General features: G+C 41.1%; 5 protein-coding genes, 1 long non-coding RNA gene and 1 other non-coding gene across 16 annotated transcripts; 4 read left to right on the forward strand and 3 right to left on the reverse strand.

Moving 5' to 3' along the window:
- Window positions 1-2,948: 2,948 nt before the first annotated feature.
- Window positions 2,949-41,221, reverse strand: ZNF143 (zinc finger protein 143). 3 transcript variants are annotated; one of them, XM_053979276.1, is made up of 17 exons: window positions 41,130-41,221; window positions 33,055-33,198; window positions 28,977-29,107; window positions 28,092-28,184; window positions 27,555-27,638; window positions 27,245-27,325; window positions 26,118-26,314; window positions 22,214-22,288; window positions 18,007-18,126; window positions 16,965-17,040; window positions 15,074-15,199; window positions 11,983-12,162; window positions 10,659-10,886; window positions 9,257-9,405; window positions 7,772-7,933; window positions 6,837-6,983; window positions 2,949-4,907 (listed from the first exon to the last, which is right to left on the reverse strand). In XM_053979276.1, exons 3-17 carry the CDS (start codon window positions 29,098-29,100, stop codon window positions 4,824-4,826), a joined length of 1,926 nt encoding a protein of 641 aa, XP_053835251.1. In that variant the 5' UTR covers window positions 29,101-29,107; window positions 33,055-33,198; window positions 41,130-41,221; the 3' UTR covers window positions 2,949-4,823. The 3 variants fall into 3 exon arrangements, with proteins under 3 accessions (XP_053835251.1, XP_053835250.1, XP_053835252.1); XM_053979275.1 differs by lacking the exon at window positions 33,055-33,198; XM_053979277.1 differs by lacking the exons at window positions 9,257-9,405; window positions 33,055-33,198.
- A 303-nt stretch (window positions 41,222-41,524) lies between these two features.
- On the forward strand, window positions 41,525-58,582 carry LOC128808543 (uncharacterized). 2 transcript variants are annotated; one of them, XR_008437488.1, is made up of 5 exons: window positions 41,525-41,791; window positions 47,432-47,571; window positions 57,228-57,354; window positions 58,059-58,158; window positions 58,284-58,582. It is a non-coding gene; the product is annotated as an uncharacterized LOC128808543 (long non-coding RNA). The 2 variants fall into 2 exon arrangements; XR_008437487.1 differs by having other exon boundaries at window positions 58,059-58,582.
- On the reverse strand, window positions 42,864-77,429 carry IPO7 (importin 7). The gene is made up of 25 exons (XM_053979747.1): window positions 77,295-77,429; window positions 68,634-68,715; window positions 66,888-67,041; window positions 66,379-66,537; window positions 63,943-64,099; window positions 63,237-63,326; window positions 62,740-62,834; window positions 62,550-62,634; window positions 59,434-59,568; window positions 58,799-58,898; window positions 57,681-57,757; window positions 57,222-57,338; window positions 56,349-56,438; window positions 55,666-55,831; window positions 54,756-54,916; window positions 53,801-53,929; window positions 52,176-52,242; window positions 51,972-52,097; window positions 51,580-51,677; window positions 50,092-50,187; window positions 49,184-49,404; window positions 48,875-49,080; window positions 48,333-48,539; window positions 47,863-47,979; window positions 42,864-45,745 (listed from the first exon to the last, which is right to left on the reverse strand). The coding sequence occupies exons 1-25, from the start codon at window positions 77,376-77,378 to the stop codon at window positions 45,648-45,650; spliced, it is 3,117 nt and encodes a 1,038-aa protein (XP_053835722.1). The 5' UTR covers window positions 77,379-77,429; the 3' UTR covers window positions 42,864-45,647.
- On the reverse strand, window positions 55,987-56,156 carry LOC128809619 (small nucleolar RNA SNORA23). Its single transcript, XR_008437798.1, has one exon. It is a non-coding gene; the product is annotated as a small nucleolar RNA SNORA23 (small nucleolar RNA).
- Window positions 77,430-94,322: 16,893 nt separating the features above from the next.
- Window positions 94,323-104,358, forward strand: TMEM41B (transmembrane protein 41B). Its single transcript, XM_053980469.1, has 7 exons — window positions 94,323-94,600; window positions 96,389-96,506; window positions 97,514-97,642; window positions 99,226-99,319; window positions 100,157-100,261; window positions 102,043-102,181; window positions 102,636-104,358. Exons 1-7 carry the CDS (start codon window positions 94,513-94,515, stop codon window positions 102,803-102,805), a joined length of 843 nt encoding a protein of 280 aa, XP_053836444.1. The 5' UTR covers window positions 94,323-94,512; the 3' UTR covers window positions 102,806-104,358.
- A 6,949-nt stretch (window positions 104,359-111,307) lies between these two features.
- On the forward strand, window positions 111,308-175,505 carry DENND5A (DENN domain containing 5A). Of its 6 annotated transcripts, XM_053980004.1 has the most exons (25): window positions 111,308-111,470; window positions 129,939-130,010; window positions 130,617-130,726; window positions 131,230-131,890; window positions 138,483-138,670; window positions 146,812-147,129; window positions 148,469-148,684; window positions 149,562-149,796; window positions 150,241-150,391; window positions 151,023-151,116; window positions 153,048-153,155; window positions 154,056-154,187; window positions 155,728-155,880; window positions 156,711-156,815; window positions 159,007-159,091; window positions 160,456-160,540; window positions 161,523-161,651; window positions 163,901-164,022; window positions 165,847-165,992; window positions 166,551-166,669; window positions 167,836-168,017; window positions 168,828-168,910; window positions 170,108-170,231; window positions 171,052-171,220; window positions 171,431-175,505. In XM_053980004.1, exons 1-25 carry the CDS (start codon window positions 111,365-111,367, stop codon window positions 171,612-171,614), a joined length of 4,077 nt encoding a protein of 1,358 aa, XP_053835979.1. In that variant the 5' UTR covers window positions 111,308-111,364; the 3' UTR covers window positions 171,615-175,505. The 6 variants fall into 6 exon arrangements, with proteins under 6 accessions (XP_053835979.1, XP_053835982.1, XP_053835983.1 ...); XM_053980007.1 differs by lacking the exon at window positions 156,711-156,815; XM_053980008.1 differs by lacking the exon at window positions 153,048-153,155.
- Window positions 175,506-179,565: 4,060 nt separating this feature from the next.
- SCUBE2 (signal peptide, CUB domain and EGF like domain containing 2) lies at window positions 179,566-219,069 on the forward strand. 2 transcript variants are annotated; one of them, XM_053981065.1, is made up of 22 exons: window positions 179,566-179,674; window positions 181,981-182,103; window positions 182,528-182,653; window positions 185,534-185,668; window positions 191,034-191,159; window positions 191,557-191,673; window positions 192,499-192,588; window positions 193,696-193,812; window positions 194,853-194,975; window positions 196,536-196,652; window positions 198,971-199,093; window positions 199,574-199,690; window positions 200,271-200,357; window positions 201,043-201,147; window positions 202,059-202,214; window positions 202,535-202,738; window positions 210,714-210,881; window positions 212,076-212,237; window positions 212,960-213,157; window positions 213,745-213,897; window positions 214,901-214,980; window positions 215,617-219,069. In XM_053981065.1, exons 1-22 carry the CDS (start codon window positions 179,572-179,574, stop codon window positions 215,767-215,769), a joined length of 2,883 nt encoding a protein of 960 aa, XP_053837040.1. In that variant the 5' UTR covers window positions 179,566-179,571; the 3' UTR covers window positions 215,770-219,069. The 2 variants fall into 2 exon arrangements, with proteins under 2 accessions (XP_053837040.1, XP_053837039.1); XM_053981064.1 differs by lacking the exons at window positions 199,574-199,690; window positions 200,271-200,357; window positions 201,043-201,147; window positions 202,059-202,214 and having other exon boundaries at window positions 179,572-179,674.
- The last annotated feature ends 2,744 nt before the right edge of the window (window positions 219,070-221,813 follow it).

Genomic DNA, 221,813 nt, shown 5'->3' on the forward strand with positions numbered 1-221,813 from the left:
AAGCAGCTGATCTCCTATGTCCCACAAACCATTCTTGCACTTTCTGATTTTTCAGTCATTACAACCTATATTCAAATCTGAATTAGCCCTACACCAGGGAATAAACCCCACTGGAGATGTAGCTTTGGACCATTGTTGTACCTCCAGGAGCTTTTTACATCCATGTGGGTAGTTTCTGTTATGCCAGCAGGCCTACCAGGTGTTGGAAAGTCAGTCTCTTTCCATTGTCTTGCCTCACTAAGATGCCTGTTCAGGAACTTCTCAGCAAATCCTACACAACCAAGCAGTAACACGAGGGAGAGCCTAAAAGTCTCTTTAAAAATAAGTAAAAAGCAGCAGCCAGTCAACCTAAAGGCTGATGATGGATTTAAACAAAAGGGTAAAACACAACCACATAAGATACTTTTTACTTAAAAGTTCCACACAGTTACTTTTGCCCTGAAAGTGTAAATGGTTTGTCATTCCTTTGAGCAAAATGCTGCAAATAATTAAACAGAACAGTAATACCCTATGGAAAGTCTCTTATTGTTTCAGAATTTGAGATGGATTGGATTTAAGGGGGTCACATTTCCAGCAGAGATAAATACACAGACTGTGTAGGACCAAGTGCTCACTTGTTGATATAGGCTTCTATGTTTATTGGGATAATTCATAGAAGCTTGTATGTTTATTGGGATATTTAAAGTCTGCTTTGAATATAACGAACCCTCAGTTAGAAAGTCTGGTATCACCCTGTTCCTGATAGGGTGAGGTGTCAACAACGTAGTGCTAATGGTGATGGCCTAATGAGATTGTTAGATTTTCCTCTGGCCTAGTGAACTCCACCAGCAGAATAGAATAGAAAGAATAGAATAGAATCAAAGGAATGCCAAACTGATGGGACATTTTACAATACACATAACACAACAAGGAAAAATGCTTGCTTCTCTGCCGCAGTCTCAGTGCAGTTTACTACCGCCAACAAAAGAACTGAAAATGGCTCTTGATTTTTGTTGTCATAGGTGTCTATGCTTTAGAAGGTTTTTATCCATAGAGCACAGGATACTTTTGGGAAAACGGTGTTCAAATATATACCTTGCAAATGAAAAAGTTGGAGTACCTTATTATAAACAAGGGGCTGGAGTTTGATTGTATGCATCTGCCAAGACAAGGCAATTTCCATTTTTTTCAAGACAAAAATGATGCATGCTGAATAAATACATTTTTAAAGCTTTGAACAACTCTAAGTTAATAGCTGAACAGGACACAAGTTACCTGTCATTTCCAGTCTCTCAAACCTTACTGCTTAAGAAAATCAGTTTGCATGCCACCCAGATATTAATGACATTTCACCTGTGCTGTTTGAAAATTACACAGAATTTTTTTTTAATTCAATGACAAACTCAGAGTGAACAGAACAGATTTGTTATGGGGCACTTCTGCATCTTGGCCAGCTTAAGGTGTAGAGTCTGACAAATCTCAACAGCTGTAGAGCTGGAGTTGCCAGATTCAGCAGAACATTTTTGATCAGATCCTTACTCCACACCATCCCTCCCTGGCTCCCTGAGTGCACTGGGAAGAGCACAGCAAGGCACAGGGATTTCCCTGCTACAGCACAATCCCCGCAGAACCCCGAGCAGGCAGTGGGGCAAACGCGGGCAGTATTTGAGGGGTGAGGAGGGTCAGGAAGCAGAGCAAAGCTCAGGAGGAGCGGCCTGCCCAGCTCAGCCGTTGTTTATCAGCTCCCTGAGCCCGTCCTGCCCTTGTGCTGAGCAGACACCACGTGCCTGTCTCACACCCCGGTCTGCGGTGTCGGTCAGCTGAGCTGGGCTTAATCACACCGGCAGGGAAGAAGGCTGTTTACAGCAGGATTTACTCTTATGAAAACCATTAGCCTTTTAGGGCAAAAGCCGTCCTGTTGTTATGCAGAGTGTGTCTGGCACAATAGGTCACCAGCCTGGAGCTCCGAAAATAATCACCTCCTTTACTATCAGAAGAGGCACTAAACCACAGTAAAGCAAAGGCCACCATTGGGAAAAACTGGAGACATACTTAAAAGGGAAGAGTTGACTGCGAAGTCTGGAAAGACTTTGGGCTTATTCCTTCATGGGGGGAATTGGTACAGACCCGGAATTGAAATACAAGAGAAAAACCGTGACTGGAAACGTGGGAGTCAGTCTGTAAGAGGCAGTGATACACTGAGCTGATTTACTTTACAGGGCTCATCTTTTACAAGCTACTTGTTTCTAGTGTGCCAAAGCATTCCCTTTGAGACAATTTTCGAAAGAGGGCTAGAATCTGTGGGTAAAGTATAGAGATTTCCACTGCCAAACACCCAGTCCTGTCATATTGTTTGCTTCCTCCTCCTGAAATCCTTTTTGCCAATTTTCCTATCTATCTAACCCGATCCTGTCCTGTCTAAACTCTACTACAGGACCTTCCAATGCTAACATGCAGCATCAGCTACCAAAACAGCTCCTTCCACTGCTGGCTGAATAGAAGCAGGAGGGAAAAATCACCAAAGTCTGTTATGAAGGCAGGCCCTGCAGCTAAGGCACACAATTACCTCAGCTTTTCTTTAAACACTAACCAGTCTAAGTCATCTACCTTATTTATGTCGAGTTTATCACAGAGGTCACAGTTTATCACAGCAAAACATGGAAGCACCACCTTTGACTTGGGAGTTTTGCAGGAATAACTGGTAAGGTAACAGTCACAGAAATAATTTTAAAAATACTACAGTTTTCCTGTCTGAGCTGGTTGTGAATGAACACCTTGCAGCAAACCAACCTATACGAAAGAGAAAGAATACTCACATCTGTACAGTGGTCAGGAAATGTCCTGGGACATGAGAAGAAGTAAGAACTGAAGTTATTTCTTTGCTAAGTCAAAGCCACCATTCCAGCCACCATTTCCAGAAACTACTGGCAATGAAATTTAAGAAAAATAAAATACCTTGAACATTCACATCAAATGATACAACTTTAATTTCTAAAAGGTGATAAGTACTAAGAAACTGATCTAGTTGACAGGCAATTAATCCTCCTTGCATAGTACATTTATCTCCATGGGATATCAAGATTTACAACATTTCAGGAAAACTGGCACCTAAGTGAGCAAGCAACCTCAATCCTATACAAAAGTTACAGACAACCTAAATGTTTCCAAGTTTTACTTTGTAATTTATGCAGAGAACAGCCTTTGCTTTGTCCCCATCTATCCCACAGTACTGTATTCTCTCACTGCACTTTACAGCTGGTTTCAGTGTAGAAAACATAAAAGGCTGCAACCCACACTGATATAGTAATTCACAATAAATCAGCTCATTCTATTCAAACGTGGCCTTTCTGAGGTCAAATATACTTAGTTATGGACTTCATTTTTTCATATAGCATGTGCACCTCACACTACTTGGGATTCCTTAATAAAGATTTTGTCCAGAGGATGTTCAGTCCTTCCCTTGAGAAAGCAAAAGGTGAGGCTTCAGTTTCAGAAGTGCTCTTGACACTAATCTAAAATAAGCACTGAATCGTACAGGAAGCCAAAAATTTTTAACTTGCTTAACCAGCTTGCTAACAAGACAAGAGTAAAAACACTTCTTCATGTAAAAAAATTGAAAGTTACATTTTGCTGTATATGTTAGACATATCTACAATGGATTTTTTCCTTTACAGAATGATAGTTGGAGAGGAGCATTGTACTTACATCATCATCAATCCCTTTTTTCTAGTAACTTGTGTCCTGATTTTCAAAAGCACTGATTATCAAGCACATCCTAGGTACTGAATGGTAGCAGCAGGCACTCAGAACTGTTGAAAACAACTATTAGTACTTGTACTTTTGCTGCAAATGCACCATTTGAAAATAGTTCACTTGAAAATGGGTAACTTCACCTTTTAGTGAGAATCACTCTTGTAGTGTTTTAGAACGTCTGAAATAACTATTAACAGTATTTGCTTAATACACTATAGTGAATTACGATCAAAATTAATGCCAAAAAATTAAGTTTATGATAAATAAACTTTGGAAAAATTTATACAAGGCCGTAAATAAATAATTTGAACTTCAGTCTCAGTAAGAAGTAAAACAGTATGTCACATGACAATATCATCCTATCTAGACAATACAATCTTGCTATATTTTATTGCATAATAATTTGAGAGTAACATCTTAAGTAAAATATGTAAAGAAACAAAATCATTAGATTTACTTTCTTTAATATTGAACAACCAGTTCTTTGTACATAATCCAATTTAAAGATAATATAATTAGCACTTCCAGCATTAACAGTCTGTATTTACAATTAATGAGGTGGGGTAGATCATCTAAAGAGTATTCAAATCTGTATGAAACAAATCAAAATACGAAGATTTACAGTAGTAGGCTCAAAATCCAAGACTTTTCCATTAATGGAATGCAATTTAAAAAGGCTTTGTTGTTGCCTTTATTACTTGTAAGGGTTCCTGAAATGGTTTTTTAAACAGCTGAAATCTTCAGTAATGCCTTCATTATTTGTACATGACATTAAAAATTAATTCCGATGCTGCTGTTTTTTACTTGCTTGTAGACCAGTCTGAAATCTGATGAAAGGATAACAAGGAAGTTTACTATATAATCCTAATTCCATATTCCTGAATGCAACGGTTGGAAGTAGATGATGTCAGTCCATTCCAAGGGTTATGTACACAAAACTTAGAAAATGTTCTTCACTCTTGCATAAAATGTGTACACAGTATCTGTGAGTGGGGGACTTCAAAGTTTTTATGGGCTGTTGCTGGCATGGACCTTTGTTGGTTGAAAATAAAATACCTTTCACTCTATTGTTCTGGTAGCAGTTTTACAAGTTAATCATCAATCCCTGGTGTTTCCCCCTGTTGTATTCTGGAGGCTATTCTAATGGCTTCTTCCAGAGACTGTTGTTCTCCAAGCTGAAACAAATGCGTTTAAACAGAAAGAAATCCAAAATGTTACACTTAGATAATAAATGCATACAAAAAAGATCTCAAAACAAAGATCTAGATACCAAACAATACTTCAACCCAAATAAGTGTGATCGGTATTGTCACACCTCTCCTGGATGATATATATATATATCTCATACCAGCAGTTATCTAATCAGCATGACAATTAAGATAGCTGCTGATAGAAGATTACACTGAGTTTCTATGTAACCACCAAATACACGTGCTTCAAAGAACTGCTGCATGATAAACACACTGCAAGACCCACAAAGTAGGTGATATTTCACTTGGCAGATATTACAAAACTCAGACAAGGCACAGAAGTCACAGTGGCTGTTGCATTTCATTTTATCACTAGTAAAGCAAACAAATATCTTCATTTTTCTTAATTCTCTTAACAGAAAGTCAGCTCTTTGGAACACCACATGATGTTAATTTATAGAAGTCTACATTTATTGCAGAATCCCACCTGCATGAAAAAGCTGTTGTGATGACACTGTTTGATTCTACAGCTAGTTTAGAGAGGAAATTTTCTGGTACTACCAGAAGCAAGATAATCAACCCTGAATAAAGACAACTTGACACAATTTTGGGAAGGAACCCATGGAGTTTTATAATATGTTCATGGGAACACTGAAGACAACCTCAACCTCACAAAAAAAATGTAAAGCTGGCCATTACCTGTTGGCTCAGAAGAAACACATAGGAGTGTGTGAAAGGTAAAACCAAATTGTTTGACCTAATGGGACAATTCTAAGTATCACTTGTTATTTTTACAGTCACTGCGTATCACATTCTGGATCCACTCAAATCAAGACCTCTGTTTTCACCTCGTTAGGATTTCAATAGGGCTATCAGGCTACTCGCTTAGATACCAAATGGATTAATTTGTTAGTATTGAAGCACAAAGGAAAAACCAAGCAAACCCTCAGGAATAATCAACAGCATTTTAATTTTGAATTATCTCTCTTCTCTTCGTGTATTTGAAGTTTAATTAATGTAAAGAGACTTAAGTTAATGCTCCATTGCTGGTAACAGAAGAAGGGCTTGTGCAGAGAGTGCCTGTTTTCCTTTCATTCACAGGACCCACTGCTGAGGGTGCAAGTTACTTCCCTCTTGCTTTCATGCAAAAAAATTGCCTTCTGACATGGTTTCTCTTACAGGCAGTTTTGGTTAGTGTCAACTTAGCTCAAAAGAGAGGAGTTCAGAATTCAGAGCTTCTCAACTTTCAACAGCATCTGACTTGCTACTTTCCACTTAACAAAGGGTAAAATAACAATCTCTTGTTTCTGCTTTAGGATATTAATACTATTCCTTTCAATCTGAGCTCTTAAGAGCTCTTTCATGCCTAGAAATTACATTTTCCTGACAGTGTTTGAACAATGTGAGGAACTATTTACAGAGACTGTTTGTACTGTGCTGGATTGGCACATAACAGAAGGTCACTATTTCCAGGGATTTCTGATTATTAATCTATATAACTGTTTGCACTATTTTGCTACTAGCAATTCAAGGTTCAAATAACAAATTTGCTAATTTTATAAGTTCATAGCAATTTATTCGTGAGAGTTTGGCTTTATATGTGTCAATCCTGTATGTAAAGCTGAAGGATGAACTGAAAACCTGTGAGTCCATGAAATATTTGGTTCGCCTGAAGTTTGGACCTCCCCCAGCCTTCCCCTTTTTTCGAAGTTCTACAAGCAGATTTGGAAAATCAGATGCTGCTTATTCCTCTTCCTAACCCTATATATTATTTTAAATATGAGATAATTCAGTTGTGGGCTATTTTTTTTCAGGGAAACCAAGCTTATTAAAATCAGTTTGTTATCTGACTATGTAGCTTCTAGCTCTAGAAGTAAGAAACACTCCAAAAAAAACCATATATCCCCATCTTACCTGTACTGCAATTTGTGTCCCATTGGATGTAGCCAACAATGTGACAGGTCTCGTTTCTGTAGTCACTAGATGGTGTCCGTGCTGCTGGTGTCCCATTTCTGAGGAGGCACTGTGAAACGCTGCTAAGTCTTGGGCCACAATTGCAACCTTCAGGACAAAGGGACACAATCACCTGCCTGGCAGAGCTGTTCCTGCTCCTCACCTCGTACCACCACTGCCTTCACAGTTACAGACAAAGCTGGGAACTCAGCAGCATAATTGTGTTGTGCAAAAGAAAAGTTGCCATAATTGTGTACTCCAAGTTATCTACTAGCTCTTAAAACATAAATATCCTCAGGACTGCAGCAATTCAATAAATGCACCTACAGACCTGTGACTATCTACACAGAGATTAATAACTATCTTCATTTTTATGTGGTGCAATTTTAGAACAGTAGAACACATTTTAACTTAAAGATAACATCACATTTGTACTAAAATGTTAGCTGTTTTATCTGTACATTGAAAACCAACCCACAGATATAGACTTACACAAATGTTTCCCATCTGCCAAATAAATTACAGTCCCATAATATTGACCAAAGAAATTATAGTTTATACTGGATTCTATACTTAGTTCTGTCACACATTTACTGTGCGACTTTGGGGAAAAAGCTTGGCATTTCTAGGTGTTATTTTACAGACACCTAAAAGAATCATTGGACTGGTACCTCAGATTTTTTTCTTGGTGCACAGTTATTTTTAAAACATTCCACCACTTGCTGATGTGCAGCACTGGGTAGAACACATCGGGCACTTAGGAGGGGAACGTGTTGGCCAGGTGCTGGAAAGTGCTGAGGTAAATTACATCAGTGACAGCAGTGTGATGGCTCAGGGGCCCATCTGACAGCAGCTCCTGAAGGGACACGACCCAGGTGTGCAGGACAGTGTCTCACCTGCTGTCCCTCGGTGCCCTCTGCAGTGACCATGGCCACCGAGTGCGTGCCGGCCGAGGAGATGACGGCGTCGTGGGCAGGGACTGTGATGGTGGTGCCATCTTGTGTCACCATGGTGATGGTGTTGCCGATGGCCTGCATGTCTGCCTGGGATATGTTCACCTGCAACACACAGCAGCTCCTGAGGCAAGGAAGGGGCTCACTGCTGCTCAAGCCACAGCCCTCACTCCATCTGCCTCACTGGCTGGCATCTAACAGCTCCTGACCCTTCAGATAACTTACCTGTTTACAGAAAGGAATATGGCTCTCAGTAGGAGGAGGGGTTGCAAACCTAATCCCAGAGCCTACAACTCCATGTTAATCACGGTGTATCCCAAATAATAGATTATCTATGCATGTGTCTTCCACAGAGGTCAATGGGATTTAAGGTTGTACCACCTGACATACTTTGATCTTGATGGAAATACTAACGAGCCCTATGAGGGCTTAGAATTTAAGCCACAAACAAACAATCCATAACAAATTAATGATATAAATTACTGATGTCTCCAGTATAAATGCATTAGGGCATCAGATACATAATTTGATGTCTGATTTACAAGGTAATAAATCCCAGAACTGAAGTCAAGCTGAAAGATAATTTAAACGTAAGAATTCTATGTCAAGGCTTCTGCAGGCCTTCATTTTAGAGGGTAAAAATGCCAGTTAGTTAGTATTGCTGCAATGTCCAATGTCATGGCAATATAACAGGCCCCTTGGATATTTTATTTCAGTCTGAATTCAGAACTTGTATTTCATATGTTACTGGTGTTTCAGCTGCCCTGCCACCTGATACAGATTTTTTCCCCACAGCCTTCAATATACTGCTGCAGTGAATCAAAAGAGTTGTGTTGAAATCCCTTTCCAAAGAAATTTCATATGAATTCTTTAAAAATATGCATCCATGTAACCTTTAAAAAAAGACAGCCATAGGAATGTTCAAGTGGAAAACAGTATCAAAGGATTCCTTATCCTTTAATTTATGTTAAGAAACTGCACACGACCAACCAAACTGCTTGTGAAGGAAGCATCTGGACTGAAAAGACTTCCCACCCCTCAACCCCCCAAAGTTTGCACAGACAAGACAGTGAAGATGCCCATCAGATATTAACAGCATAATCTGGGAATTGTGAGAAACCTCAGAAACAGGCTGTATGTATAACAGTTGTTTAAACAGCCCTTTTCAGAGTGACAAAGATAACAAGGAGAGACCAATCCCCTAACTTTGGAAAACTACAGTTTCATGTGACAGAACAAGTGGTTTCATTTAGGTATTCCAAAGGAGGCACAGCCCTAAAGATATCCTGACACAGCTCCAAAGAAGCTTCTTTCCACCAACATTTATCAAGAATCCTATGTGATTTCAGAGAGCCCATGGAGAAGCTACAAACCTGTGCCCCAAATCTCAGCATGGTTTTGTCAGCACCTGACACTGCAGTTACTTACATGCTGGGTTCCATCCTGGGATATTAGTGCCACTTGTTGGCCTAATCCTGACTGAGTAACTGTAGCAACCTGTGCAGAAATGACATCTTCTCCCTCTACACCTGTCACGTAGGTGATCTGGGAGCCTTTGAGCACATCTTCACCTTGACCTATTGGACACAAAGAAGGCAAGAGGATACTTTTCATACTCTAAATGCTCCCAGGAGAACAAACGACAAGGATTAAGTCCCAGTCTTGCCTAAAGGTTTTAAACACTCCAACAGAAAAATTTAGTGGAAAGATATTTAGGAGAAAAATAAAATAAGGAAAGATACCAGAAGCAAGTCAGAAAGTCTTATTTTGGGAACATGGGGTATAATCTTCTAGCAATGAGTTTAAAGACACATAAATACTACAGATACATTTAGTTTGTAAGCAAATATTAAAATGTGGTAAACAGTCTAATTTATTCATTAAATGTTAACCTCTCCATGCAAGGGACTCCATGCAAACACAACAGGATTTTTTAAAAGTTATTAATTAACAAACATATAGAAGGACATAGCGACATGCCTTTGTGTGAAGATTTAAGTAAATTCATTATCTTGATAAATGTTTAACCTCAGCAAATGAATGTTATCATTCCTTTAAAAGAAGGAATTAAGCTATAGTAAGTCTGCTTGAGGCACTGAGTGCAGTTTCCCACGAACATGTAGCAAAACAACTTTTCTAACCAAAACAGTTTGTGCGGATATTTCCCATCTTCAGGCACATCCAAAAATCACAATTTGACAAGTGGTGTTTGTCCTTCCACATTATTTCCTTCAGTCTGATCCTTTATACTCATAGGATTCAATACTCATGATACCATGAACAGCAAACTCTGAGGAGTACTGCAGCACAGCAGCTCCTTTTCATTCTCTGCCTCTAGGACAGTTTACAGAAACTGCTTTAAACCACAGCAAAACCAGCCCATATCACTGTACTGCAAAAACAGATTTTTGTTTTCCTCAAGGCAGAGCCTCTATTCCCACACAAAAGATTGTCACGAGCCATGGTGTTATATATATATACACACTCTTTGAAAAATCCCTAACAAAAGTACAGTAAGTTGTAATCAGCTGAGATTCTGGTCCCTTGCCCACATTCATATTTTTAGCAGGTTTGCTAAGACTGCAACTCAAATTTTTCTCCTAACCCCGTGACTGCTATAAATGAGTTTATCTGGCCAATTACTGTGCAATTTCTGTTTACAAATTGCCTACTACCCTAAAAAGTCTTACAGAGAAATTAAGACATCTTTATTAAGTACTTTAACTTTTTATCTATGTTTTCATTTCCTTGGCTATCAAAATCCCCCGGCAAAATACCATCTAGCTCTTTTTTTTTTTACAACTGGAGATTCAAAGGCTGCAATTCTAACCTGGAGGTGGCTCAAAGAAAGCCTCTTGTTCTTCCTCAATGGGCTCTGTGTCGTTGTGTGCTGTCCGTTTGTGCATAGCAAGGGTAGAGATCTGCTTGTAGGTCTTCCCGCAGTGATTGCAGTTGTATGGTTTGGAATGAGTATGTACAACATGATGTTTGTATAAACTGGAATACTCTGTGAAACGTTTGTCACAGCCAGGAACTGTACACACATAGGGCTTCTCCCCTGCACGGGAAAACAAAAGGAATAAAGAGAACTTTATTCAGGATGCACAGGAAAAATTGCCGGCAAATGATATTTAGGGACAAACCTTCATTGCCAACCATACTTTAATTTCAAAGGCAACAGAGAAGCTCAACCTCACAAAGTTCATCAGTGCAACATCTTATTGTCTTTAAGAATTACTGTCAGTAAATTTGGCCCATTTTTCTCCCTATCATTCCATCCAAAACGTCCTTCTGATGAAAGCAGAATGATACAGGCTGAAAGCTGCAATTTCAGTTTGTCATTGTACTGAGAATTTTGTTATTTTATTACTGAAAGCCCCATAGTTTTCCTCGATGATCTGATGTATTGATTGACTAGTATAAATTCTGAGTATTGAAAGCTCTGAAGAGATCCATAGGAAGCATGTGTATAAACAATTATGGTTTCATATAAAAAACCCTTCCATTTAAAAATCAATGGAACAAGTGTCCAAATTACATTGTAAACTAAAAATATAAACTAAGATACAAAACGTTACTCTATGAAGCTTGTCTGTGTTTCTATAAAATACATAATGCTACCAAGCGGATATGGCTATCACTGGCTTTTACATTTTAGAATCTTCAAATTTGGGCTTATTATTTCTGCTCACTAAATAAGTATTCTGCTCACTAGATAAGTATTTTCACATCTAGTCTACAAAAAAGGAAGTTTTGACCACAGTTCCAGCAGCAAGGAAAATACAGCTGGGATGAAAGGGTGACTCATAATGGTGAGCCAAAGTTAAGCTCAGACTTGTCCTTTACTGGTATTTATTTAAGAAACAGCTCACAAGGGAGGCAAGCCCCAGAATAATATTGAGGATTCAGCCCAATGTCCAGTTTAAAACACTTTGTATCCAAACCAAAATTATTGTGCCTTGAGCAAGGTGGGAAATCTAACAACTTAAATATCCTCAGCTGAGGGGAGAGGAGGCCCAAACAGAATTACCAAGCCAAGTCATATAAACATGACTATAGCCAATTACAACACACCAAAACATTGTTCACAAGGAGAATGACACAGCCTCTCCCAAGCAGACTCCACTCCAAAATACAATAAATCACTCATATACCTGTGTGTATTCTCACATGATTCTTATAATTAGTTGCACTGGCAAAAGCTCTCCCACATCCTGGCTCTGTACAGTAATAAGGCCTTTCTCCTGTGTGTGTCCTGATGTGAACCTTTCTAATATTAGATGTTGTGAATGACCTGCCACATCCTTCAAAGGGACACTTAAAAGGCCTTTCACCTGAAAAAGAAGACAAGAAAAGGTTCACGAACAAAGGTTACAAAAGAATGAAAATCCTAAGTTGCACTTAGAATGGAGGAACCTAAAGCTATCTAATTTTATCTTTGAGATCCTCAGTCAGAAATACCATGAACACGCCACTGTGGAATGTTCTAGTTTAGCCAAAATGAACAAAATTCAGGAAAATAATGGTCTGTAAGCTGAATTATGAAGCATTTATATTAATACTTTAACATGTATAGAACAGACTCTGTTGCTTGGATTAGCTTGCACACTGCTCATAATCTAGCAACTATTTAACAACCTCCCCAATTCATACATATATTACCCAAACCAAGTGTATCATACCATTGACATTTGATAATTGTTAATTCTTCAAATAAAAAAAATCCTTCATGATTTAACATATAACCAGGATAAACATGGATTAGTAAAGCTTGTTATAGAAAGCACTTAACCTTAAAAAAGAACAAACTTTCTGAAGAGAAGCAGCCATGAAACTCGAGTTTCAAACCTCCAGACCAAAGCAAATCACAAATCCAGGTTCTTTTAGAGTAAGTCTTTTTGTGTAATATAAGTTTAAGCACAACAATTTACATCACTGCACCAAAGCATTTCACTGTGAATAGCAGATAAGGCCAAGCAATAATACTCAAATAACCCTGACCTTTCAGATCTATCAAAGCACACAGAGGAGAGCAAGGGGGGGTTAAATTTGGAGACGTTCGAGCCACTGACAGGCAGTCCTGGGCTAATTTCCCACTTCTAGAGCCAAGTACATTCCACACACTGTGCTGCTTACCAAAGAGCAGAATCTGAGAGCGAGAGCAGACCCCCACTACAGATACAACAATAGGTACTTAAAAATAAAAGAACAAGTCCTGATAGACAGTAATACCACGAAACTCCAAAGCAGTTCGCTCCTTGGCAGAGGAAACTACTATTCACTCCTTCGGGCAGCTGTTTTGGGAAGGTTTTCCAGCTTCCTGCCAAGGCAGTGTGTATTCCCCGAACACCTCAGTGTTGTGTTACCATGGCTCCCCTAATCCTTGCTTCAGCCAGGACCCCAAACACGTCCGAAAGCAGCAGGGCTGCAGAGCCAACCCCACCCAGCAACAGAGCCTGCACTAGAAACCAGGACACATCGCTCCGAAACAATGCCCTCAGGAATGTCACCAGACCGGTCCCCGAGGGGGCCTTTTCAAATGCTAATTGACTTCCTAGCAAAGCGACCTGTTTCCAGGTGACAGCGAATTCCAACTCCAAAATGCAAAGCCTTGAGGCTCCACCCCACGGCAGCACCAGGCGCCGTCCCCAGCAGCTCTCCCGATCCCAGAGCTGTGTCTGCGGAGCTCATGGAGAAAGCCAATGCAAGCATTTGATGGCACTGAAAGCAAGACCTGACTCTACTCAAAGAGGAGAAGTCACTTCTGGTTACAACAGGCAGAAAGTGAAGAAGGTGCTGACGCTGATGTACTTTCTAAAGAAAAGAAAGGTTTCTGAGCCGTGTCAGGGAGGGGAGAGCCCAGACCTGCCTCCTGCCCTGCTGCAGCTTGCCCAAGGCATGAGCTGCTCCATCCACCTGCACAAAGCGGGTGCTGCACTCTTCTTCTCATTCTTTAGCTTCCTGGAAACACTCATAAATCTAAAATGAGACACCTCTGGCTCCTGGTCTGCTGGGAGATTATGATTCTATTACTCATATTGTTCAGGTGGGTAGGTTACATAGGGCTGGCTCAAATATTTTGTCTCAACTGCTAAACAGAGATTAAATTACCACACACCTTCTGTGGCCATAACAAAGGAAAGAAAACAGTCCACAGATAAGAAACCTTTCAGTTCATAATCTGTACTTGATGCAGTGCATATCAACAGTCCTCTTCTAGAGCTATTGTAGAGCTATATGTGTTCACACTGATGTTTAAAAATCAAGACAGCACTAATCCCAACAGAATCTTATTGTGTATGGAAGTCCAAAAAAGCAGAAATATCTTATGGTAATCCTGAGATTTTACAATTTTTATTGCCTATATTTACACACCACCCCCCATATTATAAGTATTTTTAATTTGAAAAAAATCCAAACCCCTACTTCTTGTATTTTTTCTTCTTGACTCACAAAGATTCAGACAGTACAAGCTCACAAAGACTCAGACAGTTCAAGCAAAAGCTTGTCAGTGTTCTAGCAGAGACATAAATATATTTAATGGAATAGGTTAGTAAGTGATAGATTGTTCTTCCTACATTTAGGGGTTGTTTTTCTTGAAGACCACAAGCACAAAGGAGACATTGTGCAATCCTGTTTACACGTGTGTGCATCCACAGAGTTTTGCAGAGTGTAGCATGTGCTGTCTAGAATCTGTGGTTTGGCTTTCAATTTAATGTTTTTAGACAAAATGTAAGATTTTATTTTTTATGCCTTTGCAAGTTTTAGTAGCTCTTGGTTTTCTATGACACTTTTGTTTTCCTGCTGGAAGAAGAAATGGGAAATGAGGATAACAAGCTCAGAATATCAACATCATGAAGCTGGCATGCAAGTTATATTAAAGCACCAAAACTGAGGAACACTGAAGCCATTTCTAAAAGACAAGACAGATTATTGAGGAAAAGTTCCTTGTTCTGTTACAGCTGCAGATGAAACTGTAAAGGCAACAAGTGACTCAGTGACAATGTAAGTGAGGCACTGCTAAAGGTTAGTGCATTTGCAATAGCAGTGTGAATGCTTTAGCACTTTTTCCAAGAAAAGCATGCTGGATTTAATGCTTACCATGCTGAAATGCTGCTGAGCTCACTGGGCTTCAGAAAGAGAATATACACAGGCTGATTTTGTCAGTATAAAGTCACAGAATGAGGAAAGAGAAAAAACTAAAAATCCACCTAGGGAATTAACAAAAATGTGTGCTGCTGGTACCTGTGTGGGTCCGAATGTGCTTCTGCAGGTCTCCAGAAGTCTTGAAGGATTTGGTGCAGTTCTCCTCTGTGCACCGATAGGGCTTCTCCCCGGTGTGTGTGCGCACGTGGCTTTTTAACCCGTACCCTGGGAGCAGAGAGGATGTTAGCATGGCACCAGCACTAAATCAGGGTACTCATCAACCATCACCAGCAACAGCTGGGCTTGCTATCCCAGCCAGGAATGTTGAGGAGTAAAATTTACTCTTTCATTCTTTTAAAATTATTTTATTTATTTCCATAATTCTTCTCCTTCCCTTCAGAAGGATAAACTGCAATTATGTGGACAAATATTTTTTCTGCCTTCTGAAGAAGCCATATGCTGTGCATTCCATCTAGTTTTTACCTCTTGCCACTACTGTCATCAAATGGCATTTAATTATTTCTCATAGGAAAAGCAATAATGACAAACAAAGTCAGCAGTTAAATCACATATACAGGTGCTAACCAAGAGCAGTCCTAGACACTCATTCTCTTTAAGATTACTTTTAGGAACTCGTCATCATCAAAAACTCTACCAGTCTAAAGTGAACTTTGGATCAGGCCCTCTATAAATTATTTTGCAATGAGCATTTACCCAAGATTTTCCTTTCATCACTTCCATGAAAAGATAATGACTAAAGAAGCCTGAAACAGCCACTGTAGCAAATGAACCTGAATTTCACTTGTATCCACAAGTGATGTATAAATGTGTACAAAATAAAGTCTGTAAGAAAATGACATCTGCTTCAATTTCAGTGAGTTCTCCCCAAAACAGCTGAAATTCCTGTTCTTGATGTTTTCAAAGCATGAAGCATGTTAACCAAGCTGAGCATTAATCCATGTTTAGATCTAAAATAAACTCAATTTCATGACCCCACCCAGGACAGTTCTTAACATTTAAGCCAAAGAGTACTCAGTACTTAAAGTGAACCTTGTCCAAGGCAAGGACTGTTGAACCACAATAGTAAAATGGCTCTGATCAAAAAAACAGCATTTATAAACAAACAGCTGTTTATAGCCATACATCAGTGTGTTGCAAAGGAAGAGAGTAATTACACAGTTTTGAAATCCCTTTACAAACACTATGCAATTAAACTTAGGTGCAGTCCTTTAAAAGTGTGGTTGTTTCCCTTTTGACTTTTTGCAACACTATTTATTTTGCTTGTTTCTATTCAAAGCAATTGTAGCAAATGTATTAGATCAGATGAAGTTATTTCAAAAATACCTTATTTAAAGAAAGCAGAGCCTAACTTCTCTAAGCATGATACTAATTTACATTTCAAGTAAAAGAATAAAATTTGAAACAAGTTTTGCTCTTCCACTTTCTTCCATGTTTCATTCCCCATAATTGTATTTTGCACAATCAAATTCAATCTCAGGGAGAACATAATTTATGAGCACAGTAATCTGAACAAATGGAGAGTTCACTTCATGACAGATGTCACTCTGATACAAATTCAATAAAGAACACTTAAACCAGCATCTTCTATCAAAGTTCCTTTCAAATTTAGACCTGAAGATCAGGAATCTGCCCCTAGCCTACAGTTCAGCTTTCTATTATCACATCATTTAACTTTTGCTATTAGTTTAATGGTAAGAAAGGCCTATTTTTTAATAGAAAGGATAAAAGAAATGCCTATTTAGTTTGACTGTAGATGACAGATGAAGAGAGAAGTGGTGAGTGCTTCACCTCCTTCCCCCTTCAGTAAGAGTTAAATCCTCTGTCCTTTCTATTGCTACACTAGCTGAAAAGGAGACTTTTTGCCCCACTCATCCCAACCAACTTAGCAGTTAAAAAAGGCAATATTAAAACTTACTTTATTCACAGACAAACACTAACAAGCAGGAGGAGCTAGTCTGCACAAGAGTACCTGTTGCAAAGGCTTTGCCACATCCAGGATGTTCACACTGGTATGGTCTGTCTCCTGTGTGAGACCTTTCATGCACCTGTTGACATCCAAACATTGACTTAATGAAATGCTGTATCTGGTTACTTCAGCACAGAAACAGTTCATTCTCAAAGCCAACATATTTTATTTATCTTACTAAGATTCACAGTGAAGTGTCTGTTTATATCAGTGATGAAAAAATAATGAAATACGGTAACAGCATTTTCCCTAAAACTGAAGATGTCTCTTTCCAAGAGTCTAACCTGATTCTGCCAGTCTGGCTCAAAACACTTCTGTAGTAAATACATGCAGAGTTGCCATCATGCACTACATTAAAGACAGGAGGTAAATATGCCTCAGAGCCCACTCTCTATCTGATTTTTGACTCCACTGAATGTTTCCAATGATGCTCTTATATTGCATAAAACCTCTACAGCAAGGACATCATTTTAGCAAGTAACTCAAAGCCAGCCACTCACTGACTCCTGTGGTCAGAGACAAAGCAGCACTGTATCAGCAAGGGATTGTTCCAGCCTCAGCTGGAATGTGAGCAGCCCTATACCATTTACCATTTCAGTAATTCCTTTACTTAATTTACAAAAAGGAAGAGAATTAATTAGTTGCCATCTGTGAAGAAAAGATGTGCCCAATTTTCACTTTGAATATTAGTTTTGAAGAGTCTTGCTTTGTACTATGATGGTGAAATAGTTCAAAATCTGGAATTTTTGCATGATCATGCATACATGTAAAATTGATAAAGCAAATGCAGGATTCCAGAATTTCTGTGACACTGCTGGTGGGAACAACCTCACCCTGCTGAAAATATAGCAGCTGAACATGATCCCAGAACACTAAGTAAACTCAGCTGAGCACCACCAATTACTGTAAAATCAATCCAATAAACATCTGACAAAACAGCCCCATTGCAACTGGCTCCCTCTCAATTTCTATTACTTTTAACCACATAATCTTTCCAAAGAGATCATATCTACAAAATAGCAATGCACATTTTACATCTCATCACCTTAAGATGATGAGCTGTTGTGTACAGTTTTCCACAGCCATCGTAATCACAGCGAAAGGCTTTCTCTCCAGTCTGTTGAGATTTTGCAGTCACTCTTGTTCCATGTCCTTGCAAGACAATCTTAAGTGAAAGAGAAAAAGAATTTTAAAAACCCCAACCACATACTAAAAAAACCAAAATGGATCAGAGAAGTTACACACTTTATTTTCCTATCAAGCCAGAGCTGATTCTGACAGGTTTATTTTGTTTCTCTTTGCTTTGCTATGCAATGTATTTCTGAGTCCTCAATAAATAAACTAAAAATAAATAACTGAAAATCATGATGGAAACTGTAAAATATATTTACTTGTACCTAGCAAATTTAAAAACTTGTAGTAATTAGTCAAATAACAAAGACAAATGTTTTATAATCACAGTGGTAAAATGACCAAATTAGTAGACAGACAAGTCTCAGATTATATCTGAGGTGCTAGATCTGTTCCTAAGGGAAATTAGTTATAAATCAGACCACCTTCAAATATAAGTTCATGGAAAGGCCAAACATTAATTAAATATCCTGAGAATGAGCATTTTTTTTAATTGAGGAAAGCATTTTGTACTTTGTCTGCCATGCAGGTATTTTGATCAAGCTAATTGGAGCATTGTGAGTTAGGTTCTATTCTCCCTTGTGGCGTGACAACAGGAAAATAAACAGCACAGCTTGAGGAGGCACCTGAAACCCCTTGTACAGGCTCCTTCATACACTGACATGCAAGAAACATTCATACAGACAGAACACAGAGGCAGCAGCCCAAACATCAGCACTTCCATACAATTCTGTGCAAAGCAATTGAGACTGTTTTATACCATGTGTCCTTTCAAATCACCTCCCTTTTGTTACAGATCCCATTCTATTCCAAACTGTCAAAAGAACATTTCACAGGATGGATGAGGGGACAATACTCTCAGCATAAAATAGTGTCAGCTGCAGCAGGTTGCTCACAGCCATATCTAAATGGGTTCTGAATATCTCTAAGGATGGAGACTCCTGAAGTCTGCTCCCAATGTTCACATTCCCAACTAATTCTTTTGGCAACTGAGGCTCTGCAAAGTGGCTCACTTTGCTCAGTAACCTGCTCAGATTGCCTGTTGCCATCCCTGAACTCCAGAATGTTCCTCATGTGCCCTGTTGTGATGCCCTTCTGCAGATACCAAGGATGTTAAAATTCCCCATGAGGATGTGGGCCTGTGAGCACAAGGCTTGCTCCTGTTGTCTGAAGAAGGCTTCATCTTCTTCCTCATCATGACCTGGTGGCACAGTCACCACCTCAGCACCCACACTGGTCTGAGCCATCTCCCATCCCAAAGCCCTGTGCAGTCCTGCTGTTCCCACTGGGAGGGCAGCTCCCACTGCCCTCCTTCCCCACCTGGCCCTTTTGAAGAGCCTGGATCCATCAGCACAGCACTTCCCTCCCACCACAGCTCCCTACACCAGGGAGACTGCAGCCCTGCAACAGCAGAACTTTGTTTCTTCTTCAGGAGAAATCACAAATTTGACTGCTAACACCTTTCCTACAGATTCTTTGAGAGGATGGAATAACCCATTACCTTCAGAATACTTGTAAGACTAAAGAAACAAAGTTCAATACAAATTTTTTAATTGGCTGAAATGTTCAACTCCATTACTTCAGAAAATCTTCTCTGGAACCACAGAGAAAAACGACCTCCTGGATCAAGAAACTGTTACTGATACTGTTGTTTAACCTATGACATTATGAATCACAGAAATCACTTCAGTACATTAAGGATCATGAAGAATACACTTGGTTGAGTACCTGCACTGAAGCACTAATTATTTTTTTTTCTATCTATTTCTATCAGTAACCTACTACTATTTCTTTGTTGTTCCAGCATATAAAAATATTAATATAAAAATATTTATATAAAAATATGTGTATACTTGCTAAGTTCTGCCATAAAGCTCAAGTATGCCAAAGCTGAAAAGCAAATGAAAACAATTCTGTAATGTGCTGATATCTGCAAGGAAATAACCAGCCATAATCCTACCAATATTAAGATGGATACAAAAACTGGGGAGGAAGCACCTTTCTAACAATGTGGAACTTACTGAGAGGAACTGTGTACTTCAAATACTTTTAAGCAGAATGAATAAATAAATAGAATTTAAACCTCCCTATTTTTTTAAGAGATTACAAATGCATCCTGATCTCAGAGAGGTAACACAGGAGAAAAACAAAGATCTTGGATCAGATTTTTCTACTGCACACATAAAAGCAGAATCATATAACCAGTGTGTATTATGAACAGATGGGTAGACAGGTTTGAAAGGAAATAGTGAGATATCCATTTGGGCACACAGAGTCTTTTGTTTTCCCATGTAGAAATCACAAAGAGGTTTTATGCTTTTTTTCTTTACTGAAACACCTAACTAACCACATGCAAGTCTGAGTGACTGCTTAGCAGTGTGACATCTGTTCTGTTCTATTCCCTGTGGACTTAAAAAGTTTATAAATATACACCTATTTAATTCTACATCTAAATATAAGACTATATTATATATTAATACATATGAATACAGAATGAGTTACAAGTAGATATCTGCTTAAATCAAGATATAAGAATGATTTCTGTTTTCATACAAACTGATAGCTGTTGGCCCCTTCAACTGAAGGCCAACTGTAGTCACCTTATAAGGGTCAGAATTTGAGACTAAGCCTCACAACCTTTTTGAAATATCAGATTTTGTTTTGTTTGGAACATGCAGTGCTCTACAAGATTGGCACATTTCCATACTGCACATATGTTACCATATATGTATAAGATAAAACCATGTCCACATTCAGTTTGCTTTGGGCCTGAGGCCAAAATCAATATTTAGGTGGATACTGATTACAGGTAATTTTGCTTAATAGGTTCTTACTTCAGGTAAAACCAACAAAGATTTTATCTTACTCTTCCTTGAATTTTGCCTTTCATTGGAGTTGTATCCTTATTCCAACCTACAAGTGCAAACCCTCTGAATTTCTTAATTTCATTTTCTGGAACATGGTCCAATACAGTAAATAATGCAAGTATTAGTTAATTCTCTCCTTCCACAGTCATGCCACACAGGCAAAAGTAAAGTGTCTGCAGCTTTAAACATTGTGGGATCTAAAAAAGATTAAAAATAGAAAATTTGAGCTAACTATGAGAGGTGAGTCTATAATTTTCCTTTCACAGATGATGTATTTTGATCTTGGAAGAAGACATTTTTCCTCCTAGTCTACTTCATTATTTCTTAAATTAAGCAAAAAGGAGAAAAGGTTTGCCCAGAGAAGCCCCATTCTCAATGCAATGACTTCCATTTTTGATTTTGTCACCTGAACATGTGAGCATATAGAGGTTTTAGTATTATCTTAGGGTTAAGCCCAGAATACATTTTTCTTTGTCTTTTCCTTTAATAAAATACATTATAATGCCAAATACCATTCTCCTTACATAATTTTATGGATCCTAGGGAAAAAAAGCTTGAGGCTTAGTAAGTTGCACCTGTATTTTCCATTACCCTTTGAACTTTTACATTAATCTTTTAACATTTAAAGGTTTTACATTTCTGTGTACTAACAATATGGATCCAGAAGAAGAAATTGAAGTATTTTTCTGTTCTTTAAGAATTCTATAGGAACAACACCCTTAACTACTAATTCCTTATAAAACCTGCTGTAAAGGTCAGCGACCCTAACAGGGCAAGTGGAATCAAAATAAATCATTAAAGAGAGAACAGTTCCACCCCTGTGGCTGGAATGGTCTCTCCTAAAAGAAATTTAGTAACTTAGACAGCATTTTTCTGCTTTAAATACTGTCAAAAGTCAGCTCCTTCTCTGTAAAGAACTTCTGAAATACACTATTATTGAATAAATACACTCTTATTGAAGAAATACTCAGGTGAGCTTGAAAAATCTTCGAAAGCCAACATAATTTTTAATTACCCTGTAACAGAAAAACCCCCTAGACAATAGTAAGTATTAGAAGATCTTTTACAACTCTTGTGACATGATCTTGTGCAGAGTGAGATAGTATAATCTATCTGTATAGTTTGAAATCTACAGTTTCTGAAGGGTAGAAGCAAACCACAGTTCATGGCTACAGAACTCCCTATCATGCACTTTGCTGGGCAGAAAAGACAAAATAAATAAATATATTTAATTATTTTGTATTAAGCACATACCTGCATTTTTTTATCTTGTTCATTTTCACCTATAATTCCTGTGCTACTAACACCGTCATTTCCATCAATAGATACCTGAAAAACAAAGTTGAAATGGGAAAAACATTTACATCAGTTACTTTTATTCATCTGAGAAACAGAGGGTTACAGACAGCTCCTGGGGTTTATTATTTCATAGCTCTCTAGCTCCCTCTTGGAACATGATTATCCCATAGTACATGAACTTACATAAAAATCAACACTTGCAACACCTGCATTACAGAACAGGCCAAGTGAACATAGCAAAGTTGTTTTATAACAAGCTAGGGAAGACTGCAAGAACTAAGGATGTTAAATTGATAGACTGAAATAAGCATTACAATAAATCAATACATTTAAAAATACTGAGTTCGGAAAAAAAACCCCAAACATTTACTTATTTTATAATAAAGATACCTCTCTCACTCCTTGTTAAGCAGAATGTACTTGTTTCAAACAGCACAACTGCTTTTTGAATCAAAATACCTAAGACAATGTGTTACATCTCAATTTGAACACATCAAATTACAACTAACAAGGACTTGGGTATTGCTACATACGTTTGTTTCTAAAGACAGTCTCCAGGAGGAGAAAGGTATTGCTGTTTCCAAGGAGCTCATAAAAATATTTGAAAGACTGGTAGATGCTAATGTGAAATTTTTATTTAAATAAAAATGTAATTACCCAGTTTAAAAATCCACCCCAAACTCTCTCATAAGCAGCAGCTCAAAGAACAGCATGTTACTGGTCACTACATAAAAAATTAAATGTACTTTGCATAGTTTCCCATTCCTAAATTGTCTCTGTATTAACCACAGGCATTCACAATACTCTCTGCATCCATTATATTCAAGGCTGAGCCTGATGCACCTAAGCCTAGTCTAAGTGATTTTATTGTTCTCTAAAACAGTTTGGCAGGAACCCTCCCTCCCAAGAGCCACAGCAGACTCCTGGGATCACTGGTGGTTGTGTGAAGCACCTTGCCCAAAGCACCAGCCCCCAGCAGTTTGCTTGGAGACTGGCATGAACTCATCCCACAAAACGTTTTCACACTCTCTCTCTAAATTAGACAATTTACTTTTGGGAACTTTGAGCTAAAACAGTAATAAGGAAAGTGCCCAAGCAGAGGCAAATTTACATTACAAAAAGATTGAAAAGAGTGTCAGAAAGCAGGTCATTTTGGGGTATTTTTTTCAAAGGGAAACAATAGCTATTTTGGGACCTTCTCCCTCAGAATTTTTAAAGGAAAGTGGCAGAACCTGCACAGAAAGGAGACTTGAATTACTTCATCCTGAACATCTTGTTGTTGCTAGAGAGAAGAACTGCTGACATGAAATTAGAACTTGATCACCTATTGGAAACAAACGATCCCAACAGAAGGTGTGTGCATGTGTTGAGGCATGCACAAATCCCAGTCACTGTGCTTTGCCAGCAGCTGTGATGGCACAGGAAAGCAGCTTATGGAAGGAAAGTATGTGGTGTAACCTCTTCACCATTTCATCCCCTATGCTCACTTCACTGAGAGCAATGACCTTTTCTCCTTGCCTGCTTTGGGAGGATGGTAGCATTGACTCAGCCCAAAATTAGAGGACTCAAGTTAAGTCTGCATGTGCTTTGCATGTTGTGGAAAGTGGTACTTTCCTGCCTCAAGGAGAAGTGAGGGATAATGAAAAATGTACATGTTTCACCACTTCCAGTGAGCTTCTGGGTAGTCTGCTTGGACCTCTTTGTATGAACTCTCTTATATTCTACCCTGATCTTGGGCACACCACTGATCTTTCTGTTTCTGCCTGTTGCATAGGACGGGGAAACAAAGAAGAACCACCACTCTCCAAACTCACCTTTTTTTTTTTTTGCCCTTTAAGTTTTGCAAAGAAAGCCTTAAAAGAACCAAACAAAAAAAGATACCCAACTTTAAACTTCTCTTTTGCAGTATTGTAAGAATTCTGGAAGGATTTCAGGGCAGATCTTTGAGCTTCTCCTAAAATACTCTCCTTTATGCTAGAGAAAGATTTAGTCTGCCTTCAAATAAAAACGCAAGAACACCTACTTTGAGTCAAATTAAAGGCCATACAACTGCACCATTTCATTTCCAACAGCAGCCAGTAGCAGATGCTGGAGAGCAGCAAACAAACAGGCCAAGCATGTAGTGATGATGCATTCCCCATAATATTCTGCCAACCTCCAAGCAATTTGTGGTTTATGAACTTCCTGAACCAGAAGTCACGTGTTTCTACCTAATAGCCATGGACACATTTTTCTTCTATGAATTGATCTAATTACTCCTTGAATCCAAGGACACATTAGTGTCCACAATATCCTACAAGCAGTGCTTAACTTTGAGCTGTTTGAAAAAGCATCTTCATTCTTCTTGAACTCATCACATGTGAGTTTCACCTGATGTTTCCCAGTTCTGAAACTGGTGCAGCCAATGACAAGGCACTACTCTTATTTGGGCTACTTAAAATTTTATAAAATCCTTTAATATACTTACCATGTGTATTTAATTTCTTCCTGTACCTTTCTCAGGGTGTCTGAAACCTCAGCTATGAAAAGGGTACCTTGCCTCACTATGAAGCGTGCATGGACATGGAGAAGAATCACAAAGGCACATTCCTTCTTTTAAGAGAGATCCAGGGTTCTGACCATTGAGCTGATATTTGGTTTTGTACATAAACTAGGTGTAGTGCTTGGAAACACACTTCTACTGACTGTCCCCTAAAGGTTCCAGCAGTACCATTCAGAATAAGGTTCTGAGATGAAAGCTTAAAGAAAACAATTTTAGCTAAACAAACACACAAATGCACTACAGAAAACAAATTCACATTACAGAATTAAAAAACTGAGTTAAATACGATGAAAATGTAAACTTATTTACATTTCTTCTGTTTCTTCTTCACCTTCTCAAAACTGGAACTTATCAGAAATTATGATTAATATAGCTGCTGGTTAAGAAGGGCAAAGTTGTGATTGATTTAATCTAAATGAAATAGTACCTGTGGAATGTATAAAAGTGTGTGATTACAGCTCAACTAACACTGAACTACCTTTTATTTAATGTAATGTTAAAACACAGCATCACAACACAATCTGCCTGCCTGCCTTAGGATCTCTCAATTCTAACAGACAGAAGCATAATGGAAAGAATAGTGAATAAGCTATTTAATTATCCTGACTCGCCTCCCAAATTTTGACAACTCTTGGTGACATTAAGAGGACAGACTTTAAAATATATTCTGCTCTTTTTCCAGAGCAATACAAGCACTGATGGCAATTATCCAACAACTGGAACACTGCTTAACTACAGAGTCATGGAAATTGCATCACCCATTACCATACTTACATCATGCTTGCAGAAGTCCAGTAAAGTGAACAATATGAATTTTGTACATCCTACTGCATTTTTACTATTGAAAATATGGATCAAAGAAGTTTTTTTCTGAACTGTCTGATTGTCTTTTCTACACTTCATACCATGCCCTTGCTCAGTACACCAGGCCATACTCTTCCCATTCAGGAAAAAAAAAATCCAGCAATAGTGCCTGAACAAGAATAATTCAACTTTGTCCTTCTTTCCAAACAGTGTCCTTTCAAGAGATTCCTTTGCAATGCTATAGGATAGAGAAGATTATCATTTGGCTGTCTAATTGGCTTTCTAAATCCTACTCCAGTTCAGTTTCAATCTTTTCTCCTTTTTATGCAACATTATGCACCAGAGCTGCTCATGACAGTGAAGCACTGTCACGACAATTTGGTGTTCTCTCTTCTAGGAGTCTGAGACTCTCCCAGTTACAATTTCATTTCTTAAACAACAATTGGCTTGTTGTTTAATATGTTGTGCTGCACATTAAAACGTGATGGATAGAGAAAATGCCTTGCAGAGTACCTTGGCTGCATATTGCTCCAAAGCACTGATGGTGATAGGGTCGATGGCAGCATCTCCTGTGTGCAGTCCTGCCACTGTGCCATCAGCCTGGATGGCCAAAATGGTGTCTGACTGTGGCATCTGCACCGTGTGGTGGATGTAGGCAGTAGTTCCATCCTCCAGCTGCACAGCTTGCAGTGCACTCTGGTCATAACTGTCTGAGGAATGATATTGCAGAGTGTTAGGGTTCTGAAAGGAGCAGCAGTGTGTCACATGAGATACTACGGCTTCCAGGACGTGTCTCCTGAAGTCATAGACACATATGAAATACATGGGAAATATACCACTAGTACACAAGAAATATAAACACTTAAAATAATACTATGAATAACACAGGAATTTGTTTTCAAGACAACACTTCCTATAGTTTTATTTCTACACTTTCGAAAGTACAAAAAAATTTATATTGATCTAGCTTTATTTACAAAGGAAATCAGGAACACAAATATGCTTTCCATTTCAAATCAATTTATAATAAAATGAAAATAATATAGGAGATCTACTGACATCATTAGTTCAGATTTTAGAATTCCTAGATCTCAGATTTTAAGAAGAAAATCATGCAAATATGCAAAAGAAACACAAAATATAAAACTAATTTTAACAAAAAAATTACATTCTTTCCTCTTACTATTGCTGGTGGTAAAATGTAATTGTCACACTGGTTTAAACAGACTTAAAATATATACTTGATCATCTTTTCTAGAGAAGTGGTACTGTTTCCAAGACTAGGGTAATCATCTGCAGAAACAGAAGTTATCTGGAATAACTACATTTGCATTCTTGACTCTCAGCTGTCACATTTTCTGCCCTACCACCTAAAGGTATAAACTCACTTTAATGTGATCCTGGGCTAAATAAACAGTGAAATACATGGGGTTTGATTACATTTATAACTCTTATATGAGGCCCAAGTCAAGAACTGAAACAGTCTCATTTCAACAATTTTCAGATGTCAAAATTAAAGGCACAAGTAATTAACACTGGGAATCCCATTAAGATGATAGTTTTTAGACAGTATCCTATTAAATACTGCTGAAGTTCTGTTGGACACTGAGGTAACAAATCCCACTTGCCAGCAGAGTTACCTTTTGAGGTGTGATGAATAAATGCTGTGGTTCCATCTTCCAGCTGAACCGCCTGTCCATCTTCCAGACGCAGGCTCTCCCCTGCTCAGGAGGAACAATTACAGCACTTCAGCAAGAGTTCAAAGAATCCTTAGATGGAAAGATTAAACACCCACTAAATACCCAGGATTACAAAATACCCAAGATCTCTTCATGATTATTTCCATTAAAATAAGAAATCAAGCTATTATCATGACTGTTAATTACTTAATAACAATATTTATCAGTAATACATTATTTTATAACATGTCTCTTGTATTATTGCACTCACTGTTTTTAGGCATAGGTACATGTTGAACATAAGCAGCAGAACCATCTTCTAACTGAATCACTTGGCCATCCATTAATTTACCATCTGAAATATAGAGAATATTTTTAAGAATTCTAATTGTGTAACACATCACAGTTTTAATACACAGTTGACACTTTCTAGATTAACATATAAATAAAATAACAAGAAGTAGTGTTTGGTAAATAGAAGGCACAGTGTGACTGTACAGAGCTTTTAGAATTCTGGGATTAAAAACCCAGAAAAGGTCTGATGTCTTATCTGTTAGGCAGAATGTTGATATCTGGGTTTGAACCATAAAGATCTCTTCACTTTTGTTTGACTTATGTTCTGAATTTCATTTTTGCATCTTATTAGTAGCAAAACCAAAACATTTATTTTATAGTATTACCATAATTTCCCACTGGAATTGGAACTTCAGAAACATTGTACAGATTTTGCCTGACTTTACAATGCAAAGAGAGGGTTAGAAAGGGGAACACCACTTCAGCAGGCACCAGTTTGCAGTCGTCTGCGTACCTTTAGAATTGTGCTGTATGTAAGCAGTGGAGCCATCAGCCAGGGTAACTGCTTGCAAACTTACACCTTCCATGTTTTCCAAGTTGTCACCATCTAGCAGGGAAAAAAGTTCACCTTCACTATAACCAGCATGGAACCCTAGCAATCTCAGCTGAAAGACCTCCATAAATTATTCCATCCCCTCAAAGCACATGGCTTTGACAAGAGCAAGTAGTTCTTACTTGCTTTCTAGGCCTGGGACATGTACTAGAGTCATATATTCTAGATTTTGCTCTGTAAACATGACAGCTAAATGTTATTTTCCTTAAAGAAAAAAACAATACAGTGTCACTGAATAAATAACTACAAAGCTGAGGTTTTAGGAGAACTGTGAATTAAATCATCAGAGCCAACAGTGAAATAACAACACATACTTGTACTGAAAATTTTGTTTTGTACAAACTACTTGTCATTAATACACACAAAACTATTTAGATTAAAATGCAGATTTAGGAGAGAGTTTGTAACCATGTAAAATCATAACAAAGCTGTCAGGAAACACCAGCTTTAAGCCAATTTCAAGTCATTAATCTATTTTAAAACTCAACTTGCTTAATACATACTTAGATATCAACTGAATTTACTACTTTGTAAATTTTACTTTGTAAAACAATAAGACTATACAGAGAATAAAGTCTAATTTTATATTTCATATATTTTTGGCACATTTACACTTCTATTATCTTAATGAAAAAATAATTTTCATCCAGAATTAAATTAGTGAATTTAATCAGTCTCAGTTAACTGTTTTCTGTTGCACTTTTAATTCAGAATACACTACATGAATTTTAGCGTTTTATCTGAGTTTCAAAGAGAAAAGACATAATAATGTAAAGTTATTTTAACCTGAAGGGTCTCCTTGCACAGCTACAGCTTCTGTTAGACACAGAGTCACGTGCTGGGCCTCCATTCCTCCTCCAGAAAATTCCGTCATTCCCTGAGAGTCTCGATTTATCTGAGCTAATAACATTGTCTACCTAGAAAGAAAGTATTCAAAAACCAGAACATTGAAATACAGAACCAGTACTACATAACACCAGTTTAATGTGAGTTTTATACAGCTGCTACAAATATTTTATGTTATGTTTTATATAAAATAGATTGATTTATAAAATGATTGATTTATCAAGAAATATATTTTATATAAAAATATATATAAGAAATATATTTTATATAAAATGATTGATTTATCTAGAAAATACTTTGAAGGAATAAGAGTTATCTGAAATAGATAAGTATTTAACTTTATTTAACAATTAACTTAGATGTTAAGGATTTCAGGTAGCAGTTATTTATATAAAGTGCATCAACCACATTTAAATTTCAGTTAAATATAAGTGATTTAACCAATGTACAAAGACTAGTGGTGGTAATGACAGTACAGGTAATGAAACCTATTTGGCCCCAGAATTGAAATAAAGCTGACAATTCATCCATAGTCACCCAGGACAACAGCAGAGCTTTATCTGTATAACTCAAAGATCTCTCCAGTGGCAGTAAGAGGTTTAAAAACAATGACACACTGCAAAAGTCTAACTGAACAATTCAACTATTTCCCTAGATTTTCCAGAAAGGTTTCTGTTTAAACAAAAAAAAAACAACCAACCAAAACAAAACAATCTGTTCTTTAAAATAATGAAGTATCCCATGATAAAATTTGTTAATTAGACAAAAGGCCAGTGATCAGGGAGTGACTGCTGTGTCTCACAGAACCAGACAGAGCCTTCCCTTTGCATACTCACATTTTTACCCAGGCATGTTTTAATATGGGAGATCACATCACAGCTTTTAATCCTAGTGTGGTTCTATGACCTGCTGGTTTATAATTCAAGGCTGAGAAGAATAATCTAGTGGGTTTAATTTATTAATGAGTACCTTTAGAAATATGTTTAACTATTTTTGCCTCTACAGTCCAGAAATCTGTTCCTGAATAAGCAATTCATCAACAGTCTCAAAGACCATTGAGAAAACTGTACTTTACTCAAAACTAAGGAGAAGAAAATTAGACCATGCAGGTACTCCAGTGTGCCTACAGTATTTAGGGAAGTTTTAAGCCCTCCTGCCTTTTTCATATGTTACACTGAAAATCATACAAAACCCCTAAAATATTACTGATGATCAATGCATAATTCTGTAAGAAATATGCCTTCCAAGATTAATGTCCTTGTAATTTCTCTCTGGAACATTAAGGAAATTAAAAAATTGGCTTGCAATAAGGAATTTGAACCTTGAACAACTGGCATCAAAAAGATCTAATTAAGAGAGAAACCAAAATAAAATTTAAAATGGGTGTGGGGGGATTTTTTTGGGATCCAAGAGAAGATGGGTAATTCTTCCCAACACCCTTTTCAGGAAAAGAAGCTTTTACAGAAAATGAGGCCTCTAAAAGAGATGTAATACACATGAAAAGGAGAAGCCATCCAGACTAAATTGCATTTATATGGATGTCTCTGAAGAAAATGAAATAGGAAGATTTGTTTGGATACTATAATCTAAGAGACAAGGAATTGTATGAGGATATAGGAGATCCTGAGTTCAACCTCTTTCTCTGCCATGTCCATGACTGTGAGTTTGGAAAAGTAACTTCTTTTCCTACCACTCATTTATCATCCCCCATCTCAAAATAGGCAGAAAAATTTACTTAGGAAGCAGTTTGCTCACAAACCAAAAATCAGTCCTGATGTAGCCACAGAGTCAGCCTAAGCAGGCACAGAAGCAAAGAAGCCCAGCATTCATGTACTATGCAGCAAATAAGATTAGAAAACTGTTGCAGTTTTAAAAAACCCAATGAAACAAAATAAAACAAAACAAACCAAACCACCACCAACAAATCTAGCAACAAAAGGAGTTTTATCCAGCCCAGTTTGCAAAGGCTGCTTTTCTGGAGGTACTACCAGGTTGTAGCAAGTTAAATTAACTATTTCTGGTACTATATGCTAGTGGTACCCAGAGGCTGGCTGTTCTCTGACTGCTAACAGAGGTCTGTATTGGCAGCATTTTCCATGCACTCAGTTTTCAGGACATCTCATAGAAGCAGGCTGCAAAGCAGCTACACCAGTGCACACAGCAGAGAAGAAAGGCTTCACAACCACAGGTGTTCACTGGAACTAGAGAGTGAAACAATTCCAGCAGAGTCTACCTCAAAGGCCTTTCAGCTCGGGTCTACTCGAGCAGTATTCCCTTTCTTAGACAAAGAGTCTTTTGAGATCCCCAGCACCTTTAATACCATCTCCCTTCCTGCAGAACTCAAGGCTCTGCTCCCACCTTTGCGCAGCGGTGAGCGAGCCAGTCCGTGCAGACAGCTGCAGAGTTCTGAGAGTCTGAGCAGAACTAATGGCTTAAAGGGCGAGTAGCTACTTTGGAAGGCAAAGAAATCGAATGCCAGATACATTCAAGGGCTGCAGGAGCAATAGTATTTGTTTAAATTGTTTCACAGTGTTTGTTACTGTAGCATGGCTGTCAACTCACACACGGAAAACAGCTGAAGGGAACTGCTGCACACAGAACAATGGCTACAACTTTCCTCTGTTCAGAGGATCTGGACAACCATACAGCCTCACATAAGAACTCAGCAGCAATGCAGCCTGTTTCTCCCAATTCCAGCTCCCTTCAATGGTCACTTGAAACACATCCTTTTCTCAATCCTCAGCCCTTCCACTAAGTTCCTTATCCCCAGCTCCATCCCTTCTCCTTGTACAAATTTTCTTCCTCAGTCTTATTTATACCAGATTTTCAGGACATGCCTCTTCCCAGCTATAATCCCATCCTTCTTGTCAGAATAATATAAAATACTTCCATGCCCACACCAACTCCTTCTGCAACCAGTCTCCACGTCTTCTCTTGCTGCTGCTCTGTTTATGACCCCCTCACATCACTGTTTATCCCCTTCCTTCCTCTCTGTGTCACCAGTTCATGTTCAGACCCACCTTGGAACTACATGCCCCACGAGAGGCTGAGCACTGGGGTCCTCCCAAACACCAGCCCCCAGCTTTCACTCCCTCTGCAGGGACACAGCAGCTTTGCTCTGCCACTCTGTTGTGCAGGGAAGAGAGCCCTCAGCCAAAAGGGGACGTGCTGCTCCCTTCCAGGCTCTCCTCTTTCTCCCCACTGGAGAACACTGACTAGCCAGACAGGGCTGGAAGATGCAGGAAGGAAAAGATACAGAGCTGGCCTGTGCTGCAGAGAAAAGGGTCAATCTATCAGAGGTAATAATGCCAAAGCGTCACTTGGTAAGAGTGATCAAATACAGAACAAATTGCCAAGACAGGTATGGACTCTTCATCCTTGTAGAGGTTCAAAGCAACTTCACACAGCCCTGGTTAAATGAGACTTGCTTTCATCAAGCCTGAACCAGATAAATTTCTGAAAGGCCTTCCAACTTCACCTGCTCTCTGATAATCATTTCAATAATGCATACATCTACAACAGCATCACCTTGCTGTTCATGTATCATCCACCCTGCAAATCTACTATCCTAATGTTTTTTAATTTGCTTTGCTTTTTCAAGACCAGTTGGTTTTCACCAAACTCAAATCTCTTCCTTGCCTCCACTTCAGTCACTCTCTTCAGTTTCCATCAAATTTGTCTCCATCATTTTTTCAATCTGAATCTCACCAGCTTCTTTCCCTAATCCATATAATTGCTTTTATTCCTCTGCATTTGCATCAGTAAGCTTTTTTCTTTTAATCTCCTGTCTGCCAGGAGTTCTGTCAATAAAAATCTAGGAGAGATTTCCTTTACCCACTTCAAATATTGCAGCTCATTAGTTAAAAGCAGCTGAAAGTAACTATTTTTAGGAAAAGCCAGGAACCCTGGGGTGGAGCCTACATAGCAGCTTGGCAAGATTGACACATGCGGATTCTGCTTCCTCTCAAGAGCTGTCTCACAGAAAAGACAAGTCCAGGATCAGTCACGAAGTACTCACTGAAGTGAAAACTTGAGAGTTGACTTTGTGAACTCTTGCAAATCTTCACAGATCATAGGCAAGTTACAACTGTCAATTTCCAAAGGCACGTCAATGACGATATCTGGGCAGACTTTCACAAGGACAGTAACGGATCTTGCATTCCTGAAATTATTAGTCACCAAAACATGTCTATGGTATCCATGCAGAGAAAATCTTACCATTCTTTTAGATGGTTCAAACACTTCTCACAAAAAAATCAGCCTGAGGTAAAAAAAAAATGGACAGAAAATCTCTGAACTGGAAAGAGTGTGTGACCACAGGCAGCCACCCCCCCCTCTAGCACTGATCCTTTAAACAGCCATCCAGCAGGACACAGAGGTGCAAGCTCTTATTAAAAAAAAAAAAAAAACAAAAAACCAAAACCAAACCAACCACCACCCCCTGCAAATTACATGAACAGAAAAAAATACTCCCAGACACACATTAAATTCTCAACACTTGGAAACCAAAGGCATGTGAGGGGGAAAGGATGGTTAAAAACAAAAGATTTTTCAGGAAGAGTTCATCAAGTTGCCTATCTAGAGAGCACCTCCTGTAATTTTTCCTCCAGCACTCAAACAAATAGAATTTTCTGGGTGCTATCACTTGTTTTGGAGAAAAGATGCAATGTTAGAAGAAAGGTTTTTATGTAAACTCAATCTAGCAACTGGAAACAGGAATTTCCACTAAAAACTAGGAATCAAGGAACTAGAAAATAGCAGGTGGTATTCAGGCAACTGAAAAGCAAGGGAAGAGCTGGCAGAGGGCATGGCTGCTCTGGAGCAGAAAGGGGGTTTGGGGCACTTGGGAACTCCAGCAGCTGACAGGACAGCACGATGAAAGCCCAGTGTGGCTGGAAAATAGCAGGAATTCCTCATTTAAAGAATAACTGTACCACTGTACTGCTGGACAAAGGAAAAATCCTGCAGTGACAGTAGCAGAAACGCCTCAGAGAGACAGAGATGATGCTTTGAGGATGATTAATGGGAAATGGAATAAAGTTTGTAATAGCAGGCATGGAAGAAAATTTACTGTTACAAAATACAAACTTAGACTGTGCAAACAAACTGGGGAAGAATGACAGGAAAAAAGCTACTCTAGACATTCAGCAGCCTTGTGATTGTTCACTCCCCTCATGCAGACAGCACTGAGAAGTTTGAAATAATATGCATTTATTTCATTTGAAAAGAAACATCACTTTTATTTTTAATACACTTCTAAATAATGTACAAAACCACTGTAATTTTATAAAACTTATAAAAACAGCAAATAAAAACCAATCAAGAAGGGCAATATGGCAAATAATACATAGCCTCACAATAGTGAAACTTTTATTAAGGAATTTTAGAAAACTGTATTCCCATGTTTGGCAAAGCTGTATCCCAAAATCAGTTCAAGTAAGTCCACAGTGTAACATAATTAAGTTTTTCCTGAATTAAATACTGCCTACCTTAGGGTCCTTAACAACTGATAGGATTGCAAATATCAGTAATTTCACAAAACTAGTCTGAGCAACAAATGTGTGAAAATTCAAAAACAGTACCTACAATTAACAAACTGGTTAAATGCACTTCAATTGATAATTCATATGTGTTATAGCCTTCTGAGTCTCAGTGCAAAAAAAAAAAAAAAAAAAAAAAAAAGTCTGACAGACTGGAAAGCTGACTATTTATTCCACACAAAGTTTTTTCAGACAACCCAAGAAGACTTTTAGCATTTCTTCCCCCACTAATTACATAAAGGCATTTGTCATCTTTAAGCTCAGAAATAGACACAGGAGAACTAGGACTCTTTTTACAATTTTACTTCTGCTCCCCTACGTAGCTACATGATAATCTTTTCCAGTATTAAGCAGAAATCTGTAACAGGGTCAGGAATTAAATCTAGATCCTGTGGGTGCTTTGATCAAACACTTCAGGAGATGTGAATTTCCTTCTTCATCAACAGCCCTTACCTTTTCCAGGACTTTACTGCACTGAAAAATTGGGGTTTGTGCTGTTGTCAGTCTGACTTTCAGTAAATAAGTGTAACAACTACTTGATGTTGGGCACTTCTTAATTGCTATGTGCTTTCTCACATAATCTCTATTTCTTTTACTGTATTTTCTCCAGTTTCTTGTAAAGGCAAAACATAATTAAACAGCAATTTCCACCACATTAATCATCCACAGTCTAAAATGGAAACAAGGCTGAAATACAGAATGAAAACATCTCCTACAGAATCTGGTAACATCAGTTGGATTCAGATAATTTAATAGCAAATCACACAATCACCTTCTAATTTCCTACATGGTAAAGAAGTGTTGTGAATGATAAACCACAGGCCCTAAGTCTTGTCCTGCAGAAAAACCCGACCAAGAGTGAGAGCACTGTCAACTGCACAAGCACAGCATACACACTCTGAAGCAGCCAAACTCAAGGCTCCTTTTTATTCTTTTTACAGTATTTCAACCTTTCTGTTCCACAAGAGATACATCCTAATAATAATGCAGTTCAAGAGCAATTCACTGCCACAGTATTTGGTATTTCTTCAGAAATGAAAAACAAATGCAAGACCAAATTTATCATTGCCTTAACCACACATCAGTCTGACTTAAGTGTGAGCAGTGAGCAGCCTGACAAAATTACTTCATGTTCCAGCAGTCTTTTTCCCCCAAAAGTCATTTCCATACATTTATAGAGCAAATGCTATCAACAAATTGTGACTGTTAAAAAGTATTGACTGATATCAATGCTTGCATTTTTTAGATTAAAAAATTGGATTAACCAGTGCAAATAAAGAATATTTACAAATCCTTACTCTAACTAATGAGATTATGTGTATGTGTGTATTTTCACTCTGTCAGAATGTGAAGGTTGCTATTATTTTCGAAGGTATGGCATTTAAACACAGGAAGATTCAGAAAGTCACCCACCAGGAAGTCCTACACATGTGAGAACACTCAGGCTGATCCCAAATGTGACTTCTAACTTGACACATTTCTTGAATATATTAGAGAAGAAATTACTGGTTAATGAAAGGAGACCAGAGGAGTTCCATCAGCACGTGAGCTGTCAGCAGTGCTGACAGAAGCTGAACTCCTTCTGCAGCTCTGGGACAATCATCTCACAGCAAACACCCAGTTCCATGACCACATTTGCCCTGGGTGCACTATTCCAGCAGCATGGCTTCCTGAGCCAGAGGTTTGAAACAGATTTGGGAGTCTTCCACAGAGCCAATTCCAAAATCCTCCATGGAAGCTGACAAGCAATTGAGACCCATGCAGCACTGTTTGCAGAGGTACAGACACCAGGATTCCAAAATTTTTATATTAAGTACAAAAGAACATATGAATGCAGCTGGTCAATGAGCAACATGCTAATGACTCAGTGATTATTATTATTATCCGTAGTAGTACCCAGCAGCAGCAGTCTGGCTTGAGGAAGAGCCACCCCTATAATCTGTCCCAAACACCAAATTCAAGCATGCCTGAAACACCCCTGTATCATTAGGAATGCTGGGCTGTGTGCATGGAATGCCTTGCAGACCTACTGTAAATGCAACTGCAGAACTAGCCTACCCAAACAGCCCAAGTTTCTCTCAACACAGGTGGTATTTCTTGTTCATTTCTTCTCTCCTGGCCAAACTTGTATTATCAGTGCTCAGGCATACCTTCCTTTCTAAAGAATCTCAAACCCGTTTCTTTATTGCAGCCTGACTTGTAATAGATTACTTGTGTTTTAATAGTTAAAAAAGGTTTGGGTAAGTAATCATAATGTGCACACTCGGAAAAAGCTGAATGGCAGGTGAGCTGATTTTCTGAGAAAACTTAGAATATCATTAACAAAGATGATAAAACCCCAAACCTAAAGTAATTTTATAGGACATTTAGTGAGATAAAGTGTTTAATTCCAAATTGATTTTCACCCTGGAAGTATAAAAGGAAACAGATTTAATGCACCTAGTAGATGAATCAGTGTGTGTTTAAAACTACAGGCTTTTGTTTGGTTTGTTTTTACCATCAAGTGTATATACAGCTAAAATATGTATGCAGAAGGCAACCAGCCAATGCATGTCACAACTGTATCTAAGTCACTCCTAGAAATGAGCAGCGATGCCTATTTACACTAAAAAATATATACAGTTAATTTCTGAAACACTTCATGGGGCTACTTATCCCTTAAATCATAAAACCTCCAGTTATATTGGTGTTTTAAATAAAACTGGGAACATCTGGTGATTAGATGTACAGTTAAGGGCTAGAATTCTGAAAGAAACCGAGATCTACCATTTCTATTATTTTACTTTCATGCCAAACAGACTCCTAACTTTTTAACTGTCAAGCAATCACAAAAGTCTCTTATTTACATCACCAAAACAAATGAATCCTGGCCATGCCCTTTCAAATCCTGCAAATCCACTGAGACTGCCAACAAAGAGAGGAATTTTGAGTGGGTTGTTTTGTGTAGCTCTGAGTTAATTAGCAATCTGGTAAGTACATTACAGATGTATCAGCATTAGCCATGACAGTTAATGGCAGTGCTTTAGCACAGGCTTGTATTTCAGGAGCTAAAGGGGCAGCCTGCTGGATTGCCAAAGCCAGATTACAAACAGAACTTGAAACCAAGTACATCAAAATACATCCTACAAAACTCTGTGCAGCATCACGTTAGCTATGTATGAATACACTAAAAATATGAGCAAACCAACTAACTTGCAAATACAGACCCATCTTCCCATTCTAATCTGTCGTCAGAAACGAAGTCCAAGAGTATTAAGCAGGTAACACAATTTTCTGCTCAAGCGTATACTGAGGGAAACATTCTGCAGACAGTAAAATACAGACCAAGGTAAGCGTTACGTCGTTTTAAGTGTAACTCTGATGTCAACCTTGAAAATTGCAAAACCTGCTGGAACTGTAAATTCCCTTTGAAACTGAAAATTTCATTTATTTAACAAGTGTTATCTTGGTGGAGCAAAGTACAATCCCACTATACAATTAAAAACCAGCTATGCAGCCCAGAACATTTTAGCAGACTAAGTGACTGGAAACATCTAATTTAGTCCAATTTGGTTTGGAGTAACTGATCAATGATCCCCGGTGCACAGAAGGGGAGAAGCAAAATTACATTCCCTTAAGTAAATACAACTAAGGGCAGATCAAATTACACTTAGGTACAGGCAAAACCCCATAAACCCCAGTGTGCTGAGATGGGTCACCAGGCTTCCTTCCCCTCCTCCCTAGAAATGGTGTCCACAGAGAGACACCTCGCTCAGACCCCTCTCTCCAGGCTCAGAACAAGAGCTCTGCACACCTCAAGTTACAGGAACTTGCACTTCAGAGCTGAACTCCTGGGTTCAAGAAGAGGAACCATGGGTTTGGATCGTAGTGTATCTTGGGGATCCATAAGCTAAAGAGAAACCTTCCACCCATCTTTTGGGATCTTTTGTGATACAAGCCACAGAAACAGACTAGTCTTTACCAGGGGCACTGATTTCCTCGTACAGAGGAGATAAAAAACCAAGCTGTCCCCAATTAATGCTGAGCAAAAAGCATTGCTGGTGAGCTGCAAGAAACGTAGCAGCAACACAGGGAAAAGGTCAGTGAGGGGCAAAGCAAGGCTGGCCTGGGCTGCTGTGCTATGTACATACATGTCAGAGGCTGCAGGAGCTGTAGGAGGTATCACGGGAAGCACAAACCACCGGGATGGCCAAGGAAGCAGGGACCAGCCAGAATGCAGACAGGAAAGAGAGTAACTACAAGAGCACCACCAAGATGGGTCCCACCTTCCTCATGAATATTTGCATTCTGGCCATTGTAACACCTGAAACTGGAAGAATTGCCCTGATTATCTGTGTGTGCAGAAACCCATCCAAATTAATCCAAGCCCTTTGGAAAACAATTTCCATCACAGGTGCCTGCTAACGAGTCCACCTATGCCGAGCATGTGTTAACCCAAAACTCTTCAGGTGAAGACTCACACGAAATAGCAAGGGAAGACCAACATCCTGTAGGGTAAATGAAGCCATCCTGACCAAACTAAAGCCGAGGAACTCTATTTATTATCCCTGTGCCCATCCCACAGAGCTGCACGGGAGCAGCCACAGAGGCAGCAGCCAGCACTTGGACCTGGCCACTGCTCAAACTCCTGGCAATTCCCTTCTCCCGGACGGTACAGGTCAGCAAAACGTCCACTGAGCTGAAGCAGCACACAACTGGAGATATTCTTAAGAAAAAACAAATTTATAGCCTAATTTTGGCACCCATTACCAGGGACTATTCATCACTTGACTATAGCTGTGCCTGTCTCCGGAGAAAAGCATTAAAAGCTATACAAGAATGAAGACAGTGTGACTTTCTACCTAAAGTTCCTTTTACACTGTTTTAAATATTTGCTTTGTTTCAGCCTTTAATATAAAGCAAAATTACCCTTCCTCAGATAGGGCAGTAGAAATGAAATTCTAATCACAATGAGAACAGTTTAAAGTAAATTATTAAATCAATTTGAAATACACTTCTCAAAACTCTTTCAAAATGTTTATTTTTACATCTCATTTAAGCTGCAATCCATTATCAAAGCAATCATCTATTATTTGACCACATATTCCTGAGGTTCCTTTTCTGCAGTGATACAGACAAATCGCTTTTGACACAAACACAGCTTGAAAGCTCAAGGCATTAATGCAAACTACAAAGAAACAAGCCATGAAAACACGGCTACAGCGTACTCTGCCATTCTAAAGCTGTATGGCAAACGCACAAAGCTAACAATCTACCATGTAAATGTTAAAAAACTGCTAGTTCAGCACAACCTTATTTCATTTTTCAGGTCCCTAAAAGCTACAACAGAAATATCTGGTATACAGTCGGCCAAGAGGGCTGATGGGACAACATTTGATGCAGACTCTCAATAAAACAAGAAGAAATGTTTGCTCTGAAAGACTGGAAGATTGCAGTCCCTGTGTCACCGGACTAGAAATACCATTCCTTACAAATACCGGTATCACTCTGCGTATGATGGCAAAAGCAATTCTCTGACAGTTCAAAATGAAACCTTAAAAAATTTAAAACTTCAATAGAGCTGCTCAACCGCAGCCTTGTTTTAACAGAAAAATTAAACTTGCACGGTTTAACTTGCACATTAAACATGTCATTTTTCTCTGGATGAAAAAGCACCACAAATAAGGCCTTATCAGAAAACAAAATAAAAATCTTTGCGTTACTGCAGGCCACTATTCTAGAGGAGCAGCTTCTCGTTATCCCGTTCTATTAGAAGCTCTAGAGAAAGAAGAAAAAAAAAATGAAGGGAACGACAAGAGCAATAGTAAAAAAAAAAAAAAATTAAAAATTGAGGAGAAAAAAAAAAAAAAAAAAGGTTAAAACGCTTCTGCATTTTGTCGAGGTGAGCGAGATGCAGTAAAGCAGCAGGATTCCAGGAGGCCGGCCGGTGCCAGCACCTTCTCCCGTGAGAGCGCGGCCAGGCCGCGCCGCAGCCCCGCGGCTCGGGCAGGCACAGCGGGTTCGCCTCCGGAGCCTGCGCGGGCCCGGCCAGCCCCGGCCGAGGCGGCTACATGCCGCTCTGCGGCCGGCAGCATGGAAACATCGCCTTCCAAAAAAATAACAGCAACAAAAAGCACGTATTTAAAAATAGGGAAAAAAAGAAACAAAAAAGAAAAAAAAAAAAAAACAAACAAAAAAAACCCAAACAACGGGGAAAATGCAAAAATTTGTGAGTCCCCCCCGATTAAGGCACGGCGGGCGGGGGGCCCGGAGCGCCCCGGCCCGCGCCCCCCTCGCCCCCCGCCCGTGACGCAGCGCCGAGCGGGCCCGGGGGGGCGGCCCGGGGGACCCCCGCGGGCCCGGCGGGCGGGGAGGGGCCGGGCGGGCCCCGCGGAGCGGAGCGGCTTTATCGCCGCGGCTCTGCCGCTCGGGTCGGTGCCGCCCGCGCTCCGCTGCCCCTGCCCGCCTCCCCGAGCACCGCCGGCGGGCGCGGCGGGCGCGGCGCGGCGGCCCCGTCCGGAGATGGCGGAGGGAGCATAAGGCACACTGGGTAAAAGCACATTTATATACGAACCTCGCCGAGAAATTTTCCAACAATTCCTCCGTCCGACCACCATGCACCAGGACAGGAAACGGCCGCTCGGCGCCGCCCGCCCGCTCGGCACCGCCCCGCGCCCCGCGGGCGGGGCCCGGCGGCGCCGGCTCCGCCGCTCCCATTGGCCGCGCCGCGCGCGCCGCCGCCGCCGCCGCCCGCCATTGGCCGCCTGCGGGCCGCGCGCCGGCGCCGATTGGCCGCGCGCCCGCGGCCCCGCCCCGCGGCTTCATGGCGTCGCGGCTGTGCCGGGCGCGGGGCCGCCGCCATTTTGTGCAGCGGGCGGCGAGGCGCCCGCGCGCCAGCGGGGAGCGGCGCCATTTCCTGCCCTCCCCCGGCGCGCGCCGCGCGGGCCGGCAGCGCCTGAGGCGGCGGGCACCGGCAGCGGACGGTGAGGGGACGGGCAGCGGCCCCCGGGCCCCCGGGCGAGCGGATCCGCCTCGGCCGGGGCCATCCGCGCTCCCTTGGGCCGTGCGCGGGGCCCCGCGGGGCCGCACGGCCGGGCCGGGGACAGTGAGCGCTCTGCTTTTCCCTTCGCGGCCTCCTGCCGCATTAGCCCCGGCTGCCATTCCAGCCCGGCTCTGGGGGAGAAGGACGCTGTGTTAAAGCTGTGCTTGGAAGTGTTATCCTTAGGAGATTTTTAGGTATGGAAACGTGTAATAGTCCCACGTCTCCCGGTGTAAGGCGAGGAAAGCGTGTTACGGTAAACTCAGCAGGTGATTTCTCAGAAAACCCTGTTGTGCAGATGACGCGAATTGTTCCCATTGATAGGTCCGTAAGCCCAGCTCTGATGGACTTACTGCATGTTCCTGAACATGAGAGATGTAAAAAAAATTACGTTTTGCTCCGGAATAATAGTTTGCAAGTCTTGCAGTCCAAAATTTTTTGCAGCTGTACAAAAAAGCCAAAAAATACTTATTCCCAAACAGGCCTAATGGCCAACAGCTTTTCTTTATAAATTTACTGTTTCCTAATTATAAATTTTAAGGCAAATACAAGCTGCAGGCATCAGTTTGTTTCGAGGTACAGCAGCAGTGAAGTACCCAAGATAAAATCCTGTTTCTGATTTGCCAACTCCCCTTGTATTAATAGATTATCATCTCTGCAAAATACTACAGTCTCTGTTTCCCATTCTGAAGTGCTTTATGTTTCCACCATCAACAGTTTGCTATGAAAAGCAGAAATACACAAACCAGTGACACACCATTTAAGATAAAGCTACATATTGATTGAAAAGTAACTGATAATCAGCAGCAGACAAAGCTTTTCCACCTGGCTCATTCTGGGTATGTAGAAGGTTCCAGAGAGAAAATAATTAAACCTTAAAACTTACCAGGTATCCATTACTAGGCATAATTAAAATCACCTGCATGTTTATTGGCAGGTAGTCAGTAGTTATTCCACTGCAGACTTGATAAATCTTGCAGTAAGAGTCCTAGCTATAGGAGATAGGAATAGAGCTTTGTGGTACTATGTTGATATATATTAATAATTCTTTGAAGATAGTGATTAAGGAAAGAAAATATTAACCCAATATGTAAGCATTTTTAAAAACGGCCTATTTTTTATATTTAGCACAGTTGAAGAGAACTCTGGTTGTTGCCTAACATTTGTTTGGAGGAATATTTTGGAGAGGGAAATACAAACCTGAGAGCTGTGCAACTCGAGCGGGACTCTAAGGATACATCTACATTCAAAACACCACACTGAAATAAGTGAAGATAAGGATTTGCTTTTGATGTTTATTAATCCAAGGAGATCTTCCATAATAGAAAAAAAAAACCAAAAAACAGAGGCTTTAAATTTCCCAGCTCTTCCTTTAGAGTTGCATTATCCTTGAAAATGGAATGGATAAGTGCAAGTTCTAGGAGGAAGATCAGTTTTTAATTTGACATAAGTGTATCACTGAAATTGATATATTGCATCACAAAATGCGCTATCACCACCAATAACAATGCAAAACTCTTTTGCAATTTCTATAAATACATTTCTTGGAGCAAAGGAAAGCAAAGTTCTAGACCCATTCTTAAAAAAGATGCTCCTTGCTAACCAGTCTAGTGACACATAAAAGCACCCTTGAAGTAAGACTGTATTCCTCACACCAAGATAGAATTCTTCCCTTGTGACTTGAAAAATATAATTGTTCCGGAACTGACAATAGCACTAAAATTGGTGATTCCCCCCTATATTTTTGTCATCTGCTTTATACATGAAGCCTTCTCACTGCTGCTGCCACATCTTCTGGCAGGAGGCCCAAAATGGCTCACCTGTCCTCAAAGCTTCTCATGCATTTTTAGGATGCATACGAAGGTAAGCAGATACCCAACCAGCAGATGTTCAGAAATTATTTGTCAAACTGGGTGTTCCCAAGCAATGTAAGCAGAAGGCATGCTGGAAGCACATCTGTCAGCTTTTTCTACAAAAATAAAACCCTGTCTAGAGATTCCCTGGGGGCCGGAGCACGCCTGGACATGCCCATGAGTTAGAGTCACAAACCCCCAGGTAAGTTCTGCTCTGTGCACCCCCTGAAGATGCACAGCAACTACCCCAGGTCTCACACCACCACGAGGATGGATATTCCCACCCATCACAGGCTTTTTCACCTCAGGTGCTTTGCTTTTCAAGTGTCCCTTTGGTACTGGGGCAGGGCTCCTGTCCCACCTTGGCCCCCCGTGCGCAGGGAAGCGTTTGCCGGAGCCAGGCAGCCGCTCTCCAGCGGAGAGGCTGGAAAACCCCTCCCGCTGCCTGGGAAGCGCCAGCACCAGCGGCAGGCAGAGCGTGGGGCTGGGCAGCTCAGCAAGGAAACCCCAAAGCACCACCAAATCCTGCTACTCTGCTGATGCAAAAAACCACACCACACAGACCAATTTTCTGAAGACTGCATTTTGAGTATCATAATATATATATATGTGCATTTCATTTTTACAGATAAAAACTCAGTTTATTTTTAACCTGTATTTAAATTTTGGAGGCTTACATTAAATTAAGGTAGCTTGTTTAATATCAATTGTAACAGCAGGTGACATTTTTATATAAAAACAGCCTAAAGAAAAAAAAAACAACCCAAACATTTGATTTAAAAGACCTGACACCAATGATCTCAAGGCAAGATCAAACGCCAATGGATTTGCTTTTAGAAAAGAAAAAGGGGGCATTTAAGCCAACCCATTCACAGCCTCTCCCTGCTGGCTTCTTCATACAGTGGTTTTGATAGTGGTCCCAGAGGGAACTGTATTTTGCCTCTCTAGCTAAAATACTAGTTACTATAGCAACTTTGAAGGAAGAAAATTGTGGCTTCAAAACTGAAAGATTGGCAAAACTTCAAATACACTGTCTGGATCAGGCAGACAACAGCACACACTAATGCTGCAAGTGCAAAAAGAGGGGGAATGAAATGCAGGAGTGGTGCACCTGCACTACCATGAGCTGGAAAAAGAATATTCTGCACAACTGGGGGGGAAAATTGCAATTATATACCATAGCCCAGATCAGCCAATGATACTGTTGTTTTTAATAGATTGCATATGTAGGTGTTTCACCCATACACTTCAATTGACCTTAAGAACTTCACATCTCATTTACCTGCCTTAGAGAGGATAACTTTTCTTTGTGCTTACAGTACATATTTGTTCAATTTTCTAGCTTGTACAGTGAGATCTTTAAAAAAAACAAAGGACACGGAGGGTGTTGCTATTTTTTCTTTAGCAGCAATGAAATATCACTAACCCCTTTTTACATATCCGAATTCAAGTCACAACCAGAGGTGACTGTACCACAAAGTCACCAGGTACAAAACTGCTAGTTCATTTTAAATTAATAACTTGAAATTATTTTCCCCAATACATCCCTTATTTTTTTTATTTTTATAAACAGCAAACATTTTTGCTATTTTGTACATAGGCTAGCAGGCTTGTTTCAATATGAAAGTGCTAATTCATTTACAGATTTATCAGTTATGTAGTGCTACATTAAGTGTCCAATATTCTACATATGAACAATCTTGATAAATGGAAATGATGAAGATTAAGTAAGGCTATCTGATTACCTTATCTTATTTACATTAAAAGAATAGACACCCAGTAGTAGGGATAAAAGGGAAAGAAACTGGGCAAATACTCATACTGCCACAGGTGTAAAAATTAAGTCTGCCTTCTAGCTTGTACTGTAAATGAGACATTTTAAATAGTCCTGCAGCCCATGTCTAGTTTTTTTTCCTCAGAAAAAGAAAAGCTGCCTTCATGACATCCCCTCTTGATTTCCAATCTCCAAAGTGTGTCATTTGAAGCTTTAAATTCAGATTCTTCCTATCTTCAAAAAAACCTCTGGTTTGCTTTCCAGTATCAGGTTGAATAATCAGGTCCCACTTCTGGGGCTTTTGTCCAATCTATTTATAAATTAGTTTAGAGTGAGTTGTAGATAACATGAACCAGTTCTGGAACCACTATTGGGAGGAACACAAGCTCTTCACTACAATCACACAGTAGCAGGAAAAGTGATAATTCAATTCATTCCTGGGGCAGGACCTCCAAAATTAAATGAAGTTGGCACAACTGGAGCATTGAATTTGTATCCTCCATGCTTTTCAATCATTTTGGATTCTAAAACAAAACAAAACAAAACAAAACAAAAAACAGAAGGAAGAAGTTTTAGTGTGTGTGTAGGGGGTAAGACAGACCAAGATTCTGTGACTGACCACTTTGAATCTCTCAGAGATACAGGTTTAGCCTGGGGTTACCCAACAAAGGAATCAGCACAAACAAGTGGAAATGTGCCAGGCCCCAAAGAACAGATGGACTGACTACTTATTTTAACTTCTTAGTATTGTTACCACCAGACTTTCATGAATTTGTACTTTAAAAAGCCCACACTTTAGCTTTTGGACATGACTCTAATTTAGAAACAGCACCTGAATGAATACTGCACTTATGAACTTGGTAACAGGCACACAGTTCTTTCTGGTTAACATCAACAGACTTGCAGTCAAATCAGTAACAGAGCACACGTGCAAAAAAGCAGTACACAGATATTGGCTAAATTTTTGGTGTTCCTATCTCAATTCAACAATATAAGCAGAAACCACCACTGAAGCAGAAGAAAAAGCCTTTTTACACATGCTGCTATCCAAGCAGGTAGTTTGGACTTTAGGTTACAAAATAATGCTGAAACTACCAAGTTGATCACTTTTCATTTTCAACCAAACCTTAAGATCTTTAGACACCTGAGGTGCACATATCCATCACTGTAACTACCAGTGATTGTTAAGGTGTCTGATTTTACCATCCTTCAAACACTGCTGTAGGACAGGTATTGCTGTAAAGCAGTTTTTACAATCCTAATACATGGACAACTGAAAACCAGGTTGGTAATTTAGGCTGTACCTTTACTACAATCTAGATTATGCAGAAGGTGGCTTGTATTATTCCCAGGCCAAGATAACACCACTTATTAATGTCTTATATTGGTCTTAGAGCTTTCTCCTGAATCAAAACAGTTGCAATCTTTCTTGGAATACAGGTCAGCTCATATTATCTGGCAAATCTGCATTTTGGCTCTGTTTCTTTGGAAACAGGCCACAAAGATGTTGCCATGGCTAATGGAGCGTGGGGAATTCCTCACAGCTCCACAGAAGAGAAATCTCTCAGCATATGGAAATTCTTCTAAAGTACAATTAGAAGGGAGAACTGTATTTCAAATCCTTCTAACAGGATGTCCCCATGTGTGCTAAGTGGCCTAAATGTAGTATCAGTGTGCTGTGATAGTAGGCAAGAATTTCCCATAGGGATCTGGTTGCTTAAGTTAAACTTTACAACTTCTCTGAAAAAAAACAGTACAAAAACCCAAACAAACAAACATACACCTCAAACTTTTGTCTCCATAAAATGCAGTAGTATAAAGTTACATCAAATAATGTCTACTGCTTGACAGGGGTCACAGGGAAACTGTGTTTTATAACCATTAAAACTGGATCATTCTGGACACAAGCTTTGTGAGGTGAATTAGGCTGTTCTCTCATAAAAAGTACTTACTAAATGTGTATTCTTACTACCAATCTTTTTATTGAAATTTTTATGAAATTCCATTTTGAAATATCTGTAGCAATTGCTCACTAAGACAGAGGATATGAGGTTGGACTGATCCCTCAACATCCAGTCTTAATTTTACAGTGTTGTATATATTGGCTTAATCTCAAAAGGGAAAACCAAGAAAAAAGATAAACTGAATACAGATTAAAAGAATCTGTATTATATGTAATACTTAATAGGCTTAATGATGTGGCTTTACAGATAGTACTACTTCCATAATTTAGTATTCTCCTAGCCACAGAATCCTTGTCTATCCCAGCTGGATTACGTGACATCTCAGGAAATCATTCATCAGCCACTTGATGTGTTTGTTAACATACCTGGAGTTCATCTACCTTCAGGTAATCAAATAAATTGTTTTCAAATCCAAGCAATTAGGACAAATATTTATTTTTTTTTCCTTGGCTACCCTCCCCAAGTGCTTCTACCATTCCTCCCACCTGTGGTACTGCCACCCAGTTTGTGCATGGAGGCTTTGTGACCTGACAATTCAAAGAGATTTCAAACAACCCTGTTTTGATGGAGACATTATCAGGCTTGACTTAAAGGCCTTTTCTGGATCATGCTTCTTGAGCACACCCAGGGCATTCAGAGAGCAAAGGAGGCATTACTGGTCTAAAGGGTGCAAATACCGTGTGCTGCCCGCCGCTGATCTGCCAGGGTCGCTATGTCCTGCAGCTGCTTCCTTTGCTCCTCGGTAAGGCCCTGTGTCAAAGCCTGGTACCACGCAGGGTTACGGTTCTGAATTGCTGCAGCACAAAGAAAACATAAGCAAAAGCAAAGTGTTGATTAAAATGTTCTAGAACTCAAACCTTACTCACTCACTGCCATTTTAATAATTTTAATTCTGTTATGGTTACATCATTCAAGACATTTAAACACTAGTACAGCTTCTGACCTCTTCCCTACCACTATAAATTCATTCAAGTAACTCCCTCTGCTATATAAGTTTAACAATGGCATCTCCTCACCAAAGAAATAAATGGTTCAAGCATGTATTGGAAAGCCTGTTTGGAAGTTTTGAACAACTTCTACTTAACAACAGTGTATAATAAAGCTGAAATGTAACTTGTTGGCCAGGAAAAGAAATACAGTTACTTACTCTGAAAAATGGTTTTAAATATCTGATATTCATCAATAGGGTTATCTTCATCATCAATAATCGTGGAATAACCTTCCAAAGCAGTCTCTTCAGCATCATCTTCTTCCCAGTCTTCATCATCTCCATCTTCACCTGCCTGTTTTGCTAGAATTTCTAGATATTCTTGACCATCTTCATCAATGTCATCTTCATCACTCCCCAGCTCCTCTGAGTTAATTATAAGCAAACAAAGGTTTATCTTGAGAACAGCAAGAACAATTCTTCAGAAATGTGGCTAATTAGATAAAACAGGCAGTGAAAGTGGTAACTTGTGGGCTGGAAAGGGGGGAACTCATTTAACTCAGCTCTGGAAGTCAGGTTTTAAGAGGGAGTAGAAAGCAAGTCAGATAGATTTAAAAGTTGGCAAAAGATGTCCAGTGTTCTACTGCAGTGCTTCATTTTTGGAATTAGGATACTTAGAAGAATTCCACAAAGGAACTCAGTATCTCCATCAGAAAAAAAAAAAAACAACATGCAAAATAACAAAGGTTCCGTCTCCATACCTGTTTCCTCATCTTCTTCAGCTTCATCATCATCATCACTGTCATTTTCGTGCTCTGCATGACAGGCATATGCTCTTTTCAATCCATTAAATAAAAGGATAAAAGCTGGCAGGATCTGCCCAGCAACTTGATTTAAAACCTGTGGTATTTGCTCCAGATCAATAAGAGCACACAGGCCAAGCACACACATCTTTCTGTCATGAAGTCTACAAAACAGAAGAGTAGAAAAGTTGCAAGTTTTGTCACGATTTACAAGCAGGTCATACACAGGTTTATCAGAGACTCATCTCCAGAAGTACAAACACTTACCCCAGGAAACAGTCCACGTCATTAAGCCACTGAGTTATGAAGTGATTGGTGACAGGCTCCACATTATTGGGGAAACGAAGGTTTTCCAACGTGTTTAATAGTAAATGAGGATTGTAGTACAAAGCAGCTATGGCAACCTGGAGGCACATGGTTCGCAGCTCACTGGTTTTCACTTCTCTGGTCAGTCTCTCCAAGGCGGCTTCCACAAACAAGGGTATGCACTGGACAGTGAGAACATTCACACTCAGTGATCAAAAATAAAACTTGTCGTTCTGTACTTCAACAGTGTGGCACATAAACACAGATGGCATAAAACTGAGTCATTTTTAATTGCTAGCAGAAGTCAGATACAAAGATGAAATGAAAATGTGAAAATATTTAATCACATGGATTTTGTGACATCCTGCACAGCAAATATAACTTCTGGTTTTATAACCTTGTGTATTAAAAATGGAAAATAGAGAAAATGTGTACACTAGGAAGTCCAGAAAAATCAACTTATTCATCTCTAATTTCATAATGAAGTCTCTAGTCCTTCTATTACATTGACTGGATTCTAGGAACTTCATTCTTCATTATGTCAAAGCTATGAGGTTGACAGAATAATTTTCATTAAATATTCACTAGAATTAACTTAGAATGCAATTAATTGACTTTTTAGAACCAAGATGCTCCTGAGGTGGCACTCTTCCAGACTCATGAAAAAAACAGAGTTTTGCAGTGTCCTAAATTCTGGAGCCAAAGTGTGCAGGAACTCTGCAGTGCTGTCAATCAGTAGCACTGACAAAATTATCGGTTGCACCACACAAAGTGCTCATAACAAAACTCATCTTAATACATAATCAATTCATACTACACAATAAAATAATTTAGAAGTATTAGTTTTAGCAACCAAAGTCGTTACCAACCTGATCAATGCCACGCCCTTTACACTGAAGAATAATTACTTCTAACAGCTTTGCTGCATGACATTCTGCATCTTCTCCAGCAACTCCTGTAAGGACCTGAAACACAGCCGTTACTGGTGGTGTATCCCCTCAGGGAGTATTCTCTATACACTGCTTTGCTTTGAAAAGCTGCTATGAATCTACGCCCTCTAACAATGCCAGCATTAACAGCCATCAGTGAAGCAGCCAGATCTACAGAAATGGCTCAGCATGACAACCAGAGACTGGAAACTGCAGAAAGTGGGCAAAACTAACCAATTGTAGAAATATTCAAGAACTCTACGGGTGCTGAGCCTACCACAGTTACTGTCAAAGCATCAGCTGTCGTTTTGCCAAGGATTATTTCCATACACAAAAGAGAAACTTTTCTTATGCATCAATGTACTGAATTTTGTAGAATTTTTATTTACAAAAATGGGATATCCAGTGGAAGACCATGCAATACCTAAAACTTGTGTTAAAAATTCACTGTGCTCAGCTAACCCTAATCACTAAGTGGTCATGATGTTATATGTAACATACATTTTATATGCAACATTCCAAGAAATTACAACCACCACATTTGGCCTGGTTGCAACTTGTTTTCAAACAAAGGCTGGCAAGAGTTATTCACTAGTATTTACAGAATACTAAAATAGTTATTCACTGTAATATTTAAACATCTTCAAAATAATTACTCAGGAAATACCACGGGCAGCACAGCTGACAGTTCACCAAAGCTCTAGACACCACACACCATATCCAGGGGTGGAAAACTGAAATCCCCATATATTACTATTAGAGATGATAAAACATTAACACACACCTTATAAAAAAGTATTCTTTTCCTAACATGGTGCTAACACTCTGGAAAGCTGTGTATTCTACATTTTGACTGGACAAAGAAAGCCCAGTAATACAAACTAGAATACAGAAACCCTGCCCAAAAGTGCCCGGACTGAGTCAGACCAACTGCATTCTGCTCCCAGCTTTCACCACTGACGTGGCACAAACTTGGGAAAACATCTTCCTATTCCTGTCCCTTTACCTTCCATTCCTGCACCACTTATTTAGCTAACAGGTGTCAGACCTTCAGCACACATACAGCACGTGTATCCTGGCCATGGTGAGGCTACAGATCCCAGATGGAAGAATCCACCTACCTTTTACAATCTATCTTGCATGTCCATATGCACAAAGTGTATTGCACCAAACCTGCTTTGTTTATTCTGCTTTTGTTATGTAGTATTTATTTTTCCCTTCTGCCAAAAGCATGTATCTGAAATTTTGATGCAATCTTTTTAAATTTCTCCGCAATAACTTAGTAATTTTGGGAATCTTAGAGGATGTTAGATAGCAAAATGCTTTAAAGAGCAGAAGTCAAAAGCTGCTGTGGAAAAAAGTACCCAGTTTAACACGGTTATTTCTTCAGAGATGGCAGGTTTTGTTACCACACAGGAATATACTCACCTTCTTGCACATACTGTAGATCATTTCAAGATATTTTGTGTCTGACAGAAGTGTATCTGTATCAACAGTAACATAATTATGCAAGAGAGGCATCATATCTGTATTAAAAAGAAGGATGATCAGTTAGGTATCATCTGCCTTCTATTAAAATCAGGTTAAAATCTGTGTATTAATAATTACAGTTCTTGCTTAATGTGTGCCAAGATAAGCGTGTGCAAGTCATACGTGCCTTAGCAAAACAAGTCTGGTAGCAGCAACAGCAAGATAAAAATACTTCAAGTGTAATCTCACTTGAGTGTTTTCCTGACATTTCAGTCATGATGCAATTCATTGTATGGCTGAAATCGCATCCATGAAACCCTCTAGCTTCCCAATTTATTTATATTACTTACCAGTAAAATAATCAAAACCATCCTGCTGGAAGACTTCAAACACAAGAGGAAGAAGCTGCCACATTTGTGCAGAAACCTGTTGGCAGGTCAGACTATGAGCCAAGGAAAAGATCTCCTCGTAGAACTCTAAAACAAACAGAATCTAGGTAAATAGCATGCCAATCCCATGTACTTCTAAAAGTAAGCCAGCAGAAGTACAGATACCTAATACATGCTGCTGCAAAACTGTTCCAATCACTTGCAAACAGATCCCTTCCAGCTGCTGGGTAATCTGAAAAAAAAAAAAAAAACAGGTAATGACTATTTTCAATACTTTGGAGTTGAAATTAAACACATTTTAAAATTTGTCAAAGCAGCTTCTATATATAGAATATAGTTTTTAAGAACTATTAGAAATGTCTCACATTTTAGAGCACTAAATGTGTAAGAGCAGCACTCAGCTAAGCATATGCAAGATAGTGTTCAATACAAGTGGTTTTTGAATATGGAAGAATCTCATTATAGGGTATCCTTTAAAAAGAAAAGCCTGACTAACCCTCTACACCAGATCAGCCCCATTAAAACACTGTAAGCAAATATCAAAGGAGTAAACAATGGAAATCACAGGAGGTATTTCCTGTACCAGAAAAGAAATTAAAACAAAAAAAAAAACCTCCAAAAAATCGTAAATACCAAACCACTTCCCACGCCTAGCTTAGGATGTTCACATGGTATGGAGACCATCAGTGTAAATGCTGGTCCTACAGATTCAGTCAGTGCTCCCAATTAGTATATATTAGTCCATGGAATAGTGAACAAAGCAGTCATTAGCCTGCTGAGGGCACTCACCTTGCACAGGGACAAGTAAAGGCTGAGTTTCTGGTTTTAGCTATGCAGAACAGGGTTTGAAAGTAACCTGCTAAATACCTTATCTCTTGTAACACTGGTCATTCTGTGTGAGATGTCTCAAAATATTAATATTTACTGGTCAACATTTTCAAACTGAGCCCCTCAAAACTAGCATATTGTTACACAGAATTTTAATTTAGAAGGCAAGGATATGCTGATAAAAACAAGTACAAGCAGCTCTAGCAACAACAAAATGAGCTGAGCTGGTCCTTGGTGTGGCAGCACTGAATTCTTAGGAATTCCCTTGGGAATTTGATGCTGCTTCTTTAGTGAAGTCTTCAGAGCCTTACAGTTTAGTACTGAACTTTTCAGTCACTAAAAAACTATAATGTATTTATTAAAAGACTGTAGCTGACTTTGTCAAGAAAGATTTTAATCAGAAATAGCATCTTTTGAACTGGCTGTACTCTGGACAGGAGTGTCTCCATTCAGTACACGAAAACAAAGATAGAAGTTTTAATCCCAAAGGAAAATTCCCCAGGGCAGATGTGGCAGGTAAAATCCCCCATCTCTGAGCACAGCCACAAGAGCTGTATTTACCCACATCGATTCTGTCACAGCGAGCAAACCCAGTCAGCAGAGTCAATGTTTGCAGCTATGTGAAGCTTTATCTGTTTTGTTTGAAGGGCAGACCTCATCAAATCAGATGTGTGTTTTCAACTGAACTGAGAGAGCTCCACCTGCTACAGACACATTTGAACAAGAAGCTGGATTCTTACGGGAAATCCTGTGGCAACATTTATGCTCTATTGCTGCATGCATTGCATTAGAAAAGTGACCCACTCTGTTACAACTTGGCTACATGATAAGTATTTCACTATTTTCTGTTTTAACATCTTTTTGGCCAGAAGGACAGTTTTACAGCTAACAATGCTAGGACTACAAAAGACTTACAGTGTTCTTAGACCATACATATCAGCTTGAAAGTAATTTTTACTTACTTCCTTGTGATCTTCAACTACACTGAGAAGTGTATCGATAGTATTCAAGATTCCCATTGCTGTCACTGCTTTGTCATCGCTGCCCTCTTCATCTGGACCAGTCTGGATCACCTGGTTAAATGTCATTGCCTGCACGTAATAGCAGAAACACCATAAATATGTCATTAAATTGTGATAATCTGGCACTCTACACAATTTCAGAAGGACTTCTGCTGAGAAAATGTGTACAAATAATAGCAGGTGATTGCTCTGCTCCAGAATTTCTTCTCAGGATGATAAAAATTGGATGTTAAACCATTGGAGCTGTCACCCTTTATCTACTCCTGAATAAAAATATATAAATGACATTATGTCCCATGCAAAAGAATACATTTTCCCTTGGTAAGTTCTTGTGACACAAGGTTTCCTCAGTAGCTGAACTAGACCAGAACACTTGGCAGGCATTCCCAGAGAGGACACTCTAACAATTCCATTTTAACTCCAAGGCCTTTAATAGGGAAGCACTGAGCTGACCTCTGCTTTTGCAACCATTAATACAACTGGCTAGATATGGCCATTCAAGCTCTGAATTTCTCCTGCAGATTCAACTTTGTTTTCACACCAAAATTTTCAATTAAAATCTACTCTTTAATTTAATATTTTAAAAGAGACAACCTAAGTGACATTTTAGAGACTACCTAAAACGTGCTACCAATCTCATGATTACCACTATCAGGAGGAAATATGCCAAGATTTGGCAAATATTTCTAGAATTGTTCTTAGAAATTTCTACTTGGTCTAAGTTATGAAGCCACTTCTGATGAAAAACTGTCTAAATGTAGAAGAAAATTACTTGTATCAATGCACTTAGAATGGAGTAACAACAGCTATTAACTGATGGTCAAACTCAACTATCAAATTTAAACACCAATCTTTCCCATATTAAACATCTTCCCAAGCCACCATAAAGTCTCACCAAATGCTGTGTCATTTCTACTGCAATTGGGGTAACTTCTTCACTATATTCACAGATCATCTTCTGAATCACATTAGTAAGATCATCATTTTCAGTCTCTCTTATAATATGAAGCAAAGCTTGCATTACAGGTCTAATGAATGGAGTAATATATTCTTTAGCTGTAAAACAGGTGGAATGTTTGAATTAACATTCTTAGAAAACCACAGATGAGTTTAAGAACCTACACCTCAAAGAACTTTATTTAGTGCTTCAGCATTAACAGGCCAAAACCATGAGTAGAATAAATCATTATAGCAATGAACAAATTTTAATAATGTATGACAAGAGGATCGAAATTAAAGTATGAAAACCACAGCACTGCAGTCTGAATTAATAAAATACAAGATTACTGATCAATGCAAATGTTAATTGAATGGGAATTGGTACATATACACCTTTGTCAAATTACCTGAAGTATTAAACATATAATTTATGTTTGCTTTGTGGCTTTTATGCCAGCTTCAGGAATACTAAACCATGTAAAACCTGCCTGGATCAAGACAGCCTTTTTTTTTTTTTTTTTTTTTTTCTTTAAATAAATTTTAACATTAATGAATATATGCCAAGACAGATATTGCCACCGTATTTCTGATTCAATTATTAGGTGCTATAAAACTGGATTTCCTGTACCATGAAGCTCTTTACCATGTTTTAATAATCATTATGTCTTATGTTAAAATGCAATTTATTGTGTAATTTATTTTAAAAAATAAACTTTTCCAGCTGAAAAATTATAGCAAATGATTACAAGTTACAATTGCAAGAGGGAAATTAACATCAGGGAAGAAGAGAACAAGTCTGCCTGAATATCACACAGTTAACACCTATTTCTGTAAAGCTTCCTGCAGCTGTAAGAAAAGGCTCCTACCTTTCTCTTGATTACTGATGAGAACTTGAAGAGCTATTGCAGCTTCCACTTTCACAGGCATTTCCCTATCATCTATCAGACACCTTCTCGTGAGTTCTAAGGCTGTCTGGAGATTCTGGTCACTTTTAAATTTGACTTCACAGAAATAATGGAGAACCCAGCAAGCCTGAAAAAAAAAAAAAAGGACATTGAAGAAATTCAGAGCTGCAAAACCTACAAACAGGAATATCAACTATTTGTATATCCATAACCTACACAAATCGTTGAATCTGAGGTGCAACTCCTGCTGAATAAAGATACTGTAAGAGTTTTCAGTGATGAAGATGTTTGAGAGTGTGGAGGCTGGTCAGTGGGCAGACATCACTAAACCAGTACTATGATCTCAGGTTCATCTTTGGCCACAGGTTTTGTGTGAGCAGTACAGTCTATGTGCAAAACACACACAGACCCTACCACCAGACACAGATGGGAAACTGTGCACACAGCGCTGCAGCCATTTCAAAACTACACAGGGGCTATCTATAATCACATGTAAAAACTGGTACTCATCCCTGGAGTAAGTGTACCATTTATTATGAAAAAGGTGCAGAAAGGAGAGCATCTGTGAGAGGGAAGAAGTTGCAGATTTCTGGATTCTTCAGTTGGAACAGCGTATCTCACCAGTAAATGCCACACTTTCTTACCCGTGCTCTCATGTAACCCAGCTCACTGCTGAAGAGAGGGAACACATGATTCTGCAACATATATTCCATCTGATCCTTATAGATCTTTTTCTGTCAAAATATGAGGGGAAACACATCAGTTTAAAACTTCATATAAAAATGTATTTCTATCCCAATAAAAAAGACACACATGATAAAGTGTGAAGAGTGTAACCCTCAGACTTTTCACTTATCCCTTTTTTGAAGTCTATTATGCAACAATAATCTCCTCTATTAGTAGTTGAACTTGGATCCTACACGGGTTTTAACAATTTTGATAATACTGACACCTTTTTTCCCCAGCCATTTTTTGACCCCAAGAGACACCTTTCGGTTGGCAGCACATTGGCACCAAAAGTAAAAGTGGTCAGGGAAACTGCTTGGAGCTGTGGTCCAAATACAAGTCCATGCCATGCATCTATTTTGCTACCATTTTAACTGGGCAACATCTCTAATTTCATTTTATTTCCTCTCTTCTAGACACAAAAACCAGTCCAGTAAATAAACAGCCTCCCACTGGATGCACTTTTTTCTCTTCTTCCACAAAAAAGGGAATGTAATTAAGTAAAGCACAGAAATGGTGTAGTAATTCTCACCAGAAGCACATAACTTAAAGGAATTTAGTAATCTGAACTTGAACATGACCTATAAAACTTTGGTAATTAAGTAATTAAACTGACATTAAACCCAAAACAATTAAGTTCAACAGCTTAAAAAAAACTGGCAGCAATTCAGAAACTTGTGAACTCTGAGCTATTTGCATTTCTTCTAAGGCACTATATGTTAGAGAAAGCATAGGAGGGGCAAAAAAAAAAAAAAAAGGATGAATAGAACAACTAGATTTGTTCTGCTTACTTTTAGGAGAATTTCAGCCAAAGAACCAATCATATGTAAAGCACCATCTTTCTTGCGAGGATCAGCATTTGGCTCCGTAAGGATCTGATAACAAAAGCCCATTGTCTTCTGCAGGACCTAGATTACATGGAAGGTTAGTCAAAGTATTCCAATCAATCTTCCCAGGTACCATTCTCTGTGCTCTGAAATGCTACAATATCTAACAGCTTGCTCCAAGTCTGGAATTTGGGCAATGTTTTATGTCTTTGTTATAAACACACCATATTCTGTCAAGAATGGGCCCTAGGGGAATTTGCAAATACAAAAAATCATAAATAGACCAGTGCAAAATAAATTTGGAATTTCAAATTTTAGCGTATTATGATATGAGAGGAAAAAAGTAAAACTTTTATTAACAGCTTTCAGCAAATAAACTGAATTTAGCTAGTGGTATTTCAGTATAATCCTTGAACAACTCACCTCTTTCCTTTTACTACACGATGTAAACAATAATGTCTGAGCAGCAGTTGTTGGAGAAATGAAGTCTTCAAATACATCTGTTAAATAACATTGTAACAGTTTTAAATTCCGGTCCTTTACTAAGTTCATGATCCCAATGTATTTATCCCATGAAAAAGAGAGCACCCTTCAGGTGGTAAATCCTGCTTTCTAGCTAGAGATATTCCAAGTCCAAAGAGTAACACGTGGTTGGATACATATGTTTCATGTTTTTCATGATGACTGCCTCCACATGTCTAATTTGAAGTTCTATGTCTCTTATTTTTAATATAAATATTTTTTAACAGTAGAAGCAGACACAACAGTCAAGTTTTGACATGGATGTTATTTGCTCTACAGGCCAGCACAAAGAATTAACTGGGTTAAAAAATGCTCCATTTCTCATTTCTCTGCAGAAGAGGATTATCAGAGCCTTGTGTAATACCTGTAGTGTTTACAGGTATGCCCCTGACCTGAGGGATAAAAACTCCCAAACCCCTCAAGATTCCTTGTTCTAGCCATATAAACATTCTTAGAGAAGGGAAGAATTTGTTCAGGGAGTCTGAAGTATTTTTTTGTTCCCAGCCTCAGAGGACTGCACAGACTTAGAATAAACTCCAGCCTAAAGTAGCAGAGCACAGGAGGTGAAATGGGACAAGTCTGGAATGCCAGGCTTACTCCATAATGTGTCATTTAGCACTGGGGTAAATCTGCTCTGAACTGTGCCATGGGTGAAATTCCCTAAGAAATCCAGGGCCTGAAATATTAACTGTTTATGGTGTAAGCTTTAAATGACATTAAATTTATGTAGTTGTTGCTAGCAAGACCAGCACTGTTTGACTTGCAATAAAAACTCTGTAACTGTAAAAATTAAATACTTTCACAAGTGCACAAACTCCTGTGTCATTGCTGACTGTTGTATCCTCTCTCCTTTCCACCAATATGTCCAACTTCTATTACTTGGTTAATACACTGTGTTTCTCTCTGTTTTTTTTTTTCTTTAAAGATTAAAATCATCTCAGTTTTCACAAAAACACCCCATAAAATCCCATCCTTTGCATAAAATAATTTTTTAACATGAGCAGATTTCAAACGCTCACCAAATTTCATGCGGATATATTCATATGGATCTTCTTGCCAAAGCTCTTCATCAGCATCTGTATAGCACATCAATGGGAAAATAACATCTTGGATGATTCCCTGGAATAAAAAAAGAGATTGAAAACACATTACCACTACTAAATCAATCTCTATATTGTGTCCTGTATTTTATAGATTTTCTCCATCCTGTCACTCCCTCATATAAAATGGTAGCATTCTAAAACTATTTGGATTTAGGGTGGATTTATGTGGCACTTTACAAAAAAGCAGATCTTTTGTGTTTAGGTAGAGTTACAATACGACACAAGATACTAGATTGGCTTTGGACAATGGCATGTGGAGATGATTCAATGCCATAAATTCTGCAGCTAACAGCACCTCCAAATATGCTGTGTTGCTGTATTAGATTGTAATCTTTAATAAATTAAAGCACAAAGGACATACAGCAATAAATTAGCTGACTTTGTTCATATTTCAAGGTAACCTTCACTAAATTGGCTTAAACTCTTTCCACCAGCAATTTATAAGAGAAGTGCCTAAAATGTGAATTGTAGCAGGGCTGGAAACACTTTACAGTAGACTGACTAACGTACTTCTGAATCATCTAAGTATTAAAACCCCCAAAATGGCTTACTTGAATATGAGGTTTCAGATTCTTCCAGGTGACTGCATGAGACACCCCTTGATTGATGTAATTTAGCGTTTGCTGCAGAACTCTAGGAGCCATGTACTGCTTTTCCTTGTATTGGTAGAGCACCTTCAGCAGCACCTAGAGAAATCAGATCTCATCAGTATCTTATATTGAGCACAGCCCATTTTCACCACAATTCTACCCTCCCTCACAAGCCTACATAAGACCCCCTCAAAACTGAACAAACCCCCCATTTATTCATCAGGCTAAAATGGGTACTGACTAAGCCTTCTATCAAATGTCATTGTTAATTTTATAAGACAATTTGCAGCTCATACTGGGTGCTTACACATCTTTTAAAAATACCATCCTTTAATAACACAAACCATACATGCTAATTCACCACCAACACACCCCAGGGGGCCTTGCCCTCTGAGGTTTATTATTCCATCTTCACTCTTTGGGGGCAGAAATTCACACCCAGCCACTGGATGAGAACACTCTACACTCACAGTCTACTGATCTGTGCCTCTGTGCTGCCTCACAGCCACCCAGCTGTGTGAGCAATGCGTGTGTGTGGAGAGATCCATCAGCCACTCACTCCCTTTGGCTTTCTGGCCTCAACTCTTCTCCTGTGGTGGCACCCAGAACTCCTTCAGAGGGATCCACCTGTGTTCCAGTCCTTGGCTCTCCACAAATAAGGTCATGAAAAGGACATGGGACCATGACTAGTAATTAAATTACAGCTCACAGGAGAGGTTTGCACGGGTAATGCAAAGGGGATTCCCTTAGCCCAATCCAGGTCAGTGGAAACACTGCACCTTCAGAAGCAGCATCACTAACTGGAAAGAAAAGGCAAATCCCATTTCCAGGATTTCATTTAAGTCTTCACACAAAAGAAGCATTTTTTTTTTAAATCCCAACCCAAAGGAGCTGGAAAGATATCAATCTGTAATACTACCAAAAGAAAAATCTAGGGAAAACAAGATTCTTTATTTTGAAAATGAATGCTGTTGATACCATTTATTACACAAAGGCTGAAGTGTTCTTCCAAAGGAATTGCCTTGCACTTCAGTTCAAGGAGGATGCACTCATTCATCAAAATATTCACAGCTTTAAAAACAGTTTTATGCTCTAGATGCTTTATCACTTCCCAAAGTTTGAACTGCTCATGTTTAAAAACCTTCAGGATTTAGAGAGAAATTACTTGGTACCAACACCTGAGTACAAGGTTTTGTGGCATTAGTTATTGAGTTAGGATAGAAAAGAGCAAAAGTTCAAACTTGCAGGGTTTTTTAGGACTATCCAAGAAGATGTATGTAGTTTTATGATTCAGATGTAGTAGGTAAAGGTATTAAAAAAATTAAGAAAATTTTTAAGACCTGCAGTGAGGAAAAGCAGGATGGACACTCTGGGGCAAATAAAATAAAATTCTGTAACAGTGCCAAGGAACTACAAGGCAGCAGTGTCCAACCAGGGCTTAGTTCTGGCTCATGAGAAGTGTCTTGAGCAAAACAGCTGCTAACACAAGGGATAAATTCAGGGTATTCCAGCTAGGCAGCTCAGCCTGGTTTGGACAAGCTAAGAAAGTTTAGCTAAAGTGAAACTGAATGTACAGAATTTTTTTTTTTTGGAGGGGTGGAGGCTAATCAATGAGAAGTAATTATGACAATAATATTTAGCAGTATATTTCAAGTTTATACTTGAACTATCTGTAGTCTTACGCCTTTTATTTATCTATTACTGCTTTACTAAAAGGGTGCAAACACTTTGGAAAGTAGAGAGAACGCAATGAAACACGTTATCCAAATTTGTATTCTTCAGTATTTCATAGAGTTCCAATTTGTGTAAAGAAACACATCCTGCTCAAAAATCTTCCACAGCATTTATTTGACAGATTCCATGTCCTGAGCAGAGGCCCAAGCTCTATCTTCTGAAGAAAAATGGAGGGCAGAACCTTAATACAGTCTGTCTTCCTAAACAAGTTACATTATTGTTTAGGAACAAACTAAGCCTGCCAAAGTATTGATTTTTTGGCAGTTTTCTTTAAGTACCTGAATTCTTAGGAGTTTCCTAGCTGCAAAAACAATAAGGATCAAATTTGATTCAAAGAGAATGTGAAGAAAAACAAGCATTTTGTCAAACTGTTAAAATTATCTTTTCAAAGAGTACTTTTGGCCATAGCCCTTTGTCAGAACTTCATTGTATCTTGGAAGTGCAAAGCAAGCAGGAAGGCCTTAAAGAACATGCAGCAATGATCTGTCTGATGTCACCTAGGGGTGCCAGGTGAGCACCTCAGGAAGCAAAGCTGACACCACTTCCCTGAGCAGAATGTTGGCATATATTGCCTCACACTCCATGTGAAAAATGCTTTCCATACTTAGGCCAACCTTCAAAAAGCATGGATTTATGAGATACTTGCCCTACATTTCTTCTTTTAAAGTTCTGTAATTCATTATAATTTCATTAGAAATTAAGAGAACTGAAACTGAACTAAACTGTTTGTCTGACTCAAAGGCTTTGAAGAAAGCATTTCACACTGTGAGATTTTCATAAATCAATAGTCTATTTACATTTGCAATATAATCACCTTAAAATAAAGATAATAAAAACATATGTGAGGTTTTTAATTAATCCAAAGATTGTTTGCATACAGCAGACTCTAAAACACAGCACAAGTGGCAACCCCAAAACAGGGAGATGAGTGGAAAGGGAACATCAGAATTACCTGTCTATAAGAGAGCCTCTGCTTGATCAGGCTTTTGCAGAAGGCTGAAAATTTAGCATTTACAGACTTGAAGTCAAAAGAGTTAGTTCTGAAGGTCAACTAACACCACATATACCTATCTCTTTCAGAAAGGAAAAAAACTGGTAGCATTAGTCTGAAGCTCATCTGAGGGCTTGTAAGTGAAAAGTGGATTGTGATATGTGGCAAATGGATAATTTCTTTATCAGTCTTTTTTTTTTAAAGCCCATAGACATCACTGCTTTCCATACCAATGTGCTTGAAAAAAAAATGTGAATAAGAGCAAGAAGCCTTTTCAGCAAATACTGAAATAAGCAACCAGTACTAACTCTAAACTTATCCCAATACTCCCCCCACACTCAGAGTTTCTTACTTGCTGAACACCAACAGCGAAGGCCTTCAGGAAAACTTCAGCAAATTCATTGTACTCCTTGGAAACATTACCAGGGCTTCCATACCTAGAATTAGAAGCAAGTATGTAAACTCAAGGGTGCAGCAATATTACTGACTTGAATGTTTGCTTGGGGTTTTTTTTTTTTAAATAATAATGGAAGAGAAAATACCTCTCAAAGAGCCTAGCTAAGATATGCAAAGCCCACTTCTTGCATTTCCACCAAGGCAACTCAGGTCTATCATCTTCATCAACCTGAAGGGTTTCCTTTAGGAAAAAAAAAAAAAGACATTATTTACCAATTATTCACAAAGAGTTCAAATTATATGTAACTGGAACAACTACATAGTATATCTTGCTTTTAACCTGCCATTTTAACTTCTAGCTTAATGGAAGTATGAAGTAGAGCATATCTAAAAATAAATCCCATGAAATATGCCTAAATGATCAATAGATTTTTGAAACAAGAAGCCAAAATAAGTTTTAAAACAGAACTTGCATACAGGCTACATATTTTCAAAATTTGTTTCGTCTGTCTGAAACTCCCCATTTAGCCTAATCTTTTTATTATTTTCTTGGCACCTGTAGAGAAAAAAGAATGCAGGAATAACATTCTAGTGAATGAAAAATACTTAAACTTAAAGACAGAAATAGCCAAAAGCCACTTACAGCTGGTACATCCCTATCAACAACAGTCTTCAGGATTTCTATCCACTCAGTCAGGTTTTGCTGATTTATCAACTCCAAAGGTAATGTGTACTGGTTAAAAAAAAAACAAAAGATAAATTATTTTTTAATTCCTTTATAATAAATTTATGTTATTTTTACAGTTAGAATTTTAGCTTTCAAATCTTTCCCTACACTTACTTACCATGAAAGATTAGCAATTTACCTCAAAAACCAGGCTAAAGGACTCAACACAATCTGACCTATATCCTAAATATCCTCAAAGGTGCAAGAGGTCTTTGCTCCAATTCATTGTGCTTATGCAATGCTAAAATGCTACCTAAATGGATGTTAGTCTAATTTCTGAAGCATTTAACAGCAGTTCCATTCCAAACTGCTATATTTACACTGGTAATTCTCTGCAGGCTGGCCTCCACAATCTGTCCTTAGAAAACTCATTTTCTAACTGGCTTTCCAGCAAACGCCCTGCCTTAAAGGATGGCATGTGTAACTTTTATCTAATGCCAACCAGGAATAGCACTGTTCAAAAGTAAAAGCACAAGACAATCAGAAACTTGTGATTCATGGAGCTGAGTAGTAGGGAAAATGATTCAGATGTAATCTAATACTGTAATATTTCTGTCATTCACTATTTTAAGGAAAAGCATAATGCTTTAAATTATTGTTCAAGTATATACAACTTTTTTACCTGGACAAGGGCATAAAATATTTTGAAGATCTGTTTCTGGATGAGGACAGACTGGTCTGATGGATCATTCAAGAGCTGAATGAAGCTGTCCTTCAGGACTGGCAGAAAATGTTGCATTGCAGCTATCAATGGACTCCGCTCCTCTGGTTTCTTGTACCTTTAGAGAAGAACCAAACCAGTTTTGTAGTTCTTTCAGCTGGCTTTAAATTGAAAAAGCTCACCTTGTCCCAGTGTAGGCACAAGGAGTTTATATGACAGCTCCTAACAACCTGTGACTTAAAAAGAAACCCCTAGGCAGTTCCTGTGAGAGAATCGGAAATAAAGCCATAGCCAGATGGTGTTACAGATAAGAAATGCATTAATCAGAGTTCACAATTTATCAAAATATTTGCAGAAGCTACATTGCTTCACTGACACTGGATAAAGCAAGCTGAGGAGCCTCTCACAGCCTGGCACTGATGGCTCTCACATCTCACCATTTAATTTGCCCAAAGGCAACAATCTGATAGAGAAGGTGGGATTCCAGGCTGTGGGGCAGACTCTGAGCAATCACCCTTTGAAGTAAAACCTGAGACCTTCTATGCTAGGAACAGCCCAGCAGCTTGCCCATGCTGAAAACAAGGCTCCACTTCCTTTCTCCAACATTTCAAAATTCCTGAAAGGAAACAAAGCCACATTTTGAAATCTTTGCCCCCAGTTTTAATTTATACACAAGAAACTCCTAATTGATTGAAGAGTTTTCACAGCAGAGCAGGATCTTTTCTATACTGGTGATGACAATAACAAGATAAAATATCAATTTGTGATTGTACATTTATTTCTTGATCCAGCAATCAACACTTGTCAGACTCTTGTACTCCTTTGGGAGATTTCTGGGTTAGAGGATTGAGCTTTGGTTTGGTTTGTTTTTCAAACACATTTTTTGTAGACTTTTCACTAATATTAAATATCAGTACTCTGCTTCCTGAACAATGGCAATTTTCAGAATATAACAAGAAAAAGACTACTCAGTCTGCTGGCAGATGGCACGTTCTGCAAGAACTACTACAAAACACTGAGCCCCAAAAGCCTGTTCAATAACACAGTTTTCATGCATTTTCTGAACCAGAAACGCAAACATTAAGATTAAATGTTGCTCAGGAAAATTGTGTTTCTAATTTCATCAAAAAAATGAAAAACACTAGAAAAAATTGCTATGCAAAGATCAGCCACTTGATCTTGCTGGTTGAATTTGAACAAAAAAAAAAGGGAAAAGCTCCAAGATATTTATGTCCCATGTTAAGGAAAAGAAATTCAAAACGGAAGTATTCCTACAACTCAGGCAGTAAAAACTTGATCAAAGTAATAATATTACACAGATCCATGTCCCACTAAACTGACTGAAATGTGCACATTCCTACATGATTGGTGACATGAAACTCACCCTTGTTGACTCCACCAGAAAGCTGAGCAAGCAGGAGCAGTTCCTGGCCTCAGCTGAAGTGTTTGACCAGCTGAGACCACAGACACACCTGCTCTCTTATCACACAGTGACTGCACTCAGATCCCTAAACATGGATTTCTATCATCATAATTCACTACCACTGAACACTTCTTGATTTACAGCTTCCAGATCTCTACAGTATATTTGGTTAAAGATCTTTAAGCTGAAAATCAAGTGAGAAATTTTTTTGCTTTCCTTTCCTAGCAGGACTTACAATTTTCAGCCACTAAGAAAATTCCCACTTGGGATTACAAAGATTTTTGTGGCATTCTTGTAAAAGTATTTTTGAGAAACTGACATTCACTGTTTTACACTGACTGATGTAAAAATCATTAAATTAGATGGAAATTTTTCCATGTAACATTTTAAATCAAGAACCTGAAACAAAAATGTTATGCATTCCAAGGCTTTGAAAGAATAAGTTGTGGATTCCATCAGTTCCACTACTACAATTCCCTGACCCCAGGACTGTCCTTATCTCTGATCATACCAAAGTCAGTTAACTAATTCTGAGCTCCCAACATTGCAGATTTCACACTTTGAAACCTTTCTATGGTTACTGTCACCAAGTACTAGAGTACTAATTGTTTAAAAGTTTAAATGCGAATTAAACAATAAATTCCTGCAAAAGTCATGATTTTGAGCAGACTTTCTTACTGCCATCAATCCATAAAAAGCAACTACCACATTAAGGTTTAAAAACATCCTTTTTTTTTTTTCTGAATTCAAACTTTTAAAGAAGGCAGTCTTTCTGTGATTTTTAGTTGAGAAGATGCATGAGCCAGCATCTGCACAGCAAGTAGTCAAGAATACTTTCTAAGATTATGTTTCCATCACCTTTGTGCAGTCCCATAGACAATTCTACATGGTTATAACAGACACAGAGTACAAAACATAGACACCAATATATTAATTCTGCAGGTTTATATGGAGAAAGACCAGAAAGAACTTACTCATAGTTTTTCACAAGTTGATAAAGACAGAGAAGAATTCCAAGCCAACAAGCACTATTGTCAGACTGGAGATAAAATCCAATTTTCTCCACAACTGCAGTCCAGCGACTTGGATAATCATATTTGATAATGTGGTGAATGCAAGTAGTAAGCTGCACTCTGGAAATCAAAACCACAACAATTAAAAAAGTTACTACTATTATTTTAATAATATTCTTGTAGTGTTGAAGCAACAAATACTATCCATACTTAGACTTCCTTTTTGTTTAGAAGGTTTAGGTTCTGTAGGTTTCTGTAGTTTCTGTAGTCTCCATTTAAGGAATTACAAATTTCTACATGCTACACAAGCTGAAAACTGTTTTTCCATCTAGATTAATTCTATGTTTAGGATACACAGTGTGTGACAATGATGCTTAGCATGTGGGTGATCTTGGCTGGGGGAAAAATATAAAAAGAAACTCAACAGTCAGAATTCACAGGCAATTCACACAAAGGCTAAAACTGTGCACCTGATCAGCTCAGGAGAGTGGATAATGGCTTCTACAATGTTCTCACGGATACAGTGCCTGTCCTCTTCTGGGATGGAGTAAGGTGGGATCTCTCCAGGAGCACTTTCACGGTCCGGCCAATACTGGGTTATCATATTTTTCAAGTAGATAACCCCTGTGAAACAAGAGGGGCAAATCAGCTGCCAGCCATTCAAAGCACAAAACAAACACACGTCTTGCAAGTAAATATTTTTTAGAACAAAACGGACCAAAATTACAAAAACATTGGCCCTTCCTAAGTAGGAGAATCAAAATACATAAACCATGCAAGTTATTAACCCAATAATTTACTAAACTGATACTCTTTCACCCATTTACTTTAAAACTACTACAGGTATTGCTTTTAGCTGTGATGCAGGTAAGTACTTGTGAAACTATTTAGCAACACACTTCTGAAATCCATTACAATGATTTTCTCAATATTTTTTCATTAAAACTGAAAAAGAAAAGCTGATCAATACTAATGACAATCTAAAACATCTCTTGTAAGCAAAAAAAAAATCTAAATAAGCTTGTGATAGAGGAATGAATGCTAGAGAAACAGAGCTCCTTTATATCCAGGTTATGGGCTACAGCAATTTGTAGCAATCAGGCTCCTGGAACAAACCCTGCATTTACCATCTGGCAACCAAATCCAAACTGCTTGTGTGGCAGAATATAAATCATAGCACTTGGAGAAGTACTTACAACATGCAACAGGAAATCTAAAATGGCAAACTGGTAAAAAAGTTACTGTTAATCTAATTCTACATAAAAGTCCATAAAGCAACTTCTCTTCCTAAATTTCATATGCACCTTTTGAAGATTCAGAAACCAGATGGTTTCTGAAAGTGTCTGCAGAGGTCAAGAAACACTCAGCAGATTAGGACAAGACTGAAGTGATAGGGACTTCAGCCAGCCCTCAGAGGGATTTATCAATAATTGCTTTGCAAACACACACTGTTTGTAAGCTGGGCCTTGAATGAGCCATCCCCACTCTCCACAGGATGCTTTAGGGTTTAATTGGCTTACGTGGAGGAGGGTGAAACTTCAGAGGTTTTCTTCAAACTTCCTTCTGCATGTTACACTTGTAAAGCAGTAAGCTTGAGTCATCATTTGAACGGTACTCCCAAGCAGTAAGATAAGAATGCAAGCTAAGTTTAGGCTACAGCTTAGAGTAGTCCGCTACATGGAAGGTCCAAATAAACGATCCAGATCACACCCTCCTGACCAGTCAAAAAACCCACTGAAGTATTGCACTAAAAACCTCTATCAAGTAATTAGAGCAGCTTTAAAGTGATGTTTGGAGCTGTCAGTAATCAACATCCAATTTCACTGATGGCTCACGTGCAAATAAGTGGGGTTTCAAAAGACAATCTTTTTCCTTCCACTTTGTATGTTTAGAAACATTAGTGCTCCCAGTACATGTTTAAATGACCTCCTTGGACCAAGTGCACCAGCATCATAAACCATTCTGCTTCCCCCAGGAATGTTCATTAGAGATAAAAGGGAAGAATCATTCAAGAGCCAGACACTCCTTTTCTTTCTGTCTTCCTTACTCAGTGTATGGTGCCAGATAATAACTCGTGATGGCTGTAATGTGAGCAACTCCCAACTTCTGAGTGCTTGACATTAAAACCATTAGAATTCCTTAACAGTATCTGCATGTGTACTTGTGTGTATGCACCATTTGAGGAGATACAATGACGAAAATATTTGAAAACTTGCCTGCTTGTCTCACTGGTAAATCCAGTTGCTCGGACATAGTGATCTGAAGCAGAGTTGAAACAAAGTTCACTGACTTATGAGCCTATGGAGAAGGAAAAAAAAAGAGTTAAGTTTTAGAATACTTCCATTAAGTTTTACATCATTCCCCAATGATGTAATGCCATCAACAGAATACCAGCAATTCAGCCAGTTGCACAGGAGTCAGCTAATCAGCCAAAGCATTCCAAAGTTTTGTGCACACTGTATTTTGTAGACAGCAAGGGGGAGGAAAAACCCTACAGTTTAAGGTAACAGAGCTGAAGAAATCACTGAACAGGAATCAGCCTTCCACAGACACCAAACATGTTCCCCATTTAGAACAAGAGCACCTGAACAGCCTGGAAAACCCAAGCACAGCAAGTTTACAGTGACCTTTACCAAGGTATGAGTTCATTTCATAAGAAGCTAAGAAACACATGGGAACTGTGTTTTAAAACTAAGTCCAACTCCTACTTCATCTTTCTGAAAAACCAGTTTCAAGTGATCACTGATGCACTACTGCAGCAGCTGTCCAGAGAACCACACCACAGCAAAGCAGGGAGATCCAAATGGAGACACATCTGCAGAGTAACAATTTCCCAAGGATTTGCTTGGAAGGAGTTTCACTTAGAAAGAAAACAATAAATGTTTTTCTTACCATAAGGAAAGAGACAGACTGTCTGAGACAGTGACAGTACCAGTGAACTGTCACTGATACATTAAGGACTGGATTGTATTTTCAATGAGGAAACAAACCGTAACATTATTATAACACACTTTACCCACCCTTCCCAAGCATCAGGAACTCCAGACAATAAATTAATTTTGCCGGGAAAAATGAGTTGCAATCCTTAAAAGCTAATTCTGCTTTTTTTAATTGAAACCAAACATAATTTTCCTCAAGGTAAAGAGTTGAGGAACAACTCAGGGACATGAATTAGAGTGGGAAATCCCTATTTTATGCATGGAACAAAAATTCACAAGGGCGGCCAAGGCCTGGAACACTTATCCACAAAGGCTGTGGGACCTCATCCTTAGAGATATTCTGTTGGACAGGTCCTGATCTACCTCATCCAACTTCCAAACAGCTTTGCTTTTCTGCTTTATCTTCACTTACACATCAATGTTGTTTCCTGTGCTCTTTGCAGTTCCCCTATCAAAGACAACTGCACAGATCCACATAATTTAACCTGTTGATCTCTTAGGAAAACACCTTTTATCCACTTGTTACTTTCAAAACCATTGAAATTACACATACTGTTTATGAAAACCAAATGGCTGCCTCAGATACTGCAGCAGTTTCATATCATAAATAATCAGAAATGAACCTTCCATTCCTTTAGTATGACCAAAAACTCTTCTGACAGTATGAAATTATGACAAGATTCCTCCCAAGTGTGCCGTGCTGCTCAGCTCACTCCTACAGTACTACAACATTCTCTTCAACTTTCATTTTCCTGAGCAAGTATCTCCAATAGGTTCCAGTATAAACAAGTGTGAAAGGGACAGCCTGGGACATGACATTGGTACTCAGATTTGGTTAGTGCAGCTTGTTTTCTACCTCCTGTTCTTTAAAACAGATTTCAAATGAAGGACAAACTTGACTTCAGAATCTTCCCAAAAACACTGTTGTACACATTCATCGTGTGCACTAAAACTCTACAGGCTCCAGAGCACCCAGAAGCATCTGGTCCCACTGAAATGTTTATTTACAGAGCGTGGTTTGATGAACTGAGAGTAACTGACACTGCAATATGAGCACACGTCCTGCTGACCCATGTCCCTCTGACATTCCCCAAGTCCTCAAGAAGCAAACACACTTTCAAATTAAAAAAAAAAAAAAAAAAGTAATTGCCTTCAACTGCCAAGTAATGGTTGAATAAATAAATTTAACATAAAATTTCCTAGTTGGGTTTGCTTTCTCCTACAGCTCCAGGCCCGTTAAGTTGCTCCTTTCCTTAAGGAACATGAACAGACACACAGAGTCCTGCAGCACATTCCGAATGACATCAGACCCTAATTCAGCACAGCACTCAATTATACGCTTAACATTAATGGCAGCGGAAGTGCTCCTGTGTTTAACGTGTTGTGAACCTGAAGAAAGCTTTCAGTTTCAATAACCTTAAACTCACCTACAAATAAGGTCATATTAGTCTGCATAAAATGGACTTAAAAGTGCAAACTGATGTCTTTCCACAAGGGCTCTAAGCTTAACAGATACTTTTACTATAGTGAAAATTTGCAATGTTTGCAAAGCCAGAAGCATTTAATCCTATAATTTAACAAATGAAGGATTACTTTCCCTTTCCCATGATAAATGACCGCTATACTTGTAATAAAAACCATCCATTTCAGCAACAAATATGGAAATAATGCTTAAGAGCTACTAAGGAACTAACAGGAAAACCAAAAGAAATTAAATCTAAAAAATCTTATGTCGTAAAAGAAACAAAAAAATAGACAGCAGTGCACAAAACTGCCACACACTGAAATTTACTAAAATACCAAAGAATGTTCTCTTCATTTACAAAGACAGGACTAAGCCTGTGCCTATAGCAGGCTACAGAAGCTCCCTAGAAATACCAATTCTATTAGTATGAGGGATTAATATATTTTCATTGGGTTCTTTGAACTATAGCAAACTTTAGGGGACAAAACCGAAACATCTACACCATTATCTGTCTGGTTTTTTAAAAAATCTTACAAGTATCATCCTTATTAGCATCTGAAGCATCAGACTCCAACCAACCATGAGGATGAGCTGCTTTATCACCTTTAGTGGTTCAAAGCAGATTCAGCCAAGATATAATCTGTGCTTTTAATACAAGTAAAATACCTTGTACTTGCCAATCAAAGCCTGCTCTTAATCCTCTCCGTTAAGACCTACATTCACACAGAGCTACATTAACACTTCCATGCATTCCCTGTGGAATGTAAAGGACTCCCAAACTCTTCACAATGACCTCCTTCCCAAGCCACTGAAAGGAAGATTGCAGAGAAACTGAGCTGTAGGGATGAGTAGGGACAGTTCCATGAAGACAAGGATGTACTGAATGCTCAAATAAAATGCCAAGTACTACAATCACCTCTCACTGCTCTGCTGCACTCTTAAAAAGAGCATCCAATGTTTTACTGGCACTTGGAGAAAAATAACTGAACCTAAAGTAAGACACCACCATAGGTGCCTTTTTGTATCTACAGCATTAAAAAATACACATCTCTTTCAGCTATTTCCATCTTTAATAATTTTACTCCCCCAAGAGGGCTGCCTCTTAGGACAGCATGCTCCTCTTCACTGACTGTACTGCTAAAAAAAAACCAACCACACTAAAAACCACACCTATTTTAGGTTCAGTTTTGAACTAAAATCAGGATTTCACAATGGTCACTATCACATACTCTAAACTGCATGAAGAACAGAAAATTTTTAAGACTTTAAAGTTTTGACATTGGTAAAATTTTGACTTTTATTCTCTTGCTCCTTGTTAACATATACCATTTAAAAGTAAACATTAAATTTAGAGAATTACAGTATTATTTTAAAAAACAGTTCTGTCACAGAAGTCAGTTTTCCAGCACTTAACTCAGCATTTAAAGAAAAACAAAACCAAAACTCATCTCAAGTCCTTCCCCTTTACAAAAGGGCCAACATGCCATGTCACTGGTATGACTTTGCTGTCTAAGAGCCAAAGAATTCGGGGACTTTTCCCAAGAGCAATCTTTGCTATGCAGCCTGGCTAGCTGAGGAATGTGTTCTATCAGACCACAAACCTTGCACCACTGTCTGTTAATAGCAATCACTGCTCCAGAACACACAATCCTTTTGCACATTGCTGTTTTTCCTAGCAGGGCTGCTTTGTTACACATGTGCTAAAAGAGACTTTTGAGAAAAGTGTCACACCAGAGCTGCATAGTCCAAAAGAGGAATGAAGTTCAAAGTTAACATTGAAGAGACCAGTTCATGGCATGTGAACTATGAATAGTTAATTACAACGTGGAAAAGCACTTTTCCTCCAGTAATGATACTCACTGCAGTAACTTAAATTAATCTTTAATGCTGGAATATTCATCTCTCACACAAAGCCTGTGTGCCTCTAAATGATAAAACCAAGTTTCATCTTGGGTAAAAAGACCTCCATGCATTCTTTGCAGACATCAGGAAGCTGACATACCATGACAAACACAGTACAATAGGCACCTCCTTTACTGTTGCCCAAAAAAGCAGAACAGATGAGCAACATTTACTATATGCTGCTGAACTGGAACCCCAGGTTATTTATATAGCTATTCAAAGCAGCACACATGTGAATAAAGGCTAACATTTTAAAAATAAAGTAGATGGAAAAAAAAAGAATTCAATGTTTCTCCTCCATTCCAGTTTTGGGGATAAGATCTACAAGCAATTTTTGATCTGGGCCATAGCAGGACTGGGTGCATGTAACTATTACACTGAGATGAAACTGTTTTCTTATAGAAATGTAAGGTCAGGAGCTGTAAGGCCACGCTGAATCAGCAAACTGCCCTGTAGCACTCTTTTGATTCTTTTTTAAGAACTCAGCAGGTGTGGAAGTCGTTCTGACCTCAGGTTTTTTTGCAAGCCAGTTCTGCCACCTCTTATGCAGCTACAAAGTATATGCAAACCTAGCTTAACGTCCACAAAAGATACACACACACTTACCAGTTCCTGCAAACATCCCTGTCTGCTCCTTTCATCACTGTCTGCAAGTTTGGAGGACTATTTGCTCTACCAGCTGAGGAAAAAGCAATGTGCTCCTAGCAAAGGCTTGCTAGGCACACACAGGAACTATTTGCTAAGTCATGAGAAAGTGACAAGTGGCCCTTTCTGCTCGGGTTTTACCTCGTGCTGGGCAACTTGCACCCAGAAGGGAACTTCTTCCCAGTGGAGCCAAGGCTCCCTCTGTTCCTTACTGCCCCCAAGGGGATTCCTGGTGCTGGACCAGCCTGGGCACATGCAGCTAAATACCCAAAGCATCCCTCATCTAGCACGCACCAGAATATACAGGTGGAAGATGAGGGAAGTGAAAGTAACCAAGTACTTTGGGTAAAATGTGACACCAACAACTTCAAGAGAGACCCCATGATCTGATAATCAAAGCCAAGAAACTCATGCTCTGTTCTTTTTCTTACACTACAATACAGAGCTGTACATGTCACACATGCAGACCATGTCAGAAAAGGTTAAAAAAAAATTCAAGCTGGGGGTGACACTACAAACACCTCGCCCAAAGTATCCATAGCATTCCAGCATTTGAAAAATCCTGTCTGAAAGACTCCATGTGAGAAGCTTGCTTCTTCCCCTTTGACAATCTTCCACTCCTAAACTCTCTTTGCTCTCAGTAACAAGAGTCCAATCATTTAATGCAACCATTCCATCCTTCTGACATTTGTAGCTATTAGGGAGGCAGTGCAAGGCACTGAACCAGGCCCTACTGCACTGTTAAATCAATGGTGATGGTGGCCAGCCAACAGGGATTCCTCTTTATCCTTTCCCTGTCACTCACATTAGAACACGAAAAACCTTAAATGTAACTTCTGAAAGTCACTTCCCAGTAGAGTGTCAGGACATCTTCCTAAACAAACTCTGTTGAGCTCAGACTTACAAAAAATGATGAGTTAAAGGGGATTGCATTTTTCCCCCCATAAACATTGTCAGACACAAAAACTGGATTGTTAGTCTAAAAAGATGGCTTACTAGCTCACACACTGAGGTTAATCTCAGAGACTTACAAGACATACGTCACAATAAAGTTATAATTTCCCTGGAATTACAAAGAAAAAATCTGCAAGGAAAGTATCATCTAGCAACTGCACCTTCATAAATATGTTGATATTAAAAGATGAAACAACACTCTATATTGTTTTCAGAGTGTCATTCCAGAGCTGCATAGTTAAAAATATCTATTTTCATCACAATTTCTGAGAAACTCTTTATACATGAAGCACAAAGACCATTTCAAAAGGCAGCAATGTCTTCCTGCTGCTTTCCAGTAGCTTAATTGAAGAGTCTGGTTCTAAGTCCTGGTAAAACACAGCTTTCCCCTGTGAGACGGGGACAGAGATGGGTGAACACCTCAGGACACCCCATCAGCTGAAAATTCTGAGACACAAGAGCCAGTGATCTCATTCCCTGTAACTTCTTTTCACTGTGAGAAAAGTAAAGACAAGGAGACTGAAATACTTGCTTTTAACATTGTCTCAACTCTGAAAGTTCTCACAGCCTTTCATGTGCAGGCAATATAACCTGATAAAACTTAGTGAAAATAGAAATAAAGCATAAAATAATTCATGACTTAGCCAAGGTCAAAGGAAAAATAATAAAGCCTGGACAAATCAAGAATTCTACACTCTAGTCCCCTTCTCCAGTCAGGAGAACTTTGTTGACTGATAGGATATGGTGAAGACAGATCCAAATACTTGCTTAACTCTCAGCTACTTATATATCTCTTGCACTAATCAGGAATATCAATTACTGACTGATGCACAGTCTTTTCTGCTAAGGTAAAATGACCATTCTGCTGAAAGCCAGTCTCATCAGCTCAACCGAGGCACTTCTGACAAATTAAAGTAAACTGAAAGGTCAACCAAGGACAACTATTAAGCTATAAAAACACCTGTGCAGCCTGGCCATGCGCAAGAACAGTGTTCTCTGCTGTTGTGATCTCATATTTACAGAAAAAAGAGACCCCCATACCTATAATTCGGTATTAACTGGTAACAGAATTGCTCTAACATTCAACAAATTCAGACCAGCAACCTGCAAGAAAATGCATAGCTGACTTCAATAAACCTAAGTAAAACCAAGCCCACGCATGTGAATAAAGCTGAATGTATGTGTAAGTGCTTGCAGACTTCTGGTTTAGCACATATTTTTATCACAAAATATCTGTGAAAAATTAGTGATGCTCCATTTCCCACAACAAAGAATTCTTACACACTGGTTCAGTAATATCTGGTGCTTTTAAAGGGGCACAACTGTTCAGATTTTATGCCAATTTAGCACTTGTGTAGTACACGTTGGACCATGGGGTTTTGATTCCAAAGTGAGAACAAAAGCCAGTGGTCAGCGAGCATGATCCTTCCTGCAAGAGTCTGTCATTTGCTGAAGACCCCAGCCAGCAGTGAATGTTAATTTCCTGCACCTTCAGCACTCAATACCTGCAGAAAAGAACTAAGATTTCAAGCAAGTTACTATATATAAATATTGACATCCATTGAACAGGAAAAAAAATGCATTTTGGGGCCAGCTTAAAATTTCATAGATATTACTGTCTTTATAGGCCATCACATTTGTTGCATTTTTGGTTTAAATAACAAACACTAACATACTTTTTAACAGAGTACATGGAAAAGAAAGGCAATTACTTCATCCAAGTGTCAATTAGTCATTGAGTAGTTTCAGAGCTATCTATTTCAAAGGTACCTAATATTTATTTGCCAATCACTTACTAAATAACACAGAAGAATCACTTTTTAATTTTATGAAAAGCTATACCTTTAGTTTTTGAAATTTTCTCCACTGCCAGAAGAACATTTGGCCCTCCTTTATCTAAGCTCTGCTGAACATCTGTTGCATTACATGAGTATTGTCAGGCCCCAAGTCTGCTTAAGAGCAACAAGGAAAAATGTTTGTGGAAAAAGCCAACTAAAGGCACCACAAGAGCTGCCACGCAAGCTTATCCTTCACCTCCTCCATCAAGACATCCTTTTTTCTCTGGGTCAAACACTAAAACACTTTTGTTCTCCAAATATCTAGCAGCCCCGTGACTGTGTGTCATCAATAAAGTTTTCACCTATCAGGCGAAGTTAAACAAAATAAAAATATAATCTTCTTCCAAAACCGAAGTCCCTGAAACTGGGAGCTGCTGGGATTTTACATCCGAGTCTGGCAGGTGAGCGCAGTGCTTGGATGACACACCTGGGCCGGGAACCCTGTCTGCCCCCGTCCCGTGGACACGTGTCCGTACACACCCAGGAGCACACCCACCCCGGCAGCCCTGCTGAACCCGGAGCCCACGGGATTTGGAGCACCAAACACCGCCAGGCTGCCAGATCTGATTCTCAGCTCAGCCCAGGCCATCAGATTTGATTCTGAGCTCAGCCCAGGCCACTCTTACAGGCTGCACTGCTTGCGAAGCGATGGGGCCCTTCCACCTCCTTCCCCGCCGACAAATTAGTGCTTCCACCACCCAAAGACTGATGTCGCTTAAATGGTCCCGGGCAGGGCTGTGTCCAGCCGGAGCCACCCAGGGCCTGCACAAGGGCGGTTTTAAACCCCCCCTCCGCGGATCACCCAAAAGGTGCTGAGCACGGAGACAATGGAGGCAATTTGTTACCGCCGAGAGAGGCACGGGGGCCTCGGCCGCTTTCTGCCGCTGCCCCCCGCCCGAGCAGCCCCGCCCGGGCCGGCCCGGCCCCGCTGCCATGTGCGGGGACAATGCACGCCGGGCCCGGCCTGCGGCCGGCGGGACGCGGCCGGCGGGAAGGGGCCGCGGCGGCGGGCGGACGGGCCGAGGAGCCGGGGGGACCCTCCCCGCCCCCGCCCCGCTCCCCCTCCCACGGGCCGGGGCCTCGTCCCCGCTCCCCGGCGCCGCGGCCCCGGCCCAGGCCCGGCGGCGCCCTCACCTCGTTGAGCTGTCGCTCGGCGGCTTCGCGCAGCGCCGGGTCCATGGTGCCGCGCAGGGCCTCGATGATGCCGCTGGGGTCCATGGCGGAGGCAGCGCGGAGGGCAGGGGCCGGGGCCGCGCCGAGCGCACATGGACCCGCCGCCTCCAGCGGCCGCCGGCGCGAAAGGAAGGGAGAGCGCCAAGAGCCCGGATAGAGCTGCCCCCGCCGCCGACAGGAGCGGCGCCCCTTCCGCCGCATGGCCCGCCCCGCCCCGCCGCGGGGCGCCGCGGGAGATGCAGTCCGGCCGCACCGGCACCGGGGCGGCGCGCTCGGGGCACGGCCGGGCACCGGCACCCGGGGAGATGCGCTCGGGGCGCGGCCGGGCACCGGCACCCGGGGAGACGCGGGATAGGCGGTCTCGGCCCGCACCAGCCGCCTCAGGAGCCGCGGCCCCGCTCGGACGGCCCCGTCACGGGAGCCGCGGTCCGGCAGGGCCCGCTCCGTTCCGCTCCGAACCGAACTCCTCGGCCGCGCCAGCGTTGTGAGGGATGCGTTGTTTTAGCGAAAATCCCTCCCTTGAAAATCCCTCCCGCATCCGCGCCCCGTTTTCGGAGAGGCTCGTGTGGCTCGGCGAGGAAGGAGGGGTGCGTGGGGACATGGGTTTGCTTTGTCATGGGCATGGGGTGCTGCCGTGCTGGGTTTGGGGTGGTGGGGAAAAAGAGGAGAACAAAAATCCTGAAGACGTGTCAAAGCTTTGTCAGAAAATCAATATAAGCGGAGCTGTCGCTCGTGAAAGGTCTAGGTCTGATGAGGAGCGGCTGAGGGAGCCGGGGGTGTTTAGCCTGGAGAACAGGAGGCTCCGGCGGGGCCTCATCGCTCTCCACGAGTCCCTGAAATGAAAGGAGGCTGCAGCCAGGGCAGGGCCCGTCTCTGCCGCTGTGCCGGCAGAGGATCCCAAGAAATGGCCTTAAGATGAGACAGGGGAAATTCAGATTAGATGTTAGAAAAAGTTTTCACTGACGGGGTGGTCATTCAAAGGAATAGGTTCTTGCCCAGGTTCAAGAGGCATCTGAAGCTGGTGCTGGGTGATGTGGGTTACTGGGTTAGGGGTTATGGGGGCAGTGGTTGGTGGTTGGATGGGATGATCCTGAAGGTCTCTTCCACAATTCCATGATTCAATGATTCTGGAGGCCTTGGCTCAGTCACAGAGTAACAACTGAGCTGCTTAACTTGGTCCTCTCTAAGTCACTTCTTCCTACGAGCATTTGAGCACTGAATTTCACTTCCATGAGTAGTCACGATAAAATGAGCAATGCTATTTATAAGTTAGTGAGTTGTAAAATTGAATTGGCACTGTACAGTCATTCACTGTCATGCCTTCATTTGGGGGATGGCATGCAGCGATGTACTTGAAATTTTGGGAGTTATTTTTATGAGAGGAATTTATTGAACAGTCTGATAAAACCATCAAGAAAAAATTCACAAACATCTCATCCTGGAATGACTCTGAAATGAAGGCACATATCAAAGAGAAAAGCAGAAATGCAAATGCAGAAAATAACAAAATTTAAAAATGGTACAATTTAGAAAGTTGATAAAGTGCACTATCTATTTACAGTTAAGTTAAACAGTTTCAGGAAATCTAGGCTTATCTAGACTGCCTTTGCATATATAGAACAGCATATCAGATTTGCTTTTGTATATAATTTTCCCAAATTGGTGATTTTTCCATGATTGTCACTGGACTGAAACCTGGGTTTCTCAGTTTCTCATGCTACTGGTTTGTTGTTGTTTTTTTTTTTTTCTTCAATAATGCTAAAAATTATGATTTACACTATGTAGCTTTTTCTTATTGCAAGTGTGAAAATGAGCAACTAATTTCTGAAACTAAACTGTGAAGCAGCAATGAATGTCTGCCTTTCTAAGTAAGCACAGGAGACATATGGGCCCAGATGACCAAGTGGCAATGTGGCATAATTTTGGGATATGATGTCATACGCTGTTCTTTTATGAGCTGCCCAGATCTGCAGTCATACTCCAATTCTAGATGTTGCACAAAATGTTAAAAAGAAAAAAAAAGTTAAATACTGTAGATTCAATACCATTACAAAATGCTGCAAGAAAGTCTTTTCCCTGCTTTCATGTCACAGCACAGATAACGAGATCAAATCTCAATGCTCTTTGTATCAAAGCAGCAAAGCAATCATGCCCCCAGCCAGGGTGCTAAGCTGATCCAACAACTTATGAAACAGAATATATCTTCTCTAAAAATAAAAATAAGTACTTCAAAGGGCAGAGGGCTCGTGACGTGCTGGTTGTGCATAATGCTCCGTGCCAGAGGTACAGATGTGAAATGCTGCAAAGACAAGCACAATGGGATGGGAGCCATTGTCAGCAAAGGTGCTGTGCCTCTGGAAACTTGTGCCAGAACTGCTCCTGATTGGATACAAAAGTGAGGAGGACAAAAAAAAAAAAAGTTATGCAAAAGAACGTGTAAGCAAATGTCCACCCTGAGCACTCTGAAAAAGAAAACCTTGTGTGTCCAGGAATGTTTGCATTGTCCAGGACCGTTTGTACTTGCACTTTGCTTGCCCAGAAGTAATAACAATAGCTAACTTCACAGCAGGATTAATTGCAGAAATGACTCACAGAAAACGATAAATGCAGGATTCAGTCAAGATGGACATTTCATGTTCTCAGGAAGCCAAACTTAAGAGGAAACATCTCTAAGGTTAAAATAGAATTTCTCTCAAATCTGAACAATTTGTTGGTGGATTACATTTGCTTTGGGTAGTTTAGTGTTAGACAGAGATAAAATAGTAAAGCTGGATGAAAACTGACACACCAGCAGTTTGAGTGGAGCAGCCTAAGAGAAGGCAAATGGCTTCAAATTACAAGGGACTTGTGAGCTGTGGCATCCTTAACACTGAAATTTTGGTTAAATAAATATTCCCACTTCCATCAGATGCTTTCTTTGAATGGTATTAGCAAGACAAAAGAGAGTGGCATTGGTTATACTGTTTTGAAATGAAAACTTTAAGCCCACCCATCACAGCACAGCAATTAGTGAGGTCTTTGGCCAAATCTGTTTAGCAAAGGGGACATGAATCAATATCTTGCAAGATGCAACCAGATGAGCTGATAGAAAAATTTAATTTTGAAGTCATATTTCAAATCACAAGAGTTAACATTGGAAAGAAGTCTGTCCTTTAGCCAGATAAGCCTCATCAAATTCTTGCTCTCAGAAGAGAACAAAAAGAAGTGTACGTGCTGCAGGGATTAGCTGCCCAGAACTGTTCTCTGTTGTGTAGGAATGTTTATAGACAACCTCAGGCTGCTGTGGGAGAGCAGAGCCGCTCAAATTATCTCAGAAAGGACTATGTGGTATTGCACAGGCCTAAAATATTGGATGCAAATCAGTCTCAGTTACTCCTGAAGATAAACATGCTCTCCTAGACTGTCTGTCTTGAGGTTTGCAGTCATGTGTACTTTCCCTGGAAAGCTGGAGCAATAACAAAGACAGTGTTGTCAGCTTTAATAAAGTAATGTGCTCCTTGGAGCTGACTGTGGAGCACTGCTTAGCCTGTGTGCCTTTCTGGGGTACCATTCTCTCTACTGTCAGTGAAAAGCCAGAAATCATATATAAAGACAGCACAGCTGTCAAAGATCACCACGTTTGGGTGCATTTACCAGATGTTGCTAAAGAATTGTGCATAAATTTTTATGCCATCTACAAATTAAAAAAAAAAAAAAAAAAAAAAAAAAAAAAAGCAAACCCAAAGACAGTAACTGATAAATGCTGCTATCAGCTGTTCTGTGCTGGAATAGATTTGACAGCAGCCAAATTAACTCCAGCTATGCAGAGCATATTCCTGCATCAACAGCATTCCAAATGTCAACCCAGGATTTGGGAAAAAAAAATACTTGCACATGAAGGTACTTAACCAGTCCTACAGATCCAAAGGGAGTTTGGACAGAAATGAAGGGATGAATCACCAGCACCCAAAGTTATTGTGAAACTACTTTTGCTAAATCAAAGATGGCAACAGGAAGGAAAAGGTAAAAAGGTATGCACAGAAATATTGTGATGATAGGCAAAGTTTGGAAAGAACTATTTCCCTTAATCTTTTTTAAAAAGCTGAAATGGGGTTAAAATATGAAACTATGAAATGAAACATGCTAGTCAATGTATTTTGGTGTAAAATCATCAAACAAAGGTGATTGTTTGAGGAGTTCTCTGGCTTGGCTGGAGAAAGGGTACAAAATGAGTACCTTTCTTTGCTTTAAAGTATCATAGTAGGCAATGACCCTGAGCACACACTGAAGGGATTGAGGACTGGCTAAATTGCAATTCTCAGTTTAAAGGTGATAAGTGAAGAGTGATTATTTAAAGGGCCAATTTTCTACTGGCTTTCTACTGAGACCACTAGCAGACTCTATTTGGTACTTTAGGCAGTTTTGAAATAAATACAAAAATCACTGCAGATCATTGTGAGAATGGCATAAGATTAGCAATCCTATGTGAATGGGACAAGAGTAACTTGAAAAAGAAACAGAAATGCACTTTAACACAGCCAAACGTGAAGTTACACATAGAAGAACAGAAAATGAAAGATTGGAAGGATTATCAGGGATACCATTGGCATGCAGGTTGGCATGAGCTCCCAGCAGGATACTGTGGCAAAACCACAATTTTTGAGTTGAAAACAGATATGTGAAGAGGGGGAGTGGGAAGTGGTTTGTCTCTCCCTCTGGTGGGGAGAGAGGGATGTTCATTGCCAGAGAAAAACACCACTATGTATGGTTTTTAAGTATTTACAAATTGCAATGCATGAAATATCCCCAAAAGTTGTTTGAGATGAAGAGTTTATTCTCCTCATCTGTATGAGACCTACTTGAAATGTCCAGTTAGGTTTAAGACAAAAGATGTGATGAGTCCTGGTTGCTGTTTGTCCCTACAAATTGTGCTGAGGTGAAACAGAGATTTAGCAGGCAGAGTAAAGGTGGTTCCTTGCAGAATCCCTGATCTTGGGCTGGCTCTAGCCATGAGAGCAGGATGCCATTGCATGCCCAGCTCATGGGCATTTCACAGCTCCCTTTAATCTCCTTTAGTCAGCTGGGAGTTGGCTTTACCCCTAAGGAGAACTTTACTGAAATTTCTTCAGCATTTTTTCATATGCTCCTTTCTGTAGCCACGAGCTCAATATTTGCTTCACCCCACCAAAAACCCCAGGAGCCATCCCCACCCCCTCCAGCCAGATGGAGCAGGATGCTCCAAGGCTGGAGCAGATGCTAAACCCAGTATCCAAACAGGTTTCCCAGGGGACAGATGCTGAAAACAAGATTGGGCCGTTAGCTGGTGGAAGTGTCTGCAAGTGGAGCAGCAGGAGTAGCAACGCAGAGATGGAGCAGCAAAGAAACAGTTGCTGTAATAGACCCAGGGCTATTAAGGTCCTGAGTAAATGTCAAGGAGATAGTGCTTTCTTAGAGCTTTAGATCAATAGTTTGTTGTTTTTTTTTTTTTTTTTTTAAATTAAAAACACCCCAACAAACTAACAAAACCAGGAAATACAAAAATCTCTGATGTGTGATTCTTCTGAGATCAGGAAAACTGAACATCTTGTTAATAAACATCTCTTCAAAGACGCAGGAGTCCCTCGTCAATTTGTACTTTTATCAGTTAACTCTGGACAGCAAGGTGAGGAAAAAGAGAAAGATCAGGAAGACAATAGTGGGTACTGAACATCTCTTTAGTGAATGAAGTTGTAAGAGGAACAAATGTCTAGCAGGTGAAACTAGAGAGTCACTGAAGAAAATTCCCAGTGGCACTAATTGGTACTTTCTTTTCTCCAAGTGAGCCTGGGTGCAGTTCTGGAAGATAAGTTTTACTGAAAACACAAGCTGTGCTTCAGCCAAACCAACAAGATTAGGGCTTTAATAAAAAACACGTGCATAAAACTTGAACAGGATGTTGGACTAGATAATGTGATGTTGAACTGCACAGTATTTTGGATTTTGCTGTTTGCTGTCAGGCTCGGTTTGCACTGTGTGGAAGTCCAGCTAACCCAGCCCACAACCTGCTTCAGGCCCTGTGTGACAGACAGAGGAGCAGGAGTGTCTGTAACCTAGGGCAGTTTCACCTCCTCCTCCCTCTTGCTCTGTTTTCCACCCTGTATTTTTATATTTCACGGCCCTGAGGGAAAATGGCACTTACAGAGCTGCAGAATGGTGGATTGGTGACACCCTGGGGAGATAAGCAGCAGACAGCAACTGGTATTTGTGGCATTAAGATGACACTCACAGTTCATGCTTTTTTTTTCACACTTTTGATACAGTTGCACAGGCACAGAAGTTCCAAAGGCATTATACTGTTTTGAAATGAAAACTCAATGAAAACTCTGTGCTGAGGATCACAGTATTACAGTGTGACCTCAGAATAATGCCTGTGATCATGGTGTTCTCCAAGAATATCCCTTTAAATGCATTATGGGAGTTGGTTTAGTTTGTTTTTGCGAGGAAACAAGTATGTCCTTTCCTTACTGTTCCTTAAATAGGACTGCAAGCTTATTTATTTTTTTATGATTGCTCAAATGGACAGCTGTGAATCCTAAGTAATGCTGACTTTACCTTTTAAGGAAGCAAATGGAAAGAAAATTTCAGTATAAGGGGTATGTATCAATGAATTAGTGTTCAAGCAGATGCTGATTTTTAAAACACAAGCTTTCTAATGCAGTTTTTACAGCCAAGATGCAACAATAAACTGGAATTGTTCAGAAAGAAGTGTGAAAATATTCAAGCTGTGGAACAGGCAAAAATTTCCAGAACTTCCAAAGAGTAAAAAAGAGTATTTAAGCTATAACTTTACTTGTATAATTAAATATGTGTGTGAGGCTTATGCGAGCTATAGGTATGTTTATCAAGCTATAATATTTCGTTCTATTTAATAAGACAGAGAGTTCTGTTTAGAATAAGTTTAGTCTTTATAATCCTATCCTGTTTCCATTTAGATTGATTCAATAACAAGTACAGTAGAACAGGACCAGGATTTTATTATATTAAAAATTCACTCAGAATAAATTCTCAACATCTAGGGAGAGCTTTTCATATGCAAGGAACTACAAACACACATTAAGAATTTCACTAATCTAGCAGCACAGCATTCAGTTGTGAACTCATGCCAGTCACACAACTCCAGGCAGTCCCCTCCAGGACACACCTGTGTTTGGGAATTGTGCCAGCGTGGCTCCTCAGGAGCCTGGGAGGCATTTCAGATCAGTAAAAATGATTGACCTCTGGTGATGACCACAGCCTTTACTGTACATTTGGGATTTATTATAGATTTATTATTAAAAAAACCCCACATTTTGGTTGTGCTGGCATGGTACATTATTCCTTTTTCTTACTTTTCCATCTTTTCAAACTTGAGGAGACAAAGCAAAGTACTCAAAGAGTAAAGTTTCTGGATTTCTGCATAGCACAGCAGGAGCAGGGAGAGAGAAAGGAGGTTTTTTTTATGCAGGAAAAGTGTATAACCACTTTGGTGGCTTTGCAAAATATACAGGTGAGGTAGTCACAGCTGTGTTAGCAGAAGAGGTGAAGAATTGGAATTACAGAGCCAAGTGTGTTTCTTGGGTCTGGCTGCAAAGAGAGGAGACTGACTGAGGCAGGGTGAATTCTCTGTGTGCTCGAGAGGAAAGGCAGGCATAAAAGAAAGACCCAGGGGCACACAAGGAAGTGCTCACAGCTCACTGGGAGAAAAACTGAGATGAGATACAGAGTTTGTAAGCAGCAAATAAGCCAGCAAGTTTATGTAAAAGTACTAAAATAAACATGCTTTCCTGTTTGATTCCTGATTCATTAAGTGAATCATAGCTTTTGATACATACTTAAAATAAATAACATTTCATAAAGCTACCTTACTTTTTCATGAAATTACTTTGCTATTAGAAATATTTCTATACATCATAAGTCTTAGCTGCTTATGTTAAAGGAGTCAAAAATAACAAAATTAGAGTTGACAAACACAGAGATATCCTAGATAAAACAAAGATAAATAACAGAATTTGAGTGTATTAAAAATAGATTTTTATAATACAAAATCATCTTAATTTTTTTTACTTGTATTTAGGAAGTTATCAGATTAGCACTTTTATTGGGACACTCAGGGGTTTTATTCCTTGCAAAGCTATACGATTCATTATTGCTGTCCAAAAAGGTTTAATGTGTTTTCTATTTGGTTATATTCTTTTAAATAGCAGTATTTTCTAATGTAACAAAAGCAGTCATAATGCTGGAATGTGCAAACATAGAACTTATGCTGACCTTTGTGTAAATTGCTAAAGAAATACAGATATGAAAACAAGTGATGAAGTCGATAATACTCCAGCTGTGCACAGTCTGTGTTTCCTGGTGACTGTGGGTGCACCACTAATTGTTTATGTAGAGCAACAGGTGGAACAGCAGGAGCAGCTGCTCACAAATCTCCTGTGGCTTCCAGGCTCTTGGAAGCCAACAGCTGGATTCAAATTCCAGTACCTGCAGCAGCAAGGCAAGGCAGGAAACACCAGAAACATATTGCCAGTGCCCATGTCTTTGTCTGAACAAGCCTCTGTGTCTTTTCCAGGTATTTTGTGAAGTAACAAGGTGGAAAGTGCTTGCCCCTCATTTCACCTTTGGAAGGCACATGAATGATGCATGCAGGACACCATCATGTTCTCAGGACAGCAGGGAGCTGTGTCAGCTTCCTCTGGGTGCTCCTCCTAATCTTTGGCCCCTGCTTGCCAGCATCCCTCTGTTCCACTGCTGGCCTTTCCTGAGCTGAAAGGATTCCTCACTTCAGAATGTGAAATGAATTTTCATTCATGTTTCTGTCGGGTTGACAAGGTAAAATCATCAATTGCTATGACTAAATCAAGGTTAGAGTTTATTAAAGCATTTGGGTGGTATTGTATTGCCAGTACAACAAGCAATTCCACACAAAAACCAAACAGGCTGGCTCAGCTTCAGTAAGGATTTCTACAGCATAATGGCACACCAGCTTCTTGTGGTTATTATAACCCCACTTATCAGTCTTCCTGTGGGCTCCTTTTATTTTCTCCATATTAGTCTTGCTCATTCAGAAATGATTATGTCTTATTAGTTAATAATGTCTTACTCAAGCACCTGACACTTCTTTCCTGAAGTCACTGGTTTTAGCCAATTTTGTTGCATGTAACAGGTCAAAAAGCTGATCCTGTGGTTTATCCATAGGCAAAAGGAAACTCCTGTTTCATGCAGTAGAAAACATGCAAATTGCTTTATTGATATTTGTAGATCTGGATTTCTGCATTCAGCCAAGGTATCTGACAGGAAACTTGTCTAGCACTGGGTGCATAATGTTCAAAATAGAAATGAAGAGGTTTCCTTCACAGAACTGCCTTAGGTGAAAAGAATAGATTCTTATCACTGTTCCCATTTATTCTCTAATCCTGATTAACAACTGATTTTGTGATGCTCATTTAGTATGTTAGTAAGTCCTATCAGTCATATTATAGCTTTTTCACTTAATTTAATAACTTCCCATAGGAATACACATACAGCAAATAATTTCTCAGAATGTTGGCAGCTTTTCTGAAATGTTTCAATTAAATCACGTTTGCACCCTTCTGATATTGCCCTGAATTTTAATTCTTTTTCATTGCAGACTACTGGCTTAATGATGACCTGAACATATTTCTTAAAAACTAACTGTGGGTGTGGCTGCATTCAGCAAGGGTTTGTTCCTTGTGAAATGGTTATTGTCCACACTTTATGGCTGTTTTCTGCAACCTCTTAGACCTCAGAGGTGAGATCAGGACAACACTGAGCACTCTCACTGCAGACGTTTTGTACCTCACAGAAAAAGCAATCTAGATGAAAATACAGCATGACATTTGCACATATTATGATTAGAGCATGCATTCTTAAATTGTCAATTGTGAAACACATTGTAACAGGAAAAAACCTTCTTCCCTTCTAGTTTCAAATGCAATTAATGCAACTTATCTGAAGGTTGCAAGAAGTCCTTACAGTATGGGAAATATTTAGAAGTTCTAAACTTCTTTTCTGGAAGTTTTGCTTTTGTTTAAAGTAATGCTGAATTTTCCTACTTTTTCTTTATTCTGCTTTCTTCTACAACCTGTTTCACACTCCCATATTACCTGAACACACTTCCCCATCTTTCTTTCCCCATCAGACTTGTTCCACATTTTCTTCATGAATCAAATCTATCATGTCACTTTTTTCCCAAATATTTGCTGGTCTGCCCTTCCAAAGATCCTAATTTTTTTCCTCTCTTACTCCTTTAAGATAGAAGAATTTTTCTATCAAAAGCAAGGATTCTCTTCAGCAACAAAAGCAACTGTGTTTGTGAGCACAAGCAGTGAACAGCTTGGATTGGCCAACTGTTATAATTTCAAATTCATTGATGATAAGAAGAGATTCAGAAGCAACACGAAAAGCAGCAGAACTTCAAACTGTCAGTGTGGGAAGAAGGTTGATTAAACCAGTGCCCCTGATGTTTCCTTATCTAGTTTATTTCTTAACATTAGGGGACAGAGTAAGGACCTCAAATCAGGGCAAATTAAAATAAAAGGAAGCTTTCTTTATCACAGTGCAACCTGCTTAGAGTCAACAAACAAAATGCAGAAAGGAAATGGCAATAGACAGTTGCAATGATATTTTCAAGAACCTAGCAGCAAGAGGAGATCATTCAGGTCCTGATGAGTTCCAGCAGGAGGTTCCACTTGGGCCTTTTTGAGGACAGTAGAAAAAGCAGCTTAAAAAACCACTTGATTGCACTCTGCAGCATTAATTTCTGTCATGACTCCAGCAGATCAGACGTGGTCAAAGCTACACACCCCAGCATGTATTCAACACTGGGAAGTGGCCTGAAGCTGATTCCCCAGACCAACAATCTTTGGTTTAACTGAGCTGCAATTCCACATTTGGTTTAACTGAAACTGCAATTCCACATTTGTAGAGGTAGAATGTGTAACGGCATCTAAAGAAAAATTAAAATGGGTCTTTGATCAGATTAAAGGTAGTGTTTTTATCAGCATGGAATAACTTATATTTGGAAACTTTTGCCCTCCAGACAGATTTGTTCAGCTACCTCACTGCTATAGATTAGAAGGACTCCTTGAAGGAAGATACTCCTCTTAGCAGGAATATTTGAGTTTTCAGCTATGGTAGTATAAACTCAGCTTCAGACAGGGTATAAATCTAATTCATTTAATTACATTACATTTAATTCTACCCTAGCATTAAATATGAATCATGATTAATGGGTATATCTCAGGATAATGGCCTTTGCATTCTCTACACAGAAATTAACAACTGTGATCATTATCACAAGCAAACAACACCAGCTTATAAATACCTCAGCTGCAGAGCAGAGCTGCATGGCTGAAGTCTTGTGCAGCTGCTTTTGAGTCAAGCAAGGACTCTCCCTGCAGCTCCACATCCCACTCTCCTCTCCTGCTGCCTCCCTTTTGGCCTCCCCCGATCATGCTCTGCTCTGCTCTGCTCTGTGTGGGCTCTGCTGTGCTCCACAGGTACCCCCAGAGCTTTGAAGGAGACTCTGAGCTAGAATGAGGTACCAGGAATATTTTGTTGCTTTGGAAATATTTTTGCTTCCCTTGCTACCTATCTTAAAGAGTTGACATTGTCTGAGTTCTTCAACATATTTGCTGCCAGAGCTCAGATGCTGTGGGTTGGACTAAAAGCTGGGATGAGGTGATTGACAACGAGGTGGAGTTGTTCATCCCTCCTCCTGTTACAAACACTAAGTTGGTTATTGCTACCAGGAGGACACCTGAGATTCTTTGGACTGTGATGAGAACTTCCTCTTTTATTGGTATTTTTAATAAGAGATTTGACTTTTTAGAGAAAGTGCTTTCCACGGCTGGGAAAAAAAAATAGCATTAGAAGTAAGGTCTCTGAAGGTTGGAACCACGTTTAAGGAACCTGACAGAGCTTTCATGTTCCTCAGCTGGGGTGGCATAAGCTTATTACAGGGTATGTTTCACTCTTAATTTGCAGGAAGACAAAATAACCTTTAATTCCTGGTTTTTGCATTCAAATAGAAGATATGAGCAGACTGACCAGAAAAGTTTCTTTCCCCATTTCATATTCTCCACTGACACATGCAATAGAAAAAAAAAAAGCTGGCTGTTTAAGAGGATTTATTAAATATTAATTAGGAACAAGAGGTGCATCAGAATTAAGAATCTGGCTCTTACTTTTACCACTTGGAATAGAAACATCATAGCTATCTGTTTCACTGTGTTCCTAAGTAACTAAGCAGTAGTGAAAATAGGTGCACACTATTAAAAATCTGCACTTTGCACATTTGTACATTAATCTAAATGTATTGTAAATGTAAATGTATTGTCTGTACATATGTGCAATATGTAGCCAAAATGTAATAAAATGGACAATAGTACTTAAGAAACATACTTTCTATTAAAAAAATACCAGGAGAGAAACAAATCTGAATACTTATGATCTCTGAGCTCAGATTCAACTCATTTTAATCCATACAAGCTCTGCTCTCACTTGCTGTTTAGTAATTTTTTCAGCTTCTGTCCTTGAGCACTGACTTTTATAAATAAAAGCTTTCATTAACTCTCCTTTGGTCTCCCAAGAAATTTTTAATCCTTCATTCACATGAATAGTTACAAATAAGTGTTCATTTTTATTTATCTCACTTGTTGGGTGGCATTTTTTATTAATTTTGATCAGTGCATTTGCATTCTACCTGAAGTTGTCTCCTGTGCAGCTGGTTATTCTCCAGTTACATCCTCAGGCTCCTCACCAGAACTGATCAAAATATGAGCTCAGTAAAACACACAAGCCCCCTTCCAAGCACACAGGTTTATTTGGTTTAAATTAGAATTTAGATAGAATGACAATAAATGTTTGAGGCTTAATTTCTTGCCATATTTATACAAAATAAAAATGTTGAAACAATGCAGTTTGCTTTGTGGTGCTCAAAAATAAGACAGTAATAGGGGAAAGAAGGGTTCTGAATCTGCACTTCTCAAGAAATGATGTGTATGATTTACTTGTTGATTAGTGTTTCTGGTTTTTGTCATTTTCAGCTAGAAGCTCTCAGGAACAGGATCACTCTCAGTCTCTCATCCTCCTTCCTCTTGCTGACAATTAGCATGACAGTCCACAAAGCATCAGCAGTGTCAGTGCCTCAGCCGTGTGACATGGGCTCCATCAGTCCAGCTAGGAGTGATTTAGAAAAGAGGCAATGACAAACTTGTGTGCTGAGGGAGGACAGCTCTTTCAATCTGACAAAAGTAAAACATTTCATCCAGCCACCCACAGAAGGAAGTTATAACTTCATGGAGCTGACCACTTAGCTGCTGCCCTGATAGATGTCAATCTATTTCCTTACTTTCCAGCAGGTCAGAAAAACACTTTTCTTTTTGATTCACAGATAATTTGAAAGGACTCATACTCTGAGTTTAAGGTGTATTTTCCAAAAACCATTTCATATAAAGCTTTTGGCCCATTCAGTCTCTAGCCTCTAAGTACAGAGAGAGAGTGCTGCTCCCACTGGTAAAGTAACTGAGCAAACTCCAGCTGGAGACTGGAGTCCTTCTCTCATTTTTCTGCTGGACAAAGCATTCTGCAGTGTGTGTTCCCTGCCAGGTGGGGATGTTCCAAAGGTTTTGTGCTGTTTCTTAAGTTATACATTATATATAGGGGATGCTTTATATATGATGAGAGTAAATCTGTTTTCAGTCCATAGCTATGGTTCCCAGTGTGCTGTGGAGTGAAGCTGTTCCTGGCAGTGCTGATCTCAACCATGTGTCAAAAATTTCCTTGATACTCACTGAGTTCCTGCTACCAAAATTCCTTATCCTCTGAACACATACAGGATGTGGCCTATGGCAGTATTTTTCATTCTTTGCCTTCCTTCCAGTAAATAAATCTAAGTTAATCTTCTAAGTAGAGTTCCTGAATTATTTTATTTACAGAGTGAGCCCTAAAGAACATTCCCCAGACGTGTCCTTTTTTTTTTTTTTTCCTGAGTGAGTGCAGAGGTTCTGCTGACATTTGTTAGGTGTGGACATCTGTGCAAATTATCTGCAGATACTAAACACCACTGACAATTTCAAAGTTTAGTGGAATAGACAACACATTCACACCAGCAGTACCCCCCAGCAAGGGGAACCAAGAGCAGTGAAGAGTTTAAAAGTCTGCTGCTAATCCAGTCTAACAAATATAATTTGTGCAGTACATATCAACTGCAAAGTGATCTAGCTAATGAATCCTTAAATTTCACTCTGGCAGCGATTCAGAGAGCTAAAAGTGAGGTGATTAGAGTTATCTTCTCTATTTTTAATGAGACATATACTAACCCTGTGAGCTTACTGCAGAATCAGCATCCTGGGATTCATCTGCAGGCCATGTGCTTTCTACTAAATGGAAGGGGAAACACGGAGCAAATCTATATTGTTGAAATTGCTTGTTGGGCGTTTCACAGTGGTGTCTTGGACAGGGGAACTGCAGAGAATTCAGCAAGAATCAGAAGTTGCTTGGCCTGTGTGTCAGTTCACCCGCATTTGGGTTACAGAGCAGGTTAATTAGAAATCAGACATCCCCTGGAGCAGGCTCTGCCCAGCTCCTTGGCTCTGAGTGGCTACTGAACAGCAACCACACCAAATTGGGATTGATACGCCACTGACTGAGCAATCCACCTCACCAAAATGAGAGATGGCCCTTGCAGCATTTAGCATCTACAGTTTTAAATTGTGGTACGTATTTTATTTATATCTTTCAGTCTGCATCTTTCCTCTTCTGTTTCAGGATGACTTGGTAAAAATTCCTCTGCATTATAATATGGTTTCCAGTTTTGCTTTCAACATTCTTCAGTTTAGTATCTATTTGATGCTTTGTCAGAAATTAGTCAGAGAGAAAAGAAGTCCCAGTGTTTGAATCATTTTACCTGGAGTTTCAGAAGTAATAACCAAAAAGAGATGACAAACATGATGTACATTTACAATAGCGGAAAAAGTGCCATTTTCTACAGTGTCAGCAACCCCCATCTTGCTAGTATGTACAATTTTCTATTGAAAGGTTTTGAAAAAACAAAGGACTCCCTCATCTGGCATCAATGCCCAGAGCAGCAAGTTCATAGACCCAACTGGCTTCTCAGGGCAGTTATCCTGAATTATCAATTGCAAATATTAAAAGAACTAATTACATGATTAGTTACATGAAATAATTTAAAATAATTTGATTCTAAAATAAATAAATTTCGAATAAATTATAGGTTCATATAGAATCTGCTCATGATTTGAAGCTTTATGTGGAATCTGACCACAATTTATAGCTTGGATTATTTCCTGCCACTGGATTTGGCAGGGGCTGTACTTGTGTAATAGCATATTAGACTATTTAGATCTTAAATGAATCATCAACTTCCTGTAACACCAGTGAGTTTTGTACACGTAGCAATAAAGCCACGCTTTTGAGAGCTCTGCTGTGTGCTGACCTGCATCTCCCTCATGGCTTTGGAAAGATCTGTGATCTCGGGAAACACAACTCGGAAATACCACTGCTATGAAACAACTGATCTGCTGGGTCCTGTATCAGCAATTTAAGAGCTGTTTAGTCACGGTGTAAAGGTGGAGTAATCAGCCAAACGAGGCTGCAGTTAAATCTGAGTGTCCAGCTCTCCCAGGAGAGCTTCCTTTCCAGAAGACCCCGAGGGAAGGTCGGACATTTATAAGCAGGCACAGCTGGAAAAGAGACGAGGGGGAGCCACAGCAGCTCCATCAGCCAGCCCGTCTGCCCAGGAGGTTTTGCAATGTGTGCTGTCCGCAGGGTTCCAGCGCTCTCCATGGAGAACTCTCCCTGTAACACTCTGTGCTGCCCGGGCGCTTGGAAGGTTCTGGCATCTCCCGCTGCCAGAGAAGATCGCAGAGGAAAAGGCGCTTCGAAGTCACATTCGGCTTGAACGCCACGGAATCTGCGAACACTGGGACATGCCCCTCTGGCTTTTCTGCAGGATTTCAAACGTTCTTACTGACAGGAACCGACGTGAGGAAAATCCCGGGGCTGATAGAGGAATTTTCCTCCTTCCCGGCAAATAGGTTTTCTTTTGGAACGAGAGTAACAAACGCAATAAGGTTCCCCTTTTCCTGGAAGCCCGGCACTGTTCCAGCGCCAGAGGCGCCGAGGGGCTCCCGCCTCCGCTCCCTGAGGGGAGATCCCGCTCCCTTCGCTGATGTAAAGCATAACCGAGGGAAAACGAGCTCGCAGACGGGCTTTATCCCGCTGCCCTGTGGCACGATCGGCGCTGGAGTGTGTCCAGAGAAGGGAAACGAAGCTGGGGAAGGGTCTGGAGTGCAAATGCTGTGGGGAGCGGCTGAGGGAGCTGGAGCCTGGAGAAAAGGGGGCTCAGGCGGGACCTTCTGGCTCTGCAATTCCCGGATAGGAGGGTGTAGCCGGGGAGGGTCGGGTTCTTCTCCCAGGCAATCAGAGACAGGACAAGAGAACACAGCCTATAGAGCTTCTCCTCGTGTGGCAGGGGAGGTTCAGGTTGGACATCAGGAGGAATTTCTTCACAGAAAAGGTGATTAGACACTGGAACGACTGCCCACGGACGTGGCGGAGTCACCATCCCTGGAGGTGTTCAAGGAACGACTGGACGTGGCACTCAGTGCCACGGTCTGGTTGACACGGCGGTGTTCGGTCATAGGTTGGGCTCGATGATATCAGGGGCCTTTCCCAACCTGATCCTGTGATTTATGCGATTTATGTGACTCCTTCGTAGCCGGGGCCGAGGAGCCGGGCTGGGACACCGCTGCCCTGCACCGTAATTACCACTAGTGAGCGCATCTCCGTTACCGTATATACCCACACGGGTACGCCCAAAAGCCGGCGTTACCGTATTTGCCGCCACTAACCCGCCACCGCATTTCAAGGACGTGGAGCCCAACACGTGCTCCCGTACACCACAGCAAAGCCGTAATGCCCCGAGAAAAGCGCATGCGCCGTGCGGCGGCGGGGGCGGGAGCGCGGCCGCGACCCGGTGGGGTGAGGAGAGGAGGAGCGGCCGGTCCCGCCTCCTCCTTCTCCTCCTCCTGCCCGCGGCTCCCGGTGCTGCCGGTCCCGCCTCCTGCTCCCCGCGGCTCCGGTGCCGCCGAGGCCTGCCCCGGCCCTGACTCGCCGGTCCCCGGGGCGCCGCAGAGCCATGGCGCAGCGAAGGGTGGCGGAGCGCGGGCCTTGCCAGGCGGCGGCGGCGGCGGAGAGCGCCAGGCACCAGCGGCAGCTTCTGGAAGGTGCCGGGGGCTCGGGGCGGCGGGAGCGGGGGTGACCTGGCCCTGGTATCGGACGGTGCCCGATGCGGGTGTCGGTGCCCGGGGACGGTGCCCGGTGCGGCTCTCGGTGCCTCTCGGCGCCTGGGGCACCGGCCCCGTCCCGCGCGGGCTCTGGGGCGGCCGGGCTGGGCCCCTCCCGGTGCGTGTGGGGTGAGGCGGCTCCCGCCCCTCTGCGCTGGAAATGGGGCACCGACCCCTTTCCCTTTTCCTTTTCCCCGTGAGGGAGGACGCGTGTTCCGTGTCTGCGTGTGTCTGTTGGTGTTATTCCACCACCGGCACGCTTGAAGTACAGAAAGTGGAAGTGGCAGAAAGCGCAGTGGGCTGAGTTTTCCTTTTTTTGCCCTATAAGTTGCTTATTTGTTTATTTATCCGTACTTTATTTTGCTCCCTGGAGAAGGTGTTGTCAGAATAACCACGGTTACAGTGCCGTGAGCAGGTTGCCCAGGGAGGGTGTGGAGTCTCCCCCAGTGGCGATACTCGAGAGCCGTGTGGATGCAGTCCTGTTCCTGGGATGACCCTGCCTGAGCTGGAAGGTTGGGCCGGGTGACCGCTGTGGTCCCTTCCAGCCTGACCGTCCTGTGATTCTGTGGCTGTAATTGCTTTGTGGATGTTGCCTTTGGCCTCGGCTGACCCAGTGCACACCTGTGGGGTCGCGCTGACCTTAAACCTAAAAAGCCTGACAGCCGATAAAATGGCCAGCTCGCCCAGCGGGCTCCGTGGGTTTCGTCATCCAGTCGCTGCATTTCACAACAGTGAGGTGTCGGCGTGACCCACTTGAGTGTTGTGTGTTGGCATTGTAGTTGTGCCAGCGGCATCTGCGAGGGAAAACACAGCCTCGGCTCTTTGTGTGTTCTCCAGGTGACCCTGGAGAAGCTGGCTGAGCCTCAAAGTGCCTGAGGAGACAGTAGTTTAGTACATCCACACGCCGGTGTGGATGCAGAGAGTACTTAGCGTGGTGTTCATTTCAGTTCTAAATTCTTTATGTGTGTAGTTGCATTTGTGTTAATGAATGCATTGCACTTATGTGGTCATTTTGATAAAAGTCTAAAATACAGAAGAGGCCTAAAATGTAATTATGTGACGTACTGTACTCCCATTGCTTCCACTACACAAGGACTTAAAGGCTAATAAACACTTATGTATATATATCCACATGGGTGTAAAATATGTGTAATTCCCAAGACTAGCACTTTATATCATAGGCTAGCATGTGTGTTTATGTAGATTTCTTCCTAATGAGTGTGTCTCACCTAACTGGCTGTATCTGATAGTCTTTCATTAGAGGGGGAAAAAAAACCCCAAAATCTGTTAATGAGCAGGTTTTTAAGTTACACTGTACATCCTGGAAATTTAACTTCAAGTTGAATCTCTAGTTAATTAGACCAGCAGAAGATTTCTGGCAAAAAGGAAAACATACGTATGGCTTAGGTTGTTCAGCTCTGTTTTTTCTCTTTACAAATGTATTTATTAATTAAGGCTTAAATTATTATGGATCATAGAAGGTGACTTCTGTGGGATGTTTGCCAGCATAAAAACTTCAAAGTTGTTTGAAAGCTTTCAGGGAATGTGAGCAATGTGTGTTATTGAAAGCATTGGTTGGAAGATGTCCACAGAGAGTTTACTTAATATTCCCTTAAAGGATGAGCTTGAAATCTGTTGTAAGTCATGAGGGATTGGGTTTTGTTTTTTTTTTTGTTTATTTTTCTAGTGCTGGGTTTTTTTCTAACTTTGTTTCATGTTTAATTTCAGGGAAAGCTCTTGCAGAAGGTGGATCAGCTCGGACATCACTTCTTATTTTAGTGTCCATCTTCTTATCAGCTGCTTTCCTTATGTTTCTGGTATATAAAAATTTCCCACAACTTAGTGAGTAAGTATGTTATAAAAGTTTAATTTATCAATTTCTTTGCTTCTCAGTATCAGACTGTAGAGGAGCCTGCATGGGGATGTGACATAAACTCAGAGAATTGTTCTTGATCTGAGGTTTTTGTTGCACAGAAACAGTGGAGATCCCGTGTTCTGAGGTGTTACCCCCTGGCACATTATCAGTGGTAACTGACTCTTCTTAGCCACCTTCAGCTGAGAGCCAGAGTGTGTTTGGTTCAGGCTGAGTTCACTTGAAACTTCCTTGTGCCTTGGTGAACCTGGAGGCTGTCCCCAAAAGGGGAAATCCTTCCTTCCTAGCTAAACCTTGCTTTCACTTTTTCTCCTCCTTGTTGCACCCAGTACTTGTGCTGGGATGGCAGGCAGGCTGACAGGAGGAAGCCTTGCTTGTCTGACAGCCTTCTTTTTCACTTTTAGTAGTTAAATTTCTGTCTGATTAACTTGCTCAACAAGGTCAGTTTGCAGTAGCCCATCCCTAAGCCTGATACCGAGGGAGCAAAGACACTTAAGTGTGCTGCCCAGGGTTGCACCAGATTAAGGTGTGACATGAGATTTTGCCCTTAGAACTTTGTTTGTGAGGTGAAGTTCTGCCACTTCTGCTGCACTTCAACTGTTCTGACCCCAGCACTGAGGCAGCTGCAGTTGGTTTTGGCTGAGATGTTGGCTGCTTTCACTTGCCAAGGTTTGGTTTTGCGCAATTTTTTCTTTTTCATCAGTACTTGGTAAGAAAAAAAACTAGAAAAGAAGCACGTCATTGTACTGAATAAAAAAACCAGCTTGCAAATATCTAAAATTGGGGATTTTCTAATACAAACCTCACAGTAAATATTAGGTGTTCATCTGAGAACATTATTACAACAATAATCATGGTTTGTTTGCTGAAGCTGTAATTTAGTGTTGTAGTGTATCTAATTATCTCTGTATTCAGTAAGTAACTGTACTACGCTGTTTGATTATATTTCCATCATTCCTGCTTTTTTTTTTCCTCTTCAGAGAAGAAAGAGAATGTATAAAGGTTCCTAGAGATATGGATGATGCAAAGGCCTTGGGAAAAGTCTTGTCCAAATACAAGGACACATTTTACGTTCAAGTGTTAGTGGCTTATTTTGCTACATACGTTTTGTATCCTTTTTCTGATATAAAGGGCAATTTTAATGTAGTCATGCTTCTCTGAAAATGAAAAATACTAATTGATAAGTTCTTGGTCATGGGTGAAGTTTAACATACCTAGGAGTGTCTACAAAGAGACACAAATATTTTAAACTCTTGGAAATTTAAAAACTTTTCTCTGTATATTAGGCTTGGTCTTACTTTAGTGTTATGATAACTTTTGAAATAAAGTGAATTTTGAGGTAGAAATTACTGTTTGCTCTAAAAAAAAACCTGACTACTGCTTTGCTCTTCCTTAAGACATTCAAAGTTCCACATAAGGGCAATTTATAGAATATTTAGCAGTATTTCTGAAGGAAGGTATTCTGAGCCATCTTTCGTCTCTGTACTGCCCAAATTCACTAAACCAAATCTCTGTTTTCTTTTAGAGAGACAAATTTCTGAAGTGCTTTCTGTCCAGGGAGACACAAAGGCTACCTATGTTCTGTGTTGACTTTTTTTTTCTGAGTGCTGAAAATATTAATTAATCATTAAACACACTCTTAACTGGAACACTTATCTAAAGGTTAATAACTTTAAAGCTGTAGAAGAGGTTTGTGTCACAGTTTTAATGTAGGAGTCTTTTGTAGCTCAGGAGAGTCAGCACTGAATGTGCCATTAGTAATAGCCTTCAGCTTATTCTTTCAAAGTATTCCACAAGAAGTATTCAATATTTCCCAAATTATAGATCTAGGAAGAAAATTAAAACATTAGTTTATATATTAACAAGGAGTAGAATAAATTGGCTCTTTATTGAGCTGCTCTAGCAGTTCTAGATGTGATGACCTTTACTGTCTCAGCAGATTGTGGTCAGTTTCCAGCCATGGTTACAGTTACCTCTGAACCTTGACATGGCTTAGCAAAGCTGTACTGCTCTCAGGAAAACTCTTGGGCTTTTTAATATTTCAGTCAGTTCAATTTGAGTAAAATAGTGTACAGGGTTTTTTTGCTTTATAACTTTTCTATCCAAAGTGGGCAATGCATCATAGTCTCAAGTATGCCTAGCAAGCCTTAAGTCCAACAACCTGCTTGCTCATGCTGCAGAAACCTAATTTTTGCCTTTTAAAAATTTCTGACTGAAATTAGTCATCAGCTATTGTACTAAGTGATTACACCAAGCCTATTTGTAAGGAAGTAATGGCTGCCTGCATACATTCAGTCTTCCATGAAACTTGTGCTTATGGGCTTGGACAGGCCTGTGAATTTTCCACAGAGAATGTCTGAAACTGCACATCTCTAGTCAGCAGGGTAAAATCAGAAGTAGGTGTTTCTGGAAGTCACAGTAAATCCTCTGTGGCACAGATAAAGAGAAAAATGTGGTCAGCTTTTATTACTTTGTGACTTATTGTTTGTATGTGTAGTGATGGATCTGCATCTTGTTGCTCTGTGCTTCAGCTTTGTGTGCTACTCCACAAAAGGTTTTTTGAAGTAAGGCTCTTGAGAGGCCCTGCCTATTTATGCTTTTTCTAATTGTAAAATGTATCCTGACTGCTTATAAAATTAAGAACCATGTAGCTTTTTAGAAATGTGTTTTTCCTTAACAAAGATGCATCCAGCTTACAAACATTTGCTATTCCTGGTTCTATATTCCTCAGTATCCTGTCAGGGTTTCTTTATCCCTTTCCACTGGCCTTATTTCTTGTTTGTTTGGTAAGTATGGAAAGTAGTTTGTGAGGGCATATATTTCTATCCATTTGGGATACAACCAAGCATCTGAGCAGCTTCCTGTTGGAAATGATCAGTCTGAAACTGGCATGCACTTCAGTTTCTGATGAACTATTGAGTTCTTACTCAGCTCTGCTGCAGGAATGGCATTACCCACAAAATTCACTGTAGCGTTGGGTGATGATCCAAAACACTGAGCTGTTTCTCCAGGTTTTTTTAATAATGAAGACATTGGAGTGTGAATCAGAGTTTCCCACACTCTAAATTTGTTTAGCATCTGCCTGAACCCAGTTGTAATTTCACTACACAATTACTGTGGTTCTATTATCACACTGCAAAATTCATCTGTTTTTTAACTGGCTTAAATATGCAAGAAGCTTAGTTTAAGATGTGAAATGTATGTTATCAACAAGCTTTAAAATATGTCATGGGCAAAAGATGCAATCATAATGAGCCTTACTGTTGAGAATGTAGGGGGGACCCTGTTCAGTTTTCATGTTTGAGTTTCTTTAATGGCATTGTGCCTCTTATTTGCAAAGCTTTCACTATTCAAAGTCTTAGAACTGCAGAAGCATTCAATATTAACTGCTAAGTAATCAATGTTGTCTACTTTGAGTGTTGAGATTGGTCAAAATGCCTTGGGAATAAACTGTCTTGGGTCAACAGCATTCTTAGGGCGTGTGTCCATACTGCTGGAGGAGAGCCCTAATGGAGGGCTGCATGGAAACCTGCTCTAGCCAGGCAGTCTAGTTACTACAGACACAAGGCTGACATTAAGTAGAGTTTCTGCTCAATTGTTGTCTTTTTTTGGTTCTTTTTCAGTGCTCAGGACTTGGAGCTTCATTCTGCTATATGCTGTCATACCTAGTGGGACGTCCTGTTGTGTACAGATATTTAACAGAAAAAGCAGTAAAATGGTCAGAACAGGTAAGGTTTGTAGAGATGCTGGAACTTAGTGTACAAAATTTGTCATGGAATAGCATGGAAAACTAGGAGGTCTTGTGCTCATGTATCCAGTTACACAGAAGGGATTCTGGAAGCATTCCTGATTTTATGGTATTTCCCATGAGAAAGTTGTTCTTACCCAGGAAGTGTTTGCAACTGATCACCTCCCTGGTTTATTTAGTGTCAATAGGAAACCTCTCCAGTTTCAGGTAATTTCAAGTAATTGCTCTCTGAGCATTAGCACTAATGAAAGCTGAGTTTGTACTTTTGTGTTGGAGAAACCTGTAGCTGTAGGTCTGATTGAAAAACTTATTATGAACATGTTGTTGGAGTATTTAGAAACTTTTCCTTAGAGTATCTGGTAACATTAGTTTCAGCAAGTCTTGATTGTGAGGTGAACCTAAAGGTTTTGCAGTACAGAAATACAGTGTGAGTTGTACTTGACTTTGTGTCTTTAATTGATACTCTGAAACATTTGAACAAATTTTTATTTTTTGCAAGTATGAAGTACATGTACTCTGTTCAAGATTTTTTTGAATCACATACAAATGCTTTAAACTTGTTCCTCATTAAATAAGATATGGAGTTGTGTCAGTCACAATTGACCTTGTTAGATTTTACAGTACCATTTTGACTCTTGACCCAAGTAAATCTTACTGTTGCAGTATAATCTTGAGGCTATTCTGAGTAGCAGATGGTTACTATTGCCATTAGTAGAACTGAATATGTGATTTAAAATTGCATGTGCAGCTCATATCTCACTGTTTCCAGGTTAATTGGACTGTATCATGCTTATCATGCTTGCATATTGAGGTTAAGGCATTTTATATGCAGCATTAATCAATATTTAAATATTCTCCTTTGTTAAGGTTTAAAAAACCCGTGGTGCTCCTGATCTTGATGTTACAGTAAAATCTAAATTTGGCTAAAGCTGAAAAACAGGGTTGTGACTGGGGTGAGCTGTCATTTGAGATTTCAGATGGAATTGCAATCAGACCAGGTGTGTTTTCAGCTGTTTGAGGCTTAAGCTTGGTGCAGGTCTGCTAGGATAGGCCAGAATTGTGGATGCTTGGCCATCCTTGCAGCTTGGCTCGAGGTTGCACTTGCTGTCTGAAAGGGCTGATGTGCTAGAGACAGGCTGCAAGGAGAAGGGCCTTTGTTGTAGCATTGATGTAAGGAGCTGGGCTAGACCTGAGCACATAATTAAGACTGTAAATGAGGTTGGAGCTGTTGTTGCTCCTGGGTAAATGTTCATGCTGGGCACTGTAACCTCTGGGGTGACAGGCTTTGGAGCTGTGCTGGGAGCAGCCACTTCATGAAGTTCCAAGCTGTGACCTGGCTGAGTTTGCAGGTGAGAAATGTAGCTGTGTTTCAGGCTTGATCACAAGTTAGGACAGAATGGCTCGAGGAGCAAACTTCATTGCTAGTTCCTGCAGAAGCTTAGGAATGGGGTGACAGGCTGGCTGGCTGTGGTGGCTGGGCTGTGGCTCTGCCTGTGACTCCTTTGCTGCTTGAGTTGGCTGAGTCAGACACATCACCACTGCTCTGCCACACACGGCTATTTCCAGCCTGATCTCAGTGTATTTAACAGGTGATTCACTGGGCACTCTTCCCCACATCACACATTTTTAACTGATTTTTATGTTTGCAATGTGTAAATGTCTACAAAATACAGGGGAGAAAACTCTTTAAACCTCTATGGCTGTGTATTTTCAAGGCAGGGATTTTTTTAACCAAAGTTTTGTTTGGTTTTGTTTTGGCAGGTTGAACGACATAGAGAACATCTCATTAACTACATAATATTTTTGAGAATAACACCTTTCCTCCCCAACTGGTTTATCAATATCACATCTCCTGTAATCAACGTGCCATTGAAAGTGTTTTTCATTGGCACTTTCCTAGGTAAGAATTGTGGCTAGTGAGCCACAGTTTGGGGTGGCCAGAAGAAGAGGTATACACTATAGCTTCTTAAATTGGCATATTTTTGCACATACTTTTAAATCTGATTAGGAAACAATGTGGTATTTTTCCTTTATGAACTTTATGAAAAAGTTCATTATTTTTTCTTTATGAAAGTCAGTTTGTAAAGAGATAAATTGAAATCTGAAGAGTCTAAAGAGCAGAGATTATCTGCTTAGTCTCCTGTATTTGAGTTTGCATTAAATATATTAATAATGGCTTGAAACCAGTTTTATGGATAAAGGTTTTTTATCTTTGAATTCTGTATTTACAGCCCTCTTAAAAAAAAAAGTACAAGACAACAAAATCTCAACAATCTGGTGTTAAAATTGGAATGACTAATTTTTAAGGGTTTTTTACCCTAAAAAGCTGTTTTTTCATCCTTTCCTTGCTCTAGGTGTAGCACCACCGTCTTTTGTAGCCATTAAGGCAGGAACAACGCTGTACCAGCTTACAACAGCAGGGGAAGCTGTTTCCTGGAACTCTGTTTTTGTTCTCATGATTCTAGCCATCCTCTCCATCCTACCAGCTCTCTTCCAGAAGAAGCTGAAACAGAAGTTTGAATAAGGATCAAACTGGACCAGAATTTCCCATACTTCCTCTCAGGATCAGCACTTCTGATATTTGTATATTTGCTTTTCTATTGGATCTTAAGCAATTATAGGGGAGGCTTGTGATTGATAAGAATGTCTTTAAATGAACACATGACCTTAAACTGAAGGAAATGTGTTCAGAAATGTACTGCATATAGTTTTGTAACCAAACACCAGTGTTTTACTTTGGGATGGTGTGTGTGTGGCCCTCAGGATGAGGGAGGTGAGAACATAGATGTAACATTTTGCTCTAGTTACATGCAGAGCAAAAATTGTGACGTAGACATAAACTACAGGTGATGCTCTCTAACACTTGCAGGAAAACCCCCTGAACTATTCAGTCCAACTTTGTAACATTCTCTGTAGGCTTGCATGTGGTCTGGTCTGAGTGCATTTGTCACTAACAATATTTCCCTTCTTTTTTGCCTTGGGGAGTTTCAAAATAATGTAACGGTGCTCACTCAGAAACAAAGGTTCTTTGCAGTACTTTGACTACAATGTTATTCTCATCCTGGTTGTTTACTTCTATTTATTAGTGCTGTATGGAATTAAATACTTGAACCTACATCTGCTTTACTTACTGGATTAACAAAGGCAAAGTGTCACTTCATTCCCTCTTGGTCCCTGTAAAGTTTTATTCTGGGAGCAGATACAGGAAGGGAGGGAGCGGCTTAGAATTCTTATCTTGGCTAGCTGATGATTTTTAAGTTCTAATTTTCATTTTCTAATGTTGATTATTTTGCCAATATTTCACTTGCATAGATTTATCCTGCCAACTTAAAAAAGTGATGGTATGATTATATAAAACTTGCAGTTTTCAAGTGATTTAAAAACACTTAAGCAGTGTAATGTTACCATTTCTCAAGCAATATGTAAAGAGTATAAATTTTCTCATTGCAGCTTGATTAGCTTAAAGAAATGTCAGGTACACAAACTGGTGCAGTTCCTGTCAAACAGCTGATCCCAAATAATCTTCAGAGCACCATGGAACAGCAGGCTCTTGTGTCGGTGTATATAAAAATGGGGGTTCCATTGCCTGCCAAGGCAGTGACTGGCAGTGGGCAGCCAGCCATGACTCACCTTCAGTAGCAGTCTGTATTCTCTCAGTAAGGTACAAGATGCCTTCCCCTGTGCTTCCAGCTGTGGTAGTTTGTTGTGTTGTCAGTGGAACCCCATCAAACAAGGCCCTGGGCAGTGAGGAGCTGGGGAGCACGCTGGTGTTTTATCTGACTGAAACCAGTGCTGCTCATGTGGTTTGAGCTGATGCCCCTGCAGTGTCCTGCTGGAAAGGGACTCAACACATCAGCATGTGCTCCAGTTCCAGGGTTTATCTGTCTGTGTCCTTGTGTCAACTCGTGATCATATCATAGATCTTCGAGATGTAAGAGAACAGTTCATGAATGTGATAATGTAAAAGGTACTGACTGGTACCTTTAAAGGGTTTATTCATTTTTGTAACATAATGTTAATTGACTGCTTCATTTCATCACAGTATTACTTGTAAATATATAGTAAATATTACTGATACACCATTTGTCTTTTATTTAAATCCAGGCTGCACAGTAAATGCTATTTTTTGCATAAGTGTATGAAGGAATTTATATCAGTTCTGTTTGCAAGTTTATTGTAAGATCATTCAGCTCCAGCAATTCTTTTGTTATTTAGAATTTACTCTAAAAGTGTACTTTGGCATTTAAAACTGAACAATGATAACTTTTATTGCTGCCATTCTAATCTCCAGAGCTCCTCTACCCAGGGGATTTATTCCACAGTAAACCTGGATGTGAATTGAGCTATGTGAGCAAGTGTCCCCCAGACTACTGAGTGTGAAGCTGCTGTGGATTTACAGCCTAATTTCTGCAGAGTTAACTCCTCATGCAGATGAACTCTCTGAATAAATTACCTACCACTTATTTTACAGTGACTTTTCTCAAAATCTGTCTCAATTTCTGGTCAGTAACAGAAGCTGCTGTGAAATCCCTCCCATACCAATGTTTTGGTGGAACCTTGTCGCTAAAGGAGCTGAACTCTCTTTCAATCTAACGTGACTCTTGCTATCACTTGACATTTTCACTGGGTTCTGTTTCACTATGGAGATGGGATCAGGCTCTGTTACTGAAGACCTGATGTGTTTCAGCCACAAGACTGGCCTCCCATCACAATAACTAAAAGCCTTAAGACCTTAAAGAGGTTCAAAATAGAGTTCTTTTAATTTTTCAAAACTTTAGCATTTTTTTAACCCATCCCTTCTGTGTTTACCTTCAGCTGCCAGCAGCCTGAGGTGCTTCCCTATCCCAGGAGGACTTCTGAGCATCGTGCAGAGTAAGGCAGGCCTTGTGGAAAGCAAAAAAAGCACTGTGCTGTGGGGTACTGTACTAGCCTACTCTTTCCTTTAGGGAATCCAGCAAGTGATCCAAGAGATAGCCATAACATTTTGACAGAAAAACAGTGGCTACCATGAAACAAACCAGGACAGCAGAAAGATGTAGCTTTGTTTTTTAATTGCAAGGGATTTTTGAGCTGTTAGGTGACCTGCTTATCTTTTGGAAGTTTTTTTGTGATACCTGCATGACATCATTACTAAGTGTCTCTTGCCATTTGATAATAAAGCTGTTATATAAAATCTGAAATGCTGTATTTTTTGAGTATAATGAAGCATTCTGAGCTTCCCACTGAGTTTTTTATTAACCTGTTTAAAAGGGCTGAGTTCTTATTAAATGATATTTTTAATGACTGATTAAACTGAGCTGATTGCATCTGTAGATGAGACAAATTCTGTTTCTACATTTATTTCAAAATAAGTAGGTAAATTTGACTTCCTTTTATCTCTGAAATTAATTTCTCACGCACAGCAGTAATTTTTAAAAGTGTTTCTGGTTTGCATTGGAAGGCAACTGGGTCTAACTTCTGTCTCTTCGAATACATCTATTTGCACAAAGTGCCTTTTTTTATAATTAATCCCTTGTGGAAAACCCCTGTGCCAAAGCTATTGCAGCTTCACTCACCTTCCCTTAATATTCTGTCAAGGCCAGTTTATGAAATGCTTTTTCTTCCTTGTATAGAAAACTCGCTGAAAGAATAAGACAGAAGTAGTAAAAGTCAAAATAAAGAAGCTTTTTTGTTAGTGAATGGTGCTGTTACGCAAAGTCAAAACATCTTTTGTTTTTAGGCAGCTGTGTGTTTCTGAATTTTCATCATGTGTGGTTTCCTTCTGTTGGTTGGGAACCCTATAGTTTAGTATGGCAGTGCTAAGAGGGAAATGAAAAAGGGTTTTGATGGGAAAGCAGGATCCAGAGCAACCTTTTCAAATTTTCATCAAAGAGAAGTAAATATTCTGACTATCTTTATGACCAGTTGATGTCTTGCAATGACAGCCATTTATAACTCTCAGCTGGTGGCTTTATGGCTTCAGGTCACCCAAACTGAAATAAGTTACAGCCTTTTAGTACTGGCAATTAATATAAATAATAGCATAATACATTTACTAACATACCATAACTCCCCTTCCAGTTCTTAAAAATGCTCCATCTAGTGTGATAATTCCTATTTCCTTGTTTTATAGTACACAAGAAAGAATCTGGGTCTGGATTAGGAGAGCTCAATTAGTGACTGGTGTATATGTGAGAAGCTCCTTTCTGTAGATGGTCTTCCAAATACAGAGTATTCTGCTCCTGTGCAGCTGTGGGACTTCAGGGATCTCCTCATAGCCTTTAGAGGTTTGTAGACCCTCAAGAGGACTGGGAATGCTTCAGTGGGAAATTGCTTTTAAAATTCTGCCTCAGAACTGAGATCCAATGTTACACTCGTAACTCCTGATTTTTCTTTTACAACCTAGCCCTGAGGAGTTGTATCTAAAGGCTGGGATTTGCAGTGTTTACTGTACTTGGAAGATCACTAAATCATTCTATGTTTGACTCTGTTTTGTGTTAAACTGATTTCTCATGCCTGTGAGAAAGATAAACTCTCAGTCAACCATGAACTTGTGCAGGATTTGCTTCTTCAGCTGGGTCCCTCTAAGTCTATGGGGCCTGATGGGATTTATCCAAGAGTACTCAGAGAGCTGGATGGCATCATCACAAGACCTCTCTCAATGATTTCTGAATCTTGGGAATCTGGAGAGGTCCCAGTCTACTGGAAGCTGGCAAATACTGTCCTAGTTTTCAAGAAGGGCAAGAAGGATGACCATGCAAATACAGGCTTGTCACTCTCACTTCAATGCCTGATAAAATCATGGAGAAGATTCAGTAAAGCTTTTGATACCGTCTGTCACATTATCCCTCTGGAGAAAGTGCCCAGCACTCAGCTGGGTAAACACATCATGTGACAGGTGAGTGACTGGCTCACAGGTCAGGCACAAAGGGTTTTAGTGAATGGGATGACATCACCTGTGGGTCCTGTCACTAATGGGGTTCTGCAGGGTTCCATCCTCGGCCCCATTCTCTTCAACATCTTCATTCTGCTCTTGTGCAGCTGTGAGACTTCACTGCTTCAACATTCTCTTCAACATCTTCATTAATGACCTGGATACAGGACTGGAAGGAATGCTAAGCAAGGACTGGAAGGAGCACTAAGCAAGTCTGCTGAGTACACTACACTGGGAGGAGCTGTAGACTCCCTCGAGGGCAGATGCCCTGCAGAGACCATGGCAAGGGTTGGGCGATCACCAACCAGATGAAGCTTAATAAAGACAAGTGCTGGATTCTGCACCTCGGTATGGAGCAGCCCTGGATGTATGGAGAGACTGGGGAATGAGATGCTGGAGAGCAGCACCGTGAACGGGAGCTGGGGGTTGTAGTTGTTGGTAAATTCAGCTTCAGTCCATAGTGTGGGCTCCTGGAGCTGAGGAGAAGAGGGACGGGGCTGCATGGGAGTTTAGGAAATGTTCTGCACCCTGAAGCATCAGTTCTGTTCTGAGCTGTGCCCTGATGTGTGAGGATCTGTGTCTTAGGCTGTGCAGGCTCTATTCCACAATTCTGTCATGTAGATGTCACACCAAATACATGGTCAATAATTTGCAGCCAGATTCAAGTGTCTGGTTTTGCAGAGTGGAGAGGATTGCTTTAATTATAAGAGTCACTGATTGGATTTTTGTTTTCTTAAAGAATTCCAGGGTAAATACTTTAATCAGAGTCATTAGAAGGCACCACATACAATCAGCACCCTGACAACTGGAGCAATTCGTTTGTGTTTTGAGCTCTGTTACTTTTCAAAGCTTAGCTCACCTTGGGAAACAGCTGCCCAGAAAAAAAGAGAAATACCCCATTTCAGACTTCTTCAATTCTCTGAGCAATGTTGAATGGAACTGTAATTTGCTGTTGTGTTTTTCTATTGCTTAGTAAATAAACTCTTCCAAAGAGTTTTGGATTGCTGGCAAAGTAAATCTGAATTAGGTAGTATGAAGAATAATCAAGATATCTTTTTATCAAGTTCTGTTCTTCACTATTTTAAAGACTATTTTAAAGGTTTGAGCTTGAAAATACAAGTCTTTGCCATAGAAAACAGCAGCTGAATCAATATTGATGGTCTTGCCAAAGACAATGAATCTTTTAAATCTCTTCCTACTTACTAATATGTCTTTATGATTCTCTAGCTAAAGAATCCTAGTTTCCACAGAATTCACAATTCCACAGCTTTTCTCAACATCATAAAGAATACTTTCAAGAATTCATAACGTTGTCTAGAGTGTTGTTGTTTTACTCATGGACATCTAAGCCATTTGCAAAGTTTCCTGACAGAATTGTCAATTTTGGGTGTTTCCTGTGATGGGAACATTGGTCAAGATGACTGACAGATTAAAGCTACTGGCCTTTGAAGTAGATGTGACAGATGTTCTTTGTGGTGACTAGGCAAGAGTATTTCAGAAATGAAATAACTGGGGAGGGAAAAGATACAATGGAAAAGAGAATAATTGATAAAATGGCAGAACAAGGCTCTAACTTTTCGGGTACATCTGCTGGAGGCACAGATTTGAGAGAGACTATGTTGTCCTGGAATGCAGAGGATTTATCTGACAAAATAGGAAAGAGCTTTCCACAGCAAAAATTTGGGTTAACATTTTGTTGGTTCTGGTTCATGCAGTTCCACCCCTCTTGTCCATTTCTCATAGCAATTCAAAGCAAATCTGAGTTTCTTAGTCTGAGACTCTCTTTTTAAAAAAATATTTCCTGTTCCTTACCCTGTTGCATAGCAAGGCATGTGTGCATTTAAGTATTGCTGCTCAACAGTATCTCTGGTAAACCTCTGTTTACTTAGTGGCCCATCTAGCTTTATTTACTGATTTACAAAATACATGGTTATTTCTGGAACAGTTGAGGTGCAAGAACAACTTTTTATTTCCCTCTTTTTATTTGACAAAAAGCCCCTGCCAATATCTGTGCTGTTTCCCCAGACTTTCCTGCAAGTGTCAGAAGAGACCCTCAGGCTATGGCTTTTGTTGTAAGGGCTAAACTACGGTTCAGGCTTCCTTAAAAAGAGATTCACCACGTGCTGAATACGTTGTCCTTTGCCACACTGAAAGCAGATTGAGAAGACAAATGTGCAAAAAATGGCTAGAGAACACAGCAGAGTAAGAGCAACCAGATTTAGCTATTTCTGTTCTCTGTTGTGCCTTCCACACACCACCAGGCAGGCTCAAGACAATCTAACTGTACTTTTTGTAGAGTAAACTCGAGCCCTTCACTCTAATATTGCTCCTACCCTGCCATCTTTATTGAAATCTTTCGCCCAAGTTAAACAGTGCTTTAAAACTGACCTCTTGGTCAAATCTAAGCAATGCTTTCCTTCACTGATAACCCATTTTCTGGCAATGTAAGCCTTAATCAAGTGAACACTGATAGCACCAGTGCTATCCTGACAGGTTTTCCTGGATCCCAGAAGGATGTCCAGCTGTCCACAACTCAAGGGGCACAGTGGCCTAAGAGTTCAGTTGTTGTACTGCAAAAGGCTGTAAACAACTGGCAGAGAAGTCTTTTTACACATGCTGCTCTTTCTACTCCCCACAGACAACCTGGTCTGTCTTGGCAATGGAAACTCAAATAGGTGAGGTTTCCTATGCTTGGCAGTGTTTTAAGTTAGGCTTGGTGTCTCATAGTTGCATTATGGATGCAACCTTAACTACTTGGTTTGTCCTGGATAATAATCATTAAAGACTGCAAAGTTTTAATTTCTCCTCTTCTAAGCCCTACAAGATATGGAAGGATTCTGATCTAAATGCCACAAATAGAGAACTGAGAGAGGAGAGGAAGGGGAACTGCTTATAGGCCTAATTTTAGGCTGGCAAGGCCATCCCAGGTGCCCCTACAGCCAGAGGAAAAAAGCACTCAAGGCAGAGCATGGGTTCGTGTCACTTGTCCCTCGGCAGCTCTGTTTGGTCATCCTGCCCCAGGGCCTGTTCTCCTTTCCACACTGAGCCAGAGGGGAGAGTGGATTTCACTCTGTGCAAGCCCAGCTGTTAACAGAGATGTGTGTGACATTAATCCAAATAGGAAAAAAAGAAAACAACCTTAGAGCCAAACAATCCCTAAGGCATTTCCCTGCACACTGGAGTCACGACAGCCACTGGGGCTGCGGGACGGGAAGATGGAGGTGACAGGAGGACCCGAGCCTAGAGGTGCTTCCAGAGCGCCGCCGGGCTGATCCGTGTCCTGAGCCAGCAGCCCTGGCAGCGCCTTCCCGGCCTCTGACCACGTCCAGTTCTGGGCTCCGCAGTACCCGAGACAGGGAGCACCTGCAGTGGGGCCAGCAGAGGCTACAGGACTCATCAAGGGCTGCAGATCCAAGGTTCTCCTGTGAGAAGCTGAGGGAACTGGGCCTGTACACAACAGGTTGGACTCGACCTCAGGGGGCTTTTCCAGCCTAATTGATTCTGTGATTCTCTTCAGCCTCGAGAAGAAAGGACTGGGAGGGGACCTCATCAATGTTTGTAAATATCTAAAGTGGAGGTGACAAGGATGGATCAGGCTCTGCTCGGTGGTGCCCAGCAAAGTGACAAGAGCCAACGGGAAGAAACGGGAAGCTCCACCTGAATGTGAGGAAGAACCTCTTCACTGCGCAGTGACCGAGAGGGTGTGGGGTCTCCCTCACCGAAGATACTCAAGAACGCTCAGGACAGACTCCTGTGCCTGCTTGAGCAGGCAGTTCGGACCGCACGACCCGCTGTGGTCCCTTCCAGCCTGCCCCCATCCCCTGATCCCGTGCCTGCGGAGGGAGCAGAGCCCTTCCCGCGGCTCCCCCGGGGCACGGCCGCGACCGCCCGCCATGGCCGCCCCCTCAGGCGGCCCCGGCGCGAGCGGCAGCGCCAGCAGCAGCATGACGTCACCCCCGCGCGCAGGGCGCAGGCGCGGCGTTGCGGCGCGCGGCCGGGCCGCTTCCCCCCCCCCCCCGAGAGCGGCGGGGGCCGTTCCCAGAATGCCGCGCGGCGCCGCCCGCCCCGCGCCGCCATGGAGGCGGCGGGCGCAGCCGGAGGTCCCGGCCCCGCTGCCGGCGCCGCCCGGCCCCGCTCCCGCTGAGCCCTGCGCGCCCCTCGCCCTGCAGCATGAGCGGCGGCGGCGGCGGCTCCTCGGCACCCGGCCGCTTCGCCGACTACTTCGTCATCTGCGGGCTGGACACCGAGACCGGGCTGGAGCCGGACGAGCTCTCCGGTGAGTGGCCGGCGGCGCTGGGCGCGGGGGCGGCGGGGTCCGGCCGCGCTGGCTCCCCGCGCCGCCGCCCGCCCGCTCCGCCACCTCCCCGCTCCGCCGCCCCGGGCGCTGCCGTGGGAGCCCGTGCCCCGCCGGGAGCCCCGGGCGCTGCGGGAGTGCCCGGCTGGGCACGGACCGGGCTCGGGACAAGTGAGCGAACTCCCCGAAAGCCCGGCGGAGTAGCGCCGTGAGACGGGCTGGGCAGAGCGCGCCTTGTGCGGCGGCAGCGCTTTCCACGGGCTGAGCCTCAGCGGCGATGTGTGCGCTCTCTTCGGAGCCGGGAGCGTGTACCAACTTCAGCCCGGCATTTGAGACACACGGGCGCTCTTAAGGAGTCGGATTTGGGAGAGAAAGCGAAAACCATTTGCGTGTGCAGTGTTACCTTTTCTTTTTCGTAGCCCGGGATAAGAGTTCTCTTGCAGAAGTATCCGAAAAGAATTCGGATTAGGAAGTGATTACTCTGCTGTGAGGTGAGAATGTTCACTCCGAATCCACAGCTAAACCACATCAATCTAGACCACGCCACTGTGTCAAAGCAGTGTTTTTTAGGTTAAAAGTCAGTTCGGTGTCTTAGCAGCACCTCGCTTCAGCTTTAGTCTCATTGTAGTGGCCTCAGTTAAATCCGAGTGCTGCTTAGCATCTCTAACTGTTCAGAAAGGTGAAGGAATGTGGTGGTGAAAACCTGACCTAACATCAGTACTGATTTTGTGTATTTGAGCTCTGAACTTGACCGGTAATACATTCTCTCACCCCCAGTCTCATTTTTTCTTTAGTTTGCTTTTATAAGGTGTCACGGGATTTTTTACATCGTTGCATTTGCACTGTCCCTCAATAATGAATGCTTGTTCCTTGTAGAGTGGGATTCGTGTTACTAGAACTGACTTCTTGCATTGAGTGAGCTCTTCTAAACTTTGGCTATTACAGAAACTCTTTTTTTCGTTTAATGACTTCAAACAAAATTTCTCACCTGTCCCCTCATGCTGAGCAGTACCTTACCCTAAGAGAATTCATGTTTGTCTAATGTTAAAGTGACTGTAGGCTGCAGTTTGAGGCTCGAGGAGTGAGTACAGCATAACAGTCTGCTCTGCAATGGCACTGCAAATTACAGTATCAATTTGATTTAAGAAATCTAAGAGAACAAAATGCAATACAATTTAATTGAGAGATACGTGAGGGATTCTTTTAATTAAATGACAAATGAACAAAATTTATGGATCAAAACAATTAAAAAGATGTTAATTTTGTGATTAATTTACTATAAATCTATTTGTGTAATGTGGTGTGAGGCACACTCAGTAATGCTCCCTATTCTTGATAGGCACATGAATAATTCTCCGCACATAATTCAATTTAAAACCAACAGTGCATTACTTTGGGCTAGCTATCTAATAGCAAACTGGAAGATATAAGTGCCTTTTTAAAAATATTCTGTCAGAGTGTGCAGGTCTGAAAGCTGGAGCATGCTGTTCTTTCTGTATTTGCTTTCCTGGTTAAGGACTGCATCTATAATATGTATGTAAAACTGTGGTGTGTGATGTATCCTGGTCTCTGCTGCTCCACCGTCGTTCTGGAATGGTGTCACCTGTGACAAGGTGTGAGGCTGCAGGGAGAAGAGGTTTTTGTGTTTATGGGGGAGACAGATTTTTACGTGATTTGAGAAAAGATTTTAAAAGAAGGTGGGGGGGAAATTCCAATAATGTCATAGCATAAGGGCTAGGTGGGATTCGGGTGCGTTTTGTTGAGTTTGTTGTGTTATTAATAATGCATGATAGTGTGACTGATAATGCTTTCAAACTGTGTCTTGGGCTATAGCCTCCTCCAATGTCCACTGATAAAGATGGAGAGGGCCTCTGTTATTTCAGTGGCTTTTGGATAAGGCTTGGAAACACTTTGTACTTCCTGGAAGCCTTTCTTGTTTGAATGAAAGGCTCATTGTGCGCTGGTTTTTCTTTTTTTTTTTTTTTTTTCCCTCCCCTCCCTCTGATTTCTGCGCTGCAAAATAGCTTCTGAATCCTCGTCCCGTTGAGACAATTGGCTTCACAAGCGCCCATCGCGGGGCCGGGGCGCTCCCGCAGCGCTGCCGCCGGAGCCGGGCACGGCGGGTCCCTCCGGGGCTTTCCTGCGTCAGGGCTGCCGGAGCCAGCCCGGCATGATGTCACCGCTCCCCTCCGCCGCAGGGAGCCGGCCGCGCTGCCACGGCCTCGGGGGATGCTGCGATGCTGCCGGCACACTTTGTTCTCGGAGCCGCGCGTTTCAGGTGTTCGACCTTAACGCGGGCGCTACGGCGTTTTCTGCGGGCTTGGAGATGAGGCGTCAGCTCAGGAATTGATGCTTGGTCTAGTTACTTTGTTTGAGGAGACACCTCTGATGGCGTTTTCCCTTTGTATGTTGGGAGCTTACTGAATAGCGCAGCTGTAATGTTTTTTCCTGAAAAAAGTTGGCTGGCTGGTGGAAGAGGCACAGGATATGTATCTAGGTTTGTTTTCTTTTAATGCACTGAGAAATCCTGTATTTAGGACTTGTAGTTAGCACAGATTAAAGAGTCTCTATTGCTAGGGCTTTTTTATCCCTAAATTAAATTCTGGGCATCCTTTCTTATTCTGATGATTGTGTTCCCACCGGGTGACCTCTTAAAGGACACGGAAAATATTTGCTAGGTGTTGGTAAAACAAAGCAAAACCCCCAACACTGGCTGCAGCTTAAGCTCCAGTGTCAGCTGCTAAGCTGGATGAGAGAGGAGCTGTGGTGCGTTTCTGTCTTTCCAGATGGTGTTGATACACCAGAAATGATGACAGAATTTTCCATTACGCTGCTGAGGTTTGTCACAGGTGAATTTCCTTCACAGAGCAAACCACAGAAGGGTTGAGGTTGGAAGGGATCTTCGGCAGTTGTCAGGTCTAGGGCCAGTTGCCCAGGACAATGTCCAGGTGATTTTGGGTATCACCAAAAATGGAGACTCCACAACCTCCCTGTGCAACCTGTGCCAGTGCTCTGTTACCCTCACAGTGAAGAGGTATCCTGATGTTTGGATGGAGCCTCTTGCATTGTGGTTTGTGCCCGTTGCCTCTGGCCCTGGCTCGGGATACAGCCTGTCTCCATCACCTTTGCACTTTCTGTTAGATATTTATATACATTGCTAAGATTGTGCCCTGAGCTTTTCTGTTCTGCAGGCTGAACAGTCCCAGCTCTCTCAGCCTTTCCTCCTGTCCCTTACTCATGTTTGTGGCCCCTTGCTGCACTCTCTGCACCATGTCCATGTCTGCTCTGTGCCAAGGAGCACAGAACTGGGCACAGCACTCCAGCTGTGGCCCCTCCAGGGCAGGGTCACCTCCTTCAGCCTGCTGGCAATGTTTTTGACTAATGCACCCCAGGGTACCATTGGCCTTCTTTGGAGCAAAGACACATTGCTGGCCCGTGGTCATCTGGAAATGATGAAATACATCACCAAAAATCTACTGTATGTAGTACAATGTGTTGCAATGCTGCAACATTATGATAGGATTTCTTAATTTAGATTGTATGACTGCACCCTGGAAAGGTAATGAGGATGAAGTGGAGGCTCATCTTTCAGCTGAAGTCTTTTATCTCTTGAGTTAATCAGATGTGATCTGAATGATGGTGGGAAACCTTGCATTATATGGAACTGTTGGGATTTTGGTGGAAAAGAGCATGGAACAAAAGAATTTTGTTTTCTTTTCGTCCTCTGTGATATGTTAAGTTTTTAGCAATCACTTGTCAACAGGGTTGGTTTATTATGGAGTGGCAAAACATCAACTTGCCATTGCCTTACACATATGTGAAATTGTGGTCTTGGGGTTGCTTTTACAATATACAGAACTCAGATCTAAATATCTGAAACCCAAGTTCTAATTAAAATCTTCTGTTGAACGTACTGTGGTAGTCTTGAATGTCATATCATAAATATGATAAGAGTTATTTCAGAAATAGCAATGTTACAAAGGAGAAATTGTGTAAAGGCAAAAAACAAAGGCCTATTATCTGTGAAGAAAAGATTGGTGATTTAATAATAGGATTGCTTGTAAAAAAAGAAGAGTAAAACAAACAACTACTTTGCCATCTATACTTTTTTTCCTGCCTTTCTTCCCAGTTTGAACTGTTTTTTTAAGGTTTGGTCCAAAAATTGCTTTATTCAGTAGGTGGATTTGTGTTCCTTTGCTCAAGTCCTTATCATGGTGCTTTGAGTTGTGCACCTGATCATGAGCATCATCCTCACAGGAGAATGCAAATAGAGTTAGGTGAAGCCCATTTGTCCAGGAAATATCTTTCCTGTAGAGACCCTTCATGAGCCTTTTCAGAGTTCATATTAGGTCTGCTTTCACTCTCTTACATGATGATGTGATACAATTTTTATGATCCTTCCTCTGTCATACCCTTTTTGTTTGCATTTTCTTTTTAATGGTGTTGAGGCAAGATCTCTGTGCATATAGATTAAGTAGCATAACATGACTGGTTATGAGTGAGGCATCTCTGTGTTGCCACAGGAGCCACTTGATTACTGCTGGTTTGTGAAAAGAAGATGATACCTGGTGTACAGTATTCACCTAGCTCCACTCAAAATTATTCTGACAATCTCAGAGAAAGTGTTTCTCCTCACCAGGAAAACAGAAACGTTGTCTCACCTCACTGCTCTGTCTGTAATTGAAGTGTCATTATTCTTCTATTTTGTTTGCCTCAAATTTAAAATGACAGCTTATCTTCATGCATTGTTAGGGGTTGTTTTAATAGAATCCTATATCAATATAAACTTAAAAAAGTGTGTGATGACATGATTGAAGGCATTGGCCACATATGTAAGCCAATAAATTGCTTAGTGGAATTAGTGTAGTGGTTCCATTCTGGTAGTCCATGCAGTAAGGCTGCTATCAGCACCTGTGTTCATTTCCAAGTTCAACACAAATACTTGCAGGCTTTTATTTTGCTGCAAAGGTATTTGTAAGGGATAGCTAAAGGGAAAGAGGAGGAAGAAGAAATGCAAACTTAATTTAAATCAGATATAATTTTCTGATTGACATTTGACATCTGTTTTGTAATTTCGTCTGTTAGGCATTTTAATCTCAGAATTAAGACATTTGGGGTTGGAGCCAGCTGTGGTTTTTGCAGTAGAGCCCTTCTGCAATACTGTTTTTTCCTTGGTAAATAGCATGTGAGTAAATTGCTCCATCTTTGCTGTTGGTGGTAGCACCAACACTTACTGCAGAAGTGAATTCTGCAACTATTGCTTGGTTTTACCAAAGGCTGAGTTGTTCTGTGATTGTGGGGTTTTGTTTTTGGTCGATTTCCCCCCTCCTTCCTCTCTTTGTCCATGTGGATGGTATCCATGCAAGCTTCCCACAGTTCCCAACGGTGCCTCTTCCCTCGGGGATTCATTCTGGGGCTGAAGGGGAGCATTTACAGTTCCTTTGCTTCTCTGGGATTGCTGACAAGGTGTTCACTCTGTGGGAGACCCCTGCAGTGGCCCCAGGGCTCACAGCACACCTTGTTTCACTCAGGTCACTGTGGGCAGGCAGCAGGTAGCAACAGCTTTTGGCTGGGCTTACACAGGCACATGTGAAATGTTTTAATCCAGATAATAGCTTATTCTACTCTTCCCTACCCCCTCTATCTTTTCCCAAGAAGCTGGAGCTGTTTGCCATGTTTGAGTGCCAAAAAGGTCTTTTGTCTCTTTGGGAACTGAGGCAGACGTGCTAGGGTAGCTGATAAGTGGAATAAAGAATGGCAGAGCTGATGTAAGGGGGAAGCAGCTGTACTCAGCTGAACTACATTTGAAGCCACAGTTTATTGGTGATGTTTCTGTAATGTCAGTCTTGTCACTATCATATTGGTATTTTAGGTCAATTAAGTTGGGTCCTTTATGGAATAATCTCCTCAAAACTCACAAAAACTCTTCAGTCCTCCACCCTTCTCTATTCATTTATAAATTTGGTTTACTTGGAAGGCTCCTTGGCAATGTGTGGGGGAGGAGAAAGGTTACAAGTTCTTGATTTGAGAATAAATTTAAGGTGCTAAAACATTGTCTAAAGAACTAAGGTTTACAACTATGTTTTTTAAGCCTTTTAGAAAAGCCATAGGAATTTCAGCTTACAAAGGCAGGTCATACAAAGATGGGTTCATTTGGCTTTCTGTCCATTAGGGTTTTTTTTTGTAGTTTGATTTTTCCTGTTGTATTTGGGAATTTTTGCAGTTTATTTTGCAAGAGAGAGACTACACAAAGAGCTCTTGAGTGAATTGGATGGGAAACACTGCCATTTTGCAAATAATAACTTTTTTTCTCAATTCTTCAAATTATTGATTCTGGGGTTACAAAACACCACAACTGTTTTCTTATCCACCTTTTGACTTAGGGAAGTCCTACTTGAGTGTTCTTGGTAATGACTTCTCATAGTTGTCTTTTGAATTCCCACTGACCTGCAGGGCTCATGTAGCAGAAATGATGCACATGAAGTGACAGTGTCAGAAGCGATTACTTACTGATGCACGCTGTGCAGTAATTACTCTCTCAATTTCTTGACAACCATTTCAGATTTGTGGTTTGCAGTCAAGTTTGCAGCCAACTGGAATGGTATCCCTGTGAGGCTTAAAACATTATTGCACAGAGAAATGATGGAGCATTCCAGCACAAACTGATGAATGATGTAGAATTTACTTGGAGTGTTTCTGCTCAAGGCATGTTTCTTAGTCTTTCCAGGAAAATGCTACTCCACTTGTGGTTTGATGGGCAAGAGCCCATTGGTTTCAAACTTTCCAGTAGAAGTGTAGAATATTGACTTTTTTATTTAGGTGGTTTGTTTTTGGTTGGTTTTTTTTTTTACTGGCTGTTTTATCAGCCACAGTCAGGTACAATGTGTACACCTGAGTCATTTACATATGGATACTGAAGCATTTTGAGAAAGAAACTATCTCATTTCATGGGTAAGTGATCTAGAGGCAAATAGCATGAGCAACATTTCAGTATCTGAGTGAGGAAAAAAGGTTGTTTTACAGAAACAGATACTCTTTCACATAGCTTCAGGTGAGTTTAGAAAAGTTTTGTTTTTTTTTTTTTTGAAGTACAAGCATAAACTTTTAGGAGCTTTTCTTGCTTGCTATTCCTTCTTAATTTGCTACTTTCAGTAAGCTCCCTTGCCAATTGTTGTTTCCTAATTTTGGCCCCCAAGCCCAGCAATGTCCTGCTGAGCTGCCATTACAGTTGCATTGGGGAAAAGATAAGTCCCTTAAGTCAACAAGGTTGGTGCCAGCATAAGGCTGTCATGTCCCTTTCTGTCTCTTTTATGTGTGGGTTCTGGGAAATGTCAAGTAAGCTTCTTTTAAATTGAAATGTGAAGTAACTCCTTCAAAAGTTTTGCTGAAGACTGGTAAAACTTCTGTTTACCAGTATCTTGGTCGTTTCTCAGAATTCTTTTGGCAGAGATTTTATGGCAGTACAGACCAATCCAAGTGTAAGGTGTTGTGGTCTCTCTTTCCTGTCCTTACTGAGGGCTTTGTTTATGACCTGGACCACAGTGGTGATACACAGGTGTAAGTGGTCAGCTTGGACCTGGGACTTCTGTTTTTGGGTCTTTGCTCTTCTTCTTCTAAACAGATTTTCATGTTGAAAACATGAGGGTTTTTTTTTAACCAAACATGAATTTTGCCTTCTGGACAAGAAAGGTGAGCTTGATAGGCTTATGTGTGACAGGGAGAGAGCTTAGGAGGCATGGGTGGAGAGATGGTGAGGAAGGATCCAGCCAGAGCAGAGATAAGCTTTGGGGTTTCTCATATCTGTTCACCAAACCATCAGCACCTCTGATTAATTTTCTGTGATTAAAGATCACTCCTGTCAAGCAACTTGACTTTCTGACAGGACATTTTCTGTTTTATTCAGAAGGGGAGCAGTCCTTATTAAGGCAGGTTACTGCAAAGCACTATTTTCAAAGGTTAGATAGTAAAGTGAAGCACACTGGCCAGGACTGGTATACTGAAATGACTGCATAGCTGATCTTTCTGTATTTTTCTGACCTCTGTATGTTATTGAAACCTGCTGAAAGACTTTGTGTGTTCTTTAAAATATGTTTTTCCTTTTCAATGCAAAACCTTAGTGATATCCTGGAACTATTTGGTTGAAGGACTGGAAAAGTGCTTCAGTAAGATTTGATCCTTATGCTTTTACACAGATGTGTTTCCATCAGTCCCCAGAGCCAGAGGGCTGTGGGAGCACAAAAAGTAGGGACATTTAACTGGATGGGATGTGTCACTGTGAAAGGAGACCATGGTTGTTGGGAAAAGTTGTTTGGAATGGTCTGTGCTCAGGCTTTCCTGAAGAGTCCCACTGGATCTGCCAGTCTCAGGGGGGCATGAGGAGAACAGCTGTTTTCTATATTAAATATGCTTGTCTCCACTGCTGTTACATATTTTTAGTACATGTAAAAGAATTTGGTTCTATTCTGAAGGTAAGCCACCCTTTTCCTTTCATAGTGTCTTCTGTTGCACATATTGCAGATCTATTGTGTAATGGAAATAGTGTGCCCCTCCTGACCCCCATGGCTGTGAACACGCCTGTCATTGAAATTCTGAGGCCTGCCTCTGTTGTTTAGTTGGAAACAGACCTAAATATCTTTCTGTAAGTCTTTTTGCTTTGGCTAGAACAGGAAAGTGGTTTAGTAAAACAATTCTGGTTTTAAGGCCATTCCATTGAAAATTTCTGCTAGACAGTCTTGACTAAAATACATTGTATTTTATACTGTCCATCTGCCTTCCTGTATTACATACAAAGGAGTACAAAAAGAAAAGCTATAGGAAAGAAAAATGTTTAGGATGCTTTTAAAGATAAAAACTGAGGACTATTTTAAAGGCTGCTTTAGATTCTTGGTGGTTTCTTCTGCCACTACCCTGTCCTGCCACTTCCTTGTCCCACCTCTTCCCGCCTTTCTTGAAACAGTAGCAGAACAATAAAAACAAAAGCTTTTGGTTTCCTGACCTTACAATCACAGAATGCAGATGGCCTCAGCTGTTTTTCTGTGGTGCTTTAAATTCATTGTTGCAGCATTTGAAACGATTCCCGGGTGTGTGTGGCAACATGTTTTGTTATCATCTAGATGAATGCTGGGACTTAAATGATGAATGGATATGTATTAACTCTTAGATTTTGGTTTGCCATGAAGGGCTTTGAATAATTTACCTATCAAAGGAATTAATGATTATTTGTATCAGGCAGAGTTTACACTGAATGTCCAGTTAGCAAAATGACCTCTTTTTTTTTTTTTTAATTTATTTCATTTCACAGTTAGTTGCTTTGTGATACAATTTTTGAAACATTACTTTTCTTGAATTTTGGAAAGCAAAAGAAAATGAGAAAAGAACCAGACCTTTAACAGTCAACAGATTAGGGTTAACTCTCTTTTTTTTGTCTCTCTCACCTTTTTAAAGTCTGCAGTAGGAGGAATTTTACTGTCAGTTGAATGTCCAAAGGAATGTGTTCTCCTTGGATTGGGATAAGGGATTGTTACAAGCAACTATGGGTTCCCTAGATGACAAACAGGGAAAAAAAATCAGAACTTTTCATGACTGGTTATTTTCTTTGTGTTTTCCCAACCCCTCTAAAGCAAGTCCTTCAGCTTTGCCAGAGGAAGGATGGCACTCCATCCACATGCATTTCACTTGCCCTTGGGATCCATACCTGTGTGTTTGTATCTCAGCTTTGCACCTTTGTTTCAGAAAGGCAGGCAGTGAAGTTGCTTTGCCTTCAAGGTTTTCTGTCAAGGAAAGTGAAACAATAACTTTTATAATGAAGGTTTTAGAGGAAGTCCCAGCTGTGAAAATCAGATGTGGTAGATGTGTTACAAATCCAGTGGGATGGAGGCTGCTACAGACAGTGGCTGAAACACCTGATTCCATTTGCTTCAGCAGCACTGCTGCAGCCAGGTGAAAGTGACGCTGAAGATTTTCCTCGTGGATAATTTAACCTGCTTTAAAAAGTGTTCAAGTCCCAATTCCAGTACCAAATGAAGTGGTCTAATTCAGCTTGTGCTTGCCAGGTGGTCTTGCCAATGGGAGCAGGGGGATAGGGAGTGTGGGACAGAGGGTTTATGTGTTTCAGGATAAAAGGGAAGAATTCTTCTTTGTGTATATCCGAGCAAGAGGTTTGCTGGAGAAGGGAGCCCTCTCTAATGAGAAATACGTGCAGCTCTGTTTAAGGAGGAGGAACTGGAAGGAAGGAAGCAAGTCATAATCTGAAAGCATTTGTCTATTGATGGAGTGGCTCTTTGCTTACAGATTTGGCAGCTGCAGCTTTTCTTGAATCATGGTTTTTATTCCAAGAATTCTTGTACAATGAATTTCTTACCTTAGTCTGCCAGATTTGAATGTTTATTTCCTGCATTTTAGAGAGGTGCGTTTTTTTTCCCTCCAGTTACATATGGTTTAATATTTGTTAAGGAAGGAATCAGAGAATGTTTTAAATCTTTACTGTTTTAAAAGTAAACCTTGCCTAATTCATACTGTATTAATAGCTCTCTGTGTATGTATTGAAAGGATTTTTCTTTAGTATTATAATAGGGTGTCCTGAAAAATCAGAATGATGGTGTTGTCCTGAAGGCTTAGCCTAGGCTGGTGGTTTTTTTTTTTGTTTGTTTTGTTTTTCGTGTTTTTTTTTTTTTTTTGTTTTTTTTTTTTTTTTTGTTTTGTTTTGTTTTTTTGTTTTTTTTTTTTTTTTTGAAAGGCTAGATTGAATCAACAGATTTCCATCTCATTTCACATGTATTATGGTTCAGGCCATATAATTTAATTGCTTGTTTGATTATCCCAGTGTTCTCTTAAGACTTCAAAATAGAATATTTCACCATTTTTGTTGGCAAGTTAAAATAGGGCAAGTCTTATTTTTAACCAAACTTTTTTGCCTTTAATTTTAAGAGACTGCTTCTTGGCTTGACTGTTTTTGCATCCCTTCATGCATCTTAAGCACCTGTCTTTGCTTTCACAGTGTAACCAGGCCAGCTGCTGGTCATGTGTCAGTCTGAGTAATCAAGAACTCCTCAAATCTCTCAGTGTATGTGCCATCCCTTTCCCTCAGTGACTCCTTCTCCCCAAATTGCCTTTATTTACTCCATACTTTCATCTTTTCTAGAGTGTGGCTTCCTATTTTTCCTTCCAAAAACTATCTGGTTTTGCCAGTTAACTATTTTTATTTAGACTTGGACCCTGAATTTTGGAGCTGCAGTAATTTTATGTTTGATAAACATAATTATTTACTGTAGTACCTGTAGCCTTTTTTGTGTACTGAGGGTGTTTGCTGGCTGAACTGGGAATCCTGTTGCTGTGTATGCTGGTTTTGGATTCACCTCATTCTAAGTGTTACTTGTATCTTTGGAACTAAGGCAAATTGTATCTTTAGAAACCTTTTTTTTTTTTTTCTTTTCATGAGGTGCTTTGACAGATACGGTTTTTCTCTTAAAAATTCTCACCTGAAACCCAAGAATGAGAAAGATTATTTTCAAAATATCCTATGATGGCCTTTTCACTGAAGTGTGGCTTTGTGCTTTATAGCATTTTTTAATTTGAAGCAGGGTAGAATTAGGCTGTTCTGTGAATGGTGTTTGTAGTTCAGGTGCTGTTCAAATCCCCTTGTTGTGTGACTTTTGCCTTGCAGCCCTCAGCTGTGAAAACCTCTGCTCTTTGCCTGTCATGGTCAGCTCAGTCTCCAGTCCCCCACCCTGCACGGGCTGGGAGGGTTCCCACCATTCCCAGGTTCTTTGAGCTGTGATGCAGACAGTGCAGAGGTAGAGGCTGTGGTTGTAGGGTCTGTAGGGTCTTCTCAATGCTAAATCCATTTTCTCTGGATTCTCTGTGCTGAGTAGTACAGGAAAGCTGCCCTAAGTGCATGGCTTATAGTTTCTGTTGCTGGTACAAATTCTCATTGTTCTTCTTCATTTGTTAATTACAGCAATATGACTGTTTCATGTTGAAGCTGTTTTATATTTAGTTCAAGACATTCATTTTAGTGACAGCAGAAATTGATAGAGTCTCTGTATGCTAAAAGATTCCAGTAAGTGTCTTTATGTGGAAAATATAAAGTTAATGCTTTAATTGCATGCTATCTGAGAATTTTTTATTTGAAGATGTCATGTATACAATTAATGTACACCAAGACAGACTGAATTGAATTAATAGCAGGCTGTATCACAGGAATTTAAAGAAAGAAGCTGCCTGGCTGGGTGGAAGTAGCAAACCACTTAATCAGAACCAGTCAAGCTTTCTGGATCTTTCTTCTGTAATTATTTTGAGCAGATGAGTGGACTTGGAGAACAAAAAAAGGTGGCAGTATTAATGATGCCTTAAAATCAGTCTTGCCACCACCATTTAGTTTGTTTTTGGGGCACTTCTTCTGGTAACTAGGGTAACCTCTTCTGCCTTGCTTTCTATTGTCATAGAGGGAAAATTGAGCTGGTCTACATCTGAGATAGCTGCTCAAAGAGTTTTTTTTTTTTCCCTATCTGGGACACAGGGAGAAGTTCCTGTACAGTTCTTAGTCTTGCATAATTTTTAGAGTTGCAACACTGCAGTCACTTTCTAAATATTAAAGCCAAATAGTAAATTGACAGCATGTTCAAAAGGCCATGACTCAGTTTAAAAAAAGGCTTTGTTTGCAAAGCCTTCTTGACTTTCTTTTAAACAAGTTTTCCCTTTCTCATTAAGGACAACTTAAGCCACTGTTCTATTATGTAAATGGAAACTTTTCATGGCAGTGCGGGATTTACAGAGAAGAACGATTGAGATGTTGAAGACAAAAAATCCAGGGTTAAAAACATTCTTGCAAAGAAGCAAACTAGTCAGCAAGGAAATTTGAATTGTTAGAATTATGTACAAGTGTTCTTGGAAAATTTGCATTAGAAATTTGTAAGCAATGCGTGTGAAAACGTTACATCTATGCAAGGTCATAAGTAGGTGAATCTGCAAGTTGTATAACCTAACCATTTTTCTTATTGCTGTATTGGGAAGACCCTTTTCCCCCCCCCCTTTCTTTTCCTGAAGAGGAATACAGAAGGCAGTGAATCATATTTCTCTCTGGGTAAATCAGGAAAGAGCTAAAATTAGATCTTCAGAGTTCATTCTTTTTATTCCCGCTCAAAGCTGAGGAAATCTTGGTAGATGGCATTTGCAGGTTTTGAATTGAATGTTTTAATTTTAGTTTATAGAACTTCTTTTTCCTTGTTATAATCTTACAAAAGAGTAATATCCATTGATATGGATAGCTTCATGCAGATTGATGCATGAGACTTCCAAAGCAATGCTGTCCTGCACGGGTTGGAAACTCCAGGAGTTTGTAAGTCCTAATTCTCATCAGAGCAAGACACAGACACTGCTGTCCACTGCTCACAGGTGGAGCAGCAAGAGAAGTAACACAGGTAAGAATGGACAGCAGCATAAAAATGATAGCCAGGGAGGTTCCCAGCATACCCACAAATCTCTGTGGTGATGTGGCTTATGTGCAGTGTTAGGTGACTCAGGAAGGGACCGATAAAATGAGGTGTACTTGTTAGTTCAGCATGGGATACTTGCAGTGCATGCATGAGCTGCTCTAATGTGCTGCTAATTACAAAGTCCAAATTACAGATGTGTAGGCCAGCATAATTTCAGATGGTGTAAGTGAAGTTAGAACTGAAAGCCCATCATGGTTCCATACGTTGCAAATAGTATTAGGTGACTGTTAGAGCAGTGGTATGAGCTGCCATGCTGCTTTGGAAAGGGGCTGGTTTGAGCTGGATCTTCCAAATAAATGTAATGTGTTTCAACTCTCTGGTCATCCTGAGCAGGTCTGTAGTTTGCTTTATGCACACAACTCAGTCCATCAGGTTCAGTGTACTGAATAGATGTGAGAGGGAGGTGTTGGAGAATTACCTGCCTCTGGTGTGAGATTTAATCCGATTGGTGCCGAGTGTCCCCCACTGCGGTCTGAGACTGCTCTCAGCTGAGCTCTGCCTGCCCTGGAAGAGCCAGGCCAAGCCTGCAGTCCTGGACATCCCTCAGCCAAGGAGACTTCCTCAGGGGCTGTGTCTAACTGGTGACTTCCCTTTTGATAAGCAAGCTGACTAGTAATTTAAGTCTTTCATGCATGTCTTCTTAAATAACACGGTGGTGTGGTTTAACCCAGCCCCACCCAGCCTCTCACTCCCCTCCTGTGGAATGGGCGAGAGAATCAGAAGTGTAAAAGTGGGAAAACTCGCAGGCCGGGATAAAAATAGCTTAATAGGTAAAGCAAAGCAAAACAGGAATTCATTCACCACACCCATGGGCAGGCAGGTGCTCAGCCTGTCCCAGGACAGCAGGGATCTAGCATGTTTAATGGGGAGGGTTGATACAGTGTGAAAAATGGGAGAGGAAGCAAAGGGCATTGCCAGAGCCGGGTGATGGTTGCTGGTGTTGAAAAATCAATTACCTGGCATGAATGGCAGGAGCCAGCAGGTAGTGAGCTGGGCCCCAGGAGGAGGGCTGGCTTCAGGAGTTAGCAGATATTAGAACTCTAGTCCATGTTTTCTTCTGCTCAGCAGTTTCACAGCCTCTGTCTGCGGTTTACTTTTTGCTTCCGCCCTGTTTTGGGGGATCACCATGAGCTAATTAAGCTGTTTGTGTGGCTGAAGTGGATTAGTGAAATGTTAATCTTTGTTAACCCTTTCTTCATTCTCTATTTGTTTATTTTTAATCCATATTGTTTCACTGATCCTGTTTTGAGTGGGATGCCACAGGGGGTGGTTTTTTTTTTTCAATGACAAAGAAATTCTGAGATGCTCCGTTTCACTGTCATTCCCCTGCTGGGTGCAGTGCCAGGGCTACACTAAACTGGTGCTTGTGGATTTGTACTGTGCCTAGTTAAATTATATTTCTCTATGCTTTCATGATATTACTTACAATGGGATTCTTACTGTTTTCTTGACAAATAATCTTATAGCTGTAGCTGTTTGATCATTGAGTCTGATTTAAGTCCAAGGTAGTTGCAACTTTGCAGTGTGTGGGACATTTTGCATCTTGATTTTTGTAGAGCTTTTCCTCTGATATAACAAACAGCTGAGTGGTAAATGTATATGTGAGGAACATCAATGGTGTTTGAAAGACCTCTTCAGTCCTCAACAGGCAATCCTGTGTTCCATTGAAAACCCCCAAAGTTTCCCTTTTGCATGGAATGTGTATAAAAGAAAGAAATTATTTATGGATAAATAATTTCTAAAGACCTCTTTACTGTAACTTGGATAAGGAAATTACTTTCTAGCCATTACTTCTGCTAAGGGAGAGAAACCATGTAAAAAGCATGGTATGAGGATAGCAGTCCTTTGATAGCTGTGAAGTGTGGAGACTTGCTCTCTATCTCAACTTATGGGATACATCATATTTTTATCAGTTTATTTCCTCTTATGCCTTCATTTTCTTAGTTGTAGAATACAACTGTCCATTTCTGCTGGTGGGTTGGTCTCTTGCAATTGCTAAAATTGCTCTTCACTGTTTTTATCAAAACCATTTCAATTATTTCTGAATGAATCAACTAACTGAAGGAAACCAAGATTAGCTCAGTTGGTTAGAGCATGGTACTAATAACATGAAAGCTGTGGCTTGATCTCTGTATGGCCATTTACTTAGGAGTTGGACTCAATGATCCTTGGGGGTCCCTTCCAACTCAGAATATCCTTTTAATTCTGTCACTCTGTAATTCACACAGAGACAGGTCTTGAAACCTTGAGGTTTTTTTTTTTTTTTTTTTTTTTTTTTTGCTGCTGGAGATGTGCTGCAGTTGGTGTTTTGCTGTAGCAGGGTTTCTCTGTTTGAGGCTGATCATAAATTTAGAAATTTAGGGTTAATTGCTTTTTGCCTCTGGATGTAAGTAAGTATTGTTTGTGGATTTCCCCCCTCCCCACTACTGATGGCTGTCTAGTGACAATCACTGGAGAGGAGAGAAGGGGGAGCCCAGGCAAGGGAAATGCTGATGCTCAGGTTCCCTTTATTTGTAATGGCAAGGAAACAGAGTGTCCATTGTCCTGGAGGTACCCAGATCACCTGGGCTGAACTTCCCAATGTTGCCTGCCTTGTTTGAATCAGTATCTTTGGGAGCCAGCATAGTCCAGTAGTTTGTGGTATCCCAAGCATGAAGGCTCTCCCAAAAGAGCTAGGTGGGGATGGGAGACTGTGCTGCTGTGGAAGGGAAAAGGAGCATCCTGCAGAGCTGGCAGCCAGCATTCCAGCAGGGCAGCGTGGAGAGGAGAGGAGAGAAGGGTGCTGCTGGGGCACTCTGGCAGCAGCAGTGTCTGTGCAACAGCTGAGTGCCTTGATGGATGGCAGCAAGGCCTGTGAGGGTTGCCTCATGTTTCTGTCTGAATCAGGACTCAGTGGTTTCCAGAAATCAATTTTAGTCCTTTCATTAAATTACAGACAGACTCCAGCTCTAAAATATTTAACAGTGTGTTGGCGAGAATGTCTCTTGGGAGGAGATGGTGCAAAGCTTCTTAAAATAGGTAAACATCCATTCAGTGTTTGTTAGGGTTTGGGGTTTTTTTTAATCATAAGGAACCAGCAGCATCATGTATTTTGCAGTGTTAATACTCATAATGAAAAGGTCTTCAAATCACAGATTTTTCTTTTTAATTTTAAAATGTGTAGCCTTGCACATAGGTGAACTCAGTGATTGCACTGTGTGGTTTCCAAGTTCAGGAGAAAATTTGGCCTTCATGTATTTTCTCTCCTCTACGTGTATGGAAGATTAAAAAAAAAAAAAGCCAAGGAACAAAACAGCTTAGTACATCTCTGAGGCTTTTCCTCAATTATCTAAAAGTTGACATTACATCATCTGCACAGATGTAAATATAGAAAACAGTAGGTGTGTTAAATCTCCTGACATACTTTGAAAAGCTTTTTACAGAGGACTGACTTCACTTGAGTGGATGTTTGTGTCAGTAGAGATGTGGCATTATGTCCATTTTTCTTTCTGGGAGATTGAAAGTTTCTTTAAATGCTTGTTTTCATCTTTTATGGTTGTTTTAGCTGTGCAAATGCTGTTACTTTTTCTGTCTTTGGCCCTACTCTTATAAGATGCTTACATTTCAGTGATGTTGTGTTCTGGTTATTCCTAACTATTCCTCTCTCTATATGTTTCAAATTTCCCCAAATACTCTTTTTTTTTTTTCTTTCTGAACAATGCTATTATTGAACAACATGGTTGAACAGATTAATAAATAAGGTAGCTGTGTGGTTTTGTATGAAAATTAGCTGAGCTGTTGATTTTTCAGACAAATAATAAAAGCAGTGCCTCCTCCGATTTCAGTGCTAAAACCCAGAGAATTAGCAAAATAGATGTGAATATTTTGGGTATTGTGAGACCTGTCCTAGGTCCTGATTCAGGGTAAGTTCCCCGAGATGATATTTAAGACTTAGTTAAAGAGAATCCACAGCTACCAGGCTTCTCAGCTGTCAAAGGACTTGTTAAGCATTCACTGGAAATTCTGTTTGGTTTGGTGTAATGTGTTTGTTAGGTTCTGTATTGTGCTGAGACAGTGCTGTAACCATCTCTGTCTATGGCTACTTAGTGGAAGTAAGTGTTGTGCCAAATAAAGATTCTAACTTGGCTTTGAAATTGAACTTCAAATATTACTCTAGACGTACAAAACAAACCCAACCAATTCTGAAATCAATTTCTATTGCCATGTAATTGCTGCATGTAAGAAAACAAGAGAGGAGTTGGAGTGTGTTCTCTGTTTTGCAGGTGTTGCTGAAACAGTTCCATTTATTTAAAGCATATGATTTCATGCAATTGTGCCTGATTGTTAGTGCAGCTGTCAACAGCTGCATGCTCATTTAGCTAATTGCATTCTAGTAATATAGCTAGGCTTATTTTAAGATAAGCAGTTGTACATTTTTGCTTTTTTAAAGCAACTGTTCACACTGAGAATATTTACTGCAGAAAGTTCTGTGCTATCACAATGAGCTGTCATTGCTCTAGAAGAAATTTAGGAGCTTCTACACAAGACTTTCAGCCAGTCTAGTGTATGGATAGCACCTGTGGAAAGCTGAACCATGCCACTTAAATTCATACAGTTCTAAAGGCCTTGAAGTGGTCTTGTCCTTGGGGTCAGTTTCATCATCTGCTCTTTGGGAATATTTTGTAGTTAAAATGTGAAACTTTTAATTTCACAAGCAGCTTATTCCTACTGCATCAGTATTCTGGTTGTGTGTACAGGAACAGTGAGCTTCTCTTACATACTGATTGTCTCCTAGAAATATGTACATAAAATGAGAAATTCCTCTAAGTTGTATATGCAGAAAAAGCATATTAAGGGAGTAGACTGTCATGCATGCTAATTCTGGATATTTGTATGTTTTTTGCTGATATGTGTAAGCAGTGATCACAGTAAACAGTATGAAATGTATAATGCAGTGTTGTTTTTATTTGTTATATAGCTTTATGCCAGTATATACAGGCCTCTAAAACCCGAGATGGTGGCAGCCGTTTCATTTCAAGTGCAACAGAAGGTAAAGGAAAAAGTGTGGGGAAAAAAACCAAAAAAAGCACTTTGTTCATCTGATACTCTATCTTCACGGACCTTTATGTGGTTCTTGATCTCCTAACCTTCTAGACCCTTCCTTCACAGCTAACTTCTTGCAATAGATGGTGGTTATCTTTTTTCCTGAGTCTGGAAAACGAAATTAAGAGATCTCATGATGTCACTTGTATGTCTATCTAAAAGTTGCATCACCTTTGCATTTTGTCTATTTGTGCTTTTCTTCGGTAACAACATTGCACTGAAATGGAAGCTTTTGCTGTGTTTTAATGAGAATCTGAAATATCTGAGGAGTGGCTTAGAGAATTGCTGTCATGACCACAGCCTCAAGATTGCCACACTTAAGGAAAAGCACAGATACTTAGCGACACAGAAATGTTACAAAGCTAATCCTTGCTAATATCTGCAGTCTGACTATATGCTAACGAACTGTCTTGCATTTTCTGTTTCTCTTAAAAGGAATGTCTCCTTAATTCACTTACCCTCACGTCTGCCTGCTGATGTCCTGCTTTTTGGCCTTGCTTGTGCTTAAAAAGGGAATGAAAGATTTACTTCTGTATTTTTCTTTCATCTGCAGGGGAAAACTTCGAACAGACTCCGTTAAGACGCACATTTAAATCCAAAGTTCTTGCTCGCTATCCTGAGAATGTTGAATGGAACCCTTTTGACCAGGATGCAGTGGGAATGGTCAGTATCACTTCATGGCTTTTGGGTTTGTTTTTTTTTTTTTTGTTACATTCTAGAGAATTAGTAGAGAAATAAATTAGCCTGCAATGAATGAATCTTTTTTTTGTGTGTGATTTTTCCATTTAATAGAATGTGGTGTGTCTTAATTTAGATAAAATATAGTAGTTTTCTCTGTCAGGTTTCTGGTCTTGGTGACCAGAAAAATAGTTTCCTTTATGTGGGTTTGAATTTTATTATTTTATTCATAAAAAATATGAGGCCGGTAACAAAATAGTAATAAGTTTCAATGGAAATTGCATGCAGCCCTTTTGATACATTCCTTTTGTTTTTCTGATTTAGACCCGTATCACTGTATTGTGTAAAATGTAACACTTAATAGAATTTAAAGTGAAACGCAACAGCAGTCTGTGGATTTTAAATCCCATTTTCACCAATGCTTCTGCAGACAGGGGAGAGAAAAGCATTTTTTAATGGATATTGTCTACCCTTCCCCTTTTTTGTAGCTGTGTATGCCTAAAGGGCTTGCTTTCAAGACACAAGCAGATTCCAGAGAACCTCAGTTCCACTCTTTTATTATTACTCGTGAAGATGGCTCGCGGACATTTGGATTTTCTCTCACGTTTTTTGAGGAAGTCACTAGCAAACAGATCTGCAGTGCAATGCAGACGTTGTATCATATGCACAATGCTGAATATGACATTCTTCATACTCCACCCACCAATGACAAGGAGAGCTGCAGCAGCACTGGGGACTGCAATGGCACCTCTGTCTCAAAGCTACAGCGATTTAACTCCTATGACATCAGCAGAGACACGCTCTATGTCTCAAAGTGCATTTGTCTGATCACCCCCATGTCTTTCATGAAAGCTTGTAAGAAAGTTCTGGAGCAACTTCACCAAGCAGTGACTTCACCTCAGCCACCGCCGCTACCTTTAGAAAGCTACATCTACAATATTCTCTATGAGGTTCCTCTTCCTCCAGCAGGAAGGTCATTGAAATTTTCAGGTGTTTATGGACCAATTATCTGCCAGAGGCCAAGCACCAATGAACTACCATTGTTTGATTTTCCTGTTAAAGAAGTTTTTGAATTGCTTGGAGTAGAAAATGTGGTTCAACTCTTTACCTGTGCCCTTTTGGAGTTTCAGATACTGCTTTATTCACAGCGTGAGTACTTGGGTTTTGTTTCCTTATCTTGTAGCTGTACTGGCACAAGGTCTTAATGTGTCTTGAATGCTAAAAACACCACAAACAGCAGAATAGCTGCATTAAAGTGGCATGAGCATGATATTGCAGTCTGGTGATCTGTGTGCAGGTCTTCAGGTAAAGAAAAGCACTGTAAGGAGAGTCTTGCATTGGCTCCTGCTGTCAGACACCTAAACTTAAAACTGGATTTTCACATAATCTCCTCTATTCGTGGTTTGGCTGACCCCTTTATTGTTGGCTCTGGAACTGTGCTGCTGGGTAGAGCAGTTTGCCTTTTCCATGTTCCTGTCTAGCTGCTCAGTTGAATTCCCTGCTATCTCTGCAGAATTAGCCATGCATTTTGAAAAGATACACAGTTAATTATATATACATCTGGTTCTGGAGAAGAGTTAATCATGCAAATACAGTTTTCTCTTGGAGCACCCAAATTCACATTTCAGTTGTTATTTTGAAAGAGAAGCACCTGAAAAAAATTTTGACTGAGCTCAAATCCTAAATCTCCATTAAGGCCTTGAAACAGTTATAGCTCTGAAGGCACATAGCTAAAGCTTGCTTTGAAGAGGATAGGCAGCAACTGAGCTGAAATAGCATGTTTATCAATTAGTGAGTAGTGTGGGAGTGGTATCTATTTTCTGTGTTGAAATTTGTGGATACTGGCCTTCTTTCTCCACATCCTGTTGATCTAACACAGAGTGTGTGGAAGTATGCCAAAAGATAATTTCTTTTTATTTTTTTTGGCCCAAGCTGACTAACATTAGTCCAGACTCACCCATTCAGAATGGTGTGGTTTAAACAGACAGCCTGCATTTTGGCCACTAGTTTATAGTAATGGTTAGGAAGGCTAAAAGACCCCAAGACAAATTCAGGGCTATAGTCCATGGTGTTATTGAAATTTATTTTCAGTGTTTATTTCCCTTGAGCTGTAACTGAAATATCTAGAACACAAATGGTAACTATTTACAAAATATTACCTACATTTATCAGCAACCTTCTCCAAGCATGAAATACAGATTGTGTTAAATGTGTTAAGATCTGTGCATAGACTAAAGCCAAGGATGGATTTGTATGTGCAGTCAGAGTGATTAAAAGTCTGTAATGGCAGCAGGGTGTTAAATTACGTTACAGGGTGTTGTCATTGTATAGGCACTGTGATCTGCAAGAGAAAAACTGCACAGTAATTCAGATGCAGTCAAAAAAACTTACTGAACTCTATAGTGGTTACTCTCTTGGATTAAAAAAAAAAAAACAAATTGCTCTTCTTATTGTTCACAGCAAATCTAGAAATACTTGTCTAGCAGAGAAGCTTCTTTTGTGCTTTCCCCTGAAAAGGATTAGGCATTGGTATGTTTGAGATTTAGGGAGAGTTTCTGTGGATACCTGTGTGCCACCAGTGGAGGATTCAAACTTCAGCACTTCCATCTGAAGAAGGGTGTGCTGGTGTTGGCCTGGGGAGGTGTCTGAGATTCCTGGGGTGGGTGGGAAGCTCCATGTGTGCATCACCATGTGGGAGCAGTGCTCCTGGAGCTCCTTCCAGGCCATCACCTGGGAGTGCTCTGTTGTGCCAGGCTGGACCTCACCTCACTTCTGGGCTAGCCTGCTGGATTCTGGCTTCTCTTTCCAAGACCTTTTAATAGGTTCAGCTTTCTGTCTTGGGCCCTTTCCAGGTCTGATCAGTGGCTAATTAAAGAAGCTTAAAATAGCCTTGGAACACTTGAGTTTCTTGTTTGCAGGCTCAGACATTTGGAGTTCAGAGGGATGGGGGGTCAGTTAGGACAGCTTCTGTCCACTGTTGCCCTGCCTCACCCCAAGCTTTGGCTCAGCTGGGCTCTGTTGTACATTTTATGGAGGTGTCTTGTCTCTGTGTGAAGTTCTCACTTTAGTTTTTGGTTGAAAAGTCTTCTTTCAGTAGAAAAATAATTTTAGTTACTCATTTGCTGTCTTTTTACCCTCAGGTTTGGTGAACTGGCTGCAGCAATGCCTCCTCAGTAATAGTAGGCAATTTTTTTTTTTTTTTTTGAAACATAGCTTCTCTTAAGGGCTTTCTGAGGGATTTAATCCCTCTTTTTGTTTTGTTTTGTTTTTGTTTGCCTCTGTTAGTCTTTTAAACTGGATTATGCTCCTAATATATTCTGCTCTTTCTTCAGTAGGTTGAGTAACATCTGTTTTTTGCTGTTTGTAAAATAGGAAATATTGAATGGAGATGCAGGTGATTGTCCACTCAGTTCTAAGTGGAATCAGGAATTGCTTTACTTTTGTAAAGGCTTTTTCATGTTCTTTTCTTGTTCTCACACCAGTGTGAGGTCTAGGTTGTCCTTCAGAATATAAATTCTGAGTTTTTAAATGTCCTTTGAGTTTGTTGAATCTCTTGATGCTCAGACCCATGACAGCTGAGGTGACTGAGATAATTTCTTGTTCTCCTGGGTCAGGTGAGATTATGGTATTGTTGGGTGGATTTAGATTTAGAACAGTACATGTCAGGATCAGCAGATTTGTAAGATTTACTTGAAAAATTACCCCAATAACAAAAAATAACCCAACCACAAAAATACCCCAACAACTTCACACACAAAATAACAAAAGACCACCAAAATAAAAACCAAACCCCAGACCTCTTGGAAATCTGGTGAAACAAGATTATTTTGAGGTCCCTTCCAACCCAAACCTTTTCATTATTATATGTCTCTATGAATTTGTTGCCAAGTGCAATCCTTTTTGAAACAAATTATTTTAGTGTTTTAAGTCTCAGTCAGTCCTTGGAGTAGGAGTAACTTCATTTGGCAGTGAAAGTATTTTGGTTTAAGATTCCTTTGACATATTTCTGACTTGATGCTTCTGGAAATTCTTCTTTTGTCCCACTATGTTGGCACAGCCTTGTGTATTTTGGATTGCTGTAAGCCAAGTGAAGGGAATGAATGCCTCAATTTGATTGTCCTCTTGAGAGACCTGTCTGCCACTTGGAAAAATGTCAGAGGCATGTAAGAGAGGGAGGGATTTGAGGATGCTGCTAGTGCTGAGCCAGTGCTGAGGAACTCTGGAAAGTCAGTGGTGCTGGAGGCCTGTGGGAAGTGCCCTTGCCAGATATTCTGTGGGAGCTGGTTTGCATTCCTGTAATTCATTTTGCTCTTGTAACTGTGAAATAGACTTATTATTCCTTATCTCAGAGAGCACCTAGAGCTCTTCTGAAAAGTATGTGCTCAGTTAAGACAGCTGTGAAATCTGCTTGGAGGTAATTTTTCTAAACAGCTAGAAACAAAAAAAAAAAAAAAAAAAGAGAGATGTAATGCACTGCTGCCACAGACTGTGATCCAGGACAGTTTTATTTTCTGGGTGGCAGCTCTCTGCTGCCATGTTACAGTACAAATAAGATTTTTTTTTTCCTGCTCTGCCTTTGAATCACTCCTCCCCGTCTTTGTTTTGCTTGTTTAAAATAATGTTCATTCTGGAGATTTGAAGTATCAGTTTAATGTCTTTGCAGTATTACTCTGTGCTGCCTAGCTCTGATCTCTTACATAGAACCCTTTCTCGTTCTGCCTTCAGTGATTTAGGAACCTTGCTGCTTGAATCCCACTGTCAGACACACAACAGGAGATGCTGCACCCCACTGCTTCTGCTCACCACAGCTGGTTCTAACTGCAGCTACAGGGCTTTTTGAAGTGACTTGGGAGTTACTTGACAGATACAACAATATTTCATTGTGATCCATGAAGTGAGAAGATTAAAAGGAAAAGATGTTCCAAAATGTGATTGTGTAATTGTTTTAAATTTGGCTGAGTCAGAGGATTTCTGTAGGCACTTGACAGACTTCTCTCTGGCAGAATGTGAAAATGGGGAGGTGGAATTATGGTTCTTAGAGCTGCCAGCTTCTTCCCATCCTATTCCTCTTTTTCCAGGCACAGGACCTCTCAATTTAATTTTTTTGGTCCTCTACAGATAAATATTATTGTGTAACTTCTCATACACACTTTAAGAGATAATGTATTTTATTTACAGCACTTGGTTAGAATAACAAATCATGATTTTTCTGTGTTCTTAAGTGGCTATATTAAAAAAGTAGTGGATTTTCTTTTCCTTGCACAGTGATCAGTTAAGCACTTTCCCATCTAACAGTGCCCTAGTCATATGTCATTATTTCCCTACCAGTGCTTGTGTACAATACAAGGCCAAAAGATCGTGTCATTGACACCAGAAAAAGCACATTCTGATTTCAAGGACAAGAGCAACAGCACTGATGAAACACTTCTTCACTCTTTTAATCTTTTTGTTGTTGTTATTTTTAAATCTTCTGTAATTCTTTGATACGAGAATCTGCTGCTTGCTTCTTTAAACCTAAAACTCCCTCCATACCCTCTCTGGGTAGGTATAACTTATGAAAACATAGGAGTTAATTTGGTTTATGTTTTCATGCTTCTTGCCTTTTGCCAATAGCAGAATGCAGGCACTGTTACTTGCAGGCTGCAGCTGGGCAGGCAAAATCTTTGGGAATGGCTTAAGCCATGTGGATATCCAGGATCAGAGAGCTGCTTTTGCAGATAGCTCTGTGGCAGGAGGTGGCTGCCCAGTGGATAGAAATTCTGATCTATTGATGTTACTTTGTAATTAATTTGGAAGGCTGATACTAAAGTTAGCTTAATGACAGAGGGAGAGGTTGTATTTAAATTATCTTGCAGGATGAGACAGGGGGTTTTGTGTAGTGGGAAAACACTGTTTCTATTTTAAGACTTGTACTTCCAGATAAACAAGCTGAATACAAACCAGCTGTAATATTTGTGTATCTATGCCTACATTTAAAGGCCCTTTAAAAACTGAAGAAAATAGGGTATGGGATAGAATCTTCTTCTTCCCAAAGCTTATCATTAATTCATCACTTCCTTGCAGTCAGGCTGTGATTAAAGCTGCAAACCCATACGTAGGTGTGTAGGCAGAAGCTGGTGTCCAGGCAGAGTAGGGGAGTGTTGCTGTGATGTTCATTGGTATTTCAGTCCAAATAGGCTTTTGGCAAAAAACTTTAACGTGTTTAAGCTGTTCTCATCTGTTCTGGTTGAAGGGTCCTTCGTAGCAGGTCTGCTGTGAGGCAGTGACAGGTTCCATGCAATAACCTTTTCCACCAGTACAGCTTGATATGGAGATTAAAAATCAAAAGCCTAAGCTGCAGAATTATGGGTGGTGTTAGCAAAACCTGTGCTGAGCTCCTCTTAGGTTGTGGGGCTCTTTGCAGACCCCAAACTCTGCAACTGTGTCCCCAGACAAAATTAATCATGAATGCCAGGAACTGAATTTCTTGGCTTTTTTTTTTTTTTTTCCCTGCTGTCTGAAATCTTGAGTGGAGGCTGGCTAAAAGATAGACTCAAAACCATCAACTTGGGTTGAGCCACAGTTAAGCTAAATTTTTCTCCAGAGTGTTTAGAACAAAGGTTATTCTCAGAGTTTTCATCTGCCCTCTGTGAGAGTGTGCAACAGCTTCAGAAACCTCAGCACCTGAGCCTGCCCATTCAAGTGTCCTTTTCAGTTTCATAGTGTCTGTAGTTCTGTGAAAGAAGACATACCCCACACCTTAATACACACATATAAAAGTTACTGACTTTTTCCTCTTCCTTGTATTCCCTTCCCTTTCCTGGCTGGAGTTGGATGTTGTTGCAGTATCATGGAAAGGCATCCTGTGTCTCCAGTTTGTGCTATATTTATAGCCTGACAGAAGGGAGGAATTGCCCTAGTTGTGGGAGTGTTTTATACCCTTTCCAGCCTGGCAGCTGGAAGGCAGCTGGGATGTTTCAGCAGCTGTATTGGAACACACATCTGGTGCTGCCTCCCCCTTTATGGGATTTCAAAAACCCTTAGAGATGACTCTGTAGTTGCAGATGAGGAGGGTGCAATGTCTGCCCAGCAGTGTGAACTGCTCTAGCCACCAGTGCTACATAAAAAGATCTCTTAGTGTGTTGCACATGTAGATTTAACACTGCTCCTAAGTTCTAGGAGGGCATGAGTTGTTTTTACATTGAACTGAGGCTTTGGTCATGCATTGCAAAGGCTAAACAAAGCTGATCCTTTTCATTTTCTGCATAGTTATTTCAGTCACACTGTTGGATTGGCTGCTATACAGCATGCTTTATAGACATTTAAACACTCTTTGAAAAAATGTTTATCTGAGAGATACCAGATGCCTTGGGTTTCATCCAAGGCTTCCACAGAAAGCCCTGAGCACAGAGAAAAGAAATTATTTCTGATGTGTTTCTTAGCTGATTACAATATTGCTTCTGTGTTCAAACTGGTGTTCCTGGTGACCCTGGTATAGGTAGCAGAAAGTGACTTAGCATGCATTAAGGCTTAGTTTGCTCATTTCCATATGACTTGTAGAATGACCTACTTTGGGTTGAGCTCTCTTTGTTGTTTCAGCAAAATGTGCTGGGTGTGCAGGTCTGGGTTTTCATTATGATGCCACTCAGCTAGCACTGGGTTTTGTGGTTTCTGTTTTCAAGCAACTTCTCATTTCTTTAATTTAAATTAATTTACTTAAAAGCATTTGTGAAAAAAAAATAATTTTCTTGATCTTTTTCAGATTATCAGAGGCTGATGACAGTGGCAGAGACCATCACAGCACTAATGTTTCCATTTCAGTGGCAGCATGTGTATGTTCCTATCCTTCCAGCATCCCTCCTTCATTTTCTAGATGCTCCTGTCCCTTACCTCATGGGCTTGCACTCTAATGGACTGGATGATAGGTCTAAGCTGGAACTTCCTCAAGAGGTGAGAGGAGCTTGTCTTGATTGATTAAATACTGTCCATGACTATGAGGGAAGTGAGAAATGATCCAAAACACAAATGCTAACTGTACCAGCTGTTGTCAAGTTCTTAGAGCTGGCTCTGATTTGGGATTGGTCTTTTTTTCTTGGAGATGCTGACAAAAATCTGGTGAAATAGATAAAGCCCTGCTTTTGAAATTGTATGCTCTGGTAGAATTCAACTGTAATTTTACAGGAACTGATGTATTGGGGATTGCAGAAAGAACATTTTTGTGCTGGAAAAATTAACCTTGTAATGCTAGGAAGTACAGTGTGAATTCCCCAGCTGTGGCCAAAAGGTTGTGGTGGTGAGTGCGAAGAGCTCAACTGGCATCAGCACCGTGCTGGTTCCTGGCTGGGTTTCCCTGCCCAGCATTTCTCTCTTGGGGTTGGCTTGCATGGACCCAGCCTGGCAGGTGTGTGCACAAAACCATTTCAGATTTTCTCCTAGAATGCCTGCTTCAGTGTGCAGCAAAATGTCAGCGTGTGCCTGAGCACCTCCTGCTTGTTGGGGTAGTGCTGAGGAGCCCTGGGAGCAGAGCCCCCGTGTCAGGGAGAAGGAAATGCTCTGGAGAGGTTCTGCAACTCATCCAAGGGGCTGGCACTGCGTTCAGGCTGCTTAGAGGTTGTCCTTATTCATTTGATCCCCCTGTTCACTTCACAAACACTCCTTGTAGGGGTGTGCCAGGAGAGTTTAAGAGCTGCTTGGGAGGATCAAGGCAGTGCCCCAGGCAGCAGAGGAAATGTCTGACCCCTGCTTACTTGTAGGTGTAACTTTTCAGGGGAGGAACTGTGTAAATCACAGGAAACACCCTACTTACAGGCCCTGGTAGGATTCTCTGCCTTTTTCTCTGACTGTGGGTTTTCTTCTGTTACCATTTACATTTCTGGGAAAGCAGAAGCGTGGCAGGCACAGGGTTTTGTGGTGGTGATGGTTTTTGTTTTCATTATCAGGCAGTGCTGCAGCATAGCTTGACACAAAAAAACCTTCCTTTTTAAAAAAGCTGCTTGAAATTAAAGACAAGATATTTTTGTGAACCTCCAGTCTGGTCTCCATGCCAACATTGCTCTTTTTCTCAAATCCATATGCTTGTAGTTTTCATTTGTTTTTCCTGGCAAGTTCAAAGTAAACCTTTTTTTTTCAAACTGCATTTTTTTCTATGAAAACTATAGTGTTTAATCTCTTGATTTCTTCATTGTCTTGCTCTTTTTTTTTTTTTTTAATTTTCTACTGGAATAACTAATAACAGAGTATTGTATGTTCTTGCTATGAAAACAACAGTCTATTGCTTTGGTTTACTATTTTTTTCAGAATTTTGGCTGTACTGACAGCCTAATTAATATGGTTAGTACACTTTTTAGATAGAATAGCTGATGAAATAAAATGCATGTGTGGATATGCATGTTAATATGCACCATGGATGTTTTCACTGTTACCTCAAGTTTCTAAAAGACTGTCCTCCTTTTGTAAAGAGCTTCCTCATTTTAAAATCACTGTAATACTTCCAACTAAATAAACATATTTTAATTTCAAATAAACATTTCATTTATTTAAAAGGTAAATAGCTCTTGGAAAAGATTTATCAGGTTATTTTGGAGGTTTAAAGTAAGGCAGTTGATCTATTTTTAGATGTTTGAAATGAAATCCAAGTACTATGAAAAAGTGATCTGACACCTCAATTTACATTTTGTTTTACAGGTAGCCTTTTATGTGAAGGTGGAGGAGTAGATTTTTGATAATAATCTTGCAGAGATGAGAATTGTCTGGGAGGGGAGGACAGACAAGACAGAAAGCAGCAGCAACATGCCCATGTGGTGGAGTTTGCTGCAAGACTTTCTTGTCCTTCTGAAGTTTCAGCTTTTCTCTTTCTTATTTGAAGAGTGCGCTCTTAAAACTTTGTACATGATGAGTTTGGGCTAGTCTGAGAAATCCCCTTGGTAGTCACTGCTGGGTAAGGTTTCTTGTGAGCTGTTGAATCCTTTGCTTTGCAGGCTGGAGATGTGGCTGTGGCATAGAAATGGACTGGAGGCTCCATTCTCTTAGTAAATGCTAAAAAGTTATCCTGTACCAATAGATTTGTTTATTCAAGGGGTTAAGTAGACTGGGAAGAACAGGAGCTCGCTATTATTGAGGTTTTCACTGTAGGGAATTTGCTTAAAAAATCCCAGCTAACCAAGAAAGAAACCCAAACAAACCCCCATTGAACAGCAAACAAAAACTGCCATGGAACATGAATAATGTGTTGTTGTAGAACAGTAGATGAGGGCATATGGATTCCATTATTTGTACTTCAATAAGGACAAATTTATCATCAGTATCAGAGGGGCTATTAATATTTAACCTTGTTTAGCTCTGAAGTTTGGAATGTATATCAACCTTTATTAGCTCATCAGGGTTATATGAGGAGCTCCTCTAGGCTCCTGGTATCAGAATTTTCCTCACTTGTCACAAAGGGTATACAAAGAGCTGTTCTGTGTTGTAATTTATTCCGAGTTCTGCAAAAATTTTTTTTCCTTGTCTTGAAACTGCCTAAGCTGCATCTCTGTTCCTAATCTATTTATGTGGATGTGTGGGACAGCTGCTGTAAAAGAAAGCAATATCAGATTTAAGCAGGGGCCAAAGAGGTGAGCTTTGAGAGAAAATCTAGTTAGTGCTTCTCAGTTGAAAGGCATTGTGGAAGAAAATAATATTGCTGTCTAGCACAGTGTGGATGCCTCAGTGTCACTGTAGACTTCTTCATTGTGGTTTTATAATGAGGTTTTAAAAAAAGTGGTTCAGGCTAATATTTTTAGGCTAATAATGTGAGAATACTGTGTGTCCCAACTCAGGTTTGGTGTGGTGTAGGTCTTGCACACATATGCCATAAGGCTTGTTTTGGTGGTAGCCTCCCATATTTGGGTCACATCTGGTGTTTCCAGGGGATGCTTTACCATGTGAGCATGGAAATCCAGCTGTATCCTAGAAGTTAATGCTTGCAGCAGGTGATGATTAAAATCTCCAACAAAAAAGTTGTGTTAGTACAAAATTCAATTTTAGGTTATCCCATGGGTACATCAGAACAGCCCCTGATGGAGAATTCATTGAAGACCACCAATGACCTGCAGACCTGACTCTGTAGCTCAGTAAAACCAGGAGATGCTGAGCTTCGGTGTGGAGTTGAGTTTCCTGTGCATGGCAGCAGCAGAGTGCTCGTTCTCCCAGGTGCTGCTGCTTTTCTGAGGGCTCTGTGTGTGCATGAGCATCCTTGTGCTTTCCCTGGCAGCTGCATCAGGGGCTTGTGAGGAACCCAGAAGAGAAGGGGAGGGCATGGGAGAAGCTGTGCTAGAATAAGGTGCTGCAGATGTCAAAGGGGAAGGGAAGAGCTGTTTCAAGTGTTGCTGGCAAAAGTGTGCTTTGTTTATCAGTGAAACTGATCAATAAAAGTGGTTTTAGCAGCTTATTCACAGATCACAAACCTAGCAAGTAGTGAAGTGAGATTGGATTTTTTGATGTGTGTTTGCATTTCCTTCTGAAGAAACTTCTGCAGTGCTACAGAAATACATTTTTAACAAGCAAGTTACATGCAGCAGGACTTGCATGTATATCTCACCACTCTAATTTAGGAGAATGGTAGAAATTGAAATTATTTTCAGTGGAAATAAGCAATGCTGAGTTTCCAGCACTGGTGAAATCAAAGTAGTATCTCATTAAAAAAAACATTGTTTTTAATGAAGTGATCCCAAGGGTCTTGGGCATTAGCTTTTCCTGTTAGAAAAGCTGAAAGACTTTAAAACCTAAAATGCATTTTCTCTGCTAGTATAGGACAGATTATATATATTCTCAGTGTTATTTCAACCATTAAAAGGATGTAATTCAGTGCTAAACCTGAAGAAATTCTGTGGGGTTTTATTTTTGTATGTTGTTTCAGAAGATAAGAAAGGTCTCCTGAAAAGCCTTTTTTCCTTCTGATGCTAACACATTAGACCAAGATGATAATTTAAAGATAATCACTGCTTTGTATGCACTCTCAGTCTATCTGCTGCTGGTTTGATCCTTGATAATACTGCAAATTTCTTGACAAACCTCAGTTTTATATTTTCTTGTACTCCAGTGTGAACAGCCACCTGAGGAATTTCTGAAGGCTGCAGTGGCTTTGAGCTGTAAGCTGTTCTCACTCCCAAATTCTGGGTTGGCATGAAGGACAGCAGTGCTGAGAATAAGTTCAGAAGGTCCCATTTGCTTACAGGAGTGGCACAGGAGCATCTTTCAGAATTTAGTCCCACTGTAGACACTTGCCCAAGTGTCCCATGTGTGTACAGAGCTGCACATCCATGTTCTCTGTGCGTTGTGTGAAGTGCGTGGTTGTTTGCAAGGCTGGGGCCAAATGCTCAAAGGTGATACAGGCTGTAGATGAGTGGGCTTTAGTCTTTCAGTGCTGTATTCAAGCAGAAGCTAAATAATTTCCTTCTGTGCTTGTGAACAGAGCTGAAAGGAGAGATATGAGCTTGATGCAGGCCCTGCTAGATCTGTGTGGGGCTTTGGCCCTTATTGTACCTGAGGTTAAACTAACAAATTGCAATTATCTTTTGGTTTTGGAATGGATGGGTGTGCTCCTGAACCCACTAAGGCCACGGAAAGTGGTGCTGTTGGCTTCAGGGAACCAGGTACACAAACACTGATTTGCTTAGATTCACATTTCTAAGGTTTGTAAGTAACCCTGTTACTTGGAATGATAAAAGTGTGTGGGGAGGACAGGTTTTTAACTTAGGATGTGACATCCTTGTTCCTTAGTGTAGTATCTCAGAAGAACCTTTTATTGTAGATGATGTAATGTGTCCTCTCTTGTGACTGTCTGCTATTGAAGTGGTGTGTAAGTGTTTTGGGGTTTTCTTTTGATGAGAAAACTGATATGTAAGCAACAAATAAAAGGCCTAGAGACCTGAAATACCAAGTAACTAACTTAAGAATGCTCTTTCAGTTATATCTATACTTACACATGTTGCCAAGTATCTTGTCTTTGTATCATTTTGGTTTTGTGTGAGTAAAATAATAAACAGTGTGTCCATGTAGAGAGCTGTCAGCTATTCACAGCCCACTCAGCTGTGCTGCCTCCAGAGACAAAATAACTAAACCCTTGTGGCCAAAGAACTCCTTTATTTTTCTGCTTTGTGTACTTGCCCAGTTCCTAGCATGCAAAATGCTTTGGATGACCATGATTTCATAAATAATAAGTGCCTTGTAATTTTTCTTAGTTTTTAAGGAGGGGAGCCCTCTATCCTTACTGGCATTCCATTCTGTTGGACCTACAGTGTAGCAGCATAGTGAGATTGACTGCTCTGGTGTCTGTCACTGATTTACTTCAGATTTCATTTTCACAGGAAAATATTGGTTTGGTAGCTCTTGAAGGGCTTGTGCATGGAGATGTTTTTGCCATTTCTGTTCCCTGAGGAGCATGGCCTTTTCAGAAGTGTGTATGCCATTCTTGAGGATGACCTCAGCTTCCCTGAGTTCAGAGAGGCTAAAGTCACCCATGGAATCTTTGCTTTTGATGCTCTGGGTAGTCCTCTATCTTATGTGCCATTATCCAGACACTGGATAACTACAGAGTGTCCCTGAAAATATTCTTTATACTCTGTTTAGAGTATTGCTGCACGCTGACTTTTTAAAAAATGCTTCCATCTAGGCCAATTTCTGGAAAATGTAATTACAAGTTGCATGATAAGCAATCATTATTAGGAGCTAAGAGTGTTGAGAGGAGCCTTGCAGAAGGGAAAATGACATATTGGAAAAATTAACCAGGTGTAAGCCCAGATATTTATAAGCAATTTTAGCAAGCATTGAATTTGGCTTTTTCTTCCATTAGTAAGGAGTTTAATTTCAGTGTGAAGATTAGAATTTCTACATTGGTAAGGTTAATGTTTGATTTTTTTGGCCAAGTGCTTTGTGAGTACAACCAAGCTTATTAACCAAGAGTGATGTTTTCTGCAGAATTTGATCCAAAAAGGAAGGAAAGTTGAATGGCATCAATTAAAGAAAGTTGTAAAAGGAAGTAATACAATTAAACTGTTTGAAGAGTTTCTTATTGAGTCTGTCTTGCCATTTTGCAGACTGCTTGAGGCAAATTCAATGCTTTTTGTTTCTCTCAGCACTGATTGGTAGGCATTCTGCCTGGTTTCAAAGCTTTATTTCTCCCCTGTCTTGAAGTGCTTACAGTGTTTCTGACAAACACCAGCTGACTTGACTTCTGATTGTCACAGAACCATGGCTATAGTGGGAGCCTTGAAGCTCCTCAATTCAGGTGCTTGCTTCAGGTGCTGCCTTGGAGCAGTGCTGGTATTAGGGGAATTTCAGCAATCACACCTGCCCTGCATAAAAAGAAAAGCTTTTTCTAAGGTGCACTAGAAACTATTTGAGAATCAATGTGTTAATTTTCTTTCTTGACCTTGGATTCTTTTGCAACACCTAATTCAATTTGTGATGTAATTTCCAGTAAAAGATCTATACAAGAGATACTAAACTGTTTTATATGCTTTCCTTTGAGCATAAGAAATCAATCTCCATATTGAAATGTTAGAACATTAGGAAGTAGAGAACTGGACTCATGCTTCCCTTTGTAACTATGGGTAATATTGTAGCAGGGCATGAATTGGGCTAGTTCTGTGCAAGCTGGTGCAATATGGCCAGTGGAGTTCTGCTTTAAAAATTCTTTTTTCAGTTTAAATGTTGAAGCTCAATAAGATATTTGTGTTTTAAGGAGAGTTGACACCCTCTGTTCTATAGAAACCTGTCACAAGTACTAAATGTATATTTTCATAACTTAACTTAAAGGAACAGGTCTCATCAGGCACAGCTTATTTGAGTCTACCTATGGCCAGTCCCACAGCAAATTCCTACCAGAACTCCTTGTAGCTCTGATTTCTGGGATCATTTGTCATTCATTCCATGTGAGGTTGATATCTTCTAATTATTTCTTCCCAATTAAATTGTGGTGGTGCTTCCATCTTCCTGCACTTACTGAATCATAGGAAGTAACTGGAGATATGCCAGTTCTCCAAGACCTGAAAAATGTTTTTGCTGCCAAGCTGTAGTGAGGCCTGAATTCAGGTATGGCTCCTAGAATGATGCAATGCAGTTAGGTTGGAAGTACCCCCTAATCTGAGTGATGAAAGGATTTTGTATAGTGAAGGTTAAACAGAATAGTGACAGTCCTTGTTAATTCTGCACTGAAGAGAAACTGAAATGCTTCTACAGAAGAGCAAAGTTACTTCTCTGTTCTTGCCTTTCCAGGCAGGTTTCACACATGACTGGGGTTCTTGCTGTGGTGTGTGTAGTTATGTAATTTGATTTGATTTTGCAATGCAGAAGCCAAAAGGGGAACCTCCCTCCTTGCCAAATACAGAGTGAGATAAACCTTGAAAGGTGCAGAACCTCTTTTGATCTTGCTGTGGAAGCCACATAGGTGGTTGTTCTTTATTTTTTTTCCCCTCACCTTGGCCTTTTTTGGTGGTAAATGAGTTGGAGATTGGAACAGAAAAACAGAATGGAAACTAGTTAATTTCATTTTTCTCCTTGGAAACAAACTTGCTCATTCAAAGAATTGCCTTAGTTGTCAGGCAATTGCCTTTTGTTGCTTACAAAAAAAAAAAAAAAAAAAGAGGAGATAACTTCATTGCACTTCTGCAGTATCAGCACACCTTTTAGATTGAAATTTGCTAAGTCTTTAGAGAAAAGCACTGATAATCTGAACAGCGGATGGTCACCTGCTTAGATACAATAATGTATAAAGTAGAATTGCATATATCCTGTAGTTAAAATCTAGCTGTACATGTATGAAAAAATCACACATCTGTACCTAATTTATATTATAATCTATTTTGTACATAGTAAATGTCTGTAAAATTAGTTCTTCTTTCTCAGTTACCTCCTCAAAAGACCTGGAAATGTAAGTCTTGTGTTACATTCTTCAAAGCAAACCAGCCAGTTCAATTACAGTTGGGGCAACTCTGTTTTATAAAATCACCAAACAAATGCAAATGTATTTGAATCTTTAAATAAGCACAAATCCCAAAGATCAGTAATGTGCTTAGTGATGCTGTAATGGTGTCCTGTTCTACATTAAATCCCAGGCTAACCTGTGCTTTGTGGATGTAGACAACCATTTCATCGAGCTGCCAGAAGACCTACCCCAGTTTCCAAATAAACTTGAGTTCATTCAGGAAATTTCAGAGATACTGATGGCTTTTGGAATTCCACCTGAGGGAAACCTGCACTGCAGTGAAAGTGCCTCCAAGATGAAGAGCCTCAGAGCATGTGACCTGGTTTCTGATAAAAGAAATGGGAACATAGCAGGATCACCTCTGAATTCCTATGAGCTGCTAAAGGAAAATGAGACTATTGCAAGACTCCAAGCACTTGTTAAAAGAACAGGTGTGAGTCTGGAAAAGGTAAGATATGAAATGAGCTGCACTCTCCCTGGTCCTGCAGTGGCAGGTGGTCCAAAGATGCTGTATGTCTGTCTTCACTAGAAGGGACTTTCTGTCAACGTGTTCTCAAACCTTGTGAGCACCTGTAGAGGCAAGGACAAGCTTAGGGGAGAGAGGGAATGGGATTTAACCCTGCAGCATCTGGGAAAACCTTTGCTATCCACCAAGTGTTCATTTACCAAGATAACGTATTTAAAAATAGCACTTTGCCTTTTTTATTCTTGATTTTAAGATTTATTCTAAATTGGCACCACTATTTAATGAATTAAGTGGCTAAAATTGACATCTAGATAATGCTGAATCCAGTCTTATAGATACCTTTTTCATTCTGTGTATAATATATATATATATAATTTTGCTTATATGTAATATATTTGCCATGGGGTTACTGTGATGTTTTTTTCTGGTTAATGTTGTAGTGTTCATGAGTTTCTGATTCCCAGCAAGTGGACATGCACAGCTCATGGTGCTCCTGATTGGATTTTTTGAGTGATTAGAATGGTGAAACAAAAAACAAATTGCATAAAATGTACTACCTGAAAGACCACTGGGAATTTTTTGAGCTTTTGTGCAATGGAGTGAATGGAATTGTAAAATTAACTCCATTGTGGAATGGAGTGAAGACTGTCACTGTTTGTGATTTTTTTTTCCCCCCTATGAATTGAATATCTTAATTATATTGTTTTTTTCATAAATTTTAGCCCACATCTTAACTGAAAATGCATTTTCTTTTCTTAAAGCTTACTCTGAGGTGTGTAGTGGGGAATTGTGATTTACACTGCTAAGAGCTTAGGCTACAGGCCTGTGCTAGACATGCACAGCTTCTTGTTACTGTGCATTTCTATCTTCATTTGAAAGCTGGTATGTATTTAATGGTTCTAAACATGGAGTTCTTTGACACCAGATATAGATTTTCCTAATATGCAAATGTTTAGGGCTAATAAGAACCTCTGAAAAGCCTGTGCAGGTGATTGAAGGGTAAGAGAAAGTAATTTAAGTCTGTGGCATACATGGGCATGTATATGGTTGTTGCTTACCCTTTTAAAATCTAAAACATATCCAGTGCAAACAGTACTGAAGTAAGTTTTGGTTTATTATGAGATATTTTCTAGGCAGAGGTTTTTGTCTGGATGGTTTTGATTTTGCTTTTTTATTGCAGTAGTTGAAACAGTAAGTATTTTTCTTTATTGAAATGTTGGCTTGAAGAGTAGCAGCTGAATGACAGGTGAAAATCTTATATGCCTGGAGTACCTGACAAAGCATCAATGCAAATTATTTGTGTTTTCCCTTACTTTTTCAGCTGGAGGTGCGAGAGGAGACCAGTAGCAAAAAGGATCTTAAAATGCAGTGTGATGAAGAAGAATTCAAGATTTACCAGCTGAACATTCAGATTCGGGAAGTTTTTGCCAACCGCTTCACGCAAATGTTTGCAGATTATGAAGTGTTTGTCATTCAGCCCAGTCAGGACAAGGAATCCTGGTTTACAAACAGAGAGCAGATGCAGAACTTTGATAAAGTAAGTTGTAATAAAAAGGTACGTCAATGTAAGAGGTGAAACAGTATTCAAACTTAAGGCTTTGTGTCTTGGGCCATCAAATGGAAAACTGTACTGTCAAAATGGTAATTTCTTCTTTAAATTTCAGTGTTCCCAAAAAAAGTCACATCTTAGTATATGGAGAAATATATACAAACACAGACTTGGAGAGCTAAAGATACTCTTTTAAGGATACTGTAGAAAAATAGCTTAGCCTCATTTTAGGGCTAACCTCCACATTAAGGTTAAATATGACTAGTGGAAACTGATTTTTAACCAGAGGAATTGCCAAATATGTTAATGAATTAAGTCATGAGCCCAAATAATGGTACATGTGTACCAAATGTATTCCTAACTCTTTTGTAGAGAAACATAAAACCCAGTTCTTCAAATTTTTGCACTGTCTTCTTTGTTGGAGATATTTGTCAGCAGGAGAGTTCCCATGGGTGAAGATTGTTGCAGCACTGTCTGCTAAAACACTCATCTGATTCCCACCAAGTTGTATGAAAAGATTCCCATTGATTTCACAAGCTGTGAGCCCAGCCAGAAGTACCAAATATGCACACCTGCAGTACTGATGGTGTGGTTTGCTGGGATCCTGTTGAAATTTTTAGAAGATGAAGGAAATGCTAAAATCACAGTATGCCAATTATTGTGCTATACAGTAGGTGACTGTCCTATGAAAATTTCATACAGACTGCCTGTAGTGGGGATAGAATTGATGTGTATAATAAAACCAGTTTGTAAGTGGCACCAAAGCACTCTCATACATCCTTGATCAGAAAAATTGGTGCTTCTGGTGGATGTGTCTCTCTCTCTGCAGACTCCCAAACACTCTTAATCTCTTCCTGTCTCTTAGGCTTCTTTCTTGTCCGACCAGCCTGAGCCTTACTTGCCTTTCCTCTCGAGATTCCTGGAGACCCAAATGTTTGCATCCTTCATTGACAATAAGATTATGTGCCATGATGAAGATGACAAAGACCCTGTTTTGAGAGTTTTTGATTCTAGGGTGGATAAAATTAGGCTGCTGAACGTCAGGACACCGACTCTGCGCACATCTATGTATCAAAAGTGCACAACCATTGATGAGGCTGGTAAGGGCCATGAAGCAATTGCTTGACAATTCATGCCACTGGTCAGTGCTATTTGTTTTAGGCATTAGATTAAGTAATGATTCATGCTTTGAAACCTCAAAAAAAAAAAAAAAAAAGAGACCAAAATAGCAGAGATGTAAAGCTTAAATGGGGGACTAAACGTTTTCTGTGATGTTGAGGTGTGAGATGAAATTCATGTAAAGTAGGACTCAGATGTTTTCCTGCATGCTTAGTGTGTGAAAGATGTCTGAGCTTAAGAAGATAAAACCATTTTTCTCCTTTTGGATGTCAGAAAGAAACACTCTTGTACTAATGTCCCTGTTGAAATCAGTAAGCAACTTCCACCTCTTTCTTTAATTTGACATCTGGTTTTAATTGAAGATGTGATTATAGATACATGTCTGATTAAAACACCTTAAAAAATTAACTTTCTTACTATTTCAGAGAAATCTATTGAATTAAGGCTGGCAAAAATAGATCACACTGCAGTTCACCCACACTTGCTGGACATGAAAATTGGACAAGGGAAATACGAGCTTGGATTTTTTCCTAAGCTTCAGTCTGATGTTTTATCCACTGGCCCAGCAAGCAACAAGTAAGCAAGCTAAGGCAACAGGTGCTGAATCTTGGCAAGATCTATAGAATGGCACTAAAGCAGAGATCTTAGAAAGCAAAATCAGTTTTGGGTGTATTTTTTTCAAGTGGGAGCAGATCAGATGATGTGGGGTGGGATTTTTGCTGTCTGGTTTGCTTTTTTTTTTCTTTTTTTAAATACGGACTTCTTGAAGCAAATTTACTGAAAAAAGCTCTCTTACATTTGAGGTTATAGTTTGTGTACTTAGAGTTACTTTCAGTTATTGTCAATATAAAAGCAGATCCCCTTATTTGATCTTATGTAGGAACTAGCAAATATCTTAGGATATTTTCTTTTAAAAACCTTGAAGGATGAGAGGCAAGGCTTAAATTGTCCTTGGAATTGTGACCCAAAAAAAAAAAAAAAGGAAAAATACAAAGGAAATGTATGTGATCTAATATTCTAAAACATTTTGGTTGCCCAAGATTCCAGAGATTCTTTGTGTGTGCTTGCAGCTGCGCTTTGGCTGATGTAACTGCTGTCAGCATGTTCAGGGATGTGTAGAATGTATAGAATCAAGTGGAAAGCTCTGATTGCCTCTGCCCTTCCCCTGCCTTCTGACACTTGGCTGATGTTATTTCCCCACGTGTAGGTGGACAAAGAGGAACGCTCCTGCTCAGTGGAGGCGCAAGGACAGACAGAAGCAGCACACGGAGCACCTGCGTCTGGACAATGACCAGAGAGAGGTGAAAATTGCTCAGCTCTAGAGATCTGATTTTTTTCTTTCCTAATGGCCTGAGAAATGCTCTGCAACCTTTATGAAATGTCTAGACAGTTACTTGCAGTTCGTGTCTGCTCTCCCTTAAGTGTGGCTAATACTAATGAAGTAGCAGATGAAAAATACTTAATTTTCTTATTATAAAAGTTATGTCATTTTTGCCCCTTTTTAGGACAAAATTATTTCATCCGACATATAGGAGAGTTCTCTGAAAATATAATCACATGATTTTGAGTTGTTCTGGTTTTTTTTTTGTTTTAAAGGGGATGAGTGGGAAGAGGAGAATTAATAGTTTTCAGCCATCTACTTCCCATCTCTGAATAACTTAGTCACCCTATGCTTCTTTTGTCTATTTGATGGAGGAAAGATAACCACCTCTAGAGAGAGATTAATTTCATCCTGAAATCAGAAGCATTGCCTTTTGGCCTAAGTGTCTTCTGTAGACCATAATAAAAGTCTTAAGGTGACAAAGTGAGAGACAACCTCATTGCTAAGGAGAGAGTGTGAAGCCCACCCACACTGTCACTTTTGTGGCTGCTTGTTTTTACACAGTGCAGCCTGATGCTGATTTACCCACCTTCTGAACTGACAAACATCTCTGCTCCAACAGCTGACACAGTTTTTCATTGTGGTGAAGTGGTTTTGAAAGATCTGGGTGAAGTGAACTAATTGCAGTTTCTGATTCATATGGTACAGACAGCAAACTGTTACACCAGGTGTTGATTTATGGGTAATTCCAAGAATAGACTGGCTCAAAATATTAGAGGAATTTTGTTTGTTTACTAACCCCAGAGTTTTGCTTTTGTTTGTGTGCTGTTCATTGAAAACAATATTCTCTTGCCTTGTTAAATATCCTTAGAAAAGCTTAATTTTGAGTTTTAGTAGTCTTGTGTCTGTTAGGATAGTGTTTTGAAACTCAAGTGTGTTTGTTCAGTTCATCCTTTTATGGTAGTGATGGATTTAATTGTCTTCTTAGTGTACTCAATTTTGGAATTTACTTACTGGTTTGTTAAAATTTTGTTGAATTATAGTGTCATCTCTGTCATCCCTAACCATGTAACAGAAAAATGTCTGCATAATAAAAAACCTCTACGAGTAGTTTCTGGCTTTGACATGTTCCATATGCTCAGCTAACTCTAAAGTGCTTTTTACTTAGATGTAACAGAAATGAATAGTAGTTGATTTCTAACCTCATTACTGTGCTAAACAACACAATTGTTAAAGCATGTAAACTTCTGAGCTAATTACAAAGGCAAAAATCTACCTCTGGTCTCTGGGGTGTTTTCTTTGTTTTGTTTTTCAACTGATTCCTCACAAGTTCATTTCCTATAGGAGTTATTCTGTCACAAAAGGCAAAAAATATCTGAGGAATAAATATTTTGAAATACATGCTCAGCTGGGGGTACCGAGTGCCAGTGGGAACTGTGCTGTTGTTTTAGGGGTTTATGCTGGACCTCTTTGATGACATAATGGTGATTGAACATTGACCCCTTCTCTGGATGAACTTCAGACTTCTACAGTAAATTTGAGAGTGGGGAGGGAGCTCTTCTGAGATGAGCACTGGGGGCCAGGCTGAGCAGGAGGTGTTAAACTGCAGTGTTGGCAGTTTTAAACTAATTGAAGCTTGAAAATATGTGCAATGGGGACTTTTTACTTGCAAACATTTGTGCCCAGTGGAGGGCAGAGTTTACACCAATCCACTGATTTAACACCATCTTTTCTTTTTTCCTTTCAGATTCATTACTTACGAATTTATTTTTATGTTGAATGCTTGGGAGTTCTGCATTGTGTTATGTCTTCACTCTGTTCTGTTTTGCATGCTTGCTTTTATTACTTCATATGTCTTACCACTTTCACTTTCCATCTGCTTGGCTTTTTGCTACCAACTTATCCTGCCAGCACCTGGACTTTTCCATGTCAGAGCTTCAGTTGCAGTTATGTTTAGACTGGGACCAGCATGATTGGCCCTTCATGCCCTCTATAAAATCTGTGTCAGAGCATTATCTGGTATGTCCAATGCACAATATGACTGTAATCATAGTTCTGGATAAAGATGCATAATTAAATGTATATATCATAGCTCTTTAGTGCAAGGCCAGTGGAAAAGGTGGGGTTTTCCCTCTTGGTTGTGTTTGACAGATCTATTCACTGACATTTCAGCTGGTCATTATTTCAATGTAAGCTAGAGAGTTTTCCTGTTAATTTGATATATGTACTAATCCTGAGTATTCCATCAGTGCCTGTACAGGTCTTTCTTTCTATCACTAATTCTCATTTAGCTGTGCCCCAACCAACCTGTGATCACCTGGCTTCCAAAATATTTGTCGTATCACTCTTGTCTCTGGGGTGAAAACAATGGCAACTCCTTGGTGGCAGTAATAGGAGCAGAAGAGCTCTTTTGAGTAGAGTGGGTTCAGGAAATGATTTTCCTCAAAAATGCAGCTGCTTCACAGCTGAGAGATGTTGCTATCATTTGCATTTTGCAGCTGCTTCCTGAAAGAGCAAAGTTTTCTTGCAGTCCCCATGTAGACCAGTCTGCCACTTGAATAGTCTTGGTCTGGGTAGTTTTTTGCAGATTTTCATTTAAATGAAAAAAATAAAAAGACAGTTGGCAGTGGTGCAGGGAGTAGTTGAATCTCTATGCATCTGAATATCCTTGGCAGTTTGTATTGTGTTTTTGTAATTCAGCAATGGGTGTTCTAATACTGTCTAGACAATATAAATGGGGATTTGACCTCTGGTGAAAAAGCAGTTTAAGTGTCTCATAAAAAGGGGCCTTTTCTGAAAGAGGAGATGCTTTCCTCCTCACTCCAGAGGTGTGGGTTATAAATATAAGTTTACCTTTTTCTCTCAGCCAAGCAGTCTCACTTGCACTTTTGTCTGTGTCCATTTTCTCCCTCAATCCAGAAATACATCCAAGAAGCCAGGAACCTGGGCAGCACCATCCGACAGCCCAAGCTCTCTAACCTCTCTCCATCAGTAATTGCACAAACAAACTGGAAGTTTGTAGAAGGCTTGTTGAAGGAATGCCGAAATAAGGTAAAAAAGAGAATAATTCTGTTCTCCTGCACCTCATATCCTGCACCTCATATCCATCCTTTCTGGACCATTTTGTATCGAGGATGTTCGATCCCCCCCACCTTTTCTGCCATCTGTTTCTGCTTTATCCCTGTAAGGATTTTTGCATGGTGGTGAGAAATTAATGAAGAGATAATGTGTTCAGAAATTCTGCAAGGAGCAGAGACTTTATCAAGCAGATTTATGATAGAGATTGAATATTCTGAAGGGTCTTTACCATCCCGCTGCCCAAGTCTATTATAGCACATTTCAGTTATAACTAATGAGACAGTGCTATTTCAACAGGAGTGAATAGTCCAAAAGAGAGGCTTGTGGGGAAAATACAGCAGCTTTTCTCATAACTACATATCTGAGGAGTACGTTTTTAAGCACTTAACAAAGAAATTTGGCATTAATTTGTAGACGTGCTTCACCAGTATATATTTGACAACATATTAATCTGAAGCAAATGTTAATGTTTATAAAAATACAGTAAAGAGAATAATTATGAAATAGACATGTTCTTGACTAAAGTCAGTGGAGGTACTACAGTAATTATAGACAACTTTTCATAAAACTCTATTTAATATGTGCATCTACTTCTGATTTCACTTTATGGAGCTGTCCAACTAACCCCCATCCCTTAACAGAGGCACAATAGATGGTGAAAATTTTTGAAGGAAGGCTTGGCTCTGTGACAGTGAGAAATTGCCAGAGGGAGTGAGGGGGAGAAGTAGCTAGGGACTAACTTGGACTTCTTAATCTCCAGCAAGACTGTGCAGAGGTGCTTAAGGGAGTATTCCTCATTTGAAAGTGAGTCTAGAATAGGAACAAAGATGAAAAAACGTGTAGGAGATGAGTGGAACTGATTCCCTCACCATTTTTTCCTCTAGTTTGCTGTATGATTAATATATTGTGACTGGAAGACTGTACTTCAGGAGCTGGTGAAAGCTTTGTTAGCTAGTATGAAATTGTGCACAGTTTAGGAGAATGGGGCTTGTGGGGAAGCTCAAAAGGTGCACTCCAGAATGGGTTTGGTTTAATCCAAATGCCCTTCTGGCAGAACAGCATCACTCAGGAATGACATACCCATGCTGCTTGGAAACACTTGGGTGCATTCACCTCCCCTGAGAGGAGGTGGACAAAGTGTCCTGCTCCTGGGGAGTGCATCCAGTGCTCACCAAAGTACCCAAGATCTGTGTTTCGTGGCCTTGCTGCTGAGCATCCAGCTTGTTAGTGTGTGACCTGCTGTTCCCTTTGTTGGGGTTACTCTGTGGAGGATGATGTGCCTGTTTGCAAACCCTTTTTTAGAAAAACAGAAGATGAGCACTGGTGCTGTCCTGGCTTGAAAAACAGAGATAAAAGAAGGGCAGGTCTGCACTAATGCCAGAAATACATGTATACAGCCAGTTATTCTGCCAAAACTTTGTTATCATGTCAATTACTGGTCATTTAAAAAATGTAAGTGATCCTGGAAATTCCTGGGAGAGATTTACCTCTCTTTTGCCTTGTCCTTTTTGAGACTAAGAGGATGTTGGTTGAGAAAATGGGTCGAGAAGCTGTGGAGCTTGGTCATGGTGAAGTGAATATCACAGGAGTGGAGGAGAACACCCTGATAGCCAGTCTGTGTGACCTCTTAGAAAGAATATGGAGCCACGGTCTGCAAGTCAAACAGGTGAGGAATAAATATTCCTGTACATTGCAGGGCACACTTTCCTGAAGTTGTATTATGCTGTTCCTCTCTCTGCTTTCAGAGGACACCTTTAGTGTGTATGTAGATGTGTTAGAATACTCGTGTGCCCTGCAGTCTTTTTATGTCAGTTCCTACCCCCTGTCTGTCTCCATGCTGTGGGATATGTGCAAGTGTACCTGTAGATGTGTTCCACAGATGACTTCTTGGAGGACTCTCCATTTAACCTGGGGTTTTCATTTGGTTTGGTGGGTTTTGGTAGTTTTCTTTAATAGGATGATAAAAAAACACAAGCTGTTGCTGTGTTCTTAATATTTTTGTTAATGAAGTTGTATAGGCTAGAAGGCAGCCTATCCTAAAGGTGCTCTCAGTGGGATGGGGGGAATTGTTTTGCTGAAGGATAATTTAGTACTTCAAAGTAACAGTCTCGCTATTTTGGTTCTTCCTGGGCAATGTAGGGTACTTAAATTATGGTTACAAGATCACTAGCTAGAGGTGTTGGGGTTTTGTATGAAATTAATAATTGTTTTGCTCTTCTGTTTGGAGTCACTTGTGGGACAAGATGGAGTTTGGAGGGCTTTTACCAACTTTACTCCTCCTTTGTACAAAGGACTAGCAAGGTTGGAGAAGATGATAACTTCTTTTTTTTTTTTTTTTAAGAATATATGTTCATAATCCAGACAACTGTAATCCAGTATCTCTGTTCCCAGCAGCCAAACACCAGTGTTTAACTCTGCTCTCCTTCAAACTATACAAGTTTTCTATGTGAAGATTTATCATGTGATTCTCTCCCTTCCCTCTTGTATATCACTTAGGATAGAAGCTGTACTGCTTTCGTCTTAGAAGACAGAGCATCAGTATACTCTGCTTCAACCCAGATTTGGGCCTTTCAGACCACCAGACGGCCAACCCTTCATAAGGTTAATGCTTTGGATTGATTGCAGATGTTGGCAAGCAGTGCTGAATGGTGGAGTAAATAGAGTGGTGGAATAGAATAGAGGCCTGATGGAGGAAGTGCAGTGTATCTCATAGTATGATCCAGAGTTAAAAAAAAATAAAAAGTAAAAAAGCACCACCAGTTCTCTGTGTGCTCTGGCCTTTATGAAATATGCAAAAGCCTGCTGATTCATACATCGATTTTATTTTATTTTTCAATAATGAGCCAAGGAAGACTCTTCTTTCTCAACTGACCATAGTAATGAGGATGGCTTTCCTTCCACCAATCCTTGCTTTTACCTCTTCCCTGCTGATGACCGCCAGTAGTCCTACATTAGCTACCTACTGATTTTTCCACATGCAAAGGGAATCCATGCCTTCCGTTGTCCCGAGCAACGCAGGGGAGATGTGATGTAGGATCTGATGACTGAAGTAGTCTGGACTTTGAGAAGGCCTTGGTTTATTCCCTTGCCCATTCTCTATCCCACTACTTTCCTTAGGCTGTCTTCCTTCCCCTTATAGATCCAGCTTGCCTCATCATTGCTATTTGGTGAAGTTAAAGGAGAGGTCCACGGTGCTGAAGAGCGGGCAGACACTGCATGAGTCCTCACATTCATCATGGTTGTTGGCATCGATTTGCTGCAGGACCCTTTGTTGCTGCTTTCTGTGATCTCTTGCAGTTCTCCTTGCCTTGGCAGCTGGTTGCTGAACACTAGACTGTGTGTGCATGTGTGTGTTTATTGGGGAAAAAACCACGGTTTTGGATGTAACTCTTTGCTGGGTGATATTTTCATGCTCTTTTTTATCTGTTTATAATAAGACTTGCAGTTTTGGCTTTCCATGTTGGATCTGTCAGGTACACACGAGACACAATGGATTTTTTTTATATCCTCACCACTGAATGCATATCTTTAATAGATTTCTGTCATCACAGATGTTACAGACACTCTAGGATTTATTCTTCTGGAGGCGTGCCACTTCTGGAATAATCCCTCATGGTCAATAGTTCTTTATGTCAACTGCAGGGAACTATAGGATGGAAATGGTTAGAGATTTTTAAATATAGTTTAAAAAAGGAATTTAAAGATGAATTATGTTTGCTGCACTTCTGGGAAGGCACTTAGATAATATTAGATGAAATTGATAGTGTGGAATTGACAATTATTGGCTTCACAGTCATGGCTTCTTTCTGCACGAAGCTGTAAATAAAAATATGGCCTCATTATATGACAGCTTTTCTGAAATGCAGAATTGCTAGATCTTTACTGGCATTTCAGGTTAATACAGTACTTTAGGAAGATAAGTAATACTAATTATCTGTAAGTAATTCCAATTGATGTGCTGGAAAGCCTCTGTTTGCTTACTGCTGCCTTTCTGCAGGTTTGCAAGCTTTTCTATTATGGGAAATATTTTATGATGAATCCAAGAATCTTTATCATTTCCCACTGAAAGATTTTCTCACCCTCTGCTTTAAGCCACCAGGGATTTAAGAAAGCAACATAACGAGCAAGATGCACCTTTTAACATCATATGATGGATTTATCTTGGCCTAAATATTGCATCCCAAATTCTAACTTTTAAATTGGTTTTACAATGTGTAGGAACTGCTGGGGTATTTTTGCTGTTAAGCTTTCATTGTCCTGCTTATATTTTGGGATATCTTACTGTGTTTGTGATTATGCAGATGCTTTGCCTGATGAAATTGAGGGGAATCTTTTGAGATTCTAAAAATGGGCAGCATTTATCCTTAGCCCTGAATTACCCTGAGGGGAGCAGGACTTGATCTAGGTGTGTCTTGCTCAGGCTGGCTCTGTGTCCCTTGTCGTTCACTGCTGGAGAGGCAGGGAGAGACCCACAGGACAGGCCATAGCCTCAGTTTTACAAGCCTTTGAATGTTCTCTTGTCATGGTAATGAATTAAGAGGGAAGAAGTTCCATTGACTTTTTCCTGTTTAGCTCCCAGTAGTCTGACTCTTGCTTTTCCTTCTCAGCCTCTTTACAGCTCCCAAGCACCTCCCACTTTTGTCTTATTTTTGGTTTTTATCATTGAGTTTATAGGGAGAAACATCTTTAAAGCAAGTTTTTGTCATGGCTGATACTTTCAATCATGTTTTAAACTTTTTTTTTTTTAATTCAGCTAGTAGTGATTTCTTTAACTTATGTTTTTTCATTTTAGGGCAAGTCTGCTTTGTGGTCTCATCTGTTACATTACCTAGAAAACAGACAAAGAAGAACCACATCAGGCAGCTTCAGTACCTCAGGTAAGATTGGCATCTGCTGGAAGAAGATTAAAAGCTGTGAATAAGAGCTGCCTGCAGATTTACACCATGCAGAGGTTTTTTCCCTTGGAAATACCCTTCACTCAATATAACTGAATCAAATCTTATGGCTACTACAGGTTTAATAGGGGCCTGGTGTGTTGTCTCAGTATGTTTTATGAAAAATAAACTGGTTTGTGTTGTGCCCACTTGTTTGGGTCTGGGATCTGACTACCATGGTAGTCAGAAACCCAGAAATAGTTGATGCTTCAGAGACAGGCTTTGAAATGGATTGTTCTGGTACATCATCCTCCACGAGACACACAGGCCCTGCATGACTGGCAGAGCAAATGATCTTATGGGTCAGGGTGGAAAACAAGTATAAGCACAGAAAATTGTGCTGTACACCCTGAAGTTTTACATTATGGCTTGAAAAACAATTGAACAAGAATCTTACTGTTAAAAACTTAAACTGAAGAAACCTATTTTAATTTTTGTTGCAGTAGAAGCAATATTGTGCATAAGATCCACTGATAATATGGTTTTAGGATTATTAATGTAATTTTTAAACATTACTTCTTGTGTCAGGTAGGGGCATAGGATATAAATTTGGAGAGAACAGTAGGTTTGGGGGAGGCAGTGGGTGTCTTTTATTTTTTATTTAAAGCTGCTGTAAGCAAAGATTTGAGCATTAGTAACGTGCACAAGATTCTGTAAGCAATCAAAACCATAGGTTTGGAAATTTAAAGGTCTCCTGAATGTCCCTTAGTTCATAGTGATGTTGTGTATCAGAATAAGTCACAATCAGTTCCACGCTTTCTAACTTGGGATTGAGGGCAGAGACTATATTCAACATAGAACTTCATTCTGGAGTTTAATTTGAAATATAAAAGTAGTAATATTGCTTGAAAACCCCAAAATGTGATATTTAAAAAGCAGTGGTGCTACAGAAGTGTGCAAAGTAATAGCTCAGTAAGCACAGGATGTGTGGTGTACTGAGTACCACATATTTAACACTGCTCTCTGGTGTCAATAGTGCCACTTCTGCACAGCAAGAAAACAGGGCAGTCTTTAGAAAATAATACTTGATTACTCTATGTCTTCAGCCATTTCATGTCATACCGATTTCAGCTGAATCTAAGCTCAGTAATGTGTTGGTGCTCAGTGTGTGCTGAGCTTTAGAACCATTTGTGTAGCATATTAGATTTTCTTGTAATTTGGAGTGGAAACACACCACAGTTCCTTCACAGAGTCACCAGTAATACAAGAGTGCAAACTGGTGTTAATTCACCTTATTTTTTTTATATTGATTGTAGAACCTCTAGATGGATTTCTGCTAACAAGAAATTGTTTTCTTCTGAATCTAGGAATACTTCTTGATTCAGAAAGACGAAAGTCTGATACAAGCCCAGCCATGTCACCTCTCAGAATCTCTCTCATCCAGGATATGAGGTGAGTTTGAACTGTTAAACAACCCAGAAACCCCCTGAGATCTGCACACTTGTTTCTGTGTCTACTGTGCACCATCCTGTGTTTCATGCAGCAGCAGGAGGGGCTGTGGGCAAGGAACCTGTTGAACTATTTTAAAGTAGACATTTCAGCATTTTCATTAACCTTTACAGAAACAGGTTTCATGCTGAGGAGCTTTTATATTGTCAGAGCTACTAACTTACGGAAATACCATGACAGGGTTTTTATATTTTTACTGTTTTGTGTATTGGTTTATTTCCACCAAGAGGAGTGGGTGTAGTGTTTGTGTTTTCCCAGTCATTGCTGAGTTGGTTGCATAGTTCTGAGACCACTTTTGCTTCTCAGGGAAGAGCACAATTTAAAGAACTTGTTTGATCTAAAGAATGGGTTTATCTAACATTCAGTACTGTACTGTGAATAAAACTAGAACTTCTGCCCAGTGCCTTCCTTTCAGTACACTGAAAAAGCAATATGCAGAACTTCTGAAGCAACCTTGGCAGGAATTGTCTTTTCCTTCTTTTTCCTTACAGCATCCATTTTTTTCAGTAGGGAAGAGTGAATTGAGGATTTGCCTGCCTTATTAAAATATACCATTTGTGCCTTGTGTGCAAGAAAAGCTTCTACTGAGCATGCAAAGACAGTATTTAATTTTCCAAAGCATTCAGCCATAAATATTGCAGTGATAAGGTCCAGAATGAGTCCTAAATCATGTGAGACAATGGGCCTGGTTTAGAATTTTGTAAATAGGGCACTGCATTGCAGATATTTCCTTTTCAGGCTCTTATTCTCTTTGAGCTAGATTGCAGGGATTTTTTTATTGTGCTGAATATTAAGGTGATTATATTTCTTTTTCCTATAATTTACCTGATAATTTGTGTTCTTTAGAAAACTTCAGCTGAGCTTGGTTCAAAAGAGCTGTCACACTTTGACAATACCAAGCATGTCTTTTTCTTTTTTTTTCCAGGCACATCCAGAACATAAGTGAGATCAAAACAGATGTTGGCAAGGCCAGAGCCTGGGTTCGCCTGTCTATGGAAAAGAAGTTGCTTTCTAGGCATCTGAAACAGTTGCTTTCAGATCATGAACTCACAAAGTAAGATGGGTTATCTTGGGCAAAGCTTTTAAAAAAATTAAAATCTATATAATTGTTTGGTTTCAAAAATCCAGGTGTGCCTATTTTTGCATCTGCTTAGCAGTGTGCAGAAGGCATGGAACAAACTGGCCTTCCAAGTGTGTGAGCTGTTTGGGAATTAGGATTCAGTGCTGGGGTTCTTGACATGTGTTTTTACATTTATAGCCTGCTCAGCAACATAAGGTGATTTGCTTTCATAATAATCACATACAGTGTTTACTGTGTGGAAATTAAAGCCATAGTAATTGTAATTAACTTTAATTGAAGACTTCTGTCTGGAGACAGCTTAACCTATGCTGTCTGCTCTTCCTTTCCTTCCACTCACCATCTTCCAAGGAATTTCTTCCCCAATCCCCCTGAACCCCAACAGCTAATAATTTGAGATTTGCCTTCTTGTATTATGTTGGGCTTTCTGATGAAGCTGTGGCCTTCAGTGAATAAGGAAAAGCTGAAGGATGGAGTGAGGGCAGCTAATAAATCTACCTGTATGTCCAAATTAAGGTTAAACCCCTCCAGTGAAGTCAAGAGTTCGGATCAGGTTAAATTTAGCAGTGCTTGTCCCAGGCAGAGCACGTGCTGTGAGAGGACCTTCCACACATCACCACACTCCATGTACCCCCACAAAAGAGAAGGAAAAAACCTCTTAACACTGGCCAGTGTACTCTTCATCTATCAGGCAGATTCTGATTCTCTGGAACAGAGGGAGACTGCAGTAAAAGTATGTTTAAGATGAAAAAAACAAACAAAGGAGCAACTTGTACAGGATGACATCAATTCTCTGTAATCTTGTGTGTTTTGTGCTGCATATTTAGATATCCTACTTAGAGAGCTGTTGTAGGCAGTATGGCTTGAAAGTGTGCCCCACTTGTTTTTAGAGGAAGCAGTGCTGAGTTCAGTGAGGTACTTAAAGTAACGGTGCAACTTCTGCCATTTTACAGTTAACAAGATTGTGTGTTGTTCTTTTATGAAGCAGCTCTTAGGTATTTTAATTATCCCATTCTCTTTACTTGACATTTGTTAACAAATGTAAGGAAAATGTTCCATGTTTGGTTTCTTTCTAGTCTGCAAAGGGAACAGGGAGAAATCACATGTCCTGAGACCTTTATGTGCTCAGGGAAACAGAGAAACCTTACCCTTTGAAGAGACAGGACAGCATGTACCCTGACAGGCTGTCAAACATGTGATTCAGAGTGTGCAAATGAGCCACAGACATGGACACCTGTGACACTTCTGTGGCTTTGCCACTCTTGTGGCGACAGGCAGGTTAAGTTAATAAGGCTCAGTCTTATTTTCCTTGAACATTTCCTGTCAGTCTCTAGTGTCAGGTTTGTTATGTGAGAACATGCCTGTATGTTGATTATCATTGATTTGTTTTGCAAGTTTCTGTCTTGTGACTTGCTGACTTTTTTGTAAATTGATACCTGAAATTGAGGGGAGTTGTCAGGATGCCCTCCTGGCAGGAACAACCTATCCACAGCTGGGTCAGCATTTCTAATACCTAATCCCTGTGTTCTGGAGGGTTTGGAAATTCTTGCAGCATCAGTTGGATTTTGATATATTTTGGCATGCTCTTCTTTTATGATTATGCCCAACACTTGTGTTATTTATTGGTTGCCACCTTTGCATGCCTATAATTTTGGTTGTGTCGGGAGCTGTGTACTATCACCACTGGAACTATTCCCTGCATTAATGTGCAGGTTGTTGTAAGCCCTGGGTGATCACCTATAGCCAAATACAAGCAGATAGCCCCAGTTTGTGTCTTCTGTCCTTTGAGAACAGTCTTCTCTCCTACATCATGTGCTGGAGAACTCTCCCATGGCTCCTTCTGCTCAGAAGTAACTTAAGAGAACTTTCTTCACTTCAGTTCTGTCATTTTACATGGTCAAAAGAAGTCAGAATTTTTTTCAAGAAAGTGCAAAATTCCTTTTTCCATCTTGGGGTGTTTTTGGATGGGAAAAGACCTTTAAACCAAATGTTTCATTTGAGGGGTGGAAGATAATGAGAACTGGACTGATGCACTTTGGAGATGTCAGCCTTGCAGAGACTCAGTGTATCTTGGCACAGTGAAAAAACTTGACTCTCCCAGTATCACTTCTCATTTGTAATTCCTTGCCCATTATTCATAGTGTACCTAATAAATTTGCACAGTAGAAAACATTTCACTGGAAGCATCTTGTTACTGTGACAGATTATGTGTTTTGCTTTGTCAGAAAACTCTACAAGCGTTACGCATTCCTCCGCTGCGATGATGAGAAAGAACAGTTCTTGTATCATCTCCTGTCATTCAATGCTGTTGATTACTTTTGCTTTACCAATGTTTTCACAACAATCTGTAAGTATTTGCTTTCCCTGCAACTCTGATTTCTGGATTTGGTTGAGTCCATCTCCAAAATTCTAAACAGCTCTGAGCAACATGCCCTAATGTAATTGTTCTGTTTTTTTCCCCTGGGATCCATCTGTGTGTGCTGTATTGCTGTTTCCATGATCTTCTCTGGTGGGCAGGAGTTACTGTCTCTGTCACTTTTGTTTCTAACTTAGTAAAATACATAGCTCTAATAATTTTAGTTGGAGGTGAGTTCTCAGCTGAAATTTTTGTTGTGGACTTGTTCGCATGATACTAAATCAGTACAGTATGGGTTGTTCAGTATCAAGAATATTAATGCATGCTGGGAATTAAAAGAAAACAAACCTTTCCTTTTTTGTGCTCAGGCTACTTTGCTGCATGCCTGTCTCTGGGTTTGGGGTAACAATGAAATGCCCGTTGAGGGTTGCATCAGAACTCTTCAGCATTTTTTTTTTTTCTTCTAGTTGCTAAAAAGATACCCTAGAGAAACTTCTAAGCTATTGTTGATAACTATAACACTTAACTGTGTTACAGAGTTCTCAAAGATCTGTGTGCCTGCTGCCACAGGACATCACTGGGAAGGCAAAATAAGGAAAGACTTTAGCAAGGCTTATGAAATTGGGGGTGGGATATGTGAAAGGACTACCCTTGGTGATGTGTTGTGATTAATACTTGTGTGTATGAAAGACAAAGCCAACAGACATCTAAGCAAAATAGCTTTTGGTCTTGCAGGCAAGTTCTGGATAATGTGAAAATCTGGTCTGCTGGATGCAGTTAAATTGTCACTTACTTTAGGACTATCAGCACGGAAAATAAAAAGGGAAACATTTTAATTCATTCTTAAATGCTGCGAGCATTGGGCTTTTAAGAAAATCCAACCACCAAATGCTTTCTCGAGGGCACTGACAGCTGAGGAGATGCTGAGGGAGAAATGCATTAAATGCCTCAGCTGAAAAGCCCTGACTGTAATCTGCTTATGCACTATGAAAGAAGGGCAGAAAGCCAAGAAACACAGTGACCGTTCGGAGAATTGGATTTTATTATAAAAGGTTGGTTAAGAGAGGGCTGGGCAGGAGATGCTGGGTGGTGGAAGAGCATATGCCTTGAGAGTCCGAGGAGGGACTGCAGCTCAGGTGATACTGAGGTATCACAGGTAAACCAGGGGACCAGAAAGCATTTGAGCATATTTGTGCTGCTATGTAGAAGGGAAAAGAAATGGCTTGTTCTTTTAAGAAATTGATGTGTCCTAAAGTTAACATGACTAAGAGTGACATGGCAGAGAGAAATTTGCAGCATTATGCTGTGTTTTCACTGGATTTGTTCAGCCATGGCAGTGAATGCTGCTGCCATCCATGCCTGTAGAGCAAGGCTGCAGTCAGTGCCTGAGTGGGACCTGGGGGAGTTGTATAGGGTGCTGAGCTACAGTGCAGTACAGGAATATCATCTTTACATCCTTGTCCCTAAGCTGAGGATAAGTAACCATGTTAGTGCCGTGTTGTGAGGTTGGTAAATAAAAAGGGATTTACACTCATGAGAAGGCATTATTCCATCCAAATTTCTTTTTTCACTTGACACTGTTCTGCTGTCAGCCCTGCTTCTTAGTGGCTGCTGTATATGTGTACGCTTCCCCATTGTCAGTCAGTGCTTAATGTGCAAGTGTTAGCATGATTAAATGGGATCTCTGAAGTTCTTTTAACATTTCATGATACTGCAGTGCTGTTTTATGACTTATCTTTTGCCCCTCTCTTGGCTAAAGAGGTTACATAATTATTCTTCTTAATTTTTGAAGTGTTCTTTCTTTTGTGTTTGCAGTGATACCATACCATATATTGATTGTTCCCAGCAAGAAACTCGGTGGTTCAATGTTCACAGCCAATCCTTGGATCTGTATTTCGGGAGAACTGGGTGAAACAGGAGTCCTGCAGATTCCCAGGAATATATTGGAGATGACTTTTGAGGTTTGTGTTATTTGATACAAAACCCAATTTGGATGTTCTGCTTGTTCAGTTTTAAATTCTCCCCTTGCTGTACCACCTTGCCATACATTTCCTATCTTTGTGGTTAGTCACAGATAGTTTGTGCCTGTGCATAGCACATTTAACCTATATTTAATAACATGCAGAGCAAAATGACTGACAATTCCTTAGTGCAAGGGATTGCAAGACAAGACTGTCTTTGTTACAACTGTGGGAGGTGTCATATCCTTTTCTGCTGGAAAACAAAGAAGTGATTCTGCTCTGATTTTTGCATGTGTGTTGTGCCCATTGGGTAAAATCGAATTGAAGAATCTAGTTCAGCTGATGTGCTCTGTGCAGATCAAAATAGTATTTAACAAAACAAGCAAACAAACAAAACCAAGTAAAGCAGCCCACCACTAAAAAGCCCAGAACCAACCATGCAGTCAGAAACACAAACCACATTTCTGAGTTTCTGTCTGAGCACGTTCCCTAGTAGTTTACTCCCCCAATATGCTGCTTTCTTTCAGTTTCCTCTGACAAACTCTGTTTAATTTGCAGTGCCAGAACCTGGGAAAACTGACCACAGTGCAAATAGGACATGATAATTCAGGGCTGTATGCCAAGTGGCTTGTGGAATATGTTATGGTCAGAAATGAAATAACAGGGCATACTTACAAGTAAGTATCATCCTGGCATTTCATGTGGGGTAAGTAGAATTCCTGCAGGGAGCTGGCACAGTAGGGCTTGTTTGATTAGAAAGGTCTGATCTCCTGGGACTCTGTGTCTACAGTTGCCTCGACCTGAAGGCACAGAAAGATCGTTTGGCTTCTGGCATTAAACAAATGCTGGTTCTTATGAATTCAAACGGGGTTTGCAGTTTGCAGATGTTCATGTCCCATATCAGACTGTTGGTGGAGAGGATGAGTTGACTGTTGTGCAGCTTAGAAATAATCTGCCTTGAGCCCAAGGAAGAAACAGCAAGTCAGAGCTTGCTGCTTACCAAATATAGGTGGTATTTTATATTAGGAGTGGGTACTCCAGGTGTTACAAAGATACCTTTGGACACAAGTTGGAACACAAGGCCTTATGAGTGTTAGAAACCTGTGTTTACATGGGAAAAGTAAAGGAATGAAACTTACAGTGAGAATTAAATTTATTTGTGTTAGATACAGCATAGTTTGATGCACTGTCCTTTGTTTAGGGAAACTGTCAGGCTCATGTTGATGTCAAATTGGCGGGTAAGTCCACTCAGGTCTCCATGCCAGTTCATTTATAATTAAATGAAGAGGAAAGAGTCTATTTTTGGATGCTGTTCAGTTTTCCAATGAAGCTGATTAAACTGCCATCAGCATTGGTTCAGAGAAAGTGATAATGAGCAAATGGGCATGTGTGCTTTCTAGTGTCTTGATTTAATACCCCAATTCAGTAGAAGTACTGGTGTTCTGGCATTTAAGCATATGTTTGGGCTGTGGGGTTGTTTTACAGCTGGCTCACTATGTAGCATATTCAGTGTATTTCTTCACCCATTGATGGGATGTAGTAGGATTTCCCCTTTTACCCATTTTTCCTCAAATCATGCTACATGTGGGACTCAGGCAAAATCTGCTTTGTGGATGGATCATCTACTGCAACACTCAGCACAAACTTGGAACTGAAAAGCTGTTTTACTTTTGCTGCCTGTGCTGGCAAAAGCCAAAGCCAAGAGTTCGTCACTTGGTGCCGGACGAATGAAATCTTTCTGATAAGTGTGCTAGCAGGATTTGGGCTTTAGGCAACTGCAGTTGAGAGTCTTTGGCATGGAATTGAATCTGGATTGATCCATTTATCTCCTTGATGTTGTTAGGTTTCCCTGTGGAAGGTGGCTTGGGAAGGGCATGGATGATGGCAGCTTGGAGAGGATCCTGGTGGGAGAGCTGCTGACCTCGCACACTGAGGCTGACGAGCGGCAGTGCCGCACCCCTCCCCTGCAGCAGTCTCCAAGCATGATCAGGAGATTTGTCACTATCTCACCAAACAATAAGCCAAGTGAGTGCTGGGCATTGTCCTGTCTTGTCCTGTTCTGCATCATCACCTGAGGGCTTGCAAACACAGCTGGAGTTGGGAGAGGACCTGTGAAACTCAGCCCAGGGTCCTGCTTGTACTCCAGCTAACTTCCAAATGACAATCCTGGGCATCCTGTTCTGTCTACTTAAGTTTTGAAATCTGAAAGGGTGGCAGATCTGTCTGTGCTCCTGGTCCAGTGGTGTTTTTTGTATTGTCCTTCACCTGTGGAATGAATGCTATGGAGGAAGGTAGAAATTTGCTGCCTTTTCTCTGTCTGTCCTTCATGGATGAAGACTCTTGCTAGTGGTTTCTATTCACAGACTTCTCTTTGTTTGCTCTTGAGGTCAGTGTTTGTGGTTGTCTTATTCTTGATAAATCAGGTGGTTACTTTGTTCCCAGCCATACTTGGGTTTGCAGCAAAACTACCACAGGAGGTATTTCCAGGATGCCCAGATTTGTAAGTCCTAAATAAAGCACTGCTCCTTTTCTTAGCTTTGTGTCCTGGTCTGACAATTCACATAATGTGTAAAAAACCACTTTCCACTCTTGGTGTTTTGAAACACCACAGTGTTAACTTCAGTACAAAACAAAACCAAACCATCTCCATTCCTACCTCCTCAACAATAAATAAACATAGAGTTGGGTTTCCATTACCCACAGCCCAGCACTGTTCCTTAACAAAATGAGTTATATTGGTTTGTGCTCCTCTGCTGTGCTTTATGCTGTGCCATAACCCTCACACACAGGTAGAATTTCTGAAGCTGTAACTGGATATATTTTTGTGTTTTGCAGAGTTAAATACTGGTCAGATACAAGAAGCTATTGGTGAAGCTGTTAATGGTATTGTCAAGCACTTCCACAAGCCAGAGAAGGAGGTGAGGGGTTGATGTCTGTGCAATGGCACTCCTGTCCTACAACTCTGATTAGTAAACATGAGAGAATATATAGCAGAAGTAACTAAACTGAATGAACAGCCATGTGCTTGAGAATTCCTGAAGTGGAGCAAAAATGAGATACTGAGATAGTACAGCCTCAAATACCTGTGTTTTGCTGCTAACTGGAGCATTCTGTTAAATTGAATGTTAACATTCTGGTATTGGAAATTGTGGTATTAGTCAAATTCTACCAAGGATTCTACCCATACACTGTCAAGAACACTGCCTACTGTTTAGTTTGTTCTGAATTAACTGACATTTTACATCTACATTGAGCTCTAAGTAGGTTTTTATGTCTGTTTTGCATTATCCTTGCTACTTAAAACATGAAAACCCATGGGCCACTTTAAAAAATGGGAAAGAAACAAAGGCCACCCTGAAAACACCCACATCCCCCGAGAAAGTGAAGCAGAAGTGCTCTTCAAGACTCTTGCATTACACACATAACTAGCTGACACAGCAGTGATTTTCTGAAACAAACCTAAGTAGCATGCCCCTGTCCAGCCCTTGTGAGCCAGAGATGTGTAGAGCAGTGCTGGATCTGGATGGATGGCTCTTGACAGTCAGGGCTTTTTTACATTCCTGTAACACCTGACTTCTGAATTCATTGTGGCATGACAGATTGATATCCAGTGTACTTCTAGTCAGTGATCACATTGGTAATGATCTCAAATGGTCATGCACTGGTTTTGCAGAATAGAATTTACCATCATGTGCTGAAGAAGGACTTTGTTTTTTACTGAGTATTAAATGTAGTTTTTGTTGATAAGCAATCAGAGGCACCTGCTACACTGGGTCTGTGATCTCTGTTGCTTAAAAAAAGAGGGAAATATTTTCCTAATTTTTTGTAGTGATGATTATTATAGGTAAAGCCTGCTCATTATCTTGGCCTGTTTGAGGCTTTGTTTGATGATGGTGAGGCCCTGACAGTGCTTTCCTCAGCCTCATTCTTAGAGAAGTCAATCCATTTTTGAATGCTCAGGACTTTTGAGAGCTGGGCCATCCTGTTTGGGGTCACTGTTTGACAGCAGATTTGAACTTTAGGCATCTGTTTATTTAAAAACTTAGTGGGACACTTGTGTCCCAGAGTCCCAAAGTGAGGTGATGAGTGTGTGTGCTTTCTGTGTGTGCTGGCAGAGAGGCAGCCTGACCCTGCTGCTGTGTGGAGAAAGTGGACTCGTTTCAGCTCTCGAGCAAGTGTTCCAGCATGGATTCAAATCGCCGAGACTCTTCAAGAACGTCTTCATTTGGGATTTTTTAGGTGAGTGGGAGGATAACAACCCAGAGCCTGTTTGTGTCTTTGAAGCACATCCAGCTGTGTTCCTCATCACTGCTGTTGTGTCTCAGCTGGTGTGAAGAGCAGACTTCTTGGAGGCATCTCAGGAGCTGAATGGCCATGAGAGCACCTACCTGCTTGTACTGTCGTGAGAGAGAGCCTCTGTGTGCTGCCAAAGCTGGCTCTACTTGGTGCAGCAACTGGGCTTTGTCCTTCTAGCAGTAATAGTGTAAAACAAACTTCCTTACTGAGGAAGAGGTACATGAATAGGGTGGTGAATTGACATGGGGTAACCTTGTTGTTAATTGAGCACAGAGAAAGCAAGAAATCACACTTGTAAGAGGATGAGCTGCCTTTCAGAGCACAGCAGATGGATGTAGTGGTGTTGTATGTACTGGACATTGTAATAAAGGGGTTATAAGCCCATTTTTCACACAGTGGTCTAGAATCCCTTGACACAAAGCTAAATAAATCGAGTTCACAAACACATTTTAAAAAAGGAATTATTTTTAACGTTTCAATATTTTGAGTAGCTACTTTAACATCACTGTTCCCCTTATATGATCATTTTACTGCACTCAAAGTCAGTGGATAGGTGAACCTCTTTAGCATTGCTCAGAGGGGAGGAAGTGGAATCCCAGTTTTATACAGGGGGAGCACAGGACTGAATCAAACAGAAAAAAACAGTGCCTCAAAGGTAATGATTCAGGGAATTAATGGATGAGCTTTGATCCTAGGCCTTTCAATTTTAATTCTCTCCTAAATGCACTGATGAAACTTCATTTTCTCCCACCATTCTTTTAAGAAAAAGCACAAACATACTATGAGACCCTTGAGCAGAACGAGATGGTCCCAGAAGAGAACTGGCAGACAAGGGCCAGGAATTTCTGTCGCTTTATCACTGCTATCAACAACACCCCAAGAAACATTGGGAAGGATGGCAAGTTTCAGATGCTGGTGTGTCTTGGAGCCAGGTACAAAGAAACTTCTTTATAATTGTTACTGATATTCTAATGAAATGAAAAAGATGTTGCACATGGGGCAGTGACTCCCCATTCCCTGTCTCATAAGTGGAGAGCACGGTAGGTCTGCTTAAAAGCAAAGAATAAAAATCATGTCTGTGCAGATGTGAAATTAACTTGGCTTTATTTTTATTCCCAAACTGCCCACTGGCCCCTTGTCAGAGACCACCTTTTGCACCACTGGATCGCCCTGCTTGCAGACTGCCCCATTACAGCCCAGATGTATGAGGACATAGCCCTGATTAAGGACCACACGCTGGTGAATTCTTTGATTCGGGTGCTGCAGACCTTGCAGGAGTTCAACATCACCCTGGAGGCATCTCTTGTCAAAGGAATCGACATCTGACCTCCTGTCCCACAGGAAAAACTGTCTTTACAAACACACACACAAAAAAAAAAGCAACAAGGAGTGAATCTCGTTAGTATGCAAAAGTTCTGTCTTGCCAGTACATTGTATCGTGAACTTGTTCATGGCCCAAAAATGCAACTTTGACTTTTCTTGAAGGAAACTCCAGAAATAGTACAGGCAAATGGATAGAAGCTGTAAACTCAATGTAAAAAAGAGGATTTTGGTATAAATCTATTTTAGAGTTTATTTGCTGATTTGCTTTTTACACACTTTCATGTGAAAGAGATAGAGATGAGTATTGTGCAGCTTATTTTAAAGCTGCAGTATTTCCTTGCCATAGAAAATGTGCAGTGAGCCTTTCAGCATTCTGTGAACTTGCCTTCAGATATGCTGTATGTCATAGACCCCAGTGTATACACTCCATTTCTGCTGAGAAGGTCATTCTATAGTTTTTAAACTAATATTTTATATATTAACATTATTACCAATGTTTGATTTTTAAGGTGTTGGGTCATGTTCTGCTGCAAGGGAACTACAGATCTGATCTGTGCTTTTAATAGCTCCAAAGCACTGATTTGTCAACAATTATTTTTTTCATTTATTTTTGTTGTCAGTATTATTTTTAGTGAAAACCAGGAGACTGACCAGGTGAAATGTCCAGAGATCAAAGTAATATTTTTTCATATTGGTACGTAATTGCACAGAAGAAGAAATTAAGTCTGTTTTTTAACTGATGTTTTCTATTTATTTAACCTATCATTGTGTTTTGTAAGTTTGTCTTTAAAAAAAAAAAATCTTCTATGATACAACTGGCTATATTATGTTGCAATTCAGAATTTACAGTGTAGCCCACTTAAATGAAAAACCTGGAATAATTGTTCATAACACAAGAACATTTCCACTTAAACCAGCCTTTTGAAGCTTGGTATATGGTTGCTGCTGGTAATTCTCTTAACTGCTAATAAAGAGGGACATGAGTTCCTCAGATGCCAGATGACTAAATAAAGATCTTTATGCCCCATCTGAAGTAATAACAGTATACCTTACTAACAAGTATAAGGATTTCTTAATATTTCTGAAAAGACAGTGGTATTAAGTTTTTTCTTTTCATTTTGAGTGCATATGTCTTGGATCCCGCTGTCACAGTCTGCTTCATTTGGGATGCTTTTGTTTTTAGCAAAGAAAGTTTAGTCCATTTCTGCTATGAAACACAAACATTTTGAAAGCTTAATTTATTGGATATCTGGAACTTGGCAAACGCCTAAAGGCATCTCTGTTCATTTGAATCCTCTGATAAAAATCTCTTTGAAATGAATATGTGACTTGAGAACAGGCTGATTTATCAGCATCACAAATTACTGTATAGAAGTTCAGGGCTGTGTATTTAAGAGGTCTCCACTGTATAAACTTATCTCAGTATTGTCTCTCTTTGGAGAAGCAGAGTCCAAGTTTTTTGGTTCACACAATATTGTAGCACTTTTACTTTACCTACAGCTTAGTCACATCTTGTGATAGTTTTATTTCCATAATTTATGAGTATAGCACATGTATTAAATTTTCGACTATTTTTACTTTTGTCCTATTTATTTCATTATTAAACTGAGAAGTTCCTTTGTCATTACTTATCAGAGCAAGATTCTTCTTTGATTTCACAGTAGCATTAGGAAGATGTGAGGGCAATGTCTGAGCCACTCCTCACATGGGGTGGGTGCAAATTCTTTCACAGCTTACAGGAGCATTTCACAGGAGTATTCTCTGTGTGTGCAGGGTTGGTTTTGTTGGTGGCTTTTAAAATTTTTCTTCCGTATTTGGAAGGGCAAAAATAAAAAAACAGTTTTACTGCATTCTAAGAATTTCATATGTTCAACTTAATATGTTAGGATAGTCTTTTTACACCTGCCCTAAATTGTTTATGCATTAATAATAGCAAAAAAAAAAAAGGTTTATTTTGGGTTTTTTTTTGTTCATTTGTTTTCTTTTGTTGTTGTTGTTTTTGTTTCAGCTGTCTTGAAAATGACTTAACTAGGCCTGACTTTACCAGGGCTTATTAAGACAGAAAGGTTCTGTATTTTGACCTTAACAGTTGAGCTGATCCTGTTAAAAGCATATATCTCATAGTATTAAGGGTGGATTAATTTTATCTTGTATGAGGTAATTATCCTGAACTAAGGTTCTTTTTTTCTCTTTTATTTTTTCCTTCCTTACACAAGTTTACCTAGTGAGACACGATACCATTGGCCTAATGGCTGTTTTGGTGTGGATTGTTTTGCCCTCATCAGGACAGTTGGAGATCCCTGGGATGGGCAGAGGCTGGGATTTGGTGATTGCCAAGGGTGGGCTCCTTGGCTGGCTCGTGGGGATGATGCTGTCCATCAGTGAGAGCACCCTGAGTGCAAAAGGAAGAGACAGAAATCCTCTTCCAGCTCCTAGGTTACTTCATTCTCACAGCAAGAACCAGTTTGAGATAGACCTTCCTCCTCCTCTCACAGGGGACCTGTACTTAATCCTTTTAGGGTTCAAAGCACTTTCTGCTGTGGACTTCCAAGTCTGGAGGGATTTGCTCCACTGACAGAGCAGTAGAAGGTTCTGAGATGCAGCAGAACTAAAGCTGATTTTGTTATAGCTCCAAAGGCATCCAAGGAAGAGCAAGATATTAAATGTAGCCTGTGCCAGGATTTTGGGAAGAGATTTGGCTGGCATGTGTAAGAACAGCCCAGGCTGTAGGAGCAGCCACAATCCCACCACTCTGCAGTGCTCACCTCGAACCCACCCACTTCTCTCATGGCTGTTCCTAGCAGCAGTCCCACAGGATAAGGGTAGGATCCAGCATTTGCTCTTGCCATGCCATTCTGCTGAACTTCATAGGAACAAACAGTGTAGTCAGCACCTTTTTATCCAGAGCTTTGTAAAATCCTTCTCCCTTTGTTCAGAGTAATGCAGTTTTAACTTTTTTTCCTCTTTTCAAAAATAAGGGGGCAGGTTTGGTGGGTACAGTTAGTGTGGCTGTGCTGTTCTTTTTGTTCATTGGGGATTTTTTTGGTAACAGTTAATGAGAAAAGATAATTTTAACAGCACACATTCATTCTGGAGAGAGAAATGCAGTGATAAAAAAATAAGCAGTTCATCATGCAGTAAATACATAGTGCTAAACTGGCCAAACATGTTTACAGGCTCATACCTGATTTGAGAGGAAAAATTAGGCTGTCACCTATCAATTATTTAGGCTTCTTTGGTTAATGCTACAATGATACTTTATACAAAAAGAAAATGCAAATTAATAAAGAGTTGGTTTAAATGTAATTAAATACTATGATGGTAAGTTTATACAAAAGAAAAAAAAAAAAAAAAGCCTTTACCTGCCATAAACTTTAACCACCTGATATTCTGTAGCTGAAAACATATTCATGAACTGGAGACTATTCCACAACTTTTTCCATTACAAAGAGTATTTTTCAAACTGTTCAAATGGGACTTGCTAGTTGGGTGACCCATACTTTTTATGTGTTTTAAATTCATGAATATGTTAAGATTTCTGCAGTGAAATTATTCAGATTTAACATTTTCTGTATATTGTCAAATGAATTGTGTCCGTAGTGAAGAGACTATAGGATACTTGAAAATACTTGAAGAAATTGTACATGTACTTCACATCTTTGTAGCTCTTTATTTTATACCTAGAGATTGGCTGGTAAACTAAGATAAAGCATCAATACCTTATAAACTATATATTTTACTACATGGGGAAATCACTGGCTTGTTTTTTTTTTTAAGGGCCGTGTTGAAGTTTACATTATAATGACAAAACCAGGTACTGTTTTCCTTTTTTTTTTTCATTTTTCCTGTGACATTTCAATCCACTGGACATTAAATGTGAATTGGATATACAAAGAGGTTTTACAGGTGTAGCTCATTTGCTGAATTGCAATAAAATGTCTTCTAACATGAAAAAATAGCATTAATGTGCTATTTTCAAAAAGCCTGTTACAATTTGGCTGATACCTGACTCATTGCCTGGCTGCAGGTCTGTGGGACATTTTAGTGGCTCGTTTCAGGAGAGCTTTCTTGTACAGTTTTGTGTCTGATCTCTTCAGCTACAACTGCTCCCTCCCAGCTCCAAGGCTTCCCCCAGGCCATCCTTGTCAGTCAGACTGCCAGCAGTGGAGGAGATGCCTGGTCTGGAGTGAGGAAATGGGGAGAAGGGGAAGGCAGAGGGACCAGCACAGACCTTGGGAGGTTCTGTGAGCACACACCCTCAGATGTGCTGCCATTCCCTCCGTTTGAAACTGTGTGAGGTCACCACTGAATGTTCTATTCCACCAGGGAAGGAGCTGGATCATTGATTTGGAGGTATCTCTGTAGCTTCACCTCTCACACCCCTGTGGTAGTTTTGCACCCGGTCTGTGGTGGAGGCTTTTTTTCCAGCAAAGCAAAATAACAAGTGTCAGTATTCCTCTTGGGGGAACTGCATGGATCTGCCTGAGCTGGGGGTGATCCTGCACTGCCCACAGCTGAGGGTGTCACCCTGGGGACTCCCTGGGAGATGCCAGAGGGTGAACGTGGCCTGAGCCATGCTCTGGTGAGCTGGTGCTGTGGCCTCATCCCTGGACAGGTTTTGGGGCTCGGTACCTGCTGTGGGTGTGCTGAGCCCGTGAGGGACACCAGAGCTGCCTCAGGAGCTGGGACCATCGCTGCTCCCTGGGCTTGGGATGGACCTGCTGCTCCTGATCCCCCTGCAGGGATGGACGTGGGGCAGGCCTGCCTGGAGCTCAGGTAAGAGCAGCTTCATTCACCTCGTCACAGGTGGTGGCCCCAGGTTCTCCAGATTTCCTCCAAGGAGCACCAGGAGCAGGGCCTTGATATGCAAAGTGTGTTGTGCAGCTGCTGGGTGCACAGGCAGGGGCTGTTCACTGACTGCTCTGGCCTGAAGAGTTACCATTTGTTGTAGCAATGACTTGGAAAGTTCTCACAAGGAAATACAAATGTCTGAAAGTTATTTCACATGACAAAGTGTCTCCTTTTTTCCCCCTATTATCTCAGAAATGTGTGTGTATGAATAGGTCATGCTGTATTCAGTTCTGCAATAAACAGGAACTGTTCTTCATTTCAGTGATAGTGGCATGTTAAGATGCAGATCCTTCAACATTTAAAATGTCACTGGTGGATCTGATGTTTGTTTGGGGAATGTTTTTCTACAAGTGGCATAAAAAGACTTAGACAAGACATATAAATTACGTGGGAAGGTTTTTAATGCCCCTTATGACCAGAGAATCCACAAATTTCCTCTGTCTCAGATGAGTCCTGTGCAGTTCCTGCTGATTACTGAAGGTGTGTTATATTTACACAGAACCCTGGGACACTTAAGGTGGGAAGTGCAAAAATTTGAGTGATACATTTCAAAGAGAAACAATTACTCAAAACACTGTACATCTGGAGATGAGCAAGGCTTGAAACTACAGCTCTGAGACATTTTTTTGTGTGCTTTGGAACAATTAAATATTTGGAAGTATTTCCTCATTTGTCAGCATCCTACTTTTCCTTTTACCATTCTGACATCTCCCAGCCCTCCCAGTTGTTTTCAACTGCCGTCACAAGCACTCATTATGCTCGCTCAGTCGTGCTAAATTTTGGGTCAATATGATGCAGGCCAGCAGAGTTGCTACTTCTCATTTAAGTGCAGATGAAATGGCAATCTACATGTCTTCAAATAATAAAATTTAACAAGTATTATGAAGCAGTTTTTCACCAAATTTTTCAGACAAAAGTATTCATCTCTACTCAGGACATCAGGTGTACAGTTTCTGGAGCAGATTTTACATCCAGCTGCTCTGTGGCAGCTTAGTCTCCATCTCTCAATGTGAGGCAACTGCATGTGATAGTGAAAATGGAGAGCAGAGGGGAGCTGGGGGTCTTGCCCCCATGGAAGTAGCTATTTTCCAGGATCTGTTTTCCTCTCTGAAACTTTGTTACTTGATTTTATTTTAAATTGCTGAAAAAAATCCCCAAATGGTCCTGTTTGGGTTGTCTTCCTGTCCAACTGCCCTGGTATGGTTGTTTTCCTTTCCTCATACTTAACTTAGTGCTGAAGTTGAATCTTAATTTTTTTTCTAGCTTCTCTCTCTCCCAGTAAAGGTCTTCATGCCCAGAGCAGTTATCTGTCACTGTTACTCTGTGGTTGAATAGAAATAGTTAAAAAGGCTGCAGAAAGGCATCTGAAGTCTGAGCTTGTCTGGTTTGTGTCTTTAAAGAGATATTTTAATGGCAATTCTTCATCATAAACAAATGTGTGTTATATGTGAAATAATAGCCAGGATCCTTCACAAAACACTTAGAGATTTATGTATAAGAAATGGCTTCATTAGCTAAGATAAATTCGATATTGTTCTGTTTGTTTTCCAAGCTGCAGCGAAATCTTTTGATCTAACTCAGGCATTCCCAAATATTTATGTCTCACTTTATGTTTTAGTTTGCAGAAGTAAGAAAGATGCTTTGCTTTTACAGTGCCTCAGGAAGCTTTGGATATTTTGGTTACACGACTCTTCAGTGTCTCTTACTGGTTTTTCTGCTACACTCTTCATAGGTGTTCTTACTTAGTCTTTTGCAAATCTTGTGATGAAAGTTAATTAAATTAACACTGGTCAAGTTCATTGAGGGGACTTGACTGGGCAGTGCCTGAAATGTGCAGCAGCTCTTCTGTAAGGTGGCTTGAAGTCATGTGCCTGGATGGGAGGTGGCTTCTCTGTCCATTTGGGAGAGCTGTTTGTGCAGAAACCCTGAGTGATATCCCTGGATGAGAGATGTGTGGGTGTGTCAATTCCCACCCCAAGTATGATGGTTTATTCAGGAGATCATGGAAACCATCGAGAAACCCTTCATTCATTTATTGCTTTCTGTGGGTGAGGGGAAGATTGGGGTATGGTGCAGGGCTGGGGAATCCTTGGAGTGTTTAATGAGCAGCTTTATGTACTTATAGATGAGATTGCCTAAGACTGAAACCGTCCAGGAGGCACAAAAGGTTGCTTCTCCTTGGATTTAAAAAGAGAATAACTTTGATCATTTCAAAAGCAATGAAGCCTGATGCTCCAGTGAGAAAGGAGAGTGGTAATTTATAGCTGCCATTAAGGAAACAAAGACAAAGACTGAGGGAAAGTTTCATTCTGAAGATTTACTAATGTGTATAAACCGCCCTTGCAACTAGAAACAGCTCGGTATTTCTCACAGAACAAAACAAAAGAGAAAGGGCAGTGAAATGGGGATGGGAGGGAGGGGTGGAAAAGAATACTGCCTGCTTTTGCTCGCAGCCTGAAAGGTCAGACATTATTTAGGAAATGATAATTTCAGTGAATAATGTATGAGCCAATTTTACCTGCCAAAGGAGCGACAGCTGTGAGAAATCCCTGGCTGGGAATGGAGGTGGGATGGGGCTGGGGTGATGTGTGGGTTTTGGCACGGCCTTCAGCCGGGGATCCACTGCTCTGCAGTGGGGTGTAATTACACGGTAAAAATGTCAATATTGTACTCTTGAACAAACGCAAGCGGGGCTGGAGCGCGTCGCGTGTGTTGCGGCTGCGACAGGCTCCCTGCTCGGGCTTGTCTGCGCCGGGCGATGGCTCCCGGGCCGCGGGGAGCCCCGGCACAGCTGCCGGGGGCACCCGCAGCCCGCGTGTGAGGTATTCCCGCTCCCGCGGGTGGCAGCGGCTCCGCGGGACACCTGTGTTTGGGGCGCCGCAGGTGTGCGGGCGCCGGGGCTTCCACGGGCGGGGATGGGGCGGTTCGTGTGCCGGCAGCGCCCACCGCGCCCGGGGCAGCGGGGCAGGGCCGGGCAGGGGAGGGGGAGGCCCGCCCAGCCCTCGCCGCCCCGCGCCCGCTGTCAGTGCGAGGCGGGCCGGGCGCCCCAGACACTCCCTCCGCCGCCGCCTCCTCCCGCCCGGCGGCGGCAGCGGCAGCAGCGCCATCCATGGGGTCCGGCGGCCGCCGCGGCGCGACCGGGGCGAGGGCGCTGCCGCTGCTGCTCCTGCTGCTGCCCGCGCCGGGCGGCCCCGCCGCGCTGCCCCTGCCCGGTGAGTGCCCCCCGCCCCTTCCCCTGCCCGGTGAGTGCCCCCGGTCCCTTCCCCTGCCCGGTGAGTGCCCCCGGTCCCGCTCCCTGCCCGGTGAGTGCCCCCGGTCCCTGCCCGGTGAGTGCCCCCGGTCCCTTTCCCTGCCCGGTGAGCGCCCCCCGCTCGCCCAGCCCCGCACAGCGGCTCCCCCCGCGGGGCACCGCGCGGTCCCGGCTCTCCTCTCCAGGCCGGCGGCCAAGGGAAGGGGCCGGGGCCGGTGCCGGAGTGAGGTGAGGCCGTGGCGGGGCCGTGCCCGGCGCTGCTCGCAGGGCGCTCGGGCTCCGCGGGTGCTGCCAACGCCGCGTCCCGCTGCCCTGGGAGCGGAGAGAGCCCCGGGATGGGGCACCTGGGGAGCGGGGTGTGGACGGCGTGTGCTGCGGGTGAGGCTGCCTTGGGACCCCGCGGAAAGAGCCCAGGGATTCTCCCGCCGCCGCCTCCTGCCAAGTTGAAGGCTGCGATGTTTGCTCACAGTCTCGTTCCTCCAGGGTCTCTCTTTTGCTCGGGATACTGTCACTGCAAGGGGAAATCTCGCTCCCTGTGCCTACGGATTTTTCCTAGCCCTCTTTTCCACGCCTTTGCATGCATTAGTGATGCGGCTTCTTGTTGCGGTTCTTTACCGCACGCTGCAGATCACAGAGGGGCGGTGTAAAAATAACCCAGCTGAGCTGCCGTCCTGCCGCTGCCACGAGATCTGGTTGATGTCTCTGTGTCCTGGCTTAGAGGGAAGCCCCCTCCTTGCCGTGTGTTTTCTGGGACCCCTCTTACCGGGGCAGGTCTGTGTCCCTGGCTCGGGCAGGGCAGGGGAGAGCTGAAGGTGCCGAGGGCACACCGTCAGCACGTGTGGCTGCTGCCGCTGTCTGTCCTTCCCTGCTCATCCTTTCTGCCTGAGTCCCACTAGCTGGAGACCCCTCAGCAACTGCCCACACCCTTCCTTGCATGACTCGCTCCTTCAATTCACTGCCTCCCATGTTTTTTAATGGCTTGACTTCTCTGCTTTGAGAGGAAGCCGATTCTGCTGCTCTTCCCTGCTGCTTTCCACTGTTTGCCACCTTCTCCTTTCTTGCTGGTGGCACTATCTGGGGACACCATCACTGCTGCTGGAGCTGTGTGCACCTGAGAGCCAGGAAGGCACCGGTGCTCTAACACTGGCTCTTTGCCTTGTTTCCCACTGCCAAACCCCATTAGGAGTTAAAACCAAGTGAGCACTTTCTGCAGTTGGCAGCTGCTGCAGTACCTACAGGCATATTTTGTGATTGGGGGAAAGGAAAAAAAAAAAAGAGCAGGATGAATGCTATAATTGTAAATGGGAGAAGTGCTGGCTGAAATTTCCATTTGGAAAGTGATCCCCACCATAAAAAGTGGCTGACTATTGAAGTAGTTGCTTTCTGCTGATACTCATGCACTACTTCTTGTTTTAGGAGGCACTTTTTGTACCTGCATGGGGTGTTGCTTCTACAATTCTCCCTTTTAGCCAGTTGCTGGAAATCTTCCTGTTTCCGTGCTTCAGTTTTCTTCTGCTGTGTGAAAAACTTGTGCTGATGTCTTCTGCTGCCTGTAACTTTTCTTCCTCTTCTGTCTACTCTTCTTCATCTCCAGGACTTCTTCCTGTTGGTGTTTCCCTTTCTCTTCATTTCCTCTTCTCTGAAGTTTCCACCTGGATATTTTGCTTCAGTTTGCTGTGCTTTGAGATGGCTGGCCAGGTGATTTGGCAGTGCTGCTCCCCAGATACTATTCTTGTATTTAAAAAAATTATTTTAAGATTATACATCTGTTTAATGGTAAGTCAGTCTTTTAACTTGTTGGTGTTGACTTTGAAAGTACATTTCAATCATCTCCCCTTGTTATTTTAAAAATCCTTGGGCTTCCTGCAGGTGATGCATGGATGTCATCAAGGACTCTTTCAATGACTGTTTTTTGTTATCAGAAAGATTAACAATCTCTGATGAATCTCTGTGAAACTATCAGCTGAATTTCACAGAGCATCTGACCCTTACAGGATTGTTTTGATGCATTTATAAACGTGCACAAAAGCTTACCATGGGCTTATCTAAATTGCATACAAGTATATCTATATGCAGGTAGAATATGATAGAAATTAAAGTGCAGATGCTCTCTCTGCCTGTTTCTGTCCTGACACACAAAACCACACAATATTCTGTGGGCACCACAGAGAGGTGCTCAGCCTTGTCATCTCCTCAGGGATGTGTTCAGGAGACATGCCCTGTTCTCCTCCTGCTGACATCCCTCCTGAGCCTGCTGTTTTTTCACAGATGTGGACGAGTGTGCCCTGGGGCTGGATGACTGCCACCCAGATGCTATTTGCCAAAACACCCCGAAGCTGTACAAGTGCATGTGCAAAATGGGTTACACCGGCGAAGGGAGGAAATGTGAAGGTAAAGGGACCAGAGCACAGCGTTCTGTCTGTGTCAGCTTGGAGCATTTATAAGAAAATAGAGCCACTGAAAATAATGAAGGATCATTTTTAAATCAAAATAGTGATTGTTCCGTCACCTGATTTACTTATTGTTTACAAAATCGAAGGCAAACCTTGCATGGATTTTCACCTGTTCATTTCACTCAGCCTGATAATGAGTTTGTTGTTTATGGCCTCAAAAAACATAAGGTAAAGCTGCAAGGGGGTTTCAGGGTATTTTCTCTGTCATCAGAAACCTTCAGCAAGAAATGCATTAAATAGAGTGTATTTGCAAGGCAGTGATGATTTTGGACAGCAGTTGCTGCTCACATTTAGGCAGTCACATCCCTGTCTATAACACTCAGGCAAGCATCCATCATACTGACTTCTGCTTTATTCCTTAGACATTGATGAATGTGACAACGACTTCAACGGGGGCTGTGTCCACGAGTGTTTCAACATTCCAGGGAATTACCGCTGCACTTGCTACGATGGCTTTATGCTGGCTCACGATGGCCACAACTGCCTGGGTAAGGAGTGTGCTCATGGGCAGGGTGAGTGGTGGTGGAACACGCCCCTGTGGCTGCACCCACGGGGAACACCTGGCAATCTCTTGGGCTCAGTCAGTCCAGACAGAGAATGTTGCTTGTGAGTCTAAGGATTTTCAGGTACTGAGGTGCCATCCCAGTGTGGCTCTTTCCCCCCCTCTGTAAACGTGGATAACTGTGCTATATTTCTGTGGAGTGCTTTAGGTTTAAGTGTGCCAAATGTCATCTATTATTATGCTAAATGAGTTTATATAAAGGAGCATGTGCTATCATTGTCCTCTCTGTCCCACATTTAGCTTGAGGTCAGTTGTCAGGTGTGTTTCCAGGCTTAGGGATCTTCTCTCTCAAATCTATCTGTAAGGTGGGGGCTTCTCACTCTGAGTATTCCTAAAAGGAGAGGATGATTTGGAGTGTGCAGTAGCTGTGTATGATGGAGGCCACTGAAGAGCAGAGGGACTAAGCCCCGAGCTGGTGAAGCTGTCCTGCTTCCCAGACCCCAGCTGGGCACCCTGTGTGCCTCAGCCCTGTGCTACCTGTGCCATTTGCTTTTTCAGAGATGGCTCAGTTTTCCTCTACTGCTGCACTCCCGGACACACCTCCATACCCAGGGCAGTCAGAGGGAGCCTTGCTCTCACTGCAAAATTGAAGTTAATTTAGCTGGCTATTTCCCACTAGTGTGTGGCACATCAGTTGGGGGTCAGACCATCCCCAGGCTGTATCTTCTGCTGGGACAAATCAGACAACTCTGGAGTATTCGGTGGGATTGTGTTGGGTTTTACCTGCTGGGAACCTGCTGCGTGCCCAGCTTTCTGCAGTGTAGGTGGAGGAGAGGGTGAACTCCCCAGGTCCCAAATATTTAAATAAAGTAGAGAGGGGAACAAAATATCTGCGGATACTTTAAAATAACAGAACATCCATCTTATTTTTGCGTTTGTGTAAACACAGAGTGGAGTTCAGCTGAGGTTACCATGAAGGGCTGGATGTGAAGGAGCACGCTGCCTCTGACAATGGCACCAAAAGGCATTTGTGTAGTCTCTTTGTACCCAGGGCATACTTCAGCTGAGCTGTTTGTGACCAGTGACACAACTTTGACCAAAACCTACCACCTGCTATGTCACTGGGAAGCTGCTCAGCATTGCATGGCAGACCTATAAAATAAAATAAAACAAAATGTCATTGACATACAGTGAGGTTTTTACCACTGATGTTCCAATTTTGAGTTGAGATGTAAACGTTAAATAAATATTTTGGCATGCAGCAAATTGGATCACATCTTCTCTTAATCTGTTTATTTACTTTGTTCACGCCAGGGTTGCCCTCCTCTCACCCTTATTTTTGAAGATCTCTGCTGTGTGCCTGGGTTTAAGCCAAATAGACAATTACTTGTTGGAAAGAAATGATTTTTTTGAAAGCTTTCCAAGGTCTTTAAGACAGAAACATCTGCTGGAGTTCAAATCTGTAGCACTAAAGACTCGTGGTGGCTGTTTATTCATGATTGTTTGCACATTCACATCACTGCAGAACTCTAAAATACTCAGCTTCTTTGTGATGGAGATATGTCAGCCGCTCTTTTCCTCCAGCAGGTCACATTCTTTTGCATCCAATTGGCTTACTCACTGCCTTCAGTGGACATTAAATCTGTTGTAATACTATATTATGCTTCTTACTAAAAGCCTCTCTTTCTCCTTTTTTTTTTTTTTTTTTTTTAAGACAGCTGTTTTCTGCCAGAAATGCTAAAATGTTAAATTAAAAACATTGTACTATTAGCCAGGAACAATGAACAGAACAGGGAGCAAACATGGTGTTACAGATGAATTTGCAAATGAGACCAGTGCTTTGCCTCAGCAAGGTTTTGTTCTGTTTTTAAAGGACTGAGTGTTTTTTAGTTCCTGTTAAAATTTCTGAAAATTAGGCTAGGAGAAGTATTTGGCAGTCATGGTTACAAACAACCCATGTTTATTAAGGGGTAAAATTCCAAAGAATTGGAGATTGGGATGGGCATCCTGTTGTTCAGAGGCTTAGCTGAAGTTTTTCTACTCTTTGGTTCTCTTGGTTATCTTGCAAGCAGAGCCCTTCTGTGTTCTCTGGTGTTGTTGAGACTCTGAATGTTGCAAAATCAAGATCAAAACTGCTTCCAGAACTTCTGCTCTTGTCCTTGACTGCAGTCAGTCAACACAGCAGCAGCCCTGATGATGAGTGATGATGTCCTAGACTTGAGGGAGGAGGATGGCAAACCAAGCACCAGAGCAGATGTGGTGCGTGAATTCTAGCTGGGATGAAAGTAAGGAGTAGGGGATTAGGGGAGTAGGGGATTTTGAGCTGAGTTTATTTTGAGGCTTGTATTTTTCTTGTTCCACCTTTGCTTTAGGGTGTGGAGCTTCCTGGGAAAAAGAAATCTCAGATTAGCGAACCAAAACCACTGCAGCCTTTAAAGCTTGGATGGGTTTGGAACCAAAGGGTGGCTGTCCCATTGAGGCAGCCAGAGCCACGTGTGATTGCTGAGCTGGGTGTACCTGGGCTGTGGGGTGCAGCTGCACTGGGGACAGGGAATGTTCCCGTGGGCGCTGGGGTGCCGAGGCTGCTCTGCCTTTGCTGTAGCCATCAGCTCTGCTCGGCTGGGCTGGCCAGCACTGACCGGGAGCCCTGTGGCTCTCGGGCAGACTGCAAACACGGGAAAGAGCACAGAAGAAATGCCCTTTCCCAAGGGTGGCAGCACAACAGCAAGCACAGGGCAGCCCGAGGGTGTCTCGGCTGCCTGGGTGGCTCCGACCCGAGCTGATGTCTGTCTGTAGCGTGGATCCGTGTGAGCACAAAGCTCATCTCTGTCTTTCCCCCCTCTCTCTCTCTCTCTCTCTCTCTCAGACACAGACGAGTGCATGTTCAACAACGGTGGCTGCCAGCACGTTTGTGTCAACACGGTGGGGAGCTACGAGTGCCGCTGCAAGGAGGGGTTCTTCCTCAGCGACAACCAGCATACCTGCATCCACCGCTCCGAAGGTACCGCCCCGGCCCCGGGCGCCCGGCGGCAGCGTCTGGCCGAGGCAAAAGCTCGGAACCGTCTTCAAAAGTATTTTTAGGTCGATGTTTTCAAAGCTGTGAAGGGTCTTGAAGTCCTCAGTGCTTTTGAAAGGAGCAGTGTGTCAGGATCTTCTAAGTGGCTTTGAAGACGCTGCATCCCTTCCTCCTCTTTGATCCCGGCTGCGTGTCTGCAGTGCTGTGCTTGCTGAAGGCTGGGCTGCTGCACTCCCGGCGCCCTTGGTGCTCTGCTGGGCAGCAAAACTCTGTCCTAACCCAGGGACTGGCAACAAATGGAGGTTCTGGGCATTTTCAGTGGATTTAGTTACAGGGCAATACCTGCGCTACCTTCAGATACCTTTTAGAATTCCCTGTACAATGTTTAGGTTTCAGCTAAGAGATTTATTGTTTGTCAGCCCCAAAGGTATTCAAATCTCTGCTTTGTTTTGAGTGAAACCTTTGTGAAGGGACCTTTGAGAGATCAGAGTCTTGGATATCTAATTAGACATCAGATGGAGCAAAATTATTTTGGATGCCCTTGGGGAATGCTTTAAAGTGGTTGCTCAGATCAGGGAGTTGTCCATTGAACTGTACAGTGAAAATCTTAGTAAGAAGTGCTTAAAGCTGCGAGGCTTTCTTTAATCTATGGCTTATTGTTGGCATAACTATAAGAGGAATCTGAGCATGAATAAACAAATCTCACTTTAAAAATCCCCAAAGTGAAGAGATCAACATTTATAGACATATATGGCCATCCACAGATGAGGGTGCTGAGGTGGCTGTCATCTGACAGAGCTGAATTGATCTTCTGTTTGGATTAAGAATTTGTGTTCTCAGCTCCTCTGGCCCTGGGCTTGGCCTCACAGGGGTCTGGTGGCTCCTCAGGCCATGGCTCAGGTTGCCACTGCAGGGGCTGGGCAGCAGTGGGGACAGGCAGGAGGGCAGCAGTGGTGGGACCAGGCATAGCAGGGCTGTGAGTTTGTGTGCACTCATGGAGGAGGTCTCTAAGGACTGCAACTGCTTGCTTGAACTCCTTGTCTTGTCTGATGCCAAGAGGGGAAAACACCTCCAACTCTTTTTTTCATACTTGCTGCTACTTGAGTACCTTCTACTCTCTTGAACTGACAGCAGCAGCATTCCCTGTCACTAATATTTGCTCCCTTATTTTGTACCTTTGGAATTCTGTCTCTTTTCTTAAGGATGCTTTTAATTTCTCTTGATGTTTTTTTTCCCTAAAAGGCCCTTTTTCCATAACACCAAACATCCACTAAACACAGGTATTTTTCCTTGAAAAGGAAAACAAAGAGGACAAAAAAAGATGGATTTTTTTCCCATAAAAACTCTCTAATAAAATACATCTTTATCAAAACCAGTCTTAAGAAAAAACCTCAGCACACTGTTTTTCCTGATACATTTTTTTTTTCTTCTTAGTAAAACATTAAAGTGTTTGTTTTGCTTTCTTTAAAAGCCATTTTTTCAGGTTTCATGCTGTGACTCTTTCCATTCTACCTCTCTCCCCACCCCCCCCTTCATTACTGTAAAGTGCTGCTCAGGATTCCCCACCTTTTTTTTAACCATTTTTTCCCCCTTGGGTGGGCATGTCTGTTGTTAGCCAAATCTCACTTCTTTATCTTTCCCTTCACTTTGTTCTCTGCTTTTCTGCTCATTTCTGGGACTCCTCTGCCTTGTGTATGCATTGCTCAGTGTTTGTACTTTGTTGGTTCTGAGACCTCACAGCATTGATCAAAGCAGATTTTGGCTCCTACTGCCTAGACCATCTATTGAGTTTTGCTTCTTATCTGTAAAATGAGGAAATATTTCCTTCCCTGTCTCCCAGCCCCATTAAGATTCTTCATATATCAATGCCTGAGAGACCTTCCCTGTGGGCTGCAGTATTGGCCTTTAAATACACACAGCAGCAGAGTGAACTGGAGTTTAAACCACAGGAACTGAAAGTGTCCTGGGAAGTTGTGCACAGTCCTATTTTTTATCCTTGTTTGCCTGCTGGAATGAGCTGCTCTTCATCTGTGTGGGAGAAGGAATTACCTTGGCAGGCTGTTAAAGTAGGTGGCAGGGCAGCCGTGCATGTGCACCTTGTTTCTGGGTTCCACTTGCTCCATGTTAGGGAATACAAAAACTTGAGGGAAAACAGAGTTTTTTTGTGAGTAAATACCTAGTGCAGTCTTTGTGGCTGCTGTTGCTCTGGATGGCAAATCTTGCTGCTCTCCCTTGTGGTATCTCACAGTCATAGCTCTGCTTGTTGGGCTGAACTGGTGGGAATGAATGGGATCTGTGGGATGGAAGCCACGTTTGAATCCTGCGTGGGCTCCTACACAGGGCACCATCTCAGCTGTCACTCTTGGAGCTGTGACTGCAGAGAACAGGGATAGCTGGAGAGCTTTTGGGGAAAAGCTGCCTTAACACAAGGATGTAGAAAGCGTGGTGAAAGACTAAAGCATTCCTGGGATGTCCTGTTCTGCTGGCTGTGCTGATGCTCCTCACCATTCTTCTATTCTCTCAGAATGCCTGGTAGCTCTTTGTACCATTGCATCCTCACTCTCTGTCCTAAAGAATGCCTAAATGGAGCCTTAATGCTCTTAGCAGATTGGGAATGTTGTCCTGACACCTTCTGTGCAGAAAAATATAAATATTTAAACCCAGATCATACATGTAAGAGATTAATTTAGTGTGACCTGATAGGGAAATACTGCTGGCTTTTTTTGCCAGGAGTGCTTACATCTCAGCTTTGCTGGGTAGCTTCAAGAAGGTCTTGTCATCAGAAAGGCCTCACCTGGCTCAGGATATGCTCATCCATCTAGGCACTGGATTCACCTCTCTTGGCTGAGTGGGACAATCCAGAGCCATCCATCCCGAGAGATTTGTGAGTCAGTAGGGCAGGGTCTCCTGCAAGAGAAATTGTGTGTCTGGGAAGTGTGTGGGACAAAATTTGCTTGGGATTTGTTCCTGGACCACAGTCTGCCATTGCAACAGCACTGGAACAATGTGACCTGGGAGGCTTTGTGTCCACCAAGGAGTTTGCAGCCACACAGCATTTATGGCTTTACAGACATCTCTTTAATACCACCTTGTAAAATGGGGCTGAGAGAGATCTACCAGCTTTGAAAACAAGCAGCAGTCCCAGAGTAAATGCTGGAATGTGTGGATTGTGGGTATCTTCTATGAAGCTGCCTTTTGGGTCAGCTAGGTTTTGGTGGAGTACCTTGTTCCACAATGGATTTCTTGTTATTAAAATGCATCCTGGTCTGGAAAGCACAGTTTTAGCTTTCTGTGGAGACCTGATTGAAGTGTGCTCACTCAGAAGGGAGCAATCCCAAATGGAGCATATAAACCATTTGTTTGGTGCCAGTGAACTTTACCAAAGTACCTGCTTGAACAGTTTCCCCTTCAGTAGTTCAATAGAGACAAAAGAATAACTTTGTTAACAGAAACTGAGCTGATAATTCTCTTAATGCTCTCTAACCCCTCTGAGCTAACAGACCAAACCATACTGCATGCTTAAGACCAAAACTTTCACAAAAACACCAGAGCTAATGAGGCTAATTTGTGGCCTCATAGGTTGTCTTCTTCTTTGACTGACACAATAATGGGTGACAGCTTTCCTGTGGGCTCCTTGGGCTGTGCCTGTGTGTTGCAGGATTTGAAGTCTCATTGTCTTGTTGGACTTCTGGAGAGCCCTCACTGTGGGAAAAGAATCAAAAAGCCAGTAGAGCAGAATAATCTGGGCTCTGCAATATCCATTCTTTTGTTGCCTAAAGCTGTCTTAATAGAGAAAGGGTCCTGTAGCTGGTGCTCCAGGGGGTGAGAATAGCAGTGTGGAAAAAGGACCTGATTGAAGTGGAGTGGAATAATGGTGATGAACCAACCTCTGCCTCACAATGAAGTGGGTTTGTTTCACTTAGTAATAAGGCTGAAAAAAAGGGCTGTGTAAGTTTAAAAAATATATAGGGTGTGGAATTGATCACACAGTCCCTTTTCTGCAGCATGGTCACCCTTGCTCTTCTGCTCCTGATTGTGCATCTGCTCAGCTCCAGAGAAGTTCACTGGGGTGGTATGGGATGATCCCTTGCAGCCAAAGTATGTTCCACTTGGTCTTCATAAATTGAATGTTCTCACTGAGAAGAAAGAGCATTTTGGTGTAACTTGTCCTTTTAAAGCCAAACGTGCCAAGGCAGAGAATTTGATGGTAAAGGTGTGCTCTCTGTACACCCAAGGAGAGCCAGCTCTTCCCTGGCTTTGTAGCACTGTAGAGGACTTCATCAAAAATCTGTGGTATTCTGTTAAAAGCAAACCTGTTTGTTTAATTTGGTCTGTTGATCCCATTGGGGAACTCAGCCAGCTGCTGGGTGTTTTAGTGTTGTGTGTGTACAGGCTGTACCACCTTCTTGCAAATGGCAAAGACACTGATTGCACTGAACCATGGAGCAAGGGGAAAGAAGCTTTTGCAATAATTTTAGAAATTATTCCTCCCTGTTTAATTGACTTTGTATTTTTGCAAAGGCCAGGAAAAAACACTCTGGCAATCAAGTGCTGTGCATGAACTGGAAGAGATAAAAATGACAATGTTTTAGGAGGTGAAGCAAAAGAATTCCAGTCATTAGTGTCACACTGGTTCTTCATTTGGTTAAAGCAGACACTAGCACTAATTTCTGTCAAACTGAGAAGGTGTGTAGAAATACAGAACACTGTGATAATACCCAGTGAGGTTATCTTGGGTGGTGTGTACTGAAATCAGAAAAAAAAGTTGAAAACCAAGTGGTTAACAATAAAGAGAATTGATGTTCAGCATGTGTGCAATCTGTACACTGGCCTGCTCTGAGATGGGACTCAGCACTTGGTCACTGCTGAGACAGGTTATGACTCTGGGAATCTGCTTTGTAAGCCAGGAGTTGAAATTGGGATGACCCTTGTGATTGCTCTTCTAAACATTCCCGTGCCTGCTAGCTGCTCTTTTAAGCAGAGAAATAAGAACTTCATTTTAGACATTGACATTGCCACTTTTATAAAAGAAATGAGGAGGTTTTATGAACACCTAAAAATATCAAGTGAGAGTGTTGGTGCTCTACAGATCTGTGGATGTTGCTGTTTGACCTTGCAGTCAAAGAACACGGGCACAGAAAAGATCACAGAAGGAGAAACCTTGGGGGTATTTACTTTGCAGGACTGGACTCGCTGCCTTTCCTCTCTGTAAGCTGAAGCTTCTTGTCCCAACCCTGCAGAGTCTTCCCAGAGTTAGGGGCTTAGTCTGTGTGTGTATTGAGCTGACTTTGTTGCCTGCACACAGAGCTGCTGGGGATGCTGATGCTCTTGTACCTTTCCTGTTTTGCAGAAGGCATGAGCTGCATGAACAAAGATCACGGCTGTGCCCACATCTGCAGAGAAACACCCAAAGGAGGAGTTGCCTGTGAATGCCGACCAGGATTTGAGCTGTCCAAGAACCAGAGGAGCTGCATTTGTAGGCAACATTCTGCATCTGCTTATGGTTTCCAAAGTGAACAAATAGTGTTCTGTTTGCAGTGAGATGGGACTTGGTATGTTTTAGCTAACGTGGGATGACACACCTGAACTCTGTGTGTTTGAACTAAACCAGAATTGATGTCTTTTCTGGACACTGTCACACAGGTCCATTGATTGCTGTAGTGTCTGCTGTAGTTTGGGAGTTGTGCCATCATTCATAACACCTGGAAGTCCAGCTCCATGAGAGAGCTGTGCAGTGTTTCAGCCTCACAGAGCCCTTCAGGACAGGGGCACGTTAGGAAGGTGCACTGGATGCTCAGATGGCAGTGGAATTGCACACCATCCTTCGAAGGTGCTGGAAGGACTTGTGAGAGTGACATGTGCTTTCTCCCCAGTGACATGTAACCACGGGAACGGGGGCTGCCAGCACACGTGTGACGATGCTGACAACGGGCCAGTCTGTGGGTGTCACCCCAAGTACGTCATGCACGTGGATGGGAAAACCTGCCTGGGTCAGTATGCACTGGAGGGAAGTAGTTTTCTGTGGATGGCCAGCTCCAGGGGGGTGTGGTGGTGCTGTGTGTGCAAGATTAATGCTCCTCATAATGGTATGGCTAGAAAATGTCAAGGAGTTCAAAATTAAGGAACCTGATCGTGCATGGGTGAGTTGGTTGGGTCCAGAAAAGTTATGCTTCCCTATTTAAGTAGCTACCTAATACTGTTGCAACCTGTAATTATCACTGGTCCCCCTGAAACGGGAGGCCTGCCACTAACCAAAGCTGGCTTCCTTCCCTCTGGGATATTTTAGGTTCAGTTTCTCCAGTAGCGTGAACCAGAGAGTGTAAGCAAGGAGTACATCTGTAAAAACTGGGACTCTGAAATCAATTAATGTATAGTTTTGGCAAGGCAGTTATCCAGCAAAGAAAGCACTTAAGATTTATAAACTCTTCCAGCCTCTGGAAGAGTTTGTTGTCTGTTGATTTAAATGCAATGCTCAGGCATGACTGGCTGGTCGTTGTAATTAGCCCACAACAGATGATGACAGAGTGCTCCTAACAGAGCAGTTCAGTTCTTTCATCTTGCTGCTGTTCACTACATCTGTAGCACATCTTTTGTTTTGTTAAGGAAACAAAACAAAAGCAAAACATTCTCATGGTTTTGACTGAAGGGTCTTCATGATTTTTATTACTACTTGCTCTTTAAAAAATAATTTATTTCTGCCTGGTCAGACTGTCTCTGATTCAGTGTGTGATGCAGCTGTTTGTGTGTGTTGGATGTCAGATGAGGGTTCTGGTCAGGGCACCTTTACTCACTTGCTTTTTTCATGTTCCTTACAGAGAGGGAAGAAGCTGCTGTTGAAGTTTCTGAGGGAAACACCACAGCAGCAGCTGATGTGGACAAGAGAGTGAAGCGACGGTTGCTTATGGGTAAAAGTGCTGATCCAAAATAATTCTGCTGATTGTTGAAACCTTTTAGATTGAAGAATTAGTGTGGGGCTTTTTTGGTTTTTCATGGTAACCTTCAGCTCTGGGCTGAATTCTGCCTGAGATGATCCACTCTCTCTTAAGGAAATAATATTATTCCCTAATGTTCAGACATCCAAATGAATAGCCTTTTTTTCAAAAAGAATGACAGAGGAAGAAAGAAGATGCACTCTGTTCTTCCCTTGGAGGTTGGACATAGACTGCCAATACTGCATGTGAGATGAGAGCCTGGGAGGGAATAAACCAGTAAAGCTCTCAAAACTTGACAATAAGTAGCATATGCTTGATGCTGCAGAAATTGAGGATACAGAGCTAGAAAGAAAATTTGAAAAAGCAGACATAAAATTACATGCTATGTAAAATTGTTTTTGTCCAGCCAGTGAAAAGGTTGTTAGACTGACTGAGGTGGTAAGACTGATGACAAGAGGATGAATGCCAATGAGTGAGTTATTTCTGTTTGGTTGGATGTGAAGAACAGTGTTTTAGGAGTGCTCCCTAGCAAGGTTTGGTGATATTTAGGCATAGTTTGCATAGCAGGGAGTTAGAGGAACAAACTTTGGCTGGAATGGCACCTGGGAATGCTCAGTGGAATGAGGGAATGCTGAGGGAATGCTCAGTGAGGGTGTTGTGCACCCTGACTGGGAGCACGGGTAGTAGGGAAGATGAGTTGGGAGGGATTTAAGAAAACTCATTTAGTAGTGCTGAGTGTAACCAGGTGTCTCATTAGTGGAAAGTGTCAGGGAATCAGCCAGAATCCACTGTGGGCATAAGGAAACTGACTGGCAGTAACAGATTCAACATCAAGGAGCAGGGATTTAAGACACAAATGGAATACCCAGAAGACAGCATTTTGGTTTGTAGAGTTTCCACAAAAAGCCTGGAAACAGCTGAGGCAGGGATTTTGCCAACACATGTATTTAGCAGTTGCTGGTGTGTTCTAGGCTGGATGTTTGAATAGCAGTGTGCTTGGGACTGTGCCTTGTATCCCATGATGTTTCTTGCTGCCATTATAATTTCCCTGGGGAAACCTGAGCTCTGTCTCGTTGCCAGAAACGTGCGCGGTGAACAACGGCGGCTGCGATCGCACCTGTAAGGACACCTCCACCGGAGTCCACTGCAGCTGCCCCGTGGGCTTCACGCTCCAGTTTGATGGCAAGACATGCAAAGGTGGGGTTTATACTCCTGGACACATGTGCCAACACCTATTAGGTGTTACCAGGTGCTGTAAGATATAAATCCCCAAATGGAGGCATCCCGGTGTCCAGAGGAAAGCCGCTGTGCGCAGTCTCTCCGAAGGAAGGACTGCACCAGGGGTAGAGGCTGTGGTTTCCTTCATGTCAGCTGTATCATGTGCAGAGAATCTCTTCTTCTCTGCCCTCCTGCTCTCCACTTCCACCTCCTGTGCCTCGCTTGCCAGAGGTCAGGTTTGGGAGAGCTAAAACAGCTCTGTTGGCAAGCAGAGGCCAGCACTGGCTGGGGCTGGCAGGTGTGTGAGTGCTCCAGCCCAACAGCCTGCCCTACTAGCCACAGCCAGCTGGGCAACAGGAGAGTTGGTAAGTAAATACCAGTGTGTAAACAGGGATGTGTTTTCTAAATATGCACTGCTCCAAGCAGCTCTAATGAGAGCTCTGGCAAGGAGCAAAGGCACAGTTAGGTTGTATATTATATTGCTTTTCCAGTAATTAGACGTTAAGGCTGTTCTGCTAAGTAAAAATGATGAAATCCTCAGGCCTGAGTCAATTAATATTAGATAAAGGCCTCATTCTAATATTGCCATGAAAAGGACGGGGTAGTTCAGGAAGTCTCTGCCTGAGATTTCTGCAGGGCTTAGAGAAAGGAAACGGAGAGAATGTTTAAAATACTAAAACCTCTTAGAGAGCCTTGGAGCCAAAGTGTTTCCAAACAGAACTTAGGGGATGGTCTTTTATGAATGCATTACCCAAATGCAACTGACAGGAATACATTAAATGAGAGCAAATAACACTGTCCTGGGGCTGAATGGGCTGGATCATTCTTAAGAGTTGGATCTGATCTTCCTTCCTTAATTTGTGGTAGTCTCACTAGATTTTGTTTCTGGGCTCCTCCAACTGACTGGACGTGACTATTTTCTGAATTTGGCAGTGGGAGTAGGTTAAGTGCTGAAGCTCTGTGTTAATTTGCTGAAGCCTTCTTTTTTTTTTTTTTTTTTTTTTTTTTTTTTGGTACAGATATTGATGAATGCCAGTCCAATAATGGAGGCTGTGATCATTTCTGTAAAAACACTGTTGGCAGTTTTGATTGCAGCTGCAGAAAAGGATTTAAATTATTAACAGATGAGAAGTCCTGTCAAGGTATGTGCACTGGAGAGACAATGGTACAACAAAAGTAGGACAAATCAACGTGGCTTGGACATATATTACAATGATGAAGTGATAATGGACTCCAGAATCATTTCCATTCCTCAGTGTGGATTTTTTTTTTCTTCTGAAACAGTTGTTGAGTTAATATAGTTTGCTTGATGCTATTGTAGGAGATAAGTTTAATGGCACAGTGAGCTATTATCTGGAAGGGACAGAGATAGCATCATATTAAAAAAGCTCTCTATGAGGTTAATGCTTTGCCTCGCCTTGATGATCTTGAAATAATTTACAGGGAAAATTAGGCAATATCTCTCTCTCCATCTTTCTGACTGATTCACCATTGCAGTGAAACTATTACTTCTTAAAAGGATATTTAGTTGCCATGAGCTCATTATTAAAGGAAAAAGATATAATGTGATCTATGAAATTATAAGTCTGTAGACAGACTGGAATCTCTGTTCCCTAAAACATCATGGAGCATTTGCTTTTGAGGATGACATGGATTTCTCCTGTGAGACCTACCAAGCATATTTGCTTTGCTCTATAGTGGTTTGTACATATAGATTTAGAAATTCTATTTAAGCTGCTTAAATGCACAAAAAAATGTGAAGATCAAAATGGTCTGTGGTTGTGGAAAAGCAACAGGATGGAACAATGTCAATTCAGTCAGCCAAATGGTGAATTATGTGATTTCCTAGGCAACCAGATGACATTAAAGGTGAATTTCAGAAAACTGAACTGATCAAGAGAAAGTAATTTTCACCTGGGTTTTTTTGTGCATTCTTATCCTTTATAAATAGGCAAAGAAGGACAACTATTTATATGGAAAAAAACTTACTGTATAAGCATCTGGATTTCAAGATAGTTTGGGGTTTTATTTAAATGAAATTTGCTTATGAATGTATCTTAAAGACTTGCATCTCCCTTTTGCCCCTGTCATTTCTGTTGCTTTTCCTAGACTGTTTCAAAAGTGATACCATGCTGCGTGCCCAAGAAAAAAGACTGATGAAAAGTGCTAGTGAAGTTGATGTGAATTGTTTTTGTGTCTCGTAACATTCTTACCTGGCATGCAAAATGTACTAGCACAGAAATTTTGGGTACTTTTGGCGGTATAATGAATGTTCATTCTCAGAGAACACTGTGATTTTCAGCAGATGTAAATCAGATGCTGTATATTCAAACAGAGCTTCATTTAGGGAGGAAAAAACAAAGGCAATATTTTCCTTCATTGGCTTAATTTCTATGTAGAGTAATCCTAATGAAATAAGAGTTTTGTCAGCAGTTTTCTTCTCCCATAGAAGAGAAATAATTTGATTTAAACATAATTGTAAAAATGTAACTCCAGTTTTTGCGCTTGCCAAGGAAAAGCTTGTTTGGCAAACCGAGCATTCTTTTAAAAACTGCCATTTCATTATGTTACATTATGTGCTTTGAAAGAATCTGCCTGGCTCACATAAATCTGCACATCCCTGCAGTTGCTGAGCTCTGTTGGCTCCTCAGGGCTCCCTGGCCAGCCTGAGAGGTGCTGACGCCTGCCTTTAAACCTTGCAGACGTTGATGAGTGCTCCTTCGAGCGGGCGTGTGACCACACGTGCATCAACCACCCCGGCACCTTCGAGTGCACTTGCAACAAGGGATATGCCCTGTACGGCTTCACCCACTGTGCAGGTGAGTTACAGACACACCACAGCCCCTGGGACAGACAGAGGCAGGTTCCCACTGCTCAGAGTCCCTGCAGGACACAAACTGATGCAGACCCAGGTGGCCTACAGCGTAAATTTTACCCTTTGCTGTGATAATGAGACACGGGAAAAGGAGAAACGGGTCCTGCTTCTTCCTGTCTTTGCTCGAGTGATTTTGCCTTTACACCCTGCATGCAAAAGGGACCTGTAACTATTAGGACAAACTGATGGGTTTTGTGCTTGGATCTGAAGTCCATAATTCAATACAATTTCCACGTGCAGAAGAGTAATTGACTTCAGTGAAAAGTCAGTGGAGTAGGGCTTGAAGAACAGGAAGCTCTGAATGACTCTGAAAATTACCGTTCTGCAGGTGCACGTGTCAGATCCTGTGTGATGTAGGTTGGAATTTAGGTGATGTAGTGCCACTTTACAGTGGCCAGGATTAATACTCTTAAATTTTTATGTCTTTCCTACAAGGAAAGTTGTTCACAGAAGCTCGACATGTGACAAATTCCCAGAATTAACATGAGGAAACATGAATGACTGGGACACTAAATGGAATCGAGCTTGTTTTATATAAGCTTTAGGCAAGACCTTACTGAGTCCAAAGTTTACTTAATTCTGAGTAAGACCTGTTTATTTCTGAGGCAGAATGAGCACAGTTGGAGATAACAATTCAGAAATCTCTGTGTGCCTGTCTATTCTATTGTCTTCCTCTAGAAATTCTGCAAATAAGGTTACAGGGCTGCAACATCACTGTGTTTTGTCCTGGTAAACATGGGAACTTTGCTGGATAAGGAGTAACACTGTCATGTGCTCTACTTAGTAAAAGAAGACTTCTGATTAATTCCTCTGCATTAATTCAATTTCTTTTTGGCTACCAGTGAGGAAAGGGAACTGTAATCTTTCTTTTGGCTGCTAATTGGCCTTTTCTTGTCATACCCCCGTGCAGAAGATGTTAATTAATCCTCATAATTAAGTAAGTCCCTCATTGACTGGCAATCACAGGCTGGTCAGAGCTGATAGGACACTGAGAATACACCTTCTGACCTCTGAGGAAGATGTCAGTAAGTGCTGGAGATGAGAGGTTGGAATCCTAAAAAAAGGTCAATGAAAATCAAAGATTTGTGGTATTTTAGATAGCAGTACCAGTTTTACGTCTTTCTCCATTATTCCTCTGCTGCTCATTCCTACCCCTGCTGTCTCAGTACTGTTAAAAGCACATTTTCCCCCCAAATCAGACTGGTTTTGTAATGTGTTTCACAGTGTCCTCTAACAAATTGTTATTTAGAGGGTGTCTAGTCTGGGGACAGCAGTGACAAGAACTTACCAGCATTGAGATGAGTGTGTGTGGAAGTAGGTACCCTCAGATGCACAAATTTTATGGGACTTTCAACAGGTTTCTTGATGGCAGCTTTCTGGGTTTGTGTACAATTGCCATAAAGCTCTGGGGGTGAAGTGAAGCCCTCCTCAGGGTGGATCTGAGCAGCAGAGACAGAGACCTTTGCATTTTCCTTTGTTGAAATTCATGAGATTCCTATTGACCCATTTCTCCAGGCAGTCAAGGTCCCTCTGAATAGTGGCACAACCATCTGGTGCATCAGCCACTCCTCCCAGTTTTGTCTCATCTGTGGCCTTGCTGTGGGTGAACTCTTGTCCCACCATCCAGGTTTAATGAAGAGGATAAATAGAATTGGCCCCAGTGCTGACCCCTGGGATGCAGCACTGCTGAATGGTGCATTCTGCATCAGCATGCAAGCTTGCACCAGAGGCAGCATGTGTTGTGCTGTCAGTAATTTCTCCTCCTGTTGGCATTTACTGGGTGGGACAAGGCTCCAAAATTGGATAATTGGCCAAAAGAGACAAGGGGGACACAGTGGTGGTGTTTGCCCACAGAGCCAAAGTGTTCCACAGTAGTTGCATCTATCAGAGCACTTTAGAGCATTGTTCAGTATGAATCCTGCCCTGTTCTCTGTTTTTATTTAAAATTAGAAATATTAATTAACCAGACACAGTGCAACACAGATTTGACTTGATCTGCTTTTCTTGGAGTTGATTTGTTATCATGTTGCTGAGGCTGGATATTGTTTAATTATGAGCCACCAGTATTTGGTCTGCTTTGGCATTTATCAAGGGATTTCCATGAAGACAAACTATTTCAAGGTGGGTGTCCAGGTAGCATCCCTGAAGATTTTTCAAGACCTTACTGAGAAGTATTTGTGTCCACATTTACCTAGTGGAGTTGGAGTGCATAACTTTGGGAAGAGCAACTTTTTTAAAAGTATCTTTACCTTTCCTCTGCAGATATTAATGAATGTAGCATCAACAATGGTGGTTGCCAGCAGCTGTGTGTGAACACGCTGGGAGATTATGAATGCCTGTGTCAGTCTAACTACAAGCTACACTGGAACAAAAAGGACTGTGTTGGTAAGGTGTCTAATAAATACATTTCTACTCCTGATGTGTCTGGCAGGCCATATGGTTACAGTCACATTTGATGGTCTGTCCAGTTAAGTGGTATGAGTCATTGTTCCTGGTATTCTGCTTTAATTTTTAGCAAGGCATGATGGTAGTGATGTTGAAACTCATAAAAACAAACAGCAAACCAATCCCAAAAACAGGAGATACTTTGAGGGATTTTGATGCTTTATTTCCTGTGCTTTTATCTAGCTCATTCTTCTATTTCCTTTTGTTCCTCTGCATGAGAAGGCTTGCTCATGATAAAGGAAGTTACTTTTGTGGTGTGATCTCCCAGTGATTTTATTTGGCTTTATTTTTCTGTCTAAACAGCATATTAATTGCATGGGTGCTCTCAGGTACTGGCTACAAAAGCAGCTGCATGCTGATTTATTGGTAGGCTGAAGGTAGATGTTTTAATTCTGTGAGTGTTTGTTTTATCCTATCTAGAGACAAAAGATCCCTTGTCTGATAATGTGTCACCCAAGGTATTGCTGCACTGCATTAAGAGTGGTGGGAGTGATAGATGCTTTCTGAGCTGCTCTCCAGATGTCCAGGTGTTCTCTGGTAAGTCAGAGCTAACAGAACTGAGCACGTGATTTTGTACAGAGGGTGAGGGTGGCCAACCTCCTCACTGTCAAGAAAGCCCCAAGAAGCAGTCAATAAACAGAGATCTTTCCTCTTTCACTGCAGATAATAAAGAGCTATATCCCTGACAGTGTCCAGGAAAGCCCCTCTTTCCTTGCCTTTTATAACCACTCTACCCTCAGATTCTCTTCTCACAACAAGTCTCTTTTTGAAGCTGGGGAGGACAGGGAAGAATTCTCTGTGCTCCCTGGGCCATTCCTTAATTGGCCCTGAGAGGCACTGGTGAATGGGGCAAAGGCATTCCAGCCCTGCGTGGGGTCTGGGATTTTGCCCACACAGCCCCTCCATCCCACAGGACTCAGCTGCTGCTTATGGGACTGGTGCTCTTTCTCTTCCTGAATCCTTTGAATGGCTTAGGAAGAGACAAGCTCTGATGTGGAGTATTGTATGAGCAACATTGTGTGTGGATGGCAATCGACAAATTTAAAATGTGTTATGTTACAGGAGTCCTCAGTGTGTGCACTGTGCCTTGTGTCTTTACTGTCTGTCTGTCTGTTAGGAACACAAGATGCCTACACCCTCACCTGTGGCAGGTCCTCTCAGCTTAAGAAAAAGCAGCAAAATGCAAACGCTTCCAGCTGGCTGGGTAATCACCACATTTACTGTTACATAGTTTGGCTGATTTATTTTCATTGATAACTGTGAAACAAAGGTATTTCTGTTGACTTTCCCCCCCCTCTTATAATCTATGGCTTTTTTTCTTCCTCTTCCTCGTGATTGTAGTTCATGATTACTGCAGAAAATTCCCCTTATGCTGCTTCATCAGCATCATTCAAACTGAGAGTTGAAAATAAAGATCAGTAGTGAAATAAACACTTAGGCCAGGAATTATGTCTCCTTTTAGTCATCCAAACCTGGACAGTGTGGGCAACATACAATGTGTTTAGGTAGAGCTGTTGGATAGTAACATTTAGAATGCATTTACAGCCATAGACATAAACTACTTTCTGAAATGATTTGGAGTATCTCCTTTGATTTCAGCTCACCCTTATTCACTTCACCCAATAGTAGATCTGGTCTTGATCTCCTATGTCTATCTCTCTCTTTTTTTCCCTAATAAAATGTACTACACATCATTCTAATTCCAGTTATGAACCAGCTTCACAGCAGGAGGGTTCTGACATCTCATTAGGTTTTCTGTGATGATCACTTCATATCAGCATATTTTTTTTGTTGTCACCACTGTGACACCACTGTGGTGTGATATTAGGGCTATCTCAATTTTCTACCCCCTTTTTTAAAATATCATGTTTCATTGTTTCTTCCTGAAGATGCTTCAGCCATCAAGATAAGCGTAACCTTTAAATTAAATGAAGGAAAATGTAGTTTGAGAAAGACTGAGATGTTTCAAGAAGGTCTGGAGCAGATGATACCAGGTATGAATATAAAAATGCAGGTAAGCAGGGGCTAAGTGCTTCCCAGAGATGAAGTACACCACAAGCAAAGCATAGAGGACTGAAGGCTTTCTGTTCTTCACTTTTTCCTGCTTGGCCATGACTCTTGCAACAGATCCCAGGATTTCAGATCCCAGGATTTCCTTGTGGCATCCTCACAGTCTTGCTAGGAAAGCCCTTATCCTCTTTTTGTTTGTAATACTGCTAATAAATTCTCAGTAAAATCAACCATTCTTTTTGTTAATTTGAGTCCTTCCTTTCCTTCCTCTTTTTATCTTTCTCTTCTTTCCTTTCTCACCTGCTCCTTACTGTCTGGTTCCCTGTTGAAAAATCTGACCTTTTATGCTGACTCTATTGTCCTAGGGTTATTCCTCTTGTCTCTTGTCTTCCTTTCATACTTCAGCAGCCCCAGATGGATGCAGTGAGGTCAACTCTTCCATCTGTTCCAAAGCAGAAAGAATAGCCTGGGAATTTACAAAGTCAGCAGAAAATGAGGAGGAGTACTTTAAAAAAAAAAAAAAAAAAGAAAAAATGGGGAAAGGAGTCATTAAACAATATGATGAATCAGTGTGTCTGATTGTTTGTCCTTAGCAGAGTAACAGTGAGGAACTGCGCTGAATGCTCAGTGACAAGTTATGTACTCCAGAACCAGAGCTTATTCTGGGTGTTCCCTATACCTAAACCTTATTTCCTCATTGAAGCCATGGGAATGGTCATGACTCTGTGTGAGGGTGCACCAGGTGAGGGACTGGCCAAACTGTTCTTTTACTGGCACGTGGAGGTGATGGTTTGCTGCTCTTTAACTCTTCATGATGACCCATGTGCTGAGCACCGGTGAACGTTCAATAACAGACCTGGCCAAGCTTTTGCTTCCTTTGATTTTGTTCATACAGAGAGACAAAATTCAGTAATGGAGAGCTTCCACTATGTAAACCTAACATGCGGCTCTGGCAAGAAAGTTCATGGAGCCCTCAGTAGACTGGCAGCGACTAGAGAGATTTTTATCACTGCGGACTTTGAGCTTGAAACGAGCCGGAAGGAGGTGACAGGTTGGTTGGAAAATAATTCCAGGTGCGCCTTGAAGCTTCTTGCCATTTGCTCCTTAATTTCTGTATTTTTTCACTTCTGTCTGTATGCAAAATGATGGTGAAAAGTATCTCCTGTTTTGAATATTAATTTTACTGCTTCAGAAAGTGTGAGGGATGGGGATAGCTCCAAAGAAAGAGCTGCCCAGTGTATTTGTCCTTGAGGATTTCAGACTTGTTCCCAGAAGCTGCTTTCTCAGTGATTTGAGTTGGTTGGTGTCTGGAATTGGGTGGGATGTTGTACATGGTCACTCAGGGCAGCTTTCACCCCTGATGCTTTTCAGACACGTGCGACGTGCGCTGTGCCCGCAAGAAGACGGAGAAGCGGTTCCGGAAAACCATCCGCACCTTGCGGAAGACGGTCAGCAGGGACCAGTTCCGCATCCGCCTCTCTGGCACGGACCACGAGGTGGCCAGAAAGGCTCTCAAGCCCTCGGAGCCACAGCAGTCCTGTGGTGTGGGACAGCTGCACCCGGGGGTCAGATGTGGTGAGTTATGAGGGAGCTGGGGATGGAGAACCTCGTGTGTTTCGCTGCTTTGCTCAGGCCTGGAGCTCGGAGGGATTGGGGTTCGCCTGTCCAGGAGAGAGCAGGGCTGGGTGTGCAGAAGTGGGGGTGCTGTTAGTGCTGCTGGAATCCTCTCTGTGAATTTACTGTTGGCAATTGATGTGTTACAGAGTAGAGCAAGGGCTCGCAGCACTGCACTACAGCTGATGCACAGCCTGCAATGAGCTGGAAGGTGGAAATCCTGGGAATAAATAACATCAGGCACCAATGGCCTTGACATCACCAATGTTACTTTTAAGACTACATTTAATATATTTCAGTAATTCAGTAATAATTTAGTAATGCTGTGTTCCTGAGCTTGTGCACAGCTCACCTCTCCCTCGTCCCAAGGAAAAGGCTGCTCAGAATTTCATACAGCCACATTCACTTTGCTGACTAAGCTCAGAGAATCTTCATGGCAGAGTTATAAATTCATGGAGATTTTATAGGCCATCACTGAGAAAAGTCTTAATTATCATGGCACTGGAGGGCACCACCATAATGCAGTCCATAGTAAATGCTTCCAAAGCACAAAAGTTAAGGAGAAGGGTCGGATGTTACATCTTAACAGAGGCCTAACAACCATGACAGCTAATTCAAGCTGCACGGGGTAGGCAATGTGTAGGTGGATTGTGAATCAGCAAGCCTTTAAAATGCTTGTCACATTGAATTAGTATGTCTTCCACCAGCAGCATTTGGCCTAAGAATAGATTTTCCAATCCAGTTTTGCTAACTCTAGAAAAACTTGGATTCGGAGAACAGACAAATCGTTTAAAACATCTGTGCAAGCAAGCAGGGAATTACTCAGGAAATCTTGGAAAAAGCTGTAAGAATTATTATTTTTTTTTTTCTTGGAACATTGCAATAAATCTAAAAAATTCTGGAAAGTTCACCAAGATGAGTTTACAAGGATATTTTCAAGCTATTTTGTTGGATGCTAGAGGAAGGCTTTGAAAAAATCTGTCATTCCAATTGTACAGAGCACAGTATGACTCTGAAGATATTTGTGATTTCATCTGGAAAAAACATCGATGAGTAAGCTAAAAATGTTGCAGGTGGAGAAGGCAATGTGAGCTACAATTAGAAATTGGAAGAGGGAATAAACACAATTTTTTTTAGGTAGCTGCAGAATCAGTTTAGTGTTGCAGCACAAACGAGAAGCATACGTGGCATTTCTGTGCTAGTTCAGAGAGAAAAGGGAATTTTGGGCAATGCCTGCCCAGAAAGCTCTTTGGTGGGGTGAGCACAGACAGCCTGCCCATGGCTAAAACAGAGTCTCTGAGCATTGTTTGAAGAATAATTTGTAGAAGTCAGGCCTCTTCTGGTGCTGAATTGGTGCCACAGTTTGTTCTGGACACCCTAACAGGTGCTGCTGTCAGCAGTGGAATGGCCCTGTGTGTCTCACGCCTTATGGTTTGATTTCCTCGTGCCTAACAAGGTGCAATCACTAAATGAACCTTCCTTTCTTCAGCTGAATTACTCAGACCATATCCTTGTGGAGATTTGCTGAGATCAAACAGGAGGTGAAACTCGCACCGCAGCCTTTCCCTTACACGGATGTTAAGGGCTCTCTCCCTGCACTTGTTCCCCTGTTTATTTTCATTAAATGCCCAGAAAGTTAGTATCTTTGAAACCTCCCTACACCACTTGTCAGGCTGCTGGGAGCTGGGCAGACAGCTCCCTGTTGCTGAGAGGACATAAAAGTACCCACAGGGGCAGCGTTGTTAGGGACGCCTCATTTCCTTAGAAAAAGCTGATTGTCCCAGGGTGAATGGTGAAGGTGGGACTGGGGGGCTGGTGCTGCTGCTTGGGCTGCCAGGCAGAAGGGGCTAAGAAACAGGCTGGGGAGAGGAGAATAGAGTGGGAACAGTGTGAAGAAAGGCAAGAAGCTAGTTCAGGGATCTGTGTGGGAGAGGGTGTTGTGGTTTTTGTTCCTTTGTTTTGGTCTGATTGTTTTGCAGAGCTGCTTCTGGGCGGGATTGGGGGTCTGCTTACCTAGACATGCTGGTGGTTCTGGGGAGAAAGTGGCTCCACAGCAAGAGATACTGGTCAGCAAATGGTTCAGTGCAGGCATGGATGTGGCCACTGGACAGCTAAGGACTTTTGCTCAGTCTGGCCAGAGGAGTAGGAAGCGGTGAGGGAACAAAGCGAGTCAAAGGGACTTACAAGTCATCTTTGATGCTGTTACTGAGTAAAATGCAGATTTTAGTTCATTGTTTTCAAATACTTGGAGTATGGCTAGGTTAGATGAAGTTTTGGTCCTCTTGTAGAATTCCCCTGGCACAGCACTGTCTTAAACATTATTTATATTTGTGCAGTGTCAGAGGGAAAGTCCAACTTCTGCTCTAACAACTTTTTTGCTGGGTAACTGGCCTGCAATTGCAGCAGCAAGATAAATTTCATTTGGTTTTCACACTTCTGGTGAGGTAGTTCTATCTCTGATTTCCCTGTCTTAACTCCTATGGTCTTGAGTGGGGCACAGTGGAGAAGAAAAGAATTAGGAAGACACCAGGAACAAATTACATGTGGTTTGCAGGGCATTTTATCACTGTTAATATGCTGGATGCTTGCACTTGTGTGCCTGCTGTTCTTTAAACAACTACTGGTGGTAAAAGGGAATTCACTGCTGATTCCAAGGGATAGTGTGGTTAACTTCAACTTTGCTGTTTATTGTACAGTTCTCTTTGGGATTTTCTGATGCTTTAGAGGCTCAAATGTTGCATTTTCCTACCTTGTTATGTGTGAGTTCTGTATCTATGATGAGCCCATTCAGCATTGGCTCATGTTGGTTAATCCCATGAAGTCCTGAGTATGGCTTCCAGTGAGTAAGGAGCAACCAGTGATAGGTCCATAATAATGGATATCCCATTAAATCCACATAGGAAAATGGAACTGTCATCAACCTTCCCAGAGATCTGGATTCTCTTAGCACAAGTATGATTTTTCTGCATTGAAGTAGATCTTAAGGTAACAAACATCCATTTTGGAATTGTCAGTGCATCGAGTTGGTGTGTAAACCCTCTGAGCATGCTGGAAATGCTACATGCTGCCTTGAGAGGAGATTTGTCTTGGGGAGAATGCAGTTTCACTTACTAGCTTGGCTGCAAGTGTTCCTTCTCCAGTATGAGCTTAACTTCTGAGAGATTTCACAGCCAAAGACCAACTGTTTAAATACTACCAGTTCCTTTTCAGAAAGTGATTTACCAGAAACCTCTGTATTGAAGGAAAATAAGTTCAAACAACAAGCAATTTAGCTGCTCTTCCACTGCTTAACTCTGTCATACCTTGATCATATCCCCTGGCATCAGAAGCACACCTTCCCTGTTCTATTTGTTTTTTTTTGTTTGTTTGTTTTTTATTTTGCTTTTTGGGGTTTTAAATTTTTTTTTTGGTGGGCTTCTTGGGTGGGTTGTTTTTTTTTTTTTTTGTGTTGGACACACCAATACTTTCAGAGGTGGAAGGAGGCACTGAGAATTACCATTTCCTGAAATGGATGCAAAAAGGGACATGACAGCATGTTTCAAGTGGGTTTTCCCAAGGAGCTGTCACCTCAGAGAACAGCAGGCATGAGCAGCACTGGCACTGATGGAAATGATGAGCAGCTTCATCTTGTGTGGGAGGTGTCAGTGCATTTCCTTGCTCAGCATTCAGCAGCTTTGTCCCCTCAGCTGAGAGGATGCAAATAAGATAATAACATTTCATCCAAAATGATGAACCATGTCTCAAAGGTTTGTATGTGGTATGATATTGGCATTATAAAAGTATGAGAGAGGTATCTAAAAGGAAAAACAAAGTGCTGCTTGCCTCTGCAGCCGTTATAATGAATCGTTGTGTTGCATAACTGTTGGGTTTTTTTTTTTTTTTTTTTTTTGTTTTTTAACAATTTTGTGAAAATCCAAGAAGAAGAAATGAATTTATCAAATGGGGGGAGAGGGTGCTGTTTTTCCTGCTAACCTGCTTGCCCTGAAAATCATAGACTCAAGACATAAATCCTTCGAATGTGTAACCATCTCATGTGACCTAAATGTGTGACCCGCTCAAACACAATAACTTAAAGCATGCCGCTTCAGAATCCATTTGCATCACTTGTTGCTGATTTTCCTTATAAAGTCAAGGCATCATTCTTAAGAAAATGGAGAATTGGTGGATCATGACCTCCTTTATGAGGTTCACCTTCTCAGCCCCTGAGATACTACAGCGCTTGTCTATAGGAGCACATGCTCAAAGGCTAATGTGTTGAAAAGAGGGGAAGAGCCTTTAAATGTCTTTGTAACTGTTAATCCTGGTTCCCTGTGGGCCCCTCTCTTCCCCCCCACCCCCCTTTTCTTCTTGTTTTTGCATCAGAAAAGCTTTCACTTTTTTTTTCCCCCCCTTTAAAACAGCTGCATGAGACTCAAGACCAGGTTTTTAATGGGTATTGAAGATAAACAAAGACAGTGGCTGCAGAAATGAAGTCTACTAGAGGCAATTGGTTCTTTTGTTCATTTGGAGAAAAACAATCAAGTTTCTGAAAAAAAGAGCAAAGCCAGCCAGTGGAATTGTGATTTGATGTCATTATTTGCAGATCTTCAGATCTGGTTTTGACTGGGTATTTCCCACATGCAGTTTCTAATTTTGAGAAGTGAAGCTCATAAACTTCTGTACTTGTTTTCTTTAAGCAAACATCTGGAGAAGTTTAACTTCACAGAGGTGTTTCTTGTGGATTTTTGATTTTGTTAATTTTGCTGGGCTTTTTTTTTTAAAGAATGTTCATCCTAATTTTATGCACAATCCTATGGAGTTTGGTAGGATGATTTCTGTGTTGAAATAACGCCCCTATTATTAATGCTACTATAATTGAATCTAACACTAAATCTTATTTGTTATGCTAAATTGGACCCCTGTGAATGCCATGAGCTTCTAAACAGGCTTTCCTCACTTCCCCAGCTCTGTGCTCCAGTGGGGCTGGATGAGTGGCCTGTTTAGAACATTTCTAGGTGGAAGATGAGGGGGAACTGGGAGAAGTTTACGGGGAATGTGTTTGTGGATTGAGCTGTCTGGACACTTGCACTACTGTGAAAAGCTTGACTTGATGTAGTCATGTGAGGAAACAGATATATTCGTGAGTTTGAGGCATTAAAACGTGGACATGGCATGGAGTAATTCTAATATTTGCATTGAATATTGAGTGCTTGTTAGACTGTAAATAGCAAAATTTGTATGTGGGTGTACCGACCTGTTTCCTCAAATGCACATGGGATCAATCAAAGCCTGAAGTGTTTGGTGTGTCTCAGAATTCAGAGCATTTTTCAGCTGGTTTTGAACACCCTGTTATACAGTGCTGCAGTGGTGATAGCTAGTCTTTTTTCTTTCTGTTGTTGCCACCTCTTAGGAAAATCAGAAGGAAATACTTGACTCGAATGGTTCAGATTTAATGGAAAAGTTCTCCTTTGGTCCAGATGGAGGCTCTCAGTGATGTCTGAGGAGGTTTTTTTTTTAAGCTTACTTCTGCAGTGCAAATTTTCAAAAATTAGGCACTTTGCTAAATAACCCAAGAAGATTTAGATTAACTCAGTTGTATTCCTCAGGGAGGTCCACAATTTTCACAACATGTGGTTTCAAGACAAGAAAAATGCAGATGGTAAAACTGTCAAGAGACATCCGATGGGATAAGTTCTCAAATGCAACATTTCCACATAACTTGTGGATTTGATTCCTGTCCAGGCAGGTTTCCTTTGAGCTCTACATGTCCTACTGTTCTGCTGGACTCTGAGCAAGTTTAGGAAACCTGAAGTACAGTTTTAAGACTGAATTTGTAGGGTCAGTGTTTCTGTTCAAAACACAGACCAGAGACACCCCTTCTCCCAAATGCAAAAAAACCCAAAAACCAAAAAACAAAAAAACCAACCAAACAAAAAAAAAACCAAACAAAAAACCCACCACCAAAACAAACAAACAACAACAAAAAACCCAAAACCAACAAAAACAACAACAACAAAACCAAACCAAACCAAAACAAAAAAAAAACCTAAAAAACCCCAAACCACCCCAAACTTGACATGTGATTAAAAGGAATGGAAGAAGACAAGGTAAGGGGAGAGAGCAAATATTTTCTAGCAAGGCCACTCAGAGCATTGATTACCCATAGAGCCATGGAGTTGTATGAGGGAAGGAGATTTGCTCAGGTCTTTCAATTCCTTCCAGGTTTCTGAAGTCAGTAGGCACTTCTCAGGATCACCTTTCCTAACCCTGAATTGTCTTTCCTTGTCGTGGAATTGTAAATAGTGCTCTTTCCTTGCCTTATTAGGAGTGCTGCAATGAAAGCCTGAATTCATTCATGTTTGTGGAAGTGCACAAATTGTACAGAGATGAGTGTTCTGTAGGAATGTTTATAAAATGGAGAAAGGCTTGAAAAGTGTGGGAGCAAATGAATGTGTGTCCTTATGAGGGCAGAAGTGATGTGTGGTGGAAAAAGTTAGAAGCAGGAGCTCAGACTTCCTCACAAGCTTTCATTGATAAGCTACAGAGCATTGCTTAACCTGCTGCACTTTATTTTTAAGCCAAGGAGGAGCACCCAACGATTCCTCTCGGTGTATCAGCCATAAACAAAACTCTTCATCATTGATCGTGACCGGTAGTTAATGCCCTGCTTGTTGTTAGTCATATATCCTGAAATGAAGCCAAGGCCAATTTAACTTCCTAACAAAACAGCTATTCACTGAGTGATTTATTGGAGCTATAAACTAAAACTAACAGTTTATTATCGTAACAGGTCTTAAAAGGACAGAATTTTTCAGCACAGCTGAACAACTGCAACAGTGTTTTGTGCCTTTCCAGAGCAGGGTAATTATTAAATACTGGCCCCAAAGCCAGTTCTTTTGTGAAGAGTTTGGAAACCAGAACTTCTCAAAGATACTTAAAAATATTGCTGGGCTTGCTAGATAATACTGAGGTGTGTGATGAAGTAAAATCAGTCAGATTGGGTTGGAGCTGTCTGTGCACCACACAGAATGCAGCACTCCAGTGCACAGATAATTATTACCCAAGATTATCAGAGGAATGGCAAGAATATTTCTGCTTTAAAAGTCTTTGAGGCATAATGTTTGGTTTACTGAATTTGCACAATTGCTTGTTGTACTTGAGTGTCACCAGATGACACAAGGAAAAACGACGCACCACAGCCTTGGTCATGATGAAGAGACTAATTTATTTTTTCTGACTCCAATCTTTTATAGTTCTCAAAAGATGCCAGTGGATTGGAGGGTGAATGTGCCACCTCTCCAACGACACTGGACAAACTACCTGTACATCAAATTTCTCCGCCTCTATGAAAGAATGCAAAACAATAGGTTATTTACAGAAAGTTGTGTGGGAAAGTTCTCTACAAGAATGTAAACTCAGAAGGCTTTAGAAAACTCTTGATAACCAGGGCGACACTTGAGGTTTTCAGACTATCCAGTGATGCTAATGGTCATTGCTGGATAGTCTGAAATGGTTGTGAAATATGAATATTCAATAATAAGATTAAAGTACTTACAGAAATCTGGAAGTATGTTTTTGGCATCTTAGGTTCAGTACTAAATTATTTCATCTGGGTGGAGTTCAAGAGCTGTCTAGCTAGAATGAGGAGATAATCACTGCATAATTGCACTGTACAGAGGAGCAGAGAGCACTGGACAGGCTGAGTGTCCAGTGTGGCCTTGGAACAAAGTGTGAAATCCATTCCAGCTCCCAGAAGAGCTCACTAGCCCCGAAGGCTCTCAGTGTCTGCTTCACAGTGCACATTGGAGGTACAGAGCTCCAGCTGTTGCCAGCATCCATTTCTGGAGCCCTGTTCCAGCTGCCCCAGTAAAGCAGAGCAGTTTCCCTGTGGGGCTGTGTGTCCTGTGCAGGCTCACTAACACTCCTTCATCTCTAATGTGTGTTCTCCCTCTCCTAGATCAGTGCTCCCCTGGTGAATATTCTCCTGATGGCTTCAAGCCTTGTCTGCCATGTCCCCTTGGAACTTACCAGCCTGAGGCTGGGAGGGTGTCCTGTTTTCCCTGTGGAGGAGGTCTAACAACGAGGCACAGCGGAGCATCCTTGTTTCAGGACTGTGAGACCAAAGGTGAGGCCAGGATTTGTCTGATGAACTGCACTGATCTGAGGCAAAAGGAAATGCTGCTGCTCAAGTGGGGCATTCAGAAAGGCTCTTTCTCCTTCTGAGGATCAGTCCTTCCAGGAGTCTCATAGCAGATTGGCCTGGCCAGGCTGCGAGGAAATTCAGTAAAACCTCAATTCTTTCTAAAACTGATTACCAAAAGCATGGGTAAAAGAAAATTGCTTATATAAATCACTAGAGGACAAAGTCTTTAACAGAAAATCTACTGCTGCAGAGCAGAAATAAGGGATAGAAATAAGATCCTGATCCAAACATTTGGTAGTGGTTTGGATTAAGAGATCTCTCTCATTTCATTTAAGATATGTTTGAGAATTACAACATATTGTAAGAATTTAGCAGTGTCATTGAAGAATTAATATTACTGGTAGTAGTGTGTTATCTAATAGTTTCCTTCAGTGTAGAATCACTGAACCCACAAATACTGCCTTTTCATACTTAATTTTGTGAAATTGAAGTATTAAAAAACAATGTTAAAACTCTGGATCAAGATAAGAGGAGCTGATTTCAGTTTTATTTAACATAAACAAAAACAAGTCTATAAATGAGGTTCAGTTTTCAAAGTGGAGTGGAGATTAAAGGAATTCTTTCTATTAACTGGAATGAAGAGCTCAGGAATTTGCATGTGGAAGAGGCCACATGAGACATGGAATCACAGATGCAAGAACTATTTGGAGCTTATCTGAAGCATTTGGATTGTGGCAGCATGTAGGGAAGGACTCCTGGCTGAGCTAGCTTCCAAAACTCAGCAAGAATTATTTGGGAGTAAGCAGAGCTTAAAATGAATAGAAAAAAAGGGACTGAGCAGCATGGAAAACTACATTTGATAGTAGCTGTTTTCAACTTGCACAAAATAACCTGATAAACTGAAATTGTTTTGTTACCCTCATAGTTTATTACTGTGGTTTTATTGCTGCTTTCACACAGAAGCACTCTACGGTGTTGCATTTGGGAATTTTGAACTTGCACAGAATGACCCGATGATCTAAAATTTGCTTAATTACCTCTTTTTTGTTACCCCCACAGTTTACTAATAGGCTATTTCAGTTTCTGAGATTCCACTAGGTCTTACACAAATGTATAAAAGCATATTCTAGTACGCTACTGCCACTTTTAAACCATGATTATTTAATTACTGTCCAGTTCAGTGTTCTCCTGGCCATTTTTACAACACCACAACTCACCGATGTATTCGCTGTGCAATTGGGACATACCAGCCTGAGTTTGGACAAAATTACTGCATTTCCTGCCCTGGAAACACCACTACTGATTTTGATGGGTCAACAAACATAACACAGTGCAAAAGTAAGTACAGCAAGATGGTTTTGATGCTCTCTTACAAATAAAAAGACTGGGCCATTCATGTTTGGAGTGGCCCTAAGGGCAAAATTTAGCTTTGCTCCGGGAGCTGGAGAGAAGGCAGAGGTTGCTCCTCTTTTGCTGCCTGCATCTCACCCCACATGGCTCACTGAGGTCTGTGAGAGACCATTTCTGCAGGCTGGTTCCATCATCCTTGTCAAGCTAAGTGATGACTGTGTTTTGCCAGCTGGTGCTGGGTTGCTCGGGGTCTTGCTATTAAATCTTTTATCTCTTGATACAGCAGAGTTTGTGTCCTCAGCACCCTGATTTGTTCCCTCCTATTAAGAGGAATGGAAGCTGGCTCACAAAACTTAATAGCTCTAGTAACCATACCTTGTTAATAACAACCTTTGAAAGAGTCCATTACAAAGGGAGCCACTGCTCTGGATTTATGGTAGCTGTGGTGTGGGAAACTGAGGGTAAATTAAAGAAGGAGAATGGAGGGCAGAGAGGTGACTGCTCAGAACCACCTCTGGAGTGCCCACATACACACAGACACGTGTAAACACACCTGCACAGAAATGTGAGAGGCTGGCAAAGAGAGCTGTAGCTGCAGCAGATGCAAACAGGGAAATGTGTGTCTGTCACCCGTGCAGCTGAGGTGAGTGCAGGAGAGCTGTAGGGTGGCCTCTCTTTGCCTTGTCCTGCATAGCGCGTTCCTTTCCCAGACAGGCAGTGTGGAGGGGAACTGGGAGATTACACTGGATATATTGAATCACCCAACTATCCTGGGGACTACCCTGCAAACACTGAGTGCACTTGGAACATCAACCCACCACCGAAGCGCCGCATCCTGATCGTGGTCCCAGAAATATTCCTGCCCATAGAAGACGAGTGTGGAGACTACCTGGTGATGAGAAAAAGCTGTGAGTCTGAAACACCCACTGGGGCACAGCTCAGTGGGCAACACAGGGTTCTTACAGGCATTGCTGTTTGCAGAAACTGAATGTAGCCTGCCTGGCCTCTACTTAAGAGCAGAAATTTCTTTAAGTGGCAAATGAAGAATTCCTATTCGGCAGTGCTGCCCCATAGCTTTCAGTGAAATTCAGAGGGTACAAGGCCATGATGTGTCAGTGAACTGAGAGAAATATTGTTAAGTAGGGGTAGATGGTTCAAGTTAACCATCATTATGCATTATGCTAAGCAGTTCTAGCCTGGGTTAGGAAAGAGGACATGCTTGCTAATCCTTACAGGTGCCTGATGTATGGATAAACAACCTCAGTTTCTAGTGTAGGCACGTCCTTCAAACAGTAGACTGTTATTTTAGGAAAAAGGAAAATATTCCCTCACCAAAAAGTCCCTCATTGATGGCCTGCCATCCACTGATGGCCTGCCACATTTTGAGGAGTTTTATTAACAGCAGCAAGCATTTTTCTCGTGGTAACAGAGAAAACAGCTCTTACAGCTCTTTAGTACGACGCATTGTCACACTGTTGTGCTTTTGCTTTGAAAGCTTCTTCCAACTCGGTGACCACGTACGAGACCTGCCAGACCTACGAGCGCCCCATAGCTTTCACTTCCAGGTCTAAGAAACTGTGGATCCAGTTCAAGTCCAATGAAGGGAACAGTGCCAAAGGATTCCAAGTTCCCTATGTAACCTATGATGGTAAGTGGGTGTGAGCAGCTGGGCTGATGTGGGCTGGCGCAGCTGCAGCAGTGCAGAGCTCCCCTCCCTAAGCAGCAGGGCAGCCCAGTGCTCCCAGCAGTGTCACTAGGAGCTGCTTCCAGTAGCTGTTTCATTTAAACCAAATTTGAGGAATTCTGCAGTGCACTGCAGTCTTTTAAGTGCCACTGTGTGTTCCAAACAAAAAGCTGGGGTTCTGGGCTCTGGCCTGCGAACTACAGAGCTCAGACATAGAGTCTAAGCTTCATGCACTTATGTGCCTTTCCATTCTCTTCGGGTGGCCCCAGTTAGGAATTAGGTGGAGCCCAAGTACCTGTGTTTATGGTGTTCCTGCTACCGTTTGTGGCCTAGAGTCAGGTAGCAAAATATCTATATTGAAAAGAAGCTTGAGGGGAAAGATTTTCACCTCACCCTTGTCAGAATCATGAGGTGTGAAACTGAAGCTGAGGATTTGCACTTCAGCATAAGTGAAGTGATGTTGTATGTTCTGCTCACACTGGATTAATTGTGAGGGAGTCATCCCTGCTGTGGTCTGCAGTTTCACTAGCGGTGGAAAAATAATTTTTCAGGGGAGACCTCTCATTTTGAAGAATTTCAGGTTATGATTGACCAGGGGGGTTACTTTTAAGAAAGCATCCTCTTACATAATCCTTTTATTCCTTTTTCCTGTAGAAAGAAGTCAATTACAGGTTGTGGGTGTGTACAGATGGGTCCCTGCAGTTCAGCTGGTTTGAAGCAGGTTACTTGGTTACTGTTTGCACTCCAGTCTTGGGTGCTTTATGATTTCCTTTGCTTTGGACAGATTGATGCTGAGCAGCTCAGCAGAGTACACTGTTCTCATAATAAAAAGAAAAGTGTTAGGAATATTTTCTGACTGCTAATATGAGAGCCAAGTACTACTGGTTCTTCTGAGGGCAGGACTTCCATGTGAGGTATTGAGTATGGAAGTGAAGCTGCAAATTGCTTTCTTGTGCATTCCCCACAGAGGATTACCAAGAACTAATAGAAGACATTGTTCGGGATGGCAGACTTTATGCATCTGAAAATCATCAAGAAATACTTAAGGTACGTTCCTTCCACTGAACATGTTGGTTTTGATTGGAAATTACATTATTTGGTGCAAGGGAGTTTGCTTCCTGCTGTGCATCAGGTCTGTTCCTTGGTGCACCAGGCATGAGCTGCTTCAGGGAAATGGGGTGAACCAGCAGATCCTGATTGTGCAGAGCAGTGGATAGGGGACCCTTTGCTCAGGGGGACTGAAGGAGGATCAGAGCTTCTAGGGAAACTAATTTATTGGGAAAGCTCCTTGTAGCTTGTAGATTAGTAAAGACTTTTCCTCCCTGGGCAAAAGAAATCTCTTTGTGGATTTCGCCGACCTTGCTTAGGGGACTTCCATAGGCAAGTTGAGTGCATGCCTTTGTTTTGCTGGATATTAGCTCAAGTGTGGGGTTGTTTTGTGGTTTGTTTGCTCTTCTTGGATGTATGAGGAGGGAAGAAATTCTGGAGCTGCTAATGTGGAACACCAGTGACTTCCCAGGAGCCTGAAAGTCAGCCTTGTGCTGCTAAGTTTCCAAGCCCCGTAAGCACTTGAAAAGTAAAATGCCCCATAATCTTTTTTGAGTTAGACAGGCATTAAACTTTGGAAATACTAACTATAACTCCTCAGTGGAACTACTATAAAATCTGCTTCCCTTTTCCCAGGACAAGAAGCTGATAAAAGCACTGTTCGACGTGTTGGCTCACCCGCAGAACTACTTCAAGTACACAGCCCAAGAGTCCAGAGAGATGTTCCCAAGATCCTTCATTCGGCTGCTGCGCTCCAAAGTTTCCAGATTTTTGAGGCCTTACAAATAGTTGGCACTGTACTTAAAAGCTGAACCAGCCCTGGGCATGCACAGAGGGGCTGTGGTAGGTGGGGCTGCTCTCTGTGTTTTACACACTGGCAGAGACACTCCAGGGAAGCTCGCCAGCTCCGTTCTTGGCAGAGTTTGGCTTTCTCAGCTAATATAAACATTTTGGTGAACAGAATTTTGATTCCTTTCCAGATAATACCTTTTGGGCACCAAAGGATAACTCACAGGTCCCTGAATTGGAGACTGCCCATGATTTCTGTAACTGAAGGGCGCCAAGCAGAAGTTTGTAGAGCTCTGCCCCGTTGCTTCATCAGCACCTCTAAAAGCTAATGAGGACAGACAGGCTAAGTAGTGTGGTTTGGGATGAACCCTGGGCTGCCATTAATGCATGTTACCTCAACAAAGCTGGGTTCATGTTTGGTCTCACTGTAAGTGAGAACAGGATTGATGACTCTCTTAACATTTGCCACGCAGGAAATTCAGAGCTAAGGTTGACATAGTTTTAATTGAAGCCAGTGAGGCCAAGAACTGCACAAGGTGCACTTTTTCTCTGAACTACATGTGTCATGAAGCAAAGGGTTGAATATCAGCTTGAATGTTCAGGGTATGGCTCACACAGTGTCCATGCCAGTGACCTATTGGCTTACATGGAGTGATACCAGAATAAACAGCAATGGAAACCAGGCCCTGACTCACTGGACATTTCCATTTTGGGCTGTCTGCAGCTGTTAGAGCAGATCAGATTCTTTCCTAAATCCCAGTGATGTCCCTATGCATAGGCCTGGGACAGCAAAAGGCATTTTCCAAGTTGGGTAACATTCTGCCCTCTGAGCACCTGCAGGTGAACACAGAAGCCCCATTTTAAGTGCAGGCTTTGCATAGATGATGCTCTTGGTACAACACTGTTTAAAGCTGAATAAGGTTCTGGTATGAGCCTCAGTTGTCATATTCTCTACCTTTTCTGAGCACCTTGCAATGGCCTTGTGGAGCAGAGAAGAGCTGCTTTCCCTGTCTGGCTGGAGAGAAGGAGAGGTACAACGACTCAGCCAGACTGTGGCCACAAAAGTTGTCTATGGCAAATTGTTCCTCAGGATTCCCAGGCTCTGTGTCCTTCTCCTCAGGCTGTGTTTCCTGTTGGAGACAAGACTATTCTGAGAGGGACTGTAAGGAAATCTGTGTTGATCAAAGTGTTGTCTCGGTGCTATTCTGTCCACACCTACATTTCCTCTGGCCATACAATCCATTCTCTGAGTAATGTACCTTGAGGCCCTTCTGCTTTGAAGGGAGATAGCCACAGTCCCATCCATTTGGGAATGGACTTATGACTTCTGACCTTTGGCCACTGGCCATGCCAAGGGGTTCAGTGGGCATCAAACTCCCTCTCTGTGCCATCTTCGGAGCAGTACTTACATTTCCTGGGTAGCCAGGACCAGTGCTCCCTTTCCCAGGGTGTGGAGTCAGACCTGCTGGGTTTCACTGCACTGGCATGTGGTATTTAACTGCTGTATGTGAATAATACCACATCCCACGGTGTGACAGCAGAAACCCTCACCAGGAGCTGGGCTCTGAATCTCCTCCCTGCACTGTTGGGAGCAAATGGGTGCTCCTGACTCAGCCTTGCTGAGCTGCTGTGCCACGCTGCGTGTGGGGCAAGGACACACCTTGGCCACGGTGTGATGGGGAGCAGAGCCCCTCAGGATGGGGCTGTGGGGTGCTGTGCCCCTCTTGCTGCTGGGGAGGAGTTGCCTCAGCCTGGTCAGAGGTGGGAAATGGTTTGTGCTGCTGCAAGGAGACAGAGCTGTCCCCCCTGCTGCACTGGGGGATGGCCGTGGCAGGGCGGTGAGCGCCCAGTCCAGGAACAGGGCTGCAGCAAGGACAGCAAGGCACAGGGGGAGCTGGCAGAGCAGAGGGGAAGGAACACAGCTCCTCCTGTGTTCCTGGCAGCTGTGCTTCATCCCAAACAGGGTCCCTGCTGCTGCCTCTGGGGGAGAGAGAGGACAGGAACATCTGGCAGAGGGCACGAAGCAGACTGGGGAAGGGGGATGGCTGAGGAACGCCAAAACAGGAGGAAGGGTGGTGAGAGGCTTTGCTGCATCCGTGCTGAAGTGTGCTGTTGTGCAGAGAGCCCAGGAAGGCATTTCCAGATGGTTTCCCTTTGGCTGCACAGCCCCTAGCCCTGCGCTCTGGAGGCTTCCCATGCCAGAGGCAGTGTGCCAGTGAGCCCCAGCGAGCCACCAGCCAGTGGTGGCACTGTGAGGCACTGGAGCACTCCGGAGTGGCCGAGGTGCTGCAGCCCTGCTCTGGTGGTGGGCACTGTGGGCAGAGGGCCATGGTGTGCCAGCTTCTGGGCCGAGCCCAGCCGAGGGGCTTTGCTGTGGGCTGCACGCTGTGTGCCAGGGGAAAACAGGGCAGCTCTTGCTGTGCTCCCTCCCAGGGAGGCTGCAGGTCTGAGCAGCTCTGCTCTGTGGTGCTGAGGGACACACAGCAGTGATTGGTTTCACCCAGGGCTCGAGGAAGCCAGAGTTGTGAAACATCCCAGTGTTTCTAATGGGTGAAGCTGGGCTCTGTTGCTCTGTGCAGCAGTTACTGATCCGTGCTCCGGGTTTATCACGCCGCACCTCCTCTCCTAGTCCTGCTGTGCCAGCTCTGCACAGCTGCCTGCGAGCCACAGGGATCTCAGCTTTGCTTCTCCTGCCCCACGAGCACAGGCCATTTTCATTGCTGGGAGGAGAGGAGAGTGCACGGCCTGAGGCTGAGGAGAAAACCTGCCCTTTTTTCTCAGAGAAGAATCCTCATAGTTCCACAGAATCCTCATTGTTCCACAGCCCTGTTCGCTTCCTACTTAAATAGCAAATGACTCAGAAGCACTTCTGTTACCCTTCATCTGACATTATGGATCAAAACTTCCCCTTTTACTGGAATTCCTGTGTGTGCAGTGAAAAGTGAAGAGGGAATTTTTGCTACCTTGAATGCTGGGAGAAGTGATAACTTGCAGAATGTTGTAAACACTTGGCATTGTATCTTCATAGTGATGGTAGTGGCTCTGTAGAAATTCCAATTTCTACTTTCTGTGTGGTTGTAGACTGATGACGTGTTTTGGCAACAAACGACTCAAAAGTGTTTAACCTTACAAAACAAGATTTAATTTTTGGAATAATGATTAGCGCTAACTGGATGACTCAATGTCACCTATGTGAGATAAACATAAGGATCTTTTTGATGATTGTAAATTAATGTAAAATGTTTCAGACTGTTACTCTTGATAAAGAGAAATAAACCAGTGAACTTTTAGCTGCATGAAGTTCTTGGGTAATATTTGTAGTTATCTTTCTGTGCTAAATAATAGTTTTGACAAATTTAATGGTTGTTTAACAAGTTATTGCACATCAGATGCACTTTATCCTGGGAACATCTGCTTACCACAGCATTCTCTTTCATGTGATACATTACTAGCCTGCATCTATACACATAAAGATACAATTCTTCACTTATTTAATGTTGCACATAATTCTGGCAAGTAACATAGCAGAATTATCCTGGTGTTAATTCTAAAAATTATTCTAAAAATGTCTCCTATATGATGAGCTGGAGTCATTCTGTTGTAGCAAGCTGCATGAAGACAGGATAAACAACTTAAAGTTACTCCAAAGTGTTTTATTACTTCGTAGATTCATCTGATTATTTTTCCTAAAAAACAAAACCAAAAAAACCCACACAAACAAAAAAAAACCCAACCCCAAACCGCATGGTTTAAAATGAAAAATAATTTTAAAAAACACCAAACCAAGAAAAACAAGGTGAAAGCCTGTGTTAAGACACAAGTTCCCAGAATGTTTTTAAGATTATACCACAGTGTCATTAAATTCACTGGCTTAATTTCTTAGAATTAAAAAGTAGAATTAGGTCATAGGAAATTGAAAATAAGTAAATCTATAATAATTTTTAATACTGTTTTTCTGTTTGTTTTCTTTTCTTAATATTATTTTGAGATTATTAGGTTTAGTCAGTCTATCAAACTTTTATAAAAGTAATCCCAATATCTTCTCCTTAATTTATTCAACTGCCTGTTTGACCCTTAGCTTCCTTTGATCACAGTGACAAGAAGGGATTTGTATTTCACTGAACATGTCCACCCAGGCTCATTTGGTGTGGTTTTGGAAGACACAACTGTGTCATTCAGCTGTTTGCTGTGGAAAGGTGATGCTGGTTTATGTGGCAAAGAGTAAATGACATCCAGGAGTGTAGAGGTCCTGGAAGGGTACGGTGGCTAGAGGCTGATCACAGCAGAAAACTGTGTTATTCAAATATTCTCCCTGGTTCTGTGAATGCTGCCAGTGCTGGATTGCAGTGATGGACACGAGTGCTCAGATACCCCCTGGAACAGGGAATGTCAATATGAACTATCCTGAGAAATCCTGAAATTCTGACTGGGACCTTGTGGTGGTCACATAACAGAAATAATTAATAGGGGAATTTGGAGAGCAAGACTTGAAGATTATTTAAATCCAAGGAACCAGAGGAGGTCTGGTGTGGGTAAGCAGGAAAGACCAGCATTATGATAATCCTTTGTAACAGAATGCTGCAAGGATAGTGGTCCACAAATATTTCTGAATTAAACAAGTTTAAATGCAAATGCTTTTCCTCACCTGTCACAACAAAAATGTCAAGTCTCTTCCACTCCTCCTTTGGATGCTGCTCCACCCAAACCGTGCTTGTGCAAGGCTGCTGTTGGAGGAGACAAACAAGTGCTTTTTAAAGAACTTGAGCCAAACTCTGGGTTGTTTCTGGGGATCCCTGGAGCAAACCCACACCCCTTGCTGTTGCCTGTTTATTTTGAACAAGTCTTTTGCTCATAGGCAGATTTTCACTCTCCCTTGTGGAAGTCTGCTTTCCACAGCACATGTTCTGCTGGGAATGTAGGGAGCACCCAGGAGCAGCGATGCAAATAGAGCACCTGTGGGGACAACAGGAGTCAGAGAACTCAAGGGACACATTTCACTCAGTAGGTAAGTTCATCTAATTTTTCTTCAAATCAGAGCAAATTATGTATGACGTTGTCATGTTGCTCTTTAAACTATGTATTAAATCACTTTAGGTGTTAAAAAAAAAGAAGTATCCTTCTCTGTTTAAATATATGTGTGTTTCTACAGCTATTTCTCTGATTAAGCACACTTTGAAGAGTAAGATTTTTGAATTCTGTGAAGCAAAGCCTTTTTAATACACACTGAGAAAAAAAAAAAAAGGTCAGAAAAGAAGACCTTGAAATCTTTTTTTCTTATTGGAGATGTGTATAAATACAGAATTCATAAAGGAAACTCCCTCACACTGTCTAGCTGATAAACTTGATCAGATGCATCCGAAGCCCTCTTTTTTTTCCACTGGGAAATTTATTCAATAGGCAGTGTAGACTTACAAATCATATGCCGTGAAATGCCCATTTTGTGATGATTCTGGGGATCAGGAAATCAAGGGATCATAGTTTTAAGGAGAGAAAAAGTTGCTTTGGAAGCTGAAATATTCTGAAGTAGTCACTTGAGGTGCAATTTGTTGTTTAGTAGTTCTTAGTTCAGGTGTTGCCTGTTATGCACACTACAAACAGCCATGAGACACTTCTGTGCTGGACAGGTTTGTGCCTGACTAGAGGAAGCCTCATCCTCTGTGCCTCAGTCAAATATAAGAGTGGCAGCTGTCACCTGTTGTAAAATGCCAGCTCACCTGGCTCCTGGAGGTGCTGCCCAGAGTAAAACCCAGACACAGAAAGCAGCTTAGGGCAAAGGAGAGGATTGTGAATTTGGTGAGGTTTAAAGTGGAAATCGAGGAAGCATTCCAGAAAAGTGGGAGTTCAGGATTTCTGTGTCCAGTGCACAAGCCTGTATGTGACACAGCACTGCTCATGGATTTTGGGTGGCCCCACTTTGCTGTTACTGGTGTGAGGGGCTGTGTGGAAAAGCTGAGACCAGTTATTAAAAACAGGACGACAGAAAAGTGCTCAGGGGGCCTGTCTGGCTTACATAGCACAGCAATTGTGCCCTGGCTCCCGTAGGT

This window comes from Vidua macroura, chromosome 6 (genome assembly GCF_024509145.1).
Source record: "Vidua macroura isolate BioBank_ID:100142 chromosome 6, ASM2450914v1, whole genome shotgun sequence".
NCBI lineage: Eukaryota > Metazoa > Chordata > Aves > Passeriformes > Viduidae > Vidua > Vidua macroura.

Excerpts from the sequence above, each read along its gene's own strand:
- DENND5A (XM_053980004.1), top strand. The coding sequence starts at position 111,365 with ATGAGCGGCGGCGGCGGCGGCTCCTCGGCACCCGGCCGCTTCGCCGAC. Across the intron at positions 150,392-151,022 it reads ACTGGCCCAGCAAGCAACAA|GTGGACAAAGAGGAACGCTC; the intron begins GTAAGCAAGCTA and ends CCCCACGTGTAG. Across the intron at positions 161,652-163,900 it reads TCAGATCATGAACTCACAAA|AAAACTCTACAAGCGTTACG; the intron begins GTAAGATGGGTT and ends TTGCTTTGTCAG.
- IPO7 (XM_053979747.1), bottom strand. The coding sequence starts at position 77,378 with ATGGACCCCAGCGGCATCATCGAGGCCCTGCGCGGCACCATGGACCCG. Across the intron at positions 62,835-63,236 it reads TTGATAGGGATGTACCAGCT|GAAACCCTTCAGGTTGATGA; the intron begins GTAAGTGGCTTT and ends TTTTTCCTAAAG. Across the intron at positions 50,188-51,579 it reads TCTACAGTATGTGCAAGAAG|GTCCTTACAGGAGTTGCTGG; the intron begins GTGAGTATATTC and ends GCTGTGTTTCAG.
- SCUBE2 (XM_053981065.1), top strand. The coding sequence starts at position 179,572 with ATGGGGTCCGGCGGCCGCCGCGGCGCGACCGGGGCGAGGGCGCTGCCG. Across the intron at positions 200,358-201,042 it reads AAACGCTTCCAGCTGGCTGG|ATGCTTCAGCCATCAAGATA; the intron begins GTAATCACCACA and ends TTCTTCCTGAAG. Across the intron at positions 213,898-214,900 it reads TCCCTATGTAACCTATGATG|AGGATTACCAAGAACTAATA; the intron begins GTAAGTGGGTGT and ends CATTCCCCACAG.
- ZNF143 (XM_053979275.1), bottom strand. The coding sequence starts at position 29,100 with ATGTTATTAGCTCAGATAAATCGAGACTCTCAGGGAATGACGGAATTT. Across the intron at positions 22,289-26,117 it reads TGGAGCAATATGCAGCCAAG|GTATCTATTGATGGAAATGA; the intron begins GTACTCTGCAAG and ends TTTGTTTTTCAG. Across the intron at positions 10,887-11,982 it reads TCATGTGAGAATACACACAG|GGGAGAAGCCCTATGTGTGT; the intron begins GTATATGAGTGA and ends TTTCCCGTGCAG.
- TMEM41B (XM_053980469.1), top strand. The coding sequence starts at position 94,513 with ATGGCGCAGCGAAGGGTGGCGGAGCGCGGGCCTTGCCAGGCGGCGGCG. Across the intron at positions 100,262-102,042 it reads CAGTAAAATGGTCAGAACAG|GTTGAACGACATAGAGAACA; the intron begins GTAAGGTTTGTA and ends TTGTTTTGGCAG. Across the intron at positions 102,182-102,635 it reads TTTCATTGGCACTTTCCTAG|GTGTAGCACCACCGTCTTTT; the intron begins GTAAGAATTGTG and ends TCCTTGCTCTAG.